The 288,358-nt window shown below is 35.3% G+C and overlaps 1 protein-coding gene and 1 pseudogene across 1 annotated transcript; one reads left to right on the top strand and one right to left on the bottom strand.

Moving 5' to 3' along the window:
* Positions 1–17,027: 17,027 nt before the first annotated feature.
* LOC124982701 (la-related protein 4B-like) lies at positions 17,028–19,412 on the bottom strand (annotated as a pseudogene).
* A 112,532-nt stretch (positions 19,413–131,944) lies between these two features.
* On the top strand, positions 131,945–264,541 carry LOC124982700 (disintegrin and metalloproteinase domain-containing protein 18-like). Its single transcript, XM_047549666.1, has 18 exons — positions 131,945–131,974; positions 132,461–132,516; positions 134,730–134,808; positions 135,299–135,375; positions 136,329–136,506; positions 145,470–145,535; positions 148,252–148,323; positions 148,526–148,692; positions 149,764–149,845; positions 176,944–177,080; positions 185,721–185,904; positions 196,306–196,401; positions 198,907–199,105; positions 203,014–203,119; positions 205,230–205,419; positions 226,382–226,462; positions 246,555–246,669; positions 264,378–264,541. The coding sequence occupies exons 1-18, from the start codon at positions 131,945–131,947 to the stop codon at positions 264,539–264,541; spliced, it is 2,079 nt and encodes a 692-aa protein (XP_047405622.1).
* The last annotated feature ends 23,817 nt before the right edge of the window (positions 264,542–288,358 follow it).

Genomic DNA, 288,358 nt, shown 5'->3' with positions numbered 1-288,358 from the left:
TGAGATTTGATCCACATTCTCTGATGCTGGGAAGATTCTAAACTCTGTGGAACATCTGAATCTCAGAGACCTCATATAAAGTCTCAGGGTATAGACAGTAAATGTCCACAGGTTTCACATTCAAGTCAATGCTTTGAATATGAATTATAGGGTATGAGCCATGAAGTGCAGTAGGCCATTATTGACACCTTGCAGTAACACTTAATGGGGTTCCAGCAACAAAAGAATATCTCTTTCCTTGATATCCTGAGACTAAGCTCTAGGCACAATTTCTCTGCACCCATATTAGTCACTCTGGTTCCTGCACACTCTGAGGATTATAATGGACTTCTGCTGGGTTCACCGGCTACCTCCGTTATGAGTTCCCAATCTCCTGTCTCTTCTCACTGCCATGCAGGATTTAAAAATGTTTCCCATGCTGGGGATTGGTTCCTGCCAAACCATCCCCAACAGGTCAAGGAATTTTGCTGGGTTTTCACTCACCCACTTCCCCCCCAAACTCTGGGTTCATTAAAATCAGCCTGTCTTTTGATTCCACAGGATTCTCTCGGCCATTTGTTTTTTATCTTTATTGATTCATCCACAATGGTTTCTCTCCTCTGCCAGCACTTACCTTCGCAGCTGGCTGCCATCGCTGGTAGACAAGGTGGTACATCTTTAATGTATTATTTCTTATATTCAAAGTGTCTAACTTTCTATTTCTCCATGGTTTCTTTTTATCACCAGTATTAAGTTTCAGCGAGTACCCTTAGCTAACCACATCCCAGAGCAGCTATCTTCCTGCTGCTTAGGTATGGTATTGAGGAATTGCTGAGAAATGCATCCTTTTGTTCATCTGCCATCTTCTCTGACCCCAAAATGTTCATTCTTTGGATAGATGGACGGAATGTTCAGTAAGGGTTCGTTAGGTCTGTCTGTTCTATATTGTTTTAAATATGCTGATTCTTATTGATTGTCTGTCTGTATTATTTTCCATTGGTGAAATTGGTTATCAAGGTATTCTATTATTATCTCCTTGTTTTCCCCATTCAGTTTATTATTATTTTTATTTTTATTATTATTATTATGGTTGTCCTTTAGTTTCCATGAAGAATTTATTCCAAGAACCCTCAAAGAATATGAAATCCATAATGCTCCTATCATATAAAATTGTATGGTATTTGCATATAATGTACACACATATGCTTTTATACTTTGTCATCTCTAGATTCCTTACAATATCTAATGGAGTACACATGCTATGAAAATAATTGTTATACTATTTTTTCAGTGAATAATGACAAGAAAATAATCTGTACATTTTTTAGTACTGACACAATTTTGTTTAAAAACATTCAATCTGGATTTGTTGAATTACCTCACATGGAATCCACAGATATAGGGAGCATATTCTATTTGCTTTATTAATTTATGTGCTCTAATGTTCATATGTATGTAATAAGTCATTAGATGTCTTGATGAACTGAAACCTTTATCATTATACAATAACCCTTTTATTCTCTTATGACAATTTTTGATTATAAAATCTATTTGTAACAAGCATAGACACCTCTACTCTATTTTGGTTACCATTTCCCTATCCCTTTATATTCAGTTTATGTGTGCCCTGAGCAGCAATTGACACTTCAAGTAATCAATAGGTAAGGAATATTGCTTCCATTTTATTAACATTTTTATGACTGATTTTATTTCCACTCTTTCTCACTCTCTTCCTTTCTTGATTTGATAACTTTATTTAGTGATATGTTTTGAATTTTTCTCTTTAACATTTTGTAATTCTTTGTGATTGCAATGAAGCATATACAAAACATACCATAGTTTCAATGTCTATTTTAAGCTGACAATGTTGATAGCACACAAAATGTCTGCATTTTTACTTCAACCCAATTATTTATGTTACTGATGCTACAATTTATCTTTTTATATTGTGCAACTATTAATTATGAAAATTAGTTATTTTAATAATTCTTTAACTCTTACACTGTAGTTCAAAGTTATTTATACACCATCATTACAGCATTCTGAACATGTTTACATTTTTACCATTACCTGTGAGTTTTACATGTTCATATGTTTCCGTGTTGCTAATTAGTATGCTTTTATGTCAAACTGGATGATTCTCTCTAAGCACTTCTCTAAGGCAGTTATAGAGGAAAAGAAATCCATACCTTTATTTTTGGGAAAGTATTTGTTCTTGATTTCTGAAAGAGATACTTGGCTGGTAAATATTCCTGGTTGTCAGACATTTATTCCTTTTCATATTTTAAATATATTATCTCACATACACTTAATCTGCAAGGTTTTGGCTATGAATTTTGATGAAAGTCCTGTAGGAGTTGGTTTCTCTGTGAAGGGTCATTTTAATTTTGATGATTTCAAATTTCCCACTCTCATCTTTTAATGATTTGACTCTGTCTCTGACTCTTTTATATTTAAACTCTTTTGAGTTTCATGAATCAAGATGTTCATTTTCCTCTTCAGATTTGGAAAGTTTTCTGTCGTTATTTTTTTAAGCTTCCTATATCTTCATTTTTGTATACATATATATACATTTATGACAGTTTTTGATGTAAAAATCTATTTGGTATAAAAAGCATAGATGCCTCTACTCTATCATATGTATATTTTATATCTATACCACATAAGCAGATATAGATATATATATATATATTCCTACACATGAGTATATATATATATATATATATATATATATATATATATACACACATATATATATATTTATCTGCTCATTCTGGTATACCAATAATGCTTCTATTAGATTACTTGATGCTGGCTTATAAGTCAGTTTTCTTAATTTTTCTTAATTTTTATCATTTTTTTCTTCCCCTAACTGAATAATTTCAAATGTCCTTTATTAGAATTGACATTTTTCTTCTCCTTCATCATCATCATCTTGTTATTATTATTGTGATTGTTATTATTATTATTATTACATTTTAATGATTCTGAAAGGTCTCTGATAAATTTTCAGTTCAGATATTATATCTTGTTTCAGAATTTCCATTTGTTTCTTCATGATTTCATTTCCTGTTTGAATTTACCCATTTTTTTCCTTACACTTTTCCTGGTGTGATTCAGTTGAATGTGATATGCTTTCAAACTCAGTGAGAACCTTTAAAATTATTATTTCAAATTCTTTGCCGAGAAATTTGCAGATCTTTAATTTTTTGGAGTCAGTCACTAAAGATTTTTTATGTTACTTGTTTGTGAATTTTTCTTGATTCCTCATATTCTTTAGAGACCTTACTGCCTTTGCATTTAATAAGTAGTCAATGCTTCAGGTTTTGTCAAGCAGCTTCTGGAAAGAAACATTGGTAAAGACAAGTAGGCATGACTAGAGAATCTGGAAGACTCAGACATCTTTCCTCTGAATAAACCTGTTTCAGTTCTTGTATTAGTCAGCTTTCCATCACTATAAAGAAATACCTGAGACATTAGCTTATAAAGAGAAAATAATTATTTGGGTTCATGGTTTTGGAGTTTTCAGATCCAGATCAGACAGACTCACTGCTTTGGGCCTCCAGTGGGGATGCCCAATGGCAACAGTGAGGAGTGTATGGAAGAGCAAACTGCTCACAGCATGAGCCGGGGAGCAAAAAGGAAGGAAGGAAAGGGCCTGGGTTCCACAATCCCCCTCAACTTTCCACCCCCAATGATCTGAGAACTTCCTACCAGGACCCACCTCCTAAATAGTGCCAGTCTAAGAACGAAGTCTTCAACACATGGACCTTTGAAGATACTTTTCCAACCAGTGGCAGCCCTCTGTTCCCTTTTAAGATATAGATGATATTAGGATTACATAATTTCTAATGATTCCACAATGCTCAGCCTTCTAAGATCCTCATGTTTCTTTTCTTTTTAATAATTTATTTTACACTCATTTATCAATTAAAAATCAAAAATAGTATATATTTATGATATATAGTATGATCTTTTGAAATATGTATACTTCATAGAACAGCTAAATTGTGCTAAATAACACATATATTACCTCACCAACTTTCACTTTTTCTGTTGAGAACACTTACAATCAGTGCTCAATGATTTCCAAGAATATAACACATTGTTATTAACTATAGTTCTTTGTTGTATAGTAGGTCTTTTGGACTTTCTTGCTGTGTAATATAAGTGTCATTGACAACATCCAACATCTTACCAGTGATCCACTCTAATCCTCTAATAACCACAATTCTTCTCTCTATACTTCTGTCAGTTCAACTTTTTAGATTCCACATATAAATGAGATCATGAAATATCTGTCTTTCTATGTGTGGCTTCTCTCACCTAGTATAAAGTCCTCCAGGTTTATCCATGTTGTCATAAGTAACAGACTTTCCTTCTTTTTAAAAGGTGAATAGTATTCATTGTGAATAAATGCTACATATTCATTCATCTGTTGATGGACACTTAGATTGATTTCATATCATGGCTACTATGACTAATGCTTTAAGAACATGGGGTTACAGTTGTCTCTTTGACATTTTGAGTGTATTTCTTTTGAATATATATCCAGAAAACATCTAGAGAATGCTAGTTTGTATGAAAGGTCTAGTTTTCATTTTTTTTTTTTTTTAGAAACTTCCATGCTGTTTTTCAAATTGTCTGGATCAGTTTACATTCTGACCAACTTGTGTACTGCTTCCCTCTTCTTCATGTTCTCTCCAGCACTTACATTGTCTCTTCCTATACTAGCCATTTTAACAGATGTGAGGTAACATATTGTGGTTTGAAATTGCATTTTCCTGATAATTAGTTATGTGGAGTTCCTTTCCGTATATTTTTGACTCTTTGTATTTCTTCTTTTATGAAGTGCCTGTTCAGGTCATTTGACACTTTTAATTGGCTTATATATGTCCTTATTGCAAGGTGTTTGAGTTCCTTTATATTTTGGACATTAACTTCTTCTCAGATATGTAGTTTGCAAATGTACTTTCCAAGTCCATAGTATTGTTTTTTGTTTTCACTGTAATGAATGTTTTTTGCTGTGCAGAAGTTTTTTTAGTTAATGTAATTCTAATGCTCTCTTTTTGCTTTTGGTAACTATGTTTTTGGAGTCATGTCCAAACATCATTTCCCAAACCAACTTTAGAGAAATTTCCTGTCATGTTTTCTTCTAGTTTTATGTTATCGGGTTTTATGCTGAAGTATTTAATCTGCTTGGAATCAATTTTTTGTTTGATGTGAGACAAAGATCTATCTTCTTTCTTTCACATGAGAATTTCCAGTTTTTCATACCCTATTTGTTGAAGAGGCTTCATTTCTCATTGTGTGTTCTTGGCATTTTGCCACCAAATCAATTGACAATTAATGTATACAGATTAATTTTTTCTCAAGTCTAGAGTACATTTCATTGTTCTATAAATCTGGTTTAATGGCAGTGTAATTTTCTTTTTGTTACTATAGTTTTTACTGTATTTTTAAGTCAAGTTGTATGATGCTTCCAGCTTGGTTTTATTAGCTTAATACTGTTTTGGCTATGTAGTCTTCTGCTATTCCATATAAAATTTAGAATACTTTTTTTCCTATTCCTCTGAAAAATGCTATTTCAGTTTTGTTAGGAATGGTATTAAATCCAAAGATTTCTCTAGGTAATATGGAAATTTAGCAGCATTATTTCTTCAAATCCATGGACACAGTCTATCTTTCCATTTGTATCCAGTTTTTAAAATTATTTTTATGAATGATTTCTATTTTTCATTATGCTTGTCTTTCCTCTCCTTGGTTAAGTTTATTCACTGCAAGCGTGTGGTTATTATAAAGTACAAAATGTTCTCTTCATTTCTTTTTTCTCGCAATCATTGTGGGCAGAAATGATAGTAATTTTTATATGTTGATTTTAACATCCTTGACCCTAATAAGAAAAATTTTTACCAAGAAAGCATGTTGTTTCCTCAAATAAATTTTCTGCATTTATTGAGATAATCATATTGTCTTTGTTTTTAATTCTGTTAACATGATATATTATATAGAGTCACATATGTTGAACCATCCTTGAATTCCTGGGATAAATTCCAATTGGTCAAGGTGAGCAAACCTTTTAATGTGTTGTTGAATACTGCTTACTAGTATATTTTTCAGCAACTTAAATTTTGGTGTGTTTTCTGTTCAGATTTACTTTTCTCAAGAGTTTTTTTTTAAATTCCACCTTAATTTAATTTAACTTTGAGTATTTGCCAGGCATTTCATTGTCTTCATTTCTTTAGGGTTAGTTACTGATGCTTTGTGCTTTCCTTTTGATGGTGTCCTATTTCCATGATTATTCTTGATTCTTATTTAAATGAATTAGATCTGCAAATTTGTAGAAGTAGAGACTTATTCCAATCTTTGTCTGGGAAAGTCCTTGGACAGTATGCCACTGTAGACATTCTGGAACCATCCGGCATGGGTGGTGGTAGGGCTTGTTGTGAAAGTCTTCAGGCAGACTTCCTTGTTGCCTGGGTCACCAGGCTGTTGGACATGGTAGATATTCCCATTTGAGTGGACTTGCTAATTGGATCAATTGGTATGGGCCTAGATCCTACATCCAGGATGGCAAGTTTAGAACCATTATTTGTAGGGGCTGTACTTAATGTTGTATCCATAATGATGGCCTTGTATGGGAGCTAGCCTTAAATCTGAGTCTGCATAACACAATACGGTCCTGGAAAGGACCTGTCTAATATGTCATCCTCCACTGCCTCTTCCAAATTCAAATGATTTGAATGCTTCTAGTCAAGAATAGGAGAAGAGAAGAAGGGATAAGAGGAGGAGAAGGATGAGGAGGAGAAGAAGAAAAATCATCCAAATTAGTCAAAGACAAGGTATTTTGGTAGATACATATTTCTCCTTTTGATTATTTGACTAAACGCCAGAGTTTAATACAAATCATGAATAGTTATTTAATTTGCAGTGTATAATACAATTTAAAAATGAGTCAATGTAAATGTAACACAATCTTGATATATTCTTTTATCAGTTTTCATATTATTTAGCAAAATATAGAAAGCTAGAGGCTTTTAGATGTATAGAAATGTACACAAATATATATGGAATATAACATACATAACATAAAACCATATGGTTAGTGAGTAAATACTGTAAGCACATAAGCAGATAGTCTATAGTCTATATAATCCATTTTGAGGTTAATTTTTCTGAAATTTATGGTTTGAAACTCTAATAAATATTTTTCTGTAGGAAATAAAAATGTTTAGAAGGAACTATGGATGCATATGTTGTTTTTTAAAAAATATTTTCTTATTTTTAAGTTTCTTAACAATATTTGTGTTGTCACTAAATATTACAAAAAACATGTACAAGCTGAATATGCCACAGAAAAACAACTTAAAAATATCTAGCTAAAAAAAGGGGGAAAAAGCAGTCCTTTCAAAACAAATTAAGTAATTTTATTTTTCATCTCTGAGGAAAAATAAAACTCTATATAGTAGTGACTGAACCATTTTACATTCCCATTAAGAGTTTCTCCACATTCTTGCCAAGCTCATATTTTTTATTATTTTCTCTCTTCCTTCATTTCCTCCTTCCTTTGTCACGCTCACTCTCTTCATCTTGCCCTGTCTCTTTTATTTTTAGAGGAGTCATCCTAATGGATATGAGGTAGTATCTCATTGTGGTTTTTCTCTGCATTTCCCTAAAGAGTAGTAATAATGAGCATATTTTCCTATGCTTATGGGCTACATTTTTATCTTTTTTATGGAAATGTTCACCCAAATCCTTTAGTTATTTTTGAGTCACATTATTTGTATTTTCTTGTTAGGTTTTAAGAATTCTCTATATCCTTTGGATCTAAATCTCTTATTTATCATTTGAAAATGTTTTCTCCTGTTCTATGGATTGTTTTTATTCTGTTAATATTTTGAATATATAGCTGAAAGAATTGAAGGTAGAGTCTTGAAGATATATTGCACCTGCTTGTTCATAGTAATATTATTCATCGCAGCTAATACATGGAAAAACCCAATTTATCTACCTATGAGTGGGTGACAAAACATATATACATACAATGAATATCTTTCAGCCTTAAAAAGGAAGAATGTTTGACAAATGGTACAATATGGAGGACACTTGAGGCCATTATACTGAGTAAAATTAACCAGTCACATGATGAAAAATATAGTTCAATTCCTAATTGTTAGATTAGTTATCTTCAGTAATCAAATTCATAGAGACAGAAAGAATATTGGTTGCCAGGTTTGGGGGCAATGGGAAGATAAGGAGTTATTGTTTATGAGTTTCAGTTTTATAAAATGAAAAGAGTTCTGGAGCTGGATGGTGGTAATGGTGGCACAACAACATGAGTGTGTTTAATTCTACCGAAATGTACACTTAAAAATGGTCAAGTGGTCCATTTTGTGCTTTATTAGCACAGAGTGTTACTATAAACAAATTTAAAAATTGTAAAAAATTCAAATTATGTGAGTCAACTGTAATATTAATCCATAAGTGGAAAGTTCTCTCCAAGTTAACTCTACTATCTTTCAGTTTGTAAGCTCTGTATTTATAGAGAAAAAGGTGTCTGTCTGGCTGTTTATTTAATCTCTGTAAACCATAGTTTTTTCTAAGAAACAAAATCATTAAAAAGTGAATAAATGGACTTTAGATGTTTTTACAGGATCATTTTATACTTGTAATTTTTGTTTGCCTGACAAATTATAAATCAATAAAAGTAATAAAACACAGACAGTAGGTCCTCTGCTTCTGCAGGTTCCTTATCTGCAGATTTATCAACCAATGAGCTACAATATGATATATATATATATTTTTTTCTCAACATAGTCACGTTTTTTTCCCTGTATTTATTTCCTAAACAATATAGCATAACAACTATTTACATAGCATTTGCATTTACAATGTATCAGGTATTATGAATAATCCAGAGGTTATTTCAAGTATGTGGAAAGATGTTTGTAGGTTTTATGCAAATACTAGCCTTTCTATATAAGGGACTTGAGCATTCAAAGATGTTGGTACTCACTGAAGATTCTAAAATGAATGTCTTACAAATACTAAGGGTAACTGTGCATACATATGTGTATAGCATTTTATTTGAACTGCTCAATTTTCTAAGAAACCAATCCAATGATTGACTTTTTTATTTCTAAGTTTTTTTTTTAACCTGAGTCTTAAGAATTAGAAATTGAGCAGTCGAAACAATTACAATAATGAATTGTCTACTACTCAACATATTGTGATTTTTTTTTCTATTTTCCTTTACTAAAGGAGTTTATGCATTGTCTCTAAAAGCTCTGATGTGGAATATTAATGCTGCCAAGAATATCTCCATCAAATGTCTAAAGGAGAAAATGTGCTTTATAAAACCCTTGTGTTACACCTGAATACTATTTAAATGTCAGGCTTTTGGGGAAAGGCCCCCGTGCACAGAAGTGCAGGCCCCAGTGGGTTTAACCAAGTGCAGGGGAGATGAGAATGGGCACCTCTGGGGCTACTGATAGCTGGTTTCTGCAGTCCACAGAGCTAAGCCAGGTCTGGACAGAGTAGCCACACCCTCCAATCTTCACTACTGTTTGACTATCCTTGAATTCCCTGCCTGCCCTGTAAGAGCCCAAGGGTAGATGTCACAAGACACAGGCTTCGCATTACAATTCCCACCACTGTGGCCAGGCTGGTTAACCACACAATGCTGTCTCTCCTGCTTATCCTCTCAGAAGTATAAAATGTTGTTGACAGAAATTGATAAATAAATAAGCTGATAAATAAATTTGCACAGATAAATGCAAAGATATCCTTGGTTCATACACTGGAAGAATTGATAATTTTTAAAATGTCCATACTACCCAAAGTGATTACAGATTCAATCTAATCCCTATCAAAGTCAGTGTTCTTCAGAGAAATATAAAAATGAAATCTCAAAATTCATATGAAACCACAAAATATCCCTGAGAACCAAAGAAATCTTAAGCAGGAAAAACAAACTGATTTTTAAGAAATCTGCATGATTTCTTAAAAACTTATGGTACTGGCATAAACAGAATTACGGACCAATGGAATAGGATAGAGAGCCTAGGAATAAACCCATGCATTATATGGTCAACTAGTTTTCAACAAAGACATAAGGAATAGAGAGTGAGGAAAGGATAGTCTCTTCAATGATTGATGTTGGGAAAACTAGATATCCACATGCAAAGAATGGAATTGGTTCCCTATAACATGTACACAAATCAATTCAAAATGAATTAAAAACTTAAATGTAACTCTTGAAAGATCAAAAATCCTAAAAGAAAATATAAGGGAAATCTTATGACATTACTCTGGGGAATTAATTTTTGTACATGACTAAAAGCACTAGCAACAAAAGCAAATAAAAAAAAGAAAGAAAATAAAAGAAAAAAGGAAGGAAAAAGTGGAAGAAAAAAAATTAATTACATCAAATCAAAAAGCTTCGGCATAGCAAAGGAAAAACATCAACAAAACGAAAAGGCACCCTATCAAATACATAAAAATATTTGGATACCACATATCTTGATAAAATCTTCAAATTCAGAATAATGTAAGAAATTCATATAACTTAATGGTAAGTAAACATACAACCCAATTAATAATGATCAAAAGATCTTAATAAACATTTTTCAACAGAGTCATACAAATGGTCCACCATTTTATGAAAAAGAGGCTCACCATCAGGGAAATGCATATCAAAACCACAGTGAGGTGTTGTCTCACACATGTTTGCCTGGCTATTATCAAAATGTCAAATGATAACAAATGAAGGTAATGATGTACAGAATAGGAGACATTTGTACACTGTTGATGAGACTATAGTCTCACATGCACCAAGCTTCAAATGACCCCTCTTTCCAGCGTACCTCACTGATAGAAGGGGAGTCATAGGGCTCTCAGTCTTCAAGAGTTTTGCTCTCCCAATCTCTTGATAAATTCTGCCTTTGTGAAAAATCAGAGGGTCCTGCCCACGAACTTCTTGAAAAAGGCCTTCTACCTCATATACCTCATCATCTTCTCTGTCTTCTAAATCTTCATCTAAGATGTTAAACCTAGGGTGTCTCCTCAAAATACATATTGTCCTTCGATACGGAGAGAGAGCAGTGGCTTCTGTCTCCAGGCTTTTCACATTCTTCTCAATCTTTGGGCTTCTTGTCAAGTGATCACTGGCCTCCTCAGTGCCATCTTTGACCATTTCTTCATCTGTTTTGTACTTCCTATTTTTCATTTCTTTTTTTCCTGAGGACTTTTTACTTCTCAGTGATCCCAAATTTGCAGGAGTGTCAGGCCATGACTCTTTACTCAAGAATGAATGCTGAGCTACTGCTGCATGTGCCTTCTCAGTGGCCCTCCTGTCAGACTGGTGTGATTTCATTCTACTGGACAGAGCAGGCCCAGGAAGAGGGGAAGAGACATTCTCAGAAGAGCTAGTTTCAGCCATGATTATTTTCTCCCTGTTTTCAAGGTAGTCTGAGAGTGAATCTGAGTCACAACGGATTTAATGTATATAAATTCTATGCAACATTTCTTCTTAGGATGGCTCATATCATATTTGATCACTTTGTCCACTTGGATAGGTGCTCTCATTTTGATTGTAGTTATGTAAAAAATGTACTTTAGGGGAGGGCATATCAAGTTTTTCCTCATATGGTAATTCTGATCCATTGTGCATTTCAGTATCATCTTTCTCTTCATAAAATTCTGAGTCTACGTCAGGCTCTGAATCAGAACCTAAAATCAGAGGTCCTATTTGCTGTGGTTTCTCACTGAGCATCACACTAAAATTGACTGGTTTACTGATTTTGGATTTAGCCCTCTCATGATCATAGGAATCATAATTCCACCATGTCGACATTAGGCACATTCCTCCAAGTTTAGATTTACCATACTCTTCATTATTGGCCTCCTTGAGCTTATATGACTTCAGATATGACAGACACTCTTCATACTCACGTATGTTATGCTCCACACACCTTAATAGATGTTGCTTCTCAGTGGCCCTAACATCCAGTTGGACTACTGTATGGACTTCCTTGCACTTGGCCAGCTGGGTGGGTGAGAGACACTGATTCTTTGGGGAGCCTGGCTCTCTTTTCTCCTCACTGAGGTTCTACTGGGCACTCACCTGCAGGCTCAGGTCTTTTGCCTCCATGCAGGACCAGAGTTGTTTCTCCTTCTGGAGTTGGCTTACCGCTGTAGACTCACGTTCTTTTTACTTCACATTATTCTGGTTTTCAGTTAACTGAAGCTCATCTCTGGCTTTATTGGTAGGTGGCAGGATTTGGAGAGCAGTCACACATTCACTCTTTTCTTGATCTACATTAATCTCCACACCAGCACCTGATTTCATATTTTCCTCTTCCTCAACTTCATGGTGCTGCTCCCACAACCTCGCACCTCTTTGTTCATCTGTATTTGTGATGTTCTCCCCCTGACAGAGCACATCCTGACTCTCACAGGCATGCTGGGAAATGACATCAGGCTGGAGTTTCTCTGGCACACTTTCATAGACCAGGTCATACAAACAGATGCTTTCCTTAAAAGCCTTCCCAAATACTATTGCTGGGAATCCATTGCCCCTTTCTACTCTCACTTTCTTTCCCTCAGAGGCAGCAGAGGTGAGAGGTGTGTTGCATTCAGAGTTTTATCAGAAGGTCTCACACCATGGAGCCACCTCTCTGGAGCCATAGATATAAAAGCCTCAGTGTTTGCAGGAATGTTTTTGGTGTCTATGTCATCAGCTGTAGAACAGATATTGGTCATGTTGCTTATGTCATGGCTGACAGCTTGTGCCTGGGTGTCTTGATTTGTACATGTGTTTCTGTCCTTCTCAGGACCAGTTTGAGTGTCTCTTTCCAAAACCATTATAGGGTTGGAACCACATTATATGATATGACATCGAGATTACAGGTTTCTTGTCATACCTTGTAGTCAAGGGACGCTGTGGCACTGGAAAGGCAGGATAGTCACTCAGAGCCAATGAATAGGAAAAACACAGACTTCCATTTCTGAAAGCTTTCCCAGGAATACAGAAAGGATTTTTGATGGCAAGATTCTAGAACCAAGGGTTGGGCTATGGCTGTATCTGCATATAAAATGGCCTGAGGTTGTTACTTGCAGAATATGTATTCAGTTCCAAAGAGTTCATTTTCAATGCTTAAAGATAGGTCTTCAGAAATAGACAACCACCATCAGTTCAAACTGTTTCCATCAAACTCCAGAAAGCTGAAGTACCTGTAGTCTAAATGTCCCTTTTTCCCCATAATTAAATAACACATAGACAATAAGAGTTATATTCATTTCTAAATATTTTTTGTACTTTTAATAGTTCATCTTTAAATGCACTTTGTAGTATATGCCTTGTTGTGTGTTCATGTTTGTGTGTGTGTTTGTATGCATATGTGTGATTGTGGGTGTGTTCCATTATCCAAGCCCTCTCATTTATCAGAATATTGTGTTTCTATACAAAAGAAAATATTTCTTTGATAATTTCTGTCATTTTTAGTCCTCTCTACTTTTTTCATTTTATGTATAAGATATGATTTCATGCAAGACCTTATAGTTTTGCTTTCTATATCATAGTTTTTCCTATAAGCTATTTCCAAATCTTTATTTGGACTGTATGTTTTACCAGTATTTGTTCCCCTCATTGACTAAGTTATTTTTTTAACAGTGCCTAAATCTTTATTTTTCATAACCTACATTTTTTCCAAATTAGACAGTTTTACACTGAATGACACAAAAGGAAACTTAAATTACCAATAATTTACATGTAAGCTTGATTCCAGTCTTAATGAAAAGAAGAACAAAAGAAAACCCTCAAGAAAGCTTCCACATTACACTTCCATTCTGTGACTTGGCAGCTGTTAGTGCTCCTAGAATCTTCGATTGTCTGCTGCTTTCCATGTTAACAGGCTACAAAGCACACAAAACCCACAACTATAGCTCACTGAAGGGGACACAAAGACAGGTATGCGCCATCAGTCACCTGTTGTGATACATCGAACCAGTTTTAGATGTAAACTGCAAAACTCCTGACTAATACAGCAACATAAGACATTTTTTTGCCACCCACTTGTGGCAACCAGTGATGCAATGACAGGAGGGACTGATCAGAGACATCATGACACCAACTCTTAGAGAGCAACTACTCAAAATTCATGTCTGGTGACACGGGCCAGATTCTTACTCCTATATTTCCAAATGGTAAGTACCACACAATTTTACAATTAAAATGTCATTTGTGACTGCAATATCTGATTCTATAACTCAAGATACTGCTGAGAAAGGAATGAGTAAATAAAAAGTATGAAAACCACGTCATTAGCTCTATGTGACATAGCAACTGTCTGCATGCACCCTCGCAGCTTCCTATTGTGATGACTCCCAATTTTTTTATCTGAATGGAAAATCTTGAAGTAGTATCAGAAAGGTTTATTGTTGTCTGTTTGTTTTGACATTATGTAGCTATCTGGAATATCACCTTTGCTTAATTAAAGAGTGCTATAAAAATGACATCCGAGCAAGGTTTCAGCTCTTGATGCCACACTGTCCCTGGCTAAGCAGTGATTAACAGTGCGTTGACCTCCTCTAGACGCAGCAGAACCCATCAGAGCAGCACCCTCATTGTCATGACTATGCCACCACGTGCCCACCTGCTTTCCTGACTGCAGCTGCTGACCTTTTACACTTTCAGCTCATACACAAACTGCACAGCTGCCTAACCACACACGCGGCTGCGCCTCGGGAAAGGACTGCTCATTATTAAAAACCAGGACTTGCCCTGCGGGTGCTGTGACTGGGGGATGAGGATGGCTGTCAATGCCCGGCCCCTCCTCTGGCAAAGATGTGACATAAAGATGTGACATGAAGGACCCTAGGTCTCAGACCTCGCCTTTCCAGCTTTTACAGTTTAGTGGGTTTAAGAAATCAATTATTTCTGACTTTTTTTCTTTTTCTTTTTTTTTTTTTTTTCCTTCTTGGTCAGTGATCTGACAACTACAAAGAAATTAATTCCCAAGTTCCTTTAGTGGGCATTTGAAACTTATTAGCACTGTGTGTATTTCTATATATTTGAATAATGAAAAATGGTCTGAAAGAAATGGTCAAATACATCAGGCATGTTTCCCTCTGGCAGGATAAATCACACTTAGCAGTATATGATTTTAATTAGATTATTTTTTACTTTCACTTGAATATCCTGCTAGTTTCTGCTTTCTATATTATACTTCAAAATCCTTTCACATTAGATATGATTAGTATGTACTTACATACTGTTTAAGAATATGAAAACATCTGAAGGCTTTTAATAAGACTTTCCCCTTGCCTTTTGCAGCAAAGAGGCAGAATCAGTTCAACACACCAATATAAGGGGGGGGGGGCGGAGAAAAAAACCTCAACAAATTAAAATAATGTTCAAACCACAACATTTAGTTTATCTACATCCAGCTCAACAGCAACATTTATAATATATCAATAATTTTTATCAGATTTTTCTCTGTAGGGTACCTTTTTAATATGTTCTGATTATTTACAACTGTACAAGCAAAGCACACTCCCAAGTGCACATATTTAATACAGTATTGACTATTTGCATTTACAGGATTTTTTCAACAATCTGAAAAAAGATCAACTGTTGAAGATCTTTAAGGTATATTACAAAAACTACTGCTAGTTCTTGTACTACAGTATGCTTACTCAGCAAAGCTAACAACAAGAGATCCACACCGGTAACTGAGTAACTCTGATCCACTCCTGCCAACCCAGGGGCCTGTCTCCATGAGCTCTAAGCTGTCTTATACAAAAGTTAAGGCAAAGTCATTTTCAAGTTTAAATAAAATTCAAGTCTTTAAATATTGAATGGAAATAATTTTTTTTTTAAAAAACCCTCAGTCTTGTTAAATAACATTTTGTGGAATAAACTGTATGGTTACATTTAGCAGGAAATATTTTAATGTCTGTGGCTTGGAATACTTAAAGAAAAATTTTAGGCATTTTAAAACAAAATAATTATATTTAACTTTATTATAAACTTGCTAACTTTAGTGCATCCTTGTTCATCAGAAGTGCAGCACTTCTAGAAGTGAATCAATGAGACCCTCATCTTGGAGGTAAAAAGAGCAGGAATTTCTGTCCTCCACCAGCCAAAGAGGTGGAAAAACCACGAACACCATTCTTTCACGGTTATATACTTTAAAATCCATGTGCCGATGCAGAGGTATGGGAAGATGTCCACGGGGAGCTGACTAAGGATGTGGACTCTTCAATGAGAGTGCTTTGGGGGGACATGGACAGAAATGTGCACGGAGCAGGCACGAGGCCAGGAGCCAGGCAGCCAGCTCACAGGGATCAAAACAACATCATGGTACAACTTCAAAGTGGTAATGTGTCAGTGGGCAACAGAGTTTATATTTTCATTTAGGTTCTATTCACAATGTGCTTTGAATTTATTTTACATAATAGTCACTTGAAACTGGAGTGAGAAGCTGGTTACTTGCTTGCAGTACTTCGAATTCTATGGTATCAAATCTTTCTAGGGTGCTCTCTGCAGGTTCATTCTGCCCACTAGATCAAAAAAAGAACTTTTTTTTTTTTTTTTTTTTTTAAATCAAAAAGCTAGAATCACCTGTTAATGGTTTAGATGAAAACACAGCTTCCATGCCAGTGTGTTAGTGCCCTTCCCTGTGAGGCTGGGGCTGCCTCCATCAGCGCTGTGGGCCCTCATTTGTTGGTCGGGACACCTAAAGATATGCACTTGCAGACTGGTTATTTAAAAAAAAAAAAAAAAGTAGCATAGTTCCCTTAATTTAGAAAAACTCACTATATATAGGTTGCATTCAGAGCCACATGGAGGCTTAATAAAAAATATCAATTTGTTAGGATAAATGCATTTTTCTACCCTGAAAAAAATCAGACTTATGCATCACCTCCAGTTAAGCACCAACCTAAAATAAGGTTTATATTAATTAAATCCTGAAAAACAGATTTTTTTCAAGAGTGAGAGAATCCGACTCACAGAAGACAAATAACTTGCAGGCATCCCACGGGCCTTACAGACACTGCAAGCTCCTAGCCAGCGACTCAATCTTGTACTGAGTGGGAAGAGTTTTGTTTGTGGTTAATACAGCTGACTTGGGGGGAGTGCTCTGTTCTCTGCTGAGACGCTTCCCGACAGCTGGCGGGGGGCGGGGGGGGGGGTTTGAGGGTCAGCGCCCCGGCTGCCTCCTCTGGTCTTTTGGGGCTCCAGGAGTGGACTTGGGGGCAGAGGGCTCCCTGTATCTCTCCATGGGCTCAGTGAACTTCTTTTCCTCCTTCGCACAAGTGACAGTGTTTGGCTTTTGTTCTTTTGGAGGTTGCAACGGGGAGGAAGGAGGCTCTTTACTCGTTCTCTGACAAATCTCTGCGTAACTGGGTTTCCGCAATTCAGTGGCAGCTCCATTCACTTGCACTGATTTACATGCGGTCATAGCAAGGGTAGAAGGGAGTCTGTCCATGCTGTGGGTTTCTCGCTGCTTTTCTACTACCTTGGGATCCTCAGGTAAATGGGCTGGGGAAGGGGTTCGTTCATATGTTGCTGATACAGCACAGGAAACTGGCACTGAGGGCTCTCTAGGGACCACTACGGGTATAGTGTTCGTACTTGCATCTGCATTGAGGCTTCTTTCTTTTGATGGTCCTATGATCAAGCTAGGTAGCCTGTTTTCAAACAAGTCCTCTGTCTTCAAATTGCCAGCAGCTCCAGGTAATGGAGGAAAGTTGGACAATCCCAGTTCAAAGCTTGGCGACGGAGGCTTTGGTGGTGTTGGAGACTGAGTCTGGCTGCTTGTAAACTTCTCCTCTCTTTTCTTCCGATAGCCGAAGGAATTTTTCCTTCCTCTCCCTAAACCAGGAGAGGACTCAAGACTACTTGGCTCCACACGCCCAGTTCCAATCTCTCTCTTGGCATAAGCTGAAGGATTTTGTATCCGCGTTCTAGTTTGCCCTGTTGCCTTGTCTGTGGGCTCCGGACACCATTAATTAACCGATCCGCAGTGAAGTTAAATATTGATGGACTTTCCAGTAGTCCAGGTCCTCTCTCTGCACTAGGAATTGCATGGCACAGACTAGGAATTGCATGGCACAGATGAGATTTACTAGGATTCCTGCTTCTCGGAGGATACTGTCTAAGTGAAGTCAGAGGAGATGCTGCAGGTTTGAAGGTTGGAGACGTAAACCCATTTATAAATCCAGTATTTGGAAACGGAGTTACCAAGGGTGGATCAAGATAGCTATGTGTTGTTGACCACGTCTGGGGGGTAATCAGGCTGTACAGAGGAAACTGCTCTGGGGGCTGTATACTGGAGGTAAATAAAATGATGTTGTATAACGCTGCTGTGTATAAAGGTTCATGTCCAAAGGTCTAAATCCATTCTCTGGCAAACATGTATTTATAGCTATTGCCTTTGCTTTTATCCGTGCCTTAATTGGCTTTCCTTGGAAAGTTTTTACTTCTTCTCGCAGGTGTTTGTAAGCCTGCTGTGCATCGGCTTCTGTTTCAAATGTAATAAACCAATTATCATTATAGGCAAATTCACAGTTTATAAGTTTTGGTAAATTATCTCCTTTAAATAGTGCTTCTACTTCTTCCACAGGGGTAGATTCAGAGATTTCACGCAGTATTACTATGCAACGATTTTGATTTGGCCTTACTTTTTCTCCCTTCTCATCCACTTGAACTAAAGGTAAAGATCTTAGCACTTCAACAATTAAGTTCACATCAGTACTGAGTTTTTTGATATGGTCAAGGTTAGCTACTGTTGTAATTGGCACATATTGATCACTATCCATCTGTGATATAAGATACATGTCACTAACAAGATTCTCCCTAGATAAGCAGAATTCCAATGTTTTCTTAAGTACTTCCCCGGGGTCTTCCTGGCTTTCTGGTTGAGACTCATTTCCTCCTGTTTCACTATTTTCAGGCAGTGATTCATATTCTGAATGATCCAGAGCCAAAGTGTTCATGTCTGTCTGACTCCTGTAAGTCCGGTAATGCTGCATTCTCATGACTTTTGTCACCATCACCACTGGTATCCAATCCCTACTGGTTGCAGTCACGATGGCCAGGTGCCTCCTCCCATGTGGCACTCACACCAACAGCAGCACTACTTGCCTCCAAATGTAACATAGAGTCTCCCATACTTTTGCATTAGGGTTTAGCTCTGAAACCTTAGTTGTTGGTACAGGTTCCAGGGTTTCATCATTTTCCCATTCTGACTCAAAGCTGGGATGGAACTTGTTTGAGAAGTGGTTTGAAATATAGGACCATTCATCAGACGAGAGCTGTCCTTGCCCTCCTGGACTCGCTGCGCCTGCGGTTCAGCCACAACTTTAGTGTCCTGATCAGAAGTCGTGGGCTCCTCTGGGATAAGTTTAATGCCAACCTCAGGATGCTGTCAGCTACGCCCGCCCCGCCCGACCGGCCGCCCGCGGGCTCCTCGCCGCAGCCCGGGTGCCCGGCGACTGAGCAACACGCGGGGACGGCCGAGGAGGGAGACGGCAGGAAGAGGCGGCGCGGCCGGGCCGAAGGCAGGAAAGAAGGGCGGGCGCGGGCTGGCTGCGGCGGGGATGGATTCTTCCCCTTTCAGGCCCGAAAATGTCTCAGTCTCGAGACTCCGGATCCCCATCGCTCCTTCCCGTTCGCATGAGAACACATAGCTCCCCTGACTAAGTTATTGATTCTTTTCTTACCAACAAAATTATCTTTGGTACACTTAGTGACTTATTTAAGTGTCCAGTATTTTACTTTCAGAGTGCCCATTTTCTTAAATGATCTCCTTTGAAGTAGCATAACTTTTCTTAAAATTCTGAGTATATTCTTGAATCAATGCTACATCAGTAGGAATTGACTTTAAGTTTTACCCTCTTTTTCGTTATTTCCTTTACATGCCTCTTCCTAGGTTCCAGAATAAAGTCAGCCTGAAGCTGGATGTTTAACTTCTGAAGGACACCACTCATTGCTGTTGTAAGGTGCTAAGAATTTTGAGGTTGTTTTCACTAGCATCATAAAACCACCTCCAGAGCAGACAATGAATGCAGTCACACACAAACACACACACATACACACACACACACAGAGTTAAAAACAACCCCCAAAATCTCAGACCTTAAAACAACAATGTTATGTGTTATCTTTCTCTTTTTCCCTCTAACATCTATCATTTATCTATTCATCTACCAAATTTGTTCTTTATTAGCAAGTATTAGCTAAGGTATTGTTCCATTAGATTTATTGATGGTTGAATCTAAAATTATTATGGGACTCCAGATCCTAGCTTTTCTATTACTATATATAGCTCTGGGTAGGTTGTTTGATAATTCTAAATTCATTTCAGTATGTGTGGTGGTTTCTGGCTATACTGGTTATTGTTTTTAAATATATATATATATATATATATATATATATATATATATATATAAAACATATATGTATAATATATGCTATCAGATATCAAGTTAATGGAGAAATAGGGCCTTATAAAATCATAAATTTTATTTATTCTGAAATTTTTATTTTTATTGATGTTATTATTACAATACAGTGTCCTTAGTTTGGTTGGACTAGGTCACTTTTAGACTGGCATTTCCTGGTGTTTTCATACAACAAATCAGGAACATTATATTCATAGTCTTCACTTATGAAGGTAAGTGTTCATTTATGCTGTTTAGATTTATATTTAATGTGGTTAGGAAAATGAAAAGAATGCTTTTTTTTTATAGCCCATAGACTTTCTGGGCAAACTAATCACAAATCCAAATATAATGTGGAAAATACTATGAAAGCATTTGCATAGAACAACTACTTTTGAAATACTGAGGAATCATTTGTCCAAACAGGACATGTAGTAGGAGTTTGAGAGGAGACAAAATGGGGGATGACCTTTCATAAGGCCTTTCACTGATCCTAAATTTTAATTTTAGATGAAATCTGATTCATCAATATTTCCTTTCATGAATGGTGGTATTGGTATCAAACCTAAGAACTTTGTGTAGCCCTAGTTCCTGGGGATTTTCTGTATTTTTTTTTCTAAATGTTTTATAGTTTTCTGTTTTACATTTAATTCAGTGTTCATTTTGAAATAATTTTGTGTGAGGTATGAAGTTTGGATACAAGTACATTCTCTTAACTATGGATGTTCAGTTGTTCCAGTACCATTTATAGAAATGGTTTTCTTTTTGCCTTAAATTGTTCTTTTACCTTTGTTGAAAAATTAGTGGGGCATATTTGAGTGGATATTTTTCTGAATCATTTACTCTAATTATTTTATGTGTTTATTCTTTTACCACTGTCTTCCTTACTGTATGCATATTGCATGTATTCAGCATTAGTGTACACTATAATGTTCTTCCCACTTTATTCTTTTTATAATTAAATATACATTTTAGATAATGATGCTCTATGTGTACAAAAAGCTTGTTAGGTTTGTGATAGGAATTATACTAAACCTATGAATTAACTTAGGAACTGATCTTACTAGGTTGTCTTCCAATTCTATAGTAAGTTCATTTATTTTGATCCTTTACAAATATTTTCATTAGCATTTTGTAGTTTCAGCATTCATATTCTGTACATATTCTTTCAGTTTTATGACAAAGTAGTTTGTTTCCTTTGAAGCAATTGTAAATGGTATTGCTTTAATTTCAGTTTCCACATATTCATTGTTATTATCTAGAGATGAAATTTGCTTGATGTTGATCTTGTATTAGGAAGATCATTGAATCAAGTATTATTATGATTTCTTTGTACTTTGAGGTTTTTCTACATAAAATGTTTTTTATACACAGGGATAGTTTTATTTCTTCCTTTTTGAATTTTTTATTTCTTTGCCTGTTTCATTGTTCTTGCTACAACATACAATAAATATTGAATTATGTCAGTGAGGGCAGACATCATTACATCGTTCCCATTCTTAGTAATAACATATTCAATCGTTCCTATTAAAGAATGTTGCCTAAAGGTTTTCTCATATGCTCTTTATCAAGTTGAAGAATTTCTCTTCTTTTTCTAGGCTGATAAAGTTTTATTTTATTTTTCACTCATTGGTGTTTAATTGTATCAAATGCTTTTCTTGCTCCAGTTGCTATCATCATATGATTTTTATTTCTTAGTATGTTGATATTGTGGGTTACATTGATCAATTGTCAAATCCTGAAATAGTCATATCATACTTTAGCCTACAACTTGGTGCTGGTATATGATTCTTTTCATACTAGGGATTGATTTTTCTAATAATTTGTTGAACACTTTTTGTCAAATTTCATGAAAGACATTAGTTAGTATTTTCAATCTTATGTGACTTCACATTGATTTTGTCTGATTTTTGTTATTATGGTAATGAAGGGATCACATTCTAATTCTTTTGGAAGATATAATATAACATACATGTTAATTATTGACAAGCTGAGTAATTTTTTTTCAGTGAAGTCATCTGGGTCTAGAGAATATTTGTGGAAGATTTTAAATTACCATTATAATTTATTTAATGGTTATAGGAATGTTTATCAGTTGTTTTGGTGATTTGTGCTTTTATTATATCTCCATCAACAGCCCCAAGGCCCCTGCATTTCAGGCTGTGCGCTGTGTCACCTCCTACACTGTGGAAAGTGTCTTTGTATATTAAGAATACAAAGAAATTCCTACATAATGGGAGCAAATATTTGCTGCAAGAGGATTGATACCCAGAATATATGAAGTATTCAAAAAACATGACACCAAAACAAAAAACAACCTAGTCAACAAATGGGCTAATGAATAGTCATTTTTTTAAGGAAAAGTAATACAAATGGCCAACAAATACATGAAAACTTGTTCAACATTTTTAACAATCAAGGAAATGAAAATCAAAACTACCTTATGAAGTCTTGGGACGTGGTTCAGTGGGAGATTGCTTGCCTGACATGCCTGAGCCCCTGGGGTTGATCCCTAGTTTTGAGATAAAAATATCTCACTTCCATTAGAATGGCAATCATCAGGAATACGAATAATAGTAAACGCTGTTGAGAATGTGGGGAAACAGGTACACTTATACATTGTTGGTGGAACTAAAATTAGTATAATCACTTTGGAAAGCAGAATGGAGATTCCACTAAGGAACTCAATGTAGTGTGTGTGTGTGTGTGTGTGTGTGTGTGCGTGCGCGCACGCGTGTGTGTGAAACAGGGCCTCAGGAATGTCAGGCAAGTACTTTACCCTATCCTTTCTACTTTCCTATTTCTCCCATTTTGATCCTCTGCTTGTCCTGCCACTGCATCTTGGAAGTAGATACCTTGTTTATTGATGTTACAGACTTATAGCTGGAAGAAATTTGCCCAAATTCTCAGATGAGACTATGAACCTAGATTTTGAGTGACACTAGAATGAGTTACGATTTTGAGACTGTTTGCATGAAATGGAACATATTTTGCATTGTAATGCAGGCATGAAATTTGAGGGCCAGATATGGTTTGACTGCATTCTCCAAAAGCTCATGTCCCCAATGTGTTGGGATTGAAAGATTCTGCAAACCTTAAACCTTAAGAAATTAAACCATGATTTCACAGAAAATGAAATTATGTCTTTGGGGCCAGCATCCTCAGAAGGAATTAATGTAGTCCTTGCCCCTGAATCTCTCTGGCTTTGTCTCACTAGGTGAACTCTTTCACACACTCCTGTTGCTTTGGTGCCATTCACCATGAGGCTCTCACCAGAGACCACACAGATGGAGCCACCCAGTCTTGAACTTTCAACCTCCAAAACAGTGAGCTAAACATAGCTCTTCTCTTTACAATGGATCCTGTTAGAGGCCATATATATACATATAATATGGGTTTGTTTGAGCCATTGAGTCAGGAAAGCCACTGTTTCAGGAACTGTGGGTGAAATCCCCCTGTTGGAGAACACCTGGATCATGCTGACCCCTGTCTTAGTTTACAACCTTAGAATCCAACAGTCTCCCAGAGATGGGCATAGCCTGCCAAATGCCAAATAACCTGTTTACTGCAAGTCCCCTGCCACACTGAGAAGTAAGCACTGAAACAAGACTCCTCCCACACTGAAACCTTGTACCTACAGATCTCCTTTAATCTGTACAACTATAAATAAAGTAAGCAAGGACTTTTTCTTTGTTAGAAGCCAGACCCCTCTGGTCAGTTCAACCGCTTGCACCCCTGCTTTGAAAATATGTAATTCTTGCCTTTTTGTCTTTATTTTTTAATATATTACTTTCATAGCTTTTATTTCACAGACAGCCCTTCCCTCCAACAGGTATTCATTCCCTTGCGCATGCAGGACATGATCCAGAGGACCCAGATTGTTTTTTTATAGAAATAGAAAATACCCTAAGACACTGCTTTTCTGTGGATGAACTAGAGAAGGATTTATTTATTTACTTATTTTGGAGGCGGGTACCAGAGATTGAGCTCAGGGGCACTTGAACACTGAGGCACATCCCCAGCCCTAATTTATATTTTATTTAGAGACAGTGTCTCACTGAGTTGCTTGGCACCTCGCTTTTGCTGAGGTTAGCTTTGAACCCATGATCCTCCTGCCTCAGTCTCCCCAGCCACTAGGATTACAGACATGCACACTGCACCCAGCTCCCTTTTACTTTCTTACTTAACACATTGGTTGTTGAGAACATGTTGTTTAATTTCTATACTTTTGAGAATTTCCCCAAATCTTCTTTTTACTGACTTCTCATTCAATCAGAGTTGAAAAGAATACTCCATATGATTTATATCTTTTTAAATTTCCTAACTTCTTGTTTTGTGGTCTAACGTGTGAGCTATCCTAGAAAATTTTCCATATATACTTGAAAAGATGGTGAATTCTGCAATTGTTTGATGGAATGTTTTGAGTATATCTGGTAAGTGTCCTTGGTCTAAAGTATAGTATTACTCCTTGTTTTCCTATTGATTTTTCTGTCTGAATGATCTATCTTTGCTTAAAGTGGAGTTTTTATTATTATTATTACTCTTTCCCTTCAGATATTAATATTTACTTTATGTATTTAGGTGTTTCTATGCTGGTGTCATAGCTCTTGATGAAGTTTTCCTTTTATCATAGCAGTATTTTTTTTTTTTTTTACACTTTTAGACAAGGTCTATTTGATTTGACATATTTATTTCTGCTCTCTTTTGGTTTCCATTTGTATAGTCATGCATCACATAATGATGTTTTGGCCAATAATGGAGTGCACATATGATGGTTGTCCCATAGATTATACTGCTTTGTGATGTCATAGCCATCTTAGTTTACACAAGTATACTCTATGATGGTCACACAATGACACAATCACTTGAGAGTCATTTCCCAGAATGTATCTCCATGACTGTCTGACATGACTATAATATCTTTTTCTATCCATTCTCTTTCAGTCCAGGAGTACCTTTTGAGAAGAAATGGGTCATTTTTAGGCAGGATATAGTTGTTTGCTTTATTATCCATTTAGTGATTCTGTGTCTTTTAATTGCAGAAATGTATTCATTTACATTCAATGCAATTATTGATATTTATTGATAGATTAAAACAGTACTGCAATTTTGTTAATTATTTTCTGGTTGTTTTGTAGATCTTTGATTACTTTCCTCCTCTTGTTGTCTTCCTTAGCAACTAGGCAATTTTTAATCTAATGATATTGTTAGATTCCTTACATTGAACTGTTTATTTTGAAAATAAATAATGCCTATCTGTACTGTCCATATTTATTTTTCTGCTTGATCAATACTGCAATTGAAATTTTTCACTGTATTTTTCATTGGGTTCATTGTGTTTTCAGCTCCAGAATTTGTTTCACTGAAAAAACAGTAATTTTGATTTCACTATTAAGTTTCTCATTTCATTCACTATATTGTTGATATTTAGTTGATTTTTTTTTCCTCCAAATTTCCTTATAGTATACTGAGCTTCCTTGAAACAATTGAATTATTTGTAAGTCAGTTCATACATCTCCATTTCATTAGGGTCAGTGATTGATGCTTTATTTTGTTCCTTTGACAATATGTTGTTTCCTTGATTTTTCTTTCTTTATTACAGTTTTTCAATACACAAGACTTTCACCACCATAATTAAGTTCATTTCAGGGCTTTCCCCCTTAATTTCCTTTTCATGCAGTTTGTTTTGTATATAAGCAATGGAACTACTTTTGTGCGTTGATTTCGTATCCTGCAACTTTACTGCATTCATTTATTAATTCCAGTGATTTGGGGGTGGATTTCTAATAGTTTACTTTTCTCCTTCTGATTTGTATATCTTTTAATATTTTTTTCTACTTAAGTACTCTGACTTGGATTGCAGAACTATGTTGAATAAAAGTGGCGAAAATGGGTGTCCTTGACTTGTAATATTGTAGGAAAAACTTTCATTATTTTTTACTGCTGTTTGATGTTACTGATGAGCCTTTCTGTGTGTTTTTTTATTATATTGAGGTAATTTCATTCTATTCCTAATTTATTAACATTTTTATAATGGAAGCATACTGAATTTTATCAAAGGCCTATTTTTGGCATCCATAAATTTTATGATATGTGCTTCATAAGCTTATGATTTATTTGTATGATTTTATGCTTTAATATGTAATATAACTTCATATAAGTGATGTTCTTATGTTAGACCATCCTTACGTGCCATGGATAAATTCCAATTTGTTGTGGCTTCTGATTCTTTTAATGTGCTATTGATCCTGGTATGCTGAAATTTTGTTGAGGAATTTTGCATCTCTGTTCATTGGGAATATTGACTTCTAGGTTTTCTAAATTGAGTCTTTGTCAGGCATTGGTATCAGGGCAATGCTAGCCTTCTTAAGTGAGCTTTGAAGATTTTCCTTCTCTTCAATTGTTTTGAACTATTTTGAGAAGTATTGGTATTAACTCTTATCTAAAGGCTTAGTTAAATTCACCAGGGAAGTCATTTTATCTTAGGTTATTCTTGGTAGGCTTTTAGATTATTTATTCCATCTTCAACATAGTTGTAGTTCTATTTGATGTTGCACTTTTATGATTTGATCTTAGTTGGTTGTCATTTTCTAGAACTTTATCCATTTCTCTAAGTTGCTTAATTGGTGGGTGTATAATTGTTCATACACTAAATATATTTTCTGACCACAATAGAATGAAAGCACAAATTTGCATATATCTATGCATTTGCCAGTAAAACTGGCAAATGCATAGATATATGTGAATTAAACAACACATTTTCAAATTACTGTTGGGTAACAGAAAATAAAGCAAATGAAAGAAGAAAAAAATAAATAAGAAAAATGAAACCACAGTGTCCCAGAACCTATAGGACATAGCAAAAGCAGTATTAAGGGAAATGTTCATAGCAATAAATACTACATTTAAAAAGATGAAACATTTCAAATGAAGATAAATCAGTTCACTTTAAGAAACTGTAAAAGGATGAAAATAAATTCAAAGATAGCAGAAGATAAGGAAGAAAAGGTAGCAAAAATAAAATAAAATTAAAATAAAAAGTCATTTTTCTTAAAAAGGTTAGCAAAATTATTTTTCACTGCTGAGTTTGATGTTGCATAAGTACACTTAAAAAGCAACTTACCCAAATAAAATTGGCATAAAATATTGATGCCACAGCTATACCCCACACCAGCAGTCCATTGGTTTGATTAGGGAGTTTATTTACATTTAAAGGAATATAATAGATAGGGAAGGGTTTATTATTGACATTTGGATTTTTTTTTGGTTAGTATTATAATTTGGTTGGTTGTTTTTCCTTTCTTGCTGTTTTTACTTATTTTGATTTTTTGTACTGATATGCTTATTTTGAATCAAAGCATATATAGAGAGATAGAGATAGATATAGATGTATATAGACATAGATATAAGATGTATATAGAGATAGATGTGTGTATATATATATATATATATATATATATATATATATATATATAGAGAGAGAGAGAGAGAGAGAGAGAGAGAGAGGTTATACTGGGGTTTACATAAGATATAAATAACAATTATAATAATCTATTTTGAACTAACAAATTAAATTATATACAAATATCTGCACTTTAATTTCTGCCCCTTCAATTTGTCTTAATGTTTTTACAATTTTTATCTTTTTATTTTATGCATCTTATGTTTTAGTTGTAGTTATTTTATCATTTTCATCTTTTAAATTTCACAGTAGAATTAACAGTGATTTAGTCACCGTCAGTGCAGTAGAGTAGTATAGTATTCCATGCTTACCTATACATTTTCTTTTACAATGAGATTCTTATTTTCTCATACAATCATGGTTTCAATTTAGTGTCTTTCCACATCATTTCCTTCAGCATTTCTTGGAACATATATCTCTTTAGGATTAATCCCCTTACTATTAATTTATCTGGGAAAATGTCTATCTCTATTTTTAAAGTCTTTTTTTCTAGTATAACAGTATTGTTGGTGGATTTTATTTTTCTTTCAAAGATTTAAATATATCATCCCAGTCCCTTCTGGTTTGCAAGGATTCTGAGGAAAAATTTTCTTACAGTCTTATGATAATTCATTATATGTTTGTGAGTAATTGTTTATCTTCTGATGTGTTCCAGGTTCAGTCTTTGTTTTTGTCTTCTGATAAATTGATTATGATGTGGATTTCTTGGAGTTCATGGTAAATAGCATTGTTTAGGGGTCTTGAATCTTTCTGTCAATTTCTTACCCAGATTTGATAATTCTTCAGCCATTATTTCTTTGAATAATAATTATAGTCTTTTGTATTTTCTCCTGAGTTTCTGATAATATGTATATTATTTTACTTGATAGTGTTTCATAAGTGCATCAAACTTCCATTGTTTTAATTCTATTTTTTTTCCTCTTGCTCTTCTCAATAAATTATTTCCTTAGTGTAAGGGAATTTCCACAGAACCATGCTGGACACGGGAAATCACATAAGGGAATTTATTAAGCAAACAGTGTCTCCCTGCAGGGTAAGAGAGAAAATGAGAGGAAAAGAGAAAGGAAAATGTGCTAGAGAGAGTGGAAAGCCAGGAGGATAGAGAAAAGTGTGTGGGGCAGACAGAAGAAGAATGGAAAAAGATGGTGGGGAAGCTACAGTAAAACAGTTGAATTCTGCCGGGCTAACAGAGGACCAATATCAGAGAAGGATACTTGCAAATTGACTGATGAACCAATAGCTAGCCAGGATGTTCACAGATTGACAAGTGGTTGGGAGGCGGGGAAAATTACTTCACCTGATGGGTGGAGGAGCAGCTTTATACATTACATTCCCCCGTTTCTTTTTTTATAAGAAAATCTTTTGCTCTCCAGTTCTTTTTGAAGCCTTCTCTCTCCTTCCTGCCTAAGTGACTGGGGTTGGATTTGCAGATGAGATGTAAAAAGTCCATTCTCCTTCTAGACTTTCAAAGGCAGATGATTTTCATCGACTTCATTTCCTCAATTTGACTGATCCCCTATTTCTACACTAACTGCCTGTGCCCAATTCTGACTTCATTTACCCCTCTAATTCTAGGAACTCCTTCACTGCTGTAGGGAAAAGGGGTGATGACCGATCTGGCTTCTTTGAGTTGGAAGGGGCAAGCAGTTTGGAGTTCCCTTTTTAGAAATTGGGTCAATTGAGGGGTTCATGGTAGAAGTCCGGTTAGGAAGAGCAGGTTGTAAAGGCATCTGGGGATGGGTGCTTCTGTGAGAGAAAAACAAAAAGACAAGTACTGAAATGAGATTGATATAATATAAATGTTGCAGAATCTGGAACATGCCAATGCATATCATAAAGATGAGAGAAGTCAATAATTCCTCACCAGGGGTTGGAAGAACTGAGAAGTTGTTCCCATAACAAGTCCTAGCAAAGGCTGGAGAGGACAAGGCCTTTATTTGGGAACTTTAACATTGTCTAGGTTATCAGGAATGTAAACACAACATTTAGTAGAGATACTAGCAAACATAGATTAAGCCTACCTGGGTCTGTAGGCCTTAAACTGACTAAAAACTTCTGGCTCTGGCAGTTTCTCTTGATAGTTACCAGGCACATTTGCCTAAGAATCTCTCTTTTGTAGCTTTTAGTCTTTATTCTAGTGGGCTAACACAAGTGTACATCTTAAGTTACATTTAAGTATTATTTCTTCTAAATGCCCAAGAATGGCTATATTTTGGTTTTAACTGTTTTGCTAGGTGTTTAAGATCAAGCTGGTCAAAGTGACCAATTCCTGTCTGTTAAAGAGTCAGCTGAGTTCCCTCAGGGGTCACTCATAGAGAACTTAAGAATGGCTTCTTAGCTCCACCAGTGCCATTGGTTAGGCAGGGTCTCCTACATGAGGTTTTCCTTGAAAACACCAGGGATGTCTCCCTTTTTCCATGACCCTCCTCTGCAGCAGATGCACTGAGTGATTTTTCATCCTCTAGTGGTCTCATCAATCTCCTTGGTCAGGAGGTTGTGTGACCCAGAGTTGTAAAGCTCCTTGGAGAAGTCCTCTTGTTCCCTGGGTTCAGGCTGACTTTGAGGGCAAGACCCAAATATGGACTTTTCTTGACCTCTGTATTTAATCTCAATCTCTAAGTTTGATCTTAACCATCAAGCAAGTCAGTCTCACCAGTCATAAATTAAGAGTACTGGGCTTTAGCTTCAATGTCTATAACTTTACAGTTATTTACCCCCTTTTATCTAATTGGGGTTTACATTATATGGTGTTCACTCTTGAAGCAGTACTTCTGCAAAATATTGATCAGGCAACAATTAGAATTTATAAGGAAAATACAAAATGGAATCACCAACAGTAAAACATTCAGTTTGTGCAATAGCTATCTTGAATTTTGGCTGAGTTCCCATTTGAGATCACAGTATTCTTTACAACAAACATCAGACTTTTGAACACAACTTTAAATGAGTTAAAATCTGGCTTACTTTGGAGCCATTCTGATGTGCTGCAGAGTTGTGAGGCAGAGCCTTATCTCAGGTAAGGCGGGGCTTTTCCTAAAGCTAATTTTTCCTCTTTTGCTATGACCAGCATGACCAAATTCTCAAGTTCAGTGAGGGGCAAAGAAATATTAGAAAATAAAGGTTTGTAAACATAGATTTTGAAGATTAAGCAGAGATCAGATGGAACTCTGTTCTCTGATGGAAATGCAGATCTAAAAGAGTTATGTCATCAACGTTTATATATGTATGTGAGCATTAAAGAAAAGTTGAGAGAGCTTTCAACTGTCCTCTCAATAACTTTTAGAAATACATTTAACAAATTTTACATATACCCTATTGATGACAGGTCCTATAATAGAACATTAAATGATAGATTTGCCATTACAGACAAGTTTAATTTGGAGAACAGCAGCTTGGTAAATTTTCTGCTTTAAAGGCTTGTATACCTGGAAAATATGAACACATTTAATATACAAAGAATACTGTTTTTAAGTATGTTACTCCATGGAATAACTTTATAAATTAATTAGATGTCTCTAACAAACACATTTGAGTAATCCCATACATGTCGGCTCTAATTCACTCATCTTATTGTAGGAAAAAAACAAGATATCAGATAAGTGTAAAAAAACAAGATGTCAGACAAGTGTAAACACTATTTCTGTCTCTTTCCTGTTGAAGAAAAGTCCTAGAAAAATTGATGTTAGACATTTTATAAACATTAATATTTTATTAGTGTGATCACCTAGAGATTTGTGAGTTAATTTTAAAGACATTTTACTTCTATTAGTTTACCCAATTTAAATTGAACTTTTTTAAATCATGTGAATTAAAAATATTTGGATCCATTTTTAAAAGTTTAATTTTTATGCATGCTTATATTTAACACAAAAGTAAAGGCCTTGTAGTGTTTATCTCCATTGCAATGTAACAGATGTTCAAAAATAACTCTAGAGTTGTATAAAAAGAACTGATCAAAAGTTATTAACCTAGGTATATAGGATCAAAATTGTGAGCTCAAAAATATGGCATTTAAGAAAAACAAAAATCCTAGAAGAAAAATGATAATGGTCATTAATTATAGCATGAGAAAATGAGGAGAGAAAAGTTGAAAGGGAGAAAAGTATTCTGAGTTGTAGCCCAGGAGAAATTTAAAATGGACACTTTTTTTCCTTGGGTTTGAAACTGGTCTCCTACTGCGCCTTTCTTCATTCACATTTCAATGTAACCCTTGACTGAGATAGAAGCAGGGTCTGGAGGTGCTTAGCCTGCAGAAAGAGCCAAGAAACAAGAAAGAAGAGACTTGAAGGTAAGGAATCCCTTTCCATCTGCCCGCTCACTCACAGAAGCTGTGTGCCATTACACAAACGGGTTTTAAGTACCGGGGGTCGGGTGAAGGATTCCCAGGGTGGATTGGAGGACCCAGATTCCATCGTGGGGACTGATGCAGCCGAGTCTGTGGCCAGGGCGTCCTGAGGCCAGAGTACTGGGCTGGAGATGAGGGGCAGCACATTGATTGTGTCGTCACACAAGCATGTGGGACCAGGCAAAAGGCGACAAGAGTTGAGGACCTGATATCAGGATTTTCAAGGGCGAGTGCATGAGCGTAAGATGAGCCTCAACCCTGAGACAATCTCCACCATAAAATCAGGAATCCACCTGGCAGATAAGACCGACTATAGGGACCTGCCGTACTCACCAACCTGAAGTCCGGTGATAAATACAGAGCAGAGCGACCAGGCAGAATGGAAGGTGGATCCATATCCGGGGGCACTGGGTCATCAGATGGGATTCCACTCCCTTAAGAGACAGTGGAAGATCCCATCCCGAGTCAAGGCACCAAGGTAAGGGAATTTCCACGGAACCACGCTGGACACGGGAAATCACATAAGGGAATTTATTAAGCAAACAGAGTGGCTCCCTGCAGGGTAAGAGAGAAAATGAGAGGAAAAGAAAAAGGAAAAGAAAGGGCGTGTGCTAGAGAGAGTGGAAAGCCAGGAGGATAGAGAAAAGTGTGTGGGACAGACAGAAGAAGAATGGAAAAAGATGGTGGGGAAGCTACAGTAAAACAGTTGAATTCTGCCGGGCTAACAGAGGACCAATATCAGAGAAGGATACTTGCAAACTGACTGATGAACCAATAGCTAGCCAGGATGTTCACAGATTGACAAGTGGTTGGGAGGCGGGGAAAATTACTTCACCTGATGGGCGAGGGAGCAGCTTTATACATTACACTTAGGTCTGTGTGCAACTTCACTGACCCTTTATTCTCTTTGATCTAGTTTGCTGGTGAAACTTCTTTTTGAAATTGTCACTTGTTTTTGTACTACATGATTTCTATTTGGTACTTTTTATTTTTTGCATTTATATCCTTTCATTCAATGTTTTAATTTGATCATGGATTGTTCTCTTGGCCTAGTAAATATCTTTATGGAAATTATTTTTAATTTTTGTTTGGTAAATAATAAAAGCTCAACTTCATTAGGGTTGGTGTCTGATTTGTTGTGTTCCTTTGTTTGAGACAATTTTTCCTGAGTATTTTCCTTGACTTGGTGTTGGTGTTCGTGCTTAGACAATGCAGGTAACTCCCATTCTTTACATATTGATTGCAAATAGAATTGTTCCACTATTCCTTCCAGCCAGAGATTTGGGGGTCCTGTGGGTGCAATGTTTGCAGCACAAAAACCTCTGCCCAGTCTGATGTAGATCCATCTATATGACTGGGATGGCTTGCCTTCATCTAAGCTTTTACTGTCTAAGACTATGAATTGTGGGTGCCTGCTCCTCTCTGCTGGAACTTCTGTGGGATGGTGCTATCTAAGCACCTGGGGGCTGTCTGAAACTCCAGGGCCTGTAGGTGGAGCATTCTTGTGGCCATCCATGGTTTTACCCATTACCATGATTAGGGTAGGATTCAATTACCACTTATTTTCTTGAGCTCCTGTGGAGGCTGTGTGGGCTACTGGGTGAGGGGGCAGCTCTTCTATCAGCTCCACCCAACTTCCCTCATCTGTTGTGAGGGAAGCTAACTTTTCCATAGCAAAAATGCCTCTACAGATTCCTTCTAGATGGATTACTGAGATAACACATTACAGAGGTATTCCTTCTGGTTTTATTTGTTGCTATCTGAAGTGAGGAGAAGCTGTGTTAATTTAGTTTCTTCTAGGGAGACTGACTAGCTGTGGACTCAAAAGAACAGCTGCCATGCCTGGCACAGCTTTCAGTCCATAATTTGGGCTAAACTGCTTGATCCTCTTCACTGTCTTTGCTTCTTCTCTCTCATTTTCATTTCGTCTGCTTTTCTTTCAAGCTGTTGTCAGGAAGCAAGCTTATGTGCTTTTCCTTTTCCCCTTTCTCTCTTTGTTATTCCTCCACCCTGACTCCACCCATATCAGGGTTCAAGGTAAGGAATTTTGTTTTTATTTTCTGCTCCAGTAAACAAACTCTGAGTCCCTCTAAGGATCCAGATGTTCAGTAGGAGTTCTGCAGTATTTACTCTGTGACCAGCCTCTCTGCTCAGCTGTTATTTCACTGCTTCCTTTCTGGGCTCTGAAGGGGTCAAGGGTTGCTGACTAAAACCACTTCATCATCTTCTGGGTTCTCATTTTCTGACTTTCAGGGTGCCTGGCATTCTCCCTGAGGGTCTTACAATAACTGGATGGCAGAGCAACATGGGCCTCTGAGAACTGTAGACAGAGGATAGAGATGAATTCCAAGAATTACCACTAGATTTTAAAGCAAAGAAATCCTAACTCTGTTTTAACATACAAAGCTCATACAAAATCCAAAGAAGGTTCAAGTCTTCTGGTTGGTTCCCTTCCTAGCTTTGACTCAGGGATCCTAAGAGCTGCTTACTCTATTCTTTGAATCTGGTCAGGAGTTGAATAAAAAAGAAGACTGTATGTGACCATACCATAATACATTTGAACATAGATAACTGCCTCTCAGTGACATCACTTTTTGAGATAGAACAAGAATCATTCTCAAATAACTAGTCACTTCTTATAAAGTAAACCAAAGTATAATTTAAATCACTAATTCCCATCCTTTGTTCAACTATGATTTGACAATGGTCAAATTCTGAAAGAATTGCATCTAATCTCAAAATAATATTAAAAATCATAAATAAACAGAGAAATCTGTGATATAAGAATGACAGAGAAAACCTAAGAATATGTGATTGGCAATTTTATGCCCTTACTTCACTGAGCCACAATGTCCAGATAGTTAATCAAACATTGTTCTGCATACACCTATGAAGATGTTTTGAATGAGGTTAAAGCTGTTGGACTTTCAGTAAAGCCGATTGTACTGCATAATACAGAGATGCCTCATTTATTTAGTTGAAGCCTAAATAGAATAGTAAGATTGATTTCTACCAAATAAAATACATTTCTACAGAAGAGTGTCTTTAGACTCAAATTGGAGCTGCAGCATAACAATTCTTGTGGGTCTCCATCCTGACAGTTTCTTTACCTCAAATGTACCATCAACTTTCCTTAGATCTCCATCTTGCTGGTCAACTCTGCAGATTTTGTTCTAGCCATTCTCCATAATTACCTGGGACAATCCCTTAAAATAAATCTCCTTCTATTTAAATATACATCCTATCAATTCTATTTCTCTAGAGATCCCTAATATAGTAAAAAAGACTAATAACAACAATTAAAAATAATCAAAACTATCATCATGATAAAATGGCACTGAAAATATGCTGTTATTGAAAAAATAAAAATCTATTCAAATAAAGATTTCTGTATTTGAAAACGTTTCCAGAAATCCCTCAAAAATGAGGCATGTTGTAGCTAATAAGTTGGATTTTGTAAATAATGAATAATCAATCTTACATGAATTAGGCCTGAGAGAGTATCACTTGAAAAGATAAAACTTCAGACTAATTTTGGCCTTCAACCAAATGAAGTCCTTTTAAAGGAGTTAATTTATATAAGTCATTAGATGACATACAGTATCAACAATTTTTAGACCCTCAAGTAGCCCTTACAGTATAAAAATATTGTTTTTCAGTATTTCTAAAACTATACTATGCATGGAAATTTATTGCAATTATAATTAGATCAGTGTAGCCAAACTGAAATTGAAATCCACAATGTACATAAGTAGAAAACCACAGGTTCTTTTCAATAGTTCCAGAAAAATCATTTGGCAGAATTCCATACCCATTAATGTTAAAAACTAGAAATAAAAATTTCCTTGATCTAATTGAAAGGATTTTTTAAAAAATCTGCCACTAACAGAATGAATGTAAATGATTGAAATTCTGGTATCTGCTAAGGACTGCATGATTGTATACCATTCAAATGCACATTTTAAAATCTAAACATAATAGAGGGTATTACAGTAATTAGAAGATATTAGCATTAGATTACTGCATGAGGTATTAATCCTCATGATGGGATTAATGCCCTTATAAAAAGAGGAAGGAGAGAGAGGATTTTTGTCTCTCCTCTCCATTTTGAGAGTATCCAAGGAGAAGACTCATCTTGGCAGACAAGTACGAGTGTTCTTACCAGAAATTGGATCTTCTAGTGTTTTAATCTTGGACTTGCAAGCATCCAGTTCTTTCAGAAATGAATGTTTGTTATTTAAGCCACTCAGCCTATGTATATGTTAGAATTGCCCAAACGGATTATGATATTGCCTAAGACTGGGAACAAGGAAAGAATATCTGCCCTTCCAACTTCCATTAAACATTTTACTACAGTCCTTAAGCACAATAGGAAAATAATAATAATAATAAAGGGCATGCAGTTTCAAAAGAGAAAAAAAAAACCCTCTTTTTAAGATGATCAAAATCATTATCAGTGAAGCACAAATGAAACCTCAATAAGATCTTAATATAGACCAACAAAAGTAGATGAAATGAAAATATGGAACAATAGAAACTCTTATTAATTCTTGTTGAAAATGTAAATGACCAAACTAGTTTGGAAAGCAACTTGGTTCTCCTACAGTACTTTACATAACCACACTTACCCATGTGACCCAAGTTGTATTTGCCAAGAAAAGCAAAAGCATGTAACTGTACAAATACTTGTACACAATATTTAAAGTAGCTTTATTTTTGAGGGTGTGGGGGTGGTACCAGGGATTGAACTCAGGGGCCCTTCACCACTGAGTCACATCCCCAACCCTATTTTGTATTTTATTTAGAGACAGGGTCTCACTGAGTTGCTTAGCACCTGGCTTTTGCTGAAGCTGTCTTTGAACTCTTGATCCTCCTGCCTCAACCTCCCAAGCCGCTGGGATTAGAGGCATCTGGTTATCCTAGCCAATTTCTAATGCTTTTGAATATTGTTTTGTATATTTGTAGTCAGATAATTTATTATTATCTAGGCAAGTTTATTATGTCTGTCTTTCTGATGAATATTTTGTCAAGGTTGAGATAATCATATTCATTTGTGCCTTTATACTTCATTGTTAAACATAACTAGAAATAGAACTATACTCTTAATTAATATAACTTCATATAACATGTTTTTGTCAAGTATTTTCCTGTTATGTCTTTCAGCTTCAGCTCTTAATATTTCTTTGTCTTTATATTTAAGTGATTTTTATTTTAATTTGAACAGAGTAGATTTTTAAATTTTTTTTCTTTTTAATGTTTGACAAATTTGGATTCATTTCTATGGTCACATTCTTGTTTTCTGTTGTCTTGTTATTCTATGTTTAGCCTTAGACAAGAGCACCTTCACACATATAGCACATGCTATGTGGTGTAAATGTGCAATATATTTTATTGGAGAATAGTAATTTAGAGAAGTAGCAAAGTACCAAATGCTTTCTAACAGATCTAGACTCAAAGAGCTGGGAAAATAATGTGTCTTTTGTTTAATCAGAGAGAAATTTTATTCATTGCATTTATTTTCTGTCTGGAGTCTTTGGCAAATTTGCAGGAGATTATGGAAAATCTCAGGCTGCCCCTTTTGATGTATATGGTAAACAGTTGATCAGCAACTCAGGAAGCTGATCCAGGATGATTGCAAGTTTGAGTCCAGCTTCGGCAACTTAGTGAAACTCTAAACCATGTAGCAAAATCCTTTCTCAAAATAAAAAAATAAAAAGGGCTGAAGATGTTGCTCAGTGGTAAAGTGCCTTTGGGTTCAATACCTAGTACTAAAATAATAATAATAATAATTATTATGATGATGATAATATATTAATATTATCATTATTATATAATTATTAATATAATCTATGTTAATAATCATATTAATAATATATAATAAATATAACTGTAATAATAATTTTCAGGAAAAATATTAAGATCTTTGTTCCTTTGAGAACATATTCTTGAAATTGTTCACTGTTACAGTACTCAGGGCTATGTATTTAGAAAGGATATTATTTATCCAAAATTTGTTGTTATCCATGACATATTGTTATGTTGTTGTATTGGAATAAAGACAGAAGCAGTTGACAAGTAGGTTTAGTCATTTAAAAAATTCAGTCCTGGTTCTTACCCTTAATGATTAGGCAGCCTCATGTCTTACATAATTCATCTTTAGTTGTATATAAAAGAGATAACCAAAACAATTTCATTTTAATATTATTAACATGTAAGATACCTGGTCTTATACCTAAAACTTAGTAAGCGCTTGATAAATCCTAATTGTATTTTTGCACCATTGTATTAACACTGAATTATTTTAACCTTTAGTATTTAAATTCATCTGAACATGGTAGTTTGTACATTTACAGCAGTAATTATGAAATGAACTTTGTTTTCCAGTATGATTATATGTGTTCTGACATGACAATGGCAACTCAGAAAATTGCCTTAATTTTTGGTCTTATCAACATTGTATGTTTCATGTTTCACTAAAAACATTCTTATTAATAAAATAGTAATATTTATATGAACATCAATTTTACTTTTAAAAAAAATATAGTCCTACCATCTAATTTCGTTAATGAATGAATTTATGTCTAAAAAATAGTGAAATGAATATATTGGGATTAAGTCATCAAAATGAAATGTTATATTTACTGATGTACTCAAAATGCTATGTAATGTCTTGTGCCTTCAGATGTTTTCTCAGTTTAAAATGTCTATTTTGCTATCTACTCTGGAACTTGGTCAGATCAAAATAAGATTACAGCTAATTGGGATGCCAGTGATGTACTACAAAGATTTTTGCCCTGGAAAAAAGTTTTTATTTCAAAGGTTCTATGATATGGCATAATTCTTTTTATTTTTATTTATTTATTTATTTTCACTATTTATTTATTTGTTAGTTTTCTTATTTTTCTTAATTTGACATTTACTTTATTTTTTTTATTGTAAACAAATGGGATACATGTTGTTTCTCTGTTTGTACATGGAGTAAAGGCATACCATTTGTGTAATCGTAAATTTACATGGGGTAATGTTATTTGATTCATTCTGTTATTATTTCCCTTCCCCCCCACCCCTCCCACCCCTCTTTTCCCTCTATACAGTCCTTCCTTCCTCCATTCTTGCCCCCCTCCCTAACCCTAACACTAACACTAACTCCTCCCACCCCCCATTATGTGTCATCATCCACTTATCAGAGAGATCATTCATCCTTTGGTTTTTTGAGATTGGCTTATCACACTTAGCATAATATTCTCCAATTTCATCCATTTGCCCGCAAATGCCATAATTTTGTCATTCTTTATGACTGAATAATATTCCATTGTATATATATATATATATGCCACAGTTTCTTTATCCATTCATCAATTGAAGGGCATCTAGGTTGGTTCCACAATCTGGCCATTGTGATTTGAGCAGCTATGAACATTCTTGTGGCTGTATCTCTATAGTATGCTGATTTTAAGTCCTTTGGGTATAGGCTAAGGAGTGGGATAGCTGGGTCAAATGGTGGTTCCATTCCAAGCTTTCTGAGGAATCTCCACACTGCTTTCCAGAGTGACTGCCCTAATTTGCAGCCCCACCAGCAATGTATGAGTGTACCTTTTTCCCCACATCCTCTCCAACACCTGTGGTTGCTTGTATTCTTGATAATCACCATTCAAATTGGGGTGAGATGGAATCTTAGGGTGGTTTTGATTTGCATTTCTCTTATTACTAGGGATATTGAACATTTTTTCATATGTTTGTTGATTGCTTGTATATCTTCTTCTGTGAAGTGTCTGTTCATTTCCTTAGACCATTTGTTGATTGGGTTATTTGTATTCTTGGTGTAGAGTTTTTTGAGTTCTTTCTATATTCTGGAAATTAGTGCTCTATCTGAAGTATGATTGGCAAAGATTTTCTCCCACTCTGTAGGCTCTTTTTTCTCATTGCTGATAGTTTCCTTTGCTGAGAGAAAGCTATTTAGTTTGAATCTATCCCAGTTATTAATTCTTGCTTTTATTTCTTGTGCTATGGGAGTCCTGTTAAGGAAATCTGATCCTCAGCCAACATGTTGAAGATTTGGACCTATTTTTTCTTCTATAATCTGCAGGGTCTCTGGTCTGATTCTGAGGCCCTTAATCCATTTTGAGTTTAGTTTCATGCACGGTAAGAGATATGGGATTCGTTTCATAATCTTGCATACGGATTTCCAATTTTCCCAGCACCATTTGTTGAAGAGTCTATCTTTTCTCCATTGCATATTTTTGGCGCCTTTGTCTAGTATGAGAAAGTTATATTTATTTGGGTTTGTGTCCGTGTCCTCTATTCTGTACCATTGATCTACCTGTCTATTTGGGTACCAATACCATGCTGTTTTTGTTACTATTGTTTTGTAATATAGTTGAAGTTCTGGAATTGTGATACCTCCAGCTTCATTTTTCCTGCGAAGGATTGCTTTAACTATTCTGGGTTTCTTATTCTTCCAAATAAATTTCATGATTGCTTGTTCTGTTTCTGTAAGGTACGTCATTGGGATTTTAATTGGAATTGCATTGAATCTGTATAGCACTTTTGGTAGTATGGCCATTTTGACAATATTAATTCTGCCTATCCAAGAACATGGGAGATCTTTCCATCTTCTAAGGTTTTCTTTTAGTTTCTTTCTTTAGTGTTCTGTAGGTCTCATTGTAGAGGTCTTTCACCTCTTTTGTTAGATTGATTCCCAACTATTTTATTTTTTTTGAAGCTATTGTGAATGGGGTAATTTTCCTAACTTCTCTTTCTGAAGATTCATCACTTATGTATAAAAATGCATTAGATTTATGAGCATTGATCTTATATCCTGCTACTTTACTGAATTCACTTATGAGTTCAAAAAGCTTTCTGGTAGAATTTCCTGGTTCCTCTAAGTATATAATCATATCATCAGCAAATAGGGATAGTTTGAGTTCTTCTTTTCCTATTCGTATCCCTTTAATTTCTTTGGTCTGTCTAATTGCTCTGGCTAGAGTTCAAGGACAATGTTGAATAGAAGTGGTGAAAGGGGGCATCCCTGCCTTGTTCCAGTTTTTAGGGGGAATGCTTTTGGTTTTTCACCATTTAGAATGATATTAGCCATGGGTTTAGCATAGAGAGCCTTTACAATATTCAGGAATGTTCCCACTATAAATATTTTTTCTAGTGTTTTGAGCATGGAGGGATGCTGTATTTTACCAAATGCTTTTTATGCATCTATTGAAATAATTATGTGATTCTTGACTTTAAGTCTATTGATATGGTGAATGACATTTATTGATTTCCTGATGTTGAACCAACCTTGCATCCCTGGGATGAAACCCACTTGATTATGGTGCACTATCTTTTTAATATGTTTTTGTATGCGATTTGCTAAAATTTTGTTGAGTATTTTTGTGTCGATGTTCATTAAGGATATTTGTCTGAAATTTTTTTTTCTCGATTTGTCTGTCTGGTTCAGGTATCAGGGTAATATTGGCTTCATAGAATGAGTTTGGGAGGGTTCCCTCCTTTTCTATTTCATGGAATACTTTGAGCAGTATTGGAATGAGCTCTTCCTTAAAAGTTTTGTAGAACTCGGCTGAACCTGAACTTATCTTTGTTGGTAGGCTTTTGATGACCTCTTCTATTTCATTGCTTGAAATTGGTCTATTTATTGTGTATGTCCTCCATAGTCAGTTTAGGCAATTCATATGTCTCTAGAAACCTCTTGATGTCTTCGAAATTTTCTATTTTTTGGAGTATAGATTTTCAAAATAGTTTCTAATTATATTTTCTATTTCAATCGTGTGTGTTGTGATATTTCCTAGTTCATTCTGAATTTTAGTAATTTGGGTTTTCTCTCTTCTTCTCTTTGTTAGTGTGGCTAAGGGTTTATCAATTTTGTTTATTTTTTCAAATAAATAATATTTATTTTGTCATTTTTTATTGTTTCTTTTGTTTCACTTTCGTTGATTTCAGCTGTGATTTTAACTATTTCCTGTCTTCTGCTACTTTTGGTGTTGCTGTGTTCTTCTTTTTCTAGGGCTTTGAGGTGTAGTGTTAAGTCATTTATTTGTTGATTTTTTTCTTCTTTTATTGAATGTGCTCCATGAAATAAATTTTCCTCTAAGTACTGCTTTCATAGTGTCCCAGAGATTTTGATATGATATTTCTTTGTTCTCATTTACCTCTAAGAATTTTTAAATTTCTTTCCTGATATCTTCCATTATCCATTCATCATATAATAACATATTGTTTAATCTCCAGGTGTTGGAGTAGTTTCTGTTTTTTACTCTTTCATTATTTCTAATTAAATTCCATTATGATCTGATAGAATACAAGGTAGTGTCTCTATCTTCTTGTTTTGCTAACATTATCTTTTTGGCATAATATATGATCTATTTTAGTGAAGGATCCATGTGCTGCTGAGAAGAAAGTGTATTCGCTCTTGGTTGGATGGTGTATTCTATAAATATATGTTAAGTCTAAATTATTGATTGTGTTATTGAGATCTATGGTTTCTTTGTTCAATTTATGTTTGGAAGATGTGTCCAGTGGTGAGAGAGTTGTGTTAAAATCACCTAGTATTATTGTGATATGGTCTATTTGGTTTCCGAAATTGAGAAGGATTTGTTTGACATATATGGATGAGCCACTGTTTGGGGCATAGATGTTTGTGATTCTTATATCTTGCTGATTTATGCTTCCCTTAAGGAGTATGAAATGTCCTTCTTTATCCCTCTGACTAACTTTGGCTTGAAGTCCACTTTATCTGAAATGAGGATGGATACTCCAGCTTTTTGCTGAGTCCATGTGCATGGTATGTTTTTCCCATCCTTTCACCTTTAGTCTATGGTTATCTCTTTCTATGAGGTGAGTCTCTTGCAGGCAACATATTTTTGGATCTTTCTTTCTAATCCAATCTGCCAGTCTATGTCTTTTGATTGGTGAGTTCAGGCCATTAACATTCAGGGTTATTATTGAGATATGATTAGTATTCCCAGTCATTTGGTTCATTTTTAAAATTTCATTTATTTATTTATTTTTTTGACACAACTTGGTTCCTCATTTATTTGACAGTTCCTTTAGGATAATTCCTCCCTTTGCTGATTTGCTTCTTTGTTTTTTATCTCTTTCTCATGGAATATTTTGCTGAGAATGTTCTGTAATACTGGCTTTCTTTTTGTAAATTCTTTTAGCTTTTGTTTATCATGGAGGATTTTATTTCATCATCAAAACTGAAGGTAAGTTTTGCTGGGTATAAGATTCTTGGTTGGCATCCATTTTCTTTCAGGGCTTGGTAAATTTTGTTCCAGGCCCTTCTAGTTTTTAGGGTCTGGATTGAAAAATCTGCTGTTATCCGTATTGGTTTCCCCCTGAATGTAATTTGGTTCTTTTCTCTCACAGCCTTTAAAATTCTGTCTTTATTTTGTATGTTAGGTATTTTCATTATAATGTGCCTTGGTGTGGGTCTGTTTTAATTTTGTGTATTTGGAGTCCTATAAACCTCTTGTACTTGATTTTCTATTTCATTCTTCAGATTTGGGAAATTTTCTGATATTATTTCATTGAATAGTTTGTTCATTCCTTTGGTTTGTTTCTCTAAGCCTTCTTCAATCCCAATAATTCTTAAGTTTGGCCTTTTCATGATATCCCATAATTCTTGAAGGTTCTCTTCATGATTTCTTACCATCTTCTCTGTTTGGTCAACTTTGTTTTCAAGGTTAAATATTTTTTCTTCAATATCTGAGGTTCTGTCTTCCAGGTGTTCTATCCTATTGGTTATTTTTTCTATGGAATTCTTAATTTGGTTTATTGTTTCCTTCATTTCAAGGATTTCTGTTTGGTTTTTTCAATATCTCTAACTCTTTATTGAAATGATCTTTTGCTTCCTGTATTTGGTCTTTTAACTGTCAGTTGGTGCGATCATTCAATGCCTGCATTTGCTCTTTCATCTCATCATTCAATGCCTGCATTTTCTCTTTCATCTCATCATTTGCTTCCCTGATCATTTTAATTATGTACATTCTGAACTCCCTTTCTGTCATTTCTTCTGCTATGCTGTCATTAGATTTTATTGATGTAACATCTATATTTATTTGGGGCATTTTCTTCCCTTGTTTTCTCATATTGTTCAGGTATCAGTGGATTGCTGAGATATTGCAGATTTCCTCTATTGACTTCTAGTGTCCCTGAAGATTTCTAGTATATCCTCTCTTAGCCTTCAGTAGCCTGAAGTCTTGGAGGAAGTTGATAACGCAGTGCTCCACAAGGAAGCCGCCTCTCTATGGGTGGTGGTCTTCAGTTGGGGTATATTCGCTGCTAGTGGGCAGAGGTGTCTCCAGTTGTTGACCAATGGTCATCCAAAGGGGAACTAGGCTGCGGGCTGTGGCAAGGCCTGTTTGGGCCTGTGTCTCTGGTTTTGCCATCCTTGTGGGAAAACCTCACCCTGCAGGGAAGACTCACCTGGTGGGGAGGTCTCGTTGGTCAGCTCCTCTCCTAGAGGTTCTCCTCAATCCACAACTACCGCCTGGGCTGGGCAGCCTTCCTCTGCAACGTTCCCAGGGGCCCAAACCTACCTCCTGGGCCTGCGATTCTCTGCCTGTTCAGAAGATTCTCCTTAGGCTCACCTCCTCAGAGAAGCTGCCTGCAGTCCTGGAACCTTTGCTCTGCCCCTCAGCTTGTCTCTGTGCAGCTCTTCCACCAAGAAACCACCTAGGTCCTGGACCATGCTCTGCACCTAATCATCTAGCTGTGCGGTCCCTCCTCTGAGCAGCCCCACAAGCCTCCTCTGGGCAGCTGCCTGAGCTCTGGTGTGCTCACTCCTAGTCCAAGGGACCCACCATGCCCCTCTTCCTCCGGGCAACCACCCGGAGTTCCCATGCGGTTGCTCCAAGTACAAGCAACTCACTGCGTACTTCCTCTTCCTGGCAGCCGCCCGTAGCCCTGGTGCAGTCGCTCAGAGTCCAAGCAACTCGCTGCACTGGTTCTCCTTCGGGCAGCTGCCTGGAGTTCCTGTGTGGTTGCTCCCAGTCCATGCGACTCCCACGGCTCCTCCTCCTCGTCCGGGCAGCCCCCTGGTGTTCTGGTGCGTTCGCTCTGAGTCCATACAGCTCGCCGCGTGCCTCCTCCTCTGGGCAGCCACCTGGAGCCCCAGTGGGTTCCTCTGAGTCCAAGAGCTGTGCTGAGTGTCCTCCTCTCCAGTGCTCCCAGTTGTCCAAGTTCACTGCTCCAGAGGGGGGAGGGGCATCTCATTGGGCAACTCTACTTCATAAAATTCCCGGCATTCCGGGACTACCACCCCATCCGGGACACCTCCCCAATGGGAGAGACTCACCCTGCGGCTTTGAGTTGGTCCCAAGTCTCTCAATATCTCCTCTTCTTGAATCCTAAGTCCTGGAGCAACAAGAAATCTAGTCACCCTCTAGTCCGTCATCTTGAAAATCCTGGCATACTTCTTTATGTAAGCACTTTATTCACATTGATAGAGTATTTCTGAAATTAATATGTTCGCTAGGTCTCCCTTTTTTGTTTTTATCTTTTTTTTTTTTTCTTTTCTTTTTTGGTGTGTGTATGAATGTTGAGGATTGAATCCAGGGCCACATGAATGCTAACCTTACACTCTATCACTGAACCTCCATGGTTTTGAAAATCTCAGAGGTAAATAATTGAAATCATCATTTTAACATTACATAAAATTTAAGTTAGATAAACAAGTACAAAAAATGCATACAGTGCTTGTATTTTATACAATTACAAACTATATAGCATAAAAGAGTAACATAAAAAATATAGACCACTATGTTATTCCTGTGGATACTGGCCTGAGTTATTTAACTATTTGTTCTGTATCTTTCAAGAAACATTAAATAGATTTTTATTTTAATAATTTTTTTAGATGCAAAAACTAAAACACAATTCTAAAGTTCTTAAGCAAGTGGAATAAACTACAAATTTGTTGGTGTCTCCTGCTGAATCTAAGGCCAGATTTGGGGATTTAGAAGCAAGATGTATCAATTAAAATGCATGATAACTTTTTCTGAATGCTATCTTAGTTTTTCTTAGTGTATCTACATGTATTTCCTCTCTTCCCCCTTTTCTCTTCTAAATGAAACACATTTTTAAAACTTTGGGGGTTTGTCACTATGTTAAAATCATATCAATAAATAACCTTGACTTTTAGATTTCAGAATTATATTTATTCAGTGGTGATGACAATTATGATTTTTTTGGGGGGAGAGCTAAACACTGCTAGATTTTTTGGGCTAGGCATTATATAATGCTGAATATCCTTTAGAAGTTAACTTTATAGTAAATATGAAAAATTATCCAGACAGAAAATAAAAATGACTAAAAGCATAAGACCTTATATGTAATATATATGTTTTAAAGAAGCATAGTTTTTCTATATCCAATTCATAATACACCACTAAGTGATAAATAATTTAAAATGTGTTTGTCCACAAGAAAAATTTAATTATTTAGTTATAAGAATGATCCTGATTACATAGGAGCAACATATCATGGAATGGCCTGTGAACCAAAGTTTGCTGTAGGAATTACTCTGGTATGTATTTTATTTACATGTTTTCGGTAATAATACCAATTTTGAATATTAATGTATACATCAAGGAAAATAATACTCATTTTTACTTTGAAATTCAATTATAATCTCAAAGAGAGTTTACCGTGATGTAAAAACACATATTTACCATTGTAGCCATTTCCAACTACACACTTCATTAGTATTAAGTATATTCACATTAGTTTGATACAAATTCTCAGAACTTTTCACCTGAAACACTGAAAACTATACCCATTAAATAACAGCTCCTATCTCCCCCAACCTCTCAGTCTCTAGTAACAGTTTATTTTTTTGTTTCTATGAATTTGACAACTTTATATCCCTCCTATAAGTAGAATCAAATGCTACTTGTCTTTTTGTGACTTACTACACTAAACATAATGCCCCTGTAGTTTATCCATGTAGTGTATTTAATAAGATTTCTTTCCTTTTTAAGGTTAAATAATATTTCATTGTTTATATCATATCTTCTCTACTCAACCCTCTATGAATATTTAAGTATTCTGTAATTTGGCTATTGTGGATAATGCTGAAAACATGGCAATACAGATATCTTGTTAAGATTCTGATTTCAGTTATTTTGGATATATGCCCAGGAGTGGAATTGCTGGATCATATGAGAGTTCTATATTTAATTTAATTTCTCTGGTAGTTGCACCATTTTATATTCGCACCAATGGTCCATAATGGTTTGCATGGTGTTCCCCACATCTTCAGAAATGCAGGTTACACTTTTTCTGTTATTCTTTAATAGTAGCCATCTTAAAGAGTGATGAAAGATATGATGGTATTCATCTTATATTTTTATTCCCTACCATCCAGATTAAAAATGCTGTTACTCAAAAAGAATAACCTACTTTTTCCTCCCACATTCCTAGTCTAAGAAATGAATTAACTTCAGTATTATACCAGTTTCTTAAATTTGGGTTTTTGTTTATGTAATACGGCCAAAATTGCTTGACAAAATCCAAGGGATGAAGGAATAACTTAGACAACAATTCCATTTTTTTTTTTCTTTTCTATTTAGTATCCAAGGACAATAATTTTAGAGGCATTTTCAGTTCTTCAGGCACAGTTGCTTGGGATTAACCTGGGATTAACATATGACAATGTCTACAATTGTTACTGTCCAGGAACTACATGCATAATGAATCCTGATGCAATGTAAGTTATTATATCACACACACACACACACACACACACACACACACTTCTCTTGGGAAATTTTGGTAGCATTCTTTGATAGCTGGAATATAACTTGAGGAAGAATATTTTTGTTAAATACATGTGTACTTCTTTAAAACTTATTAAGAAGACTGAGTATATGTTGTATGAAATATGTTTAATATTTCTATACTAAATGGTATGACATAGAATTTGGGCATTGATGATGACTTTCTGAACTTGATTAGAATATTCTTGGAGTTATTGAAAACTTTCCAGGGTCACAAAGTGAAATAATCTGAAATAGCAAGAAAATCTTTGTGGGTAGGGGTGAAAATGAACAAAAAAGAAGAAACTGGAGCGAATCCGCCTGACCCCTGCACAGAGATTGGTAGCCTCACTGAGCGACCCTACCTGACACCTACCCAGGACCCATGGCACCATCACCAGTCGGTCGCAGTCGCAGAGAGAGCTGGCAGGTGAGTCAGGCCGCCTGCATCCCGGAGGTAGCAGGTGGGCACCCAACTCGCCTGCCTTGCGGAGTTAGGTGGCGGGCAGCCAACCCGCCCATCACCAGGCCAAAGACAGACACCATCACTGAGCAAAACTGCCTGACCACCACGCCGAGGTCTGTTGTCATCGCAGAGCAAGCCTGCAGAAGAGCCAGCCCCACCTGCATCGCAGAGCTAGCCAGAGGCTTCTTTATAGGCTGATGCAGTCATCTTGAATTATTCCTGAGGGTGTGGCCATCATCATTGGAAGGGCAGCTCCTTTCCTGAGACACCTACAAGAGGCTAGAGGACCTTTGACAAGACCCAGGAGTCAAGAAGAGGAGGTACTGAGAGACTCGGGGCCAATTCAGAGCCACTGGGTGACTCTCTCCCACTGGTTGGGCTCCATGGTTGGGGCAAATGCAGGGAACTTTGTGGAGTAGAGTGGCCCAGTGAGACTTCCTGCTGGAGCCCAGAACCCAGTCAACGGGGAGCATTGCAAGGAGGGCCGCACAGCAAGAGGCTTCAACTCAGAATGAGGGTCCGAGACCCAGGCTGTAGCTCCGGTCCCCAGGGAACGTAGCAGAGGAGGGCTGCTCAGTGAGGGAATCCCTCACAAGGCCAGGCTCCCCAGCCCAGGAGGTAGGTCAGGACCCCTCGGAACATCACAGAGGAGAGCTTCCCAGTCCAGGTGGTAGTTCTGGACTGAAGGGAACTTCTCCAAGGAGAGATGCCCAGCGAAACTTCCCCATGGGGTAAGTCTTCCCCGCTGGGTGAGGCTTTCCCACCAGGGCAGTAGAATCAGGAACACAGATCAGATCAGATGTGCCCCAGTCTGCAGTCTAGTCCCCCTTTGACTGACCATCAATCAATAAGTGGAGGTGCCTCTGACCACTGACAGGGAATATACCCCACCTGAAGGCCACCACCCCTAGAGGGGCAGCTTCCTAGTGGAGCACCGCATTATCAAGTTCCTCCATGACATCAGGCTACTGGAGGCTAAGAGGTGAGTTATGGAAATCTACAGAGACAATATTAGTCAATAGAGGAAATCTGCAATATCCCAGAGTTTCACTACTAGAGGGGTAGAAATCTGAGCAATATGAGTAAACAAGGGAAGAAAACGTCACAAACCTAGATGGTATAGCAATAAATTCCAATGACAGCATGGTGGAATAAATGTCACAAAGGGAGTTCAGAATGTACATAATTAAAATGATCAGAGATGCAAGTGAGAAGATGAAAGAGCAAATGCAGGCTTTGAATGATCACACCAATCAACAGTTAAAAGAGCAAATAGGGGAAGAAAAAGATCATTTCAATAAAGAGTTAGTGATATTGAAAAAAAAAACAAACAAAACTCCTTGAAATGAAGGAAACAATAAACCAAATTAAGAACTCCATAGAAAGCACAACCAATAGGCTACAACAACTGGAAGACAGAACCTCAGATATTGAGGAAAAAATATTTAATCTTGAAAACAAAGTTGACCAAAGAGAGAAGATGGTAAGAAATCATGAACAGAATTTATAAGAATTATGGGATATCATGAAAAGGTCAAATTTAAGAATTATTGGGATTCAGGAAGGCACAGAGAAACAAACCAAAGGAATGAATAATCTATTCAGTGAAATAATATTAGAAAATTTCCCAAATCTGAAGAATGAAATGGAAAATCAAGAACAGGAGGCTTGTAGGACTCCAAATACACGAAATTACAACAGACCCACACCAAGTCACATTATAATGAAAATACCTAACATACAAAATAAAGACAGAATTTTAAAGGCTGTGAGAAAAGAATCAAATTACATTCAGGGGGAAACAAATACAGATATCAGCAGATTTTTCAATCCAGACCCTAAAAACTAGAAGGGCCTGGAAGAAAATGGATGCCAACCAAGAATCTTATACCCAGCCAAACTTCAGATTTGACAATGAAATGAAATCCTTCCATGATAAGCAAAAGCTAGAAGAATTTAATAAAAGAAAGCCAGCATTACAGAACATTCTCAGCAAAATATTCCATGAAGAAGAGATGAAAAACAATGATGCAAATCAGCAAAGGGAGGAACTAGGCTAAAGGAATAGACAAATAAAGGAGAAACCAAGTCATGTCAAAAACCAAACATAAGCCAAATGACCAGGAATACAAATCATACTTCAATAATAACCCTGAAGGTTAATGGCCTGAACTCATCAATCAAAAGACATAGACTGGCAGATTGGATTAAAAGGAATGATCCAACAATTTGCTGCCTGCAAGAGACTCACCTCATAGAAAGAGATACCCACAGACTAAAGGTGAAAGGATGGGAAAAAAAACATACCATGCACATGGACACAGAAAAAGCCGGAGTATCCTTTCTCATATCAGATAATGTGGACTTCAAGCCAAAGTTAGTCAGAGGGATAAAGAAGGACATTTCTTACTGCTTAAGGGAAGCATAAAACAGCAAGACATAACAGTCATAAATATCTATGTACCAAACAATGGCTCATCCATATACATCAGACAAATCCTTCTCAATTCCAGAAATCAAATAGACCACAACACAATAATACTAGGCGATTTTAACACACCTCTCTCACCAATGGACAGATCCTCCAATCAAAAATTGAACAAAGAAACCATAGATCTCAATAAAATAATCAATAATTTAGACTTAACATACATTTATAAAATATACCATCCAACAAAGAGCAAATGCATCTTCTTCACAGCAACACATGGATCCTTCTCTAAAATAGACCATATTTTATGCCACAAAGCTGATGTTAGCAAGTACAAGAAGATAGAGACACTACCTGTATTCTATCAGATCATAATGGATTGAAATTAGAAATAAATGATAGTAAAAAACAGAAACTACTCCAACACCTGGAGATTAAATAATATGCTACTATATGATGAATGGATAACAGAAGACATCAGGAAGGATATTAAAAAATTCTTAGAGGTAAATGACAACAAAGAAACATCATATCAAAATCTCTGGGACACTATGAAAGCAGTACTTAGAGGAAAATTTATTTCATGGAGTTCATTCAATAAATAAGAAAAAATCAACAAATAAACGACCCAACAGTATGGTTCAAAGCCCTAGAAAAAGAAGAACAGAGCAACACCAAGTAGTAGAATACAGGAAATAGTTAAACAAAAACCCAAATTACTAAAATTCGGAATGAACAAGGAAATATCACAACACACACGATTGAAATAGAAAACATAATTAAAAGCTATTTTGAAAATCTATACTCCAACAAAATACAAAACCTCAAAGACATCAACAGCTTTCTAGAGACATATGAATTACCTAAACTGAACCAGGAAGACATACACAATTTAAATAGATCAATTTCAAGTAATGAAATAGAAGTCATCAAAAGCCTACCAACAAAGAAAAGTCTGGGACCAGATGGGTTCTCAGCCAAGTCCTACAAAATCTTTAAAGAAGAGCTCATTCCAATACTCCTCAAAGTATTCCATGAAATAAAAGAGGAGGGAACCCTCCCAAACTCATTCTATGAAGCCAATATCACCCTGATACCTAAACCAGACAGAGACACATCGAGGAAAGAAAATTTCAGACCAATATCCTTAATGAACATTGATGCAAAAATTCTCAATGAAATTTTAGTAAATCGCATACAAAAATATATTAAAAAGATAGTGCACCATGATCAAGTGGGTTTTATCCCAGGGATGCAAGGTTGGTTCAACATTCGGAAATCAATAAATGTCATTCACCATATCAACAGACTTAAAGTCAAAAATCATATGATTATTTTGATAGATGCAGAAAAAGCATTTGATAAAATACAGCATCCCTTCATGCTCAAAGCACTAGAAAAAATAGGGATAGTGGAACATTGTAAAGGCCATCTACGCTAAGCCCATGGACAATATCATTCTAAATGCTGAAAAACTGAAAACATTCCCCCTGAAAACTGGAACAAGGCCGGGATGTCCTCTTTCACCACTTGTGTTCAACATTGTCCTTGAAACTCTTGCCAGAGCAATTAGACATACCAAGGAAATTAAAGGGATATGAATAGGTAAAGAAGAACTCAAACTATCCCTATTTGCCGATGACATGATTATATATTTAGAGGAACCAGGAAATTCCACCAGGAAACTTTTAGAACTCATAAGTGAATTCAGTAAAGTAGTAGGATATAAGATCAATGCTCATAAATCCAATGCATTTTTATACATAAGTGATGAATCTTCAGAAAGAGAAGTTAGGAAAACTATGCCTTTCACAATAGCCTCCAAAAAAATAAAATACTTGGGAATCAATCTCACAAAAGAGGTGAAAGACCTCTACAATGAGAACTACAGAACACTAAAGAAAGAAATTAAAAGAAAACCTTAGAAGATGGAAAAATCTCCCATGTTCTTGGATAGGCAGAACTAATATTGTCAAAATGACCGTACTACCAAAAGTGCTATAGAGTTTCAATGCAATTCCAATTAAAATCCCAACGATGTACCTTACAGAAATAGAGCAAGCAATCATGAAATTTATTTGGAAGAATAAGAAACCCAGAATAGCTAAAGCAATCCTTCGCAGGAAGAGTGAAGCAGTGGGTATCACAATACCAGACCTTCAACTGTATTACAAAGCAATAGTAACAAAAACAGTATGGTATTGGCACCAAAATAGGTAGATCAATGGTACAGAATAGAGGACACAGACACAAACCCAAATAAATACAATTTTCTCATACTAGACAAAGGTTCCAAAAATATGCAATGGAGAAAATATAGCCTCTTCAACAAATGGTGCTGGCAAAACTGGAAATCCATATGCAACAGAATGAAAATAAACCCCTATCTCTCACCCTGCACAAAAATCAACTTAAAATGGATCAAGGACCTTGAAATCAGACCAGAAACCCTGCATCTTACAGAAGAAAAAGTAGGTCCAAATCTTCAACATGTTGGCTGAGGATCAGATTTCCTTAACAGGACTCCCATAGCACAAGAAATAAAAGCAAGAATTAATAACTGGGATAAATTCAAACTACATAGCTTTCTCTCAGCAAAGGAACTATCAGCAATGTGAGGAGGGAACCTACAGAGTGGGAGAAAATCTTTGCCACGCATACTTCAGATAGAGCAGTAATTTCCAGAATATATAAAGAACTCAAAAAATTCTACACCAAGAATACAAATAACCCAATCAACAAATGGTCTAAGGAAATGAACAGATACTTCACAGAAGAAGATCTACAAGCAATCAACAGATACATGAAAAAATGTTCAACATCCCTAGTAATAAGAGAAATGCAAATCAAAACTACCCTACGATTCCATCTCACCCCAATTAAATGGCGATTATGAAGAATATTAGCAACTATAGGTGTTGGTGAGGATGTGGGGGAAAAGGTACACTCATACATTGCTGGTGGGACTGCAAATTAGTGCAGCCACTCTGGAAAGCAGTGTGGAGATTCCTTAGAAAACTAAAATAGAACCATCATTTGATCCTGCTATCCCACTCCTTGGCCTATACCCAAAGGACTTAAAATCAGCATACTACAGAGATACAGCCACAATGTTCATATTGTTCAATTCATAATAGCCAGATTGTGGAGCCAAACTATATGCCCTTCGATTGATGAATGGATAAAGAAATTGTGATATATATATATATATATATATATATATATATATATATATACACACACACACCATGGAATATTACTTAGCCATAAAAAATAATAAAATTATGGCATTGCAGGCAAATGGATGAAATTGGAGACTATCATGCTAAGTGAGATAAGCCAATCTCAAAAACTGAAGGACAAATGATCTTGCTGATATGTGGATGATGACACATAATGGTGGGAGGGAGGGGGGCAAGAATGGAGGAAGGAGGGACTGTATAGAGGGATAAGAGGGGTGGAGGTGTGGGGGGAGAAAAAAATAACAGAATGAATCAAAAACTATTACCCTAGGTAAATATATGATTACAAAAATGGTGTGCCTCTACTTCATGTACAGGGAAACAAGATGTATCCCATTTGTTTACAATAAAAATGAATTTAAAAAAAGAAGAAGAAATGGTTGGCATTTTAAGGAATAGTAGTTTAGACGGGGAAAAGGAAGTAAAAAAATAATGAAATTAAAGAACCATTAGTTAATTTATTATTTATTATTTATTATAATCATCATTATAATTTATTATTTATTATAATTTATTATTAATTATAATTATTAATTATTAATTAATTATTATTATTAATTTTGCTGTAAATGTATAAGAGTTTACCAAGACTGAAAGAACCATTCCAAGACTTATGAATAAGCTTTCAGATATATTGTTATTTCTCTCAATCTTAATTCTCAATACTTTAGGAAAGGAGAATAATAAGGGGATATCTTAAGAGGAGTTTGTATACGTTAGACCTCAGGTGTTCTGAGTCTTCCACTGGCGTGATTTAGTGCATATATTTCCAGAACTCAGAAGACAAGGAATATAAAATGTGTGAGCCAACAGCATATCAATGAGAATTAAAACTATAAGGAGATCATTTAGAAAGATGTCATCAACTGAAAAGGGGAGCCTTTGAATACTTCTCAGATTTATAGCCTGAATAGTTGAATGGGAAAATAGTGATACGCAAAGAGGAGAAAGGAAAGGAAGGATGTGTTTTGTAAATAAGGGAGGTGATGGAAGTCCTTAGGAAATGCATTAGCATGGTATTGTAGTCTCATCAAATTCTCTCACATGATACAGATAAAAACTAGGAAAATAAAATTTGATGGGGAGTCCAAAACCCCAGCAGAGTAGATTTTGCTAGGAGGTGTGAACTGCCTGGGAAAATAATAAAAAGTCTGAAATAATCAGTAAGAAATAAAGACAAAGCCAGAGGTTAGATTTAAGAAGGGTGGTGCCTGATGGATCTTCCAGCCCTGATAGGAACTGAAACTGAACAAACAAAAAAGGCCCAAGTTCTTTATTTAAGGGCAAGTACATCAAAGGCAGGGATAAGGTTTTAGCAGGAGGGGGCCTTGTTTCGGTGCTTGGCAGGTTATGCCCATCTCCTGGAGGCTGTGTTCAAACTTGGAGCTGTGAGCTAAGTCAGGTTGCCAGCATGATCTGGGCTTTCTAGAACTGGGGAATTACACCCAGGAATTCCAGAGAAGCAGCTTCCCTGCCTTAATGGATCAAACAAATGTCCATAAGTCACAAATGACTCCCAACAAAAATTTAATGGGCATATATCATAAACCCACCAAACTGGAAAACACACACACACACACACACACACACACACACAAACACACACACACACACACAAGCTGTATGCAAGCAGGTCAGCAATGCATTGCCAAAATCAGACCTATGTAAAGTAATTGGGAGAAAATAGAAGGAAAACAATTCATACATAAAGAGGACCTTGGAAAAATGATTGATTTCAAGGACAAGGCAGAGAAAATACAAATAAAGTTGTTTCAAAATTAGTGAGAATTACAAAGAGTCACGAAGTTGTGTCAAAAATCCACAGAATCCAGTTTGTACGGGTCCCAGCCAAATCTGGGACAATTTGAATATCAACAATAATAACAACTGAATTACAGCCCATTAAATAAAATGGGAAAACATGATTCTGTATTGATAGAAATATATGAATTAATAAATTAAAAATGTAATTAGAAAGTGATAATAACATAAACTGAAGTATTTCTCTCCAAATAATTAGAACTGACAGGGAAAAAGTAATTTTACACTGAAGACTGGCAGACACATCTTAGTCAACTTTTTGAAGTGAGTTTCATCAGTAATACAACAAATTGAAATCAAGTAACACTTAAGGTTGTAATGAAACAAACACAGAATCACTCTTGTGATAATATTGCTGAGATGCAAAACTTCACTCTGGTCATGAGGAAATGTTATAAATCTAAATGAGGGACATTCTACCAAACAATTGTCCTGTAATCATAAAACTTCTCAAGGTCATGAATGTCAACTACAACAACAAAAACCCTGAGACAATGTAGGATATATTACAATTAAATGTAGTCATCAATTCTGAATTGAACCATTCTGCTGCAAATATTTTGGGAAATTTGAGTGGTGACTGAGAATTATATATTAGCTCTCCAAAGGTTGCTTTTTGTATTTGTGTAGGCTTATGCAATGTAAAATAGAAGAATATATTTTGAATAATGTTTAACTACCATTATTTTCTTATTTTAAAGGGTCTAGTGTGCTTATGTAAGGGAGTCAATTTTAATGGAAGATCTATATGAATATCATGTTGGCATCTTATTCTTAACTGTTTTCATAAACAAAATTTACTTTGTAACATTTCTCTAATTTTGAGATTGTTAGAGAATTAAACAAAAATTCATTAAAATATACTAATGTATAGAAATATAAAAAGATAAAAAATTTAAAATCTAAGAATTAGAGATTTTATATATCTTAGTTTTGAAACATTTCATTTGATTCATTTTGTTACCAAAGACTATGTAAACATGATTTGCTATTAACACAGCTAATAATTTTTCTCCTTGAAGTTTCCCACATAAGTTACATTTCCATAATAATCATTGCAGCTTCTTATAATGATTTTTGTAATAATGATTTTGACAACAATAATAAAGCAATAAATAATAGCACTTACCCAAGTAGAGCTTATTTTGCACCAAGCACTGTAATATGTTTCAATATATTCTAACTCCTGATACTTAAACTTCTTGTTTTCTAGATTCTAATTACATTGAAATGCAATAGAAATGAACTTATTTCTTTTATTTAGTGAAACAGACATTATTACTTCATTTACATATATGACTGTATGACCAATGGGATCCTACAATATGTAAAATCAGAAAAATAAGAAATTACACTCCATTTATGTATGATCTATCAAAATGTATAAATGCATTCTACTGTCATGTACAACTAATTAGAACAAATAAAAAATTTTAAAAATTGAATGAATAAATGAATGGAAATTTTAAAAAACCTGTAATAAGCTAGAAGTATTCTCTCCTATTTCTTGGCTATTCTCTGAATGAAGTATTCTAGAATTCATAGCATGTATAACAGACCATTAATTTGATACTGACTCTATTCCATTTATCTGAGAAACACAATTTAATTTTAGATGTTCCTGTGGTATAAAGCTTTTCAGTATTTCCAGCATGGGTCAAATTAAGCACATAGTTTCATAGCCTGAATCTGAATATTTTAAGCATCAAACTTTTTTTGAAAGTAATTTTTGAACCACAAACAAGATGTTGTGGCAATGGAATTTTAGAAGCACCATAGCAGTGTGATTGTGAAAATCCAGAAATTAGTTACAAACTTTAGTAGCTTATCCAAAGATTTGTTTTGTATTTCTCATGTAGGCATATGCAACATGAAATAGAAGAACATTTTTTTAAATGATTCAATATTTTAGCAAATATCTAAGGTTGGGATTTATGGAATATGTGATTCCTGGTTGATCCTGAATTTGAAGAGTTTAAGTATGGGGCAAATGTAGCATTAATTAAAGAAGTAGAATTATTTTGTCATGTAAACATTTGTAGCACTATTATTATTCTGTGCCTTATACATCAGAAGCATCAGTAATGAGACCATCAACTATATAATTTCCAAATTTTCTCTCAAGTGACTGCATTAATTCACTAAGTTGTTACCTGTGTTGACATTTGTCTCTCATCTCGTAATTTCTGTCCTTGCATTTATTTATTTATTTTGTGGTACTGGAGACTGAACGCTGAGCTGCCTACATACGAGGCAAGCATACTGCCACTGAGTTACACCCTGGAACTTCATTCATTTCAACTTGATATTACAGAACTGAATTACTCATAATCCTTGAGTTTTGTTATAAATGATTATGTGACCCAACAATATTATAGTAAAAAAAATGTAGCATAATCACTAGGTTGTGATTGTGTTCCCTTAGTTACATTTTATTACATCTGGAGGACTCCATTATGACCTAAAGAAAAGCAGATGTAAAGTTTGCAGCACATTAAAAATAAAAATAATAAGATTGAAATAAAAGTTAGCATTTAGTTATTATTGCCTATGTACTTTACTAATTATTTAAAGTTCACTGGGATCTTTGTGAAACATCAACATTATACCACATAGACAACTATGTAAAGGCAATAAAATCCAATTTTTATTCTTATTTAATATCTTCTAGAGTTAAATCTGAAACATAAAATCTTGGAGCCAAAAATAATAACAAAATAATTCCTTGAATATTCATTTACAATAATTTATTGTTCCAACTTAGTAACGTCTATTTTAATGTGGATACACTCTGAGAAATGTGTCATTAAGTGATTTTGTTATTGTTAAATAGCACATAATAGAGGTTACTTACAAGAATCTAGATGGTACAGGTCAATTAGTGGACATGGCCTGTTGATGCAATCAAGAGATGCAGTAAACACAAGATATTTGAGGTCACTGCCGAAGTAACATGGCATAGTGTTTTGCAATAATTTTTTTCCTTATAAGTAAGAGTGTGTTCTAAAATAATGATTAAAAAGTAGAGTTAAGTAAATTCACAAACAAGTGGCATATATAATCCTCAACTGTTAGAACTTTGCATGATTGCATATGCTTATACTTTTATACCACTGGTAGTGCAGGAGGTTTGGGCACATCTGCATTACCACAAATGCTTGAGTAATGCTTTACATACATACAATATACTGATGGCTACAAGGTCATTAAGCAACAGAGACTTTTCAGCTCCATTCTAATTTTATGTAACAACTGATACATAAGTGTTCCACTGTAAATCAAAACATTGTTATGCACTATAAGCCTGTATTCCAAAAATAATATCTTGAGAAGTCTTGATAATATGGAAAAGTATTATCCATATACTAAATGTGATATAATAAATGAAGAAAATATAGAAATTAGCTAGCATATATTGATAAACAAGGAGATTCAAAGAAATCGCATAAATTTTTAATAGTTCAACTTATTTTTTTATTGTTTGTTCTATTTTTAGTTATTTATGACATAACTATTTCTTCATAAATTCTGGAGATCAGTGCTCTATTTGAAGTGCATGTGGTAAAGATTTTCCCATTCTGTAGACTCTCTTCACATTATTGATTGTTTCCTTTACTGAGAAAAAGCTTTTTAGTTTGAATCCATCCCATTTATTGATTCTTTATTTCTTGTGCTTTGGAAGTCTTGTTAAGGAAGTCAGATCTTAAGCCAACATGATGAAGATTTGGGCTTACATTTTCTTCTGTTTGGTAAAGGATCTCTGGTTTAATTCCTAGGTCCTTGATCCATTTTGAGTTGAGTGTTGTGCAAGGTGAGAGGAGTTTAATTTCATTTTGCTACATATGAATTTCCAGTTTTCCCACCACCATTGATTGAAGAGGCTATTTTTTCTCCATTGTATGTTTTTGGCATCTTTGTCTAGTGTGAGATAACTGTTTTTATGTGGGTTTGTCTCTGTGTCTTCTATTCTGTACCATTGGTCTACCTGGCTATTTTGGTACCAACACCATGCTGTTTTTGTTACTACTGCTCTGCAGTGTATTTTAATGTCTGGTATTGTGATACCTCCTGCTTCACTCTTCCTGCTAAGGATTGCATTGGCTATTGTGGGTCTCCTATTTTGCCAAATGAATTTCATGATTGCTTTCTCTATTTCTATGAAGTACATCATTGGGATTTTAATTGAAATTGCATTGAATCTGTATAGTGCTTTTGATAGTATGGTCATTTTGATAATATTAATTCTACTTATCCAAGAACATGGGAGAGCTTTCCATCTTCTGAGACTTTCTTTAATTTCTTTCTGTAGTGTTCTGTAATTCTCATTGTAGAGGTCTTTCACCTCTTTGGTTAGATTGATTCCCAGGTTTGTTTTTTTTTTTTTTTTTTTTTCTTTTTTTTTTTTTTTGAGGCTATTGTGAATGGGATAGTTTTCCTAATTTCTCTTTCAGAGGATTCATCACTCATGAATAGAAATACATTAGATTTATGCCCCTTGATTGTTGCCACCCGCAGCAACAATCCTGCGGGAATTTATCGGAGGTGGACTGGGAATGAACTACTTTTATTATCTTTATCTGGACTACTTCCTTGCTTGCTTGCTTATTTGCTACTTTATAGAGGAAGAGAGGCTTTGCTTAGAGGAAGAGAGGCTTTGAGAGGAAGAGAGGCTTTGCTTAGAGGAAGAGAGGCTTTGAGAAGAAGAGAGGCTTTGCTTAGAGGAAGAGAGGCTTTGCTCAATCTCAGAGGTGCTACGCTTTCAGAGAAGCTATTAGAGGTCTGCTGCTTCTTCTTAGAGGTGTGTTCTATGTCCTATCAGACATGCTGCTTATCAGAGGTGCTTCTTATAGGTGCGTTCTTAGTCCTGTGTCCTGCAATCTGCGATCTGCCATCTCCTCCCAGGTGAAGAGAATGTCTTATATACACTAAGGCAGCCAATCAGCTTAGGATTAGCACAATTGAAGAATGTGCCACGGTACCAATCAAGAAAGAATGAGGAACATCTGTTGACCACTCCTCTGAGACATTAACTAATCAGGTAAAAGTAGATCACGCCATGTTAACACTAATTATGCGCCACCTCTTGGTCCAATGCCAGCCGCCATCTTAGAGCTACTTAAACATGTCTCTACATATCCCCCTTTTTAGATTTAAAAGAAAACTTTAATGGATGCGTGATAGCTATCACTACATCTAGATCGACTGTGCCTGTCTTAGACGTCCACATGTCTTACTGACATTCTTACCCATCATCGGATAACCAAGAAGCTTGATATTATCGTCTTGGCTCCTGTCTTAGGTTGATATGTCAGTCACATGAGATTTTCCCGTCTTTGACTACCAGCCGTTCATTTGAGACAATCAAGCAGTTCTGGCTTCTAAGGCGGCAAGTGTGCATCATCTTGGTGTTTATCAATGGCTGAGTGATCATTAACTTGTCTGATGAATCTTGTTGGCACCCACACCAGAGAGGTTGCATCCTGTGGAAAGATAAAAAGAGATCCTCGCCCCCATATTAACACCGGGTTTGGACCCTTCCACATCCCTGTAAGAACATCTTTCCAGCAGGCTAGCAGTTTGTTTTGCTGATGAGGATTCCAATGTCTGTCTCCAGCAGAATAACCCTCTGAATCCATAGTTAAAAATGTAAAGTAAAAAAAGTTATAGCCAATCTATCTCTGGGGGTAACCCAATCTCCCCCTTTTTGTTTTGAAAGCATGAGCTTGAGCATTTGATTAGCACATTCCACTATGCCTTGGCCTTGAGGATTATAAGGAATTCCAGTTTTATGAGTAATTTGAAACTTGAGACAAAACTGAGTAAAAGATGATGAAGTTTAAGCAGGGCCATTATCTATGTCTTAAGCATTTTAGGAATGCCCATAGCTGCAAAAGCTTGTAAGCAATGAGAGATAACATCTTTAACTTTTTCCCCAGAATGGAGAGAAGCAAAAATCAATCCTGATCATGTGTCAATAGACACGTGAATAAATTTTAGTTTACCAAAGCTGGGATCATGAGTAACATCCATCTGCCACAAATGATTAGGTAAAAGCCCTCTGGGATTGATGCCTACATGTGGAACTGGAGAATGAATAACACAAGATTGGCATCCCTTAACAATAGTTCTAGCTTGTTCTTTAGTTATTTTAAATCTACATTGTAATGTCGTACTGTTAACATGAAATTGAGCGGCCTGTTCTACTGAAGAAAATATGAAAATAGTTTGAGTTGTAAGATCAGCTTTATGATTACCCCCATGTAGAGGACCAGGCAAATTAGTATGAGCTCTTATATGTCCAACAAACATGGGTTCTTTATGTTCCCATAAGAGCTTTTGTGTTTGAAGAAATAACCTAAAAGCTGGAGTATGAGAAACTATAGGTCCAGCCAATTCTAATTTAGGAATTACTTGTGCAATATAATTACTGTCTGTAAAAAGATTTATGGGTTGTTCCTTGAATTCTATCAGGGCTATGACCATAGCTTCCATTTCTACCAATTGAGCAGACTTATGAGAAGTAATATGAGTGATAGTATTTTGGCAAGTGACCACTATAGCAGTACCATTAGAGGATCCATCAGTAAAAAACATTTAATGCTCTAGGAATAGGTTGTTTTTTAACTACCTGAGGAAATATAACAGGATGGTTTAAACAAAAGGATAATAAGGGAGATTTAGGAATATGATTATCAAAATTTGCAAAAGTAGAACATTTAGCTACAGCCCAATCATTATCATTAGTGCATAAATATTCAACATGTTGGGCTGAGTAAGGAGTGATAATAGTAGTAGGATGAATTCCAAATACTCTAATTGCAGATTTAAGTCCTTGAAGAATGAGTTGTGCTACCATAGAAGTATAGGGTTCAATTACATTTTTTGAAGAGACAGACAAATGTATCCACATCAAAGGTCCCTCTTGCTAGAAAACACCTGTGGGTGTATATTGAGAAGGAATTACTACAAACAGAAGTGGTTTTAAGAAATTAATTCTATCTCAGTGGGCACACTCAATAGCCCTTTCTACTCTACTTAAAGCTTCTCTGACTTCATTAGTTAAAAATCTTGGAGAAGATGGATCAGGATCCCCATGGAGTATGTCAAATAAAGGCTTTAACTCTCCTGTGGAGAGGCCCAAAGTTGGCCAAAGCCAATTAATATCCCCCGGTAGTTTTTAGAAATCATTTAATGTGGTTAACCGATATTTACTGAGCTGGATTTTTTGAGGTTTGATGAATGTGTCCATAATTTGAAATCCTAGATACAAGATAGGGGATCTAGTTTGTACTTTTTCTTCTGCTATGATTAACCCATGACAACATGGGTTGTCTTAGGTTGATAGCCATATCCCCAAATATCTCAAGGAGATTCTGATGATCAGGATGAGCTAATAGAATGTCATCCATATAATGGAGACAGATGAGTTTTGGATACTTTTTTCTTATAGGTTGTAAAATTTGGTCTACAAAAATCTGACATATAGTTGTGTTGTTTGCCATGCCTTGAGGCAAAACTTTCCAATGATATCTTTGATCTGGTCCTTCATGATTAATAGAAGGAACTGTAAAAGCAAATCTGGGAGCATCTTCAGGATGTAGAGGAATAGAGAAGAAGCAATCCTTTATGTCAATAGCTATCAGGTGAAAATTCTTGGGAATGGCTATAGGGTTAGGAAGTCCAGGCTGAGTAGGACCCATAATTTGCATAGTTTTATTAATCTCTCTAAGGTCATGTAAAAGTCTCCATTCCCCTGATTTCTTTTTAATGATAAATATTGGTGAATTCCAGGGGGAAGTGGAAAGCTCTATATGTCCTGCTTCCAATTGTTCTTGTACTAATTGTCGGACTGCCTATAATTTTTCTTTAGATAGGGGCCACTGAGGGACCCAAACTGGTTTATTAGAAAGCCATGGTATTTTCAAGATATTACTCTCAGTGGCCCCTAAGGAAAATATCCTAACCCTGCCCAAGCCTGATTTTTTCTGGCCTTAATGTGTTCAAGGTTTCCTTGTAAATTTTTGCCTAATCCTTTGCCTGGAATATAACCTTTTCTTTTCATTAACGTCCAACCTTCATCACTAGAACCTGTAGGCTCAGTGGTAAGACGTACTCCCAATTGCTGTAATACATCCCTTCCCCATAAGGTAACTGGCAAACAGGACAAAACATAAGACTGAAACATTCCCTGATGTCCTTCATCATCTTCCCATTTTAAAATCTTTGCAATCTGTTCTGGGCTATTAGAATATCCAAACCTTTTAGAGTACACGATGCCCTTTGTAAAGGCCACTGTTTTGGCCAATGTTGAGAATTGATAATGGAAGTATCAGCCCCTGTATCAAGTAGTCCTTCTAATTCAATTCCCTGTATTTTGAGTTTATACATAGGTCTCTTTGAACAATCTTGAGCCCAGCAAACCATAGGTCCTGTACCGGTGGAGCCAAAGCCTCTTTTGTTTCGGTCTTGTGGCAAACATCTAAATGATTCATGAAGACTAGGAAGGAGGAGTAATTGAGTGATTCTGTCACCAGGATTAACAGCAATAATACCATAAGGGGAACTAAGCATTATTTTAATTTTCCCCTGAAAATCAGAATCTATAACTCCTGGGATTACTTGAAGCTCTGCTCTAGTAGTTGAACTCTGCCCTAAGAGAAGCCCCACCATGCTAGGTGGGAGGGGTCCTTGGATTCCAGTAGGAATCAATTGAACCCCCATCTCAGGTGTTAATACTATTCAGGTGATGGAGCAGAGGTCCAATCCTGCACTTCCTTTTGTTCCTCTGATAAGGGAGTCAATGGGTAGGAAGGATTGTGTTGAGGAATCATCTGAATTCGTGATCTGATATTGTTCCCCTCTAAAGCCCCGTACATTTGTGGGCCCTGAGGTCAAGGGCCCCATGCCCCATTTTTTGAATTACTAGGAAATGCATTCCCCTTAATATCTGTGCGTGATCTATACTTATTAGCCCAATGGCTTCCTTTTTTGCACTTTGGGCAAAAACCTGGGACATGAGGTATAACAGATTTTACTATAGTCATCTCTTGTCTTTTATTAGGGCATTGCCTTTTGATATGGTCTGACTGTCCACATAGGAAGCAGCCTTTAGGGCGAGCCCCTCCAGAGATGTTTAAAGGAGAAGCACCTCTCATAGCTGCAGCAATTATATTTCCTGTAATCACTGCCTCATTGATATCTTTACAAAGTTTATATAGATAGAAAGGTCCCTTTTATTTTTCTGGATAACCAAAGGCATAGCTGTCTCTACCTCTCCAAAAACTCTACTTACCATCTGTAAGAGATGATCCACAAATTCTGCATATGGTTCATTGTGTCCCTGTATAACCTTGGACAGACTGCCTTGTAGATCACTGGTTTCTACCAGGAAACCTCGCTGCTGCATTTCTGTGAGCAGTTTCAACAGATATTTCTTGCCACTGAGCTCTCCAAATCATATATTGTCCTCCAGATAACACTGCTCTGCACAACTGTTTCCAATCATTAGGAGTTAAATTTAAATTACTCAAAGACTCAAGCATACTTAAGGTAAATGGCGCCTGAGGTCATACGTCATAACTGCCTCTTTAAAGTTTTTAATGGTTTTAAAGTCTAATGGTTGATGGTAACTCTGTCTATTTTGATCCTCAAATATGGGCAAGTTCCATGAATTTTGAGGTTCTTTGTATTCAAGGGCATCTAAGCTCTTAGAAAGGTCCTGAATAGCCTTAGTCAGAGGATCCCCCCATGATGGTGCAGAAGGTTGAATAAGATTTGGCTCTCCCTTATCTTTTTCCTTTGTTTTTCCTAAATTATTTAAGTAATTGCTTTCTAAGTCACTACCACTTAATTCTTCCTCACTTTGTTCTCTTTGTTGAACAGTTTCCTTCACTGTCATGTCATTAGCTTTTAATACATCTTTTTAACCTTAATCATTTGGGTCTTTGAAATTTCCAACCCCATTTTTTCTTACTATCCCTCGCCCTTAAACTGCTCTGGCCAGAGACTTCCACAAGGTCCTACTTTCCCTCACCCTATTCCTGTGAGGTTCCTCAGTTTACCCGCTGTGCCAACTCCCAGAGACGGACTGGGAATTTTCCCTTGCCCTATTCCTGAGAGGTTCCTCAGTTTCCCCACCGTGCTGATTTCCCTTTCCCCATACGGCCCACCATTTGTTGCCACCCGCAGCAACAATCCCACGGGAATTTATTGGAGGTGGACTGGGAATGAACTACTTTTGTTATCTTTATCTGGACTACTTCCTTGCTTGTTTGCTAGTTTATAGAGGAAGAGAGGCTCTGCTTAGAGGAAGAGAGGCTTTGAGAGGAAGAGAGGCTTTGCTTAGAGGAAGAGAGGCTTTGCTTAATTTTAGAGGTACTATGCTTTCAGAGAGGCTACACTTATCAAAGATCTACTGCTTCTTAAAGGTGGGTCGCTTATTGGCTTCCTTGCTTGTTTGCTAGTTTATAGAGGAAGAGAGGCTTTGAGAAGAAGAGAGGCTTTGCTTAATTTTAGAGGTGCTATGCTTTCAGAGAGGCTACGCTTATCAAAGGTCTACTGCTTCTTAAAAGTGGGTCACTTCTTGGAGTTGCAGGGTGCGGTGTACGGTATACAGAGTGCAGCCTGCAACCTGCAGCCTGCATCCTGCAACCTGCAACTCGTGACCTCCACGTTCTGCGATCTGCAATCTGCCATCTCCTCCCAGGTGAAGAGAATGTCTTATATACACTAAGGCAGCCAATCAGCTTAGGATTAGCACAATTGAAGAATGTGCCATGGTACCAATCAAGAAAGAATGAGGAACATCTGTTGACCATTAGTGCAGAGGAGACATTAACTAATCAGGCAAAAGTAGATCACGCCATGTTAACACTAATTATGCGCCACCTCTTGGCCCAATGCCAGCTGCCATCTTAGAGCTACTTAAACATGTCTCTACAGTTGATTTTATATCCTGCTACTCTGCTGAATTCATTTATTAGTTCTAGAAGTTTTCTGGTGGAAATTTTTTTGAAAAATAAATATAGAATCTAAATATAGATTCTAAATATAGAATCATGTCATTGGCAAATAGTGATATTTTGTGTTCTTCTTTTCCTATTTATATCCCTTTAGTTTCTTTGGTCTGTCTGATTGCTCTGGCTAGAGTTTCAAGGACAATATTGAATAGAAGTGGTGAAAGAGGGCATCCTTGTCTTCTTCCAATTTTTATAGGAAATACTTTCATTTTTTCTCCATTTAGAATAATTTTGGCCTTAGGCTTAGCATAGATAGCTTTTACAATGTTGAGGTATGCTCCTTCTATCCCTATTTTTTCTAATGTTTTGAGTATGAAGGGGTGCTGCATTTTAACAAATGCCTTTTCTGCATTTATTGAAATGATCATATGATTCTTAACTTTAAGTCTATTGATGTGATGAATTACATTTATTGATTTCCAAATGTTGAAGCAACCTTGCATCCCTTGGATGAACCCCACTCGATAGTGGTGCACATCTTATGTTTTTGTATGTGTATTGCCAGAATTTTGTTAAGAATTTCAGCATCTATGTTCATGAGGGATACTGGTCTGAAATTTTCTTTCCTTGAGCCAAAGTGTTTTTGCCTGGTTTTGGCATCAGGGCGATACTAGCTTCATAGAATGAGTTTAGAAAAGTTCCCTCCTTTTCTATTTCATAGAATACTTTGAGGAATATTGGTATTAGTTCTTCCTTGAAGGTCTTGTAGAACTTGGCTGAGAATCCATCTGGTCCCAGCTTTTTGTTGGTTGGTAGGCTTTTGATGTCTTCTTCTATTTCATTGCTTAAAACTGATCTGTTTAAATTGTGTATGTCCTCCTGATTCAGTTTGGGTGGATCACATGTCTTTAAAATTTGTTGATGTCTTTGAGATTTTCTATTTTGTTGGTGTATAGATTTTCAGCAGTATTCTGTCTTCAAGAGACTCATCTCATAGTAAAAGACATCCAAAGACTGAAGGAGAAAGGATGGGAAAAAACATATCATGCACACACACTCAGTAAAAAAGAGGAATTTCCATCCTCATATCAGATAAAGTGGACCTCAAACCAAAGTTAGTCAAAAGGAATAAGGAAGTACATTTCATACTGTTTAAGGGAAACATAAATCAACAACACATAACAATTGTATATATTTATGCCCCAAACAGTGGAGCATCTATGTATGTCAAACAAACTCTTCTCAATTTCAGGAATCAAATAGACCACAACACAATAATACTGGGTGACTTTAACACACCTCTCTCACCACTGGATAGATCTTCCAGACAAAAACTGAACAAAAAACCGTAGAACTCAGTAATACAACCAATAATTTAGACTAACAGACATATATAGAATATTCCATTCATCAATAAGTGAATACACTTTTTCTCAGCAGTACATGGATCCTTCTCTAAAATAGAGAAGGGGTTAGATATTAAATATATTTTATATTATTTATATTATTTAAGTTGTTTTCAAATTGTTTCAGAGTTAATTTCTTGTGATGTTAAGTGACAGAATCCTGCACCCTTGATTTCAGGATACAAAGGATGTCCTTAGAGTATCTTTCAACTTCCTTCTTGTTTCTGCAATTCACCGTATAACTTTAATCTGTACAGAAGATTTCTGCAGTTATTCCATGAAATAATAATTTCAAGTTATTTGGGTGCTATGAATTCCTGTTTGTCATGACTAAATGTAGATTTTTATAATCAAACAACTTAAAACAAAATTATGTGTAAACCGCCCTACCTACACACAGTTGACATTCAATGTTCTGATAATAATAACAATAGCAACTCTCATTTTGAAAATTGCAGAAAAGGAATCATTGTAGAAGAGTAAGCAGTATGTAGCATATGAATACCAAAGTATATTTTTGGCACCTTGTTCTTTTTCACTCTGTGGACTTGTGATTAAAGTCAATGGTTGTTTGTTTTCTGTATGTATGAATGTAAAGGCCAGTCTAGAGTTCTACTTCCTACCAAATCTTGTTTCTTTTTCTTCCACTAGAGCTTTTGTCTACAGATCAGTGGGATTGGGTCCTAAGTTTTTCCCATAAATCGGTGGGAACTTCTGCCCACACCTGAAAGGATAGTTGATTACAAATGAGATAATTGCTACATTTGGTAGAATGAAACAGTGCCACTTGCTAAGGAAGGCCTCAGTGACAAAAACTAAGAGTACTACATTACTTCACATGAATTTTAGAATGTGTCATGACATAGACTTTGACTTTTTCTGTCATTCAGGTACCATATAATTTATTCTCATTTTTATTTGCCATAAGTTTAAAAAGCTGCCTGTTTTCAAATAGGTGAGTTTCTACAAAGCTTGTCTAAAATTTAGAGATTTAATGTAATTTTTTTTTTTTTTTTACAAATTTTCAGGTTGAAGTCACAACTTCAAATGTAAATATACAAGATAATAGCTGACTCAGTTCCTTTGATAATACCTAACAGTGATGAACAGGTTTCTTACCAGTACATAGATACTCCTACATGTAGTTTATAAAAATAAAAATTGGTGCAGCATACTATCAGTTATGTATTGGTCAGTTGTATCTGGATGATGAATAGTCTAAGAACAAGAAACACTTAAGAAGCATAAGTAGTAGAAGATGAGTGTAGCTTCATGCTTAAGTCAAACAGTAACAAGATACCTATTGTATGTATCTTTTGGGTGTATTTGTATTTCTGCTGACAAATTTCAGACAAGTTCCAATGTGACATTGATGGATCACTGCAGCTCCTTGCTTTCCTAGTCCACAGGATACAATGTTTCAGAAGAATAGGGGGATGTTCTCTTTCCAAAATCCAATTTAATCCTTGGTAGCATAGGAAAACCTATGACTTTGAGAAGTTTAATTTCCCACCCATGTACTAAGCATTGTGCCCTTGGAGAAGAGTTCTGGTGATCATCTTGAGTAAAAAGCAGGTTTATAAGATTTATAACCTTGTGGAGTATGTGGATTAGGTCCTGAAAGGAAAATCACTTGAAATGCAAAATGAAATGCATGCTCATTAAGCTTTTTATTTTCATTAGGCCCAAATATCTTTATCTCAAAGATAGCATTCAGGATGGCCAGTGCATTTCAACTGTGAGAGCTACTACTACAACTTTTTCTATAAACTGGGATGAAATTCACATATCATAAAATTAACCATTTCAAAGCGAGCATTCCAGTGTGACATTTAGTACATTTGCAATGTTGTAAAACAACCATCTCTATCTAGTTCCAAAACAAGTCCATCATCTCAAAAGGAAACCTCCTACCACCAATCCTATTGAGCAATTACATTCCTTTCTTCCTTCCTCTCTGTCCTTGGCAGTCACAAATCTGTATTCTGTCTCTATGAAGCTACCTATTCTGGATATTTCATATAAGTAGAATCATATCACACTTGACCTTTTTCTGATTGACTTCAACTTAGTATTGTGTTTTTGAGATACATGCATCTTGTAGCATATAGCAATACATTCCTCTTTTTCATAATGGAAAACCTTCCATTTTATGTGCATTTACAGTGTATTTATCCATTCATTCATGGATGGATATTTGGACTCTTTCACAAGATATTTCACAAGAAATTTAGTGAATTCATAGTCTAACTTTAGTTAATGTGTAGTAACAATAGAAATAATAGATACAAATACAATATGTTTTCTTTTTATATTTATTTTTTGGTTGATATATATATATATATGTATATATATATAGTTTTTTTCTTTTTCCTTTGTCTCAGATATACCAGAGAACCAGAATATTAAAATGGAATATCTGAAAGTTGTACACCTGATGTGAAAGCTGTAGATTTTGAATTATGTAGTAATAAGTTGGCCTTTTGCTATAAAGGAGTTATGCCAAGATAGGGTGCAATTATTTGGAAAATGTAATAATTGTATCTCTTTTTCTGGGGTCCATTTTAATCTGTAGTTATTCTAAATTCAGTAATCTACCTACTGTTGACATTTTAATCCAAATTTGGGAGTTAAGTTATAAACCAAAGGACACTAAATGATGTCAAGAAATAAAGTAGACCTAAAAAACTGTAGGGGCAAAAAAGAATAGGACTTTTGTCAAACATCAGGTGATTGGTGGAAAGGGAAAGAAATATTAGTACAGTAGATAAGGAAGGGAATGTCTGATTTCTCAATAATTTCTACAGCATGATGTCAATTTTCCTGTTCTTAAGTGGATAGGTTTTAGTGTTTCTAGCTCATATATAGCCAATAAATGGTAGAAAAATATATAATAGGACACTGAATGAGCATTATTGTTCTTTAGATGTTCTATAGTTTTTTACCATACTTTAAGTTTGTAATGACTTTGTACAGACGAGTAACACTAACCTCTTTGTTTTCAGTTGCTTAGAGTGATTCTTATCTGTGTGCAGAAGAAGTGAATATGCACGCAGAGAGTTTTGGAAACTGGTACAGGGAAGGCTTGTAATTTTGAGTATATATTTTGAAAAGTCTGTTTTCTAAATTTGTGTGCATATGTGTATGTATTGCAAAGAGTCACTTAACACAAATTAGAAAATAGTTGGAAGATAGCTGAGTATAGGAAGGCTGCTTTCTAAGCTGTGCAGTAGTAGGTGGTATGAGACCAAAGCAGCAGGCAAATAGCATCTCAGTGAGGTAGGTGAAAGAGGAATTTCACTAGCATTTAATATTGGATACTTAAAGCAGCTTAGGTATGCAGAAATCTAGTACATAAAACAAAGAAGAAAGTCCATTGCCTGCAGCCTGGAGCATACTCACCACAGACAAAGGTAGGAGAAGTATAGGAAGACACATTCCAAGCAGTGATATGGTATATGTCTTGGTGTGGAGAAACCTGAGATCCAAAACCCTGACTGAATTTCTCAGACTCAGGATGTTGCACTCCATGTGGGGTTGACAAGCACACTTTGGTGCTAAATGAGCACTCTATATCTCATTTGAGGTGGGAGCCATCTTGATGTGAGTGTGCCCCCAGTCCATCAGTCAGACTGAGGAGATAAGGAAAATAATAATAACAACAAACACAAACACGTACACACACAGCCACAATATTTCAGTAGGTGCCTGTGGAGGGACCTAGGCAGTGTGCCTGGCTGAATGTGAGAGAAACAGGTGTGGAGTAAACTGTACCCAGGGGAATTCAAGTAGGAAGGGCAAAGGGGAACTTTTGTGTCTGGAGACTCACATTAGCAGCTGAAGAAGGACCAGAGTCTAAGCAAGTGGGGCTTTGCTTCTGGGCAGCAGTAAACACAGGATCCCCTTTCCCAGTTGGATTTCTTGGGAGACACCTGAGGACCAGACCCACAGAAGTGATTGGCTAAAATATAGCCCTAGGGTTGGTCAATCTACGCTCTCCAAAGAAGATGCCACTCAATAAAGCCCAATTGGACCTGAGACCCAACCAGACCTCAGTGCCACTTGCTGATCTCCCCTCAAAGAATGCTGCAGATGTGATACCCTGGGTGCACTGAACTGATCCAAAGGGTCAAGCTGGTTATATGTCTTAACCCAGCCCATCTCACACTGGTGAGAAGGAAAATTGAGTCTTATATCAAACAGCCTCAATCAATCACAGTCCACTCCAACTTATAACTCAGAGAGCAACACAATATCAGAAAAGTGTTAACATCCCCACCACTTGTTCTATCAGTATATAACTCAAGAAAAATTAGAAAGAAAGACTGTTGGACCTAGACTATTATCATCCATTCTGTTCAAATATTTTGATGATCTCAGTGGAGAAGGTCCCGTCAGTCTTCACCAAGATCTTGAATTTTTATATATATTATATTTTTTTGAATTTTTTTTTTTTGTTCTTTGTGTGTGTGTGTGGGTGGGTGCACATAAGCTTGTGAACTCTAGCTATCCTGAATAATTCAGGAACAAATATACATACTCTTACTAGTCTCTTTTCTCTCATAGTCAACATTATAAAAATGCAATTATTTTTTCCTAGCATTGTCTTTAGAGATCAAGGACATTGCCCCACTAAACTGAAAGGTGTGTTGCACAATATCCTTGTTTAGGAAGGAAGCCACCAACTTTCCAGGTACTGTGTGGAGGACAAGGGAAGGAACCATTTTCAACCACATCATAGGAGACTGACAGATGCAGGGCTTTATCCCTGGCAAACCCAAGTTTGGCCTGAAATACAGGCCCAAAAACTACACACTAGAAAACATAGAATGTGATTAAGTGACCAGGATAAAATCAAACATGGGACAGAGATTTACACAGGGGACAACTAATTGTGAAAACCCACCAGGCTCAAACCCTCCCTTCCAATCTGGCTGCTTGCAGGACCAGCCGGGAAAGGCATCTGGCCAGGAATTTGGAAGAGATTGAGTTTGGAGACTGAACCCAAGGCCAGAAAATGTAGAGTCCATGGGTGACATAGGGGACTAAGAATTGGTCTCTCCAACAGGCAAGTGTAACTCAGAGGAGATCCCTGGGGTAGTGTTCCAGGGTGGACTGGCAATAACTGGGCCCTGGAGGTATACTGATTTCAAATCTTCAGACCAATTGGCATTCAGTAAAAACCTGAAGCCCACCTAAGCCTAATCACTGCCACAAGGAATTCCACTTGTGGGATTACCTCTCTCACTTCAGCAAATTTGATATATGGAGCATGATGCTCCAGATGACCCACCAAACACTGCTAGAAAAGAAGTTGAGAATCTTTTGAACTCCAATGGAAAGAATTCTTTAAATTTTCAATGAGATATTTTTTACCCTCTTTTTTCTTTTTCCCCCTTTTTTTTCTGTTTAATTGTGACCTTCATGGTACATGAAAATTTATACACACTCATTTTTTTTTTCATTTTTAGAATTTTCAAAACCAGTTATTTTTCATGGGTCAGTATTTTTTAGGACTAGGATATTTTCATAGTATACTTTAGTTTTGGTTTGTATTCTTTTATTTTTATTTTTAAAAAAATTACTTTACATATATTTTTCTCTTACCTGTTTCCCTTGATTCTCTTTCTCTATTTTCTTCTGCTAACAGCTAATCTCTATTGTTCTCTCTCTCATTATTCCTTTAATTTTTACTTATATCTTCTCTCCTCCTCCCTCAAAATAATCACATCCTATATCACTTCTGTTCTCTCCCTGTCCAGCATCTTTTGCAAACTTGCTGTTTTTGTTGTAAGCAATAACTGACTATATCACTTATGATTATTGTGATAATTAGCATATTAGACATCATAGTAGGAACTATTTGGTTGTTGTTATTAGTTTTCTCTCCCTAAACAGTGAGGTACTGGAAACCTTCAGAGACACTATAAGTCCACAGGGTAGAAATTCTACTGCCTCAGATATATACTTTTAAAGGGGTAGACACATAACATTAAAAAGCAAGGGAACAAACCATCCCAAACAAACCAAGATACTCCACTAACAGATTCCATCTACACCACAGTGGAAGAAATGTCAGAATGTACATAGGTTAAACTGATCTGCTAAGTAAAGAACTGTATAGGGAGTGAAATCATAAGTAAAATACAGGAAGTGAAAGATCACTTTCATAAAGAGAAATTCTGAAATAAAACCAAGCAGATATCCTTGAAATGGAGGAATCCATAAACCAAATTAAAAATTCAATTGAAAGCACCAACAACAGATGAGACCACTTGGAAGACAGAGTTTCAGGCAATGAAGACAAAATATATAATCTTCAAAACAATGTTGACCATAGAAAGAAGATGTTAAGACACAATGAACAGAAATTCTAAGAGATATGGGGTAACCTGAAAAGACCAAATTTAAGATTTGTTTGGATAGATGAAGGCTCAGAGATACAAACCAGAGGAATCCACAATCTTTTCAACAAAATATTATCAGAAAACTTCCCAAACTTTAAGAATGAAATGGAAAAAACTTCAGGAGGCTTAAGGAACCCCAAATATACACAATTACAACAGACCCACACCAAGGCACATAATTATGAAAATGCCTAACATACAGAATAAGGATAGAATTAAAGGCTGCCAGAGAAAAATGACAGGTAACACTTAGAGGGAAATCAATCTGGACTTTAATTGATCTATCAACTCAGGCCCTCAAAGCTAGGAGGTCTTGGAATATTATATACCAAGCTCTGAAAGAAAATGGATGCCAGCCAAAAATACTATACATGGCAAAATAAAGCTTCAGATTTAATGATAATATAAAAAACCTTCCATGATAAACAAAAGATAAAAGAATTCACAAGAAAGCCTACACTATAGAACATACTCAATAAGATATTTCATGAAGAAGGAATAAAAAGTAAATGTGAAAACCAACAAAGAGAGGAACTACACTAAAGGAACAGTGGATCAATGGAGAAAGAAATTCAAATTAGAAAGTAGAAATAAATCAAAATGACAGTGATTAAATATCTTTTCTCATTAATAACATTGAATGTAAAAGGCCAATATCATACTTAATGGAGAAAATTTGAAAGCATTTCCTCTAAAAATTTGAACAAGATGGGGATGCCCTCTTTCACCACTTCTAGTCACCATAATCCTTGAAACTCAAGCCAGAGAAATTAGAAATAAGAGAGAAATTAAACAGATACTAATAGGCAAAGAAGGACTCAAACTATTCCTATTTTATGAAGTCATGATTCTATATTTAGAAGTCCCAAAAAACTCTACCAGAGAGTTTCTAGAACTCATAAATGAATTCAGAAAATTAGTAAGACATAAAATCAACACCCATAAATCAATTGCATTCCTAGATATCAGTGATCAATCTTCTGAAAGAGAAATTAGGAAAACTACCTCATTCACAATAGCCTCAAAGAAAATAAAATATTTGGAAATCAATCTAACAAAAAAGGTGAAAGACCTCTATAATGAAAACCCACAGAACATTAAAAAAGAAATTAGAGAAGACCTTAGAAGATGGAAAGATCTCCCATGTTCTTGGACAGGCATAATTAATATTGTTAAATGACCGTACTACCAAAAGCACTATATAGAGTTAATGCAATTCCTATTAGAGTTCTGATGATATTCTTCTTAGAAATAGAAAAACAATCATAAAATTCATTTGAGAAAATAAAAGAACCAGATTAGACAAAGCAATCCTTAGCAAGAAAAGTGAAGCAGGAGGCATCAGAATATCAGAACTGAAAATATACTACATGGTATTGGCTCCAAAATAGATATGAAGACCAATGGTATGGAACAGAAAACACAGAGACAATCTAAATAAATATAATTATCTCATACTAGACAAAGATACCATAAACACACTGGAGAAAAGTAAGCCTCTTCAACAAATGGTACTTTGAAAACAAGAAGTCCCTAGTAAAATGGAATTATACCTCTATCTATCACCCTGCACAAAAATTAACTCAAAATGAATCAAGGGCCTACGCATTAGACCAGAGACACTGAACCTAGTACAAGAAAATGTAGGATCAAATCTCTATCATGTCAGTTCAGAAATGGACTTCCTTAACACAATTCTAAAAGTGCAAGAGGTAAAATCAAGAATCAATAAATGGAATGGTGCCAAACTAAAAAGTTGCTTCACAGCAAAGAAAACAATGAAGAACATAAAGAGAGAGGCTACATCATGGGGGAAAATTGCCACCTGCACCCTCAGATAGACCATTAATCTCCAGGATATATAAAGAACTGAAAACAAGTAACACCAAAAATACAAATAACCCAATTAACAAATGGTCAATGGAACTGAACAAGCACTTCACAGAGGAAAAAATATGAATGGTCAATAAATATATGAAAAATGTTCACCATCTCCAGTAATTAGGGAAATGCAAATTAAAACTACACTGAGATTTCATCTTACTCCAGTCATAATGGCAATTAGCAAGAATATACATAACAAAAAAATGTTGGCAAGGATGTGGGGAAAAAGGTACACTCATACATTGATGGTGGGACTACAAATTAGTGCAACCACTCTGGAAAGCAGTATGGAGATTCCTCAGAAAACTTAGAATGGAGCCACCATTTTGTCATTCTCTCTGATATGTGGATGCTGACTTACAATAGGTGGGGAGAGCAGAGTGTAGGTTGACTAGATTGGACTGGGGAGATTGGAGGAAGTGAGGAGAGATGGTAATAAGAAAGACAGTAAAATGAACTGAACATAACTTTCCTATGTTCATATAAAAATACATGACTGGTGTAACTCCACATCATGTACAACCACAAAAATGGGAAGTTATACTCCATGTATGTATGATATGTCAAAATATATTCCACTGTCATGTATAACTAAAAAAAAAAAAAGTTTAAACAAAAAAAAATAAAGCAAAGGTATTTCAAGGTTAGTTTTCACTGCTGACAATTGCTGACTCCACCATTCCTCTTTATTGCTCTCTTAGGTGGAATATTCCAGAAGGAGACAGGGAACCACTTCCACACAGTGACACATGCTTCCTGGCAGCTCCTAGAAGCCATGTCTCTGCGTCCCATGGCTTAACCTCATCTGATTCTGCTAAATAAAGATGACTTCCCACTGTACAATAGCACATTGATGATGGGACCACTCTGGAAAGCAGTATGGAGATTCCTCAAAAAACTAGGGATGAACTCACCATACAATCCAGTTATCCTACTCCTGGATATTTTTTCCAGAATTCTAAAATAAGCATATTACAGTAACACAATCACATCAATGTTCATAGCAGCACAATTCACTATAGTGAAATTATCAAATCAACACAGATGGCCATCAATAGATGAATGGATTAAGAAATTGTAATATATGTATATACAATGGAGCTCTACTTAGCCATTAGAAAGAAACTATGGCATTTGCTGGTAAATGGGCATAAATGGAGAATATCATCCTAAGTGAAATTAGTCAAACTCAGAAACTCAAATGTGAATGTTTTATTTGATATGCAGAAGCTTGAATAAAATACAGGAAAGTGGGGGAAGGATTTGATTACATAAAGAACCAACCAAGTAAAAATTAATAGATGAATCGAAGGAAGTCCAGTAGAATAGTGGTACAAGAATTATATGCACAAGTTATTTATATACACAATACTTGGTTCTGGGTTTCATAACTTCTGCTCATTTTAATTAAAAAAACGTCAATATGCAAATGGTGTATTATTTATAAAGTATAAAATATCAGATTTTTCTAGTCTTGTGTTTAAGAATGAGTAGGAAAAAGATAATTAACTTTAATAATTTATTAGCTTATCTATTTTGATAAGTTACCTAATGGTTAGCTTAATTATATGTTCCAAATATGTTCTTTTTCAATTTTGAAATGCATTGAGTTATGCTTACCCATAACCACCAGTACTGATTAGGAGCTATTTGGTAAACACTTCCTTTGCTCCAGGTCACATAAATAAAAAATTTAAAGCTTTTATGACAATCAGCAAGCAAACATTGGAATGATGCCTATCTACATAGAGTAGTATACTGTTCGCTTTCTGTAATACTATGTTGTCTATCAGTGTTTTATTTAGCAATTTTATTACAATCAGAAAGGGAGATATACATAATGTTCTTCATTATGATAAAGAAGAACTTAATTACTTAATTGTATCTAATTTGTCACATATTCACTTAAGTATTGAAAGATGTTATATGCTAAATTTAATTTTTAGAGGACCCACATTTAAAGGGGGTGAGAGAAGTTCCTACTTTTCCACTTCTCTGAAATCAGCTGAACAATGTATATTCTTGATCAATTTTTCACATTGCCACAGACTAATCCCAGTTCAAGTTGACAAGAGTTGACACACATGGAAAAAGCCTCTTTTTCCTAATTGATGATGGTAAAAGTAAATCAAAAGGAATCAATTTGAAATGAAGGATTGAAGAACTTCCTGAGATGTTTGAATGAAATGGGAGGATGTTGATGGATAAATTGAAGTGAGAAAGTCACTACATGGAATCTGATGGAAAGGGAAAACCTCGTTGACCAGATGGTAGGTGAGCTCCAATCAGTCACAAGGAAGAAGAGCCAAAAGTGCAGGAATAGAAAGTGTGCCCAAAATGTGGAATTATCATGTCTGTTCACAAAGCCACAGAACTAGTTAACTCTCAATATTCACTATTCACCTCTCCCTGCCCCTCAATTACAGGATGCTGTGAAAACAACACTACTATACCAACTGAGAAATTTTAGAAGGGTATTTTGTTTGGAGGGGTCTGACTTCTGGAAGAAGCATTATTCAAAGACTGAAAGTATCATGGCTTAAAAGCCAACTTCCAAAATTGTTGGGGTCTTAAGCCCCCTTTCTCTTCTCAACCAGCAACAAGGGAAGGGGTCACTCCCCAACAAGGCCAAACCGGGATAGGTAGGGCCAACTGACCGCCCGCTCCCAGCCCTCCAGGCGGAGGACAATCAGACGCATCAGGGAGACCAGTCACAGCAGGAACTCGTTTATTGAGGAAATCACACAGTTTTTATATAGGGTGGGGGCTAGGCGGGAACCAATTAGCTTAAAGGTCAGCAAGGCATGGGGGGGGTTCACACAGGTGAGAGTCCCATAGGACTATATAGCAAGCGCGAGCTGATCACGTTCGCGGAACTGTTGTTAACCAATTCCTGATGGTGGTTGGATTTATTGTCATTAACTATTGAAACCGCCTTTGAGGACTTGATCTTGCTCACTTGCCAGGGAGTAAAGAGTCAGCCTGACTTAGTTAACATGTCATTAGTCCCAACATATCCCCTTTTTTGTTTTATATTAAGAGTGTGTCTGTCTTAGGTTGCCCCTGGGAGGATCTTACCCGTCATGGAACATCACCCTAGCAATTTGGGGGTCTGCCTTACTCGAAGGTGTGCCTGTCTTAGGTTGTCCTCCTCTGAGAATCTTACCTGTCATTGACTACCACCTTAGCACTTCAGGGGGACCCCTCAGGAGGAGCAGGGCCTAAGGGAGAGACACTTAGACCCCAGGGTCCTGATACGAGTGATCCATGATCCTATAGGGCTCCCAATCATCATTATGAAGGGTGGTATAATGCTGTCAAACCACCATGAGCTGCACAGATTTAGCCTAGCTTTTCAGGAAATGGATAAGCTTATTGATTATGCAAAGCCCAAAGGTGAACACAAGGATAATGGTGATTAGTGGTCCCCTAAGTGGGAGGAGGTAGGGGAACCACCCATATAACCCAGTCCAGAGGAAATTTGAGTGGAGCTGGCTCATATGACGTTCCAGATCTTCTTGTAGGTTTTTGATTTTATCTTGTACAATGCCAGAGCGGTTGGCATAGAAACAGCACCAAGGAACAGGCAAAGCCCTCCTTCCTTCGCCATTGCAGGATGAGAGCGGCCAAGGAATTAAGTTGAACCTGTAGATCTAAGATGGTAGAGCTGCAAAGTGCAATGTTAGGAGTTCTGTGTAGCTCTCAAGGAAGTCCACTGTCCAAAGTCATGAGGTCAGAGACCCTAATCTTAATCACTGTTGTCCCATTTTTCTACTGCGCATTATACTTTTTCTTAAATGTCATTTTAAGCAGTTTACATATATTGACTCCTGAGTCTACATGAACATTAGCTAACACAATTTAACATTATATCTAAAACATGAATTAAAGAAAGGCTGAGAGAGCTTTTAAGTTTCCTTTTGTGTGGCAAAGTGGTAAAATGCTTTCATGCTTAACCTTTAAACAAATCAGGTTCTCAATAACTTTTAGAAATACATTTAACAAATTTTACATATACCCTATTGATGACAGGTCCTATATAGAATATTAAATGATAGGTTTACCATTACAGACAAGTTTAATTTGGAGAACAGCAGTTTGATAAATTTTCTGCTTTAAAGGCTTGTATACCTGGAAAATATGAACACATTTAATATACAAAGAATAATGTTTTTAAGTATGTTACTCCATGGAATAACTTTGTACATTAATCAGATGTCTCTAACAAACACGTTTGAGTAATCCCATAATGTCAACTCTAATTCACTCCTCTTATTTAAAAAAAAAATCAAGATATCAGACAAGTGTAAAAAAACCAAGATGTCAGACAAGTGTAAAGAGTATTTGCTGTCTCTTTCCTGTTGAAGAAAAGTCCTAGAAAAATTGATGTTAGACATTTTATAAACATTAATATTTTATTAGTTTGACCACCTAGAGACTTGTGAGTTAATTTTAAAGACATTTTACTTCTATTAGTTTACCCAATTTAAATTGAACCTTTTTAAATCGTGTGAATTAAAAATATTTGGATCCATTTTTAAATTTTAATTTTTAGGAGCACTCAATTTTGATACAGACAAAACATGACATCAGACAGCATGACATACAAATAACACAAAATCAAAGGCCTTGTAATTTTATAGGTGAATCTCCATTGCACTGTAACAGATGTTCAAAAACTCTAGTTGAATAAAAAAATAGAACTGATCAAAAAAATTATGAACTCAAAAAAAATAGAATTAAAAAAAAAAACAAGCGTCCTGGAAAAATGATATGGCCGTTAATTACTTTAGTAAAGCACCATAAAATTTACTTTTGCTGGAATTTAGATAAGATTCTTTTTACCTTTTCTTTTTTTTTTTTTTTTTTTTTCTTCCTTGAGTTTGAGACCGGTTTCCTACTGAGCCTTCAGGCTTTCTCTATTTACATTTCAATGTAGGCCTTGACTGAGATCTGGATCTGAAAGGGCTAAAATGTTCTAGCAGAAAAAGGGCATTTTAACCCTTTTTCTTGGTTAGTAATCAATTCAGGTTTGGATGCAAAAAATTGTGAAACAATTATCTCCCACTACTTGTGGGGAATGGGGCTACTATATTATACTCCTTACTGGGATATGCCCCTGATGGTTGGGCTGGTTACTCCCTCCACACCAGCATATGTGGTACCTCATGGCAGGAGGACTAGGTGGGCTGGGCCAGGGAATGAAAGCAGAAACAGCTGAGTCAAAGTTGGAGGAGGAGGAGGGATTTTAGAATACTTGCAGTAAACATACCTCAAGAGGGTGTGCTCTTGGGTGAATTATATTGTTCTGGTTGATGGAATTTGAGGTTCCTGGTGGGCACCCAGGTAGGGTTCGGTTCTCCAATTGGGAACATACATCCAAAACCTCTGCCAGCACTTACTTATTAGTGGATCAGGACCACAGCATCATCCAGTTAATCTTTCCATTGAACTTCAACTTTCAGTTAAGGCACCTGATTGGCCCAGTGTCATTGGAAGGCAGTTAAAGGCTGATTTTTTGAGAAATTTAAAATATTTAATGTAAGCATTGCTATTCTTAATTGATCTTGGGGGTTATTTTCCCCTTTTTATTTTATTAGTTGATTTTTTAAAGTTTTATTATGTCTTTCAATTATGGCTTGTCCTTTTGGATTATATGGGATTCCTGTAGTGTGTTTAATATGCCAATTGTTGAAAAATTCTTGTAATGATTTACTTGTAAAACAGGGTCCATTATCTGTTTTGATTTGTTGAGGCAAGCCTAAAATGGCAAAACATTGTAAGAAATAGCTTTCGGCATGTTTGGCCTTTTCACCAGAGTGAGTAGTGGCCCAGCAGGCATGGGAGTAAGTATCAATAGACATGAATATATATATTAATTTTCCAAATGGTGCATAATGAGTTACATCAGTTTGCCAGATAATGTTAGGTTTTAAACCTCTGGGGTTTACCCCGGGGGATTGGAGAGGTGGAACCTGTAAGAAAGGTAGGCAAGATTTGCAGGTTCTTACAATCTTTTTAAAATCCTTTACGGGGACTGAAGGAAACTTATGATGTAACCCTCTCCAATTTAAATAGGTCAGGTCATGAAGGCCTTGGGCTAGTTGTAAGTCCTGTTGAGGTTAGGCTGTAGCTATTGAGGTCCCTGATGTGGCTAACTGGTCGGCCACAGCATTGCCTTGTGCAAGGAAGCTGGGTAGATTTTGATGTCCTCTTAGATGCTGTAAGAATATGGGTTCAGCACACTCCTTTAACAGGGACCGTACCTGGATCATCAAGGGGGTAATAGGATTTTTATCTAACTTGATATATGAAGAGACCAATGTGGGTAGTGGGTTTACCACATATAGGCTATCTGAGAAAAGATTCATGGGTTCTTGTACTTGAGTTAGGGCCATAGCAATTGCATAAAACTCCTTAAATTGTGCTGACCCAATCACTGGTTCAAAATGGGTAATTACTTCCTGTTTCACTAATCTGGGAGGGGGAGTAAATTAAACAGCAGATCCCTCTTTTCCTCCATCTGTGAATACATTTACAGCTTTAGGGAGGAGTTTAGTGGAAAAAAGTATAGGGGGTGCCCATTTCAGTTTTGAAAATGAGGACACCCATTTGGTTGACCCATAATGGCAATCAATCTTCCCTAAGAAGCCCTCCAATGCACAGGATATTCTATTGTTATTCCTTTGAACACATTCAATATCTGACAGGTGATAGGGCACTGTCAAAACATTAGGCTCTTTTCCATAGTGCCTAAGGGCAGTATAAGGTCAGCCAATTGGTCAAAGTGAGCGTAGACCCTAGGAGCCACCCCTATGACTGCGTGTATCCATTGAAAGGGCTCTCCCCGCTGAGTTAGGGCTGCAGTGGACAGCTGAGAACCAGGGAGAATCCAGAGGCTAAGGGGGTCTTCAGGCCGGTATTGAGTCAACCGGGTAGAGTTAAGGTCTACTTGTATTTTTTGGAGTATATGCTGATGGTCTTGAGTTAGGGTAACAATATTTTTAGGATCTTTGTCCTGTAGCAGGTCAAAGAGAGGGAGAATATCCTCCATAGAGATAGGAAGCCATGGTATCAACCAATTGAGCTCCCCTAATAATTTTTGTAAATCAACCAAGGAATAGGAGGATTGGAGGAGTAATTGAGGTTTAAGGGGACAAACAGAATCCAATTTAAGCTCAGTTCCCAGAATCTTGAAGGGAGGGACAGTTTGGACCTTATCATTAGATATATGTAGTCCTCCTTTCTCCAGAAGGCCTTGGAGTTCTTTTTATGCTGAGCTTAGTTGTAGGACATTAGTGACTCCTATAATAATGTCATCCATGTAAATATACAGAGTAATTTGTGACCTTTTTCATAGGGGTTGAAGGAGCTCAGAAACAAAATGTTGACAAAATGCAGGGCTATTTGCCATGCCTTGGGGTAGAACCACCCATTCATAACGTTCATCTGGTCCTTGGTAATTGGTAGAGGGCACTGAGAAAGCAAACTTCTCACAATCGCCTGGGTGGAGTGGTATTGAGAAGAATCTTTGATATCAATAACAAGAAGCAAGAGATCCCTTGGGATAGAGGGTCTCCAGAGAAGACCCCTTAAAGGGATTCCCACTGGAACCATATGACTATTAATTTTCCTGAGATCCTGAAGCATCCTCCATTTTCCTGATGTTTTTTTGGATGACAAAAACTGGATTATTCCAGGGGCTTAGAGATGGTCTTATATGACCTAAGTTTAGTTGTTCTTGTATATTATTTCTTAAATGTTGAAGCTTATTTTGGGGTAATAGCCACTGTTCCACCCATATTGGGGGACCTGGGAGTCATTGGATGGTTGGCGTTATTGGAACAGTGACCCTTAGGATTGGGGGTGAGGCTTTACCCGGGGAGCTAGGGCCTTCTGCCTAGATGCCTCAAAAAGAGGGTCTCCTCTCTAATTGCTGAAAGGGCCAGATAGATTAAATTGTTGTTCATATTCCTCTTGCTCAAGGAGGTCATCATACACTGCCTTGTGATCAGTTGCTACATAGACCTCTGCTTCCCCTAAGATATCCTGTCGTAGTAAATTTGCAGTAAGACCTGAGGCCACGAGGGTCTGCACGTCTCCCTGGGCACTGTCCACATCCTGCCATTTGAGCCAATCTTTGGTCTCTTCTGATTTAGTATTACCTCCTACCCCAAGCAACTGGGGCCAGGAATCAACCTTCATTGAGGTGGAACTTCCTCCTTTATTAACACAGTCCTATCTGCTCCAGTGTCAATGAGATAGCGGAATTTCTTTCCTGCTATAAAAATGTCCATTTTTGACCTAACCCTGGGGACAATGGTAATAGTCCAATGTGCCTCAGGGGGGCTATTTGGGGAGAAAACTCCTTTGTATGACAGGGCTGGAGAGTGCCCCTGATTAGTTTAAAGGTTTCCCCTCAATGTCGAGTTTAGATTTGCAATCCTTCTGCCAATGGAATCCCTTTCTGCATCTTGGGCAAGGCGTTTTGTGGGTGGCCGGCCTTTCAGCTGAACTGGCCTGCCTTTGAGCTGAACCCATAGAGCGTCCAGGTGGAGCCTCAGAACGCACCCGACCAGTGGGGCAATCCCTCTTGAAGTGACCTGGTTGCCCACAGCCATAACATACTCCTTTGCCCTTACCCACAACTGGTGACAAGGCTGCCATGAGAGCCTCAGTAAGTGAGGCAGTTTGGGCCTGTAGGGCTGTGATCAAGGATTGAGACTGATGCACTTGCGTGCCAATCTTTGGTAGCCACAATCCACCTTCCCATGGAGCGATCTTTCATCCCTGCACACGCCAATTTGTGATCGGTAGTCATTCCTTCCCAAACTAACATTTTAACAAATTGATCTCTTAGGGGCCCCGGAGGAGTTTCTCTGAAGGCTTCTTTCTACCCTTTCAATGAAGGTTGCTAGGTCCTCAGTTGCCTTCTGGGTGATCCCTGCGATGGGGAGTTCTGAGGGGCCCTCCTCTAGCTTTTTCCATGCTGCTAACCCTAGGGCTCTTACTTGTTCTTGATATGGGGCCAGGATGGCAGCTGTAAGAGGCCAGTAGAGAATTGGTCACTGGATCCTGAGAGCATCCCATAAGTAACCGGGACGGGAGGGTTAGCGGCCTGGTTCTGTTCAGCCTGAGCATGACATTCTTCATTAAAAAAGGCACACCACTTTAGATATAAAGGACCAGGGAGGATAGCTTTAGTTAGGTTCTTCCAATTCTGAGTGGTGCACTGCTGGTGGGTGAGGCCCTGGAGGATGGTTTCAGCCCAAGGGGAATTGGGCCCATCCTCTGAAACAGCTTTCTTTAGTTCCTTTAAATCTTGTGCCTCCCATGGGTACCTATAGCAGGCCAGTTACCACCTGGGTTAGCATTTACCAGGAAGGACATACAGGGAGGAGGGAGAATAGAGTTAATGCGTTCTCCCCAAGTATCATAAAATGGCCGCCGGGAAGATTTCCCACCATCCAGACAAGATGATGGCAATGAGCCTCCCTGGGGTGGAAGTGGGCCCTCGCTATGTGTAGAGGCTGGCTGCCCTCGTGGTTCCTCAACCTCGGGAGGAGTGGACGGAGATGGATTGGGCTCCTCATTAAAGGTCTCCCAACGTTGCTTACTATGTGGCAAGTTTCTGGAAGGAGATGCAACGGGAGGAGCCAGTGGTTCTTTAGGTGGTGGCTCTTTGGGGGGAAACTTGGAGCCCCCTTTGGGAGGTCCTGGAGAGAAGCAGGCCTTAAGGACAGATAATGTAGGGTAGGCTCCCAATGGGGAACCCTCCCCTAAACTGATTTCCCTCTTCCTAACAAGTTGTTCTACACGATCCCATGTGGACCAGTCAAAAAGATTAGTGGCAGGAAGCCAAGGGGCCACCCAAGTAAAGGTGTCCCCGGCTTTTTCTGCCTGTGTATCAGACCACTCAAGGCCCCTACTCTTGAGCATGAGTCTAAGAGCTGAGAGTACAGGGTCGCCATGTGTAGTGTGTGTTTGCCCCATCTTTTCAGGGATGTCCTTACTTCGGAACTCGCTAGGCCCGATCTGCCGATACTTTTGGTTTTGAAGCTGCCTCTTCACTTTGGCTGCGGATCAGCCTTAAGGGGCCTGATGTTGGGTGCCAGATGTCGGGGTCGTAATCACACTTGCTCTTCTCGACCAGCGACAAGGGAAGGGGCACTCCCCAACAAGGCCAAACCGGGATAGGTAGGGCCGACTGACCGCCCACTCCCAGCCCTCCAGGCGGAGGACAATCAGACGTGTCAGGGAGACCGGTCACAGCAGGAACTTGTTTATTGAGGAAATCACACAGGTTTTATATAGGGTGGGGGCTAGGTGGGAACCAATCAGCTTAAAGGTCAGCAAGGCATGGGGGGGGGGGGGGGGGGTTCACTCAGGTGAGAGTCCCATAGGACTATATGGCAAGCGCAAACTGATCATGTTTGCGGAACTGTTGTTAACCAATTTCTGACAGTGGTCGGGTTTATCGTCATTAACTATTGAAACCGCCTTTGAGGCCTTGATCTTGCTCACTCGCCAGGGAGTAAGGAGTCAGCCTGAGTTAGTTAACATGTCATTAGTCCCAACACAAAATGAAGATGTTTTATTATTTGACAAATCCTAGTCACAGAGAGAAAGCTCCTGATGAAGTTTTTGTATTAAAAATGGTATGGAAGAAACCATGCAAACCTAAGTTTCTTATGTTACCAATCAGAAAAGGCCAAATAACCATAAATCACATTTTACAGGCATCATGAACTCTTAAATTGTATTAGTAATTAAACAAATCATAATTCCTGAGACAAGCTTTCAAAAGTGAAATGATGAAAATCTCTTTTCCTAATCTTTTCTTTCTTTCTCCCCACCTGCTTCCCTCTTCCCTATCCCCCACATCTTCCATTCTCTCTTTCTTTGTCTGTCTCTTTCTCCCTTCCCTCTTCCTCCAGAAGAACATTAGTCATTGGGGCATAGGCTGACAATCAGACCTGCCCATGCAGAGAATTACTACTCAGAAGAGAGCCATCTATAAAGCTTTCAGTGTTCATGCAGTGCTGGTGTAACAAACCAGAAGACTTTCAAATGCCTGGCTGCTTTTTCCCAGGGAACATCTGAGATGTCAGTGTTATGTGTGATGGTCAGGTGGTCTTCAATGGCTTATATATATCTAGTGTCCATCTGGTTTATTTCAATCACTATGACAGTCTATTAACATTTAAGATATGTTGTCTTCAGTTTTAAGAAATTATACTATGCTGAATCCAGCTATAGATTTTCACTTGATTTATTTGATGTAAGTTTCATTCATTTTCTTAAATCTGTAGATTTATTCTTTTTTGCCAAACCTGGACAATCTCCAGACATTATTCACTCAACTACCTTTTCATCCTTAAGCTCTTCCTCCTAAAAAGCACCTTCTAGTTGTAACAGGCTATAATAAACAAGTAGCAACTGACAATGAATGCAAACAAAAGAAAAAATAAATATTCTGCACAGTAACTCTATTCCCCCAACATTCTGAATTTTTAATGTCTCAACATACATCATTTTGGGTTACTGTCCATTTACAATTTATCATAGTTATCATTATTTGTTTGGTCTTTTAATCTTCTTTTTAGGGTAAAGGTGATTTATTCCCCCATGATTGTGATATTAGATTTTTAAAAATTTTTGATTGGGGGAAATCAAGATGGCATAAAATAAGTCCACATTCCTACTTGCTCCATGGCTCAGGATTCAAGCAGAGGGGGTCCTGCTTCTCAGTGTGGTGGTTGAAAGAGGGATTCCATTAAAATTCAATATTGGACAGTCAGAGTGTCTCAGAGACTCAGAAAGTTGGGTACATTAAACAAAGAAGAAAGAGTAAATTGGAGTCATAATGGTTGTGGCAGTTGCAGCAGCAGTGACCCTGGTTCACCACAGAAGAGAGAAACACAGAAAGAAACACATATTTGTAATGGAAAACATGAGATCAGAAAAGCAGACTGAGGTTAGATGATTCAGAGACTGCACTGTGCACTGGTGCTTGTGAAAAATGCTGTTTCTCAACCGGTCATGTAGAGATGAGGCAGGAACCATCTTGAAGCAGTCACACTACAGATGTTGCAGCAGGAGCCAGGAGTTCATAGCAAATCCTGCCACACTGTGCCCACCAAGCACCTGCCATGTGGCCTATGGTGTACTTAACAGAACTTGAGTGAAACAGCCACAGAGAATATTTTGCCTAGAGGGATTAAAATCAGAAAAGTGAAGATGAACTCAACCAGCTTCTCCTTTGAGTTGGGTGATTCAGACAATCAGCCAAAGTAGATTGGGAACCTGAAGAGGCAGGTGAATATGTTCAGAAACTAAAACTGGGAAGGCTATGTTTGTGAGTAGCAGAGTGTGTGGAGAATTGGCTCTCAGGCCCCATGAGTAGAAATCTTGGGGGACTCCTGAGATCAAGATTCTAAACAGAGATCAGCAACTGCCATGTTCTAGGGGTGTGTTGATCTAATCTCTCCAGAGAAGATATTACCCCCACAAACACCCTGAATCCTGAAGAGACCTAAGTCCCAGCCAATGAAACTCCTCTCATAGAACTCTGCAGCAAGCCCAGCCTGGGAGTACATTGATTTGGTCTGTGCATAGAAAAACTCCCAACGGACAGTACTTCCCATTATGTCTTACCTTGTACTGCTGAGAAGGGAAGACGAGAGCTATTTCAACCAACTTCAATCTTAGGACACTCCAACTGGCAGCTCATGAAACAACACAAAATGAGGAAGGAGCTAACAACACCCAGTCCTTGGGTGTGTGCATTTTTTCTCTCTCTCTCTCTCCCACTTCCTCTCTCCCTCTCCCTTACTCTGTATAATCCAAGAAGAACAGTTGGGCATAGGCAGTGACCATCCACATTCATTGCGTATTTTAACCATCTCAGTGCAGATAATTTCTTCATTTTCATTAGGTATTCTCTCTCTCTCTCTCTCTCCTCTCTCTCTCTCTCTCTCTCTCTCTCTCTCTCTCTCTCTATCTCTGTGTGTGTGCATGTGTGTGTGTGTGTGTGTGTGTGTGTTCTTGTGTTCTTGCCGTGCCAGTTGGTTCAAGGTCATATATATCAAATACACATTTATTTCTTTCCCCCTCATTTTTAGCATTTTTTAAATGTAGTCTTTGGAAGATTAGGATTTGGGGTTTGTTTACTTTGGTTTTGTTTGTTTGATTGTTTCTCTTTCTCTAGTCTCCCACTGACAGTCAAATTCTCTTCTTCTTTCTATATACCTTTATTTTTTTCTTATTTTTTCTTCTTCTTCATAACCATCACTTACTATATCTCTTCTACGTTCTCTCTGTTTACTTTTGAAATTGTAATCTCTTGCCTTCCTATTATATTTTCTTTTCTCTTAATAAACTGTATTTTTACCATCTCATGAAACTAATTGGTTTATACAGCTTCTCTCCAAACTATTTATATTGTTACAACTATTACTGCTGTGGATGAGAGCTGAACTTGCTGTTTGCTTTATACCAAGTCTAATTTATGGGTACTTATTGTTTTCACTGTTGACAATTATTGACCTCATTATTCCTGTTTTGTATGGCAATTAATGTTGTAGATGACATAGTAGAAACTGGATATTTATTTTAATACTATGTATTATTTTCATTCATTGTTATTTTTTGTTCCCCCTATTTTGTGAGCGGCTGGAAACCTAGAGAGACAGTACACTTTCACAGGATAGAGACTTTTTGCTGAACAAAACTTGCCCAAAAGACAGTGCACCATACTCCACAAACAAATTAACCGTAATGAAATTTTGGTTATACTGTAATACAAAGGATAAAATACCAAACTGATTTCTCAAGCAGAAATGTCTAGGATTGGACCCTCAGGTCTCACAAACATCTGTTTCAGCAAAAAAACAAAACAAAAACAAAAACAAAAAACAAAACAGAATCAACACAAAAGCTGTGGATACCACACCTGAGAGGGGTTCTCAATTTAGATTACTCCAGGACACTTTACCTAGTGAAGGCCATACCCTAAACAGGCTCATGCATAAAAGAGGAAGCGAAATTAATCCCAAGAGATGCATAAAGCTCACCACAAGAATACAAGCAATATGAAAAAATAAGGTAATATGACACTTCCTAAAGCTCATAATTGACCAGCAACTGATTCAAAGATATTTAAGTGAATAAAATAACAGATAAAGAATTTAAAAATGATTATAAAATGATCAATAAATTCCAAGAGAACACAGAAAAATGGTTCAACTACTTAAGGAAGTCAGTACAGAATATGAATGAGAAATTCAATGAAGAAATAGAGATATTGAAAAAGAACCAAACAAAAATCTTATAAATGAAATACACACTGAATTAAGTAAAAACATTCAAATGAAAATCTCTAATAGAGTAGCTGATGCTGAAGGCAGAATCTTAGACCTGAAAGTCAAAGTGACCAGCTTTGAACAATCAGACAGAATTAAAGAAAATAAATGAAAAAAAAAATAACCAGAATATACAAGAACTCTGGGACCACCTTAAGAGACCAAATTTAAAAATCTTTGGAATTGATGAGGATGTCACTCCATAACTGCAAAGGGGACAATCAAAAAAGAAACTATAACAATAATAAATATGCCCCAAATGTGGGTGCAAATAATTACATGAAAAGACACTACTCCAATTGAAACCTTGCATAACCCCCAATAAAATAATACTGAGCAATTTCAACACACCTCTGTCATCATTAGATAGGTCATCCAAACATAAACTCAGTAAAGTCTCTTTGGACCTGAAAAATAATATAAATCAAATGATTTAAGTATCTATAGAATATTTCACATAACAACAGCTGAATACACTTTTTTCTCAGTGGCTCATTGAATTTTCTTTAAAATAAGCCATATTTTATGCCTCAAAGCTACTCTTAGCAAATTTTAAAAAAAATATATAATTTCTTGCATCTTATTAGATTATAATGGAGTATATTAGAAATCAACACCCTAAAATCTACAGAAACTGTAAACATACAGACTGAAAAATACAATTTTGAATGATGAATGAGTGATCAAAGAAATTAGGGAAGAAATTTAAAATTTCTTAAACTCAAATGAGAATAGTAATAAAACATACCAGAACTTTTGGGACACAACTTCTGGATAGTTCTAAGAGGAAAAATTATAAGCACATATATGATAAAAAGAAAGATCCCAAATAAAGAACTTAATGAAGTTTCTGAAGATCCCTGAAAAAGAGGAACAAACCAATTCCAAAATCAGTAGAAGAAAGGAAATAATTAAGATCAGAACCAAAATCAATGCAATTGAGAATTAAAAAAACACAAAATATCAATAAAACAAAGAGTTGGTTCTGTAAAAAGACAAACAAGATTGGTAATTCCTCAGCCAAACTAACCGAAATATAAAATGAGACGACAGAAATTAGACAGAGATGAAAAAGGAGATAGCACCACAGACATTACAGAAGTATGGTAGATCATTAGACACTATTTTGAAAACTTATACTCTTATAAATTAGAAAACTTAGAAGAAATGGATGCATTTCTAGGCACACAAAACTTGCCAAAATTTAATCAACAGTAACATTAAAAAAAAAAAAAAAGACTAATGACTTGTAATGAGATGGAAGTACTAACAAAAAACCTTTTAACAAGGAAAAGTCCAGGACTGGATGAATTCTCATCTGAATTCTCTCAGATTTTTAAAGAAGAACTAATGTCAGTGTTCCTCAGATTGTTCCATGAAATAAAAAGGGATTGAACACTCCCAAATTAATTCTATTAAGCCAGTATAACATTCATACCAAAACCAATAAGAACACATCAGGGAAAGAAAACTACAGACCAATATCCCTAATGAATTTTGATGAAAAATGTTTTAGTAAAATATTAGCAATTTGAGTTCAGTGACAGAAGATTTTACATAATGACAAAATTAGTTTTACCTTAGAAATGCATGAATTGGTGTAACATAAGCAAATCAATAAATGTAATTCATCACTTAAATACTATTAAGGAAAAAATCACTTATTCATCTCAATAGAGGCAGAGAAAACCTTTGACAAAATTCAGCTCCTATTCATGATTAAAAAAAATATGAAGAAACTAGGGATAGAAGGAACATATCTCAATATAAAAAATATCATACACATAAAGACCATAGCCTACTTCATAGTAAATGAGAAAAAACTAAAATAATTTCCTTTAAAACCTGAGACAAAAAAGGATGTCCATACTCATAACTCCTATTTACTATAGTGTTAGAAATTCATTTAGTCAAGACAAGGAAATAAAAGTGATAAAAATAGGAAACAAAGGAGTAAATTTATCACTGTATACGGTATGAGCCTACACTTGGAAGATCAAAAAAAACAAAAACAAAAACAAAGACTCTGCCAAGATATGACTAGAGTTAAAAAACAAATTTAGCAAGTTAGCATGTTACAAAATCAACATAAATCAATACATTTCCTATATACCAAAAAATGAATCTGCTGAGAAAGAAATAAGGAAAACAATCTCTTTCATTATAACCTCAAAAAATAAATGAAAATACCTAGGAACAAATTGAATCAGAGGTTTCTACAACAAAAAATATAGAACATTGAATAAAGAAATTGAAGAAACTCAAGAAAATGGAAATACCTCCCATGTTCATGAATAGGCAGAATTAATTTTGTTAAAATAGCCATACTTTCAAAAGCAATCTACAGATTCAATATAATTCCCATCCAATTACCAATGACATTCCACATAGATCTAGAAAAATAGTGTCCTAAAATTCAGTTGGAAGAATAAAACATCTAGAATAGCCAGAGCAGTTCAAAGTCAAAAAAGCAATGTTAGAAGAATCATAAAACCCGACTTCATATCATACTACAGAGGTATAGGAACAAAATCTCCATGATACTGACATTAGCACAGACACATAGACCATTGGTATAGAATAGGAGAGTCTGATCCTTGACAAAAGTAACAGAAACGTACGTTAGAGAAAAGGCAGTCTTTTTAACAATAGTGCTGTAAAAACTGATTGTTCAAATATAAAAGAATGAAACTAGACCCTTATTTCCCACCCTGAACAAAAATTAACTTGAAATGGATCAAAGATCTAATAATTACACCATACAACATGTAAATCCTAGAAGAAAACATAGGGTCAAAACCCTACCATATAGGTGTTAGTAATGACTTTCTCAACAGGACCTCTAAAACTCAGGACATAATGCCAAGACTTAATAAATGGTATGGCCTCATATTAAAGAGCTTCGGCACAGCAAAGGAAACAATGTGAAGAGAGAACCTACAGAATGGGAAAATAATATTTGCTAGCTACTCCTCTTACAAAGCATTAATTCCTAGAATATATAAGGAACTAAAAAACAACAACAACAACAACAACAACAACAACAAAACCTTAATATCCCCAGGCCCCAAATAACCCAAATAATTATTGGGCAAATTAAATAAACTTCTCAAACAAAGGAAGTACTAATAGCCAACAAATACGTAGAAAAGTATCAACATCATTAGCAACTGGGGAAATGTAAATCAAAACCTCACAGAGATTTTATCTCATACCAGTCAGAATCACAGTCATAAAAAATGCAAACAATAATAAATGCTGGAGAGGATGTGGAAAAAAAGGAACACTTCCATTGTTGGTGGGAATGTAAATTAGTACAACCTCTAGAGAATCAGCATGGAAGTTTCATAAAAGATTAAATATGGAATCACCATATCACCCAACTATACCACTCTTAGTATTTATGCTTAAGAATTAATGTCATCGTACTATAGTAATATATGCATACCCATGTTTAAAACAGCACAATTCACAATAGTCAAACTATGAAACTAGTCTAGGTGTCCATCAGCTATTGAATGAATAAAGAAAATGTGGTACTTATACACAAAGGTGTTTTATTCAGCCATAAAAATGTTACATCATTTGCATATGGATGGAACTAGAGACCATTATGTTAAGTGAAATAAGTCAAATTCAGATGGTCAATAGTCATATGTTTTCTTTCATATGTGGAAGCTAAAGAGAGAAAGAAAAGAAAAGTGGCAGGGTGATCTCATGAAAATCAAAGGGAGGTCAGCAGAGAAACAGGAGGGAGAAGAAGAGCAGAGAGAAGAAGTGCTGGGAAGTGATATTGGTTAAAATGATAGTGTTATATTGTGTACAAGTATACATGTATGCATGTACGAATATGTAACAATAAATCCCACAGTTATGTATAACTGTAATGCACCAATAAAAATGCGGAAAATTTTATTGATTGGATGCCTTCTTTTATCTTTGCACTGTATATCTTCAGAGGTTTTCATGTTATGCATTAGTGATTTTTTAGAGCATTAAAATTATACATTTTGACCAAAAAGATATATGCAAGGAATTTTATTTCAATCCCCATTCCCTTCCCACCTTCCTCCCCTCTTGCCTTACCCTATACTCTCTCTTGTACTTTACTAAACTTTGGTATCTTTATATATGAATATAACATGATTTTGTTGAATTTATTCCATTTGTCTTCCCCTTTCTCTACATTGCTCCCTTACTCTCATTCTCCTTCTCTTACTCCAATGACTTTCCTTGTATCTTTATGACAGACAATGCCTTCCTAACTGCCTTCTTTCCCTTATTTTGCTATAGTTTCCACACATGAGAGAAAAAAATGGATGATTTTCTGAGTCTGGATTATTTCACTTAGCATCATTTTCTCCATTTCCATCCCTTTACAGCAAATGTCGTTATTTCATTCTTCTTTATGTTTGAGAAAAACTTTGTTGTGTATACATGCCACATTTTCTTAATTCATTAATCTATTGACAGCATCTTAGTTGATTCCATAATCTGGCTATTGTGAACTTTGATGCTATAAATATTGAAGTGGTTCTATCACTATAACATGCTGATTTCAAATATTTTGGGTAAATACTGAGAAGTGGGAATATATGGTGTCTCCATTTCCTAATTTTGTTTTGTTTTTAATTTTTATTTTTTTAGAATCTCAACATGATTTTCCAGAGTGATGTACAAGTTTGCAATCCCATCAACAATGTAAGAATGTTCATTTTTCCATGCATTATCACCAGCATTTATTACTATTTGCATTCTTGAAAATTGCCATTCTGACTGGAATGAGATGAATCTAAGTGTAGTACTGAGTTGCATTTCCCTAATTGACAGTGATGCTGAACATTTTTTCATGTATTTCTTGATCATTTATGTTTCTTCTCTTTGTAAGTTTCTGTTTAGTTCTTTGCCCATATATTGATTGGTGTATTTGGTTTTTTTTTTTTTTTTTGGCATTGAGTTTTGTGAGTTCTTCATATATTCTGGATATTAATCCCCTGTTAGAGGAATAGGTGGTAAACATTTGCTCCCCTTCAGTAGACTCTGTCTTCCCTCTCTTAATTATTTCCTTCACTGTGAGGAAACTTTTTAATTTTAGAACATCCCTCTTATTGGTTCTTGGTTTTATTTCTTGAGCTTTAGGGTCCTTGTGAGGAAGTTGGTGCATGCACCTATATGATGGAGTATTCACACTATCTTTTCTTCTAGCAATTGCAAGTTTTCTGGTCTAATTTCTAAGTCTTTGATTCATTGCAATTTGACTTTTTTAAAATTTATTTTTATTGTAAACAAATGGGATACATGTTGTTTCTCTGTTTGTACATGGAGTAACAGCATACCATTTGCATAATCATACATTTACATAGGGTAATGGTGTTTGATTCATTCTGTTATTTTTTTCCTCCTCCCCACCCTTCCCACCCCTCTTTTCCCTCTATACAGTCCCTCCTTCCTCCATTCTTGCCCCCCTCACCCCCCATTATGTGTCATCATCTGCTTATCAGTGAGATCATTCGTCTTTTGTATTTTTGAGATTGGCTTATCTCACTTAGCATGATATTCTACAGTTTCATCCATTTGCCTGCAGATGTCATAATTTTATTATTCTTTATAGCTGAGTAATATTCCATTGTATATATATACCACATTTTCTTTATCCATTCATCAACTGAAGGACATCTAAGTTGGTTCCACAGTCTGGCTATTGTGAATTGAGCAGTTATGAACATTGATGTGGCTGTATCTCTGTAGTATGCTGATTTTAAGTCCTTTGGGTATAGGCCGAGGAGTGGGATAGCTGGGTCAAATGGTGGTTCCATTCCAAGTTTTCTAAGGAATCTCCACACTGCTTTCCAGAGTGGCTGCACTAATTTGCAGCCCCACCAGCAATGTATGAGTGTACCTTTTTCCCCACATCCTCACCAACACCTATTGTTGCTTGTATTCTTGATAATCACCATTCTAATTGGAGTGAGATGGAATCTTAGTGTAGTTTTGATTTGCATTTCTCTTATTACTAAAGATGGTGAACATTTTTTCATGTTTGTTGATTTCTTGTAGATCTTCTGTGAAGTGTCTGTTCATATCCTTAGCCCATTTGTTGATTGGGTTATTTGTATTCTTGGTGTAGAGTTTTTTGAGTTCTTTATATATTCTGAAAATTAGTGCTCTATCTGAAGTATGAGTGGCAAAGATATTCTCCCACTCTGTAGGCTCTTTCTTCGCATTGCTGATAGTTTCCTTTGCTGAGAGAAAGCTATTTAGTTTGAATCTATCCCAGTTATGCAATTTGACTTTTGTACAGGATGAAAGGTAGGTATATAAATTCATTCTTCTGCATACAGATGTTCAGTTTTCTCAGCACCATTTATTAAAAACACTTTCTTTTTTCCAGTATTTATTTTTGACACCTTTATCAAGTTTCAGGTGACCATAAATATTTGAGTTTGTCTCTGTGTCTTCTATTCTATTCCATTGGTCTCCATGTCTGTTTTTGATGCCAAAACCATACTATTTTTCCTACTGTAGCTCTGTAGTATAATTAGAGATCAGCCTCTGTTTGGCTTTTCTTGTTCACAATTGCTTTTGCTGTTCTTGTCCTCTTATTCTTTCAAATGAATTTTAGGAATGTTTATTCTAGTTCTGTGATGTATGCCATTAGTGTGTGATGGTGATTGGATCAAAAGTACATGTTGGTTTGATGGTATGACCAATTTGAAAATATTAATACTGCCTATGGGAGATCATTCCATCTTCATCATATGGTATTCTTCAATTTCTTTCTTGAGTGCTCTGTAGTTTCTATAGTAGAGATCTTTCACCTTCTTGGTTAGATTAATTTCTAGTTTCCTTTTCTAATGTTATTGTGAAAGGAATGTTTGTCCTGGTTTCCTTCTCAGTTGAATCACTGTTGGTGTAGAGCTATTGATTTATGAGTGTGGATATTTTATCCTGCTTTGTGAAATTTATTTCTCAGATCTAAAAGTCTTTTGGTCAATTTTTTTTGAGTTTTCTAGGCATGGGATCATGTCATCAGTAAATAGTGATAGTCCATTTTCTTTTTTCCAATTTGTATTCCTTTAATTTCCTTATATTGCCTGATTGCCCTGGCTAGAACTAAATTGAATAAAAGTGGTCAGAGTGGACATCATTGTCTTGTTCCTGATTATAGAGGTAAAGCTTTCAGTTTTCATCCATTCAGTAAGTTGTTGGTCATGGGTTTGGGTTTGTCATACGTAGGCTTATAATGTTGAGATAAGTTCCTTTTAACCCTCTCTAATGTTTTTAACCTGAATGTTCACTGTATATTATCAAAGACATTTTATGCATCTATTGAGATAATTATGTGATTCTTGACCTTAATTATATTTATAAGTTGAACCATACTTTTATCCCTGGAATGAAGTCCATTTAATCATAGTGTATTATCTGTTCAATGTGGATTGCTAATATTTTATTAAGAATTTTTGCATCTGTATTCATTAAGGATATTGGCCTATAGTTTTCTTTTCTTGAATTGTCCTTGTCTGACTTTGGTACCAGGCTTATACTGAATTCACAGAATATATTTGGGAGTGGTTCTTGCTGGGTTTAGCTCTTCTTTAAAGACATGGTAGAACTCTGCTGAGAAACTATCAGGTCCTGGGCTATTCTTTGTTGGAAGACTTTTAACTGATGTTTTAATTTTGTTACTTGATATTGATCTGTTTAGGTTTTTTATATCTTCCTGTTTCTGTTTGAGCAAGTTGCATGTATCTAGAAATCTAATGTCTTCTAGATTTTGCAGTTTGTTGAAGTGCAAATTTCAAAATAGTTTTTAATTAATTCTTGATTCAGAAGTGTTTGTGGTGATATCTTCCTTTTCACCTCTGATTGGATTCTTCTCACTCTTGTGTTAGGTTGGCTAAGGGTTTATGAATCACATTTATGAAGAAACTATTCTTAGTTGTATTGATTCTGTACATTGTTATTCTGATTTTCATTAATTTTGGCTCCCATTCTTATTATTATTTGTCTCATGCTGACTTTGGAATAATTCTGTTTTTTTTTTTTTTTCTAAGGCTATGACATGGAGCATAAGCTTATTTACTTGGGATTTCTCTATGTTTTTTAATATAAACACTTGATGCAATAAATTTTCCTTTTAGTGCTGCTTTCATACTGTCCCAAAGATTTTGACATGTATTATCTTTGCTTTCATTTGTTTATAAAAATTTCTTCATTTTTTTCTCTTATGTTTTCTTTGATTCATTCTTCATCCAAAAGATTTTTGTTTAATTTCCATGTGTTTATGTGGTTTCTATTATTTTCATGCTGTTGGTTTCTAGTTTTAGTCCATCGTGGTTTGATATATTGGATGAGATTGTATTGATCTTTTTGTACTCATTAAGACTTTTATTGTAACTTAGAATACGGTCTCTTTTCAAAAATATTCCTTAAGCTGAAGTGAAGGTGAATTCAGGTGTTTGGGGGTGAAATATTCTGTACATGTATATCAGATCCATTTGATGTACAGTATTATTTAGGTAGGATATTTCATTTTTGATTGTATGCTTTGATGACCTACCTATTGATGAGGGTGTGTTGAAATTATTAGGTATTATAGTATTAGGATTTGTCTCAGATTTAATGTCAAGAAATATATATTTTTAAAAATGCAACTGGGTATGTTGAAATTTGGGCATATATACTTACTATCATTATATCTTCTTATTATATTGTTCCCTCTACAAGTGTTTAGTGACCTTCTTGGTCTCCTCACATTAATTTTTCCTTGAAATAAGCTTTGTCAGATATGAGGATAGATATCCCAATTTGTTTTTGCACTCTATTTTGCACAATCATGAAATTCATCTGGAAGAATAAGAAACCCAGAATACCTAAAACAATCCTTAGCAGGAAGAGTGAAGCAGGGGGTATCACAATACCAGACCTTCAACTCTACTACAAAGCAATAGTAACAAAAATATCATGGTATTGTTACCAAAATAGACAAGTACAGAATAGAGGACATGGACACAAACACAAATCAATAAAATGTTCTCATACTAGACAAAGGTGCCAAAAACATGCAATGGAGAAATGATAGCCTCTTCAACAAATGGTGCTGGGAAAACTGGAAATCCATATGAAACAGAATGAAATAAACCCCTATATCTCACCCTGCACAAAAATCAACTCTCAAAGGATCAAGGACCTTGGAAAAAGACCAGGGACCCTTCATCTTATAGAAGAAAAAGTAGGTCCAAATTTTCAAATTTTCAGCTTAGGATCAGAGTTCCTCAACAGGACTCCCATAGCACAAGAAATAAAAGCAAGAATCAACAACTGGGATAGATTCAAACTAAAAACCTTTATGTCAGCAAAGAAATTATCAGCAATGTGAAGAGAGAGCCTACAGAGTGGGAGAAGATCTTTGCCACTCATACTTCAGATAGATCACTAATTTCCAGAATATATAAAGAACTCAAAAAACTCTACAACAAGAATACAAATAACCCAATCAACAAATGGGCTAAGGAAATGAACAGACACTTCACAGAAGAAGATCTACAAGCAATGAGCAGATATATGAAAAAATGTTGAACATCTGTAGTAATAAGAGAAATGCAAAACAAAAGTACCCTAAGATTCCATCTCACCCCAATTAGAATGGCAATTATCAAGAACACAAGCAACAACAGGTGTTGGTGAGGATGTGGGGAAAAAGGTACACTCATACATTGCTGGTAGGGTTGCAAATTAGTGCAGCCACTCTAGAAAGCAGTGTGGAGATTCCTTAGAAAACTTGGAATGGAACCACCATTTGACCCAGCTATCCCACTCCTCGGCCTATACCCAAAGGACTTAAAATCAGCATACTACAGAGATACAGACACATCAATGTTCATAGCTGCTCAATTCACAATAGCCAGATTGTAGAACCAACCTAGATGTCCTTCAATTGATGAATGGATAAAGAAACTGTGATATATATATATATATATATATATATATATATATATATAATGGAATATTACTCAGCCATAAAGAATAATAAAATTATGGCAGTTGTAGGCAAATGGATGAAATTGGAGAATATCATGCTAAGTGAGATAAGCCAATCTCAAAAAACCAAGGACGAATGATCTCGGTGATAAGCGGATGATGACACATAGTTGGGGGTGGGAGGGACCTACGAATGGAGGAAGAAAGGACTGTATAGAGGAAAAAGAGGGGTGGGAGGGGTGGTGGAAGGAAAAACTAACAGAATGAATCAAACACTATTATCCTCTGTAAATGTATGATTACACAAATGGTATGCCTTTACTGCATGTACAAACAGAGAAACAATATGTATCCCATTTGTTTATAATTAAAATAAATTAAAAAAACAGTTTTTTTTGTCTCACCAATGTTGAATGGTACCTTTTAACATTTTATGTATCATATAAGGTATATGTTAATATATGATTTTAATTTTAAGTTCAATTCCCCAACAGATAATGATGTAGAATATCCCTAATATGTTTATTTGACATCTGTACATCCTTTTTAATGAAAAGTTTGTTAATATTTTTTGCCCATATCCTAATTGGATCACTTGTTCAATTCAATATTAATTCAATTGAATTAATTCAATATTAAAAAATATTGAATTTTTAGAGAATTTATGTTTTCTAGATAGATGTATTTCCTTTGATACATGATTTGCACAGTTTTTGCAAGTTTTGTGATTTTTGTTTTCTCAGACCAAGAGTTTTCCATTTTCATTTTGAGGAGGTATATATATTTTCTTTTTCTTCTTGGGTCATGTTTTTGTTGTCAATTATATGAATTCTATGTTAGTTATAGTTTCTGTAAATTTTCTGTTATGGTGTTTTTAAAAAGGTGTACATTTTGATTTTGATGATGTTTTAATTAATTTTTATAGAATGGGGAAATTTTAAGTTAACATTAAATATTTTATCTTTGAATTTCCAATTACTTAAATAAAATATTTTTTAAAAAGTTATTCTCCATCCAATCAGTTGTTTTTGCATCTTTGTCAAAAATTAAGTGGATATACTCCTATTAGTTCCACTGTTTTGATTATTGTAGCACTGTAGTAACTTTTAATACTGGAAAAAAATTATTCCTATTTTTCTATATTTTGTCTATTTAGACTCTCACCTTTTCATACATACTTTAGAATGATCTTATTCTTGTTTATAAGATATCATCCTGTGATTTTTATACAAATGATATTAAATATGTACTTATATGTACATATATTTTGGAATTGCTTTCATTTTTACAATATTATTGAATCTTCCAATCTGTGAAGAAAACATATGTAGCCATTTATTTGGATCTTTTTTGGTTTCCTACTTCAGAATGTTTTAATTTTCATGAGTCACTATATATATTTTGACATTTGACTTTTTATTTCATTTTCTTCAGAGAAATTGTAAATAATTCTGTGCTTTCTGTTTTGGTTTCCATTTGTTCATTGTTAATACACATATATACAATTGACTTTTGTGTTGTATTCAACAACAGAATTGAATTCATTTTCAGTACTGATTGTTTTTGTAAATTCCTTGAGATTTCCATGTAGACAATCATGTCATCTTCAAATTCAGATAGTTTCATTTATTCATTCCAACATGTGTCACTTTTATTTCTTTGTCTTATTGTCCTTTTTATAATATCTGGTTTTATGTTACATATGAGTTGTGACAATAAAAATCATATCCTTATCACTAATTTTCTAGAGGGAAATAAAACCTTCACCATTGAGTATGACTTGAGTTAATTGTTGTAAATAATTTTATGAGTTTAAAGAAATTCTGTCCAATACCTAGCAACTAAGATTTTTCTTTTTGTCATTAATAGTATTGATTATTGTAAATACTTTTAGTTTTGACTGATAAAATTATATGACTTTGCTTTTTTGATTGAATATTAAATGAATCCTCTCTTCTCATTATCCATTATTTTATTTTTATTATTATTTTATTATTATTATTACATTTATGTTTATGTTCTTGAGAAATATTTATTTGTGTCTTCCTTATACTGTCTTTATTTCATTTTACATGAGGTAATACTGGTCTACAACATGTGTTGGAAGTGTTGATTCCGCTAAAATATTCTACAAAAGATAACTCAGAATTGGCATTATTTCTCCTTTAAGTGCTTGAGCAACAGTTTCCAGTGTATTGCTATGATCCTGGAAGTTTTGTCTTTAGTTTTTGAAATACATATATATTTTCTTAGTGGACAAGTAGCCATTCATATAATCTATATCATATTAGGTGAGTTGAAGTAGATTGTACTGTCCATGGAATCGATGCACCTTATATTTTCTTCTATTGCTGAGAAAACTACAATTATAATTATGGACTTATTTATTTTTACAAATTATTCTATCAGTTTGTATTTTATTTAAATGTATGTGCACACACACAAATATATGTACATATACATATATATACATACATATAGACACATATATATTTATAACATTTAGAAGATGTATTTTTCTAATTCATATTGTCAAAATTAGAATAATTTCACTATATAAATGATATGGAAATTTTTCCTATTTTAATATCATAAATTAGTTTTCAAAATTAGTCCATAAGTGTGTCATTAAATTTTCATAAAATTAGTTTTGAAACAGGTGATAGTGTTCTTTTTTAGTTTTTGGTAAATGGTTGTTTTTTCATAAATATATACAGTTGTTTAAATTTGGGGGGTAAAAAGCAATGTTAAATTATACAATGTGAAATAATCTAATCAATCTAATTAATTTATTCATCACATCAAATGCTTATGATGAATATTCCTATCTAACAGAAACTTTGCATCATGGACTGATATTTTCCATTTTCTCCCCATTCCTCTGCCTTTAGTAATGGCCATTCTACTTTTTACTTCTATTCAGGCATTCAATTGTTTTAATTCCCCATACAAGTGGGAAAGTGTAGTATTCATCTTTCCATACCTGAGTTATTTCACTTAACGTGTCCTCTGGGTTTATTCATGCTATCACCAATGACAGAAATTTCTTCTTTTTTTAAGACTGAATAGTATTTTTCTGTGTATGTACATACCATCTTTTCTTTAGTCATTCATCCTTTGATAGAACTTGTTCTAGTCAGCTTTTTTATTGCTATGGCCAGAAGACCTGAAAAAAAATTTTTTTAGAGGAGGAAAAGTTTATTTGACCCTGTTTCAGAGGTCTCAGTCCATAGATGACCAACTCCATTGCTCTCTGTAGGAGATGAGGGAGATCAGGGAAGAAGGGTACATTGAAGGAAAGCAATTAGGGACATACCAATCAAGAAGCAAAGAGAGACTACTTCACTTACCAGAGAGAAAATATATAGCTCTAAGGTACACCCTCAATGACCCATCTTTAACCACACACTTCCTGACTATGATTATTACCCAGTTAATACCTCTCAGCAGATTAAAGTGCTGATTAGGTTAAAGCTCTCATAACTCAATCATTTCACTGCTAAATATTCTTGCATTATCTCACACATAAGCTTTTGGGGAACACCTCACATCCAAACCACAACAGACCCTTAGATTGATTCCACAGTTGGACTATTATAAAAATGCTGCAATGAACATGGGAGTTCTGATATCTTTTCAACATATAAATTTCCATCCCTATGCTTATAATAGGATGATTGGATTATATGGTGATTTTATTTTTTAATTTGTTTCAAGGTGCTTCCATACTGTTTTTCAAAATGACTGTGCAAATTTATATTCCCACCAATAATGTAGAGAGTTCTTTTTTCTTCACATCCAGAACCTAGTACATGGTAGGCAGATTCTATACCACTGATCTATACCTCCAGCCCTCACTGTGGTTCTGAATTTCATTTTCCTCATGATAGGTAATATTGAGCATTTTTCAAGTATCCATTGGCCACTTAAATTTCTTCTTTTGAGAAATATTTATATAGATCTTTTGCCCGTTTTTTAATTGATTTGGTTTTTGCTCTTTTTTTTTTTTTTTCTATTGAGTTTTTCATGTTTCTTACCTATTCTGGGTATTAATACCTTTCCAAATGTATAGTTTGCAAGTATTTTCTCCCATTTTGTGGTCGTCCCTTCATCCACTGATGGTACAGATCCTTTGGTCATTTTTTAATTTGGTTGTTTTCTTTCTATTTAGATAAATTTCTTATATATTTTGGATATTAATACCTTATCAGGTTAAAGAGTTTCAAATATTTTTTCCAAATCTATAGACTGCCTCTTCACTCTGGTAATTGTTTCCTTTGCTGTGTAGAAGCCTTTTAGTATGATATAATCCTTTTTGTCTATTTTTCCTTTTGTTGCGTGAGTTTTTATGGACAAATACAGGATATCATTGCCCAGTCCAATGTTATGTAATTCTTCTATGCTTTCCTCTACTATTTTTACAGTTTTAGTTCTTAAGTTTTAAGTCTTTAATGTATTTTCAGTTGATTTTTGAATATGATTTTAAGATAAAGGCATGATTTTGTTCTTTTGCCTGTGAATATCAGTTTTAAAGCCAGAACACTAGTTTTAAATAACGTTTATCTGATCTAAGTAACAGTGCATAGAGAAAACAATAAAATTACAATACATTATATCACATAAACAAAGGTTAAATATACATAAAAGGCTAAAATAAAGATTTCAATAATCTTAGATATTGTTGAACTTTTATATTGTCATTGATATACATATGAAGTGGAAAAGAACCGAAGTAATGCCATTTTGTTCTGACCTGACTCCATTGTATGCTTGCTTAGAATGTATTCTTTTCAGCCTCCTGACAGCTGTATCTATGTTGACAGTACAGGAGGACCTTCCTGCATCCCGGACTATGGCCCTGATGTATAACAAAATGATTCTGAAATGTGTAATCAAAACAGTTCTGTCATTAATCAAAGTATCTGTCTGAACAGGGTCTTTCTGACCTACATGTGCCTCAATTATTCTTGTGAGTTTTGTGGGTTTTGCCTTTATAAACTCTGTACTTCCAAATTTCAGGTGCTGGGAGTTCTCTGAGGTATTAGCCTGCTCCCAGTGGCCACTTACCTGGCACGCTCATTAAAGAACCCTTTTGCCCTTTCAGTTTGGCTCAGTATGAATGGTGGTTTGTAATCCTTGTGCACTTTGTATCATATACAGAAGTGTATTTAGTTGACATAAACATAAAATGATGGTTGGGGCATAGTACAGAAGATTGGAAAGCATTCTTAAATTTAAATTGACTTACTTAAAACTGTATTATTTGAATTCCATATTTACAAATTTAAATTGATAGTATACTTTGATTAAGATTTTTTGAAAGAGTTAAAAGTTATCTCTTTTTCAACTGAAAGGACAGCCTTGCTTATTAAACAATGACACACTATTCCTAAAAAAATTCAAAATGACCTTTTTATCAGTTTCTACATTTTACTACCACTCATTTTAGTTACCATTATTATTCTCAAAAAAAAAAGGAATATTGACACAGAACAGGAAATTTAAGTGAAAAGTAATTAAATTTATTAATTTTTATATTTACAAATATGAATTCCAATGTAATTAAGAATATTAGAAGTAAGGATTCCTGGATAGATTCAGTTTATGTTTAGAAATAGTGAGTGACAGTTCCCAATATATTTCAGCATTTTCCAGATTTCATACAGTTGGATATCTTTCATGTCCCTATAGGCTACAAACATTTGAAGCTATACAGTAAATCTTCAGTAGCCTTTTAGGAAAAAAAGCCATGTTGGCTACAATTGTTTTAGGAGATTCTGTCTGTCTTCCTAAGCAACTTCATTTTCCTCACATTGACAGTTCAGTTGTGCCAAGAGGATCAACAGAGACAGTCAGGAAAGCAAATTTTGTGAATAGAATATGTAGAGGTAAGAAAATAGGAGACAGCACAGAATGAAGAGAAAAGACAGATAGGATACTTTGTATTTTGCACATGGTTAATAATGGTCATGTGTTTGTAAAATTATCATTAAGATGCATGCATATATTTTTTTCTTAATTATAACAATTACAAGTATTATTAGCTCCGTGGATAATTAGGTAAATGAGAATGCAGAAGGATAATAAGTAGGTCTTCTTGTTCCATGGTAAAGGAAAATAAATAAATAATTACAAGGTCAAAGGATCTTGGCTGTATAAATATTATAAATATCACAAAATGTTACTAAATGTAGCTTGGAAGACTGAGGTCTCATTAAGTGTCTCAGTTAAAGTGAATTTATAGTCAAAATATTCAGTTATTTGCATATTTACTTGACAGAAATAATAAGTTGATAATTTAAAGATGTGTATGTATTTTTTCTTTTTATATTGGAGAAGGCTTATCATAGATATTTTAATGTTTCATCCCATCTTGATGTAGACAATATAGAGGAAACTAATGAATGGATTTTTAGTTTTAAATTTTAAAAGTAAGCTTAACTAAATTTTTTGAAAATTAGACTAAAATTAGGGGAAAAAAAGCCCACAAGAAGTAGAATATATGCTTTCTCTATGGGATATGATAAGCAAGGTAAGCAAGGTATAGATATTTGTACATATTAATTGATTAATTAACAGAAATGTAGTTTTTATACTATGCTTAATGTTGTTATTGTTGTCGTTGCTATTTAAGATTATAGTGATTCCTTCCTCTGAAAGTAATGCTATCTCTATTATCCAGATATCAGAAGACAGCAATACTAGTAGCAACCATCACAGAATTAAAGAAATCAACTTATTCACATGATATAATTCATAATTTATCTGTTTATTTTTAACAATGCTTGACTATGAGGAAGTTATTATTTTTTATTTCACTATCCTGACACCAGTTTGTGAATATCATATGACAGAACAAACCTAAGATAAATCATTTGATATTAATTTTGTTTTATGTTGATTGAGAAATAGATAATATTAACTAATACTAACCAGAGATTCATTAAGCAATATTTTTAATAGTAAGACTGACTTTAAAGAGATAACAAATATTTTCTTAAAGTGTTTATCCACAGTCAAACCTCCTGCTTTTTCATTTGAGGTCCTCATTTAATGTCCCCTACATTCATATTTCTTCCTAGACTCCATGAGTATTAGCCTTATTTCAGAATTGAAGAAACAAAACTAAAGATGTTAGATAATGGCTATGTGTACAGATTTTCAATAAGTTTGGGAGTTGGAGTTTAATTTAATGCATCAGACTCTTGAGTTTAAACTTCCCATATTGCCATAATCCTGGCACATGTAGCATGGTGTATGATGGTGTGAGGAAAGGCATTTTCCTTGATTTAGCTCTATTTGATGTCAGGCAAAATGCTTAACACTTTCCCTCCAAGGCAGAAAGATGGTTGGGGTTACATACATGGTTATTGATTTTGTTCAAGAATCTAATTGAGATCTGAAAAAAATAGAGATATTAGATATGTTAGTCCTGTCACTGAGACTAAATAGAATGTTCAAAAATACACTGAAGTATGAGATCAAGAGCTTATCTAATTCTCATCTGACATTCCCTTGTATTTTAATTTAGCTAATAGATTTATGGGCCTGTTTCCTTAAAATAAAATATTTATATATAAATAAAACTTTTCTAATTCCTAATGTCAATGTAAAATCATTTTTCCTTCTCTATCCAACTGGGTGTGTTTCCTGAGCTCCCACTACAACCTCCCAAATTCACTCATTTTCTCCCAGAACAATATTAATCTTGTTATTTCCCTGATTTCTACTAACTCATAAGTTTTTAAATCATAATATGTTCAAACTCTTTTTCCTTTTTTCTTTCTGTTCTATTTTTTCTTTTCTTTTCTTTCTCTTTTTCGTAGGTTCCTCCTGCCAATAGTACTTTATGCTTGCTTTGAAGTCATGCTTCAAGAATTTGAGATAAAAAAAAAATTAAAAAAAAAAAGAATTTGAGATAATGGATTAGACTATTAGCCCATAAATAGGAAACAAAAATATTGGAGCAGTAAGAGTAACTGGGAGAGTTGGTGTTGAGAGAAGAACTGGATAGCAATTTTAAATATGATTGTCTGAGTAGGTCCAACTGAGCAAATAGCCAGTAATTTGAAAGAAGTGTAAATATTTGCCTCATCTAGTATTTGAAGAGTCATTTGACTTCACAAGGATAATTCACATATGACTTTTCTTTAAACTCAGATGATACAGTATAGAAAGAAAGAGTGTAGTCAAGCAGTGTAGGTCAGAGAGATATAAGGTCCCACATTCCTTATTTTAAGTTTTAAACAGTTCATTAAAAATCCTGGGGCTGGGGTTGTGACTCACTGATAGAGTGCTTGCCTAGGATGTATGAGGCACTGGGCTCAATACTAAGCACCCCCCATATAAATAAATGAATAAAATAAAGGTCCATCAACAACCCAAAATATATATTTAAAAAAATCCCAAATCTCACAGCCCTGATTTTGGCTAGTCTTACCCTTATCTAGTCAAAAGCATGCTTATAGACTATCCAAGAGATTAAAGATGGAGGTTCCCAATTCTACCTGAAAATCAATGCTACCTTATTCATGTACATATTCAGGCAATAGCTTTCAAAATACATGAATAATCTTATGCAAAAATAAGTCAGTAATGTTAATGAATGGCAAGATATTAGTTTATCTGGAACAGACTTAGCAACAGGGCTGCAGTTATGATTAGGTCATAGAAGTAGAACTTATGTAGGTTGCTGGAGATGTTGTAGGATATCTCTCTTTTATTCTGAGTGAGAGAAAATCTATAGATAGGTCAATTCCAATTATTTGCATGCATATTAGAAGGCTGGTTTGTTGTAAATAAATGGGATCATGGGGCTGGGATGTAGCTTGGTGGCAGAGCGCTTACCTAGCAAGTAGGAGGCCCTGGGTTCAACCACCAGCACTGAAACAAACAAATAAAAATAAGTACTGTGGAAAGTGTAGACAGAAACCAGTAGTAGAGAAGTGATTGCATAACGCAGGAGAGAACAGATGGTACTTCAGATCAGGGCTGATTAGGATGGTCTTAAAGACAAATTTTGTTATGGCATAAATCTTTCAAATTCACAAGCCAAAATAAATCTATGACTGAAAACATGCAAACTTGTATCTGTGGATTTTTCTACCTACCATGATTCTTTAGTAGGAATTACACAGATTTGCCTGTATTTTTACCCAGAAGTATGCTGCATCCTAAACTGAAAATATTCCAATAACCACTGCTCCTGTCCACCCTAAGAAGAGCATGACCATGCTAACTGCTCCCATCTCAAGAAAGGACATCACAGCCTGCACCTATCCAGTTGCTCATGATTCTCCTCTCCACCCATTATATATAGTCTTTGGGATATTGAGAGTGTGTCCTGATGGGTAAGACTAGCCCCAGTAGTCTAAAATGTCACTAACATACTTTCTCTTTTAAAGCAATTTCTCAGACTGAGCGTCTTGTCATAGACACCTGTTCTGTGTCCAGGTGATGTTTCCGTGGCCCCATGTAAACTGTGATGGAAGATTTTATTTTATTTATTTTTTTATCCTTTTAGAAACCCAAACTTGCTGCTCTGTCTTCACTGAAGTGGAACTTCTCTAGGTAAGATTCTCCTGCTTCAGTTCTCCCTCTCTCCCTACCCTCTTGCAGAGATGGACGCACTTCCTCTGTATCCCCCAAAGCATTAAGGGAACCATCTCCCCATCTGGAGTCTGACTGGGACCTACAGAATCTCCATCAAAAAGCAAAGATGCTCCTAGATGAGGGCTGGAAAAAGCTCATCACAGAGGCCCACAGTTTCCTTTTCCAAATGCTCATCAGCTGACCAAATGAAAACCAAAATGTGGTATATCTATAAAATGAAAATTTATTCTGCCATATAAAGGAATGAACCACCTATAATGTTATAGCAAGTGAATAAAGTCAATCACAAAGACCATGAATCATTATATATAAGGTGGAGAACAGTTTACTTCATGTTTAGGGTTTACAGTACGGGTTGAGAATGAAGAAATGGTAGAGGGGTGATGGCTTCAGAGTATTGAACTTTCTTTTGAGGTGATGAAATTAGCCTAACATTAATTATATTAATGGTTACAAACATCTGTGAATATAAAATCATTCAATCATATGCTCTTATGTATGAATTGTGTCATGCATGCATCATATCTCAATAAAACTGTTTAAAATCACGCATAGGGTTGATTCCAAGGCATTTCCTTATTTCTCATTGCCATTAATTTTTCTGGGCCATTCTGATAACTGGTCTGCATTATCTTCCTAATTATTATATTAATTATAAAGATAATTATGAAGACAATTTCTGAGCTATCAATTTTATAAATATATCAGTGCTTAGCAGATTCAAGTTTTAGTTTCAAAGATTACTTTGGTAACTGTGGATACAATTCATTTTACAATATGGAGCACTGGGTGAAAGAAGGTTGGCATCAGAAATGGGCAAAGGTGACCTGAGTTTTGGACACCTGCAGTTTGGACTTTGTGGGGAAGTTCAAGGAGGCATTTGCACACTTTTCTTCCACAGTGGCGTCACTTCTCCAGGCTCCCTCTGCCTGGCTGCCCTTCTCGACGGGTTCCCAGTGTGGAAGAGTGACCATTATGAAACACTTCGGTTGTATTTTAAAGATTTCCTTTCCCTTTCCTCTACCATAATCGAGTATTATAAGAAAGGTACACAGCTGCAGAAAAGTGCTTTTTGCCTTATGAAGATCAAATTCCATTTCTTTCATTTTTCTTACTTGTCAAGATAATAAGTCACTAAGTCAACAGCACGTTGGAGTTCGCTAGTAATAATAATAGACCTTTGCTCATCCTCCTCCATAGTAAATAAAATCTATCAGAAAACTGATGTGGTGAAAGGAAATGACCAAGAAAAGAGAAGCATGCTTTTGTCCCCCTTTATCCCTACTGAGGAATTTAAACAATTTAAATCTGCCTACAGCAAAAGAGTTGCTCACAAATATGTATTCTTTTGTTTCCTCCCCTTGCCCTATGGAAGCCACGGAACCTCCCAGAAACCACAGTCCTCACCCACAAAGGCCCTGACAGCAAACTGTCCTCCCAAGATGCCCCGAGCCAGGGCCCAGGGCTTGCCCGCGAGCGTCGCGTCTGCCCAACGGTCTTCCTCTGCGGCTGTGCCTTCCTACTCTGATCAGCTATGTTCCTTCTCTTTGCACTCCTTGCTGAGTTTGGAATGTTGCTGGCCAGCCATGGTAAGTCATACCATGCTTGCTGCCCTGTTCTTCTCCTTTTGTTCAGAGAAATGCCTGATTCCTCCTGGGGAACAATTTCCCACAGCTCTATACCAGCCACCCCCACCGCTGTGTGGATTTCTTGCTGGCGCTTTCTCCATATTACCCCAACTCCACCCCCAACCAGGCCAGGTGAACCCAGGACCTTAGCCCTAACTCAGCAGCAGACACTAGCTAGTCTTCCAGGATCATCACACCTTGTGATGGAAAATAAAGGCTGGATATACATTGCCCTCAACTGAGTCCTCAAAGTCCTGAGTGTAACAGTCCTCAACGTGATTCTGAAAAGGAATACGATGATCCTGTAGAACTGCTTTATCTAATTGTATCTCAGCCATTTCCAATAGAACTGCAATATCTCAGCCATTTCAAAAGTGCCCTTGAAAATCCTTTGCAAGCTTATCATGAAGGAGGGTGGGGACATAGAATTAGTCGTTTTAGGCCTCACCATATGCTCGGGTTAAGAACACTTACTTGACTGAGATCATTTCTGATGAAAGGAAAACAATAAAATACAACAAAAAAGCATGTTCTCACTGCAGATTCTGAAGGATTATTCCTGCACCTCACAGTGCCACAAAAGATAAGGTCAAATGAGAGTGAAGTTTCAGAGGGGAGGGTAAGTGATCAAAAAATATTTGTTTTATGTTTAACATTTTAAGGTTATTTTTGTTTACATTTGTAGCGAGTCAGATCGTATGAACTTGTAGTCACCTGCAAAGGACGCTATTTTTGTCTGTGCTATATTGTTTTAATCCTCCTGTTCCCACTCCACTGTTAACTCCCTCACCACTTTCCTTCACCTTTCCATCTCTTCTTACTAAGTTGCTCATAATTTTCAAGAAGTATTGAACACTTTTCAGCAATCCTCCTGGTAGAAAAAAAAATCTGTATGAAACAAATCAATGAGAAATATGATTATAAATTATCAGATTAATAAAATTTTTTAATGGTTACTAAATGCTAGAGAAATTGGTCTTGAGTAAAATTTAGACATGCAAAATCAAATGCCCAAGAATAAGAATTAGCAAAAGTAATGCACCAAGAAAGGAGGAAAAAGGAAAATTAATGCCAAGTTTGTCTCATTATGATAAAGACTACAGTATATAATTATAGTTATATATAATTATATAAAATACAGGTAAAAGAAATTGGAAAAGTGGTTTCCTTCTAGAAAAACAAACAACAAGAACCAGAAGAACAACAAAAAATGATTAAATTGGATTAGTATGTTTTATATTACAAACTGGAAGTTACCACAAACACTATAGGAGGTTAGATTTCCATGTGGTTAGAATTGTGGGGGTGATATACATTAACACTCTGAAAATGTTTTCAAATTAAAAGAGTCTAATCCAAAATAAGAGTAAGAAAAAAATTAAAATTCCATCAACTATTTTAGCATACAATATTTGAACTTACTATGATTATCACCTACTATTGAATCATTATAATAAAAATAAATAAAATATATATTTAGTTACATTTGAGAATCACAATAAATAATGCCCTTAGAGAAATTATAAAATATTTTCAAATATCAATCTTATTAACCCTTATAATTACTTCCAGAGTCTATGTATAAATATATAAGTGTAGGTATATATGTGTAGGTATATGTATGATATATATATATATGTTATGTGTATAAATATATATATACTACACATATACATATAGATAAATATATATACATAACATATAGTATATATATATAGTTGTTTTTTAAAAAAGAAAACTAGAAAAAATTGAAGATATCAGAACTGCAAGTCTATTAGATTACAATCTAATCTTTAATTTCTGCTGAAAATTTTTTACCCATTATTTTCTCTATTTTTTTCTTAATTCTGTTATACAGAGTCATAGTATATAAAGCAGTTATGCAGAACATAAAATGATTTTACTAGCAGAAGACCTGAAGTTTTCAGTACTTGTCTACATTTTTGGTATATTTTATACCACATTATTGAAACCATTTTTACTGTGATGGGGCATGGTTTTATGTTTTTAACTTTATTGAGGTATAATTGATATAAAAAGTATATATGTCAAAGGTATACATTTTGATGAGTTTGAACAAATTCATACACCTATGTTACCATTACAATTAATGTACTAAGCATTTATCACCCCCAAAACTTTCCTTGTGTGTAGTAAGAAGCTATACCCTATTAACAACTATTTGCATGCAGAATACAGTGTAGCTTACTACAGACAACTCTTATGTTGTACAGCATCTCTCTAGAACCATTTCATCTTGTTTAACTGCAACTTTATAATCCTTGAGCAATCATTCTCCATTTCCCTCTTAAAGTACACCTTGTCAATCATTGTGTTCTCTATTTCTCTGAGTCTGATTATCATAGATAACTCATAAGTGGAATCTTGGATAGTATTTATCATTCTGTGTCAGTTTACTTCACTTAACATAATGTTATCCAGGTTCATTCATGTCATATAAATGTTAGGATTTCCTTCTTCATTAAGGACAAATGTTATTCCACTATATGAACATACCACTTTTTCTTTATCCGTTCATCTGTCAATAGACATTTGGGTTGATTTTATATCTTGACTGCTGTGGATAATGTTGAAATGAACAAAGATAAGTTAAGTTCTTCAAGGTCCTTATTTCAATTTTTCCATATATGTAGCCATAAATTGCATTTATGGTTAGTATATTAGTTGTTATGATTCAGATATGAAGTCCCTGAAAGCCTTATGTATTAGGCAGTGAGTTAGGAATGTTCACAGGTGAAATGATTACATTATGAGAGCTATGTCTTCATTGATAAATTAATTCATTTGATGGACTAATAATTTGGGAGCAGGTAGGGTGTGACTGGAAGAAGTAGGTCAATGGAAACATGGCCTGTCCATGGCCTCCTCTTCCTTCCCCTTCTTCCTGGCTGTCATGATATGAGCAGTTTCCTCCACTACACTCTTCCATCATGATGTTCTGCCTCACTTGAATCTAGAGTGATGGAGTTGGCCTAGGATGAACAGACACATCAGAAACTGTGAGCCCAAAATAAACTTTTCTTTCTCTAAGTTGTCCTTGTCAGTTATTTTGGTCACAGCAACAGAAGACTAATACAGGAGTTCTATCTTTAATATTTTGAGGTACCTCAATATTGTTTTTCATAGTAGTTGCCCCATTGTCTATTCCCACCAGTATGAGGATTCCGGTTTCTTTACATCCTCACAACATTTGTTACTTATTTATTTTTATTTTTTAATTTTTGTAGTAGCCCCTCTAACTGGTTTGAGTTACGCTTCATTATACTTTTAAGCCTGCATTTCTATGATGATTAGTGACATTTAACATTCTTTCTTACATTGATGATCATTTGTATGTCTTTTTCACACAGAACTCTACTTAAAGCCTTTGTCCACTTTTTAATTGGTTAGTTTTATTTTAAATTATGTATTTATTCACTTATGGCTATGGATTTCTAGGAGATCATCATACATCTTGCTGTTAATTATTTGTTTAGCATTTGTTTTTTATTTTTTTAATACAGAGGAAATATACCTTTTATCAAACTTACTGCTGTGTGCCCATTTTTTATATTTAGTAAATGGAAACTTTTTCCATTTCCATTTTCTTTTTTTTTAATTTTTTTTTTTTAGATATACGTGAGTGTAGGTATATTTTGACATACTTATAAAAAACACAGAATATATCTTATTCTGACTGAGATTCCAGTCTTTTGGTTGTATGATGTGCAGATTAGTTGTGGTGTACATAGATATGTACATAGGAAATTTGTCTAGGATTCATTCCACGGTCTTTCCTATTATCATTATCCCTCCCTTCCCTTCAATACCCATTGTCTAATCCAATGAACTTCTTTTCTTCCTCTTCTTACCCTCCCTTGTTGTGAGTTAGCACACACATATCAGAGAGAACATTTGGCCTTTGTGGTTTTTGTTGTTGCTGTTATTATTTATTTATTTTATTTGGTATTGGCTTACTTCAGTTAGCATGGTAGTCTCCAGATCCATCCATTTATCAGCAAGTGTCAGACAATCATTCTTTTTAAGACTGAGTAATATTCCACTGCATGTATATACCATATTATCTTTATCCATTCATCTGTTGATGGGCACCTAGGCTAGTTCCATAGCTTAGATACTGTGAATTGAGCTGCTATAATCATTGATGTGGCTGTGTCACTGTGCTGTGCTTATTTTAAGTCCTTTGGGTATATATAGGGATAACTGGGTTAAATGGTTGTTCCATTATGGTGCTTTGAAGAATCTTCATACTGCTTTCCAGAGTGGTTGCAGCAATTTGCAGTCCCACCAGCAATGTATGAGTGTACCTTTCTCCATGTATCCTCGCCAACATATATTGTTACTTGCACTCTTGATAATTGCCATTCTGCCTGGAGTGAGTTGGAACTCATTGTAGCTTTAATTTTCATTTATCTAATAGATCGAGATGTTGAAAATTTTTAATATATTTGTTGACTATTCATATTTCTTCTTCTGTGAGGTGCCTGCTCAGTTCCTTTGCCCATTTGTTGATTGGGTTATTTGTTTTTTGGTGTTAAGTTTTTTGTGTTCTTTATATATTCTGGAGATTAACACTCTATCTGAGGTGCATATGGCAAAGATTTTCCCTTATTCTATAGGCCATCTTTTCATGTCCTTGATTGTTTCTTTTGCTATAAAGAAACTTTTTAGTTTGATCCTGTCCCATTTATTGATTATTGGTTTTACTTCTTGTACTTTAGGAGTCTTGTTGAGGAAGTCAGTTCCTAAACTGACATGATAGTGTTAAGCCTACATTTTCTTCTAGTACCTACAGGGCCTGTGGTCTAATGCCTGAGTCCTTGATCCATGTTGAGTTAAGTTTTGTGTAAGGTCAGAGAGAGGGGTTACATTTAATTCTACTACATATGAATTTTCAGTTTTCCCAGCAGCATTTTTTGAAGAGGCTATCTTTTCTCCAATGTATGTTTATGGTGCCTTTGTGTGGTATAAGATAACTGTATATATATGGTTCGGTCTCTGTGTCTTCTGTTCCATCAGTCTTAATGTCTGTTTTGGTACAAATAGCATACCTTTTTTGTTATTATAGCTCTGTAGTATAATTTAAGGTCTGTGATTGTGTTGCCTCCTGCTTTACTTTTCTTGCTAAGGATTTCTTTGGTTATTCTGGAGCTCTTATTTTTCCAAATGAATTTCATGACTGCTTTTCTATTTCTATGAAAAATGTTGTTTGAATTTTGATGGGATTTGCATTAAATATGTATAGCACTTTTGGTAGAATGGCCATTTTGACAATATTAATTCTGCCTATCTAAGAACATGGGAGATCTTTCCATTTTCTGTGATCTTCTTCAATTTCTTTCTTTAGCATTCTGTATTTTTCACTGTGGAGGTCTTTCCCCTCTTTTGTAGATTAACTCCAAAGCTTTTTTTTTTTTTTTTGAGACTTTATGGGATAGTTTTTCTAATTTCTCTTTCAGCTGATTCATGTTTGGTATATAGGAACACAATTTGTGGGTGTTAATTTTGTATTCTGCTACTTTGATTAATTCATTTATGAGTTCAAGAAGTTTTCTGGTAGACCTTTTTGGATCTTCTAAATATAGAATCATGTCACCTGCAAACAGATATAGTTGAGCTATTCTTTTATTATTTGAATCCTTTAATTTCTGTCTTTTGCATAATTGTCCTAGCTAGAGTTTCAAAGACTATGGTGAATAGAAGTGGTGAAAGATGGCATCCATGTCTTGTTCAAGGTTTTAGAGGAAATGCTTTCAGTTTTTCTCCATTTGGAATGATTTTGGCCTTCAGTTTAGCATGTATAGTGTTTTCAATGTTGAGTTATGTTCCTACTATCCCTAGTTTTTCTAGTGTTTTGAAAATGAATGGATGCTGTATTTTGTCAGACACTTTCCCTGCATCCATTGAGATAATCACTGGATTCTTCTCTTTAAGACTCTTGATGTCATGAGTTACGTTTATTGATTTCTGTACATTGAACCAATCTTGCCTCCCTGGGATGAACCTCACTTGACCATGGTGCATTATCTTTTCAGTATGTTTTTGTGTGTGACTTATGAGTATTAAGAATTTTTGCATCTATTTTCATCACGGATATTGGTCTGAAGTTTTCTTTCATTCACGTACCTTTGTCTGGTTTTGGTATCAGGTTGATACTGGCTTTATAGAAAGAGTTTGGAAGGGTTCCCTTCTTTTCCATTTCATGGAATAGTTTGAGCAAGATTGGTGTTATTTCTTCTTTGAAGGTCAGAAAGAACTTAGCTGAGAATCCACTGAGTAATGGGCTTTTCTTTGTTAGAGGTTTTTGATGGCATCTTTCATTTTATTGCTTGAAATTGGTCTGTTTAAATTTTCTGTGTCCTCGTTTATTTTGGGTAGGTCATGTGTCTCTAGGAATTTGTCTAAGTCTTCAAGATTTTATGTTTTATTGGAGTACAAATTATCAGAATAGTTTCTGATTTTCCTCTATTTTAGTAGTGTCTGTGGTTATCTTTCCTTTTTCATCATGAATTTTTGTACTTTGAGTTTTTTCACCCTTTATCTTGGTTAACTTGGTTAAGGGTTTATCAATTTTATTTATTTTTTCAAAGAACCGTTTTTGTTTTATTTTTTGAAAAAAATATTTTTTTGTTTGTTTGCTTCAATTTCATTGACTTTTGTCCTGAGTTCAATTATTTCCTGTCTTCTGCTGCTTTTGGTGTTGATTTGTTCTTTCTCTACAACCTTAAGATAAAATGTTAAAAATACTGTGGATTTTCCCTTTTTTGCTTAGTTATCCCTCAATGTCCTCATCTTGGTCAAAGCCAGTTTTTCACAAAGTAAGCAGCATTTGGTGAGGAACCTCTTTATTCTAGCTTCCATTTCAAGACGCAGGGAGTTAAAATGTTCAACCCACTCCTTCAATCCCTGTTAAGATGTTATTTCTCAGAAGCAGCCACTTCATCTCTCAACCTTTGTGTTCCCTCTTCAAGTGTAAGAGTTTATAAATCAGAGGGTTATTTTGTTGCTGAGATTGGTTTTGTTTCTACTCCTGCAAGTTTTACAACTCAAAATGAATTTTAAAACACAGCAGACTTCTAAAACCGAACAAGACAAAAATTGTGCAAAAATAACAAAGATATGTACATACTTTTTGGTCTGAGGAAACATACAATAAAAACATAATTCAAAGAACATTTTTAAAATGTAAATATTGCTTAAACTTTCCTAAGTTTCATATTGTTTCTGAAACTATTCTGGTCAGTTAGCTTGCATAGTATTTCTTCTTTTGCAATCAACTACGGGTTTACTTTGTAATGATGTATTAAACACTTACAATGATACATAATGGGGAGTAGGAGAGAGGCAAGAATGGAGGAAGGAGGGACTGTATAGAGGGAAAAGAGGAGTGGGGGGAGAGAAAAATAACAGAATGAATCAAACACCATTACCCTATGTAAATGTATGATTACACAAATGGTATGCTTCTACTTCATGTACAGAGAAACAAGTTGTACCCATTTGTTTACAATTAAAAATATTGCAGCTTGAAAAGTGGAATGAAAATAAATGTTTTCTTTGGGTTTGTTTTCATGGAATTCAACTGGACCAGCCTTTAAGGCATCTTTAGGGTGGTATCCTTTGGGTCCTTCTGTGTACCCCAAAACAGCCTTCTTTCCTGGCTCCTTGACTGCAAACACCCCTATTCGCCTGAAGATCTCCTGACTTGTCGCCAGCCATAGAGGCTCGAAAGCTCTGGTTGTTAAGCGTAACACAATGCATAGACCTGTCAGCCTTTAAAAAAAAAAAAAAGAAAGAAAGAAAAAAAAAACAAGAAAAAAAGGTGATTTGGATTCCTTTATGCCTTCTTTTGTATCAATGTACCAATTGTAAATAATGCGATTAACCTTTGTAGAGAATAGTTTATACAGCATATTCTCTATTATTTCTGATTCTCAGTGAACTCTTGTTTTAAAAAAGGAAAAAAAAAAAAAGAAATTTTCTATTTGCACCTTATATTTTGTTATGCTGTCAGCCCATGGCAGTTTAACAGAACTTCTTGGGTTTTAGGTAGCCGGTCAGTCATGGGGTATATTAAATAACTGTTGTTGCACAGACAAAAAAAAAAAAAAAAAAAAAAAGAAAAGAAAACAGAAAAAAGATACAATGTTAGATTATTTGATGACTTTGTATTAGTTTAATGAATGAACTCAATACTATGAACTTTCCTCATAGAACTGCCTTAATAGTGTTTCAGAGATGTTGATATGTTGTGACACTATTGTCACTTACCTCTAAGTGTTTTTTTTTTTTTTTTTATTTCACCACTGTGATCTGATAGAATGCAAGGTATTATCTCTATTTTTTATATTTGCTAGAGTTGCTTTGTGGCCTAATATACAGTCTATTTTAGAAAAGGATCAGTGTATTGCTGAGAAGAAAGTGTATTCAGGCTTTGGATGGACGAAATAGTTTATATATCTGTTAAGTCTAAATTATTAATTGTATTTTTCAGTCCTATAATTTCTTTATTTAGTTTTTGTTTGGAAGAGCTATCCAGAGATGAGAGAGGCGTGTTAAAGTCGCCCAGTATCATTGTGTTGTGGTCTATTTGATTCTTGAAATTGAGAAGAATTTGTTTGATGTACATAGATGCTGCATTGTTTGGAGCATAAATATTTACACTGTCATTTCTTGTTGTTGTATAATTCTCTAAGCAGTATGAAATGTCTTTTTTGTCCCTTCTGTTTATCTTTGGCTTGAAGTTCTCTTTTTATCATATGAGGATAAAAACCCCTGCTTGTTTTTGAGATCTATGTGAATGATATGTTTTCCCCATTATTTTACCTCCAGTCTGTGGATATCTTTACCTCTGTGTCTGTCTTGGAGATAGCACATTGTTGGGTCTTGATTTTTAATTCAATCTATTTAGTAGATTGATGAGTGTAAGCTATTTATATTCGATGTTATTATTTAGTGTGATTTTTATTTCCTGTCATTTTGATTTTGTTTCTGATTTTTAATTTGAATTTGTTTCTCCATTGGTTCACTGTTCTTTCAGTATAGTTCCTCTCTTTCCTGGTTTCCTCATTTATTTTTCATTTTTCTTCTTGAAATATCTTATTGAGTATGTTCTATAGTGCAGGCTTTCTTGTGTGAATTTTTTTAACTTTTATTATGAAAGATTTTTAATTTCATTATCAAATTTGGAGCTTAATTTTGCTGGTTTTAGTATTCTTGTTTGGCATCCATTTTCTTTCAGAGCTTGGTATATATTATTTCAAGGCTTCCTAGTTTTTAGGATCTGGTTGAGAAATCAGTTAAAATACAGATTGGTTTACCTCTAAGTGTGACCTGTCATTTTTATCTAGCAACCTTTAAAATTCTATCAGTTTTATTTGGTAGGTATTTTCCTAATAATGTGCCTTGATGTTGGTCTGTTATAGTTATGCATATTTGGAATCCTGTAAACCCCCTGTATTTGATTTTCCATTTTATTCTTAAGGTTTGGTAGATTTTCTGATATTATTTCATTGAAAAGTTTATGCAATCCTTTGATTTATATTTCTGAGCATTCATCTATCCTGATCCATCTTCAATTTGGTCTTTTCAGGTTATCCTATGTTTGTTGTAAGTTGTGTTCATGGTCTCTTAACATCTTTTCTCCATGCTTAACTTTATTGTCAAGACTATATTTTTTCTTCATTGCCTGAAACTCTGTCTTCCAAATGGTTCAGTCTTTGGTTATGCTTTCCATTGAATTTTTAATTTGGTTTATTGATTCCTCCATTTTGAGGATTTCTGTTTGTTTTTCTTGTTTTTTTTTTTTTTTTAATCTTTCACTTCCTACAAAAATATCTGATTTCACTCCTTACATCACCTTTTACTTTACAGATCAGCTTAGCAATGAACCGTACAAATTCCTTCTCTGACACTTCTTCTACTCTGGTCTTTGTATTGTTATTAAGGTATTTTGGTTTGTTTGGGATGGTTTGTCCTCTTGCTTTGTCATATTCTTTATGTGTCTACCAGTCTAACAGTATGGATCTGAAGCAGTAGATTTTCTACCTTGTGAACTTACAGTGTCCCTGAAGGTTTCCAGTACCTCACAGTTTAGAGGGAGATAAAAGATAACAGTAACCAATGTAACTGATATATAACATTAAACCAAATATTTCCTGCTATGACTTTTATTATGATATTTGTCATAATAAACAGAAATGATGTTGTCCACAGTAAAAACGTTAAGTTTGCAAAAGGGTTTTCAATTTCTGAAGGTGAATAGGGAGAGAACAGAAGAGATGTAGGATGTGATGATTATGAGGAAGAGAGAAAATAGAAGTTAAAAAAAAAAACTAAAGAAAGAGTGACAGAACAATAGAATTTGGCTGTTAGCAGAAGAAAAGAGATAAAGATAATCAAGAGAAACAACTTAGAGAAAAAAATATATATATAAAAGAAAACTGAAATATACTAATTAAACCAAGCACTTAACCCTTAAAAGACTGAGCCTTGAAAAACAACTGCCTTCAAAAAGTTCTAGAAATGAGAAAAAATAGACAAATATGCATATGTATAAGTGTCCATTAACTATTCAACTCACAATAAACAGAAGAAGAAGTTCTTGATGAAAAGTTAAGGAATTTTTTCCATTGCAGTGACCAAAATTTATCACTAGTAATATGTGTTTGTTGTCTATTCCCAAATGTCTTTCTTTCTTTTTTTTCCTTCCTGAGGTATGGAGTCTGTATGAGAGAATTTGTCACAGGCTGTCAAATCCTTCCTCTTTTTGAGTTGCTTTTCAAGTTACCAGTTGGGAGTTCAACTTTTTGGCCAAGTTAGGTAGAGGGGGCTGGAGTGTGATGTCTGCCCTCCCTGAGGGTAGAGTCACAGTAGTGTTCTTTGAGAAGAATTCCCATAGGCAGAGCCCTGGGAGGTGGAGTTTAGGTCTATATAGGTTCCTGGTTCTTCCTTGAATGGTGATTGCTCTTGAGGTTTTAAATCAGTGACCCTCCAGGGCCCAGCAGCTGCAGGCCCACACTGGGAGATGCACCCCAGGAGTCACTGCTGGGCTCCACTCATGCAGTCGAGAGCCAATCCTTTGCCCCCTTTATCACCATGCAGTCCCTGTCTTTCCTGGACTCTTCAGTTCAGTTCCCAAACTCAGTCACTTCTGCCCTGACCCTTTCCAATTCCTTACCAGACTCGGGCCTCCCAGCCTTAGGACTGAAGGGGAAGGGGAAAGCTAGGTGGGTGTCCACAACTGTATTCCCCAGGGTAAAACCCCCTCTACATCTGATTATCTCCTGGCCTCTTAGGGACATTCTGTGACTTGGGTTTGTCAGGCCTGTTGTTTGAACTCAGCTCAGGTTTTCCAGGATTGGGCACCCACAGCAGCTGCCCCATGGTGTGGCTGCAAGATGGATTCTTCCTCTGTTCTCCACAGGCTGCTGGGAGAGACTTGGCTTCTTTCCTGCACAAGAATATTGTGCAGCACACCTTCTGGGTCAGTCTGGCAGTGTCTTAGTTTTCTGATCTTTCCATACCAAGACACACCCATGGCCTTCTAAAAATGCTGGTTCCCTTTAGTACACTAATCCCTCCACTTTGCTCATGAAAGGACCACTCTGGCAGGCACCAGCAATGCTGGGAGCAGGGCAGGGATTTCTTCCTTATCTATTTATATCCAGTCTCCTGAGTTCTCAATCTGCTTTAACTATCCAGTATTAGTTCCCAGTGAAGTTCCTTTTTTTCCCCCTCACCCACCTTACTGAGAAGCTGCATACCTGCTTTCTTGGTTTTACACCATGGAATTAGCCTCTTCTATTCCACCATCTTGAGCATCCCTCCAATAATCATACATTTGGGATAATAACTCTTCATCATTCATGTGATTCGCAAATATAAACTATTCCACAAAGCATTATCTTGAATTTTAGGATATTATAGGAACCATATAAGTGCTTTTAAGCCTTCTAATGCTTATCTAAGTATATATGTGTATATATATATATATATATATATATATATATATATATATACACACCATATACCATTATTTATAATTCTAGGAACCAACTTCCTACTAGGGAATAGATAACCTTAGGATAAATTTACTTCCTTCTTCCAGTTCCTTCTTGCCAAATACCATTGTGAACCCAACAGTAATTGAACCACCTGGGTGTATTACTCATTGCATCAAGAGACTACACCTACCACAGGGAACCATGGTTCATTTCAGTAAAAAAATATTAGAAGGGACTTAAAAGATTTTGACTTGTATTAGGGAATTTTGAGGAGCAATTAAGAAGCAGAACTTTGTTCTGATTTAGATGTGGTCAGAAGGTATACATAATCCATTTTTATGATGTATTTAAAATAATATAACTTATGGAAACAGAATGCAGAATGATGTTTTTCAGGGATTGGGAGTCGTGGTAAAGGAGCGTTCTTGCTTAATGGAAAACGTTTGTTTTCAAGATGAGAAAATTCTGGAAAGCTTGTTACAGTATTTTTTATCAAGAAAAGATGTTGAGTTGAGTTTGGTGCCTATAATCCCAGCTGCTCAGCAGCTTGAAGCATGAGAATTGCAAGTTCCAGGACAACCTCAGCAGCTTAGTGAGACCATATCTCAAAATTAAAACAGCAACAACAACAAAAAAACCACACACACAAAAACAGGGCTAGGGATATAACTCAGAGGTAGACTGTCTGTGAGTTAAATCCCTCCCAAAAGAGAGAAAGAGAGAAAGAGAGAGAGAGAGAGAAAATTGAAAGTTGAAATCTGTCAGCTACATCTTCTGCATCAGTTGAAATTAATCATGTGGCTTTAATCTTTCTCTCTTTAATGTATTGTGTCACATGAGCTGATTCATATATGTTAAACCAGCCATATATGCCAGAGTTAGATCCCACTAGATCATGATGTATAACATTTTAGTGTTATTGAATTTGGCTTGCTAGGTTTTAATTGAGCAGTTTTACATCACTGTTCATGAGAGAGTTGGCCTGTAAGTTTCTGTTGTTTTGTTTTGCTTTGTTTTTATTCTTGATTCATATTTTCCCCTAAAGGTGTTTTTGTTTGGCCTAGTTTTCAAGGTGATGTTGGATTTGTGAAATGTATTTGGAATTATTAACTCTTGCTCTATTATTTTGAAGAGTTTAAGAAGAATTGGTAATAATTACTCTTTGAATGTATGGTAGCATTCAGGATATTTCTTTTCTGGAAGGTAACTGACTTTTCCTCTCTCTTTTTCTTTCTGTCATTTCTTTTTCTTTTCAAACTTTATTTCTTTTGATTTAATCTTGAAAAGGTAATTTTTTGTCTAGGAATTCATCCTTTTCCTCTAGGTTATACTGTTATGTTGACCTATTGTTGTTCATAATAATCTCTTATGATCCTTTTTATTTCTAGAGTATCTTTGTATGTCTCCACCTTCATTTTTTAATTTTATCTTAGAGTCTTCTCTTAGTCTAGCTAGTGGTTTATAGGTTTCATTTATTTTTTGAAAGAACCAATTCTTGATTTTATTGATTCATTCTATGGATTTTGTCTTTTGTTATGATAGTTTTGACAGAAAGTCTGTTTATCTAAATCTAACCACCTTTCCTCTTTTTTGTTTACTCTCTGTGGAACATCTTTTATCATTCACTCATGTAGATATGCTATGCATGTAATGTAGGCAGGATATAGTATTATCTTGTTTTTCACCTATTCAGCTACTCTTTCTTTGGGTTAGAGAATTTAATCTATTTACATTTAAGGTTATTACTGATAGGGACTTAGTTTTGCAATTTTGTTAATTGTTTTCTGGTTATTTTGTATTGTCCTTTTTATGTTATTTTTAACTAACTAAAACTAAATAAAAACATAAGAATCATACATATTAATAGGGTACCATGTAATGTTTTGATACATGTTTACATTATGTAATGTTTAAGTCAGATTAGACATTTCTAGCTCTGCATTTGTTATTTATTTACAAAAAAACTTTACATTGAAGCCCTTTCTTATACCTTTTAAAAATGTATAGCACATTAATGTTAGCAGAAAAATCCCCACAAATATCCTGATTTTAAAACAGGCAGTTTAAATTGATTTTTCTCAAAAGAAAGCAGAATGGTTGCCAATAGGTATATGAAAAATGTTCAAAATCACTAATTAGAGAAATGCAAATTGAAGTAATCGTGAGATATCACCTCATCCTTAAGTCTGGCTTTTATCAAAAGGACAGGGGGACCCAGGGCACTCAGGGGATTCTGGAGTTCACTTGTTGGCTGTGTCTCATGTCTTTATTCCCCACATTCTCATGAACACTCTGACTGGGAGACTTATGATTCAAGCTGCCACTCTGGAAGGCACAAATTGTAAGTATTGGTGACATCATGTGGGACTAACTCTGTAGGTATGTATAGTTGTGGAGGCACGGGATCCTCCACCTAGGTTTCAAAGCATGTCTTTGAGAGCCTCAGGGCCCAAAGATTTGACTTTTAGGAATGGTGCTCCTGCAGAATCCCCACTAGAGCAAGGTTAGTGGAGTCTTGGTGACAGGGCCTCCTGTGAATTTCAGAACTATAGAGCCGTCAGTGTGAAACTCCACCTTGGGAAACCACTGGCCTCTGATTCTCCTCACTGAAAACTGCTGTGTGAGCTGTGTCCAGCAAAACCACAGGGCAGAGCCACCTAGGGCATTGGGTACCCAATCTCTACCTTAGTATGTATAGAAGGCTGCACTTGGAGTCAGAGATTATCTTCAAGCCTTAAGACTTAATGTTTGCCCTTGAGACCTGTCACCCTCTTTTCCTTGACTCTTTGTCTATTTTGGAATTAGACTGTCTATCCTGTAACTGGCCTGCCATTTTATTTTGGAAGCACATCATTCGTCTGATTTCACAAGTTCTTGATTAGAGGGCAGTTTGTCTCAGAATGAAACACACCTTTGAGTCTCACCCATAGCTCATTTAAATGATAATGAGTTTCTGAACTTTAGACTTGGATTTATTGCTAAAACAAGTATTGCTAATGGGATGGAACAATGTGTTCTGTATATGAGGAGAACATGAATTCTGAGGCATGCTACGTTTTTCCCTTCTGAAATTCATGTTGAAAATGAATTCCCAAAGCAACAGTATTAAGAATTACAAGGTTTCTTTATCCATTCATCTGCTGAAGGGCATCTAGGTTGGTTCCACAATCTAGCTATTGTGAACTTAGCTGCTAGAAAAACATTGATATGGCTGCATTACTATCATATGCTAATTTTAAGTTCCTTGGGTATAAACCAAGGAGTGGGATAACTGGGTCAAAAGGTGGGTTCATTCCAAGTTTTCTGAGGATCTTCCACATTGCTTTGTAGAGTGGCTGCACCAATTTGCAACTCCACCAGCAGTTTATGAGTGTGCCTTTTCCCTCACATCCACGCCATCTATTATTGTTTGTGTTCTTGATAATAGCCATTCTAATTGGAGTAAGATGAAATCTTAGAATTGTTTTAATTTGCATTTTTCTAATTACTAGAGTTGTTGAACCCTTTTTCACATATTTATTAATCACCTTCTATTTTCTGTAAATTGTCCAGTTACTTGACCCATTTATAGCAACTCAATTCACAATAGCTAGATTGTGGAACCAACCTAGATGCCTTTCGACAGATGAATGGGTAAAGAAACTGTGGTGTATATACACAACGGAATATTATTCAGCCATAAGGAATAATATTATGGCATTTGCAGATAAATGGATGGAATTGGAGAATATCATACTAAGTCAAATAAGCCAATCCCAAAAACCAAAGGCCAAATGTTTTCCCTGAGAAGCAGATGATGATATATAATGGGGGTGGAGGCATGGAGGTGAAAGAAGAATGGAGGAACTTTAGATTACATAGAGGGTAATGAGAGGGAGAGGGTGTATGAAAAATGGAAGAATGAGACAAACATCATTACCCTATGTACATGTATGATTACACGAATTGTATGAATCGACTTCATGCACAACCATAGAAACAAATTGATACACCTCATTTGTATACAATGAATCAAAATGCAGTCTGTAAAATTTTTTAAACATTTTTAAAAATTAAAAAAATTTTTAAAAATTAAAAAAAAATTAGAAAGTATGGCCCATAGAAGGTGACTGATTTATTTAGATTCTGCCCTCATGAATGGGATTAAGTGCTCTCATAAAAGGATTTGTTAGACGGAGTCAGCCCTTCTCTGTCCTTTGATTGCTTCCTCCCTGTGAGGACACAGTACTTCTCCTTGGAGAAGGCAGCAACATGGTGTCATCCCAAAAGCAGAGATGTCTTGTTATAGCAGCATGAGTGAACTGTGATAGCTGATCATGTAGTTTTTGTCCTTCATTCTGTTAGTGTGATGTATAGTATTGATTGATTTTCATATGTTGAACTATTCTTACATTACAGGAATAAATTCATCTTATTCATTCTGTAATAAAGTGCTCTTGAATTTGGTTTGTTAGTATTTTCTCAAGGATTTTTATGTCAATTCTCATTAGAGATATTAGCTTGTCCTTTTCTCAATGAGTCTTTCTTTAGTTGGCATTAGTGCCTCATAAAATTCATTGGGAGTTTCCTTTTCTTGGTTAGTTTGGAAGAATTTGAAAATGTTTGGTTTAATCCTTTTTACATATTTGGTGGAAATTTCTTATTTAACCATCTGGTCTTGGGAGGTTTTTTTTTTTTTTTTTGGTTGGGAGATTTCTTTTTTAATTATGGCTTCAAACAGCTAATATTTTTTTTAATTATGAAATATTCATGATAGATTGAATATTTCTACAACCTTGACCTTGGTTATTCTATTTTTGAGCAGATGATCACTCATAATATTTTCTTATAATTCTTTTGATTTCTGTGGTATCAGTTGTAGTGTTCCCTTTCTTATTCTGATTTCATTTGAATGGTCTGGGTTTTTTGGAGTTTTTTTTTTTTATAGCAATGAATTTACCCATTTTATTGATATTTAAAAGCTTCTTGGTTTTTAAAATTTTTTGTTTTGTTTTTCTTTTCAGATTTTCTTGAGTTGTAAAGTTAGGGTGTTGATTTGAGCACTCTTCTTTTGCAATGTCAACATTTTCTGCTATAAACTTCCCTTTTAATACTGCTCTCATTTCATCCCATACAAGTTGGTATGTTTTGTTTTACTTTTCATTTATCTGTAGATATTTTCTAAATTCTTACTGGTTTTATCTGATCCATTATTTGTTTAAGAATAAATTGTTTAAGAGAATGTCACTTTTATGTATATATACAAGAAAGGAAGTTTAATAGAGTAGAAGGTGGAGAATGGGCTTGAAATCAAAATTCTTTCATGTATGATTTTGTCAAAATGAATCCAATTATTATGTATAATGATGGTACTGTAATAAAAAATAAAATTAAAAAAGAATAATTTGTTTAATTTCCCTAGTTATAGATTTTCTCACTTGTTGCTGAATTGATATTAATTTCAGTCCATGGGGAAGGAAAAACTGCTTTATGTGAGTTCAATATTCTTAGAATTTTTTAGAGATGGTTTTGTGGCCTGTTTTTTTAACTCTATCTCAGAGAATGTTCCATGTTTTCTTTGAGCATGTATGCCTGCTCCAGGGTTTGAACTCAGGGGTGCTTAAGCACTGAGCCACATCCTCAGCTCTTTTTATTTTTTATTTTGAGACAGGGTCTTGCTAAGTTGCTTAGAGCTTTGCTAAGTTGCTGAGACTGGCTTTGAACTTCCCATCCTCCTGCCTCAGCCTTGCCAGACTCTGGGATTACAGGAGTGCACCCCTGCACGTGGCTCCATGTGTCCTTGAAAAGACTGTATTCTACGTTTATAGGTGGAGTGCTCTGAATGGAATATGTCTGTAAGTTAAATTGGTTTGTATTGCTGTTCAATCTCTCTGTTCCCTTATGAATCTTTCTGGTTGTTTTTCCATACCTGAAAGCTGAGTATTAACGTCTCCTACTATTGTAGTGTCTCCACCCTTTAGTTGTCAATTTTCTTCAGGTATTGGGGAGCTGTACTGTTTGTCAAACAGAGAATTATTAAATCTCTCTGATAAATTGTTCTTTTTGTTGTTATATAATGCCCTTCTCTGTCTCTTGTGACAGTTTTTGACCTGAAGTCTAAGTGTGGTCACTCCTGATTTTTTAGAAGTCTTGAAGAACTCCTGTTATCTTTAAGTTCCCATACTTATGTACTTTTTTCATACTTTCATTTTCAGTCTTTGAGTGTCACTAGAGCTAAAATGAATCTCTTGTTGACAGTATATAGTTTTGTTTTTAAATTTATCTAATCCATTAATGTCTTTTAATTGGGGAGTAATTAATTTATATCTTACATCATTTCATATTTAATTTCCAGAACCTTTCTTAGCTTTGCTAGTATTATCAGTTTATCCCTAAGTTATGTCCAGTCTATTATTTAGGATAATAGTTTACTTAAAAATCAAGAAATATACTTTTCTCCATTTGATCTGCAGATGGTTCATTTCCATAATTGTGCTTCCCTCAGTAAGAACTGTCTGATGTTCTTCATATGCTAGCAGTGTAATGCAGTGGTCAAGCACATGGTCTGTCAAGTTCTAATAATGAGATATTTCAGCTTAGGAGAGTTACTTACCTAAATCTCTGAGTGTGAAAATTATGGGGGTTTTGAGGATAAAAATGTTTTAAAAATACATACAGTGCTTGGGATTGTACAATAAATATTATAAACACTCATTAAGCATTAGAAAATTTTAGAAATAATATTGTATTACATCTCATGACTACTCTTTAAATGTAATACTCACTCTTACTTTTCTACGAATATTAGCTACAATTACACCAAGATCATATTTCGCTGTTTTCTCTGGAGTCATTTCCTTAATTTGTTAGATTTGCTGTCTTTTTATCTTGGTGTATACATTCCTAAGATGTTAAACAGGTTTCTTTTCTTTTTCCTTTTGTGTGTGTGTGTGTGTACTTGCCATTGTACTCAATATAGCGTCACATTCTCTGTTTTGCATTCTGTTTGGAATTATGCATTAGATCTGCTGTAATAGCTTACTGGGATGGTTAGATTTGTAATGCCCCATAAACGCCGCTGGTGTGTTAAACTGTTGGTTCTCAGCCCTTGGCTCTGTTAGGAAGTGTTGGAACCTTTAAGCCTTTAACTAGGTGGGCCCTAGTCAGAGCAAGTAAGGTCACTGGGTATGTGTCCTTGGAAGGGATATTGGGGGTGGGGGTGGATATTTCCTGTTTCTCTCTTTACTTCCTGGCTGTCATGAGGTGAGCAACATCCTCTACCTCCCACTCCTATCATGATGTTCTGCCTTGACACAGCCCTAAAAGCAGAAGGTTAACCTACCATAGACTGAAATCTCTAAAACTGTGGGTCAAAGTAAACCTTTCCTTTTCACAAACTGATTATCTCAGGTGTCTGTTATAGTAATGAAAACCCAAGACACTAACTTTTAGGGAAGTAATAGGGTAAGTTTTGCCTCAGGTCTGGGTTATTTGTAGCTGATCTTAGCCCAAGTGCTCTTACTGCCCAGGTGTTTCCTGTTATAAGCAGCACTGTCCAGTTTTTTTTCTGCCAAGTTTACAGACTGTTCCAGCTTCAAATTGAAGATCTCCTTTAAAAATTGTTTTGTCTTATAAATTGCTCGGAAGAATGTCTGTCTGAATTTGTGGAGATGGTCCAGTTTATCAAATTCCACAGTCACTCCTGTTCCTGAATACTAATGCATCATATTAGGATGACGAAGACTGTTATCACTCAATCTCTGGTATTTTAGGACTCTTATCCCTGGAGCTGTGCCAATATTCACTGGCTTCTTGTCTGTACAGTCTCTCAGGTCTGCTTTCCTCATAGATTTTTGTTTTAAGAGTTGTTAAATGTTTCTGAGTATACATGTCTTATTGGTTCATTGTATCTGATGTGTAATGTGAGCCTCAGTCCTGTCTCATTTATATTGACTTAAAATGTGTATATTTTGAGATAGAAGCAATTACTGTATTATTAATCACATTAAGATTTTGTATTTTTTCAAACTGTGTTCCACTTTGTTTTCTAAAAGTCATCCTTACACTTTAATCACAATGTTCCTTAATTTATTGCTATTAAGTTCTTACTGGTTAATATTATAAATTCCAAGAAATATGTTAATTTTAAATCTATTGAATCAGTCATTTTGATTGGTGAAAAAAATACTGTTTTATTTTGTGTACTTCTGATTTACTAAATTTCCTTTATTCATTTTGATTTATTTTAGGTGATTTATATCATTTCAATTGATGGAAAACCATATACCCTGCACCTTAGAAAAAAGTAAGATACAATTTTTTCTTTACAGGAAAGGGAAACTTTGTGCTTAGATTTTACCTTCCTAAAGTCGTTGCACATTATTTAAATTCAGAAATGCAATACAGTATAGAGTTGTTTGCTCTTCAAATTAGGATTCATTATTAGCTTTTGAATATTGTCTTTGTGAGGGCCATTCATTTTATTTTTCCAGTTTTATATGTTTAAATTAAGAAATAAGCTGCATGCTTATAAATCTTTAATTAAGTATAAGCTGTTGAATCCAAGAATGTTATGTAATGGAAATTAAGTATTTCATATATGAAAACAGACTTTGTTAACTTGTCCATTGGTTGTTGGAAGTTCAAATAGTAGCATGCTTTTTATAATGTGTTAATCAGATACATATTTCTTTTTTAGCAACCTTTTTGAATACATTTTTATAAAATTCTCCAAGGAATACAATAATTCAATAATTTAAAAAATGTTATATAGTGTTGCAGTCATGAGCTCTATATCAGTCTTAGGATATCTCTTTCCCCTTGTAAAAGCCCTGACGTCAATTCCCTTAATCTTTGGTCCCACCCATAACTCCAAGAAGCACTCAATCTTTTCTGTATCCTGATTTGTATTTTCTCAATAGTTCATATAAATAGAGTCAAATAGCCACTACTCTGTACTTTTAAAATGCCTATTTTTTGTTACATATTTACTATTATTCTTATATAAATATTTGATAAGATTATCAGTAATATTCATGTTTTTAATAGTTCTTAGTCTTCATTTTTCTCAACCAGTTGACAGATTTGGTCAGTGTTTCTTTCACAGAATACTTTCCTCACTCATCTTCCAAAATACCACAAACTTTTGGCCCTTGTTTGACTCCTCCTGTGGTTATTATTCCTTCTATCTGTCTGTGGCTCCGTCTCTTCTGTAGATTCCTTCTCATCTGTCCAATCTTAGAATACTTCAGGGTAATATATTTGAATTTCTAAAAAAATCTACATTCAATCACCTAGTTATTTAATTCAGTCTTGCGACTTTAAATACCACCTGTGTGTTGAGTGCGCCCAGATTTATATGCCTGACTTACCCTTCTCCTGTGGACACCATATCATTTATTTCACTATTTGATAATGAGTGTTTACTAGGATTCACATCAGTAACATTTTGGAAATGAATTTCTTTTCCTTTTCCCAAATTTATATTTCTCATGATCATCTCAATAAATGGCCACTCATCTATTCCAGTTTCTCATAAAAAAAGAAAGAAATATAAAGGAAGAATTAAAAAAAAAAAAAAAAAAAAAAACCACCTTGGAGTCAACCCCTGGACATCTTTTTTCTTTTATTTTCCCTTGGGTTCAGTGAGCTATTTGACCCTATGTGATCTCAAAGTATACCCAGCACAGAACCTTCACACTACTCTCCTTGTTGAAGCCACCATCATGTCCGGCCTAGGTAACAGTAGTAGCTTTCTAGCTGGTCTCCCTGCTTCTGTGTATCTTGCCATGCAGATTATTTTCAACATAGCATTTAGTTTGATTCCATTACAATGTTGCTCTGCCTGCTGTCTTCCCCTGCTCAAACCCTCTAAAGCCTTCTCATCACTGTGACACTACATCATCCTACTATCTGTCTTCTTTCCACACTGTATCAGTTTCAGTACCCATATTTGTTCTTTGTATATGTAAGCATATCTCTGCCTCTAGGTCCTTGCATTACATCTTAACTCTGTCTGGAATAACATTTTTATAAAAGCCCACATAGCTTGTTCTTCACATGTGTAATCATCTTTTCAGCAAGCCTTTCCATGCCAATCTTATGTACATTTTTAACCATCCCACAGCACCCAAGCCTTCCTTATTGTCATCTAACATGCTAGAAGTATGTGTCTCTGACTGTCATGGCCAGAGATTTGATCTTTTGTTTACAACTGCATCCAGCATGCTTAAGAGGGCCTGTCATAAATAGATACAGTAATAAATATTGTTGAATGAAAACATATTCAGGCACAAATGAAAATATTCTTAAATAGAGGAGTCACAGTCTATTCCAGGGTTCAGAAAGCCTGACACTCTGGTTTCCAGTTTTATGAGTTTCAACTATGATGCTACACTAAAATTAATCAAATTTTGTTATTATATGAAAATTTTACACTCAATTTTTATGCTTATTATTTTAATGTGTATATTTGCACTGAATTTGTAACTTAAACTTTATTTGCTGATTTGTTTTTAGCTCATTCCTATCCCAGAATTTTTTGGTTTATACATATAGTGAAACTGGATCTTTGCAATCTGAGTCTTCATATTTTATGGTAAGAGTCAGATGTCTTAGACATGTAGTATCATCATATGTTTCTGTTGAACATACATCCTGTTTAGGATATCCTGTTCTGTGTTGACAGTTTTTTTTTCCTGGTGCTAGGAACTGAACCCAGGGCCATCCATGTACCTGTTAGAAGCACTCTACCACTGAGCTGCATACCCAGTCCTATATTGACAGTTTAATACAAATGTTTTATTCTGTATAACTCTGACCTGTTAAACAGTTTTACAGTTGTACATGGAAATGGCATATGATAAAGATGTAACCCAGATACAAAGAAACACTCATGGGTATCCAGGTGGTATTAAGTGAAGATAGTTGTCAAATACCTTTTTACCTAAGCATTTACATTAATAATTCTATATAATTCATGCTCTTATTATCAAATCTTTTAATTCTTTAGTCTTCTGAAATGTTTGATAGTACATTATTTTATTCAGAAAGAATTCATGTATTCACCTGTTCATCCTCTTTTTCAGATGCATTGCCATTACCAAGGATATGTTGCAGAATCTCCAAATTCTGTTGTGACACTCAGTGTCTGCTCTGGCCTCAGGTTATAGCATCTTAGAGAATATTTGTACATCAAAGAAATAGGATTTCACTTTAAAATGAAACTTAGTGGCTAGCAGACACAAATCAGGAAAAATCTGAGTTTCTTTTATCATGATCTTTCATTTGTCTTAATGTTAATACCTGTACCTAAGTGTTCAATCAAATGCAGTCAGTCCAGGTAGTCCTGAATGGAGACATTTCCAGGATACTGGGCAGAAATGTATAAACTTTAGAATGTCCCTTTAAATGTTATTGTTGCAATCTCTATCATTATGTCAGCTATGAAAAATATCCTTAGTTATTTAAATATAATAGCCGTGTACAATATGATTTCAGTTTATTATCATATATAAGTTAACAAGAAGCTTCTTGATAGAAAAAAGGCACAAATAGGTGATTTTCATCACTGATGGTGGGAAACTTACTTATATATTTACCAGAGGAAGAAGGTTCTAGAGTAGAGAAAAAGAATAGGGTCTCCCTAACTTCTTTTTCATGTTAACCACCTGATTTCCAGTATTTGCTCATGTCAGTTCAAAAAAGCGGGCATCCTCTGAACATGATTTTCATAGATATACAACTCTTCAGATATCCGGTCTGCGTGTTTGATATCCATTACTTTGATATGTGTAAGAATAAGAATTTTTTTCTTGAAATTATCAATGAACATCTTGATTACTGGCAGGATTTAACTCTAGTTAATATATCTTGAATGAATACAGTTATCCAGAAATTATAAAATATTCTTCACAAATTTACTTCCTTAAAATGTGAGCAAAATCAAAGCAGATATGGTATCTGTTAACTAGTAGTAGATTGCAAAAAGCAAAGAGGAAAAGAAATCTATTTAAAACATGTGCTTTACTATGATTATTTTTTATTTCTCATAACATTTCAGATTATAGCTTTGATGGGCTCATTTGCAAGATTTTTATAATTATTACTTTTATTCAGAGGATTTCTGCAGTTTGAAAATATCAGCTATGGAATTGAGCCACTAGAATCTTCAGCAAGATTTGAGCACATAATTTATCAAGTGAAAAATGGCAGTCCAGATGTACTAACCTTAGCAGATAATTACAGCCATATTTGGCAGAAAGACCAGTTCTACAAAGTTCATTTAAGTTCACAGGTAACTGTTGGGATTCTGATGTTATAAAATACTAGGAAATTACTTCTATAGATTATTTTTAATCCTGAAAGGAAACTATTTTGCTACTGAGTAGAGCTTTTACTTTTTATTTCTACTTTCTATATCTTGAAATAAAATATGCAGATTTCATATACAATGTCTGAAAAAATTATATTGTATCATTTCTTGATATATTATGCAAAATTTCTTGATTTTCTGTTTTTTCAAAGACAGTATTTATCTATTTATTTATTTATAACACAGGGGTGCTTAACCACTAAGCAACATCCCCAGTCCATTTTTATGTTTTAGTTAAACACAAGGTCTTGCTGAGTTGTTAAATGCCTCTAATCTGCTGAGGCTGTCTTTGAACTCGGTATCCTCCTGCTTCAGCCTCCTGAGTTGCTGAGATTACAGGCATGTGCCACCACCTCAGGCTCAAAGAAAATATTTATTATTAAAATAAATTGAGCATTACAGGAAGAACAAATTCACTATTACTTCCAATAACCTGGTAAAATTGCTTTTAGTATTCTGACATGCAACTGTACATGCTACCTGAACAAATATTTCTGAAACAGGCAATCATTTGTATATTATTCAACTCTCTTATTTTTTATGGAATTTTTGGTTTACATTCTCTTTCAGCACAATGTATTTGGTTCACCACTTTTTGGCCTTGATGATGTCTGATGAAAAATCAGTTGTTAATTTTATACCCTTGTATAGGATGGTGCACCTCCCTGTTGTTTCTTTCAAGACTATTAGAGTTACTTTGTGACTGTTTGCTTACAATGTGTCAGAGTGGGTTTCTTTATGTTTACACTACTTGGAGTTCATAGAGCTTCCTGAATGTGTGAATTTATATTTGTTTATTTATCATATTTGGAAATATTCTACAAATATTTTCCTGCCCTTTTAACTCCCGTCTCCTGGTATTCTCATTACGTATGTATATGTTGTGTGTATGTAAAATGCTTGGTAGTGTCTCACAGGTTTCTGAGTCTCTGTTCATTTTTCTCCCTTCTTTTTTTCTTTCTGTTCCTCAGACTATGTAATCTCAACTGGTTTGTTTCCAAGTTCACTGATCTTTCTTCTGTCTGCCATCTTTTCTTGTGCCTCTCCAATAAATATTTAGTTCCTCATACATTAAAGAGTTAATTTCAGTTACTGTAGTTTTCAAATCCATAATTTTTTGTCATTTCTATGTTTATTGATATCTTCTAAGAAGATATCATTATACTACTTTCCGTTAGTTATTTATACATGATTTCCTTTTGCTGTTTAAATTTATTTAAAAGAGCTGAAGTATTTTTCTAGTATCTTCATCATCAACATCTAGTCTTCAGCAATGACAGGTCCATTGATTTTTTTTTTTTTTTCCTGTGTATAGGCCACAATGGTTTGGTTCTTTTATGTCTTTCTCTCCCTCTTTTTTAAATCAGAAACTGGACACTCCAAATAATGGTAGTTCTAGAAATAAAGTTCTACCTCCTGTCCTGTCCCATTTTTTTTTTTTTTTGTTATGTGTTGTTGTTTACCTTGTGAATTTTCTGAACTTGTTCTCTTAAGTCTAGGTTCTTTGTTGTGTGTAGACACCGAAGTCCCTATTCTGCACAGTAATGGGCCTCCATGTGCCCTCAGGACAGGCCCTCATCACTGAGCCAGACGCTTAATAGCTCTGCCTTTTATTTTACTTCCTGTTTGCATAAAATCTCAAGATTTGCATAAAATCCAAGAGTTTAGGATTTTTTCAAGTCTTTCCTAAGCATAATTGCATGCCTGTAATTGATTTCACTAGATATCTTTGGGAAAAAAGACTTTTAACATTGAGTGAGGTATCATTTCAGTCAAATATGGGCATGTTTTATATTGGTCTTAACAACTCTCTGGGAATGAGATTTGCAAAATGTCCCAGCCGCATTCTGTTTTTTAAAATTTATTGCCAGTCTGCTGGTGTTCATGGCAAATATGGGCTAATTATTTTCAACTTATGGGGACAAATTCAAATTCCACAAAGATACTGCTTTTACCTAGATTGGTCCATTTCTTGAAAAAAAAAAAAAAAAAAAAAAAAAAGAAGGGAAGGAAAAAGAAAGCCCACTTTCTAGAATTCTGTAATGTGGTGGTCAATTTAGAGTTCTGAAAATGTTGAGTTTTAATAATTACTGTCAGTTATCTTGATTTTATATTTGAATCTTTGGAGTTCCTTATAGATAGTTCATTATTTCATGAATTCTATGTGATGTGTACCTATAATGTTGTATTATATTGTGTTTTCTAATTCCTCCATTAACCCATGGGACATTTAGAAGTATGCCTATGTTGAAATTTTTCTAGATATACTTTTGATATTGATTTTTAATTGAACCTCACCATGTCTAACAGTGGCTTTAGTCACTTCTCTCTGTATTACTCACTTGTGTCAAATAGGATTCCACAAATGTCTAGTAGTTCTATTTGTGTTCTTCAAAACTTGTATTCTACATCTTTTGCCCTTACATGGAATTTGTAGTTTGTTCCTGTTAACACACCATTCTATTTTCCTTGTAATAATTTTTAAACTTTGTTATAAGTGATATATTAATTTTAATTACTGGTAAACTTCCACTATTTGCTTTCAGATTCTCATCAGTTTTGTCTAGCAGTTTCTGAGAAAATTGTGATAACAGATAAGATTCAAGAGCAAGAACAGAGAATCCCTTTTATTTCCTAGATTCTTTCTAATTGTAAGGTAACCAACACCTCTTTATAAAAACAGAATGTAAGGTTCTTCAATGAGAAAGTACCATTTATAGACACATAAGGAATAGGCATACTCCTTTCTTTGTTGGGTGGTTGTGGTGAAGTATTATTATCAGAGATTTGCATCATTTTCCTGGCTCTTGTGTTCTTGTAAGAGATGATTTCAGGCAAGACATAAAATGTAGTAAAAGTATTGAAAGATTTATTAAGGAAGAAGGCACAGAAGTCACCCCCCAAGAGACAGGGTGGGTCATCTTAAAGAGGAGAGCAAGGATTTTCTCCTTTGTTCTTCAGTTTTATTGGAGTTTTAGGGGAGGTTTTCAGAAGGTGCTGCTCAAGTATTACCTCCCAGCTCTGGACTGACAGACTGTGTTTGATTTCTATGCCTTTACTATGTGTACTTTTACCCATAGGTATTTAAGTGAAACCCATAAGGAGGGTGAGAAAAGTTATAACTTAACTGTGATATCATAAAGCTAATATATCATATGCAAACAACCTAAGGGCAACTCTTGGTCATCCTGATCCAGATTGCAGGTCCCAACTAGAGTTTGTTTTATAGAATTTATGCTTAGTAAGCTCTGGTCAGAATCATTCTTCTTTCCCAAGTCTGGGAATCTCTGGTCTGTGATGTTTGAGCAGGGTCTTGTTTAGACATTTAAGCAATTAAGTCCTTTTGAGCAAGCATACCCTCGCCCTTTGGTTCTTACCTCCTGAGTTTATCTTCCTCCTGTTGTAAGAGGAATGGTTTATAGAACTGAGATCAGGCAAGGGTCTTGAAATAGCTATTTTGTCAAACCTTGTGGTACTACTGAGGCAGGGCTCTTGATTAACTGATTTGTTCAGTTTTAAGCATTGTCTTAAACCCCTGACCCACTGCTCATGTCCAACTGCTTCCTAACAGTATTTGGTACTGAATTTGAATATCTGATCTTGCATGTTGTGTAGTCTTTTCTACTAGACCATTTAAAATATTAATTTCAATTGTTTTAAATCCCATTTCCAATAGGTTCAACAACTGTGTCATCTGTCAGTTTGTTTTTTATGATTATTATATCTTTCGGATTATGCTTTTTCTTGCTTATCTGTAATCATCCTTGTTTTGTTTTTTTTTTCTTCTAAAAACTAGGCAATTGAATAAAGAAGCAGATCCTGAATTACTGACAATACTTTTTTGGACTGGAGATGAGTACACTTTTCTTCTTGTCTAGGACTTTAGTTCGAAAGTATTGTTAATCTAGTAAGACAATGGGGATATTTGATCTTTGTTGATGCAGTTACTCCATGATACCAGAGGCTTCTTCACATTTCTTTAGTGTTATCTCGCTTACAGTGAGCAACAATTTGCTACCAAGTTGCCTGCTTCTTGCTTGTCTTGGGTTTCTCTACTTGGCTTTGTTATGTGCGTTTGCAGACAAAATTAATCTTCTAGGAATTTCAGCTATCTTTACTGTAATATAATATAAAGCTGCTCCCCCGCCCTTTACGCTGCAGTCGTTTCCCTGCCTCCCAACTTCTTGTCAGTCTGAACATCCTAGCTAGCTCTTGGTTCATCAGTCAGCTTGCAAGTATCCTTCTCTGTTATTGGTCCCGTTAACCCACAGAATTTGACTGCTTAAGGATAGCTCTCCTGCCATTTTCTCTTCTCCTCACTTTCATGCTCTCTCTTCTTCTCACTTTCATGCTTTCTGTCTCCTACTCACTATGCTTTCTCTTTCCTCCTTCCTTTTCACACTCTCTCTTGTGTGCACTCTCTCTCTTTTCCTCTCATTTTCTCTCTTACCCTGTAGGGAGACACTCTGTTTGCTTAATAAACCCTCTTATGTAAGTTCCCATGTCCAGAGTAGTTTCTGGGTTCTTACATTTACTGTGTTTTTTCTTTATATATCTGAGCATAGAAAGGGGGCTTGGAATGAGGCAGAGAACACAGGTAGTTTCTTATGTTATGATTGAAGCTCAGTGCTAGTCAGGCATCGTGAATTTTGGTCTGGGGGATATAATCTACAAATATCCCTGTCCTCCTCAGCTGTAATGCTGGATCTAGAAAGTACTCCTTTTCCTCCCTTTTAAGGTAAAACATTTTTCTTGCCCCCCTGTAATGGGTTTCACCAATATCTTCAGGTTACAAACCTCTTAGCCCTTTCCTTTGGTGATTAATTCTTTTGTATTTTAAGGAAATTTTGTATGTGAAGGACATAGATTTGGGCAGTTTTTGATGTTCTCCCTTTGCAGCCAGCACCATGATGAAATCTTTTCCAGTTTTTCCAGTCTTTACTGTTAGTAGCCTGTGCAATTCCTGCAGGGAAAAAAAAATCCGTAAGAAACTAAGAAACCAATTATCTTCATGATTCACAGACATTTAGGTTTGCACAAGACTGGGCTTTAGAAATTCAGCCCCAATTTCTACCTGGTAAATTTATCAACTTACATGGCACTTGGTGTCCTGAGCAGCAAGTATGTAAATGTTTGGTTCCTGTAACAACCTGCAGGGGCATTTCTCTCTACACATTTAGGTTAATGGCTTTATCTTCAATTTCAGCTCTTTAGTAGATTCGATAAAAATCACTAACATGGCTGGGCCTGTAATTGCAGCTACTAGAGAACCTGAGGCAGGAGGATCACAAGTTCAAGGCCAGCCTCAGCAACTGAGTAAGACCCTGTCTCGAAATTAAAAAAAAAAAAAAATTAAGAGGGCTAGGGATAAAGCTTAGTAGTAGAGAACCCTGGGTTCAATTCCCAGTATTGAAAGAAATCACTAACACGTGGTTTCTTAAGGCTTTGCTCTGTTGTATATGTGGAAGCAATGCTCTTTTCAGTCTTTTATGTCCCTGATCTGAAATTAGAAACCCGAAAGGATTATTATTATTATTATTTGGCAGCAGTGAGCTAAAAATTAAAATGAAAGCAAAATGCCTGGTATAATTCAGTTTCTCAAGAAATTTGATGATAGCTGTGCAACTTGTATGTGTCTGTCAGCACTCACTATTCGTCATGGAAGCCAGTGTGATCTACTTGACAACATGAAGATCACAAATCAAAACTATGCTAAAGAAGCATGTATATATACTTTACTTTAGAATTTTTTTTAATACTTTTCCTAAAGATGATAGTTGAATTTATAGAGTTTTAGAGCGGTCTTTTTCATATCACTAATTTAATCAAGACTTTTTATGCATATCAATTATTTTTCAGTTTGCTCATTGTTCAAATTCAGTCTTGAGTGGAAAAAGACTGTGGGTACAGTTCTTAATGCATTATGACTATTAGCTGAAAAAGAAATGAACATGAAAGTTAATGAATATCAGTTTTATGTCAGTTATTATCAGGTACTTTAAATTCAAAATTAATTTCAATAATCATTTAGAATCTTCATCAAATAATCTAAAATTTCAAGGACTATGATATGGACAAGATAGATACACCATCTCTTATTTTCCCCATAACTTAAAAAATCCTAGACATTCTTATGCTAGACAAACCTGAGAACTCCAAAGCTGAATACCAGGAAGCAGACAAGCTAGACACCTCCATATGCAAGAAACAATATGACAGTGGTAAGCTGTCTGCTTTTGTTTTCACTTTTTTTTTCCCTCTCTTACTCTGGATGCAGGGGAAGCCCACAACTTTCAAACGTCAGTTAGTGAAAACAAAAATTGCAAAGAAAAATTTGCTCTCTTTGGCAAAAGTACTGGAAAAGTGGCAACACAGCAAAATCCAAGCTTCCAAACAATAACTACCCTACTCCATAGAATGCTGAAGAAAAATTGTGCCTCCCTCCAATTCACTTCTTTCAGCAATGGCCAAGTGGGGAAACTTGAATTCTCACCTGCATGCAAAGAGGTTCACTTATCTATGCACAAATAGTATCACAGAAGGTTAGGTACAGGGCTGGGTTGATTCTGCTTGATGGCAGTAGTGCCCCTTCTCTGTAGTGTCACTGGAAGCCACATAGGGAGCATGTACTTCCTCGCGCTACTCTGGGGTAGACAGAAAGCTGAGTAGAAACCACTGATTTTTGCCACTTCTTAGTTGGTGACAAGCCCCACTCCCCAGAAGTATTAGTGAAGTATGGGTAGTAGAGACACTCCTTCTAGCTAGGTGGTATCATCAGGCATCCATGAAGGCTGAGTTAGCTGGCAGTAATGAGGCAGCAACCACGGCATCTTCACCGGTGCAGCATCAGAGAAGTTATGACAAACCATTTCAGTAAGATCCAGAGACTCATTATGTACTCACTGCACCCAGGAAACAATAGAAAGATGCTTTCAACACCATGAACCATTGATGCTTTTACTTCAATGAGAAGATCATCAGCAAATGCCAAGAATGAAATGACATAAAAGTTGGAATATCTGACAGCTGTTTAAGGAAGTTACAAAAGGTTCAAACAAGAAATTATGAACATAATTTAAAATGGCTAAAACATGGGGCTGGGAGTGTACCTCAGTTGTAGAGCATTTGCCTAACATGCACAAGTCCCTGGGTTCCAACCCCAGCAACACACACACACACACACACACACACACACACAAGCCTTGACAGAGAAACAGAAGATAGAAAACCTCAGCAAATAATTAGAAGGTATAAAGTTGTTTGAAGTAAAAATGCTAGCACTGTTTGATGTGTTTCTCAGAGTATACAGCAGAAATATTTAAGACAACTACATTATAAAGAGAAGTAAAATATCTTAAAGAGGAGGGGGAGTAAATTTATTAAACCTTACTCAAACTAATAAATTGTCAATTCCAGTAGAATATGATGTTACATGACCCAATAACTAGAGCCATCTCCCTGAAAAAAGTCCATTCACAGACATATTCTTAAAAATAACTATCGATAAATAAAACTTGATTCTCAACATTTTTTAAGCAACCCATAGTAGGAAAAACATGAAAAGAGAATAACAAAACAGTGAAAAAAAGAGAGAGAAAACAGTAACATGGTAAGCTAATTAAATCCCCCACATATGGCTAATAACATTAAATACGAATGATCTAAATACATCAATTTAAAAGTTAAAACTGGCAAAGTGCATGTAAAAATAATGACTCAGGTACTATTTGTAACAAATTTTCTCAAATGTAAGAAATATGTAGGGTAAGAGGAGAGGACATGAAAAGGTATTTCATAAGTAATAGGTTGGTCAAAGAGGAAGTTTTCAAAGAAAGTAAAAACATACTGAAATAAGCAAAAATAAAATAGATCAAAAATTGTGTGACACAGAACAATAGAAGAAATTTTATAGCATTTTAAATGCTTACATTAGAAAAGGAGAAAAATGTGAAACGCTAAAATGTGGTGTAATAAATAGATGACATAGAGCTGACTGTCCTGACACAATCAAAATTATTGCATCATGGTCAGGCATGGTGGGGTACACCTGCAACCCCACTGACCTGGGAGGCTGAGGCAGGAGGTTCACAAGTTTGAGGCCAGGTTCGACAACTTAGCAAGACATAGTATCAAAACAAAAACAGTAAAAAGGACTGGAGTAGGGGAGGATGCATCTCAGTGCTAGAGTGCCCTGGGTACAATCTCCAGTATTGGAAAAAAAAATACACACACACACACAAACACACACACACACACACACACACACACACACACACAAATCTATCTATCTATCTATCTATCTATCTATCTATCTATCTATATGGAGAGAGAGAGAGAGAGAGAGTGCATCCTGTCAAGTGAGACACACATGACCTATTCTCTGCAATGATTGAATAATTTCTGATATCTTGCACTATGTTCTTTCCTGTGTACCCATAGGGCTAATAGGCGAACCACATTATTTACCTGAATTTCTGTGTAGACAATAAGTTCTCAAGTGTTGGAAAATTGTAGAAGAAATAATTTCTTATAACTTCTTACTGAATAAATGAAAGATTCTCAGTGATTCATAGCTGATGTTACTGTAGTCTTTTGGAGGACAATCAGTGAAGAATTCTCAATTATACCTGGAAGCATAGACTTGTCTTCAGATGAAGACAAAGAATTGATGTCTTTTTCATGCAGTACTAAGAAGAATACCAAGAACCCTATAGTACTCTAGCAGGATCACTGAAAATCTTTTGTGCCTGGAATATTTTGAAGTGAAATTTTATACTTCACTATTATTTTTATATTTAAAATTTTTGTCTTCTTTGTATCTAAGCTTTTGCTGTTAACAAGTTTGATACATATGACTCTTGATAATGCCTTTGTTGTTTTTCCAGGACAAATTTATTTCAAAACTGTTACCCCAATATCTAGAAATGCACATCATAGTAGAAAAAGCTTTGGTAAGTCACATTTTTCTCTTTTCCTTTCCTTTCTTTTTCCTGCCTTCTGTCCCTTCCCTCTCTCTTTCTTTGCTCTGAATGAAAATTTGATATTAATTTCAAAGATATAATGAATTTTTTCACTATTTCCAAATTAAGGCATTTTACTTGATGTGTATCAGATAAACAATGTGTTGCCTTTACATCCCATTATGAGTAAAAGCCCATACTGTCCTAGAGTGTCCTACACGCCTGCCCCTCCTAACCCCAGCTCAGCCCGCATCTTTTTGACCTCGCCTGTGACAGTCTTTCCCTTCTCTTGCCTACTCTAGTCTTTCTGGTCATACTGTTTTCTTTGAGCACACATAGTTTTTGTCTACCAATTTGTTAGGTGCATGGTCATTAGAAATTTCGCTTTAAAGAACTCACTTTTTTTTCTTTCTTTGTGTGTGTGTGTGTGTGTGTGTGCCTAGTACCAGTGCAGGCATGGTACTAGGGATTGGAACCAAAGGCAAACTCTCCTAAACTACAGCCACCAGCCGTTTTTATTTTTTATTTTGGGACACAGTCTTGCTGAATCGCCCAGACTGGCTTTGAACTTGTAATCCTCCTTCTTCAACCTCCCAAATAGTTGGGATTATGGGTGTGCATCACCACACCTGGTTTCCTTCTTTTAGTTTTTTTTTTTTTTTTTTTTTTTGTGTGTGTGTGTGTGTGTGTGTGTTTGTGTGTGTGGTACTGGGATGAACGCAGAATGTTGTGCATGTGAGGCAAGTGCTATACCACTAAGCTACATCCTCGCTGAAGAATGCACCTTTATTTTTTTAATTTGTTCTAATTAGTTATACATGACAGTAGAATGCATTTTGACACATCATACATAAATAGAGTATAACTTCTTATTTGTCTGGTTGTATATGATGTAGAGTTACACAGGCCATGTAATCATATATGTATATAGAGTAATAATGTCTGATTCACTGTACTACCTTTCCTACCCCCAGGCTTCCTCCCCTCCCTTCACTCCCCTCTGCCTAGTCCAGAATACCACTATTGATTCCCATACCTCTTATTTTGAATTAGCATCCACCTTTGGTTTTTGGGATTGGCTTATTTCGCTTAGCATAATATTCTTCAGTTCCATCCATTTACCAGCAAATACCATAATTTCATTCTTCTTTAGGGATGAGTAGTATTCCATTGCGTATATATACCACAGTTGAATGCACCTTTGAATGGAAGGTACAGATATGGAACAAGAGAATTATACTGTGATACATTATGTACATCCATGGAAATATACATTAAATCAAACCATAGAATAGGGAGAGATTAAAATTGTTGAGGAAAATTTTCATGGAAAAGAGTTTTATAGAGAAACATATAGCATTTATCAGCTTGATAAAATTGTGGGAATTAGGCATAGGTGTCCTGAAGGACAACTGCTATATTTACAAAATGATGAGAGTTTGATATTACTGAATTTCTTCTTTTATTGTCTCAATTTTGCTCAACCTATTTTGATGATAGGTAACATTTTCTACTGATTGAGCACTGTTGTGTTTCTCTTACGAATTGACAAATGGCCTATGGACTTTTGGACCTAGCAATACAACATGAGTTTTCATGACATTTAAATGTAGAAAACCATATATCTACTATTTGATAAGGTTGAATATTCACAGATCATCACAAATTATTATTTTTCTTATTTGTATGTTTCATCTATCTATCATCTACCAGATGCAATACTTTTGTATTACAGAGAAAGCATTTTACCTAGAATTTATTTAATTTTAAATTCAAACAATGGACATACATGGTTAACACACATTGCTGTTTTTATGAACATCTATAAGCAGTATATCTATTTCATTCACTATTCTAATTGTGAATCAATAGCCAGGAATTTTCCTGTACTTTGTAGAAATCCTTATTTTCAACTTGGAAAATTGGTGATTTTGACAGAGGTAGTAAATGTTTTCCATAATAAAAAAAATGAAATAATGAAGGGTATTCATTAAGTCCCAGATCTGAAACTATATATTCTCCAGAATTTGCAAAAATTAAAGGACATTTTCTTCCTCCTGTCCTTTTGCATTGCCTCCTCTTTATTCTGTGTAAACCTTATTGACTCACTCATTACACAGCTTGGTGATTTTTATTTTTCCTCCCATAGATAGGTTCTTGAATTTCAATTAATAGTTCTATTTCTTTGTTTTCTTACTCTTCTTCATTTCCAAGCATGTAGTGAGAGATATTTTGATTCCCTCTGCTTCACAGAGAATTCCTGACTCAAGAAGTTACCCTATAGTAGGTAGAAGTCTACAGAATTGTTTTAGTACCTCTTTTTCTTTTTTTCTTTCCACTTGAGAAGGTCTTTTATAATTAGTTTTTTACATGACAGCATATTTTTAAATATCATACATACATAGAATAAGTAGAACTTGTTCCAATTAGGATCCCATTATTGTGGTTGTAGAGGATGTGGATTTACATTGGTTATGTACTATCTTTAACATATACAAGAATCTATTTTGAATGCCTATGTATGCTTTATTTCTTTTTGTTGTTTTATGTAATTGTAAAAGTTATTACCTTTCTGTTAGCATGTTTTAAATTATGTGACAAAAACTATCCTTTTCCTGCCTGGAATCATAAAGATAGATTCACCATCTAAAAAATTGCTATCATGTGTATATTTAAAAAATCCTAAAAAGTAAAACTTGTTTTTCAGTATGATTATATGGGATCAGAAATGATGGCTGTAACACAGAAAATTGTCCAGATTATTGGGCTTGTCAACACTGTAAGTTTTAACCTTTGCATATTTCCAATTTTTGAAAAAATAATTGAAAATAGTTTGCATTTTATTCCAGTCAGTTGATGATTTAAAGACTTATTTTTAGTTCAATACTAAAAATACTCAAATGAACTTTTTATATTTTATGTACTCTTTTAATGTAATGATTGGTGGTTCTTAAAAAATATATCCCGAATCTTATTTTTAGATGTTTACCCAGTTCAAATTGACTGTTATACTGTCCTCCTTGGAACTGTGGTCACATAAAAACCAAATTTCTACCAAAGGGGATGCTGATGATGTATTACAAAGATTTTTGGCATGGAAACGGGACAATCTTATCCTACAGCCCCATGACATAGCACACTTACTTATGTAAGCACGATGTTCTACATTAATAAAGAGATATGCATAATAATTCCATCAAATTAGTAAATTAGTGAATTGTGTTCTTCATTTTTCTGTAGGAACTTTTAAAAAATGTTTATATATATTATATATACACATATGTATATAAATGTGTGTATGCATGTGTATATGTATAGATATATGTGCCCATTTACATATATATATGCATACAAATACCTGTGCCATTAAGGTGATAACACAATTGGAAATATAATTGAAATAAAAGTAATATCTGTCAATTTTATATCAGTGTATTTTAAAGTACAATTAATATGAAAAAAATCTGTATTTCATGAACTTTTATGATACGAACATTACTTGTAGTTTATTGACGTCAAAAGGATACTGTTCAGTTAAATTACCCATGCTACATTAATGTCTTTCATGTCTAGTTTTTGACTAAAATGGATCTGTGGGATCCAGTGTGTGGTATGTACATGTAATCCCAAAAACTCAAGAGGCTGATGCAGGAGGACTGCTAGTTCAAGGCCAGCTTGTACAACTTAGAGATACCCTGTCTCCAGATTTAAAAGTAAATAAATAAATAAAGGACTAGTGGTCAAGTATCCCTGTGTTCAATCCCCAGTGCCAAAATGAAAAACAAACAACAAACAAACAAGAAAAACAAATGCATTTGGATTTGGATTTTGTGTGTATACTGTTTGTATGTATAATAGTTTAATTTTAAGTAAGTGCTTATCTTTAGGATAGGTGAGATTGCTTCTTTCTCAAATTAAAAATTATTTTCTTTTCAGCATTTAGCAAAACAGTGAATGCACAATAAGGGAAAGTAAGTTGAATTTGAGATAATGAAATTACAACAAATCTAGGAGTTAGGTGAAGAAAATTGGTATTAAAATGAGATAATTTTCAATAATTTGAGCATTTTGTATAATGTATTAGGTATTATCCAGATTGGAATGTGGTATGTTTACAAAGTCATTTTCCAAATTTTATCAGGATATTTAATTTAATATATAAGGTTATAATTATTCTGAATAACAAACTTAATAAAACAGCAATACTATAATGATGTAGTTACAGGAAGCATCCTAAATATATGGGAGCAACATTTCCTGGAACAATATGCAGTAAAAAGTATGATGCAGGTGTTGCTATGGTATGTAAGTTTATCCTTCTTTATATTAGTACTTTTAAACTTTATACTATGAATATTAATGAAAGTAGTTGGTTTATAACTCCCTTTTTCTGTTTATATATATTGGTTATTATTTTATCAGAACAAAATATTAGAACGTTAAAAATGTTCATAAGTTTCAAGTAGAAGAAGTATAAGACAAACAGTACACTCATTCACCAACTGGTCATAATATTCATGAAAACTGCTTCGGATTTTTAAGTAAATACTTACGCCAAATGTAAAGACTCCCATATGTTTCCTTCAAGTTCAAGAAATCAAAAAAAAAATCATGACTTGGTGCTTATGTTTTCATGTATACTTCATGCTAGTTTTACAAATAGATATTTTTCTGTTTCTTTTCTTCTTTTATATGTCATCTTAGAACTATTTGCAACAATTTCTTAAACTGTATATACATGTTGAAACACACAAACCCAGTATGATACTTTATCTCTTGAACTTTTTATCATTTATCAAGTAATGCTTATGTTCTTATAAATATAATACTTACATATATTAGTAATACACACTGTATTACAAGATTCATACTGAGAAAACTTGATAGACCTGGCACATCTACATCCCCTAAATCCTCTTCCTTAATTCTTAAAAAGTTTCTTGCTGTCAGATTGTTTCATTTTGTTCATTTTGTTTTAAAGGATTTATTTATTTATTTGTTTGTTTATTTATTTATTTATTTATTGTATTGGGGATTGAACCCAGGGACACTTAACCACTAAGCCATGTGCCCAGCCCTTTTTAAATACTTTTATTTAGAGACAGGGTCACACTAAGTTGCTGAGGCTGGCTTTGAATTTGTGCTTCTGTCTCCATCTCCTAAGCTGCTGGGATTATAGGTGTGAGCCACTGAGCCCAGTTTAAAAGTTCTATTATAAGTGCATAATATGGGAAGAAAATTCGGCAAGTCATAATTAATTTTTATGATCAACCACAAAGATCACAAAATAAGGCATTATTAGTACTTCAAAAGACCACTGTGTTCATGCCTCATCCCACTTACTACCCATAATGATGGAAATTCCATTTCTAACACCCAGAGCTCTTGATTAGTTTTACATCTTTTTAAACTTTTATGTTAACACCACAGTGTGCATTTTGTGTCTGTAAAGATCCTCCATGTTTACATGTGTAGGAATATTTGTTTATACCTTTTTTTTTTTTTTTTTTTTTTTTGTGGTGCTGGGGATTAAACCCAGGGCCTTGTGCATGCGAGGCAAGCACATTACCAACTGAGCTGTATCCCCAGCCCTTATACCATGTTTTTAGAGAATATGCCCATAAGGTTTCTTGAGTCTACAAATGCAGGCGTGATCATCTGTCGACTTCCTCTCACTGGAGTTCATGCTAATAGCTATTCACATGGGCATTCTGCCTCTTTCATTCTTCCTCTATAATTTAATAACGTATTGGAATTATTCTATTCTCTCATAAGCCAAATAAACTAAGATTAGCTTACCTATAATATTTGGTTCTTTCAGAGTTTAATAATTGCATTATATTGGTTTTGTCAAGATTCTTTAATAAAATTATAAATTGCCTCTACTTTTCCACCCTTTCAGAAATTCTGTTACAGTAGGAAATGGCTTTACTGCTCATCACCTCACTAAAATTTCTGAAGCAGGTTGGCAGAAAAATAAATGTATTCAAAACGTGCTTTGAGGAAGATAGAGGAGAAATTTCTGTCTCAGATCTCCTCTTGGGGAAAGGAAAGGCTGGCTCAAGGGAGCGGGAAAGCTTTTATAGAAGACAGGAGGCAAAGTAGAACAAAAGTCAAGACATACACAATGCAAATTTAGTTAGCCAGAGAACTTATCAGTCTGAATTTCCACGGTGTCTGTCCTCAGCCTGAGGAAGTTTTATTCTCTGCGTGAGGAAGTTCAGCTGTCTCAATTCCTTCTTTCTACTCTAGGACATTCTGTAGAAATTTCCTTTTTCACCAGTCTTATTAGATAGTCTACATAGCTGCGGTTTGAGAATATTTATTCTTACCTCCTTCAGAATGTGTGTCTTCCTCTTTAGTGATTTGTTCACTCATCTTGGAAGAACACTTATGTCTGTAATCAGTATATGCTTACTGAGAAACAGTTACCAAAAGCAAACTGTATGAGATCTGGATGAGAGAAAATGTAGTAAAGATTTTTGAAAGCTTAGTGAATTTCAGTTTTTTAAAAAATATGGCTCTATCTCATGGATTCTTCTCTTTTGCCTTTTATCTTCTCTTCAGAAATTAAAGGGCATTCTTACTCTCATTCATAGTTTGTGGTTTGCTTGTTTTCTTTATAGAGACATCCTAGAGTTTTTTTTATCCTTACATGGTATCTTTTGTCATTCAATGTTCTGGTTATATTGAAGTCCTTTTCTGTGTGGAAATGAATTAACTTCTGATCTGAGAAATTTTACTATATTTTTTGTTAATTTTTTCTCTTTTCTCACTGACATTTTTAATTATTTATTGATAATTTTGATTCATCATCTACTTTATTTTCTCTATTTCTTTTTGCTTGTTTTATTTTGTGTTCCTTAGTATTTACATTCTGAGTCAATCACTCACCTAAGTGTTCTTTTTTTTTTTTTTTTCTGTAAGTATTTTATTTATCACTGAAGAAAAAACACAGCAGCAAGTTCTGTGTTGGCTTCAATAAGACCAAATAGTTAATCTTTAACATAGCTACTACACTCCAAAAATTGAAGTCAACACAGTCATTACTACAAATTACTTGTTGAAAGAATCTATCCTGAAGAGAAAGAAAATTAGGAAAAAGAATTTAAACAATTCCTCTAAATCGCACATTTATAAATAATGTCATATTTAAAATGCTTGAAAGGCATGAAATCTCCATTAATGGAAAAGCAGTGTGCTATTGGCAACAGAAAAAAACAGCGAGTTTACCAAATGCTTTAAAATTTAAAAGCTGTACTGTTTTGGGTTTGCACTTGAACAGTATTGTCATTACAATAATGACTGCAAATTGCTTTATACTCACCTCCTCTTAAGTAAAATCTACAGAAAATCCCACTGTATCCAATGTCTGTAATATTTACTGCACTTAGAGTGAACCTAAAACCTTTCTAAATTTAGTTAATAGTAAATACCTCAAAATACCTAAAAAGGTATGTTTCAACCACTAATGGTGTGAAAATTGTTTCAGATCCACTGGTTTAAAGGGTCTTCAAATACATTTTAACAGAAGCTTACACCTCATTCCAAATTAATATCAGATATTTCAAAATCAAACAAAAAAAGATCAATTCTATACCGAGATACAGGTGTTAACTCCATATCCGACAGGTTCACATTTTTAATTTATTTTTTAGTTTTTCTTTTTTGTAAGCAAATGATTGATGAAATAATGCAACACCTTAAATTCCAGAAAATGGCATAGTTTTCCAACCTTCTGTGGATGCGGTGCATGATCAATCTATTATATAGGATTAATACAAGTTCATGCTTTTTGTGTTGTGGTGAAACAACATTAAATAATCCAATTTAGATTGGTTGAAGCACAAATATAATAATACTTGAATGTGATCAAACCTATGTAAGACACAAGTCTGAATCCATCATCTTGGGACTTAACGTCGTACTGTGGTCCATCCATCTTCATCAGTCTCATTTTTAGTACGACGAAGGGACTCCCTATCCTTCTCGGCTCTCCATGAGGTTTTTTCTTTTTCACCTTCTCGGTCCCGGTGCTGATCCCGGTCCCAGTCCCGATCCCGGTCTCTTTCTCTATCTCTTGAAAGAGCTGGAGGAGGAACTCGACGAGGGGGATCCCGCTCCTCGGCCCGGTCATCTTTTCTATCATCAGCACGTCTCCAAGAGCTTACTTCTTCACGTTCTGATCTGAGGGGAGGTCCTCTCCGGTCTCTGTCATCTCTGAGATCTCTTCTTTCTCTTAGATCACGTCGATCATCTCTCTCACTACAACGATCATCCCTATCCTGTCATCACGGCGACTTGAATCTCTCCAGCTCGAAGATTCTTCAGCTGGTCCTCTTCTCCAGTCACCTTCATCCCTAGGTCTTCTAAAGCGATCCTCACGATCCCCTTCTCTCTCTCTGTCCCTCTCTCGTTCAGGGTCTTTCTCATTCTCCTCACGATCTTGACTGTCTCTATCCCTTTCTTTGTCTCTATCCCATTCACGTTCTTCTGATGGTCTTGATTCTCGAGGTGGACCCCAACTCTCTTCTCTAGCTTTTTCTTTCTCTCTCCATCCACCTGACTTGACAAATGGTCTCCAGGGACCAGGTCTGGAGTCTTCACTTCGTCTGGGAATCCGATCATCTTTGTTACGCCTGGAGATCCAATCGTGATCCATGTTTCTCCAAGGCCCCCTGTCATCATCTGCACCACGCCTGGAAATTCTATCATCAGCAGCATTCCTCCAAGGTCCTCGGTCATCATCCAAGCCTCGCCTGGGGCCCCGGTCATCATCCATGCCCCGCCTGGGACCCCGGTCATCGTCAGCATTGTGCCAGGATGATCGCTCATCATCAGCACCTCCTCGCCTGGGCCCCCGGTCCTCATCCATCACACATCTTGGTCCTCTGTCCTCATCAGCTGTGCGCCAGCTTCCTCTATCATCATCCAGTCCTCGTCTGGGAGGCCTGTCATCCTCTGCATTACGTCATCATCTGCTCCACGGCGAGAGAAACGCTCTTCTTCAGGACCACGTCTAGGGCCTCTGTCATCATCCATACTGCGCCTAGGGACCCGATCATCATCTGATCTGAGAGAGGACTCTCTCTCTTCATCATCTCCCAAACGCCTCGGTCGATCTTCATCTCTCCTATGAGGCCTCTCTTCATCATGCCCTTCTCCACGTCTCCACTCCTTCTCTGGTGGACCTCTCCTCCACTCAGAGTCAGTTTCAGGTCCTTTTCTCCACGTGCCTTCAGAATCTCTATCTCCCCAACGAGAATCCCTCCAAGAAAGTGGGTCATCACCAAGTCCTCTCCTCTTCTCTGCGGCGTTCTCTCTCTTCAATTTCCACTCCCTTTGGCGTTTTTTCCTTTCTACTTCCTGTAATTTTTTGACGCGCTCCTGATATTCTCAAAGCTCTTCCTCACGCTTTGCTCGCTCAGCCTTCTCTCTCTCTTCTCTCTCTTTCAGCATTTGCTCCTCTGCCCTCCTCTGCTCCTCCTCCTCTTTCTCTCTATAGTATGTTATTCTGCACTCTTCTTTCTGTTGCCTCTTCTGCTCCTCCAAGCGATTATGTCTGTCTTCTGCTAATCGCTCTTCAAACTGTTTAATTTTTTCCTCATAAACTGACTGTCGTGCCCCTTTTAGGGATGGACAGAGTAGCCAAAAGGACTTGAGTAGACATTCTTTGCATCTCATCTTGTGTAAGATTCTTTCTCATTTCTCTAGACAGGTGGTAAAGACGATGAAGTGTAGATGCATGAAAAAGAGCATTTCCAGACTTCCAAAACACAGTTGAGACTTTATTATAGTAATTTGCCATCAACTGAGGCTTAGGTGGTTTTTTAGACAAGGAATATATATATATATATATATATATATATCTTCCACAGCTTTGAATGCTTCCTGCCACAGTTCCATGCTGATAGCACTATCTAACTGAACAAGCCTGGTTTCTAAATGCATGGACTGGCTCTCTGGATTATTAAGATTGATAGCTGTACTTTGGTTATGGTGGCGCTGAATCTGCGACAAGTGCATTCTCAAATTCTCACACAGCTTACGGAATTCAGCCTTACCGGTGCACTGGAGGCAGAATTTGAAAGCTTGCTGGGCAATATCATGGTAGAGGCGCTCTACTCTAGAATTATTTCGAAGAAGGTCCAAACATTGTCTGTATGATTCCCACAGGAACTTTACCCAGGGAGTTAAAAGTAATCTGTCAGTCTGATCCTGAGTGTCCTCCCCACTTACAGCACTTAGGAGAACACTCTCAGGAGTTTGAATATTATCCAGATCTTCTATATCTAACACCATCTGTTGGGATTCTTCTTTAGCAACTTCAGTTTTTTCCTCTGCCAGTTTCAAATATGCCCTAACAACATCCTCTAAAGACTTAATGTTCACCTGCTGACAAATGTTCTTATACTGATACAATCCTTCCTTAGCCAAGTGGTTCTTACGAAGATCCACGCAAAGTTCCAAGTATTTCAACATAATCGGCTGGTGTATCTTTTGCCATGTTCTATGTTTCTTACTTTTCATAACATCATAAAGAACATCCAGAGCAGGCTACTTTTTGCCAACCTCAAGAGATTCGTTGGCACGTTTGAGGGCATTTTCCGGCCTCTGGAAATAGGCCGGCATCTTGGCGGCAGGTGCGGCTCACCGGGCGTCAGCGAACTCCCTAGCGCCTGGGCCGGGAGAGGAAACGAAGGGGAACCAGTGCGAGAATCCCCGCGCCTCGCCAGCAGTCGCTGGTGCCCAGCCGGCCCCTAAGTGTTCTTGATACCGCCGTTTACCAGTGATGAGTTCTGCTTCTTCAGATGTTGAAGTATAATGACAGAGAAGAACGCCAAGGCAAGCATGTTTATGCAGGTTTTGTTTAAAGGTAATAATACAGTCTTCTTCCTGGAGGGAGAAGGGGGCCATGGCTGATGTTCTAGAGTCCTGAGAAGTGAGCATACCCTACATGTTTTATAGATCAGAGTCTTCTTTGGTCTTCTCTCTCCCCCTTTCCTTCCTGTCTATGTGACTAGGCCTGGGAGATGCATAGCAAAAAAGGTGAGCAGCAGATGGCAGGGGAAAGGGCCAAAAGGAGATTCAGGTAGGGGCTCAGGGGACATTAATTAGCAATTCCCTGCCTGCAGCATTTTGGGAGGGGTAGTTAGGCAGGTAACCTTGGTGTTCAAAAGGGCACTGGAGATGCCAACATTCCAATCTCCCAGGGGTGGTCTCCAACTTCCCAGACTTTTATGACCTCCATTCCTCCATTTGACCCCTATTTCTACACTAACTGCCTGTCCTCAATTCTGTCTTTATTTTCAGATATATTTTCTGCAGAGAATCTGCTCTGACTGTGTCACAGGGAACTGGATTTCCTATGCTTCTTTGCCCTCTAGCTTTTGTGTATGTTCATCAAATATGGATAATTGGAGAGTAAAGGGGAAAACCTGTGGTATCATTTTATCCTGGTCCTGTTTGGAGTAATGTTTCACAACTACTGCCTCATTCCCTGTGAAGGAGCTCCTTCATCTGTGGTTTTAGCTCCTCCTGACCAGCTCTTGTTTGTGGTTCTGATACCGCCATTTACTGGTGACGAGTTCTGCTCCCTCTAATGTTGAAGTTTGAACACTAGAGAAGCACGCCAAGGCAAGCATATTAAGCAGGTTTTATTTAAAGGTAATAATACAGACTTCTCCTGGGAGGGAGAAGGGGGCCATGGCTGATGTTCTAAAGTCCCAAGAAGTGAGTGCACCCTACATCTTTTATAGGGTAAGATCTCTTTTGTTCTCCAGTTCTCTCCCCCCTTCTCTCTCCTTCCTGCCTTCATGACTAGGCCCCGTTTTGCATAAAGTGAGAAGCATGTGCAGGGGGAGGGCCAAGGTGATTCAGGCAGGTAAGGGCCCAGGGGGCATTAATTAGCATCTCCTTGCCTGTAGTCCCTGACAAGGGCAAGTAACTTTGGTAATCAATGGGCTCTGCAGGTCCTTGAAATTCCATTCTCCCAGGGGCAGTCTCCAACTTCCAGAGGCAGATGGTTTTCATGGCCTCTATTTCCTTGATTTGACCGGATCCCCTGTTTCTACACTAACTGCCTGTCCCCAATTCTGGCTTCAGTTCTACATCCTCACTCATACATTCATCTCCCTTCTGATGTTAGAAGCAACATTCTGGTGAGAGAGGGCATCCCTGCCTTGTTCCAGATTTTAGGGGGAATGCTTTCAGTTTTTCACCATTAAGAATGATATTAGCCATGGCATTAGCATAGATGGCCTTTACAATGTTAAGGAACGTTCCCACTATCCCTATTTTTTCTAGTGTTTTGAGCATGAAGGGGTGCTGTATTTTATCAAATGCTTTCTCTGCATCTATTGAAATAATCATGTGATTCTTGACTTTAAGTCTATTGATATGGTGAATTACAATTATTGATTTCCTGATGTTGAACCAACCTTGCATCCCTGGGATGAAACCCATTTGATCATGGTGCACTATCTTTTTAATATGTTTTTGTATGCGATTTGCTAAAATTTTGTTGAGAATTTTTGCGTCGATGTTCATTAAGGATATTGGTCTGAAATTTTCTTTCCTCGATGTGTCTCTGTCTGGTTTAGGTGTCAGGGTGATATTGGCTTCGTAGAATGAGTTTGGGAGGGTTCCCTCCTCTTCTATTTCATGGAATACTTTGAAAAGTATTGGAATGAGCTCTTCTTTAAAGGTTTTGTAGAACTCGGCTGAGAAACCATCAGGTCCTGGACTTTTCTTTGTTGGTAGGCTTTTGATGACTTCTTCTATTTCATTACTTGAAATTGGTCTATTTAAATTGTGTATGTCCTCCTCGTTTAGTTTAGGCAATTCATAGGTCTCTAGAAACTTGTTGATATCTTCAAAATTTTCTATTTTGTTGGAGTATAGATTCAATATCATCCTTGAAACTCTAGCCAGAGCAATTAGACAGACCAAAGAAATTAAAGGGATACGAATTGGAAAAGAAGAACTCAAACTATCCCTATTTGCTGATGATATGATTATATACTTAGAAGAACCAGGAAATTCCACCAGAAAACTCTTAGAACTCATAAATGAATTTAGTAAAGTAGCAGGATATAAGATCAATGCTCATAAATCTAATGCATTTTTATACATAAGTGATGAATCTTCAGAAAGAGAAGTTAGGAAAACTACCCCATTCACAATAGCCTTGAAAAAAATAAAATACTTGGGAATCAATCTCACAAAAGAGGTGAAAGACCTCTACAATGAGAACTACAGAACACTAAAGAAAGAAATTAAAGAACACCTTAGAAGATGGAAAGATCTCCCATGTTCCTAGATAGGCAGAATTAATATTGTCAAAATGGCCATACTACCAAAAGTGCTATACAGATTCAATGCAATTCCAATTAAAATCCCAATGATGTACCTTACAGAAGTAGAACAAGCAATCATGAAATTCATCTGGAAGAATAAGAAACCCAGAATTGCTAAAGCAATCCTTTGCAGGAAAAATGAAGCAGGGGATATTGCAATACCAGAACTTCAACTGTACTACAAAGCAATAGTAACAAAAACGGCATGGTATTGGTACCAAAATAGACAGGTAGATCAATGGTACAGAATAGAGGACACGGACACAAACCCAAATAAATATAATTTTCTCATACTAGACAAAGGGGCCAAAAATATGCAATGGAGAAAAGATAGACTCTTCAACAAATGGTGCTGGGAAAATTGAAAATCCATATGCAACAAAATGAAGCTAAATCCATATCTCTCACCGTGCACAAAACTAAACTCAAAATGGATTAAGGACCTCAGAATCAGATCAGAGACCCTGCATCTTATAGAAGAAAAAGTAGGTCCAGATCTTCAACATGTCGGCTTAGGACCAGACTTTCTCAACAGGACTCCCATAGCACAAGAAATAAAAGCAAGAATCAACAACTGGGATAGATTCAAACTAAAAAGCTTTCTCTCAGCAAAGGAAACTATCAGCAATGCGAAGAAAGAGCCTACAGAGTTGGAGAAAATCTTTGCCAATCATACTTCAGATAGAGCACTAATCTCCAGAATCTATAAAGAACTCAAAAAACTCAACACCAAGACTACAAATAACCCAATCGACAAATGGTCTAAGGAAATGAACAGACACTTCACAGAAGAAGACCTACAATCAACAAACATATGGAAAAATGTTCAACATCTCTAGTAATAAGAGAAATGCAAATCAAAACCACCCTAAGATTCCATCTCACCCCAATCAGAATGGCGATTATCAAGAATACAAGCAACAACAGGTGTTGGCGAGGATGTGGGGAAAAAGGTACACTCATACATTGCTGGTGGGGTTGCAAATTAGTGCAGCCACTCTGGAAGGCAGTATGGAGATTCCTTAGAAAACTTGGAATGGAACGACCGTTTGACCCAGCTATCCCACTCCTTGGCCTATACCCAAAGGACTTAAAATCAGCATACTACAGAGATACAGCCACATCAATGTTCATTGCTGCTCAATTCACCATAGCCAGATTGTGGAACCAACCTAGATGCCCTTCAGTTGATGAATGGATAAAGAAACTGTGGCATATATATACAATGGAATATTACTTAGCCATAAAGAATGATAAAATTATGGCATTTGCAGGCAAATGGACGAAATTGGAGAATATCATGCTAAGTGAGATAAGCCAATCTCAAAAAATCAAAGGAAGAATGATCTTGCTGATAAGTGGATGATGATACATAATGGGGCGTGGGAGGGGTTAGTTTTAGGGTTAGAGTGAGGGTTAGGGAGGGGGGCAAGAACAGTTGAAGGAAGGACTGTATAGAGGGAAAAGAGGGATGGGAGGGGTGGGGGGAAGGGGAAAAATAACAGAATGAATCAACCAACATCACCCTATGTAAATTTATGATTACACAAATGGTATGCCTTTACTCTATGTACAGAGAAACAACATGTATCCCATTTGTTTACAAGAAAAAAAAGAAAAAAAATGAAAAAAAAAAAAAAGAAGCAACATTCTGCTTTTCTGACCTCAGAGTTGCCTCCTCATCCTCTCTTGCTTTATCAGTGATCTGTTAATTGTTAACCATATCTTATTTCTCTTTGGATCCTTTGATGTCCTTAAAATAATGACTTTTTTTTCTTGTAACAACTAGACACATATAACTGAGAATCATGCCTCAAATGTGTTGGTTCATTAATTCTTGCAAAATTATAAATGGAAGCTGGTATACAGCTGCACTAAATCTATCATTTTATGCTAGGAGATTAATTGGGAAGGACCGAATCCTAAGATTTGAAAAGGTGACATTGCATGAACAAAGATGAATCTGATCATTCAGAAACCTAAAGTTTTTCTACAATTTTTTAAGCATCTGAAATAAATTATCCTCATATGTCTGGTGAGGTAAGCTTTCTTAAATTTCTCTTGCATGCAGTTCCTGTCATTATCTTATTTCCATTGAATGCCTTGTCCTCTGATGCCTGTTCTCTTCAAGCTCTGTCCTAATGATGAGCAAATTCCTTTTGTAAATGGTCAGAGAGCAAATATTTTAGGGTCTATGTTCGAATCATATGATCTCTGTTAAAACTACTAGATTTTGCCATTATAATGCAAGTCAACTATGTTGCAACAAAACTTTATGTATGAATATTGATACTTGAATTTTCATGTACAAAATATCCTCTTGAGTTTTGCAAGTATTTAAAAATATAAAAAATCACTCTTTGTTGTAAACAATAGAAAAAGAAGTGGCAGGCCTATGAACCTTAGATTACCAACTCTGCTATATTCCCATCAGTTCTTCTGCCCAGACAGTAAAAGTTGTAAGGGTTTCTCAGGAGCATGATAGTTTATAAACAAAAGGAGTCTCTAAGATCTTGCTAAGACATATTGATGTGTATGTACACAGGGAAAAAGTGGAGAGATGGATACTAATACTTCTAGAACAAAATAATTGTTGGTTCATACTAAATTAATATAGTTTACTTGAACTTCATTGAGGACTTTTGCATCTGTGCTCATCAGAGATAATAGCATGTGGTTTTCTTTTCTTGTTGTCAACTTTATATAACTTTGGTGTCAGGGTGATTCTGAGCTCAAAAAATTAATTTGGAAGCATTCCCTCCATATTTATCTTTTGGAAAAGTTTAAGAAGGAGTGATATTAATTCTTTGAGTATTTGGTGGAATTCAGTAGTGAAATCTTCCAGTCCTAGGCTGCTCTTTGTTGTAAGTTTTTTTGACATTGATGAAATCATTTTATTTGTAGTAGATTTGTTTGGATTTCCTGTTTCTTTGTGATGTAGTTTTTGTAGGTTTTATGTTTCTTGAAACTTGACCATTTCCTTTAAATCATGTCAATGTTTTGGCATATAATTGTATGTAATAGTCCCTTATGATCGTTATTGTTTATGTGACATCTCTTTTAAACTCTTCCTTTTATTACTGATTTTGAGGATTATCTCATTCTTTGTTAATGTAGCTAAGGTTTTCTAAATTTTATTTTTTTAAAAAAGAACCAACACTTAAGTTGCTTTTTTCTATTATTTTTCTATTCTATAGTTTTTTTCTTTCTAATTCTTATTGCCTTCTGCTAGTGTTAGATTTACCTCCTTCCTCTTTTTCTACCTTGAGGTGTAAACTTATGTCACTTATTTGAGATCATTCTTCTTCTTTAATATTGACTTTTAATTTTATAAATTCCCCTCTTAGTACTACTTGTGCTGCATCCTGTTGGTGTGGTCATGTTGGGTTTTTCTTTTCATTTTTATTTGTGTTGAGATATCTTATTTATTTTTTATTTACTTTTTTAGTTATGGATGACAAGAGGATTCATTTAGACATAATTATAAAAACATGTAATATAATTTGTTCTAATGCAGTCCTCAGTACTTCCTCTTTCCCTCCCCTTCTCCTGTTTCCTGTACTCTACTGATCTTTTCTGCTATTTAGATATAGTTTATTTATTGATTTATTCATTTATTTATTTAGTGTCATGTGGTTGGACATGATGGTGAGATTCACTGTGGTGTATTCATAAATGTTCACAGGAACATTACATCATATTCATTCCATTGTCCTTCTCTATCCCATTCCTCCTTCCTTGCTTTCATTCCTCTTTGTCTACTCCACTATCTTTCTTCTATTTTTTAAAAAATCACACTTTCCTGCTCCCCATATTTTGGATTAGTTTTCACATATCAGAGAGAACATTTGTCTTTGACTTTGGGGAACTGGCTTTTTTCACTTAGTATGATAGTCCCCAGATCCATCCATGTACCAGCAAATGTCATAAAGTCATTCTTCTTTGTAGCTGAGTAATACTCCATCATGTGTTATATAACACATTTTTCTTTACTCATTCATCTGTTGAAGGACACCTAGGTTGGCTCTATTAGCAAAGCTATTGTGATTTGAGCTACTATTAACATTGATGTGACTGTGTCACTGTAGTATGCTGATTATAAATACTATGGATACATACTGAGAGTAGCTGGGTCATATGGTGGTTCCATTCCTAAATTTTGAGGAATCTCCATACTGCTTTCTAGAGTGGTTATGCCAATTTGCAGTTCCACCAATAAATATTTGATAGTACCCTTTTCCCCACATCCTTGCTAACATTTACTATGACTTGTATTCTTTATTTGTTGCCATTCTGACTGGAGTGAGACGGAATCTCAGTGTAGTTCTGATTTGCTTTCCCCTGTTTGCTAAAGATGTTGAACACTTTTTTATGTATTTGTTGACTTTTTGTATTTCTTCTTTGAAGAAGTGTCTGTTTAGTTCCTTTGCCCATTTATTGATTGGGTTATTTGGTTTTTTGATGTTAAGCTTTCTGAGTCCTTTGTATATCCTGGATATTAATATCCTCTCTGAAGAGCAGGTGGCAAAGATTTTCTCCCATTCTATGGGCTCTCTTCATGCTCTTGATTTTTGCCTTTGATGTGAAGAAGCTTTTTAATTTGATCCATTCCATTTATTGATTTTTTATTTTACTTCTTGTACTTTAGGAGTCTTTGTTAAAGATGTCAGTACCTCAACTGATATGATGGAGTGTGGGGGCTATATTTTCTTCCAGGATTTGCAGGGTTTCTGGTCTAACTTCCAGGTCTTTGGAACCCTTTGAGTTGATTTTTGTGCAGGGTCAGACATGGGGGTTTACTTTCATTCTACAACCAATGAATTTCCAGTTTTCAAGCACCATGTATTAAAAAGGCTGTCTTTTCTCCAATGTACGTTTTTGGCACCTTTGTCTAGTATGAGATAACTGTATTCATGTGTATTCGTGTGTCTTCCATTGTATTCCATGGGTCATCATGCCTGTTTTGGTGCCAGTACTATGCTGTTTTTGTTTTTATAGCTCTGTAGCATAATCTGAGGTTGTGTTATTGTTATGCTTTCTGCTTTGGTTTCTTCACTAAGAACTACTTTGACTGTTCTGTGTCTCTTGTTTTTATCAAGCGAATTTCATAATTGCCCTCTCTGTGTCTATGAGGAAGGCCATTGCAATTTTGGTGGGAATTGCATTGAATCTGTATAGATTTTGGTACTACGGCCATTTTGACAATATTAATTCTGCCTATCCAAGAACACAGGGGATAGCTCCATTGTCTAATGTCTTCTTCAGTTTCTTTCTTTAGTGTTCTATGGTTTTTAATGTAGAGGTCCTTTGTTAGATTGACTTGAAATTATTTAACTTTTTTGAGACTACCATAAATGCAATAGTTTTTCTAATTTTCAGCAGATTCATTATTGAAACATGGGACACAAGCAATTTATTGGTGTTGATTTTTGTATCATGCTACTTGGTTAAATTCATTTATTAACTCTAGAAGTTTGGTGGAGAATTTTGAGTCTTCTATATATATTGGATCATGTCATTGGCAAATAGAGATAATTTGAGTTCGTCTTTCCCTATTCATATCCCTTTAATTCCCTTCTCTTGCCTAAATGCTATAACTAGAATTTCAAGTACTATGATGAATAGAAGTGATGAAAAAGGGCACCCTTGTCTTGTTCCTTTTTTGGGAGGAAATGCTTTCAATTTTCCTTTATTCTGAACAACTGTGGCTTTGTGTTTGTCAAATGTAGCCTTTACAATGTTGAGGTAATTTCCTTTTATCTGTAGTTTTTCTATTGTTTTAAATATGAATAGATGCTATACTTTGGCAAAAGCTTTTTCTGCATCTGTTGAGATAAATAAAACCTTTTTTTTTTAAAAGTCTATTTATGATGTGAATTACATTTATGGATTTTTGTATGTTGAAGGAAACTTGCATCCCTGGGATAAAGCCTACTTGATCATGGTACCCTATCTTTTTAATGTGTTTTTATATGTGATTATGTGATTTTGCCAATATTTTATTAAGAAAGTTTGCATCTGTGTTCATCCAGGATATTGGTCTAAAGTTTTATTCCTTGATGTATTTGTCTGATTTGGTATCAGGGTAATACTTGCTTTGTAGAATCAGTTTGGCAGAGTTCCCCCTTTCCTGCTTCTGGAATAATTTTCAGATTGATATTAATTCCTCTGTAGAGGTTTGGTAGAATTTGACTGAAATTCTATCAAGTACTAGGTTTGTTTTTTTTTTTAATTGGAAAGATTTTGATTTTTGCTTCAATTGCATTACTTGAAATTGATCTGGTTAAATTTTCCATATCCCCCTGGTTCAATTTGGGTTGACCAGGGATTTCTAGGAATTTGCTCATATCTTCAGAATTTTCTAGTTTATTGGATTATACATTTTCAAAATGGTTTCTAATGCTCCTCTGGATTTCAGTAGTATCTGTGGTGGTATTTACTTTTTTATCTCATATTTTGATAAAAGTTGAAAACTTTCCCTCTTTCTTTTGGTTAGTTTGGCTCAGAGTTTATCATTTTGTTTCAAAAAACCAACTCTCTGTTTTGTTGATCTTTTGTATTGCTCCTTAATCTCAATTTCATTGATTTGGCTCTGACTTTAATTATTTCCTTTCTGAATATGCTGTTGGTTTGTTCTTTCTCCAGGGCCTTGAGGTATAACATAAGATTATTTATTTGGTATCTTTTTATTCTTTTAATATAAGATTTCAATGCTGTGGACTGTCCCAGAAATTTCGATACATTGTATCACTATTCTTAATTTCAAAGTAATTTTTTAGTTCTCCCTTGGTTTCTTCTGCTATCAATTCATCTTTCAAATGTGTATTATTTACTCTCCAGGACTTAGAGTGGTTTCTGTTTTTTATCTTATGATTGATTTCTAATTTCATTCCATTATGATCTGATAGAATGCAAGGTAGTCTTTCTTTTTTTTGTACTTGTCACAATTTGCTTTGTGACTTAAAATATTGCTTATTTTTGAAAATGTTTCATGTGCTGCTGAGAAAAAAAAGTATATTTAGTCATTTATGAATGAAATATTCTATAGATATCTGTTAGGTTCATATTATAAATTATATTTTTTAGTCCTATAGAATCTTTGTTTTCATTTTAATGATCTATCCACAGTTAAAAGAAGCATATTAAACTCACTCCATATTATTGTATTGTGGTCTATTAGATTCTTAATATCAAGAAGAGTTAGTTTGCTGTATGTAGATGTTCCATTATTTGGGGCATAAATATTTATGATTGTTTTGTCTTGTTGATTCCCTTAAGCAGTATGAAATCACCTTCTTTGTCTCTTCTGACTAATTTGACTGGAATCCACTTTATGAGAATAGCTATTCCTGCTTGTTTAAGAGATCACGTGAACGGTCTATATTTTCCCACCTTTCTCCTTCAGTCTGCAGATGGCTTTGCCTGTGCATTTAGTTTCACAGACAGCATGTTGTTGGATCTTGATTTGTAATCCTGTCTGCCAACTGATTTCTTTTGATTGAAGAGTTTAGACTGTTTATATTTAGTGTTACTATTGAGAGATGATTTTTGTTTCCTGCCATTTTGATTTCTTTCTAATGTTTAAATTGAACTTGATTCTCCTTTAATTGACTATTCTTCTAGTGTAGTTCCTCCCTATGTTGGCTTTCATTTTCATTTCTTCTTCTTGAAATATTTTATTGAGTATATTTTGTAGTCCAGGCTGTCTAGTTACAAATTCTTTTTACTCTTACTAATCATGGAAGACTTTTATTTCCTCTTCAAATATGAAACAATTTTGCTGGGAATAGTATTCTTCATTGGCATCCATTTTCATTCAGAGCTTGGTATATATTATTTCAAGCCCTCTGACTTTCAGGTTCTGGGTTGACAAATCAGTTGAAATCTGGATTCATTTACCTCTAAATGTGACCAGCCATTTTTCTCTTGCAGCCTTTTGGATTATATCCTTATTCTGTATGTTGGGCATTTTTACAATGTGCCTTGGATCTATTGTGATTTTATGTATCTGGAGTCCTATATTTCTGCCATATTTGAATTTTCATCTCATTTTTAAGATTTGGAAAATTTTCTGACAATATTTCATTGAAAATATTGTACATCCCAGTAGTTTGTATTTCAGAGCCTTCATCTCTCCTAATGAATCTTAAATTTGGCCTTTTAATGTTATCCCAGACTTCTTGAATATTCTGTTCATGGTCTCTTAATATCCTTTTTCTATCCTCAACTTTAATTTCAAGATTATATACTTTGTCTTCAAGGTCTGAAAATCTATCTTCAGAGTTGTCTAATCTATTGTTGATGCTTCTTTTTTATATTGTTGAATTTTTATTTTATTTATTTTCTGTTTGGTTCTTTTTCAGAATATCTTTTTATTCAAGTGATGTTTCACTTCCTATATTTTCTCTCTGATTTTACTCCTTATATCTTTCTTTAGCTCTAGAACAGTTTTACTATGAACTCTCTAAAGTCTTTCTTGGCATTTACTCCCCTGTGGTGTCAATGGAGTCTGTTGCTGAACCATTATGGGCTCTTTGGGATGGTTTGCTCCCTTGATTTTTTATATTGATTGTATGTCTACCCATCTATTGGTATAGTTCTGGCTTCTTTTAAGTGAGGGACAACTATGTGAGACTCTTTTTCTTAAAAGCCCTGGGTTAGGAGAATATCCCAGATAATAATACTTTAATTCAATATATAACCTCTGCTCATCCTAATATCAGCACCACTTTAATAGGGGTATTTGTTACAATTGCTTCTAAGCCAAGCCTCATTCTATTCAATCTTGTAAGTAACAAAAACTTGTTGCAATTGTTTTCTGTGGTTTCTCAAACTCAGGTATAAAACTATAATAAAGTTCTGAAACAAGTTAAAAAACTAGTTGTTAAATTGAGTAAACTTACTATGACCTTATTAAGTAGGGTAAAAGAGGGGAGGAAGAAAGATTGGGCAAATTAGAAAGGGGAAAATACAGGGCAGGGGGAAGCTGTAAAAGGATAATTTATACTCAGGTGGAAAGAAGAAATAGATGAATAGTGGTAGAGGTAATAGAGGATATAGAAAGAGGATGAGTAGGGGGTAAAAGAAACAGGTATAAACTAGAGCTAGGAAAACAAAGATAGGAAAATTGATTCCAATTAATGATTTAAAGCATTTGATGAAGTACATTTAGATGGGTTGAAGGTACAATGTTGGCTATTGTGTTAAAAATTATTATTCTAGTTAAGGAATTATTTATATGACCAAAGTTGACATCAGACTTGTTAATAGTATACCATATCAAGGTAATGAAAATTCTTGTTGATTCTTGAATTGAATTTCACTGAAGTTTGGACATTGAGTAGCTATCTGTCAGTCTTTGGCTGTAGATCTCTCCTGTAATCTCTCCAAAGTTGCAAGGGCACAGGAGCTAATTCCCTAGTTGCTTTGAACCCCCATACCAGAAGCTTCTGGTTTGTCAGCTCAGGGACCTGCAGCTGACTGCTGGGAGGATGCAGTGTTGTGAGTTGGCTGTTTCTATTGTGCAGAAGTTCAGGATGCAGGCTCTGAAGTTCTCCTGTGTTTGCTGTGGGTCACTGTGTACCTGTTCCCCTCTACTGGATCCTATTCACAGTAGTGAAGATCTTGATGGCTGTCTGTCAGCACAGGAACTCTGGTTGTGGGTGATCTGTGGTGTGTAGGTATCCCAGCTGACATCGTTCTCTGAGGTACTGTAGTGAAGGGTCTTCAGCGGTTCACCTGGGCTCTCATTTCCATTGCCCCAGGTTGATGATTCCCTCTGCTTGTTGTCTCATGCAAGGTTCTGCAAGTATACAAATAATGCCCTCTTTCTCTTGCCAGTTGTGATCATGGTTCAGATTGTACACCTGTTAAGACTGGGATCAGCCTCTTCCTGCTGAGTAGACTATGGAAATTTTCTGTTGGGTTTCTATGTCTGTAGATACTCCGGAAGCTTCCCACTGATAAGACCCTGTGAACCCAGGGCCTGTCTATAGGCTTCCTGCTTCCTTGGGGCTTCCCTAGGCCAACCCCCAGTGTCAGTGGTTGGGGATTTGTGAATGTGCTTTCCTCTGTTCAGGGCTGAAGCGGCTTCATTTTTGTCTCCACCTGACTTGAGTGAGTGGATGCTGCACAGAGCTCAGAGGGTCTAGGTGCACCTCCCAGCACAGATCCCCACCAGCTCATTAGTTCCCTTTGTTTGTAGTAAGGGGGAAGGAGAGAGGGTTTCAGTGATTTTTGGGTAGTAGTGGTCCTTCTTGAAGTTATTTCCGGGCAGATTCTTGAGAGATCCCACTGCAGGGTTCTTCCCTCTGGTGTAATTTGCAGTTGTCTGGGACAGGGAAGATGCCATGCTGATTTAAGGGGAGACCCCCGACTCAGTTTCCTTTCCACAATTCAGTTTTAAGCTGTTTGTCTATCATAAGGACCCTTCTATTACTGTCATGCTTTAAATTTTGTCTATCTTTCCAACAGGTTTTAAGTGGGTCAACCAAAGAGAATGTGCACTCCCCACCCACTTTCTCTCTCTGTTGTCCCTCCCCTTCTCATCCACAGGTTTGGGTTCTACATTAGGGCCCTCAGAGTTTGTTTTCTCTGAGTTTGTAAACTATCTTCCAGTCTCTCCGGGTCTCAGGCTACGTACTACTGAGTCTTAGAGTATTTTTTTTTTTCTTTTTGTCATCTTCTCTCAATTCTACTTTTCCTTTGCTGCCTCCTTTCTGTGTTGCAAGGAGATCAGGACTCACTGCCTAGATCACTTCCACCATCTTCTACATCCTGTTGAAATATTTTTTTTTAAATTCCTTTTTGGACTCAAGATAAAATTCTATAGATATGCTTCTATACATAGAAAAATCCTCATACTCCATAAAAAAATTATAAGACTCAACTTATATACAAATTCAATAAAATAGCAGGATAGAAAATCAACATACAAAAATGGTAGTTTTCTATATAGAAATAATGAACTTGCTGGAAAAAAATCAAGAAATAAATCCAGTTCACAATAGCTACTCTACAAAAAATAGGATATTTAGGAAAAAGCTAAAATAAAATATATCTGACAAACAATAAGCTACTAATAGAATAAAATTATAAAGGACCCAAAATTGGAAAGAAATCCTGTGGTCATGTAAAGAATCAATATTATTAAAATGACCATACTGGATCTAAGATGGCAGACTAGAGGGTGACTGCATCTCCCTTCACTCCAGAACTCAGGATTCAAGAAGGGGAGGTATTGAGAGACTCGGACCAACATAGAACTGTGGGGTGAGTCTCTCCCAGGGAGAAGCTCGCCAGGGCTGAAGGTCCGGACAGTGGGCAGCTTCTTGGAGCAGGGCAGGGCAGCGAGAGTCTTCCCCAAGCAGCCCTGCTCCCTCCGGCAGCAGGCGCAATCCATAGCCAGCTTCTAGGAGCAGGCCCGCCCAGTGAGAGCTTTTCCGGACAGAGCCAACCTGAAGCCCTGGACCCAGTGACAGGCCCCGGCCCGCAGGCAGCTTCTGGGACCAAGGCAGGACGGGAAGAGGCTTTCCCCGAGCATCCCGGCTCCCTCAGGCGGGGGCAGGCCCTGTCTATAGCCAGCTTCTAGGAGCAGGCCCACACAGTGAGAGGATTTCCACACAGAACCAGTCCCCAGCCCTGGACCCAGTAGCGGACTAGGGGCAGCTTTTTCGGAAGCACTGCATTATCAAGTTCCTCCAAGACTTCAGGCTACTGAAGGCTGGAGGTGATATACTGAAAATCTACAGGGACACTATAAGTCAATAGAGGAAATCTGTATATCTCAGAGTCCCACTGATATCTGACCAATATGAGAAAACAAGGGAAGAAAATGTCCCAAACAAACCTAGATACTATATCAATAAAACTCAATGACAGCACAGAAGAAGAAATGTCAGAAAGGGAGTTCAGAATGTACATAATTAAAACAATCAGGGAAGCAAAGGAGGAGATGAAAGAGCAAATGCAGGCATTGAAGGAGGAGATGAAAGAGCAAATGCAGGCATTAAATGATCGCACCAATCAACAGTTAAAAGACCAAATACGGGAAGCAAAAGATCATTTCAATAAAGAGTTAGAGATACTGAAAAAAACAAACAGAAATCCTTGAAATGAAGGAAACAATAAACCAAGTTAAAAACTCCATAGAAAGCATAACCAATAGGATAGAACACCTGGAAGATAGAACCTCAGACATTGAAGATAAATTATTTAGTCTTGAAAACAAAATTGACCAAACAGAGAAGATGGTAAGGAATCATGAACAGAATCTACAAGAATTATGGGATATCATGAAAAGGCCAAATTTAAGAATTATTGGGTTTGAGGAAGGCTTAGAGAAACAAACCAAAGGAATGAACAATCTATTCAATGAAATAATATCAGAAAAATTCCCTATTCTGAAGAATGAAATGGAAAACCAGGTACAAGAGGCTTGTAAGACTCTAAATATACAAAATTATAACAGACCCACACCAAGGCACATTATTATGAAAATACCTAACATACAAAATAAAGACAGAATTTTAAAATGACAATACTATCCTAAGCGAGCTATAGATCAATACAATTCCCATCGAAATTTGAATAATGTTCTTCATAGAAGCAAATACTTCTCAATATAAGACATACAAATGACCAACAAATACTTGAAAAAAATGCTCAGTTTCACTGATCATCAGAGAAATGCACATGAGAATCATGATGAGATATCATCTTACACCAGCAAAAGTTTCTATTATCAAAAAGACAAGAAATAACAAATGCTGATGAGAATGTGTAAAAAGTAACTCTCATACTGTGTTGGTGGAAATTAAACTTGTACAGACATAATGAAACACGGTATGGAGATTACTCAAAAAACTAAAAATAGAACTATTTCATGATCTAGCAATTCCACTACTAAGTATACACTCAAAGAAGATTAAATCTTTATGCCAAAAAAGTACTTGCACCTCCAATATTTTCAGCACTATTCACAATAGCCAAAATATGGAATCAACCCAAATGTCTTCATTGGATGAATGGATAAAGAAAATGTGCATATTTATGCACATGAATACTACTTAGCCATAGAATGGATGAAAGCTTGTCATTTGCAGCAATGTGGATCCAACTGGAGAATCTTACATTGAGTGAAATAAGCCAGACAGAGAAAAACAAACATCACATGTTCTCACTCATTTATGGAAATTAGTTAAGTCAACCTTGTAGAAGTATGGAACAGAACAGCAGTCACTAGAGACAGAGAAAGGTAGGGGGACGAGGGACAGAAAGAAATTGAGAGAGACTTTTAAGGATTGGGAAGGGCACCATGGAGGGGAGGAAAATGCAAACTGAGAGTAGAAGAATGGATAGACATGATCAATGCGCAGTGTATACATGTTTGGAAATATCACAGTGAATCCCATTAAGAAGAGAGTATTGTACTACTTACAACGAGCCTGGAAAGAAACTAAAATTCAAAATTTGAAGTAAAGTTTCTACTGAAGACATATCACTTTTTCACCATCATAAAGTCAAAAAACATAGTTTAAACGTGGGAGACATAATTGGGGATTGTTTGTACCTGTTTTCTGACCAACGTGTGATTCACCTTGGATAGTGTTCTGTGTGCACTTGAGAGAAATGTGCTATTGGGTGAAAAGTTTTACACACACACACACACACACACACACATACACAGCTCATTTGTAATAGTGTTGTTTAATGATATTCTTTCTTTCTTGGTTTTTAGAAAATGTGATATTGAAGTTTCCTACTATTATTGTATTGCTATTTCTTCCCTCAGTTCTGTCATTGTTTTGTACATTTAGATACTCTGATATTGGGTGGATGTTTGTTTATAATTATTATATTTTTTTGTGTTTATTCAACTGTTTTGTCATTACCTGAAGACTTTAATTATGTTTTGTGAAGTTTTGAAAATTCACTTCACCTGACAAACATGTAGTCACTTCTGCTCACTTTTGTTTAACATTTATTTGGAATGTCTCTTTCCCTTCACTTTAGGCTACATATGTCCCAAAATCTGACATGTCTTTTTTAGACAGCACATTCTGTTAATTATTGCCTTTCTTCTGTTTATTATTTCTTTTTTTTTTTTTCTTTCTCTCAACTGATGATTTTTGTTGTTGTGTAGGTGTGTTTTGATTCTTTTCTTTGCCTTTTGTATAAGTATTGTAAAATTTTTGTGGTTCTCATAGAATTTGTATGGAACAAATTCTATTTATAACAGTTTGTCTTAAGCTGATAACTTACTTCAGTTTGTTGTATAGAGAGTCATTTACACTTTTGTATGCTTTCATATTGCTGTTTAGGGTCTTCGTTTAAGCATGAAGAATTCCATTTAGTACTTCTTGAAAGGCGGGTCTAGTGGTGATGAATTCCCTGATTTTATGTTTGTCTGGGAAAGTCTTTATCACTCCTTCACTTTAAAAGACAGCTTTTACAGGTAAAGTATTCTTTGCTCTTTTTTTTATTTTAACACTTTGAATATATTATCCTCCTCTCTCCCAACTTGCAAGATTTCAACTATGAAATTCACTGAAAGTATTGTGAAAACCCTCTTGCTGTTTTCAAAATTCTCTTTCTCATTGACTTTTGGAAATTTATTATGTACCTTACTGTAGGGTTATTTTTGGTTCACTAGACTTGAATAGTAGGAGCTTCATGACTCAAACTTTACATTTATTTTACAAGATTTGAGAATATTTCTGTCATTATTTATTTAAATATGCTGTCCACTCTGTTTTTCTCTCTTTTCTGTCTGGTACTCCATGAAGTATTACAGGTACACTTGATGATGTCTGATAAATCCTATAGGTTTTTTCTCACTCTTTTATTTTTAAATTTGGTTTTTCCAACTGGATGATTTTAAATGATGTGTCTTCAGGTTCTTTCTTCCATTTCATTGAATATGATATTAAAGCTCTACTAAATTTTTCAGTTCAGTCATTGTATTTCTTGACTCCAGGATTTCTGATTCTTTTTAGTTTCTACTTCTTTATAAATGTTTAATTTTGTTTATGTATTGTTTTCCTGAGTTTGTTTAGTTTTCTGTGTTTTCATAGCTCACTAAGTTTCTGGAAGACCCTTATTTTGAATTCTTTGTCAAGGAGTTTATAAATTTATATCCCTTTGACATTATTGCTGCATCTCTATTAATTTCTTTGATGGAGTCATATTTTTCTGATTCTTCTTGACCTGAGTAGACTGACACTGATTGCCATGTATTTGAAGGATTAGTCACTTTATTTATGGTTCATGTGATGGCTTCAGCAGAGAACAACTTTCTCCAGTCAGCCTGGATAAAAATTTTAAAGATCTCACTAATGTAATTCATGAATGCACCCATTTCTCTCTTCTTCTGCTTTGCCAATCTAGAGCCATACTATGTGTTGATCACCCATCTCTTTTCCCCAGGATGGTGCACTGAGGTGCCAGGATGATGGGTGCACCTCTCCTGAAGGAGCACTCCGAGGGATATGCACCATCTCCACATTTTGAAAGGTCAAACCAGTTGTTGAGATCTACTGAGATATACATGCCTTCTGTCAAGTAGTAGGTTTAAAGGGCATATGTTGGCAATGGACCACATGGGACACCTGTTTCAGTCTCCTCTAGGCCACGGACTGGCTGTAGCTCTGGGTTAGCTAACTCATTAATAGGATCTTTGTAAATGTTGGCTTACTGGGTCCATGTGCCAGTTATTGAGATTTGCAGGCTGGCTGTGTGAGTTCCTGACCATTTTCTTTGTGCTTAGCAATCCTTGGGTGATCTAGTTCTGCCTGTACCCTCAGAAATCTGGGTGAGGCTAGAGAGAAAATCCTGTGGAAGTTGAATGCTTGTTTTGTTCTCTCTTTCTCTTGAAGGGGGTCTGAGACGACCTCTCCTAGGCTTAAAACTGTGTCACCTTGGGGGAGGGGAGGTTCAGGTGACAAGAAACTCTTCTTCTTATTACCCTTTTCACAGTGGCAATTCTGGGAACTCTTTCCCAACAGATTATAGGGCCTCTAAAGTGAACTCTGCAGCTATTAAAATTATAGCCAATGGATGGTTGTTTAATTGATATTTCTGTGGGAGAGTGAAAGTTAGGTCCACTTACGTCATCTTACTAATTCCTTTGATTTTTAAAAATTTGTCTTATCTGAAAATTCTCTTGTTTATATTTAGAACAGCAATTTTGTATTATGTTTACACCTGTAGTTTTTTTACTAATCTGTGTTGATGCTATTGCATGCCATCAGAAATATGGAGACAGAATTTAGAAGATCCTCACTCTGGATCTTTCCCTTTTCATATTTCCATATATCCAGAAGCTATCATTTACTCATATTCATATTTTACACTTTCCAGGCCAATAGGAAATTTTTTTTATGAATATACATGCCATGCCAATTCCCACTGTCTCCATGGTAAATATCACAAAAATTATACTCTCTACAATTATTTTCCTTTTGAGGCTGATTCCCAACTAAATAACTTTTCCAGCTTTGTTTAACTCTTAAGCATCATTGAGTAGCTGCATTTGTATCATGTACAAAGGAGCAAGAATTGTAGAGTTCAATTTCTTTATTACTTGAAGCAAATATTCAAGTGTATGCAAAAGATTCCAATATTCTACAAATTATTTGTATATTCACTTATTTTAATTACTTTTCTCTCTTCAAACACATCATATCTCTTTTTATGTACTGCATCTATATTGATTTCTTCTTTTTTATTACTTGTACTAATTATTTTTGTCATCTCATTTTCTTGTACAGTTTAACTAGGGTTATTTTATTTTGAGGGGATGTCTTATGCTACATGATTGTATCCTAGAGACTTATTTTTCAACTGGATAACTATAGAAGTAGAAGACTATGTCTCCCTCTCTCACCCAGCATTTAAAGTCCTGCTTCTGGTTTTTACATCTTACCCTAAAATCTGATGCCACGTAATGAGATCATCACTCATGTCCTGCTCTGCTTTAACCTCCTTTTTAATTCTAACACTGGCATATTTATTCTTAGGTATTGCAGGAAAGTACACCTATAAATGAATTTTTCTATATTGCTAAATTTGTTCTGTGTTTTCAGTCATACACCTCCTTATACATACACATAATATTTTTTTCTTTTTTCTAGGCATTACTTAAAATTTTCTACTATAAATTTCCATTCATATAGGAAAATTTGAGATGTTCTAATAATTTTTATAGTGATTAAAGAACATGTAAAATACCATTGTAATTAAATAACATGGAATAATATGTGATTTAAATATTATGAAATATAATATCATTCTGCTTTGCCACCAACGAATTTTAATCACTTTCCACCTCAAATTTCTTTACCATGGTTGTACCTGTATTCCTAGGTTCTGTACTGTCATTTCTTCCCTTCACTCAGACCACAACTTTTTAGCTGGTAGCCATTCAAGTACCTGCCCACGTTCATATTGCTGTGTCATTTCCCAAGCCTAATGTATTGGCACACATATCAATTGCACAAAGAGATTTTTGTAACTCTCTTATTTAAATACTTCACCTTAGACTCCTTAATAAATTTCTCCATTTAAGTACTTCATTTTATTCATAGTACTTTTAATGATATATTTATCGACAAGAAGTTTATTGTAGTTTTTGCTTTTGTTTTTCTCCCTTTATGTAAAATAAACTCTAGGTGTGGATACAGTCCATTATCCATACAGTGCCTGTCACATGAATACACTGAAATATTTTAATTTTATGAATTGATTAAAGTGAAGTGTTTTACTTTGCATCAGAAATAATGTGCTCAAAACTATAAAATCTGTGTGAACTATACTTTAAATTAGGTATGGTCACAGTTTACATTTTATACTGTTTCATTTTACTTAATCAGTAAAACAGCACCAATATACACATCAGTGAAAAATCAAAATAAATAATTATAAATTACACTTAACATAAAAAGTATTTAATTGTAAAGTTTTATAGAAGTAAAATGTTTCAAATTATTACTTGTTTTTGTGTTCTATTAAAATATTTTTCTCTTTAATTGCCTTTATTTTAGTATCCAGATGCTATAAGTTTGGAGGGATTTTCAGTTATTATAGCTCAACTGCTTGGCTTTAATATAGGATTAACCTATGATGACACCAATAATTGTTCTTGTCCAAGAGCTACATGCATAATGAATCATGAAGCAGTGTAAGCCCTTTTTTTTCTTAATTAATTTCACATACACGTTCATGAGCTTGTTTTTAAGATGTGATGAATTTTTAAATCTTCTCTATTTATCTTCATAAGTTGGAAAGGCATGCTATTTTCTTTCTACGTGACCTGAGAGTGTGGGAAGTGATATGTACTATTAAGATATTTTCACTCAAGGGAATTAGAGGGATAAACTTTTAAGTTGATGACAATATGAAATATTATGTAAACACATGAACTATTGCTTTTTTTGTTGTAGTCTTTGTTACCCAAGACAAAGATAACCTAACATTGCCCTTAATAATAAAATAGTACTGGAAACTTTGGCTGTTGTCCTGAGGGAAAGAAAAAGGAAGACAGATTTGATGAAGAAAAAACTGTCCTCAGTTTGTGATGTTATATTGCCACCTAGAAAAATCAACAGAATCAATATACAATTAGGATAATAGCAAAATAAAAATTCATTAGGTAAATGGATCTAGAAAAATAGTATGTATATACCAGCACTAAACACATTAGATGACTTACTATACTGTTATAAGTATATACTGTTAAGTATATACTGTTAAGTATATACTTACTATATTGTTATTCTTTCCAGTAAAGGTTTATAAATTCAGTACAGTTTATATCAATATTTTATATCACATTTAAATTACTTGATAAATTCTATGAGAGGTGATAAAGTGGAGATGGTAAATAGGGGCAATATTTTTCAGAGTATGAGCTGGAATTTGTGATCAAAGGAAGGAATTTTTTATATGGAAGACAGTATCTATACCATCTCTAGACAGGGAAAAATAAAGAGAATATAGAAGCAATAATGTCAGACATCAGAATTAAGAGTAAAATTACAATAAATAGTAGAGGATAGAAGCTGTAGTGTATAATAGAGAGGCTTGGTCTTATTAGGACTGGGTACATTTAAGAATTGTGATGGAGGTTAGGAGAATAAATATGTACAGAGATATGTAGTTGGATTAATGAAGGTGTAAAGGTGAAGGCAGTTTCCTCTGATAGAAAACTAAGAGCTAGGTATGTAAGATCTCTGATGGAAAGTATGAAACAGTTGTTTTGGAGACTGGAAATTGAACTGCTTTAGGAAACATGATAGGAATGCTGACCATTTCAAAAACTTCAAATTTGTGATATAAACAATGTGAATTCAAACAGCATGGTTGGTGCTTTTGTTGGTCTACTTTCAGTTTTTGAGTTGCATATGCAGTGAAAAGGGAGAGTTAAGTTTTGTCAAATTAAAGTCTATGGGATTCAGAAAGAGATCTGTAGTATAATCTGCTTTCTCCTGAAATAATTGTATTTCATAATTTTTTCCCCCACACATGGAACTTTGTTTGAGAAATCAATGTATTTTGAGACAAGTGCCCTAGCTGACCTTATTCAAATGGTCTTTTAGACCAGGATGGTGATCTAATCCACAAAAAAATGAATTGTGTTATATTTTTTTTCATTTGTCTATCAAAATAGTGTACCAAGTATATACATATAGTCATGCCTCACATAATGACTGTCCATCAACAATAAACTACTTATACTACAGTAGTCCCATAAGACCATGTCACCTCGTAATGTTGTAGCCATCTTAGTTTGGAAAAGTAAACTTTGTGTTTGAATAATGACAAAAATCACATAATGATGCATTTCTCAGAATGTGACATATGACTAATAATTTTTTCCATCCTTAAATTAGTGTCTTAGTTCATTTTCTGTTGCTAATAACACAGATGGTAAATTTTACAGAAAATAAGTTTATTTTAGCTCACAGTTCTGGGTCACTGTTGAGGGGAAACATTGGTGGATGGCTTTCCTGAAGGCAAAGTCCTGAGGCATGTAGGTCATCACATGGCAAGAAACAGGAAATCTCAGCCCATGTTGCAGATGCCCGAAGGTCTTTGCTCTGGGCACTGCTGCTGTTGATGCTGTGGCAGATGCTCAGAGGTCTGTTGCCTTCCGTGCTGCCTCAGACACTGCCTCGGATGCCTGGAGGTCTTTTCTCCAGGTGTGGCTGCCATCTACTCTGCTGCTACCGCCGCTGCTCCTGCCACCAAAGCCATTGTCACCAAAGCTGTTGCCACTCCCCAGAGGTCAACTGGAGTTCTTCTCCCTGGGTGCTACTGCAGCTACAGCCACAGCTGTCACCACCACCATGCTGCTGCAGACCCCCCCACCTGCTGCTGCCCCTGTCTGGGGACATTGGCCAGGATCTGGATGTTCAGTGTTGGGGTGCCTGCTGGTTTGCCTGCGTCTGGGGTCTTCCTCCTGGGAGTATTGGTGGCCTCCATCTAGTTAATGTTTCTCAGGACTGCTCATCCTTGGTGGTCTCTCTCCAAATTCCAGTGGCACTGAGATCTTGGGACTACAATGAGGCTGAACCCAGAACATCTGACTCCCACATTGGTGGTAGCGACTGGGTCTGCCAGGGCTGGTCTGGGTCAGGTGGTTTTGTGGGAAGTCAAAGACAGGATTGAGAAGCTTGTAAACTCCAACAGAGACAGTTGTTCAATTTTCCATCAAGATTTATGTTATTTTCGTTTTTTTCTTCTCTAACATCTCCATATATGGAGCAAAGTATTTTTCATGCATCAGTTTATTGAGGATGGTGGTTTTGCAGTTCTGCTGTATATTCTTATATTTTTAATTTTTTTCTCTTTATATGTATTCTTTCTGTTTTCCTGGATTCCCTTTCTAACTTTTCTCCACCTAACAACAAACTTCTGTTAGTTCCTCTTCCACTCTTCCTGTGGATTTTTTCTTCTGGCTTCTCTTTCTCCCTCATGAACTTCATGTCCTGCACTATTTCTGTTCTCTCTTTGTCTACTGTATGAGATTGTAAATCTTCCTGGCAAATTTTCTGTTTATATTGTGGACAGTGATTGAACTCATCCTTGCTGTTTATAGCAAAAGGGCAGTGGGCACCTTAGTGGGAGCTATTAGATTTAATACTGTATGTTGTTTGCACTGGATGCTGTTGATATTGGTCTCCCTCTTAAAGGTCGGGTACCAGAAATCTTCAGGGACAATACAGGTCTATAGGGTAGAATCTGTACTGCACCAGACCCATACAACTACATGGGAAAACACACAAGCAACATGAAAAAACAAGGGAACAAAGGGCCCCAAACAAACCAAGATATCCCAATAAAAGACTCCACTGACAACACAGAAGAAATGTTCAGGAGGAGTTCAGAATGTACATAGTTAAACTGATCTGCAAAGTAAAGGACGGTATAAAGAATAAAGTCAAAGAGAAAACACAGGAAGTGAAAGAACACTTCGATAAAGTGTTAGAGATTGTGAAAAAAAAAAAAAGCAGAAATCCCCAAAATAAAGGAATCAATAAACCAAATTATAAATTCAATGGAAAGTATCACCAACAGACTAGACCATTTGGAAGACAGAACCTCAGACAATGAAGACAAAATATTTAATATTGAAAAAAAGTTGACTATGCAGAGAAGATAGTAAGAATTCATGAAAAGAACTTCCAAGAACTATGGAATAACATGAAAAAACCAAGTTATTGGGATAGAGGAAGGAGTATAGATACAAACCAAAGTAATTCACAATCTTTTCAATGCAATAATAACAGGAGATTTTCCAAACATAAAGAATGAAATGGAAAATCAAATACAGAAGGCTTACCGGACCCCAAATATACAAAATTACAGCAGACCCACACCAAGACACATTATAATGAGAATGACTAAAATACAGATTAAGGATAAAATCTTAGAGACCGTGAGAGAAAAAAAGCAAATTATGTAGAGGGGAAAACCAATTCGCATCTCAACTGATTTCTCAAAACAGATCCCTGAAGTTAGGAGGTCATGGAACAACGTATTTGAAGCTGTGAAAGAGTGGATGCCAACCAAGAATTTTATATCCAACAAAATTAAGTTTCAGAGTTGAAGATGAAATAAAAATGTTCCATGATAAACAAAAGTTCAAAAAATTCACAATTAGAAAGTCTGCACTACAGAATATTCTCGACAAAATATTCCATGAAGATGAAGTGGGAAAAAAAAGTGAAAATCAGCAAAGGGAGGAACTACACTAAAGGAATAGTCAAAGGAGAAACTAAATAAAATTAAATCCAGAAAGAAACCAAAATGACCAGGAATACAAATCATATCTTGAATGTTAATAACCTTGAATGTTAATAGCCTAAACCTATCGATCAAAGCATAGACTTGACTATTGGATTAAAAAATAAGACCAAACAATATGCTGTCTCCAAGAGACATGCCTTATAGGTAAAGACAGCCACAGACTGAAAGAGAAAGGATGGGAAAAAACATATCACTCATATGAAATTGCATAAACAAGCAGGAGTTTCCATCCTCATATCAGATAAAGTGAACTTCAAGTCAAAGTTAATCAGAATGGTCAAAAATGATCATTTCATTCTACTGAAAGGAATTATACATCAGCAAGACATAAGGATTGTAAATATTTATGCCCCAAACAATGCAGTATCTATGTACATCAAACAAACCCTTCTCTCTCAATACTGGACAGATCTTCTAAACAAAAACTAAATAAAGAAACTATAACTAAATAATGCAATCAATAATTTAGAATTAACAGACATATATAGAATATTTCATCCATCAATGAGTGAATGCACATTTTTCTCAGCAGCACATGCTTCCTTCTCTAAAATAGACCATATCTTATGTCTCAAAGCAACTCTTAGGAAATACAAAAAATGGAGAGAATACCCTGCATTCTATCAGATGATATGGACTGAAATTAGAAATCAACAATAAAAAAAATAGAAGCTACTCTAACACATGGAGACTAAATAATACAGTATTGAATGACAAATGAATAGTAGAAGAAATAAAGGATGAAATGAGAAAATACATAGAGGTAAATGAGAATACTAGTACAACATACCAAAATCTCTGGGACACTATAAAGGGCAGTACTAAGAAGAAAGTTCATTGCACTGAGCTCATTTTTTAAAAGAATAAAAAGTTAACAAATAAATGACCTAACATTACATCTCAAAGCTCTAGGAAAAGAAGAACAAATCAACACCAAAAACAGTAGAAGACAGGAAATAATTAAAATCAGAGCTGAAATCAATGATATTGAAACAAAAGAAACAATTGAAAAAATTGACAAAACAAAAACATTGGTTCTTTGAAAACATCAATAAAATTGATAAACTCCTAATGAAGAAAAAAAGAGAGAAAACCCAAATTACTAAAATATGTGATGGAAAAGGAAATATCACAACAGACACAGTTGAAATACAGAAAATAATTAGAAACTTTTGAAATTTATATTCTAATAAAATAGAAAATATTGAAGACATTGACAAATTTCTAGAGGCATATGATCTACCTAAACTGAATCAGGAGGTCACACGAGATTTGAACAGACCAATTTCAAGTAATGAAATAGAAAACACCATCAAAACCCTACCAATTAAGAAAAGCCTGGGACCAGACAGAGTCTCAGCCAAGTTATACAAGACACTCAAAGAAGAGTTAACACCAATACTTTTCAGATTTTTCCATGAAATAGAAAAGGAGGGAACCCTTTCAAATTCATTCTATGAGGCTAATATCACCCTGATACCAAAACCAAAGAAACATCAAGGAAAGAAAACTTCAGACCTATATTCCTGATGAATATAGATGCAAAAATTCTCAGTAAAATTCTGGTGAATCACACACAAAAACATATTAAAAAGATAGTGCACCATGATCAAGTGGGGTTCATTTCAGGGATGCAAGTTGGTTCAACATATGGAAATCAATAAACATAATTATCACATCAATAGACTTAAAAACAAGAATCATATAATCATTTCAATACAAGCAGAAAAAACATTTGACAAAATACGGCACCCCTTCATGTTTGAAACACTAGAAAAACTAGGGATAGGAGGAATATATCTCAACATTGTAAAAGCCATATATTCTAAACCCAAGGCCAATATAATTCTAAATGGAAAAAATTTGAAAGCATTCCTTCTAAAGACTGAAACAAGACAAGGATGCCCTCTTTCACCACTTTTATTCAACATTGTCCTTGAAACTCTAGACAGAGCAATTAGAAGAAATTAAAATATATAAATAGGTAAAAAAAGGACTCAAACTATCACTATTTGCCAATGATCCAAAAAAATTCCACCAAAAACTTCTAGAACTAATAAATGAATTCAGCAAAATAGCAGGATATGAAATCAATACCCATAAATGTTATATGTATTTATAACAGTAATGAATACACTGAAAGAGAAATAAAGAAAACTACTCCATTAACAGTAGCCTCAAAAAAAAAATTAAAATACTTAGGAATCAATCTAACAAAAGAGGTGAAAGATCTCTACAATGAAAACTACAGAACACTGAAGAAAGAAATTAAAGATTTTAGAAGATAAAAAGACTTCCTGTACTCCTGGATAGGCAGAATTAATATTGTCAAAATGGCCATATTACCAAAAGTGTTATACAAATTTAATGCAATTCCTATTAAAATCCCAATGACATTCTTCATAAAACTAGAAAAATCAATCATGAAATTCATCTGGAAAAAAAAGAGGCCCAGAATACCCAAAGCAATCCTCAGCAAGAAAAGTGAAGCAGGAGACATCAGAACACCAGACCTCAAACTGTACTACAGAGTTATAGTAATAAAAGCAGCATGGTATTGGTACCAAAACAGACACATAGACCAGAGGTACAGAATAGAAGACACAGAGAAAAAATACAGGTATCTCATACTAGACAAAGATGCCAAAAACATTCACTGGAGAAAAGATAGCCTATTCAACAAATGGTGCTGGGGAAAATGGAAAGCCACATATCACAAAATGAAATTAAACCTGTATCTCTCAGGCTGCACAAAACTTAACTCAAAGTTGATGAAAGACTTAGGCACTAGAACAGAAGAAATATTGGTCCAAATAGAAGAAAAATTGGTCCAAATCTTTACCATGTTGGCCTAGGATCTGACTTCCTTAACAAGACCCCTAAAGCTCAAGAAGTTAAATCAAGAATAAATAAATAGGATGGATTCAAACTAAAAAGCTTCTTCTCAGCAAAAGAAATAATGTGAAGAGAGAGCCTAGAGAATGGGAGAAAATCTTTACCACATGCACCTCAGAGCACTAATCTCTAGGATATATAAAGAACTCAAAATCTTAACACCAAAAAACAAATACCCAATCCATAAATTAGCTAAGGAACGGAACAGACACTTCACAGATGAAATAAAATCAATCAAAGAATATATAAAAAGATGTTCAACATGTCTAGCAATTAGAGAAATGCAAATCAAAATTACTCTAAGATTTCATCTCCCTCTAGTCAGAATGGCTATTATCAAGAAAATAAGCACCAATAAATGTTGGTGAGGATATGGGGGAAAAGATACACTCATACATTGATGGTGAAAATGCAAAATGGTGCAACCATAATGCAAAGTGGTATGGAGATTTCTCAGAAAACTTGGAATGGACCCACCATTTTACCCAGTTATCCCACTCCTCAGTTTATACTCAAAAGACTTAAAATGAGCATACTACAGTGATGCAGCCATGTCAATGTTTATAGCAACTCAACTCACAATAGCTAAACTATGGAACCAACCAAGGTATCCTTCAACAGATGAACGGATAAAGAAAGTGATATATATATATATATATATATATATATATATATATATATACACATATATACACACAATGGAGTATTACTCAACTTTAAAGAAGAATGAAATTCCAGCATTTGCTGGTAAATGAATGGAGCTAGAAAATATCATACCAAGCAAAATAAGCCAAACCCAAAAAACCAAAGACTGAATGTTTTCTCTGATATGTGGATTCTAATTCACAATAAGAGGGGGGATAGGGAATAAATAGAGTTACTTTATATGAGGTACAGAGCAGTGAAGGGATGATAAGTGGTATGGGGGTAGGAAGGATAGTAGACTGAAACAGACATTATTACTTCATGTACATATTTGACTGCATGACTGATATGATCCTACAATATGTACAATCTAAAATAAGAAATTACACTCCACTTACGTATGATCTATCAAAATGTATAAATGACTTCTACTGTCAGCCATAACTAATTAGATCAAATAAAAAATAAAAAAAACAGGAAGTCTCTCTCTCTCTCTCTCTCTCTCTCTCTCTTTCTCTTCTTCTCCCTCCCTCCCTCTTATGGTCTCTTGCTTTTCTCAGAAAGCCACCAGTGTTCAATCATGGTGGCTCCACTCTGGTGACTAATTTAATTTTAACGCCCTTTCAAAGGCCCCAATTCTAAATACCATAGTCAAATTAAGCTTGCACCTGCTTAATAACTTACAATGGGTATTAAAAGGCAAGATGATTTCATAAGGAGCAAAACATATTCAAACCAAAGTTTTGGGGGAAAATAATAAAGTTAAGCAATATTGAAATTAAAATTTATTTATTTAATTAAAATTAAAATTATGGTGATTTAATCTCTGCTAAGATATAAATTTTTTTATTTGAGTCATCCTATGAGTTATATTTTGTATATTTGTATACAAATTTGCATGGAATGTTGTATATATGAAAATATTTTATTAGCAAGGTTTGTTTACCTGAGGAATATTATTTCATTTTAGGAGATCCAGTGGTATGAAGATTTTTAGCAATTGTAGCATGAATGAATATAGGCATTTTATTTCAAAATTTGGGACTCCATGTCTTCAGGCCCTTTCATATTTGCAACCATTATATCAAAATCAACCAGTGTGTGGTAATGGAATTTTGGAACCTAATGAAGAATGTGACTGTGGTAATGAAGAGGTAAGCAATAAATTTGAAGTTTCACCACAATTTTTACATTTCTAACAAATATAAAACATGCTTCTCATGGTATATACAGAATGATATATGCACTATGTCTTCAATTAATAACAGATCTGAAAATGAAGATAAATTTAAATCAATCCCTTTCCAACACTTCTTCAATTGAGAAGATGTGTGTCATGAAGGCTTAGTTAGCAAAGCTGTTGCAAATCATGTCTTTAGATAGGTTTTGAAAAAAAAAAAAAGGATAAATTAAGTCCTTGTTAGCTACTATTCAAATCCTAAGTCATGTGGCTTCATTCTTTGTTTTCTATACAAACATTGGTGAAATTTGATCTAAATTTTCCCTATCTTCTTGTGGTTGCATGAATTTCTGAACATTGTAATGGGTTTATTTAATCATTCTCAAACATTCCTGAAATTATGAGGTTTTGAATGATCAAATTTTTTTCTATTTTTTCATCACTTGATTACAGTTCCGTCAATCAGATTTGGGTGTACACTACTCTCAACAAGTGGGACCACATATTTAGTCTATTATAAACATCATTGTTCCAAAATATTTAACAATTCCCCTCATTTATCCAAAATAAAGTCTCTTCATGATTTTTCCCCTACCAGTTTCATGAATTCTTTCCCCTTACAAAAAAAGTCGACGACCGAGGATGGGCGCCATCACTGATTGGTCGCAGTCGAGGAGCCAGTTGGTGGGTGAGTCAGGCTGCCTGCATCTCTGAGGTAGCAGGTGGGCACCCAACTCACCTGCCTTGGGGAGCTAGGAGGCGGGCAGCCAACTCGCCCAACCACCAGGCCAAGGTCTGTCGCCATTGCGGAGCAAGCCGACAGAGGAGCCAGCCGCCTGCATCGTGGAGCTAGCCAGAGGCTTCTTTATAGGCTGTTACAGGCATTTTGAATTAATCCTGAGGGCGTGGCCATTATCATCGGAAGGGCAGCTCCATTCCTGAGACACCTACAGGATGTTAGAGGACCTTTGACAAGACCCAAGAGTCAAGAAGAGGAGGTATTGAGAGACTCGGGGCCAACTCAGAGCCACCAGGTGTGTCTCCCACTGGTCGGGTTCCCCGGATGGGGCAGTAGTCCTGAAATGCAGGGAACTTTGTGGAGTAGAGTGGCCCAGTGAGACTACCTGCTGGAGTCAAGAACCCAGTCAACCAGGAGCATTGCAGAGGAGGGCCGCTCAGCGAAAGACTTCAACACAGAGTGAGGGTCTGAGGCCCAGGCGGTAGCTCCGGTCCCCAGGGAGCATAGCAGAGGAGGGCTGCTCAGTGAGAGAGTCCCTCAGGGCCAGGCTCCCCAGCCCAGGTGGTAGGTCAGGACACCTGGGAACATCACAGAGGACTTCCCAGTCCAGGTGGTAGTTCTGGACCCAAGGGAAATTCTCAGAGGAGAGCTGTCAGCAAAGCTTGCCCACCGAGTGAGTCTTCCCCGCTGGTTGAGGAGTTCCCACCAGGGCAGTAGAACCAGAGACATAGGCCCAGATCAGATGTGCCCCAGTCTGCAGTCTAGTCCCCTTTCGACTGACCTTCAGTCAACAAGTGGAGATGCCTATGCCCACTGAGAGGGAATATACCCCACCTGAAGGCCACCACCCCTAGAGGGGCAGCTTCCTAGTGGAGCACCGCATTATCAAATTCCTCCAAGACTTCAGGATACTGAAGGCTAAGTGGTCAGTTACTGGAAATCTACAGAGACAGTATTAGTAAGTAGAGGAAATCTGCAATATCCCAGAGTTTCACTACTAGAGGAGTAGATACCTGAGCAATATAAGAAAACAAGGGAAGAAAATGTCCCAAACAAACCTAGACAGTATAGCAATAAAATCCAATGAGAGCATGGCAGAAGAAATGTCAGAAAGGAAGTTCAGAATGTACATAATTAAAACGATCAGAGACCCAAATGAGGAGATGAAAGAGCAAATGCAGGCATTGAATGAGGAGATAAAAGAGCAAATGCAGGCATTGAATGATCGCACCAATCCAGTTAAAAGAGCAAATACAGGAAGCAAAAGATCATTTCAATAAAGAGTCAGAGATATTGAAAAAAAAAAAATTCTTGAAATGAAGGAAACAATAAACCAAATTAAAAACTCCATGGAAAGCATAACCAATAGGATAGAACACCTGGAAGACAGAACCTCAGACATTGAAGACAAAAAATATTTAATCTTGAAACAAAAGTTGACCAAACAGAGAAGATGGTAAGAAATCATGAAAAGAATCTATAAGAATTATGGGATATCATGAAAAGGCCAAATATGAGAATTATTGGGATTCAGGAAGACACAGAGAAACAAACCAAAGGAATGAACAATCTATTCAATGAAATAATATCAGAAAATTTCCCACATCTGAAGAATGAAATGGAAAACCAGGTACAAGAGGCTTATAGGACTCCAAATACACAAAATTAAAACAGACATACACCAAGGCACATTATAATGAAAATACCTAACATACAAAATAAAGACAGAATTTTAAAGGCTGCGAGAGAAAAGAATCAAATTACATTCAGGGGGAAACCAATACGGATATCAGCAGATTTTTCAATCCAGACCCTGAAAGCTAGAAGGGCCTGGAACATTTTTCAAGCCCTGAAAGAAAACGAATGCCAACCAAGAATCTTATACCCAGCAAAACTTACCTTCAGATTTGACAAGGAAATAAAACTCTTCCATGATAAACAAAAGCTAACAGAATTTACAAAAGGAAAACTGGCATTGCAGAATATTCTCAGCAAAATATTCCATGAGGAAGAGATAAAAAAACAACAATGTAAATCAGCAAAGGGAGGAACTACCCTAAAGGGACAGCCAAATAAAGGAGAAACCAAGTTGTGTAAAAAAAACAAAACAAAACAAAAAAAGAGCCAAATGACCAGGAATACAAATCATATCTCAATAAAACCCTGAATGTTAATGGCCTGAACTCATCAATCAAAAGACATAGACTAGCAGATTGGATTAAAAAGAAAGACCCAACAATTTGCTGCCTGTAAGAGACTCATCTCATAGAAAGAGACACCCACAGACTAAAGGTGAAAGGATGGGAAAAAATATACCATGCACATGGACACAGCAAAAAAGCTGGAGTATCCATCCTCATATCACATAAAGTGGACTTCAAGCCAAAGTTAGTAAGAAGGGATAAACAAGGACATTTTATACTGCTTAAGGGAAGCATAAATCAGAAAGGCATAACAATCATAAATATATATGCCTCAAAGAGTGGCTCATCCACATACATCAAACAAATCCTTCTCAATTCCAGAAAAAAAATAGACCACAACACAATAATACTAGGTGATTTTAACATGCCTCTCTCACCACAGGACAGATCTTCCAAACAAAAATTGAACAAAGAAACCATAGATCTCAATAACACAATCAATAATTTAGAGTTAACATACATTTATAGAATATGCCATCTAACAAAGAGCGAATACACTTTCTTCTCAGCAGCACATGGATCCTTCTCTAAAATAGACCATATTTTATGCCACAAAGCTAATGTTAGCAAATACAAGAAGATAGAGATACTATCTTGTATTCTATCATATCATAATGGATTGAAATTAGAAATAAATGACAGAATAAAAAAAAGAAACTTCTCCAATACCTGGAGATTAAAAAATACACTATTATATGATGAATGGATAACAAAAGACATCAGGAGGGAAATAAAAAAATTCTTAGAAGTAAACGAGAACAAAGACACATCATATCAAAATCTCTGGGAAACTATGAAAGCAGTACTTGGAGGAAAATTTATTTCATGGAGTTCAATCAATAAAAGAAGAAAAATCAACAAATAAATGACCTAACACTACAGCACGAAGTCCTAGAAAAAGAAGAACAGAGCAACATCAAAAGTAGTAGAGGACAGGAAATAGTTAAAATCAGAGCTGAAATCAACAAAATTGAAACAAAAGAAACAATCAAAAAAATTGAAAATATAAATAGTTGGTTCTTTGAAAAAATAAACAAAATTGATAAACCTTTAGCCACACTAACAAAGAGAAGAAGAGAGAAAACCCAAATTACTAAAATTTGGAATGAAGAAGAAAATATAACAGACAGGAGTGAAATACAAAACATAATTAGAAGCTACTTTGAAAATCTATACTCCAACAAAATAGAAAATCTCGAAGACATCAGCAGGTTTCTAGGGACATATGAATTACCTAACCTGAACCAGGAGGACATACACAATTTATTTATTTATTTATTTATTTATTTATTTATTTATTTATTATTATAAGTATTTAATTTTATGTACATATTTTACTATATGTATTACTAATGCAATACTATGATTATTTTCATATCATATGATATAATAAAATGTTTTATGATATAATAATTTATAATAATGTAACACTAAAATAAAAATTCCAGTTAGTGAACATTTGATATAGGCTAGATAATTTTGCATAACCTATATCACAATAAGTCTTTTAAATGGATCTATTATTTCTGTTTTTAGATGAGGAAACTGAGGCACAATGTAGTTAAATAATTTGCCCAGTCACAACCATAAGTAATAGCAGAAAGGTTATTTGTTACTCACTGGTGACTATATGTTGGTAACTACTATCACATCTGTTAATTCTTCAGCTACAGAGTCACATTCTCCTGCAATCAGGTCTCACTCTTGCCTACATGGGTCTGCCTCCTGCTCCTGAACAATACTTCTGTAGACATTGAACAGATACCTCAGCCCTTCATTATTCACAGGCATGTCATCTGCATTCCAGGCTTGTTTTCCTGACATACACAATTTAAATAGATCAATTTCAAGTAATGAAATAGAAGAAGTCATCAAAAGCCTACCAACAAAGAAAAGCCCGGGACCAGATGGGTTCTCAGCCAAGTTCTACAAAACCTTTAAAGAAGAGCTCATTCCAATACTTCTCAAAGTATTTCATGAAATAGAAGCAGAGGGAACCCTCCCAAACTCAATTCTGTGAGGCCAATATTACCCTGATACCTAAACCAGACAGAGACACATGGAGGAAAGAAAATTTCAGACCAATATCCTTAATGAACATTGATGCAAAAATTCTCAAAAAAAACTTAGCAAATCGCATACAAAAATATATTAAAAAGATAGTGCACCATGATCAAGTGGGTTTTATCCCAGGGATGCAAGGTTGGTTCAACATCCAGAAATCAATAATTGTAATTCACCATATCGACAGACTTAAAGTCAAGAATATCACATGATTATTTCAATAGATGCAGAAAAAGCATTCGATAAAATACAGCACCCCTTCATGCTCAAAACACTGGAAAAAATAGGGATAGTGGGAACATTCCTTAACATTGTAAAGGCCATCTATGCTAAGCTCATGGCCAATATCATTCTAAATGGTGAAAAACTGAAAGAATTCCCCCTAAAAACTGGAACAAGGCAGGGATGCCCTCTTTCACCACTTCTATTCAACATTGTCCTAGAAACTCTAACCAGAACAATTAGATAGACCAAGGAAATTAAAGGGATACAAATAGGAAAAGAAGAACTCAAACTATCCCTATTTACTGATGACATGATTATATATTTAGAGGAACCAGGAAATTCCACCAGAAAACTTTTAGAACTCATAAGTGAATTCAGTAAAGTAGCAGGATATAAGATCAGTGCTCATAAATCCAATGCATTTTAATACATAAATGATGAATCTTCAGAAAGAGAAGTTAGGAAAACTATCCCATTCACAATAGGTTCGAGAAAAATAAAATATTGGGAATCAATCTCACAAAAGAGGTGAAAGACCTCTACAATGAGAACTACAGAACACTAAAGAAAGAAATTTAATAAAACCTTAGAAGATGGAAAGATCTCCCATGTTCTTGGATAGGCAGAATTAATATTGTCAAAATCACCATACTACCAAAAATGCTATACAGATTCAGTGCAATTCCAATTAAAATCCCAATGACTTACCTCACATAAATAGAGCAAGCAATTATGAAATTCATCTGGAAGAATAAGACATCCAGAATAGCTAAAGCAATCCTTAGCAGGAAGAGTGAAGCAGGGGGCATCGCAATACCAGACCTTCAACTATACTACAAAGCAATAGTAACAAAAATGACGTGGTATTGGCACCAAAATAGACAGGTAGATCAATGGTACAGAATAAAGGAAACGGACACAAACCCAAACAAATACAATTTTCTCATACTAGACAAAGGTGCCAAAAATATGCAATGGAGAAAAGATAGCCTCTTCAACAAGTGGTACTGGGAAAACTGGAAATCTATATGCAACAGAGTGAAACTAAACCCATATCTCTCACCCTGCACAAAACTCAACTCAAAATGGATTAAGGACCTTGGAATCAGACCAGAGACCCTGCATCTTATAGAAGAGAAAGTAGGTCCAAATCTTTAACATGTTGGCTTAGGATCAGCCTTCCTTAACAGGACTCCCATAGCACAAGAAATAAAAGCAAGAATTAATAACTGGGATAGATTCAAACTAAAAAGCTTTCTCAGAAAAGGAAACTATCAGCAAAGTGAAGAGAGAGCCTACAGAGTGGGAGAAAATCTTTGCCACTCATACTTCAGATAGAGCACTAATTTCCAGAATATATAAAGAACTCAAAAAACTCTACACCAAGAATACAAAAAACCCAATCAACAAATGGGCTAAGGAAATGAATAGACACTTCACAGAAGAAGATCTACAAGCAATCAACAGATATATGAGAAAAAGTGTTCAACATCTTTCGTAATGAGAGAAATGGAAGTCAAAACTACCCTACGATTCCATCTCACCCCAAATAGAATGGCATTTATCAAGAATACAAGCAACAATAGGTGTTGGCAAGGATGTGGGGAAAAAGGTATGCTCATACATTGCTGGTGGGACTGCAAATTAGTGTAGCCACTCTGGAAAGCAGTGTGGAGATTCCTTAGAAAACTTGGAATGGAATAACCATTTGACCCAACTATTCCGAAGGACTTAAAATCAGCATACTACAGAGATACAGCCACATCAATGTTCATAGCTGCTCAATTCACAATAGCCAGATTTTGGAACCAACCTAGATGTCCTTCAATTGATGAATGGATAAAGAAACTGTGGTATATATATATACAATGGAATACTACTCAGCCATAAAAAAAATAATAAAATTATGACATTTGCAGGCAAATGGATGAAGTTGGAGAATATCATGCTAAGTGAGATAAGCCAATCTCAAAAAACCAAAGTACAAATGATCTAGCTGATAAGCAGATAATGACACATAATGGGGGGTGAGAGGGGGCGAGAATAGAGGAAGGAGGGACTGTATAGAGGGAAAAGAGGGGTGGGAGGGGTGGGGGGGGAAAAGCAGCTGACTACCACATTTACATACTATTAAATTCCTATTAATCATCTTCTCCAAAAGACTGAAACTTATATGTGTGAGTCTGTTTATCTGTGTGTGCATGCATGTGTGGGTGTAAAAGTTTTCCAGTTATTATGCTTTCCTTGACTCCTCCCTTACTCTGCTGATAAGCAGTACCAAATTCCTCTTGCATTCTCTTATACCTAAATATGATACCCATCTCCTTGCCAATAAATAGTGGCTATTTTTAATGAAAGAAAGAATGATGCAACCCATTCTGTGGCTAGATCTGCACACTGTGGTTTTCTACAACTACAGACTCTGGGAAGATTGACATTTATAACAGACACTGTCAGTGCCCAACAGCATGTACCTTTGGTGCAGAGTGTTTCATTACATGTACCAAAGTCTTGGTCCTGGACTGCTTTTTGTGACCTTAACAGTGAGTACAGTCATTAGCAGAGTGGGCTTAATGCACTTGGGAACTAACAATTGACTCTCAGATAATCATGATGATCAACTGGTTAACAAATGTCCCAAATTACTGCATCTTGTGAAGAAATTCTCTGAAGAATGTTCCGCATCAGCTTTTGGTACCCTGTGCCCAATTGGCTAAGTCCAGCTGCCACTTGTTTTAATTAATTTTTTTGCAGTGAGGCTTTACTGAAATACCCATTTTCATATTCTCTATTGCTGCTTTTGTGCTGCAACATAAGTGTGAATAAGTTGCTGTGGAGATCATACTGTGAGCAGCTTGGAAATAAGCACTGTTTGGTCCTTTACAGTCAAGGTGGCTGACTCCTGCTCCATACCCTCTGTCAGAGGTTCTTGTGGGATTTAGTTTAGTTTGCTGGAGTAGTAAAGAGTGCACTAACCCACATGTAGTAGTTGCTTCTCTTCCCTGACATTCACATTCCCATCCCAGGGGCTTGGTGGTAGGCATAATGGAGTTTTAATGGTATGCTCACTGTAATCCCTGACATTTGTGGATATGTTACAATACATGGCAAAGTACTTTTCAGAAGTAAGTAAGATTGTGAACTTTAAGAGGTAGGGATTATCCTGGATTCTCTGAATAAACTTCATTTAATCACAAACCAGACTTCACCTGGGATCAGTTGCCTCACAAGATGATGTTTGCTCTTCCCAAGCTCTGCATCCAACTTCCTCCCTTGGTTCTAGATCACCAATTAGAGTCAAGTGTAAATATAGTTCAAGTGAGAAGACACTCTCTGATTATGGAATAAATTATCGTTATTTTTTTTAATTTATAGGATTTTGCTGATATGCATAGACAAGAATATGCTATGGACAGATGTTAAGGACGTTACCCCAAGTTTTAAAATATGTTCCTGAATAGGGTATACTTTATTGATAGGGAAGGCTTTGTGGAGAATGACCTCAATACTTGGAAAGCAAACCTAAGGCCATTCTTAATGTACTGCTAAATTGATCCCTAAAGATTGGAAACAATCTATCCTACAATAAATGAAGTTGAGATACCAGAACTTGGCAGTTAGGGATCAAAATTTCAAAGCAGCAGTAACTTGAAAAGTTCACAACATTGTTGAAAATCTTAACAATGTATTTCTTCTGTAGAATGGGGTTGGTCATTGAAGGCATCATTATGGAGCTGGTTTCCCTTATATCACTAGGATCACTAGATTCCATAATAACAGAGGCTAAGGGGCAGCATTTGACCATGTAATGTAATTAGCATGGATGTAATTAGCATAATGGGAAGTGAGGCATAGATGACAGCTAAGGGTCTTGACCTGCAAGGATTTATACTTATGGCTAAGAGATCTGGCCACTCCATGACATTTTTTCGATGTATACAACCAAAAATTAAGGAAAGATGCACACAGGATCTGTGCAGTTGCTTTAAGTGGAAAAATCACAATCCATTGCCCAATTTCCAGATCTAAGTCAGTTCTTAGAGCTACAGCTATTTATTTGGATAGAGTATGAGATCCTATAATGCTCCAGCAAGGATAATTAGCTATTTATTCAAGCATTTGCCCCAAAGTGACCCACAGCCATTTACTAGAGTAATTTTACACTGTGGAATGGTGAATACCCTGGTCATTGCCGTATACAAAATCTGTGGTCACAGTGTGTACATCAGAAGGTCCAGAATACCATTCATTGTGTTTGTAGTAGCAGTGCAGAGAATCCAGGCAATTCTTGGAGTTCCTGAAAAAATCCCTCTGATAGGGGTTCAAGAGGCTCTATCATCTTAGCTTATTATCCTTCCAGAAGTCCTTTAGCGACCCACTAGGGTGGATCTACTTGGAAGTCGACAAGTGCTCACATTCTCTAACCTGTGCAGTATGAACTACAAAGATAGGAAATGCCAAGTGGAAGCAACTGAAATTACCAGAACAGAAAATAAGGACTAATATATACTTGCTGAAGAAATTAGAAAGTAATCTAAACTATATGAAAGTTAAATGATTTGATAACCAAGACATTTGAAATATATTGTGTGCAGAATCTATACTAACAGCGGTGACATCACAGGCCCCCAAATATCATCATGGTTGGCACAGAGTCTGTTTCCATGGTCGTGTCAATGCAGGTGCTTCGTAAAATAAATAAAGGAAGAAGGTACCACTAACACTAAAAAAATACACGAATACACATTAAATGTATTTTATTATACTTGTTATACTTAGTCACAGTAGGAATCTTCAAAAATAATTAACAACACAATTGAGGAAAGTTTATGTTTTCTCCTGAAAATTTACCTTTTTTAAAACATTCCCTGAAAATATATTTCCATGTTAGTAATTTATGAATACATTTCCAATATTTCAGTGAGCAAATGTTACTAATCAACTGTTAATTTAGATGCTATTTTCTTAGTGCTTTCTAAGCTACAGGGTAGCTTAGAAAGAGTAAAGAAAGAAAGTAAATCTTCATTGCATGTAATTATATTGTATAGTGGGTTAAACATGGAGTTTTGAATTGATGTTAAGATGAGGAAACAAGTTCTTAAATGGTTCAACTGGAATAATAATTCCTCTTTGGGGATTTTAGGAATGTCAATTTAAAAAGTGCTGCGATTATAAGACTTGTAAACTGAAAGGCCCAGTAAAATGTGGTTCAGGATCATGTTGTACATCTGAATGTGAGGTAAGTTGCTGACATTCCTGAAACAGAACTTCAATTTTAATTCTAGAAGACTGTATTAACTGAATCAATATAGAATTTGTAAAAAAAAAAATAGAATTAAGTGAAATAAAATAGAAATTACATAAAGAAATAAGTATATAAGGAAAATTGTTATGAAATAAAGAAGACATCTCAGACTGGTACTGATTTTTCTGTAGTGTTGAACCACAAAGTCTACCATCTTCTAAATTATCAAATAAAGAGGAGAAAGAATATACATATTTCTATGTCAAAAATACTGATACTTAAATACATCTTAAAGTCAAATGAATGATAAGTTACTAAGTATGAAGAAATTATAACAGGAAAACAGGAAAAGTGTATAGTATGCAAAATATGAAAACACATACAATAACAATGGTTATTGTACTGGAATAGTTATATAAATTATTCCATAATGTTCTAAAGTTAGTAAATGTGGGTTATTAATACAATGTTATCTCTAATACAATAAGTTTGGATAAGAAAGCAGGTTCCATAGTGCAAGATATTTTATGATTTCAGTTCTGGTCAATCACTTATACTTAAACACTACATATATTCTTTCCTCCCAATTTTTCTATTAAGATCTAACTTAGTTCAACAAAATTCTGTTAGTGAGGATTTCTTGAGTGTTATAACTGGTAATGTCACAGTCAAGGGTAGGTGATTTCCACATGCCCTCTTATTTACAAGTTCCCCCTTATTTCTTTGTTGTCAATCCATACTTCCACCCACAGCTCCTAGTAATCACCAGTCTGTTTTCTGCCTTTATAATTTTGCTTTAACAAGAATATTGCATATATTAAATCATACAATATGCACAAATATATGATTTAGATATTGTAGCACAATGAATTTGAGATTCATTCATGTCCTGGTTTTATCAGTTCGTTCATTTTGTTGCTGAACAGAATTAAACATATTAGAGTGACATACCACAGTTTATTATTCCAGTCCCCAGTTGAGGAACATCTGGGTCATTTTCAGTTTGGGGAAATAAAAATGTACCTGCTACAAATAGTAGATTGTATATGAATATAGTGCTTCATTTCTTTTGGCTGGATACTTTGAAATAGGATTGCTGAACCATATAGTAAATGTACATGAATTTGTGCTACTTTGAATTCCAAACAACTACTTATAAAATGTACAGTTGTTTTGCAAATTAAATGTAAGCTCTAAAACTATACAACTACTGACTTTATTTTATCTTCACTCTTGGTTTGCTATTTTTACATTTTAAAAATAATTTCACTGGTTGCTCCAAGGTTTACAAATCTTTGATTAGTCAGAGACTAATTTCATATACCATACCACTTCCTGTGTAGTAAATGGATCTGATAAAAGAACATTCCTATTTACTACAAACACAAAATATGTTGCTGTTATTTTTGCTTTAGTCTTTTATATTTAGATCAAGTGAAAGAAGAAAAATATAAATTTATAATTAATACAATTTATTCCATTTCCAGCTCTAATTTCCTTTATCTGTTCAGTATTATATGTCTTGTATCTAAAAACCTTCCCTTAGTATTTTTTTGTAATGTGGGTCTGCTGAAAATGAATTCTCTCAGTTAACTTGTTTGTGTAGAAGATTCTTTATTTCTCATTCACTTTTTTTTCATCACTTTTAAGATGTCAATTCATTTATTTATCACCTTTGCTTTATTAAGTAAGCAATTGTATCAACATGGATTTTACTGTGTGTATATGTGTGGAAAAGAGAGAGAAACTTCATCTTATATAGCAGGTCAGCATTTGGATATGGTGGACTTTACTATGAAATGCAAAAGACAACCAATTTTTTTTTCAGCAAGTCACAAACATTTAGTAGTAACTATACTCTTCTTCTGAGCTATGCAGGGAGATCTTTATGCTCTTGGGTAGTAATAAATACAATGCTGGTTGTTTGATCAGTATTATATACATTGTTATGAAGTATTATTCTAAGCATTTTTCCATTAAATTGATTCCATTAATCAATTTAATACCGATAAGAACTCTATGAAAATATTATTATTATCCTAAATTTACACAGTGTGCAAAATGAGACACCATATGTCTCATTCATACAAACAAGATAATACAAGTCAAACCAGGGACTGAAACTTGATAGACTGGCTTCTGTGTCTCTCCAAGAACAAAAAAGGTAATGGTAATGATCCTTCAATTTTAAGAAACATGTCTGTTTGACCAATCTGTTTAGTTTCCCTTTAAATATTGGTTGCATCAAACTGCCTCATACTGAAGAACATCACAGAGGTGGGAAGCTGTAAACCTGATGTTAGAGGGATTGTTTTATATCTTTGAGATAGTGACTCTTCCCTGGCCCTCTCAATGCATGCTGTACCTGATTCCTCCTTGGGAGAATGCTTCAGGAATTCTGTCATTCCCTTGGTCATCAATAAGCAAGCATGTTTTGTTTGATAAATCACTTCAGTAAGTAAGAACATAATTCTGTTTCTGTTTTTCCTTTTCCTCCAGTTTTCAGTAGCAGGCATTCCATGTAGAAAGAGTGTTGACCAGGAGTGTGATTTTACAGAGTACTGCAATGGAACTTCTAGCCATTGTGTTCCTGACACTTACGCATTGAACGGACATTTGTGCAGGTTTGGAACTGCATATTGTTACAACGGACGATGCCAAACTACTGATAACCAGTGTGCCAAGATATTTGGAAAAGGTACTGCTCTTTCATATTTCTTTTACCTTAAACTTGGATCCTTCTCTGGGTTTCATAATGTACCACACAACTCTAGAAGTGGAAGAACCTGGATCACAAACTTAGGTTAAGACATTAAGAAAGTAAAGCTTTATAGAACTCCTTGAGATTTTTCCCCAAGATAATGTTGTATCTTCCTTTTCTCATGACTTGAGTTTGGGTTTTGTTCATGAGCTACCTGGGCAAAATTTCATTATGTTTATACCTCATAATTTACATAAAGATTCGAATGGCAGATCAACTAATTCTGAAATTTTACTTATCTTCCTTTTATTCTTCACATTCATGATCTCATTTTAATGGTGTGAAACTTATAAAATCAGAGTGAATTTCATTCCTCACTGAAGAGCAGCTGCTAGAATAATAATAGTCATAGGCCACCTGGTCAAAAATCCATGTTCATAGTTTGCTTTTTCAGAAAGCTTTTAAGTGTAATTCAAATAAGATTCAGGCATATATGCTTACTTTTGGTGAGCAATTATTCACAGTACCCTAATATGATTTTATGTTTTAGAGAGATTGAGATAAATTGAATACATCAAAATCACCTAATGAAATATATTCAAATATAATTATTTGATAATATGCTAAAGGTAACATGACACCTAGTTTTAATTATTTGCCCATCGATAAGCTAAGGAGTATAGTTTTTACCAAATGACATGTATGTGGTCCATGTTGTCTTTCTAATTATTTGAAACTTGTCTTTAGTAACAAGTTTCAGATTATATGATTTAATCAAAATTCAACCAGATCTGAATTAATTTTTAAGTCACATGTCCGTGCTATTTTCTCTATGCTGTTTTCAGAATGCTACTTCTTTGTGGGTTTGCATGTTTTTAATGTTTATTTGTTTTAATACTATTTGTTATTATCAGAATAATTTTACATCAGGATTTAACACATCTCTTAAAAATCAAATCAAATAATATTTTCTGTAAGGAATATCTAGGACATACCCTCTCTCTCTCTCTCTCTTTTTTTCTTTAACCCAAAAAAGGTAACTTGACATTTGATGTCTTTTGGAGTTCTAATTGAAACAGATGTTTAGGAGAGTTTATGAATCATGTGTTTCTTCCTCTAGTATAAGCCCTAATGTCCTCACAAAACTGACATAAAGGTTCAAAATTCTCACTTTCTGGTATAGTTTGTTCATTTATTCATTCATTTGGGCTCCTAACTGATGCAGGCATTTTTTTCTCTTCTTATGTTACCAAAAACCATAGAGCCAAAGACAGTTCTGAGACTGCTAAGTGAGACATTCAGATTAACAAGTGGTTAACATTAGTTTGACATTCTTTGGTGAAAGAGAATATGCTAGCTGGTGCAATGGAAGTGCATGACTGAAACAACATCTACAAGGACAGTGGAATTTGATGGCTATTAGTAAACACTATTAAATTTAGGAAAAGATAAGAAAAATGTGCATTTCAAGGCAAAGTGTGAGCTCGAAGAGTCTACCTGCAAACATATGATGATTCATCCCTTAAAAAATGAGGTTCTAAAGGACTTGATTGTCAAGTTGAAGCAACTCTGAAGAAGATTAAGTTTTCCATCAGATCTATTTTTCCATTGTTAAAGTTCTGACTGGAAAAAAATGTAGGACCTGTACTTAGAGATGAGGATAGTTGGAAAGTGGCCCCCAAAATATGAATTTCCAGGATTCTCTGAAACTTCTGACCCTATGGAAGGTCCAATTCTGTTCCCTCCCTCATTCTCTCTCAGCTTAGCATGGCGTAAGTATGATCCCCTTGGATAAATGAAAATTTATCGTTTAGGGGAGCAGTCTTGCAAAGCATAGGATTTACCATCCTGGCAAAGATACTAGATAATAGTAAAAACATTTCACTAGCATGGTTTCCAGAGCAAACATCCTTACTCTTAAGTCAAGTTTAAATTAAAGAGTTTTCATAACAGATTATGGAAAGAAAGAAAGAAAATGCTTAGTAAAATGGTCATAGTGTACTGCCTATAATGTGTGTGTAAGGCCAAATATTTGGGTTCAACAAAAGCCCAAGACCGTAGAAAGTGCTGTGACAGGGATACCAAAATCAGCATAAGTTCCAAAGATGGCTTCCTCTGCAAGCCAGACAGCAGTGCTTAACTTCTGGGAACCAAAAAGATGAAGTTAGAATAATTAGCAATGGGGTTGGAGTAGCAGACATGAGTACTTTATCTACTGAGTGTAAGGGAGATAACAGAAGTGACTTTTCTCGGCCTGTGAGCAGTCAGAAAGGGTATAACTCAATTTGTACCACCAAAGTTTGATAAACTTTGTAACCTCAATAATGTCATAATGCCACATCCAAATTCTGAATCTAAGCCAATATTTAGAACCAGAATGATTGACTTAAGTGGAAGCTAAGACCCCAGAAGATAAACCCCACCATACTTTGGCAAACATATATGTTCACAGTTCTCCTATCATGTCCCTACAACTATTTAACTAGGTATCTATACACTAGATATATATACAGCTTTTCTTTTTTCTCACTTCGCATCTATGAATACCTGAGGTTTCATCATGACCAGCTGACACAGAAGGAACAAACTCAGACTTGTTTCTTAGGTGGGCTGGCTAGATAACTGGATGGAAGGCAGGACAAACAAGTGGCTTCACTGCAACCTCACCTGGGAGTGGTCTTGAGATATCCTGACTACCTGGCCTTCCGCCTTCCATAGGAAGAGGTATGACCAGTCACTAGACAGCAGATGTTTTTATAGGTGGTGACAAAGGGCTCTGCTTCTTGGTAGGAAACAGAATGTGGAAAGATTGGAAGATTCGAAATAAAAATTCTGGGGTAGAAATACATGGATAGACAATTTGAACTGGGCGAGAAATGTGCAGATCAGCATTTGAACTCATTAGGTAAACACTCATCAGAGAAAAATCTATCATGGAAAGACACAAAGCACCTGGAGAGGTACTGACTCATCCAGTCAACAAACATAATCAGCCATATCATCGCCTACAAGACAGATATGTTCCTGGATTTTCTCTATTTCTTTTCCTTCCTGCTCTTGAAGGGGCTGATATTTTTCTGCATTTGACTTGTCTCTTTCTTGAGTGCTTACCTTACTGGTCAAAAGCAGGCAAGAGTAACCAAGACACGTTCTGTTTTCTTGCCTCTGTGGCTAAGGCAACTCCTCTATCAGTGCCGCTGTCCCTAAATGATTAAGAAGAGTTTCTCCAAATGTGTCAATGCCCCAGAGCATGGATTATTCACTTTTGAGCTGCTGCTGTTAGCTTTCTCACCACTTATTCCTAGGCTCCACTGCCAGGGCCACACTTCTTAGGCCTATTTGAGAGCAAAGCTCTCCACTTCCAGGTGTAGGTTTCCATTCCTGTGTTTAACAAAATGGAATCACCCCCAAATCTCCAAGATTTAAACATTTAATGTAGCTATTTGATATTCCATATTATTTTCACTATGATACCCAACTTGAAAGATGAATTTTAAAATACCACTGAACTCCGTGAGAGAGAGAAAAAAATAATAATATGGCAAATCATATAACTGGTTCCAAAGGTTCCTGCCCCCAAATGACATGCTTTAAAATTCTCATGTGATTAACAGAAGAGCAAGTTACAATGTCACAGCTACTACCCTTTGGACGAGGAAGTGGTTGCCCGCATAGGAAAGGGCAGCAGTTTCCTTCATAAAATGATATTACTTACTGAAGTAGATATAATCCTTTACAGTTTTGTTAGATATGAGTATTTCTTTCCACATATTGACAGGGTGCTCGTGGAAACCAAAGATTGATCAAATCCATGATTATGTTGAAATAAGAATTTCATTAGTTCATTACTAACAAATAATTTATTTGGATTAAGGATGCTAACACAGCTGATGTGTTCACTACAGGCGCTCAAGGAGGTCCCTACACCTGCTTTAAAGAACTTAATTCTCCTAATGAGAGACTTGGAGATTGTGGTTTTAAAAATTCTGAACCATTACCTTGTGAACAGAAGTACGTATACAGAAGGGGATTGTTTATTTAAATCATAAAAATTACATATTTCTTGTCAAGAGACACCAAATAATAATGAACATTAAATGGAAAACAGGACAGTATTTTCAAATTGCAGTATATATATTTTTTCTTCTATGCAATTCAGTTTCATTTTCCTTTCATTGACGTGATCCTAAACATGAGACTGAATGAATAAAAGGCTGAAAATTATTACCAGAGGAAGAAAGTAGGCACAAATTTCCAAAATTCAGGACTCCTGTAGTGAGAATTAAAATTAAGTTTTGAATTAGGTCTATCAATGGCAATAATCCTAAAGCAGTTTTTTTTTTATCTTTAAAACAGGATTGTTGAAAGGAAGAAAACTTTGTTTTGTTTTTGTTGTTTGTTTCCAAAAAAACTGATATATAAAGCATAGAATTATATTTGACTACCTCAGTGTGGCTATTGGAGCATAGTTTTGCTAAAAGCCACATATTAAAGTGATTAATGAAATCCAATAAAGGAAGTTCTTACCCTGTAACAAGTGCTTCCTTAATTTCATTGAGGTATTAATAATAAAAGACACATATACATGCATACAAACACAGACACAATAAAAACCAAACCAGAGTCAAGAAATAAGAAAGAAGAAAGATAATAGAAAAACACTCAGATAAGATCAAGTAATTCAGGGAAGAGCAGAGCTTTCTTTTATCTTCCAAAGAATCACCAGGGGAAAAAAAAAAAAAAGTAAAATCCTTAAGTAATTATCACACACAGTACAGTTCAAACAATGTGGGCTCCTTATGAAGATGAAAAATAAATGCTGAAGGTGTCTATATGGGTGGGGTAGGAAGATAACCTCCTCTAGTCTCCTTCATCCATTAATTTGCCATAGATAATGCATGGCATGAAGAGGATATAGAATTTCCCTCATTCCCCATAGGAGGACTAGTGCATAGAAAGAGGGGATGTGGAATCACAAAGATAAGTGGGAACAACATGAGGAAAACCTGTATAATAACTACAAGACAAGGTGTAATCAGCTACACCTTGTTGGATACTGATATTAAGCACTAGAGACCAAGCACAGTAAGATATACCACAGTAGATCCCAACAAAGAGAGAAGGTGTGATATAGCAGTGCACTTAATCTCTCTCTCAGATGGCCAGAGGTTTGTTGCCTTTGATCTAACACTACTTGTGTCAGTTAGTTTTACATCATCATGCCCAAAATACCTGACAAGAACAACTTAGAGGAGGAAAGATTTATTTGGGCTCACCATTTAAGTGGTTCAATCTATGGGTGGCCAACTCCATTGCTCTGAGCCATAGATGAGACAAAATCATGGCAGAAGGCTGTGACAGAAAAACTGCTCAACTCATGGCAGCCAGAAGCATAAAGATAGTGAGGGAGGAACCAGGGATAAGACATAGCCCATGGTCATGCCCCCACTGACCAACTTCCTCTAGTTGTGCCCCACCTGCCTACAGTTACCACTCCATAGTCCTTTTAGGTTATTAATCCATCAAATGGATTAATTCACACCTGAGGATATAGTTCTCACAATCTAATCTTTTAACCTGTATACATATATATTCTGGCACATATGTATCAGGGGACTTCGGATATATAGAAACATATTTTCTAGAGATCATGACAGGGACCACAGGAATATCAGAAGATGCAGGAAGAGTAAATACAATTAGCCCCTTTTAGCAATTTTAAGCAAAAAAGTCACCAGATTGACCAGCCTATATCAAAAGGGATACAAGTAATGAATTCCAAAGAATGTAGAAAATTTTGATGAATTCTCCTAAAATAACTGGAGGCAGGAGAATACTAATACTTTTTGAGCTGCATAATCAAAAAGAAAGTCATGTATGCATATTAAATTTCAACGTGTATAATTCAATTCTGCTGTAATGCTAATTGATCTGTTTGCATTTACTTGTTTCTAAAATGTGTTTTATCTTATAAAAATATAAAACATGTTTCTATTTTGGTGTTTTTATGGTTTCATGTCATTGACTAAACAATATTTATGTTTCTATCCATGCAGTACTTAATTGGAAGTTGTATCATTAAAAATCAAAATGATAAGGAATTTCTGCTTTCCATTTCCAGGGATATTCTCTGTGGAAAATTAGCTTGTGTTTGGCCACATAAAAGTACTTACAAAAGTGCTGTTCAATTTGCAGTTTATTCGTATATTCATGATCACATATGTCTATCCATAATTCCTGGGTCTTCTGTGAGTTCAGATGGAAGAGATAATGCCTATGTGGCTGATGGCACTGTGTGTGGACCACAAATGGTAACAAAATGTGATAATTTATACTTAGTTGTATGAAATCATGTTAATTATTGCATATCACATTTCATAATGCTAGCATAATTATACCGAATGGGTTTGAACCTGGTACTTGTGTTCATTTCCCATATAATATAAAAAAAGATAAAGCCTCAGTTATCTAATTATGTTGCTTTTTGGATTAACCTGTTATCAACTCTTATGTGAAAAAAAGAGCATATGTGTTTTAAACAAAAGATTACAGTAACTGCCAGATGATTTTTTTGATCCTTCAAATGTCAAAGTTTTAAAATTCTAGTTTCTGAATTTTCAGATTTTCTTGCTTTACACAGAACCATAATTGAGCTTTCATATTTCTTACATCATCTGCTATGTATCTGATCAAAGCATTGAATGTCAATATTTCTTGCCATTTTCCTTGTCCTTCTGTGGGACTTGCAGAACAATAAGAACAATAAATGCATTGAAACCAAAAAAAAAAAAAAAAAGTGTCAGAAGCTCGTAAGAACCAAACAAGAAATGTTTCTCTATTTCTATAGCAGGAAGAATGGTAATAGTAGATATACATGCTCATGTACTCATGTGTATGTGTATTTATGTGAGAATTACGTTCATGTAGTCATAACATAAAGGACAAAAGTTGTTCAAAGACTTAGTCAACCTGGAGAAATGAGGGACATATTTCTGAAAAAAAATAATATGACATTTGAAATACAAAGCAACAATTATAAATCAGCATGTAACCTGTAAATGGCATTTAGCATTTACTTGCTGAATAAAAATAGAGCAACACCTGGAAGTGGTGGATCAAGCAGAAGCCAACTCTTAAATGTGAGATCAGCAATCCTAGTCCCTTGAGAAATTGTCCTGGTGTCCTGTAAAATAGCTCCCAGTGATCCCTCATCCTGGTGCCCACTGCTCTGTACAATCCATTCCCTTTGTCTGTGGGCTACATGTAATGTCTTGCTTCTAACAAATAGAATAAATAAGGCAAAAGTTGTGGGATGTCATAGGATTAGGTTAGAAAAGACAGTGGTTTTGCATGGACTCTCATTCTCACCTTCTCAAATTGCTTTCTTTGTGAAGGAAGCTGACCTCATGCAAAGGCCCACAAGGAAAGCAACTGGGGACCAGAGAGAAACTGAGGTCCTCAGTCAAGGAGTCCACAGGGAGCTTAATTCCGCCAGTAACCACATAAGCAAGCTATGAAGAGGATCATTCAGATCAAGCCTTCATAGGAAACAGCAGCCCTGATGCCACCCTGAGCATTGATTGCTTCATGAGGGACTGTGAGACAGGAAGCCCAGAGAAGATGGGCTCAGATTTCTGCCCTACAGAAACTCTGATGTGATATGTGTATGTTGTTTAGGGCCATTTACTTTAGGGAAAATCTGTTATGCAGCAATAGATAACAGAGATTTTGGTACCTGAAATATGGTGCTGCTATAACAAATACCTAAAAATGGGGGAGTGAGTATAGAACCAGGAAGTGGGTAGGGTCTGGGAGCATTTAGAAAACCTCAATAGAGGAAGCATCCCTGCAACAAATCATGAGTAACTCTCTTGCCTTTGAGAGCCATGTTAGTGAAAGGTCAAGAAATAGTGAGAAAAAGATCATTGCAAACTGGAGAAAGAATAGTTCTATAATTTAATGGTAGAGAGCTAAGTACATTGTACCTAATGGGAGAAAAGAAATTGAGAGACTAATTATTAAACAAAAGTATCATGACTTTATAATTTTGAAAATATTCATCCTCTGCAGACATAAAACTGCTTAATTAAAAAGTGATTCCAAACACTATTAGGAAAATGTGGTCCAGAGACAAAGCAAAGCAAGAAAGAGACTATACAAACATTAGTCATGAGTTCAAAAAGAGCAAAGAATTAGAGCACATTCAATTATTAAAAATTCCATTTAAAGAAAGCACATGCCTCATAGATCCACTAAATAAGAAAAAATGTCTAAAAGATATGTTCTCTAAAATCATCAGGGCTTTGATCTGCAGCCATCTCAGCAAACTCAAGGTAGCAAGGGGCTTATTTTCAAGATACTTGTGAATGTGATTATTGTTGAATGTAATTAACCATGGTAATCTTCATAGGAAGTCCACAATTTTAGAAAAATATTTGTAGGCACACTGCCAGCAAAGATGAATAGCACAAAGAGAATAAGAAATGGAAAGTGACTGTTGGACCCCTGCATTACTCATCAATTCTTAGTAGGAAGTAAGCTGAAAAAGTTGCAGCTGCAAACATGCAATCTTTCGTGAAAAAGAATGAAATAGTTTGAAGGTCAAGCAAGAACTGAGAGAGTGTCAGGCTGGGTCTTAGACCCTGGGGAACAGATTCAGGATCCTGACAGGTGAAGGAAGATGTGAAGTGCAGTTGGGATAGTAGATATGCTTTATTTGGAGGCAGTAACAACCCCCCAGGTCTCAGTCTCATCCTCTAGCCAAGACAGGCCTAAAACGTTTTCATAGGTCTTTTTTTTTTTTGGTACTGGGGATTGAACTCAGAGGCACTCGACCACTGAGCCACATCCCCAGCCCTATTTTGTATTTTATTTAGAGACAGGGTCTCACTGAGTTGCTTAGTGCCTCACTTTTGCTGAGGCAGGGTTTGAACTCACGATCCTCATGTCTTTGCCTCCCAAGCCGCTGGGATTATAGGCATGCACCATGTGCCCGGCTCCCATAGGTCTTCTTTATATGCAGATAAGACAATGAAGGTGCATTGCCAACAGGTTACATAAGTGAGTACATGTTCACAAAAAAATGTTTATGACCTTGAGTACATACACTGAATCGGGGTGTTCATGACCTTACTCAAAAAAATATAGCATGCCCTACCAAGGACATATTCAAAAGCCAAGAAAGATTATTACTCACAGGCCCTGAATCCTAATCAAGGAACTCCCAACAAGATCCGTGTGATTTCAGAACTGCTCTTCATCGGTGACTCCTTTTTATCTCTGTCCCCTACCCTTTCTGAGTAGAAAATTCAATAGGAGTTATTCTGTGCTTGTGTTATGTTTGTATATTAGGAACAGATTTAAAACTATTAATTTCACATATCCACAGATGGAGGAGCCATACTTAAAGAGTTCAGCACAGCATCTAATCCATAGCTGGAACTTCTTTAGATAAAAATATGGCATTCGAACTGATGCTCTAATAGAATGATAACTTTGGAGCCCTTGGGAATGAATGTGGTGTGCCTGTGTAAAGGACATGTTACATTAGAGAATGGACTGTAGTACTCTGCTTTTAAAATGCCCCCCAATGATCTCACCTCTTACCCATTTCTTTAAATAATGCACATCATATGGCAGGATGTACCTAGAGACTTGCTTATAAGAACATTGCAAAAATGATGGAATGTCACTTCATTGTGGATTATAAAAGATAGTATCTTCCTTTTTGCTTCCCCACTACCACCTTTCTCTCTCCTTCTTTGGTTGCCTTATTAGAGAGGAATTCATAGGAAGGAACTGAGTATGTCCTCAAGCTAACAACCCTTGAGAAATTGAGGTTGTTAATTCAAAAGCCTGCTAACAACCACATGGGAGGTTTGTGAGTTGATTCATCTGAGTGAAGCCTTCAACTGAAACTAGCTGGCACTTTAATTGCATTCTCAAATGAAATCTTCAAGCAAATGTTCTGAAGCTATACCACTCACAGAATCCCTGGCTCATAGAAACCAAGATAATAAATTTATATTATTCAATTTTTTAAATACCCTTAAGTGCCATTTCTGGCTCACATGATAAGTACCTGTTTGGTCTGTAAGAAATATCTATAAACTTTGACCCAGGAGCTGTACTCTTTTATATTTCTCTCCAGAATGGGTGTGATGAACTTTTACACATCCTCACCAGCATTTGGTGTTGCCACTAATTTTATTTTAACCATCTCGATGTGAGTATATTGAATGATATTTGTGGTTTTAATTTGCATTATCTAATGATTAATTACATTCAACATTCTATTACATAATATTTACCATCAATACATGCTCAGAGAAATGTCCTTTGCCAATTTTCTGATAGGATCCCCTTTTACTATTGTTCAGTTTGTTTGTTCTTTAAATATCCCACATGCAAGACTGCAAATATTTTCTCGTTTTCTGTAGTTATTTTTACTTATTTTTTGGTAGACTGTTTTTCTTGAGTCACTTTCACATACAAAAAACTATACATAATATGTATCTAACTTGATGAGTTTAGAGATAATTATGCATCAGTGAAACTTTCACCACGATTTGTGCTGTAAATTTGTCTATAATTTCCAAAAGTTTATAACCTCCAATAAATAAGTTACTTATTATTTCTCATATAAAGCATTTAACATATTATTTTCTCTCTTACATAGTATTTAAACATACACTCCATAACTCAATTATATTGTTAACTACGATTTATATACAGTAGATCTCTAGAAATTATTTAACTTATATAAGCAAAATAAGGCACCATTTGACAGATGTCTCCTTATTTTCCCCATCCCTCAAACACCTGGCTACTTACCTGTGTGCTTCTGTGTGTTCGACTATTTAAGATTTATTATGTAAGTGATTTATCATGTAGCAATTGCCATTTGTTTCTGGATTACCATTTAACATATATCCTCCAAATTCATTTGTGTTGCATACTATCTTTACTGCCTTTTTTAAACTTCTATTTTTTATTCTATCATTGGTTTCTAATTTTATTCCATTATGATCTGATAGGATGCAGTGTATTATCTCTGGTTTTTTTGGTATTTGCTAAGAGTATTTGCTGAGAGTTACTTTATGGGATAAGATGTGGTCTATTTTAGAGAAAGATCCATGTGCTGTTGAGAAGAAAGTGTATTCACTCATTGATGGATAAAATATTCTATACAGGCTTGTTAAGTCTAAAGTATTGATTGTATTATTTAGGTCTAGAGTTTCTTTGTTTAGCTTTTGTTCAGAAGACCTATCAAGTGGTGAGAGAGGTGTGTTAAAGTCACCCAGTATTATTGTGTTGTGGTCTGTATGATTCTTAAAGTTGAGAAGGGTTTGTCTGATGTACGTAGATGCTCCATTGTTTGGGGCATAAATATTTATGATTGTTATGTCTTGTTGATGTATGATTCCCTTAAGCAGTATGAAATGTCCTTCTTTGTCCCTTCTGAGTAGCTTTGGCTTGAAGTTCACTTTATCTTTACAACTATTTTAACAGGTGCCAGGTGATGTGTCATTATGGTTTTAATTTGCATTTTTCTGATAATTACTGATTTTGAAGATTCTTTTACCTATCTGTGTAACACAAAGCCGATACTCCACCTCCCAACCACTTGTCAATCTGCGCTCTGCCTGCCTCCTACCATACAGGAATTTCCGGCTTACGCTGCTGCCATTTTCCTGCTTCCCACGTTACATCCTAACATGCTAGATAGCTATTGGTTCATCAATCAGCTTGCAAGTATTCTACCCCGCTACTGGTTCCTTCAAGACTGGGAGATTCCAATATCTGGGAGAAGCACACACGCCATCTTCCCTTTTTTCTTTCTTTTCACCCTGAAGCGTACCTGTTAGTCGTCCTTCCACATAATAAAGTCTCTTGCGTGAGACCTCGTGTCTGCGGTGAATTTTTCTGGGAGCTATTGGCGAACCCCAACTGAGATGAGCGAGCAGGCGGCAGTTCAGTGGGAGTGCACAGCGGCAGCTAGAATCGCCACGGATCCCAAGCTGCCTTGCAATCTGTTGGTCATAGGATGTCTTTTTTTGAGAAATGCCTATTCAGATACTTTGCCTAATTTTAATTGGATTATTTGTTCTCTCATTGGTGTTTGAATTGCCTATGTATTTTAGATATTAATCTCTTGAGAGATTTATAATTTGCAAATACTTTCTCACATTTCATAGGGTGTTTCTTCACTCTTGATTATATCCTTGATTTTGCAGACACTTTATAGTTTGATGTAGTTCCATTTGTCTATTTTGTTTTTTTGCTTTTGATGCCTGTGCTTTTGTGTTTATATCAAAAAATAATTGCCAAGCCAATGTCATGGAGTCTTTTTGCATATTTTCTTTCATTAGTTTACACTATCAGGTCTTAAACCTAAGTGCTTGATTTTTATAAAAAAATGATTATTGTGACGCAAGTGTCCACTTTTATTTATCTATATATGAATATCTAGTTTCCATAAGTATTTATTGAAGCAACTGCCCTTTCTTCATTGGGTGTTCTTGGAAACTTTGTCAAAAGTCAATTTACCATAAATGTGTGAATTTATTTCTGTGCTCCCTATTCTCTTCCATTGTTCCATATGTCTGTTTTTATTTTTCATTTATGGAAAGAACACTATTTTTTGTAATATAGCTTGAAATCAGATAGTAGGATGTCTCCAGCTTTGTACATTTTGCTTAAAGATCACTCTGATTGTTGAAATCCTTTTTGGTTCCATGTGAATTCAGGGTTTTTCTCCTTCTGTTTCTTCTTATTCCTCCTCCTCCTCCTCTTCTTTTTCTGCATCTTTCTTTCTCTCCTCCTCCCCCTCCTCCTCTTCCTCTTCCTCTTCCTCCTCTTCCTCTTCCTTTTATGTTTTAGACTTCATCTGGACATTAGAGGATTAAGTATTTATTCCAGTCATTCTAATCTGACTTTGTGCCTGTCTTAGGAATTCTAAGCACGCTGCTTAATGGGATGGTGTCAAACTAAAAAGCTTCTTCTCAGCAAAATAAACAATAATGTGAAGAGAGAGCCTACAGAATGGGAGATCTTTGCCACCTGCACCTCAGATGGAGCATTAATCTCCAGGATATATAAAGAACTCAAAAAACATGAAACCCAAAAAGCAAATAACTCAATCAATAAATGGGTAAAGGAACTGAACAGATGCTTTGCAGAAGAACAAATATGACTGGTCACCAAATACAGGAAAAAAATTTCAACATCTCTAGCAATTAGAGAATGCAAATTAAAACTATACTGAGATTCCATCTCACTCTAGTCAGAATGGCAATTATCAAGAATAGCAATTATCAAGAATACAAGTAACAATAAATGTTGGTGAGGATGTGGGGAAAATGGTTCACTCATACATTGCTAGTGGAACTGCAAATTGATGCAACCACTCTGGAAAACAGTATGGAGATTCCTCAGAAAATTTGGAATGGAACCACCGTTTGACTCAGTTATCGCACTTCACACTTGTCCAAAGGACTTAAAGTCAGCATACTACAATGATGTAGCCACATCAATGTTATTAACAGATCAACTCACAACAGCAAAGCTATGGAACCAACATAGGTGCCCTTCAGCAGATGAATGGATAAAGAAAATGTGGTCTATATACACAATGGAATGTTACTCCAGCCATAAAGAATGAAATTATGGCATTTGTAAGTGAATGGATGGAGCTGGAGAGTATCTGCTAAATGAAATAAGCCAATTCCCCAAAACCAAAGGCCAAATATTCTCTCTGATATGCTGGTGCTAATGCACGATAAGGGGTGGAGGGAGGGAAGAACAGAAGATTTTTGGATCGGACAAAGGGAAATGAGGGGAAGGGATAAGGATGGGAATAGGAAAGACAGTAGACTAAATCAGACATAACTTTCCTATGTTCATATATGAATAAACTACCATTGCAACTCCACATCATATACAACCTCAAGAATGGGAATTTATACTCCATGTATGTATAAAATGTCAGAATATACTCTACTTTCATGTATAACTAAAAAGAACAAATAAATTTTTTTGAAAAAGTAAGCATCCTGCTTAATCTCTCTGAACCTGTAGTCATTTCCATTATTTTACTACTGTATGGTGCCCAAGTCCAAGTTTGCCACAAGTTTGCTGTTGTATTGTCATTGTTTCAGCACTAGAGGGCAGCTTTGTCACAAATCTGTATTTGGTGTGTTGCTCAGAATGAACTAGAGATGTACCTAGAAAAGGTAGTACCAACCTGTGGTCAGGCATGGCAGGATTCCTCTTGAATTACCATGAATAAACCAATTTACGACTGCCATACGACACCCACACCTGAGACCACCAACTTCATCAAGCTTTATCACACCTTTAAGCTACCACAAGCCTGCAAGAGTAGTAGTACTGCTAGGAGGTGCTCACTGTTGAACTGGATTCATGGGCTCCCAGCATAAAACTACTGCAGTCAGCCACAGGCAATGCTAACTAGAATGAAAGTCTGATAGACTGGACCTGCATGTGTCCCCTGGAACCAAGGCTGTTCCCGGTGCTCTGTCCATAGGCAAGCATGCGGTGGGAACGTAAGGATCTGCCAACTGTTAGGTTTTACCAGTCTGACACTAAGTTCCAGAGCAAAGTCCTATCATACCCCTGGAAAGTGGTCTTTTTCCACATTGTTGCTCAAGGGGGGTTGTACTCCAGATCCATTTTAAGGCCAGCAGTGATGTCAGCTAAAATTCAAGTCTGTTCTGCCAAAAAAAAAAAAAAAAAAAAAAAAAAAAAAATTGCAGGTCTTAACTCTGATTCTGCTGTAGCTTTCATGTCCTGCCCTCTAGAGAGTGGACCTTTGCTTTTTCCTCCATTTCATCACAGGGTTTTAACTATAAAGTCTAGAACTAATTCCCTCATCCTCCCCTAAGTGAGAGGCATCTCTTCCTATACTGTAATGCTTGGAGCAGGGGGCGGCCCCTCTTTTCTTCCTGCCATGAATCTCTTTAGCTATTGTTGTTGTTATACAATAAGCGGGCACTATGTTCACTTACCTGGTTTCCTGGGCTTTTAGGCAAGTGAATAGCTGTTCAATTTGATGTGTCTATGGGGAGATGATCTCTGGAGGATTTTAGCCACCATCTTGCTCTTAAGAACAGAGCTTTGTTCTGTTTTATTTCTCTGAATAACATCATTGGAACTTTGATAGGGATTGCATTCCATCTGTAGATTGCTGTGGATAGAATGGACATTTTAGCAATATCAATTTTTCAAATCCTTAAGTACAGTTCCCATTTATTTGTTTTCTTCAACCCCTTTCATCCATGTTTTATACTTTTCAGTGTACAGTTCTTTGACGTGGTTGACTTTTATTTGCAAATATTTTTTTCTACACCTATTGTAAATGGAATATTTTCCTTTCTTTCCTATGCAGATAATTTGTTGTTTGTATACAGAAATGTTATTGATTTTTGTTGTTGATTTTGTTGTTACATACTTCAACTCATGCTGAATTTATCTATTAGTTCTAACAGTCCCTCCTCCCCACCCTTGGGGTGTCTTTAGTGTTTTCTACACTTTGTTTTTTGTTTAGTGTTTTCTACTTTGTCACATATAAACAGGAACAATTTAATTTCTTTTGTCCTTCTCAGTTTGGATGCCCTTCATTTCTTTTTTCTTGCCTAAGAACTTTCAGTACTATGTTGAATCATGCTGTGGTAAGAATAGGCATCCTTGCTTAATTCATGATCTTAGAGGAAAAGTTTTTAGCCTTTCACCGATGAGTATAGTTAGCTGTGGACTTGTAATAGATGGCGGTTATTTTATTGAGGAATATTCCTCTTATACCTAATTTGCTTTGAGTTTTTATCATGAAGGATATTGTACTTTTACAAATGTTTATTTTTTACCATCTATTATGATGATTGTATGATTTTTGACCTTTAGTCTTGTTCATAGAATTAGAATTTGCATGTAGTAAAGCATCCTTGTATTCTTGCCTCCCAGGGATGGATCTCACTTGATCATTGTGAATGATTCTTTTAATATGTTGGGTTTTTGTTTTTGAGATGGGGTCTTGCTGTGCTACCTAGACTGGTCTCAAATTCTTAGAACTCAAACATCCTCTCTCCTCAGCCTCTCAAGTAGCTGAGACTGTAGACATGTGCTACTGTACCTGGTTCTAATATGTTGTTGAATACAATTGACTAGTATTTTTCAAATATTTACATCTACCTTTATCAGAGATTTTGGCCTGTAATTTTATTTTCTTTTAGTTTCTTCCTCTGGATTTGACCTCAGATTAATATTGGTCTTGTGAAATGAGTTTGGGGAAATATTCTTTCTTCTTTGATTTTTTAGAAGAGTTTGAGGAGGATTGCTGCTTAAGTGATTGATGAAATTCAATAGTGAAGTAGTGAAGTCATCAAATCCTGGGTTTTTTTTTGTTGTTGTTGTTTGTTTTTGGATGGATGCCTCTCTTCCTTATTCAACATCTCATTATTGGTCTGGACAGGTTTTCTTTTTCTTCATTTTTCTGTTTTGGTATGTTGTGTACATTTAGGAATTTATCCACTTCTTCCAGTTTATCCAGTTTGTTGACATATAATTGCTCACACATCTTCTTTAATCTTTTGTATTTCTATGGATACCATTTTCAAATTTATGATTTTATTTATTTGCACCTCCACTAATTTTTTCAAATTAGTCTAGCTAAAGGTTTGTCAGTCTCTTCTGTCTTGTGGAAAATCTAACATAAATTCTTTGAATACTTTATTGATCTTTTATTGGATTGTTTTTCTCATCTTTAGTTCAATTACTTATTACCTGGTCTTTATTATTTCCTTTGTTCTTCTAACATTGGGATTAGCTTGTTTTTGTCTTCCTAGTTTCTTAAATTATACACTAGATTATTCATTTGAGATCGTGCAACTTTTTATGTATGCTTTTATTGCTAAACTTCCCTCTTAGAAATATGTACTGCATCCTGTGTCAGAATGTTGTATGTCTGGTTTTGTTCCTTTTAAGAAATTTTTAAAGTTTCCTTTGAATATCTTCATTCACCCATTGGTTGTTCAGGAGCCTCCTGTTTAATTTGCAAGTATCCATGAATTTTCCAGAACTCCTCCTATTATTGATTTATATTTTTATACTATTGTGTTCATAAAATACACTTGACATGATGTCAGTATTCCTAGATTTGATAACACTTGTTTTGTGGTCTACCATATGATCTAACTAGAGAATATTCTGTGTGCACTTGAGAAAAATGTGTATTCTCTAGCTAGACAGATGTTTCTGATATATATTTTTGTTCTATCCTTTTGATCTAAAGTGTAATTTAATTCTGATTTTTTAAAAATTTGTTTTGTCTGGATGATCTTTCTAGTGCTGAAAGTGAGCGGGAAATTCCCTAATATTACTGTGTCTTGTATCACAGTCTTACTCCTTCTTCAGTTCTATTAATATTTGCTTTATATATTTAGGTAGTCTCATGTTGAGCATACATTTATTTATAATTGTTCTATCCTCCTGATTAGTTGACCCTTTATCACTTTGTGATGATCGTTTTTTCCTTTTCTTTCTTTTTTTTTTTTTTTTGCTGCTTTTTACTATTCGTACTTTTAAAAAATAAGTATAGCTACCCCTGCTTTTTTAGTTTCTATTTACATAGGATGTCTCTTTCCATCATTTCACTTTCAGGCCATGAGTCCTTAAATGTGATATTAATGTTTTATAGGCAGCATATAGTTGGGTCTGTTTGTTTGTTTCTTTTTGGTCCATTAATTCACTGTCTTTTGATTAAAAAATGACTTTCATTTATACTCAAGATAATTATTGATAGGTAAAAATGACTGATATTTTATCCATTGTTTTCTGTTTTTTTTTTTAATATTCTTTGTTCTTTTCTTCACTTTTTGCTATGTTCCTATGTAATTTGATGATTTTACATAGTGGTATGCTTTGGCTTTATTGTTTTTGTTAATTTTTGGTACTTAAATAGCTGTTTATTATGTTGAGGCCTAAATAAAACACATCTGGTAGTTATAACAAGTTATTTTAAACTGATAATAACTGATAGTTTTTACTCCATCTTCCCTCCACATAATATGACTTTTATTTGAAAACATCTGAATTTGCCTGTGTTTTTAATTTTATTCATGAGTTTTGTACTTTCATATATTTTCTTGTTACTCATCAGTGATGTATAACTAATCATCTTTTGTTGGGGTCGAAGGTCTACCATGTTCTTTGGTGGTGTTAGGTCTTGTGTTTGTATATTTTTGGTTGCCTTACATTGGTATCTGTGCACCTAAATAAGCAGGAACTTATTCTAATATTTGCACACGGAGTGTTCCTGGGAAAGTCCTTAATCAGTTAGGTTGACCAGAGATTCTAAGGAGGCCATCTGGCTTGATTCAATGATCAGATTACTGAGGGTCCTCAGACAGGCTAGACTGATGCCTGGTTCTACCAGTTGAGCCTGAAGCCTAGATATACCGGGTGGACATGTTGGTGGAATTATAGGAATGGGCTTCCCTGCCCCAGCCAACCTATGCTGGGGAAGCCTATGCTTGGGACTTCTGGGGCTTACATGGTGCTGGGAGCATCTTGGGGTCTGGAGCTACAGTGGTGTGCCTGGTAATAGGGGAGGCCTTGTAGCTCAGTCTGCAGGTACAGGACTGAAGTCTGGGGCCATGGGAGGTATGCCCAGCACTGGGTTTTTCTGAGGTAGACTCAGTTTTGGGATGTGAGTTAAAGTTTGGTGCTTATTTTCCTCCTCTTCCCCCAACACAGAGACTCTCTCTCTCTATGCCATGCTGCCTGAGGTTGGGGGATGGATGGGACTGGTAATGTTCAACTGTCCTTCCCATATTCTTTCAATGTACCTTTTATTATTTTGTGTTGATGGCATTACGGTCTCTCACCTTAGCTCTTGTGAAATAATTTTCATGCACGGAGAGTTTGAAGTGATGTCTCTATGGGGGGATAACTCTCAAAGAGCCCTGTTCTACCATCTTGCTGATATATATCCTTCTGTTTCCAAGCAGTGTTTCTTTAAATGAGTTTTCTCTCTTTGTCTTCTTTAAGGTCAGTTACTGGACTGTATCTTATTTCTTTTCTGGTGACAAGTTTGCTTAGTTCTTTATGATCTTTGAAGTCTTGTATGGATACCTACACATATGAAGAAATATTTGCTCCTAGTCTTTACAGACTACCTTTATGAGGGAAAGATTTCACCAGTCAGCCTAGCAAGAAGATTTTTGGTGGGTTGATTGGTAGGTTTGACTGTCAAGTCTTTTGCCAGGTCCCACAGTTGGGTTAGCTTTCTGTATAGGTATGAAGGTTGGTGGACATGGTGCCTGGGTCCATGGGGGCAAGCCTGACATTAAGATCCATGCAAGGGGACTGACACCCTGGTCTGCAGGTGTGATCCTGAGTGCATAACCTGGCTGGGCACCAGCGTTCATTGGGTGGATCTGAGGTCTGTGAGTGTGACCCTGGTTCCTGGGCACATGGGGACAGTGTAGAAACTGGGTCCCTGGAGAGTGCCTGGTACCTGTGTCTGCAGGGGTTTGCTGGACTCTGGGGATGTTCTGGAACCACAAATCTGAAGGAATCTGTCTGTACTAGATCCACTGGAGCAGGCCTAATGCCTAAATCTGCAGGTGAAGGCTTTGATTTGAGATCCTGGGGACTGGCATGGTTCTGGAGGTCCCTGGGGTGAGCCTGTGGCTGAGATCTGCAGAGAAGTCAGACAAACACTGCACATTCTTTTCCCTGTGGTGGATTACCAGGTGGAGTGCATCCCCCTCCCTGCTTCCTCTTGGGCTTTGAAGAGGATTGACAGGAATAAGGGAGACTGTCTTTCCTACCTTCTTTAATTTGTCTTGTATTTGTGCCCCTCATGGGTGCTTTAGCCTCTTATCAGATTTTAAAGTTCTTCTGGAGGTTTTGTTAATGCATGAACAATGATAGTTTTTCTATTATTGGAAAAGAGATTGAAACAAATGTTTCTCCTTCTTGCTGTAATTCCTGTAGATTTCTTCTTCTCCTTTTTAAAATTTCAGTCTTTTTAAAAGGCTCCTTCTCACAACAAAAACTTTTAATTTTCATGAGGTCTAGTTTATCATTATCTTTCTTTTTATATAGCATGCTTTGGTTGTCAAGTCTAATAATTCTACTCCTAGCCCTAGGTCATAAAAATATTCCCTTTTTAAAAAATAAAACTATTTTATGTTTATATTTTTATATTTACACTTATATTTTATATTTATGAAACACTCTATGTTTTACATTGTAGTCTGTATTCCACTTCAATTTGATATTTTTATAAAATTTAAAGGCTGTGTGTATGTGTTTTTGTTTGTTTCGTTATGACCTATACCTGACCACTTGTTTCATGACCATTTATTTTAAAATCTTTCCTTTTTTTTCATTGAATTACTTTTGCAACTTTGTCAAAAATTAACGGGTTCTGATTTTGTGGACATTTTCCAGGGCTATATTTTGTTCAGTTTCTCTACATTTCTATCCATCTGCCAAGCATGTACTCTAAATTTCTTTAGCTCAGTAGTAAGTCTTAATGTTAGTCAGAGTGATTTTTTTCATTTTATTTTGTTTTCCAAATGTGTTTTGGCTGGGACTGGGGTGTAGCAAGACTCTCCTATTCACACAAAAATTTTTTTCTTCTATGCTAGGTCTGTAACTGTTCATATAAAATTTAGAATGAATTTATGTATGACAATAAAATTTTTCTGGAATTTTGATAAAAATTGTGTTAAAGCTATAGCTAATTTGGGGAGGATTAACCACTTTGCAATATTAAGTCTTAAAATCCATGAATTTGTAAGTCTCCTCAACTAGTTAGATAACCCTTGATTTATTTTATTAGTGTTTTATAATTCTCAAGATACGTGACATGCAAGTGTTTTGCCAGATTTATAATTAAGCATTTCATTTACTTTGGAGCAATTATAAATGGTATTAGTTTTTGTTTTCAGTTTTAACGTATAGAAATGTAATTTTCATGTGTTGAACTTGTTTCCTGAGACTTTGCTGTACTCACCTACTATTTCTAAAAGGTTTGATTTTATTTTATTTGTGAAAAATAAACAAAATTAGGATTTTATATATAGACAGTTATGTCTTCTGAAAAATAAGGACAATTTATTTGTTTTTCCTTTATGACATGTGTTTTTAAAATTTCTTTCCCTTGCCTTATTCACTAACTAGATCTAGGTACTATGCTGAGTAATTGTGAAGACAGGATTTAGTTCAAGGGGAGAGAACTTGTCTAGCATGTGCAATGTCCTGGATTCAATTCCCAGGACCATTTAAAAAACAAAACAAAACTAGAGTGTGGACAGTCTTATCTTCTTCCCAGTCTATGGGAAAGTGTTCAGCTTTTCATAATTAGGTGGTATAATACCTATAGGATTTTGAAGATGTTCCTTCATTGAGGAAGCTTATGTGTAGTCTTTATGGAGAGATTTTTCCCCCCAGAGCTTTATTGAGTTAAATTGAAGTACAATAAAATGCACATATTTGAAGTATGCAATTTGATCAGTTTTGATATGTAAATAACAAATACAATCAATATGAAAACTATTTCCATTACTTTTTTTAAAATTTGAAATCATGCAGATTGTGTTTCCTTCATGATTTATTACACATTAGAAATCAATCACCTTAAGATATGTTAAATCCTACCCCCACATGTCAACTATGTCAAAATTAAATGGCACACTTAAAAATATCTCAGAGATCAAGGAAGAAAACACAATAAAAGCAAATAAAAAGTTCTTTGAACTAAGTAATACTAAAAGCTTAAAATATCAGGATCTCTGAGATGAACATTTATAACTTAAAGTACTTATGTCAGAAAGAAGCTAGAATAACAAATTATTGTCAAATTATTTAGTAGGAAGGAAAAAAAGTAGTAAAATAGAGAAGAAATCATACAGCTAAAATTTGATAAAAAAGAAGTATAATCAAGAAAAAAGCAAGAACACAAAAATTAATATCCAATGGAAAGGAAGGTATCAAAATAACCCTACAGATGCTGAGAATATATTAAGATAATATTACAATAGTATACCAACATATGTGATAGCTTATATAACATGGTCTATATTAGAGATGGATCTACGTGCTGCTGAGAAGAAAGTGTATTCAGTCATTGGTGGATGAAATATTCTATATATGTCTGTTAAGTCTAAATTATCAATTGCATTTTTTACCTCTATACCTTCTTTATTTAGTTTTTGTTTGGAGGGTCTATCCAGTGCTGACAGAGGCATGTTAAAGTTACCCAGTATTATTGCAGTCTGTTTGATTCTTGAAATTGAGCAGGGATTGTTTGGTGTACATAGATGCTCCACTTTTGGGGACATAAATGTTTACAATTGTTATGTCTTGGTGTGTAATTCCCTTAAGTAGTATGAAATAGCCATCTTTGACCCTTCTGGGTAAATTTGGTGTAAAGTCCACTTTATCTGATATGAGGATAGAAACTTCTGCTTCTTTATGGGATCCATGCAAGTGATATGTTTTTTTCCCATCCTTTCACCTTCAGTCTGTGGATTCTTTGCTTATGAAGTGAGTCTCTTGGAAACAGCATTAAACCAAATAATTCCTACTATAACATCTACAATGTTTGTTATCACAAAAATCAGAAATGAGCAAGTTCATAAAAGCATTTATAATTTCAAATGGTGGACAGGGAGAAAACAAAAATGATATAGGATGTGATGACTGTGAGGGAGGAGGAAAGGAAAAGAAGTAAAAAATTAAAGGACAAGTGAAAGAGAGAACATCAGAGATTGGCTGTTAGCAGAAGTAAGCAAGAAGGAAACAAGAGAAAAAAATATATATATAGTAAAAACTTTAAAAAAATAAAAAATATAAAGAAATACAAAACAAAACTAAAATATACTAATCAAACATCCCAGTTCACAAAAAAACTAATCCATGAAAAATAACTGCATTCAAAAATGCTAGAAATGAGGGAGAAAAAAGCAAATATGAATATGTATATGTCCATGTACCACTAAGGTCACAATTAAACAGAGAAAAATAATTTTTTGAAAAAGATACTGATGAAAAGTTAAAGAATTCTTTCCATGGAGTTCAAAAGATTCTCAGTTTCTGTTCTCAGCAGTTTTTGGTGGGGTGGTTTGGAGCGTGATGCTCCACCCTCTGGATTCCTGGAGTGAGGGAGGTATTCCCATAGTCAGAATTCCCAGAGGCAGAGTTTAGGCATAGGTGGGCTCTAGGCTTTTTGTTGAATGCCCATTGGTCTGGAGATTTTAAATCAGTGTACCTCCAGCACCTAGTAGTTGCTGGTCCACACTGGAAGACTGTATTCCAGGGGTCTCCACTGGGTTCCATTCATGTGGTGGGGGACCCAGTTCTTAGTCCACTACATCACCTTTGGATTCAGTGTTTTCTGATCTTGGGTTTAGTCTTCAAACAATCTCTCCCACCCCTGCCTTCTGAGTTCCTGGCCAGATGCGTCTCTCCCATCAGGTCCTGCAAGGATTGGAGGGGGAAATGAACTGAGCTGCTATAAACATTGATGTGGCTGCATTACTATAGTATGCTAATTTTAAGTCCTTTGAGTATAAGCCAAGGAGTGGGATAACTGAGTCAAAAGGTGAGTCCATCCCAAGTTTTCTGAGGGTTCTTCATACTGCTTTCCAGAGTGGTGGCATCAATTTGAAACTCCACCAGCAATGTATGAGTGTACCTTTTCCCTCACATCCATGCCATCTATTATTGTTTGTGTTCTTGATAATAGCCATTCTAACTGGAGATGTTGAACACTTTTTTCATATATTTATTAATTACCTGTATGTCTTCTGTAAAGTGTCTGTCCAGTTCCTTGGCCCATTTATTGTTTGGGTTCTTTGTATTTTTGGTGTAAAGTTTTGTAAGTTCTTTATAAATTTTGGAGATAAGTGCTCTGTCTGAAGTGCGTGTGGAAAAGATTTTCTCCCACCCTGTAGGCCCTCTTTTCACATTATTGATTGTATAATTTGCTGAGAAAAAGCTTTATAGTTTGAGTCCATCCCATTTATTGATTCTTCCTTTGATTTCTTGTGCTTTGTGAGTCTTGTTAAGGAAGTCTGATCCCAAGCCAACATGATGAAGATTCAGGCCAAAACACTCCACCAGAAAACTTCTAGAACTAATAAATGAATTCTGCAAAGTAGCAGGATATAAAATCAATACGCATAAATCTAATGCATTTCTATTCATAAGTGATGAATCCTCTGAAAGAGAAATTAGGAAAACCACTCGATTCACAATAGCATCACAAAAAATAAAATACTTGGGAATCAGTCTAACAAAAGAGGTGAAAGACCTCTACAATGAAAACTACAAAATGCTAAAGAAAGAAATTGAAGAAAACCTTAGAAGACAGAAAGATCTCCCACGTTCTGGGATAGGCAGAATTAATATTGTCAAAATGGTCATTCTACCAAAGGTGCTATACAGATTCAATGCAATTCCAATTAAAATTCCAATGACATTGCTCATAGAAATAGAAAAAGCAATCATGAACTTTGTCCTGAAGAATAAGAGACCTGGAATAGCCAAAACAATCCTGAGCAGGAAAAGTGAAGCAGCAGGCATCACAAACCAGAACTTAAACTATACTACAGAGCAATAGTAACAAAAATGGCATGGTATTGGCACCAAAATAGACAGGCAGTACAGAATAGAAAATACAGAGATGAACCTACGTAAATACAATTACCTCATACTAGACAAAGGAGCCAAAAACATACAATAGAGAAAAGATAGCCTGTTCAACAAATGGTGTTGGCAAAACTGGAAATCCATATGCAGTAAAATGAATTTAAACCTCTGTCTCTCACCCTGCACCAAACTCAACTCAAAATGGATCGAGGACATAGGAATTAGGCCAGAGACCCTGCACCAAATAGAAAACTGTATCATTTAAAATTCCCATCAGCAATGTGCAAGGGTTCTAGTTTTTTCTGTCCTCAAAAAATCATTATTTTCTGTATTTTGACTTTCCTAATAGCACCATCTTACTGGGTGAAAAATGGTATCTAATTGTTATGGTTTGTATCTGGAATGTTCTCCAAAGCCTCGTGTATGGAAGCTTTTGTCCCTAATGTATTGGTGTTCAGAAGTGGGACTCTTGGGAAGTAATTGGAACATGATGGCTATGACCTGAATAAATTAACCTTTTGATGGATTAATAATTTAGTGGCATTATTGGGAGGATGTAGAAACTAGGAAGTGGGACTAATTTGAAGAAGTAGATCATTAGAGATATGAGCTGGAAGGCTATATCTTGTCCCTTACCCCTTCCTACTTCTGCTTCCCTACTCTCTCTCTTTCCCCCCATCTTTCTGGCTGCCATGAGTGAGCCTCTTTGCCCTGGCATGCCCTCCACCACAGACCCAGAATGAATGGAATGGGCTGACCTTGTTTGAAAACATTGGAAACTATGGGGTCAAAATAAATACTTCCTCCTTGAGTTGTTTTCCTCAGGTATTATTTCACAGCAGCAGAAAGCAGACTAATGTACTCCTTATATTTTAATTTGCACTTCATGAGTGATTAGTGATGGTGAACAGCTTTTCACCTGCTTATTTTCTGTCATTTATCTCCTCTGAAGATGTATATATTCAAGATCTTGGACCATTTTTAATCGACCTCTTGTTGAGTTTTAGAAGTTCCCTCTATACACTAAATATTAATCCTTTATCAGATATATGATTTGCTAATAATTTTTTTTAGTATTCTGTGGGTTGTCTTTTTGGTTAGTGTTCATAGATTCACAGTTTTTTTCTGTTGTTTAATTTTCATGAAATTCAATTTATTTATTTTCTCTTTCAGTTGCTTGTGATTTGGGTAGTATATCTAAGGAGTCATTGCCAAATCCATGTCTTAGAAATTTTCTCTTTTGTTTTTTTTCTAAGATTTTTATAGTTTGAACTTCTATGTTTAAATTTTTGATTTGCTTCAGGTTAATTTCACATATCACATCAATATACAAATTAAATTTCATTTGTTTTCATATTAATATCCAGTTATCACAGCATTATTTATTGAAAAGTCATTCCTTTTCCCCATTGGATAACTTTAGTAACCTTTTGAAAATTATTTGATAATGTATGTTACCAATTATTTCTGGGCTCATCTATCTCATTGACTTTTTAAAATTTTACTACTGTCACTTTGCAGTAAGTTGCAGAAAATGTGATTCCCTCAACTTTTTTCTTCTATCTCAAGACAAATTTGGTTACTTGACATCTCTTGAACTTCCATTTGAAATTTAGAATGGTTTTTCTATTTCTAAAACTTTGCTGAATTCATTAATTCTTGTGTCAGGTGTATGTGTGTGTGTGTGTATGTGTGTGTGTGTTTACATGTGTGTGTTTATAGATGATACTGAAGTTATTCTACTTTTAAGATATCTGCACATAGGATCATGTTATCTATGAACAGAAATAATTTTACTTCTTCCTTTAAAATTTGGATGTCTTTTCTTTCTTGTTCTTACCTGATTGGTATAGCTGCTATATCCAATATCATGTTGAGTATAAGAGGCAAAACTGGGCTAGCATATACAACTTAAAATTCATTCATTCATTTTGAGGAAATAATTACAAAAAGCCTAATATTCATTGTTGTTTGATAACCTCTTATTGGGAATTACGTAATCATATTTACACTGATATTTTCCAAAAATAACTGTACAAAGTCAGTTAAATTAGAAAAAGGCACGAGGCAAAAATAATCACATACCTAGGTGACTATTAATGGATTACTCACATGACATGACAAATCATTAACATTATCTAACATTATTCATAACAAAATGTTAACATATCATATATGAATATACAACCAGTATAACTCTGTATCATATACAAACACAAAAGTTATACTCCATGTATATATATGTCAAAATACATTTTACTGTCAAGTATAACTAAAAAGAAAAATAAAAAATTGTAAAAAGGTTAACGTAATAGAAATGACACTGATGCAGACTTCAAATTAACCCTAGATATAGATATCAAAATAAATGACTATGTATAATATTTACAGAAGCCATATCAAGGCAAACCTCTCAATTTTTTTTCTTTAAATTGCTACTTCTGAGATTATTATATTGTAATGTGAGAATATTTGTATCAGAATCAGAATAATACATGAATAGAAATTTTTCAATGTGTGACAAGTTAAGTTTTTTTTCTTATTTTATACGAAATTGAGAAGGATTATAAAGTATTTTATGTTTTATTTTAGTATTGTGTAAACAAAACCTGCAGAGAAACCCACTTGGTGAGATATAACTGTAATGCCACTAAAAAATGCAAAGGGAGTGGGGTAAGTAACTTTTCCTTTAGAGTTCTAAATTTCACTTATTATTATGAGTAGTTCAAAGTAAATGATTATCCTTTTTGAGGAGATTGAGGTTCTATGTTACTTTAAAACTGACCAAGCTTATTAATATGAAGAAAATCAAAAGAGCTAACCTAACATTGTTAATTGAATTGTACTAGATGTTTATTTAATTTATTGTAAACACCCACAACTCATGGAAAACATTTATTCTTTTTTATATACTACAAATTTATATTTTACTTATGTTGTGAGCATATTTTGTTGTACCTCGTATGCTTAATAATGAAAATGTATGGCTCTAAAATATTTTACAAAAAGTATAAAAACATGTTAACATATTAGGTAATTTTAATATTATATCTATGGACAGGTTTCCAATAGAAAATTTAATCTCATTTAAAAATATTTTTTCCTCCTCAATTGTTCGCCTATTTTAATCTCTCAAGATAAATTTGTTGTACTTTTACATTGCATATTTGTTTCTTAAAATTTATAATTTAGGGATTTTTGTTAGTTTCCTAAAAGAAAATCAGTGAATGATACAGTAAACAATATATGAATGAACTAAAATTAATAAAAATATACTAGTATTCAACTTTATAATTTTTAAATTGGTTAGGTTTAGAAGAAATAAAATACTGCCACATTGTCATTAATCTGCTTTGAGTTATCAACTGGAAAATAACCATGTTCTGGTTTTCTCTTTAAGTAACAATGGTTTCCATGATTGGTTGCATTGTTTTGTCCATTTTTCTGTTTTAATCATTTGATCTGAATATTTTTTATAAAATCTCAAAACAGTGTTTTCACTGTGAAATTTGGTACTTTGCTTTATCAGATACAAATTGTTTTCTTAAAAGATTACTACATACTCAATTGTTATTTCACTTAGGCATTCTGGAGTTTTTCATTTTGATGAAATATATAATGTGAAATATGACATTCATTAAGAAAGCATGTAAGTTAGAATTTTTATATTCATATTTGTTTATACTGCTCTATGAATGTTATATTTCACAGTAAAATATTTAAAAACTCTTCAAATATAATTAATCAACTAAAAGTAACTGAATCAAGGAAAAGCTGTATTTATACTCCAATGCCAGATTTCAATTGATTACTCTATTGTTTCCAATTTCAGACCAGTTTTATTAGAACATACTTGTTCAGAAATAGTGCATAATATGGGCATTGAAATATGCATAATGACCTGTATCCATGGAATATCATATAGCACAGTTTCACTGCCCTAAAAATGGCCTGGGTGCTACATGTTATTCTTTCCTGCTATCCCTCCAAACTTCAATGATCTTTTTACTACCTCTCAACAACATTTACCTAAGATTCTTCTACACCTTCTCATGGCTTTGTAGCTGACTTCCTTTATAGTTGAATACCTTCTATATTTTAATTATGAAATATTGGCAATTGTAGTCTTATTCTTACTTCATTCATAGTATACTTTTTTCTTGACTAGTCTCCCTAGAAATTTATCAGTTCATTACTTTAAAAATTAGTAATCTTAAGTGTCAGTATTAGGAAGTTAGGAAAATAACAGAGTTCTAAATTCAAAATTTTAGTATGTAAATTAATATGAGATAAATATGCTTCTATTGTCCTCATGGTAAAAGATATGATTTCACTACTTCATGTTTTATTTTAATATTTACAGAAGGTTGGCTAAGTATTTTTCAGATTAAAGGAAATAATCATTATATTGCCATTCACTCTTTTTATGTGAATCAGTGCCGAATTTTGAGTTTTTAAAATATCTGTTGATTTTAACATACAAATTCTCCTTTTTAATCCATTAATGCATGTTTTAGTCAACTTTTACAGTGATGTGACTTAAAGACCTGACAAGAACAATTTCAGAACAGGAAAAGTTTATCTGGGGGCTCTCAGTTTCAGAGGTTTCAGTATATAGACAGGCAGCTACATCCCTGGGAGCAGAAAAACATGGTGGAACAGTGTGCCAGAGGGAAGCAGCACACAATGACGATCAGAAAGCAGAGAGAGAGAGAGGCTCCACTCACCAGATACAAAATATATACCCCAAAGACATGGCCCCAAGGAGGCATCTCCTCCAGCCACACCCTATCCTCCTCATTCAGTTACCACTCAGTTAATTCCATTGTGTCACATGTGATGGTAACATTTTGCCCCGGCCCCCAAAAGCTGATGATCTCACAATGCAAAATATATTTAGTTCATTTCCAGTAGTCCCCATACTCTCAATAGTTCCAAAATTAACTGAAAGACTCTTGTTAGACTCAAAGTTCACATTTTGAGCTCCTGTAAAAATCAAAAGCAATTTAAAATATCTAAAATATAAAAGTACAGAGTAAATATTTCCATTTAGAGAAATAGGGGTATAGGAAGAAGGGTTGGAACCAAAGCAAAACAGAAATCCAGTCGGGCAAAGAAGTCCTTTAGATCTGTGTCCAGCACCTGGAGCACATGGTTTTGTGATGTTTTCGCCAAAGGGCTATTTTAACTCTGCTCCTATTGGTTGCAGACTACGTGGCCTCTCTGTTGACTTATCTCAGCTAATTCCTGCAGCTCTCTTTGGCAGATGTTCCACTGTACTAGATTTTCTTAACCTCAAGGGTCCCCACTTTTGCTTCAGCTTCCTCCTCATATCTCCATGACTCTCCGTCTCGGGGGCTGCCCACAGGGACTCCAACCCCAGTGCACTTTGCCTGGCCTCCCAGGCCTTCCTTTGAAATCTTGTTGGAAGCCTCCATGACCCCCTAACTCCAGCATCCTGTAATCCAGCACAATGTGGTTAATGCCAAGGCCTGCCACAATTCTGAACAGTAGTAGCCAAGCCTCCAGGGACCATAGCGGCAGCATCCTGAGTGCCTGGGCAGATGAGCTTGAGTGGGGGAAAAAAAACCCTTTCTAGGCCACCCAGTGCAAGCAGGGTTCCTCATTGATCTCTTCTCAAAGCATTTTTTACTTTTATTCCCTTAAACCTGAGATAGGTATGGTTTTGCCAATTCTTGAGACGCCCTCAAGTCATCTTTTCTGTCTCTGGGAAAAATCTTTCGCATTTCATTAGTGGTGGTTAATGTCTTTAACCACTGCAGATTTCTTAGTCGCAGTTTTACTTCCACTTTTCAAATCCAGTTTTTTAAAACTCTTTCTGCTGTGCTGTCTGCTCCTGATTATTACAATAAATTTGACTGAAAGCCGCTGGCAATAATCATTCCATCACCTGAATACTATACTGCCTAGAAATTTCTTCCACCAGATTAAGAAGTGCCAAGAACAATTTTAAAGGAGGAAAAGTTGATTTTGGACTTCAGTTTCAGAAGTTTCAGTCCAGAGACAGCTGAATTACCTGCCTTCAGTTATCAATCAATTAGTCCCAGGAAGGGATTAATTCACTGATTGGGATATAGCTCTCACAACTCAATCATTTCACCTCTAAACCATCTTGCATTGTCTCACACATGAGCTTTTGGGAGACATCTCACATCCAAACCATAACAATGCATGGATAAATTAATCGGGTTTTTAGTCAGAAAATCATCTTCAAATTCCCAGAATAAAACCGACCATGATCTTTTCAATTTTTGAATATTTTGTTCGGTACAATTGTTAATATTTTATGAATGCTGTCGTTCATAATTTTAATATGTTGTACTTAGTGTCTTTGGTTTGGTGTAAAGGTTATGCTATGTTTCTGGTGATTCTTCCTTATATATTTTCTATAGTGGCTTTCAATAATTTTAGACATTTTTCAGTGAAGTTTCTAGTTTGGAAAAAAGTTCCAAATAAAGAGAGCACCCATATATATTATCTTCCCTTCCCAACCCCAGTTTTCCCTATTATTTATATCTTTCATATCTTGCCTTAGTGTGATACATTTGATATAACTCATATGCCACTTTTATAGTATTATTACCTATGGTTCATAGTTTATATTAAGATTAATGCTTTTTTAGTACACATTATGAGTTTTCAAATATACATGTCATGTAGTCATCATGATAGTATACACAATAGTTTCACAGCCCTAAAAATGTCCTATATGTCACATTCTACTTTCCCTTTATCCCTTCAAATGCCAGTGATCTTTTTACTGTCTCTTAGTAATATTTATCTAAGATTATTCCACATTTTTTCATGGCTTTCTTGCTGATTTCCTTTTGTCACTGAAGAGTATTTCATTACACAGAGGTTGCAGAGTTTGTTCATATGTCTATGAAAAGACATTTTTATTTCTTCTAATTTTAAACAACTATTAATAAAACTACTATAATCATTTAGGGATAGGTTTTTGTGTGGATGTAAATTTTGAGATCAGTTGGGTAAACAAAAAGGAATACAATTACTGGTTCCTATGGCAACATGTTTAGTTTTGTAAGGAATTGCCAAACTATCTTTTAAAGTGACTGCATCTATTTTGCATTTCTACCAAATATGCTATTTAGGGGTGCCATGCTAGCTTAGGTGCAGGTAAGGGCCACAGAGTCAAGACCCCCAGACTCTGGGATTTGGGTTGTGATAAGCAGCCTGCAAACTCCTTGATTGCAGGAATAGTTATACATTTTATAGATTTCTTGCCCAATAACAATGTGCCACGGGGGATCAGACCACCAGGCTCCTATACAATTTCCCTTGGTAACACTATGTCAATTTGGGGCAGTTGTTTACTTTCCTAGGTGGCCAGAGTGGAATGCTCCTCTCTGCAGGTTTTCCTGATGGGCATAAATGTGGGAAGGTTTCCCTTACACATTGAGACATTCACTGCTGCCAGTCAAGAACTAAGATTTCTCCCAACATGCTATTGCTAGATTTCTTTGCCAACAATTGATGTTCTGAATTTTAACTATTCTAATTGTTGCTTAGAACTAACTTGCTGTTAATTTAATGTTGACCATCATTTCATAAACTTTTTTGCCATCTATCTTCTTGATGAAGTATCCATTCTGTTCTTTTGCCCTTTTTAAAAAAGGAATTTTCATTTTGAGTCTTAGGAGTTCTTTGTGTATTTTGGGTCAGTCCTTTATTAGATATGTGTCCTTATAAATATTTTCTCTCAGTCTGTGACTTTTGTTTCTTTTCCTTAAATATCATTCACAGAACAGTCATATTTAATTTTAATGAAGCCCACTTATTTTTATTTCATAGAATATAAGTTTGGCATTTATCTTAAAGTCCCCATCACCAAAGTTAGTCACCTAGTGTTTCTCCTACATTATCTTCTAGGATTTTGATGACTTTTCATTTTACATTTAAGTCTATGATCCATTTTAGAGTTATTTTATGACAGTCATAATGTTTCATTTCTTGCATGCGGGTATCAAGCACCCTGTCAGAAAACCATACTTTCCCCATTGAACTGCACTTACTTGTTTATCAAGAATATATTTGATTTATATTTGAATATATTTATTTGGATCTAATATTAGATTCTCTTGTCTGCTCTATGTATTATTTTAATTCTACTGTCAACTCCACACTTTTGTGATTAATGTAGCTTTATAATAAATCTTAGTGTTGGGTCAACAAAGTAATCCGTCTTTATTCTTCAACATTGTGTTGACTACTTTATGTCTTTTTGTCTTTACCTGGAAACTTTAGTTTGGCAAATTTGTTTGTCAATATTCAAATTAAATTAATTGGATATTAATTGGATATTAATTGGATTTTAACTGGGATTTTGTTGAATCTATTGATCAAATAAAAAAGAATCAATATCTTTATAATATTGAGTCTTCTTTCCATTGGAATATTCCTCCATTCATGTAGACCTTTCACTTTGTTTAATCAAATAGTTACAGCTTTCTCACATAGATTATGAACATGTTATTCAATTTATAAATAAGTGTCCTATTTTGTGCCACGTTAAATGATATTATATTTTTAATTTAAAATTCTAATTATTTGTTACTCTATGTAGATAAGCATTTGACTCATGTGTAGTAACCTCATATTATGTAACCTTGTCATAATCATTTGATAGTTCTGGGTCACTTTTGTTGATTTTTTTAGGTTTTTACACAATCATGATATTAAAGAACTAATACATTTTATTTCTTCCTTCCCAACTTTTACATTTTTCATTTTCCTTTCTTGTTGCATTTCCTAGATCTTCTAGTACAGTGCTATAAAGGAGTGCCAAAAGGGGATATCTTTGCCTGGCTTCCACTATTACCAGGAAGACTTCTGATTTCTCACCAGTGTGATATTAACTGGAGGACATTTTTGTAGATGTTCTTTCTCAATTTGAGGGGTTTTCTCTCTATTCCTCATTTATTTGTGGAGAGAAGGCAGAAAGTATATTCAATTATGCCATAAATAAAACATTCAAATTGTGGAAACCCAAAACCCTCACCTATACTATTTGAAATCAGAAGAGAAATTAATTCCCCTTCAGGAATTTTGTCTTTGAATGGGGCATACATGGGCTTCTAGGATGTTGGTGGCATAATATTACTTCACATATATCCCAACTAGGTAGTTATGCTTTTCTATTTGAAAATTAGCTGAACTTCATACTTATTATTTGTTCAAATTATTGTCTTATTTAATAGTATATTCTCATATAAAATGTCATTTGTAACAACTAAAAAGGAAAAGGAGTCAACTATTATTGCAGCTGACATTAGAAAAACTATAAAACAAATAATATTAAAATATTGAAAATTTAGATAAAATGGACAGAATTGTTGGAAAACTTAAATGAGAATACTAACTTAAGAAAAAAAATTATGAATAATTTATGATGATTGGAGAAACTACAATCATTTGCCCTATCACAAATAAAATGGATCCAAATGGCTACCACAACAAATTATATCAAACATATAAAAAGAAATGCTACCAACATATGAAAAATGTCTATTACAGAGTTCCAGTTTCTAGTCTGACATGTAAGGAGCTTGGAAGTCAAACCTTGTCATCCTCATAATAAGAAAAAAGGCAAATAAACTGAAAATCTTTTTAGGTCCATCTGAGAATGGGCACAAGACCAATAGCTGCGTTCAAAATTGTAGATTCATAGATATGAATACACAAGTTCAGAACAAATCCACAGACAGAAACCTCCAGAGGAATCCATGCTGGATAGCAAAACTCAAAGTTAATGAATTGCTGGGGACTAGTGTAGACAAGTTTAAGAGTGAAAAATTTCAAGGGGGCCCAGTCTCAGGAGGAATTCCTACACTTTCATTCATTTTACCACCTGGGACCAACCATATTCTCATAGTGAAGATTGAACAACCACACCCCTTGGCCCCCACCATGATTCCAGCATGGGGAAGAAAAAGTAGCCATTTTGAAATATACCCCCCAAATCTGTTTTACTTAATGAACTGACACTGAAAGTAAAATATTTCATTAGGGCCTAAATGACTGGAATTCAACAGATCCTAACTTGAATGAAAGAAAATACATTTTCAAAATTTTCCAGCTTAAGAAGGAAGTATCCACTCAACTAAAGTCCACTTCAGCAGAAGAGAAATGCTAACATTCAACTTTTTTAAGACTTCTGCATAGAGTAAGTGGAATTTCTAATTCCTGCCCCCATAACTTTTCTGTGGAATACATTGTAGGTTGGCTGCAAAATACCTGCACATGTCAGATCACAGGGGCATAAGCTAATTAACAACCTGATACCTGAAGATAAGACTACAGAATACTTCTCCTCCCACCATATTTTCCCACCACAACTAAAGGACTTCCGTAAAATAGAATGCAACTCAAAAACCTGCATGCCTTAGACATTTTTAAAGTAATTTCTAGGGAAACTCAAAGATAGCAAAAGAAATGAAAAGAAAAAAAAGAATAAGAGAGGAAATTAAAACTGCTGACACCTAGGTCAACAGGAGACAGTAAACAATCCCTAAATTCTAACAAAAAACCTATTTGATCCAGTTTTTTTTACCTATTTTTTAATATATATGATGTATCATATATATCATATATATATGAATATATATATATATATATATATATATATATAATCTGACTTTCAACAATAAATTACAAGACATGTTAAAAAATGAAAAACACAACTTTAAGACAAATAACAAGGGCCAGAACTGAACTGATATGGAAGAAATGTCTGAATTATCAGACTGGGAATTTAAAACAACTATAACCCAATATGTAGGGGAAAAGTGGAAAGCATGCAAGAACAGATGGATAATGTTAGCAAAAGAGATGGGAAATCTAAGAAGTAATTAAAAGAAAATACTAGAAATAAAAAAAAATACTGTAACTTAAATGAAGAACACCCTGGATGGGTTTATTAATAGCTTGAACATAGTTGAAGAAGTGATTGGTGAGCTTGAGGAAATGTCAATAGAAATTTCCAAATCTAAATGCAAAGAGGGAAAAAACAATTAAAACATCAGGATGCAATTTCTAAGGACAGTGGTACAATTTAAAAAGATGTTATTATAGTTTAGACATGATTGTGTCTCCCAAAATCTCATGTGTGAGACAACGAAAGTAAGTTGGAGGTGAAATGATTGAGTTGTGAGAGTCTTAACTTAATCAGTACATTAATCCCCTGATAGGATATAAACTGTAGGCAGGTATGATGCAACTGGAGGAGGTGAGTCATTGGAGGCATGCCTTTGGGGTATATATTTTGTCCCTGGTAAGGGGAGCCTCTCTCTCTGCTTCCTAATTGCCAGGTACTAAGCTGCTTTCCTCTTCCACACTCTTTCACCATGATGTTCTGCCTTACCTCTAGCCCACAGCAATAATTGGCCATCTATTGAATGAAGACTACTGAAACTGTGAGCCCGCAAATGAATTTTTCCTCCTCTAAAATTGTTCTTGTCAGATTTTCTGGTCACAGCAATAGAAAGTACTCAGAAGTGGGGTCATTGGTGTGACTAACATGACCATGTGGTTCAAAAGTCTTTGGAGCTGGTTTGTGGGGGGAATTAATTTTGAGAAGTCTAGAGGTAAAAACTAGAAAACCTTTAGATTGTTACAAGCAGAGCTTAATGAGCAATTCTGGTGGGAGCTCAACAGACCAGAATGCTGATAGTATTATGGACAGTAAAGACTGGGCTCAAGAGGTATCAGAGGAAAGAAAGGACTCCATTGGAAATTGGACGAGAGGCCATTCATATGGTGTTCTGGCTAAGACGTTGTCTACATTTTGCCCATGTCCTGTGACTTTTTGTGAAGCTGAATTTAAAGGTGATGGCCCTCTTAGTTTAGCAGACAAAATTTCTAGGCAGCACTGTATTCAAGCAGTGGCATGGATATTGCTGGCAGCCTTTAGCCAAGTATACTATGACAATCATGAGCAGAAAGCACAGCAGGAAGATTTGAAAAACATTGGAGTTTGTCCAGAAAACCAGCAGGTAAAACTGGGGCTAAGGAATTTGTGGTTGTTAAATGGATCATAGTCACTAAAGAAACCCTTAATACTTTACCTAGGAACTATTGGAAAAATAATTTGAGGGCAACTCAGGAATTGGCAAGACCACACCCATCTTAGGCTCAAGGGTATAAAAGTAAAAATTCTTTTTGAGAAAAGACCAGTGGAGACTGAGACCTTGAAAACATAAGCCTCAAAATCAACTTTTCTTCCTCTAAAAGAGAGAAGAGAGAAAGACCAGTGGGACACCCTGCTTTCATAAGAAGGCCTAGGAAGTTGTTGCACTATCGTCAGTCACCTAGGCACTCAGAGGCTGCTGCAGTCATGGTCCCTAGAGGCTTGGTTACTGTTCAAGATGGTGGCAGACTTTGGTGTCAACCATGTGGTTCTGGTTCTTCAGAATTTCAGGATGCTGGAGTTAGGGGGGTCATAGAGCCTTACACAGATTTCAGTGGAAGTCTCAGGAGTCAGGCAAAGTGAAGCGAGTTTGGAGTCCCTGTGAGAAGCCCCTGAGAGGGTAATGCATGAAGAAGTGAGAAGGAAGCTGAAGTTGCTGTAGAGATTCTCAAGATTAAGAGATACCTGTGGAAGATCTGCTGAGGAAAGTTGCAGGAATCAAGCAGAAAGAAGACAAGAGAGGCCATTTTGACTGGAACCAGCAAAGCCATAGGGTGTAGCTACACAAGCCTTTTGGTGAGAAAATCATGATGTCTTATGCTCCAGATGCTGGATTTGGAGCTACAGGACTTATTTGCTTAGCTGGATTTCTGTCTTGTTTTGGTCCCATCTCTTCTTTCTATGGTCTTATTTCTCCCTTGAAGAATGTAAATATTTACTCTTTGCCTATGTATGTTGGATATATTTAACTTGCTTTTGATTTTTACAGAGACTCACACTGAGAGTCTGCTCCGAATCTCAGAGGAAACTCTGGAGTTGACTTTTGGCAGTGATGGAACTATTAAGACTATGGGACTCTTAGAAGTGGAGTAAATGTATTTTGCATTATGAAACTGGCATGAGCAGTTGGGGACAAGGAGCACAATATTATGGTTTACATATGAAGTGTCCTTCACAAGCTCATGTGAGACAATATAAGAAAGTTTGGAGGTGAAATGATTTAGTTATGAGAGTCTCAACCTAATGAATGCACTAATCCCTTGATAGGGATTAACTGAATGGTAGCTGTAGGCAAGTAGGGTTTGATTGGAAGAGGTGGGTCAGTGGGGGCATGCCTTTGGGGTATATATTTTGTCCCTGGTCTTCAGAGTCTCTCTCTCTCTCTCCCCTCTCTGATGTGATGTCTTGAGCTGCTTTCCTCCTCCACATTCTTGTGACATGATGTTCTGCTTCACCTCTGACCCAGAGCAATGGAATTGGTCATCTGTGAATTGAGACCTCTGAAAATATGAGCCCCAAAATGAACTTTTCCTTCTCTAAAATTGTTCTTGACAGGTCTTTTGCCTATAGCAGCAGCAAAAGCTGACCAAAGCAGATATAATGTAGCATACATTATATGTATGCTTCAGACCAAACAAACAAACAAACAAACAAAAAACAGAACAAGTAGGAATTGGCTATGTGATTATAAAGGACAAAAAGTCCACAGTCTGCCATTTTCAAACCGAGAACAAGAAAAACCTATAGTGCAAAGTAACCTGGTAAAGCAACCTGAATCTAAAAACCCCAAAACAAGGAGCTTCAATTCTCTAATATCCAAGTGAAAGGGCTCTAGAAAAAGAATTCACATTTTTTCTACCATTCTCATCTTTTGCTCTGTTTAGATGCTCAACCAATTTGATAATGCATACCTACAATGGTGAGGATGGATCTTGTTTACTCAGTCTCGTGTGTAAAGGTGTCACATATGTCAGGAGGTCACTAGTTTACAATTAGTCTGTTATCTCTTATTAATATCAGAATTGAATTGAATTTTTAGGTCACCCTATTGATTTCTTCTAAAAAGTAGAGAACTGCTTGATTAAGGGGAAAAAACTCCACACATTTGGAGTACAGAAGTATTCTGTAAGCATAAAAGTAAACAAAATATTTCCATGGTGCAGCTGATTATGCAGAGATAGAGGCAAATTGTTATTCCCACTTGGCATACTGTTGTCACTGTTATTCTCGCTCAGCTTTAAAATCATATTTTCCAAATTGCTACCAAGCTTGAAAACAACTCTCAAATTGCATTTTCTTTAGACATTATTTCCCTCATATATCTTAAATATGTAACATAGCATGTGAGTTTAATTCATTCTTTTCTATTGTTATACCATTTCAATGTACCAACCATGAATGTTTTAGTAATAAAAATGTCACTGCATCCCAAAAGCTGTCTATGCTCTATCACCAATGACAAGGTCTTCAAAGAAACTGGACTCAACTCAAAAAGACCAGCTCAATATCATTTTCTCAGATTACTCATGCTCACAATTATTACAAGGTGTGTTTCCTGGATAGTAGTTGAAGAGATGGAGATAATCCTGCAGGATGAAAGAGAGTGCACTTGAAGACAAATATCTGTGAAAAGAAAGGCAAATCGGTAGATTTGGGCATGGTGTGAGATAATTGGAGCTGCAAAGCAGTTTCTAGTGAAAACTTCATCCAGCCATTTAGGAAGTCCTAAAGATGAAATGACCCAAGTTGGGGTGAGAGATTCAAGTTTTTTAAAACCTCACATTAGTTGTCCATCAGATGTGGACTTCCCTGAAGGGAAATATAAACTTGAAGTTGGTAGTTTTTGAAGAAATTCCCAAAGGAGACTGAGATATATAGGCTAGCAAGAGGCTTAGAGCTCTGATAACAAACATCATACCAGGCTGATGGTTTATTTTGATCTTTGTTTTACAGTATGAGGACTAAACTTAGATCAATGACTTAGATTTTCCTTTTATAAAATAAGCATTTAAAACTATAAATTTCCCTTGCTTTAGTTGCATTTCCAAATTTTAACTTTTTTATCATCACCTTTCAATTTTATATTTTTATTTTATTTTGTTTCTTTGAAGAGTAGATTATTTAGAAGGATATTTTTTGTCAAGATGTTCCGATCTTTCTAAATAACTGCTATTGACTCCATTGTGGTCAGGGAATATCTTGTCTTTATTTCTATTAAATGTTTTATCACTTGCTTTGAGGCACACCATATGGTCTATGAATATATTGTGTACATTTGAAAAGATGAATATGCCATTTACCTATGAAAATAGTTTGTGCTCTGTAGACATTGGATTAGTGATCTATAAATAGCAACTATGTCTGTAATTGGTAATTATTTTTGAGATTATCTAGGTCTCTACTGTCTCAAAAATTGTCTAGTTGTCAAACATTGAGAGACAGGTTTCAAAATATACTTCTATGATTTGGAACTGAATATTTCTCTTCTATCCCACATATGGTTTTCATTATGCCAAGAACAAAAATTATTCAGGGATCATCTAGAAACTTGGGCTGAATTTACAGAGAGAATTTGGGTTCCTCTGTTCTCAATTTTGGTGACTTTCATCAGATTTTAGCTGTCCCACCCTGCCTCTTGAGTGTTGCTGCCCTCAGAGTAAAGCAGCTGCCAAGCCAGGGACAATGTTATGCCAGGAGGATCGCATGACCCCAGGTGTTTGAGGTCAGCCTGAGCAACATAGAGAGATCTAGTCTGAAAAAAAAAAAAAATTCAAAAGAGAAAACTGCTGCAGCACACAGTCCTTTCTATACAGATAACTTCCACCTCCAACTTTCCACTGCTTTGCATGTGTTTGTTCTCTTTATAGGCACCTCCATTTTCTTGTCATTATTGTTACGATTCTGTTAATGTTATTTTTACAAAATTTACACTTTATAATTTTTGTTACTTCACTTTTATTGACCCACCTTTAGTTTGAATCTAAATTAATTCAGTGTTTTATAATTTTCTTCTTATTTCATTTGTTTCTGAGGTGACAATATCATAAATAGTAGTTCCCACAACTATTTTGGAGGTGACTATTTTTTTTTCTATAAATCTATCAGTTTTTCCAGTTTTAGTCTGTATATTTTTGAGGTCACATAGTCAAGTAAATAGGAATTTAGAAATTTTACATTTTATAAGTGAATAAACCTCTTAACATTTACAAATTATTGTTTCCTCAATTATTTTGCTTTACTTCTCATTTTCCATTTATATATTTGACAAATATTTGCACAATATATTTTTTCAGTCTTTTTCCTCCTTTGTGTTTTAGATTTGTCCAAGAATCATAACATTTTCTGAGCCAGGCGTGGTAGCACATGCCTGTAATCCTGGAGGCTCAGGAGGCTGGGGCAGGAGGATCTCTGAGTTCAAGGACAGCTTCAGAAATTTAGTGAGGCCTTAAGCAACTTAGTGAGATTCTGTGACTAAATAAAGTATAGAAAAGGGCTGGGGATGTGGTTCAGTGGTTAAGCACCCTTGGGTTCAATCCCCAATACCAAAAAAAAAAAAACATGCATTTTCTAATTTGTCAGTCTTTGTGTTTTATACATATATTAACTATAATTATTAACATTCTGAAATCTAACATGTATATGCTTTCCTTTTATATCAACCTTATTTTATATTGTCAAATCATAATTATATATTTATTGGGTATAATGTTATAGTCAATATATGTACATAATGTGGAATAATTAAATCAACCTAATTAAAATATCTATTACCTCATTTATTTTGTGGTGAGATCATTAAGACTTTTTAAAAATTTATTGTTGCCTTCTTGTATGGTGAGTATTTTTTATTGTCGGAATTTTTCTCTGTTAGTTTAAGGGTAAGAAAATACATTCATTGATTGCCATGGATTTTTGCAGTTTTGTCTTAAAAATGTTTTATTATTTTGTACTTTACCATTCTCCATGACAATGCAAATTTCTTAGAACATAGCAAATTCATTTTAAATCTTTTAAAAAATATTAAGTATATATAAATTATTTTGGGGGGGTACATAATTGTTTCATATTATTAGCATCCATCAAGGACCCTTCAATCTTTCTTCCAGTCAAGAGTTTCCTGGAAATGTAGCAACTATCTTGATTTGAATTTTATAGAAAATTAATTTAAAAAATGGTTGTCTTTTCTCTGACATGAAAATTTTGTATTATTTTAAGATTTTATCCATATTATTACATGTAATTTTTGACTCAGTCTTATTTCTTAGTATCTTTGTATCCTGTGAGTATATCACCATCCACCATACTAATGTTGGTGGGCATTTGGGCAGCTACCAGTTGTATATTATGTTATTTTTATTATTATTACCAGTCACAATACACCAAGATTGTTATTCTTATCTTTTGGTGAACATATACTATTTCTATTTGGCACAAATGTTAGTTTGCTCAGGCTGTCAAAACAAGATACTGCATATGGGTAAATTAAAAAACAGGTATTTATTTTTTCTTATAGTTCTGGAATCTGGAAGTCCAGAATCAATGTGTCAACAAGGTTGGTTTAGTTCTGTGATCTCTTTCCTTGGCTTGAAAATGACTGCTTCTTTCATGCCTTCACATGATCTTTCTTCTGTGTGAACACCTTTTAGTGACTCTGTGTATGTTCAGATGTCCCGTTTTTATAAGGACACAAGAAACACTACCTTAAGGCCCACCCTGAAAGCCTCAGGTTAACTTAACCACCATTTTTAAAGAACTTATCTCCAGCAGTAGTCACATTCTGAGATAGCGAAGGTTAGGATTTCAGTATATGAATTTGGCAAAGGTGAGTGGATTATATACTTACCCATTAAAGAACAAAGAATGAGATTATTGTGTCAGCACAGACAAGTGTGCTACTCTGAAATATATATTTGGTCTTTTTCTCTGATTCCTAACACATGGATTTAACTTTCTCTGTTTCCTTGCATCTGACTCCTAAAATCTTGGGATCTCTGGAGTGATGAGTCTTTTATATGCTAATGAGATATCTGGTAGCTCAGGGCCCCTAGCTTCAGGTTAGAGACTGCTCACTGGAAAGACAAAGACATGATTAGAGGATGGGGACTTTCAACCCCACTCCTCAGCCTCTGGGAAGGCCAGACATTGGACACCAAAGGCCAGGGATGTAATCAGTCATGCCTGTATGATAAAACCAATAAAACAAAACAAACAAACAAACAAAAAAACCCCACAAAAAACCAAAAACCCAAAGGACTGGGTTTAGAGAGAGCATGCACCTACAGAGAAAATGGCATATCCCAACTCCATGTGGACAGAAGCTCCTGTGTTCAGTGTGAATCCAGGGATTGCCCTATACATCTGCTCATGTGGCTGTTCATTTACATCCTTTAAAATACCCTTTGGAATAAATGGGTTAACTATAAGTGAAATGTTTACATGACTTCTGTGAGTCATTCTAGTAAATTAATTGATCCTGGGAAGAGACTGTGGGAAATCCAATTTATAGCCAGTTGGCCAGAAGTTCCAGAAACCCAGAATTGTGCCTGGCATATGAAATGAGGGACTGTCTTATGGGCATGAGCCTTCAACCTGTGGCATGTGACATTGTCTCCAAATAATGAGACACAGTGTGAGAATTAAAATGAATTAAAAGACACAGGGTTGTCCACTGGAGAATATGCTCTAGAATTTGTTGGTGTTGGGGGAAATATGCCCACATATCAGCAGTCATGGAAGATTTCTATGTTGACTGTCTTGCAAGAGTATAGCAGGTGAAACCAAATTTATCTTTCCCTATATCTTCAGTGGATATATCAGATTTAGTAAATGATATCAGAACATTTAAAAATTATTTTAATATGTTTATACTCCTTTAATTATCAGTATCTTTTTCATTTTGTCTATTCTGATGGTATTACAAATTCGAGGTTGAATTTTCACTTCTTGGATAAATAATTATTTGCACACTTTACATAGTTCTTGAATGTAGGGACTCACAAATGTTCATTTGATTGCTCCAGGTTGATTTGGATTTCTTTTGAAATTCTCCAAGGTTTTATTTGTTTTGTAGATTTTTCATATTTTCTTGAGCATATTAACACAGTTACTTTAAAGTCATTTTTTACTATTTCTTTTTTTTGATCATATTAAATTGCTTATTTTTATTTTTTAAAAATTTTGTCCCCTTACATGCCTAGTAATTTTTTGCACCTTTTATTTATTTACTTTTTTTATTTTTACAGACTGCATTTTGATTCATTGTACACAAATGGGATACATCATTTCATTTCTATGGTTGTACCGATGTAGATTTATACCATTTGTGTAATCAAACATGTACATAGGGTAATGATGTCTGTTTCATTCCACCATTTTCATACCCCCCTCCCTGATGATATATAAGGCCTAGTAATTTTAATTAAAATTTTAAATTATTGATTAAATGATGGTGATGGTATTTTTCACAACAGAAGCTTCACACTTCCCTTTTGCAGAAATGTTGTGGGCCTGATTACTAAAATCCACAGTGGATTTAGCTTTATCACTGAAAGCTCATTGTTTTTGTTTGTTTGTTTGTTTTGTTTTTTTATAATCTAAGATTAGATTTATAAAATTTGAAAAAAATTGCACATAAAGTTTTCTATTAATGCAGTATTTAATATATTCCCAAATATTTTATAATTTATCTTTCTTCATATAATTCTATGCAGAAAATTTAATAAATTAATGTTTTTTAATCCTTTTCCATTTAACTAATTTGGGTATTACAAACATCAAGCTGTAGCAGGATGTGAAAATTTGGAAATAGCTACTATGAAGTGATTTTGGAAGCATTCTATCATATCTTTGTAATCTTGTCAATCTTTAAAGGATATAGACATTTCATTTTAAAACTTTTGATCAGAATTAATGAATTATGACCTTTCTTTCTATAGGACTTAGATAATTGACTGTAGTTTTCATTTTCCCCTATCAGTTAACAGATCCACTTAGGTTAAAATTCTTCTAACATGAGTTGCTTTTTTGTATTTTATTTAAAAATCAATTTATTTTCTGTATATTTCAATATGTGCCAGATATACATTTATTTTTTTCATTTTTTTTTTTTTTTTTTTTTTGCGGTGCTGGGGATTGAACCCAGGGCCTTGTGCTTGCGAGACAAGCACTCTACCAACTGAGCTATCTCCCCAGCCCCCACATATACCTTTATCTTATTTTTATTATCTTGGTTTTTGAGTTGCCCATTCTTGATATTTATTTTTTATTTGCCAATATATGTATTGGTCTATTTCTTCAGTTTCATCTTTTAATCCATTTTTAATATCTTTGTCTTTTATTTATTAATAGGCTTGTTCCATTCATCATAGACTATTTACTTCTTAAATTTCCTCTTATATATTTCCTTTCATTTTTGCTAAATTGTTTTTATTTTTTAATATTATAATTTTTATTATCTTATTATTTTGGTAGTGGGGATTGAACTCAAGAGAACTTTACCTCTAAACTACCTCATCCATCTTTTAAATTTTTATTTTGAGTCAAGATCACACTCTGTTGCTGAGTGTTTCCCTAAATTGCTGAAGCTGGCTTTGAAATTGCAATCCTCTTACCTCAGCCTCCAAGTCTCTAGGATTACAGCTTGTGCCACCACACCCAGCTGATAAAATAACTTTTAAATTCTCTTACCATGTCTCATCCTGTACAAAAGAAATTATGTAATATAATTGTTGAACCCAAGTTACCTTGCAATTTTAACATTTGTTTATTTATTCCCCTATACCAAACTTCAGTAAAACTATTTCTCCCTGTATACACAATTAAGTCAACTGTTTTTTATACTTTAGACAGACCCTCTGCCTTTTACCTCTAAATTCTGTGTTTTGTATGACTATCTTGAAATTTGAGGTCTCTCATATTATAAGTATTTCTATGCATTCTATTAATTTTGTCTCTTAAAAATTGTTAACATTTGAATTTATATTTAAATTTGCTATTTTATGTCAGATGTTCTTTCATTTATATTATTGTGTCATGGGAGGGGAAGATGCTGCAATACCATTTTGATAATAATGTAGAGGGAAAATATATGTAGAGGATACACATTTTAGAGTTCTTATGTGTTAAAAATACAAAAATATGCCCTTCCAAATATATGATTCCTTTTGCTGCCTAAAGGATTTAAATTTCAGTTTTCTCCCCAAACTATGAAACCCAATTACATTGTCCTGCGGCTTTCTGTCCTGTCAGAAAGGAACTAAATGCTATTTTTATTCTCTTTAACTGTTCAGAATGTTATAAGATGACTTTTCTTTCTTTCATTTTTCTTTCTTTTTATTATTATTAATATTTTTGAGATTAGAAATATAGCCAACAAATGTTTTAGATGTTCTGGATTTGTTTGTTTTTCCTGTTGGAAGTTAGTCAGCTCACATGGTCTGTTTTGGTCATGTTATTCTTCACTGCAGAAAAAAATGTACAATACTATTTACCTTTCTTTTATTCTGGCTGATCATCTTTTACATTAGTGAAAATAAAATGATGTCCTTTGCTGTTTTATGTTGATTAAATAAATAAAATTAATTCACAAAGGGACAATTGTAGAATAAACTTAAAATAATGCACAAGTGCTATTCTAATCCTAATTTCTAAACTGTATGTTAAAATACTTATTGCTAGTACAGTAAACAGTTAACAGTAGGGCTATGGCTATATAAAATGGGAGACCACTTCATGGAATTTACTACTCTAATTCAATTTTTTAACTGAAAATATTTTGATGTGTAGGAAAAGGAGATTAAAAATTTAATGAACTTTAAAGGTTTAGTAGAATAAGGGTAAACACACAGAGTAATTCGATAGGAATACTCAAACTACAGAACATTTTGAATCTAATTTTTTAAATGGGCAAATTCTATACATTTGTAGAGGTATGAAAATATGTTTATGACATTATTTTGGCAAAAACACAAATGTGTGTTTGTGGATGTAAGTATGTGTGTTTATAAGTGCATGTTTTATATATATATATATATATATATATATATACAAAATATAAACTTTTTTTTAGTGTGCAGTGGGGTTCAGTGGATAAAGACACTTTTAAATTCATACACTTTCATTTAGATCTTACAATATTTGTGCTTAATTTTAAATTGAAAATTATGCTAATAAAGTATTAAAGCACCAATAATATAGAAAAACTGCCAAATGTAAACTTCTAGCAATGCAAATTTATCATAATGTATATATATATATATATATATATTGCTCATTTTAAATATTTTCTCTTGTATCTGTTTTGTTTAAGAAGATATTCACTTAAAATTAAAATGGAAATTATTGCTCAATAGTATAGAATGTTGAAGGGTCTAGGATAACACATTACAGTATCCAAGTCAATTGATAGTTATTTTACCAAAATGAATACAGCAATTATAAAGTACATAAGTAGAAAATATCTAAATGGTGACAGCAAATGTTTCCAAAACAAATAAACAACACTTGAGAAAAACTTTAAATTCACCTGTGTGAATTTGAAGGTTGTAAGTTTATTGAGTTTCATTTTTTAAAAGATGATGGAGGAATACAAAGTGCTTATTAAAATAGTTGATGTATAGAGACTAAAAATATACATTCATGTAAGTTATGATTTTGCTAATCATCACTAATGTCAAAAATTTCACTACTTTTTCCAACCATTTCTTATATAGTCACAAAAATCTTATGAAAATTCATTATTCTTTGTAATTCAGACATTAACACCAGATATAAAGACTAATATAATTCAAAGTGATTACACATTTTTTTTTCCTGTTTCAGATATGTAATAATTTTGGTAATTGTCACTGCTTTCCTGGTCATAGACCTCCAGATTGTGCATTTCAGATTGGTTCACCAGGGGGCAGTATTGATGATGGAAATGTTCTAAAATCTGGTGAGTTAAAAATTCAACTTATAAAGTAAAATAGAAAGTTTTTTTTTTTTCAATATGGTACTAAAGAAATATACTCCTACATCAAGTATTTCATGATGTCCTGAGAAATTCAGAGTTAACACATATGGTGATTTTACTTAAATTAATGTTACACAAATTTTTAATAAGATTTTCTGAGATATTCAAGATTTATTAATTTATTTCAATAAGCTAAAATAAGATAGTATTCAAATTTCAGTTGCTATTTTTAATCATGTAGAATAATGAAAACTACATGTGTTATTTGCATTTAATATTATTAAAAACTGTAAATTAAAAGCAACTGTAGGATAAAGTGTGTATTTTGAATGAAATTTGGAAAAACATATGGCAAAATATAAATGTATATTTTTATTATGAAATAATAGTAAATCAATCACATTTGGAGTAGGAGTGTATATTTATATTTCCCCTATTCCTGCATATGAATACAATATCCTAAGTTATTTGTTGCTTCAACCATTCAGTCATGCATTCCCTCCACAAACATGTTTTGGATATTTGGAGAGGCAAATTAAGATTCATATTTCATAAAGAAGTGATATAGGTGTTTGATAATGTCAGACTAGGTGAAAATATATTACTTGAAAAGCAAGGACTTTAATTATAAAGGCCTGATGCAGACAAGGAGAGGGAAGACAAGTAAGTTGCTACATAATATCAGGTATTTGTAAGTAACAATGAGTAAAGAAAAATTATCAGTTACATGTTGATACATGGAGAAAACTGTTTGAGGATTAAATCCAAATTTTCATTAAAAATCAGAAGAATGCTGGGGAAAATTGATGCATACCTGTAATCTCAGCCTCTTCAGAGACTAAGGCAGGAGGATTGCAAGTTCCAGGCTAGCCTTAGCAATTTAATGAGGCCCCAAGCAAATTATTGAGACTTTTCTTCAAAATACAAAAAAAAAAAAAAAAAAAAAATAGAAAGGGCCTGGGGATGGAACTCAATGGTAAAGTACCTCTGGGTTCAATCCCAAATATTCCAAAATAAATAATTGTCCCGACCCGCGGGACATCAACGCAGGACGGCAAACCTAAGAGAGAAGGAATGAAGGGACAAGAGACACAGGGAGTGACAGCAAGACAGGAATTCTGATCAAGCTGCAAATTTTTATTGTTCTCAAGGGTATTTATGCTGAGGGAATGAGGGGTATGATGAGACACAGGCTGGTTGGCTGTGTTTTTCTTTTGGGCTCCTGATAAGGTGCAAGTTCACGCCGGCGGGAAGGTGAAATCCCGGAAGAGAAGCGGGGGCGGGCCATAGGCAAAACTATCAGCCGGGAGTGGGGAGGGGGCGCGCTCCGGGAATCCATCAGCCTTCAGCTGCAGGGTGCCTGAGTCAGCTGCAGGGTGTTTGTGCAGGGGAGGCAACCGCAAAATGCTCCCTGGGCTGCTGCTTATCATAAAGGTCAGAACGTCCTCAGAATGAGAACTTCTTCTTGGTCCCTGACAAATAATAAAAATAATAACAATAATAATAATAAATAAAATAAGATAAATCAAATGATGTACAGAGAATGAATATAATCCAATTTACTCTGAGGTTAGTAATCTATAGTTGATAGTTAAGTAATCAAAGTAATTCATGGAATGGTAAAAGTATGCACAATAAGATGAGGTGTAACTTCAGGAAGCAACAAGAGTTTAGAAACAAAATCTCTAAGAAGATTGATACTCCTTGAAACAGAAAGAATGAAAAGGAGTAACAAAACAGATGTCACTTATGGCCATGGCAAAGTAGTAACAGAAAAGTACCAGAAATGTTTGCCAATAAGTGATAGCATGGGACTACAATCCTTGAGAAAAGGGAAATGTGAAAGCAGCAGCGCATCGGTGAGACATTGTCAACCATTCTTGTGCATACACATTGAAGGAATCAGATGAAGAGAAGAAAGAAAATGCACAGAAAAAAAAATTTTTTTAAACAATGGGCCCAAACTTCCTCCAACCATTACTCTTTTCCAGAAATCAGCCAGCAGCTAATTGTAAGTGTATAATGAACCATGACATCACAGAGGAGGGTTTGGATTTTCCCTAACTTTCTCTTGCTCCTGCAGCACCCTGGCAGTGTGTGCTTCAAACCTGGTGTTGGCTTGGCCTCCTTATGGATGAAAGTCCTTTCAGGTTTTTATTCATGAAAGGTACTTCTGAGAACAAAGAGTGTAAGGTCTGTGACTTACTTCCTTAGGCTCTTCCTAACTCCCTTGACTCAATTCTCTCAATGTAGTAGTTCAACCAGGAAGAAACCATTAACTTTGTTTTCTTCAACGATCAAAAAAAAAAAAAAAAAAAAAAAATTGAACCCTAAATAAAGAAGGCAGAATGAGATCTCCAGTTTCCTTGTTTTTCAAGATGAGTTTTCAACAACAAATTCACAGGACTTGACTCATTTATAGGAACAAAATTAACAAAAACCATCCTTAAGGAATCCCCAAGAAGCAGAGGACATCTGTTTCTTGGTGAGGCAGTTTTTGCTACTTATAGATCCCCTGCTGTTACCCCATTTGTCTACTGTGATCACCTGCAGTCTGCCAGCATATCGATGCCTTTTTCGAGTGCAGATTGCTCACTGTCAGGCACCTGTCATCCGCCATTTGCCCGCCTCTTGCCTGTCCATCGCCTGTCTTTCACCTCTCCATCACCCACTGCCAAGGTTCACCTCCTGATCGTCCGACAACAGACAGCAAACTGACCGCAGACAACCAGTGGAGCACCAGCTGCCTGTGGCTGCCTGGAAGTTCACTGTCACAGTACCTGCAGGTTTGGTTACACGTGGCTGCCACCATTTTGAGACAACAGCCAGGCCCCATAGGACCCCTGGCCAGATTGACTGAGCCTTGTCTCAAAGATCCCTCAGCCCGACCATTTACTCCCTGCCTCCGGGGCCCTCACATCCACTGATTGCTCCCCGCCACCAGGAACCCCAGACTGACTGGCTGCACCCAACACCAGGACCCCCAGACCGACTGATTGCACCCCGTTTCCAGGATCCTGAAACCAGACTGACCACAACCCACCTCCAGGACCTCCAACCAACCACGCCCACACCCTGAGCTGCAGCTTCCCATTTGCCAACACATTTGGAAGTCAGAGCGGCCATCTTGGATAATGCTGGAAGCTGTATCTTCCATCTTTAGGTGGGGTAAATCCCATCCTGAGATGCCTGCTGAAGACTGGAAGCTCATTGTCAGGTACCTCTCATACATCATGCTACTGAAGACTGGGAGGTTTGAATACTATATGACTGTTATAGTGTAGATTTTCTTTTTTCTCCTTATTGAAAAGTTTTAAGTTTTTATTTCTTTACTTTTCTTGCTCTCTTTTCCTTTTGTTTATCTGTTCCCTCAGAGTCTCTTTCTCCCTTTTCACATGCTAACAATCAACTTCTTTTGATTACACTCTCACTCTATTATCTAGAACTTCTATATATTCTCTTCTTATCCCATTAACAACTACATCCTACACACCCCCAGCATCCTCTTTGTCCTCCATTAGAAACTGCAGACCTTATTGCAAATATATTTGCTTTACTGAAGATAATAATTGAAATCATTCTGTTTATTATGACAATATTGTTACTGTCCTCATAGGGGCTATTTGGTCTAAGGTTGCATACTGTCTGAACTGGGCATCGTTAATATTGATCTCCCCCTTAAAGAAAAGGTTTTGGAAACCTATAAGTCACTATAAGCCTATGGGGGGAAACTGCAATACCCCAGATCTACACTGCTAGAAGGGAAGATACATGAACAACGTGAAAAAACAAGGGAAGAAAATGATCCAAACAAATCTAGATTCTATATTAATAGAATCCAGTGACAGTATGGTAGAAGAAATGTCAGAAAAGGACTTCAGATTATACATGATTCAGATGATTCGTGAAGCTAAGAATGAGATAAGAGAGCAAATGCAGGCAATGAATGACCCCTCCAATAAGCAGTTGAAAGAGCAACTGCAAGAAGCAAGAGATCATTTCAACAAAGAGATAGAGATTCTTGAAAAAAAAAAACCAGAAATCCTTGAAATGAAGGAAACAATAAACCAAATAAAAAACTCAATGGAAAGCATCGCCAACAGATTAGACCACTTGGAAGACAGAACCTCAGACGATGAAGACAAAATATTTAATCTTGAAAATAAAGTTGACCAAACAAGGAGACGGGACATCATGAAAAGACCAAATTTAAGAATTATCAGGATTGAGGAAGGCACAGAGATACAAACCAAAGGAATGAACAACCTATTCAATGAAATAATATCAGAAAATTTCCCAAATCTGAAGAATGAAATGGAAAATCAAGTTCAAGAGGCTTATAGGACTCCAAATACACAACTACAACAGACCCACACCAAGGCACATTATAATGAAAATGCCTAACATACAAAATAAAGACAGGATTTTGAAGGCTGAGAGAGAAATGCATCAGATTACATATAGGGGGAAACCAATATGGATATCAGCAGATTTCTCAGCCCAGATCCTAAAAACTAGAAGGGCCTGGAACAACATATTTCAAGCTCTGAAAGAACATGGTTGCCAAGCAACAATCCTATACCCATCAAAACTAATCTTCAGATTTGAAGATGAAATAAAATCCTTCCATGATAAACAAAAGTTAAAAGAAATTACAAATAGAAAGCCTGTGCTACAGAAGAATATTGTCAACAAGATATTCTATGAGGAGAAAATGAAAAACAATAATGTAGGTCAGCAAAGGGAGGAATTACTTTAAAGAAAAATCCATTCAAAGGAGAAACTAAGCCAAGTTAAAAACCAAAAATAAGCCCAAATGAGTGGGAATACAAATCATGTATCAATAATAACCCTGAATGTTAATGTCCTAAACTCATCAGTCAGAAGACATAGACTGGCAGAATGGATTAAAAAGAAAGACCCAATGATATTCTGCTTTCAAGAGACTCATTTCATAGAAAAGGACATTCATAGACTAAAGGTGAAAGGATGGAAAAAACCTACCATGCACATGGACTCAGTAAAAAAGTGGGGATTTCCATCCTTATTTCAGATAAAGTGGACTTCAAGTCATAGCCATAGTTAGTCAGAAGGGATAAAGAAGGACATTTCATACTGCTTAAGGGAATCATAAATCAGGAAGACATAATGATCACAAATATTTATGCCCCAAACAATGGTGCATCCATGTACATCACACAAATCCTTCTCAATTCCAGGAATCAAATAGACCACAACACAATAATACTAGGTGACTTTAACACACCGCTGGCACCACTGGATAGATCTTCCAAACAAAAATTGAACAAAGAAACCATAGATCTCAATAACACAATCAAAAATTTAGACTTAACGGACATATATAGAATATACCATCCAACAAAGAGCGAAAACACTTTCTTCCCAGCAGCACATGGATCCTTCTCTAAAATAGACCATATGTTATGCCACAAAGCTACTCGTAGCAAATATAAAAAGATAGAGATACTACCTTATATTCTATCAGATCATAATGGAATGAAATTAGAAATCAATGACAAAAAAAAAAAAAAACAGAAATTACTCCAACACCTGGAGACTAAATAATATGCTATTGAATGAAGCATGGATAACAGAAAACATCAGGGAGGAAATAAAAAAATTCTTAGAGGTCAATGAGAATGATGATACAACATATCAAAATCTCTGGGACACTATAAAAGCAGTACTAAGAGGAAAATTCATTACATGGAGCACATTCAAGAAAAGAATAAAGAGTGAACAACTAAGTGACCTACATTACAGCTCAAAGTCCTAGAAAATGAAGAGCAGAACAATATCAAAAGTAGTAGAAGACAGGAAATAATTAAAATCAGACCTGAAATCATTGAAATCAAAGCAAAAGAAACAATTCATAAAATTGACAAAACAAAAAGTTGGTTCTTTGAAAAAATAAACAAAATAGACAAACCCTTAGCCACACTGACAGAAGGAGAGAGAAAACTCAAATTTCAAAAATTCTTGATGAGATGGAAATATCACGACAGACACCACTGAAATACATAAAATAATGAGAAGCTACTTTGAAAATCTATATTCCAACAAAATAGAAACTACTGAAGACATCAAAAAATTTCTAGAAACCTATCCTCCCAAACTGAACCAGGAGGACATACACAATTTAAACCGATCAATATCAAGCAAAGAGATAGAAGAAACCATTAAAGTCGTACCATCCAAGGAAAGCCCACGACCAGATGAATTCTCAGTCAAGTTCTACAAGACCTTCAAAGAAGAACTCATTTCAATACTTCTTAAAGTATTTCAGGAAATAGAAAAGGAGGGAACCCTACCAAACTCATTCTATGAAGCTAATATCACCCTCATACCCAAACCAGGCAAAGACACATCAAGAAAAGAAAATTTTAGACCAATATCTCTAATGAATATAGATGCAAAGATCTTTAACAAAATACTGGCAAGTTGTATCCAAAAACACATTAAGAAAATTGTGCACCACGATCAAATGGGGTTCATCCCTTAAACGCAAGGATGATTTAGCATCCATAAATCGATAAACGTAATCCATCATGTCAACAGACTTAAGGATAAGGATCATATGGTTATTTCAATTGACACAGAAAAGCGTTTGACAAAATACAACACCCCTTCATGCTCAAAACACTATAAAAAATAGGGATAGTAGGAACATACCTGAACATTGTAAAGGCTATTTATGCTAAGTCCATGGTCAACATCATTCTTAATGGAGAAAAACTGAAAGCATTCCCTTTAAAAATGGGAACAAGACAGGGATGCCCTCTTTCACCACTTCTAGTCAACATCATACTCGAAATACTAGCCAGAGCAATTGGACAGACTAAAGAAATTAAAGGGATATGAATAGGAAAAGAGGACCTAAAGCTGTCACTATTTTCTGATGACATCATTCTCTATGTAGAGGAGTCAAAAAACTCCTCCAGAAAACTTCTAGATCTCATCAATGAATTCAACAAAATTGTGGGTTATAAAATCAGCACACATAAATCTAAAGCATTTTATATATAAGCGATGAAACAGCTGAAAGGGAAGTGAGGAAAACAACTCCATTCGCAATAGCTTCAAAAAATAAAATACTTGGGAATCAATCTAACCAAAGAGGTAAAAGATCTCTATATTGAAAACTACAAAACATTGAAGAAAGAAATTGAGGAAGACCTTAGAAAATGGAAAGATCTCCCATGTTCTTGGATAGGCAGAATTAATATTGTCAAAATGACCATATTTCCAAAGGTGCTATACAGATTTAACACAATTCCAATTAAAATCCCTATGACATTTCTTATAGAAAGAGAAAAAGCAATCATGAAATTTGTCTGGAAGAACAGAAGACCCAGAATAGCCAAAACAATCCTGGACAGGAAGAGTGAAGCAGGAGGTATTACTATACCAGAACCTAAACTCTACTATAGGGCAATAGAAAAAAAAAAAAAAAACAGCTTGGTACTGGCACCAAAATAGACATGTAGATCAATAGTACAGGATAGAAGACATGGAGACATACCCACATAAATACAGTAACCTCATACTAGACAAGGGTGCCAAAAACTTAAAATGGAGAAAAGATAGACTCTTCAACAAATTTTGCTGGGAAAACTGGAAATTCATATGCAGTAAAATGAAACTAAACTCCTATCTCTTACCCTGTACAAAACTCAACTCAAAATGGATCAAGAATCTAGGAATTAGACCTGAGACCCTTCACCAAATAGAAGAAAAAGTAGGCCCGAATCTCCATCATGTTGGTTTAGGACCAGACTTCCTTAACAAGACCCCCATAGCACAAGAAATAAAAGCAAGAATCAATACATGGGATAGACTCAAACTAAAAAATCTTTTCTCAGCACAGGAAACAATCAATAATGAGAAAAGAGAGCCTACAGAGTGGGAGAAAATCTTTTCCACACACACTTCAGACAGAGCACTCATCTCCAAAGTTTATAAAGAACTTAAAAAACTTTACACCAAAAAATACAAAGAACCCAATAAATAAATGAGCTAAGGAAATGGGCAGACACTTCACAGAAGAAGACATACAGGTGATCAACAAATATATGAAACAGTGCTCATCATCCCTAGTAATTAGAGAAATGCAAATTAAAACCACCCTAAGATTTTATCTAACTCTAATTAGAATGACTATTATCAAGAATACAAACAATAATAAGTGTTGCCATGGATGTGGGGGAAAAGGCACACTTGTACATTGCTGATGGAGTTGCAAATTGGTACAGGCATTCTGGAAAGCAAAATGGAGATTCCTCAGAAAGCTTGAGATGGACCCACCATTTGACCCCGCTATCCCACTCCTCAGTCTATACCCAAAGGACTTAAAATCAGCATACTACAGAGATACAGCCACATCAATGTTCAGAGCTGCTCAATTCACAATAGCCAGATTGTGGAACCAACCTAGATGTCCTTCAATTGATGAATGGATAAAGAAACTGTGGTACATATGCACAATGGAATATTATTCAGCCATAAAGAATAAAATTATGGCATTTGCTGGTAAATGGATGAAGTTGGAAAATACCATGCTAAGTGAAATAGGCCAAGCCCAGAAAACTAAAGGCTGAATGTTTTCTCTGATAAGTGCATGACAATATATAACCATGGGCAGTTATATAACAATGATGGGCGGGGGAAGAGAAGAATGAAGGAACTTTGGATGGTGTACAGGAAAAAGGAGTGGGAGGGGGTGGGAATGGAAAAACAGTAGAATGAAATAGACAGTATTACTCTCTATATATGTATGATTACTTGAATGGCATGAATATACATTGTGTACAATAGAAATGAAAAGTTGTACCCCATTGGTGTACAATGAATCAAAATGTGTCTGTAAAAATAAAAAAAAATATTTTAATAAAAAAGGAATCCCCAAATATGATGTGTTAGACAAAGGCTTTAAACTTTACTGTCTTAAACCTACTCAATCCCTATAGGGAACCTTGAACAAAGAATTAAACCCAATCATGGAAAAATGTGTGCACAAAAAGAATATCATTAGAGGTAGGAACTATAAAGCAGAACCAAACAAATTTTGGAATTAAAAACCACACCAACTAAAAATGAAAAATTCTAAAGCAGATTTGAACACATAGGGAAAGGAACAGCAAATTTACTGATAGCTCTGGCTGGTTTGAATGATTTAAGAATTGTTGGTTGTTGCATCATGTGAGTGTGAGTGGTAAGTCTGCAGGTGCTGATATGAAGGCAGCTGAAGGAACTTTGCAAACTCTAGATAAACATTGTGGAGGAAAATTACTTGTCAGAGAAAATATCTCTGGATGGATGAAACTTCTGTTCTGGAAATGGACACCTGGAGGCAAAGTCAACACGAGGTTTCAAGTGCACACTGCCGGTGTGCTGGAGGATCAAGAGAAAGTCATGGATGAACCAAACCCTCTTTGGTGACGTCATGGTTCATTATCTACTTATAAGCAAATCTATGAGGAAAAAAAAAATCAATCAAACCACCATACACACACTTTTGGAAAAGAGTGAGACCTCCTCAAGAAGACCCTCAGGCAGGTTGTTCAGGAGATATTCCAATTCCGGAAGAATTAAAAACATCTGTGATAGAAACAAGAACTTTGTTGGGGCTTGAGTTGATATCACCAACGAGTTTATGAAATGGCACCTGGAAGGAAACACCAGAGAGGTTCATCCATGACTTTAAAGGATTTTTCAAGGATGAGGAGTTTGCAAACTTCAAGAAGGCTGTGGTTGGGATGGCAAACCATGTTAACCTACGTGTGGATGAGGATGACACCTAGGGGTGGTTCTTGAGGAACTGACTAAGGAGGAGATACTGAAACTGAAACAGGAGGACACAGCTGAAAAAGATGCCAAAGGAAAGGAAAACCAAGGAAGAAAAAATAATAATCACCCCCATGGAAGTTCACAGAGGAGGGTTTAGTAGATGCTTTTGTAGTGAATCTCAACACACTTTGCAAAAAAGTTTGAAAATTGGGACTCAAACATCAAAAGCTTTTTTATCAATAGAGAAGAATGTTCAGGATGCATTTCACTGTGGACATACTTCTGAAGAGAATGACACCTTCTCCAGAAGAGTCTCAGGCAAGTCCTGCAGGAGGCATTTGGAAGAAGACAAGGCATTTGGAGATGACAGCTCATGTATGTATTTGCCCCTGGAGACCTTCTAGTGGGACAAGATGTGGAAGTGGAACAGTGATATTTACTCTCTGGCTGGGGTTAGACCTAGACTAATGTTTGTGTTTATGTCTTTTTAAACTTTACATTTTTTTATTAATTTTTTATTTGCAGACTGCACTTTGATTCATTGTACACAAATGGGGTACAACTTTTCATTTCTATGGTTGTACATGATCTCGATTCACACTATTCATGTAATCACATATATACACAGGGTAATACTTCTGTTTCTTTCTGCAATCTTTCCTTCTCCCACCCCACCTGCCCTATTTTCCTCTATGCCATTCAAAGTTCCTTCATTCTTCTCTTCCACGCCCCCCCACTGCCCCCTTTTGTTATGTATCTTCAACCACTTGTCAGAGAAAACATTCAACCCATGATTTTTTGGGCTTGACCTATTTCACTTAGCAAGATATTTTCCAACTTCATCCATCTACTAGCAAATGCCATAATTTTATTCTTTATGACTGAGTAATATTCCATGGTGTATATGTACCACAGTTCCTGTATCCATTCATCGATTGAAGGGCATCTTGATTGGTTTCATCAGCTAGCTATTGTGAATTGAGCTGCTATGAACATTGATCTGGCTGCATCACTGTAGTGACACAGAATCATGTCATTGGCAAAAAGTGACAGCTTGAGTTCTTCTTTCCCTATTTGTATCCCTTTAATTTCTTTGGTCTGTTTAATTGCTCTGGCTAGTATTTCAAGGACAATGTTGAATAGAAGTGGTGAGAGAGGGCATCCCTGTCTTGTTCCAGTTTTTGAAGGAAATGCTTTCAGTTTTTCTCCATTAAGAATGATGTTGGACATGGGCTTAGCATAAATAGCCTTTACAATGCTGAGGTATGTTCCTACTATCTCTATGTTTTATAGTGTTTTGAGCATGAAGGGGTGTTGTATTTTGTCAAACACTTTCTCTACCTCTATTAAAATAATCGTATGATTCTTAACCTTAAGTCTATTGATGTGATGAGTTACATTTATTGATTTCTGAATGTCAAACCAACATTGCATCCCGGGGATGAACCTCACTTGATCATGGTGCATTATCTTCTTAATATGTTTTTGTATGCGATTTACCAGAATTTTGTGAAGAATTTTTGTGTCTATATTTGTCAGAGATAGTGGTCTAATTTCTTTCCTCGATGTGTCTTTGTCTGGTTTTGGTATTACAGTGACACTAGCTTCATAGAATGAGTTTGGAAGGGTTCCCTCCTTTTCTATTTCCTAGAATACTTTGAGGAGTATTGGAATGAGTTCTTTTTTGAAGGTCTTATATTATTCAGTTGAGAATCTGTCTTGTCCTGGACTTTTCTTGGTTGGTAGGCTTTTGATGGTTTCTTCTATTTCTTTGTTTGAAATTGATCTGTTTAAATTGTGTATGTCCTCCTGGTTCAGTTTGGGAGGATCATATGTCTCTAGGAATTTCTTAATGTCTTTGATATTTTCTATTTTGTTGTAGTATAGATTTTCAAAGTAGCTTCTCATTATGCTATGTATTTTAGTGGTGTCTGTCATGATATTTCCTTTTTCATCACAAATTTTAGTAACTTGAGTTTTCTCTCTCTTCTTTGTGTGGCTAAGGGATTATCAATTTTGATTATTTTTTTCAAAGAACCAACTTTTTGTTTGTCAATTTTTTGAATTGTTTCTTTTGTTTCAATTTCATTGATTTCAGCTCTGATTTTAATTATTTCCTGTCTTCTTCTACTTTTGGTATCGTTGTGTTCTTCTTTTTCTAGGGCTTTGAGCTGTAATGTTAGGTCATTTAGTTGTTGACTTTTTATTCTTTTCTTAAATACACTCCATGCAATGGATTTTCCTGTTAGTACCCCTTTCATAGTGTCCCAGAGATTTTGATACGTTGTATTGTCATTCTCATTTACCTCTAAGAATTTTTTTTATTTCCTCCCTGATGTTTTCTGTTATCCATGCTTCATTCAATAGCACATTATTTATTCTCCAGGTGTTGGAGTAATTTCTGTTTTTTATTTTGTCATTGATTTCTAATTTTATTCCATTATATTCTGATAGAACACAAGACAGTATCTCTATTTTTTTGCATTTCCTAAGGGCTGCTTTGTGGTATAACACATGGTCTACTTTAGTGAAGGATCCATGTGCTGCTGGGAAGAAAGTGTATTTGCTTGTTGATGAATGGAATATTCTATATATGTCTGTTAAGTCTAAGTTATTGATTGTGTTATTGAGATCAATGGTTTCTTTGTTTAGTTTCTGTTTGGAAGATCTATCCAGTGGTGACAGCAGTGGGTTAAAGTCATCCAGAATTATTGTATTGTGGTCTATTTGATTCCTGGAATTGAGAAGGATTTGTTTGATGTACAGGGATGCACCATTGTTTGGGGCATAAATATTTACTATCATTATGTCTTCCTAATTTATGGTTCCTTTAAGCAGTATGAAATGTCCTTCTTTATCCCTTCTGACTAACTTTGGCTTGAAGTCCACTTTGAAATAAGGATGGAAATCCCCACTTTTTTACTGAGTCCATGTGCATGGTGTTTTTTTCCCATCCTTTCATCTTTAGTCTGTGGATGTCTTGAAGGTAGCATATCATTGGGTCTTTCTTTTTAATCCATTCTGCCAGTCTATGTCTTTTGATTGATGTGTTATGTCATTAGTGTTCAGGGTTATTATTGATTTATGATTTGTATTCCCACTCATTTGGGCTTATTTTTGGTTTTTAACTTGACTTGGTTTCTCCTTTGATTGGCTTTTCCTTTAAGATAGTTCCTCCCTTTGCTGATCTACATTGTTGTTTTTCGTTTCCTCCTCATGGAATATTTTGCAGAGAATGTTCTGTAGTGCAGGCTTTTTATTTGTAAATTATTTTAACTTTTGTTTATCATGGAAGGATTTTATTTCATCTTTGAATCTAAAGATTAGTTTTGTTGCATATAGGATTCTTGCTTGGCAACCATGTTCTTTCAGGACTTGAAATATGTTGTTCCAGGCCCTTGTATCTTTTAGGATCTGGGCTGAGAAATCTGCTGATATCCATATTGGTTTCCCCCTATATGTAATCTGATGCATTTCTCTCTCAGCCTTCAAAATCCTATCTTTATTTTGTATGTTAGGCATTTTCATTATAATGTGCCTTGGTGTGGATCTGTTGTAATTTTGTGCATTTGGTGTTTTGTAAGCCTCTTGTATTTGATTTTCCATTTCATTCTTCAGGTTTGGGAAAATTTCTGATATTATTTCATTGAATAGGTTGTTCATTCCTTTGGTTTGTATCTCTGTGCCTTCCTCAATCCTGATAATTCTTAAATTTGGTCTTTTCATGATGTCCCGTCTCCTTGTTTGGTCAACTTTATTTTCAAGATTAATATTTTGTCTTCATTGTCTGAGGTTCTGTCTTCCAAGTGATCTAGTCTGTTGGTGATGCTTTCCATTGGTTTATTTTTTTCCTTCATTTCAAGTATTTCTGGTTTTTTTTTTTTTTTTTTTTTTAGAATCTCTATCGCTGTTGAAATGATCTTTTGCTTCCTGCAGTTGCTCTTTCAACTGCTTATTGGAGTGGTCATTCATTTCCTGCATTTGCTCCCTTATCTCATCCTTTGTTTCAGGAATCATTTTAATTATATATATTCTGAACTCCTCTTCTGACATTTCTTGTACCATGTTGTCACTGGATTCTATTAATATAGAATCTAGGTTTGTTTGGAACATTTTCTTCCCTTGTTTTTTTCATGTTGTTCATGTATCTTCCTCTCTGCAGTACAGATCTGGGGTCTTACAGTTTCCTCCCTATAGGCTTATATTGACAGTCTAAGTTTCAGAAACCTTTTCTTTAAGGGGGAGATCAATATTAGCAGTGCCCAGTACAGACAGTATGCAGCCTTAAACCAAATAGCCCCTATGAAGACATTAACAATATTGTCATAATAAATGAAGAGGATAAGTTCAATTATTAACCACAGTCTAGCAAATAGATTTGCAATAAGGTCTGCATTTTCTAATGGAGTACAAAGAGGATGGGTAGGGGTGTGGGATGTAACTGTTAATGGGATAAGGAAAGAGTATAAAGAAATTCTAGATCATAGAAAGAGTGAAAATGTAATCAAAAGAAGTTGGTTGTTACATGAGAAAAGAGAGAAAGAGACCCTGAGGAAACAGGTAAACAAAAGGAAAATAGAGACAGTGAGAAAAATAAAGAAATAAAAACTTAAAATTTTTCAAATAGGGGAAAAAAAAAGAAATCTATACTATAACAGTCATATAATATTCAATCCTCACAGTCTTCAGTAGCCTGATGCATGACAGGTACCTGACAGTAAGCTTCCGGTCTCCAGCAGGCATCTCACGATGAAATTTGCCCCATCTAAAGATGGCTGCTTCCACTTCCAGGAAAATCCAAGATGGCCACACTGGCTTCCAAATGTGTTGGCAAATGGGGAGCTGCAGCTCAGGACAGTGCGCATGATCAACTGGGGTTCCTGGAGGTGGGGTGTGTCAGTACAGCAGGGGATCCTGCAAGTCCTGGCTATTATCTCAAAATGGTGGCAGCCATGTGTAACCAATCCTGTGGATAGTGTACTTCCAGGCAACAGCAGGCAGCTGGTGATCTGCCAGCAGTCTGTGGTAGGTCTGCAGGCTACCAGTGGGTAATCAGCAGGTGGACCTTGGGCGGTGGGTGATCAGTAGGTGAAAGGCAGGTGATGGTCAGGCAAGAGGCAGGCAAATGGGCAAATGGCAGATGATAAGCGCCAGTGAGCAATCTGTACTCAAAAAGTAGTCCATATGCCGGTGGACTGCAGTTGATCACAGTGGACAAATGGGGCAAGCAAGGGGATTGATCAGCAGCAAAGACTGCTTCACAGAGAAACAGATATCCTTTACCTGAAACCCAAGTTACAGAGCAACAAGGAATACAACCTCCCTCTAGTCCACCATCTTGGATCTTTTTTTTTCTTTTCTTTAATACAAGAAACAGTAAAAAGTCTAAAAAAATTTCAAAGTAAAATACATAAAAACTTACACAATGACGGTACAAAGAAAGAAAATATTTTGTATAGTTGTGCAAAGTATTTGTGTTTTAAGCAAAATGTTAAGAGACAAAAAGATTAAAAACATAGAAATTTTATAAAATAATGTTACAGTAATCTAAGGTTAATTTATTGTGGAATCATGTTTAAATAAATTTACTGAAGCTCTACTGTACAGGGTTTATTAATTCATCAGTAGTCCTAATCCTTCACATTCACTCTCTGACTCACCCAGGGCAACTTTCTGTCCTGCAATTCCATTCATGGTAAGTGCCCTATACAGTTTTGTCTTTTCTTTCATCTTTTAATATTGTATACACTGAACCTTTTCTATGTGGAGATATGTTTAGATAACCAGATGCTTATTGTGTTACAGTTTTCTCCAGTATTCAGTGCACTAATATTCAGTACACATTTGTAGGTGAGGAGCAATAGAATATAATACATAGCCTAGGTATGTATTTCAGGATGTACCACTTAGGTTTGTGTAAGTACAATTTTGATGATTGAACAATGAGAAAATCACTATTGATGCATTTTTAAGAACATATCCCAGTTTAAGTGGCTTATGACTGTATACTTAATAATTATTTTATCTTCCTAATAAATACACCCTTTTATCATTTTATAATCCTCTCCTTTGTGTCTTGTAACAGTTTGTCTCATGGTGTATACATTTGTCAAATCTCATATAATTGTGGAAATACGTGCATTTCATTGTATTTAAAAACTATGAAAAAGGAAAATACCAAAGAAATGCCATAGCCAAGACTCTCATTTTCTATTAATGGGAATATAATTGTTACAAATACTTAAGACTATCACTGAAATTATTTATTAAAATTGAATAAAATATATGTTATGAACAAGCTTTGCCACTCTCCAGGTATGCATGTGTAAAAGAAAGGCTAACATGTTAATGAAAAGATATGTAATAGGATATTCATAGCAGCACTATTCATAATACCAAAATGGCAAAGTACACATATACTCTGTGGAACAGAAGGCTTTAATAGCTGCTATTTCTCTGCAATGATATAGTATCCACAAATAAGAATGAACTTTTTACCAAAATAAGCAATGATGCAGATGCATCACAAAAGTCAGCAATATCAAACAAAAAATGTTAGATGGATTAAAAGTACATACAGTATAACCCCATTAATATAACATTTAAAATATGTCAAAAATGATTCATGCTTTTAGAGGCCAAAGTAGTGATTTTCCTTGAGAAGAAAAATGTAGCCTTAGGAAGTTCTAGGTGCTGCTGGTAATGTCATATTTCTGGATTTGACGCTGATTACACAGTCATGTTCAGTTTACAAAATTCTTTGAGTTGTGATAGTATATACATATTTTTGTTAATATGTTATATGTTACACTAAAAAATAAATAAATGATAATCAGAAAAATCAATATATGTAGATCATATATACATTATATCAATAGATATATATATCTTTATGTATATAGATTATACATATATAACATATATATATAATTTATGGGTTCTGTTTGAGTCCAGGACAGTAGGTATATGCATATTAATTTTGTCAATGCATTGTTAATTTTACATATATATTGATATATTGTGTGTTTTTCTGAATTATGTAATACCTCAGCTTTTAAAAAAATGCAAAAAATAGTGAAAGGGCAACACTGTTATAGAATGTCAACAAAAGGGGAAATATATACACAAACTGTGTAGATACACAGATATAGATATTGAAATGAGATGGAAAGATGGAAATTTTTTCTTGCAAGGAGAGAAACTAATTTAGCAGGGAGTGGCTAAAGTTTTTTACAATACTTTTTTAAGTTTAGTTTATGTGTTTTTAATACAGTCTTTGAATTTTTCATTTAAATTAATATTATTTTTAATTTTTACATAAAACATAAAAATCATACATACTAATGGGGTAACATGTAATGCTTCTATATATATATATGGAAATGTGCAATACTTGAATCAAGTGAACCTATCTCCTCAAAATTTATCATTTTTTAATGAAAGCATTGAAAACTTTCTTCTAATGCTTTGAAATACACAGTACACTATCACCATCTGTGGTCATTCTACTGTGCAATGAGCACAGTGAAATTTCACACTCTTACCTAACTGTAACTTAGTGTCCTAAGAAAGGGAGAGGCTAATCAATGAGAACTTTTAAATTATTGGTGTTACAAATAAACCCAATGCAGTCAGTAGCACTCAAAATATAGATAGCACCATAATATTTAAACAAATATGCATAAAAGACAAGTAAGAAATGAATGAATGTGTACCATTATGGTTTTGGGGTTATGAGCTTAAATGTTCTTTTCTTCCTCTTAAAAGTTGCAATGTTTTAAAATTGTGTGTGTGTTTGTGTACACTTATATGATTGAAATAAGAAAAATATAAGTTTATTAAAGTTTCCGACCAACCTATACTTTCTGATGTTTCATTTCTAGATGATCTTTTTCTTAAAAAAGTCTATAATGCACATCGGTACAACTGGCTTATCCTGAGTTTCTATATTATTCTGCCATTTTTTATTACTTTCACCCTTGTTATCATGAAGAGAAATGAAATGAGAAAATCAGGCAACAGAGAGAACACAGAATATGAAGGGTAATTACTACTGTTGTAATTAACTTATTAGGTTAAATTGTACTTAATATGAACCACTGTCATAAATTCATACTTACATTTTATAGTACCTGTTATTTTCACTCGTAAACATGTGCTATTTTAATCTAATACAAATGGAATTCTTGCAATTTTGTTTTCCAATAGTTTGTTAGTATATTGAGTCAAGTAAAAAATTTGACTATCCTAAAATTTTTCCTGATGAGTGTTCCACACTGTACTGGGGAGTTTATAAATCAGTGCATTTGGTGCATTATTTTAAGCCTCCTCCTAGTTGAATCTAACTTATGTATTAGATTTGATTTTCTTCAAGGAAAGCCTTTTTTTGATTTAGGAGTTGCAGTAAAATTTTTTTAGTAAATTATTTCAATTTCATAATGTTTCATCTCAAATACTGTAAAAATAATCTCACTTAAGATTTCATCTGAAATTATATACTATTTCTTGTAGGTTTGTATATACTTAGATTTGTACTTTTTTTCTTCTGGTGACCAAACATTCAATTAATTGAAGGCAAGAAACTCATATATAAGACCCTAATTGCAGCATCTCAGTCTGTTTTCTGTTTTATAATTATAATACACAGACTGTTGCTATTATTATAATATACAGACTGTATAATTTATAAAGAATAAAGATTTATTCAGCTCACTGTTCTGGAAGTTGGAAGTCTAACATTGATAGATTGCTTCTGTGTTGAGGTCCTTCTTGCTAGTGAGGGGACTCTCTGCACAGGGCATATGGCAGGAAGGGGCATCCAAGAACCAGAGCCAGAGTGGCTTTTTATGACATAACCATTCTCAAGAGAGCCCATGAATCCATGAATCTATGAATCTATGAGTGGATTATTCAGTTCTTAAGGGGAGAGTTCTCATGACCTAATAAACTCTTGAAAGTCCCACCTGGTTTCACCTCTTAATATCTCACAATGGGGATTAATTTCAACATGAGTTTTGATGAGGATATTCAAACCATAGCATTCACAAATTGTTTCCTCTTCAAAGAATTGTTTTCTTTTAAAGTTGTGGTTCTGGGTCTGTTTCAGGAAGATACTTTCAGTCTTACACACACAATGTGAATTCTTCCAGTAGTGATGGATCATATTTGATGAAAGAGGAAGTAACTTAATTAGGCTAGCAGCATTTTTTCTGGACAAGAAAAAAAAAAAAAAAAGAACTTGCATGTGATACCATTGAGAGGGGATCTGGGTGATGTATGTGCTCAATACGTCTCCATAATCCAAATAGCTTTAATTTTTGTTATTGTACAAGTAAAAATTGAAGTGTGTTAGCAGAGAAAGAAGTGGGGAAAGACACTCTCAAGGGAGAGACGGGTCAGATTCGAGAGGAGATAGAGAACGTACTTCTTGTGTCCCCACTTTTTTTGGGATTTTCGGGGAAGGTTTCTAGAGGGTCCCACATGAGCACCTTTTGATTGACAGTTGGCTTATATCAGATTTCTAAATCCCTACTGCATTTGCTTACTAGTAAGTGTCTAAGTGAAATCCATGTGGGTGAAAATTTATAATTACAATAAGATTAAATCATACACCAAGGACCTAAAGACAATTGGAATTAGGTTGTTTGTTTTTAGTAGATTTTATGGTAGTCTTAAGCCAGGGCACTCTACCTCCTCTTATCAAAGGAGTCATCTTAAATAGACACCTTTTAGCCTAGGGATAATGCTGCAGTATATTTTCTTAAGTCGGAGCAGTCAGTGTGATTTTGTGTAAGTGGTTTCTTTAAAAACATGTTGAGGGCTGGCTCATAAGCTGGGTCTGTACAATTAATGCCTTAATCTCTGTTCTCAGTGCTCATGTCTACTTATTTCACATCATCTTGACTATTTATCCTCTGGTTACTTATTCAATGATTTCACCATTAAGAGAAACTAAGTAGAGAGTACACTGGACCTCCAAGTAAAAAATTTAGTGCACTGTTCTATATATCTATAACCATCAAAAAATTAGAAACATCAGTATTCCCCCTTCCATACCTCCTGCAAAATATTAAAATTATTCCCAAGAATCTATGAAATAGGATCAAGGAAGAATAATAATAGTACATATTAAGATGTTAAATTGAAGCCTGATTGTTTCAAGAGTCAAAATAAATTTAAGCAGTCTAAATTCCTAATTTACAAAGCAGGTAATATCAGATTGGATAAAGATTAAGAGAACTACATGGTGAGAAGAAACTCCCTTTAAACTTTGAGTTCTAGTGTACTATTGAAGAGTCATGTGACTATATATATAGTAATAATACACTGTGTAGTTAACAAAAATTGGAAAGATTTAGAATATTTTCACCATGAAGAAATGATACATATTTGAGAAGATATGTATTAACCCCATTTAAATAGGTGCACAGGGTATACATGCAACAAAACATCACATGATACTCCATTAATATGTGCAATTTTTATATTTTAATGTCTGTTCAAAAGCAAATTAAATTTAACAAAATGTCTACAGTGTATATATATACACACCATACTAATACCAACCAAAAGGAAATACTTATAATTAGCATGGAAAGCTATGTTAATATCAGACAAAATAGTTTTCTGAATAATTGTTTTACATAAAGAGGATAATTCAGTATACTGATCAGCATAATATAGAAATCAAGTCATTATGCAGACACATAATTTTTTTGTTCTAATAGCTTGGTTTTGCATACTTGAAACTGTTTTTTGGTGCATGAAAGAATGAGCTACAAATATTAGAGTTTTCAACAAACTTTTCTCAATAATTGATAGGATAAATAGACTGAAAATGTAATAGGAACATAAAAAATTGTGAAAACAGTAATCACCAGCAGAATCCCTTAGAACATTCTGAGATACATCAGGAATCACATTTTTTAAAGTGTACCTGAAACTTCGAACAAACAAGACTAATTCAGTGCCATAAAAATGTATCAATAATGATTGCACCAATTTTGCAGTCCCGCTAACAATGTATGAGTGTAACTTTCTCCCCACATCCTCACCAACACTTCTTATTGCTTGTATTCTTGATATTTGCCATTCTGGCTGGAGTGAGATGAAATCTTAGAGTAATTTTGATTTGCATTTCTCTAATTGCTAGAGATGATGAACATTTTTTCATGTTTGTTGATGGATTCCATTTCTTCTTCTGTGAAGTATCTGTTCAGTTTCTTAGCCCATTTGTTGATTAGGTTGTTTGTATTTTTGGTTTTAAGTTTTTTTGAGTTCTTTCTATATCCTGGATATTATTAGTGCTTTATCTGAGGTGTATGTGGTAAAGATTTAATCCCATTCTGTAGGTTCTTTCTTCATGTTATTGATTGTTTCCTTTGCTGAGAAGTTTTTTAGTTTGAATCCATCCCATTTATTGGTTCTTGATTTTACTTCTTGTGCATTTGACCCAGCTATCCCACTCCTTGGTTTCTACTCAAATCAGCATGCTACAGTGATTCAGCCACATCAGTGTTTATAGCAGCTCAACTCACAATAGCTAAACTGTGGAACCAACCTAGGTGTCCTTCAACAGATGAATGGATAAAGAAACTGTAGTATATATACACAATGGAATATTATTCAGTCTTAAAGAAAAATGAAATGATGGCATTTGTTGGTAAATGGATAGAGTTGGAGAATATCATAACTGAAATAAGTCTATCCCCAAAATCAAAGCCCTAATGTTTTCTCTGATGTAGTTGCTAATTCATAATAAAGGAGGGGGAACTAGGGAAGAACAGAGTTACTTTGGATGAGACAGAAGGGAGTGAAGGGACAGGAGGGGGTTTGGGGTTAGGAAGGATAATAGAATGAATCAGACATTATTACCCTATCTGCATACATGACTAAGAAGACTGGTGTGATTCTATATCATGTACAACCAGAATGAGAAACTATACTCCATTTATGTATGATGTGTCAAAGTGCATTCTACTGTCATGTGTAACTAATTAGAACAAATTAAAAATGTATCAATAAATTTAAATAGACTTATACAAAATATGTTCTGTGAAAAAAACATAATTATATTTACAGTCAACAACTGTTACCTGAAAATAAACCCACATATTTGAAAAATATACAACATGATTTTAAATAATGCATTTGAACAAAATTTGTGGGATATACTTAAAGCAGTACCTTTGGGGAAATTCATATCATTAGTAATTTATATCTGGACTATAAAAATGTTTAAATCAATTACCTGAGCTTCTACCTAAATAAACTTTACAAAGGGTAAATTCAACTCAATGTAAGAACAAAAGAAATTTAGGAAAAAACAACAAAATGGAAAACAGAAATACAATCATATCAGTGAAAAAAAAAGAAAACAAAAAAAGAGGTCTATTTCTTTGGAATGATCAATAAAATTGCTAACTCTGTAGTCAGTTTGATCAGGTTAAAGAGGGAGAAAAATAAATTATCAATAGCTGGAATGAGAGATAATCCATCATTAATTATCCTATGAACACAAAAGGGATACTGAGGAAATATCATAACAGTGTTAATAGCAATAAACTTGATAACTAAAATAAAGTAGAAAATCTCCTGAAAGAAAAAAAAGTACCAGAAAATCTTTCTAAAAAGAAATGAGTGATTTGAATAGACTTCCACCTATTAAATCAACTTCTTGTTCCAAATCTATCTTTAAGCATATCTCCAGCTCCAGAACAATTTCTTGGTGAGTTTTACCAAATATTAAAGGAATAAATCACATAAGTGCTGCACACAATCTCCAACATCCTTGAAGAGAAGCACTTCCAAACTACTACAAAGCCCAAATTAACCTGATACAAAACCAGACAAATAAAAGGGATAAGCAATTCCTCATAAAAATGAATAGATACATTAACAAAATTAGAGCAAATTGAATCCAGCACTATAGGAACAGAATACTATATTTAAAAAAAGAATAATATACATCATGTCCAAAAATGATTTATCCAGGGAATACATGATTGGTTTACCTTAAAAATCAATCATATTTTCACAAATTAGACTAAGAATAAATACTATCAATAGATGCAAGAAAAACATTTGATAAAATCAACATAATGTTGACATCTTCTAATTCTTGGACTTCCTTAATTTTAATTTTAGCTGTGTTCATTTTCTCTCTTGATTGCTTTGCCCTCAATCCTCAAATATCTGTATCACCTCTCGAGTCCCCTTTGGACATCTTTTCTTTCCACTTGCTTCTCTTAGATGATCTTATAGTTCCCATTCCTTTTTGTTGTCTTTTCACATGTTAAATTCAAGTTCTAGGGATCTATAAACCAAGAAAATATAAACAAGTTTAAAAGAAAGCCTGAACAGTTTTATTCAGTTGTGGTGTAGATTTCGACATCGGGTGATAGTCTCAGCTCAACTGAACCATCATTTTACCAAATAAGGTGGGCTTGGACTTTTCTCAAGTTCAGAAGTGGGAAAGTGATGCAAATAGGGGTGGTTGTAAATTTCATATGTCCACTGCTATGTCCAAGGTCAAGAGACAAGCCTTGAAAAGTCTTGTTAGGTTCTTGGAAAGTGTTTTCTCTGGCAGGTTCTGTTCCCCACATGATGTGTGTGTGGCCATCTTTCTCCTGTCAGTAAATCTCTAAGACCCAGAAAGGATTTCTCTTCTCTCTCTCTCTCTCTCTCTCTCTCTGCTCTAAAATCTTACCAGTCCAAAGTAATTTTTATATATATGTAATATATATATATATACATATATATGCATTTTATATATATATTTAAAATATATATACTTTTTAACCTTTTATTTTATCATTTTCCCCTTTTCATCAAATGTCTTCAATGAAGATCATGCAGATGAAGTTTTCAGTAGTCCATGTTTCCTGTTTTTCAGGGGAAATCCCACAGCACAGGGAAAGCTCATTCCCTGGCAGGAGTCACGGTTCAGGAAGGAGAGGAAAGTTTGGTGATTTTAGGAGGTGTACATAAAAAAGGGTGTTTATGAGAGATAAGGCTGGAGGGGACTAACAAAGATATTTATCTGACTGGGAGAATGGTTCTAAATGTTACAACAGAAACACAAAGTAGTGTGACGTTAATAGCTATTTGGTTTAAGTTTTTCTTTCATTCTGCAAAAAAGTATAGGTAGTTAATACAGGTGGCTGGACAAAGATAGTATTGGCAAAGGTTTTGTTCATGGATTTACAGAGGTTAGAAAGAAAGTAGAACACTAGAAGACAAAAAAAAATTCAGAAAGATAAGAAGTAACATTATCAGGCATCCTTGTATCATTCCTCAAAGTGAAGAAACCCATCCCCATAGGTAACCAGCTGAAGAAATCAGGCAGAGTTATCATCCTTTCTTATATGCTGTAACCAGTTAGGCTGATTCTTTCTTCCCCAATCCCTGCTTCCCCAGAAGTGCTGACACAGTGAAACAGGTTGTGTTTGCTATCACACACACACTCCTCCATGTTTTGCTAATAAATTATCAAGAGCAATTCTGTTATGCAGGATTACCAGGAAAAAAATACAATGATTTTTGTTTAGTAGCAATATTTTTGTAGTATATTGGGCTATTTGACCTGTGGTGGAGGAAAAATTTCTAATTGTGTCTTGGTTTATGTATATCCCAATAAGAAGTATGTCGACAAGTATGTGTCGATCTGCCTTATCTTCATGACCTGAAAACATGCTTCTTTTCCTTCTGGATATGGAGTTATAAGGATTTTTCTTCTTGAAACCATGATTTTGTGTAGCGAGAGGGGAGAGGGAATGCCCTAAAAGGGAGGTATTCCTTCTGTCAGCTACCTAAACAAGGTTGGACCCATTCTCGAGTAGATGGATCAATACCTATGTCACAGACAAAAATGTAGATTTTGGATTGCAGACACCACCACCAAAGGTAGTTTCATTTATTTCTTTGTTGACCAGGAGGCTAGAAACAAAGTTATCAAAGCAAGGATGGGTGTGGCCACAAAACTCATCTGAATGATATTTATTTTGAAGTAGTCTGTGGTGTTGTTAATCTGGGTAAAACACTTATCTCTAAAGTTGGGAATGGATCATGGAGGTCCTGGTGGATAGTTTTAAACTGAAATAACAATATTTATCTGGTGAATGACTTTACTTAAAAGGTTAAATCTGAAAGAAAGATCCTTGTGAATTGTGACATTAGGGATGGAGCTGAAATTGATTATAGGAATAATTAAGAGCATGCATTGGTCATGGACCTATTGTGAAATCATGATAGATCCAACAGTGGGTTAAAACCATTGCTTACTTTGTAAAACTTTGGGACAAGTTAATTAAAGCATTATATTTCCAAGTTTGGTTACAGTTGTATATAGAGTTTTCTGGGTTCTAACAGGTAATAATGTTCAGTAAGCAGTCTAAAACACAAGGAAGGTGGCCTTCTGGGTGCAATATGCTTGAAATCATTAATACTTATAAGAACAAAGATCATGTTTGGTGGATGAAAATTAGCATAAGGACACATAATAGGAATACTAACTGAAGAGGTCACAGGAGTTGAGCTTATGATTGATTATGCTTATAGAGAATCTGAAATAAGGATTATCAGAAGTCTTCAAGTAGCTAGTAGTGTATAGACAGGGATTATATTAGTCTCTAAATCAGTTATAGTATCCTGGCCTGGTCTAGAACCTTGGGTGTGTAAGCTGACCAAGGGCAGGTATCTACAACTTCTTGACTTGGTTGGCCTGAATGGATTTTGAGTGTTAAGTCATCAACAGGAGCAATTTCCTAGGAGAATTTTGGCGTTCTTTTTAAATGAGAAACATGAATCCAAGAATCAATACCTGTCAAGTTTGCATAGTAAGAATTGGTCATCAAAACCTGATATGGTCTCTTCCACTTAGGGTGGAGTGAGTCCTTGATGAAGTGATGTTTGCAATAAACAAATTAACAAAAACCTGGACACCTGGACAGCATATTGTGAGGAAAGTGATATCTCCTGTGAGCTTGCTGTGAAAAGATCGTTCTACCACCTGATGATTAGTTTTGAGAGCAACCATTAATTATTTACAGTAATGCAGCAAGTCTCCATTAATCATGGCTGGCCTGTTCAGTCTTTAATCAAGCCTTTCTTATTGACCAGTGATGGTCTTAAATAGGAAGGACAGCTTTTTTAAACTGGGGATAGATCTTAATTTTAATAAAACTGAGGGAAGAGGTCTAGTCGAAGGCAATGTAAGTACCTTAGGAAACTTTGCCAATTAAATTTTATACTATTGGTTCATTTCCCCAACCCAGTAGTTCAGGATGAACAGCAAATTGGTCAGATTTTACAATGATTAAATTCTCCAGTGAAAGGAGAGTCTCTACACTATGTTTTTCTGAAGGAAATCCCCAATTTGAAATTCTGTTTTCTTGTAGCCATTTGCTAACTGCCATAGCCATAGCTCATCTACAGGAAAATCTGACCCAATGAGAATATAGATAAAGTAGGACTTATATTCGTAGCTCCAAAAGGGGGGCAGTTGGATAAAGTCCATTTACCATCTTTCAAAGTGCCCAGAAAGTAAAAGAAAATGACTAGTGAAAATGTGAACAGGATTCCCTGAATTATGCATGGGGAATGTAATGCAATTATGATAAATTTGTTGAGATACCTTGAAAGAAGATTTTCAAAAATTCTGTTTGACTCATTTGTATCATTTTATCACCATTTCAGCAGTTTGTTTAGTGAACATATTTATATATGTATTATTATTATTTTTTGTACTGGGGATTGAATCCAGGGTGCACAACTACTAAGCCACATCTCCAGCCCTTTTTGTATTTTATTTTGAGTCAGGGTCTAGCTGTATTGCTTAGGGCCCCTCAAGTTGCTCAGGCTGGGTTTATACTTGTGATCTTCCTGATTCAGCCTCCCCAACCACTGAGATTAAAGGCATGCGGTATCACATCCTGCTTCAGAAATGCACTTTTGGAAATAAGGGGGGAACAACTGGCCTAACCAAAGGCTTAACCAAAATCATGAGCAATACCCAAAGCATACCTGCTGCAGAGAAGGTGTAAACTGCTCGTTTTCCTAGTGATAAAATTCAAGCTTAGACAAAGGCATGATATTCTGCCTGCTATCCTGATTTTGTCTGTGGGAGAGACTGTTTCTATAATTTCAGATAAATACGCAATAATATATCAATCCTGTAATGCCTGCTATAGTATCTAAGGTGAGGCTTATTAGTAAACTCTGTGTTCTCTAAAGGGATTTCTTGCAATAATATCCCAGGATTAAGAGTCAATCTGTCATGAGAGGCAGTCAGTCTTGAAAGCAGTAGGGGGACTTCTTTTGAAGGGAGAAGTAGTATAGTTGTAAAATTGAGGTTATTATAGTAATTGAGCATGAAACTGGGTAAAGAAAACAAGAGTGTCTCCTAAGATGTTAATATACTGGCAGGAAGATGTTGTGTGTGGTGGAAGGATAGTAGCTCCTCTGCTGAATGAGGCACATAAACTTCAAGAGGAGAAAGTCTGTATTTATTTCTTCAGTAGTTTGTATGAGTTCTCTAGTTGTAGCAATTGCTCTCATGCGAGGGCAATCTGCAGATTGTCCAGGAACGACACTATTATTAATTTTCCTGAGGTCTGGAACAAATCTGTCCTCAACCATAAGGCTTTTGTACTGGGCGGATGGATGTATTTCATGGCTAGAATGATATATAGTCCTTGTTGAAGAAATTCTTCAAAAGGTGCTCAGTTCCCTACATGGCTTTGGGTCTTAAAGGATAGGGTAAATTGAGAGAGGAAACTAACTTTGGTCATTTTGGATTTTGATCAAAATTAATATAACTGATATCAGTTTTTGTGGTCATGGGAAAGCAGGAAAGGTATTTCAAACAGGGTGAAAGTTTCCTGGAGTTTGGGGCATTCGAGGAAAAACCAATAGTCAGTCTTTGATTTGAATTCATTAGACTTCATGAAATCCTCAAAGCACATAATTATTTTCCCCTTTTGTGAGTAATATGCATGCAAATAGATTAACTTAGTTATGTCAGAAGATCCCCAAGTTTGGACAACAAAATTTTAAATAATTCTGGGTATACATGTCCATTTTGAGAGGTACCTTTAAGATAAGGATCTATACATTTTGGACATATAATAAATAAGCAAGACTTCCAAAGGGTAGTTTCCTATCAGTGTTATTTTTATAAAGACGGATGCCCATTATGAATTTTAAAATGTGATTTTCACGACCAAAATTGAGGAAAAAGTGTTTTAGATTCTGAAGTGTGCTAATTTTGAGGGCTACTTCCCCAAAGTATCACCAGCTGGGTTAATGGACACTGTTTTATGGGTCTTACAAGGGTATTGGAAGTGCCAGGGTGAATGTCCTATTTGGGAACCACCTCATGAGTGAGCCAGAATTGCGTCCTCTGACCAACAATGGGGTATATTTATTAGAAGAATCCTATGAAGAGGCACCACCTCATGGACTCTGAACCCTAAAACTTCCACGAAGAGGCAGGGAGGAGCAGATGCCCTCTTCTCTTTGAGGTGAAAACATCCTCCAATATCTTTTGTTGGTCAACTTAAGCAACTTCAATTTTCCAATTGCAATTTTTGAAATGACCGAAAGATGTCACTATGAAGTCAGTGCAACAAGTAGAGCCAAGCCATCATGGAACAGCTTCTGGGACAGATCCATATCAAAAATTTTGCCAAATAATTTTCAGAGACATTTGCTGAAGTTCCACTTACCCATTTTTTTGTTTCCTTTTACAAAATTGAAAGACAAACCAATATTTGATTGTTGTCTATAAATATTGCATGATTGCATGTAAGATATAGCAGCTCAAGTATTTCATGGAAACAAGAATATATAAGGAGAAGGAAGGAAGAAAGGAAGAGGAGAGAGAGAGAGAGAGGAGAGAGAGAGAGAGACAGAGAGAGAGAAAGAAAGAAAGAAAGAAGAAAAGAAAGAAAGCAAGAAAGAAGAAGAAAAAGAAAGAAAGAAAGAAAAGAAAGAAGAAAGAAAGAAAGAAAAGAAAAAGAAAGAAAGAAAAGAGAGAGAAAGGAGGTGGGGAGGGAGGGAGGGAGGGAAGGAAAAGAGAAGAGAAAGAAAAGCTAATTGCAAAGTAAAAAATCAGAAAAAAATACTCCTGGGTTACAATGTTCTTTCCTGCTGTTTAGTTTTAGTTTTAGTTTTTAAATAATAGTCACCCTAATGAATGTGAAATGGTATGTCAATGGCTTTAATTTTCATTTTCATCATGATTAATGCTATTGAGCATCTTTCCTTGTGCTTCTGGGCCACAGGGGATAGGAAATTATTGTTTCATGGGTATGAAATTTCAGTTTTGCAAGATGAAATAAATGGGACAGTAGTGGTGGTTGCATGACAATATGAATATACTTAATACTGTGTAACTTAAAAATGGTTAAGATGGCAAATTTATGCTATGTGTATTTACTATGTATTATTTGAAAATAAGTAAATTGTGAAACAATTGAAATTAGTATGTTACAAACTTATTAGCCATAAAATAAAAGCTCTTCCCTGTTAACTCCATTTTCTTTCCATGTGTGAACTACATGTTGGTGGGGGGGAAATATATGTCTGATCTTTCAAATCCTAAAGCCATGGGGTTTTCCAAGAAAAAAATTGTTCCAAGTTGAATAAATAAATGGTATTTTTGTTTTATGGTTACTTCATACTTGTAATTTTTGTCTGGTACTTAGAATTATAAATCAATACTAAAGTCATGAAACCATACACTTTATATTTAACTCTTTGCTTGGAGTAGGAGAGTAAGTAGTAAGTATTCTTTTTTTTTTTTTTTTGACTTTGTTTCTTTTTTTTTTCTTTGTTCTTTGTTAGAGTAAGTATTCTTAGAATCAAACTTGACAATATAGAATTGATTTTTTATTTTTTGAAGTTTGTGTGTTTTGAACTAAGACTTAAATTAGAACGCTATAAGTAGATATGGTTTAAAATAGGTAACTCCTAATAAACATACTGAGAAATTTTTTTCTTTTCCTTTATTACAGTAACTCAGCTATTGTACCGGAAAGCTAGGATGTCAAGTATTATTAACATTGCCAAGAAGTTCACCACCAAATGGCCTAACAGAGAAAATGTGCTTTATAACCTGATGTTACTCCCAAATGCATTTTAAATGTCAGCCTTTTGGAAAATAAAGCCCACATAGATAGCAGGCTCCTACGCGTCAAAGGCGGCTCTCTGTGGGTGGGTGTTTCTGGGGCTGCAAGTGGACACTGGCCTCTGTGTTCACAAAACTGGGGCCTGGACCACTGAGTCCTTCATATCTCCACTGCCCTTTGACTCAGCTCCACCTCTACTGTCCCAGCAAGAACCTAGGAAACAGCGGCTGCAGCCTGCCACAATTCAGCCCCAAAAGTCCATCATGTGTCAGTCCAGCAGAGTGTCCTGGCTGGTTGGTACTATCTCTCCTTCTGGACTTTTCAAGTCTGGGCAAACTGGCATTCCCCAGTGTTGTAAGAGAAGAGTCCTGCTGGATGGGGGCTCCTTTCACGGTGCCACATGGTGAGGAGAAATTTTCTCTTCTTGGTCCAAAAGTTCAGACCAGGCTGAAGGGTTCATTACTGCCCAGCTTCAGTGCCCAAGAACCTTGGGGGTCCTGATGGACCTGATGGTTGGAGGGTTCAGTGCATAACTGGGACACTTGTCTCTCACTTACTTGAACTGCAAAAGAAAGTGCACTTCTCCTGGGGACATGGAGGAGAGAGCCTGATGGGGTCTGAGACCTAGAGTCCACACTTTTTCCACTCAGGGCTGAGGTCAGTAGGCCACAAAGTTTCTCTGGACTATAGTGGGGCAATTCTCTAGCTCCTACAGCAACTTTTCCCTAAAATCAAAGTACGGTTTTATGGTGCTTATGGTGTATATGTGTATGTGTTGAGGTTTGGAAGTTGAGAGATAAGAAGAAAAGTAAAGGAAGAATGAGGATGCTGCTGTACACTGAGAAATGCTGCTTTAGTCAGCTTTTATTGCTACTGAGACTAAAAGGATCTGATCAGCACAATTGTGGAGGAGGAAGAGTTTATTTGAGGACTCATGGTTTCAGAGGTCTCAATTCACAGAGAACTAACTCCATTCCTCAGGATTCAGGGTGAGGCTGAACATCATGGCAGAAGAGCATGGCAGAGGGAAGCAGCTCTCATCATCAGGAAGCAGAGAGAGAGAGAAACTCCACTCTCCAGACACAAAAATACATAGCCCATACCCACGCCCCCAATGAACCACTCCCTCCAGCCACACCCCACGTGCCTCCAGTTACCACTCAGTTAATCCCATTAGGGATTAATTCACTGATTGGGTTAAGATTCTTACAACCCAATCATTTCTCCTCTGAACCTTCCTGCATTGTGCTACACGTGAGCTTTGGGGGATACCTCCCATCTGAGCCATAACAAATGTCCAGTTTTGCCCACCACAGATTCTGAAACACCAGTTCTGCAAATTACAGTGCCATAAAAGATAGGGGAAAACACCAAGGAAGAAGATGTTTTAATACAGATAGATGAGTTTGTAGGGGTCATAATCTCAAATCTTAAAAACAACTCATCCTGGTGGATTCTATTTCTTCTAGCTTTCAAAGGAGCAAGGAACATTCAGAAGTGAAAAGTGCCAGAGCACTGATTTAAACTGACTCCAGTTGGTCCCAGAACCCATAAGTGAGGCTTAAAAGAGAAACTATAAACCAGCAAATTTCTCAGATTATTTAACTGTTTGATTGATAGATAGCCTGAGACATTTTATATTCAGATCCTTGTAATTAGAAAGTTTAGCAAAGAATACGTGGACCTCCCAAAATGGATTAAAATGTATGACAATGGTAAAAATACTGAACTTTGTTAAAGGAAATGATGTTTCCAAATCTCCATTACTTTTAAGTTATATTTCATAATTAACCTAATTTCTTTGTATCTTTAATTTCCTTAAGAATAAAATGGGTAAGATAGATTCCTCCTTAGCTCAGAAGATTTTATGAAGTACTTAGCCATCATGCATAAAACTTATTGTTTTTGTTATTGTCAGTAAGGTACAGATACATAATGTTGTTCAAATGCAACTGTTTGGCCTTAAGGAACTGTATATGCAGTAAGGTCATTACCTGATATCTAGAATGTGGAAAGCAAATTATATATATTTATTCTCAAACAACAGATAAAGGAAATATTTTATTGGTTTGTTTCCTATATAGTTTGTAACAAGGTAATAAAGCCCATTATTGAGTTTGATAAATAATAAGGAATCAATATAATATACCAAATTACCAGAATTAAGAAAAAGATCACATGACAATCTCATTTGATACAGATCAAACGTATAACAAAATTCAATATCTTTTAATGCTAAAAATGTCTAAGCTAGTAATGGATGTACCTTTTCTCAAAATATTTAAATATGTATGTGTGTGTGTGTATATACATACATACACATAAAACCCACAGTAAACATCATAATCAACGGTGAAAGTCTGGAAACATTTCCTGCAAGAACATAGAAAAGATGCCTACCTTACTATTTTATTTACCATAGTACTAGAAGTTCTAGTCAGACCAATTAGGCAAAATAAATAAAAAAATAAAAAAAAATTTTAAACTTAAGAAAATAAGTTTAACAAAGAAGAAATAAAAGAAAAATGCAAATTGGAAAGAAAAAAGTCAAAATGATCTTTGTTCTCAATATTATGATCTGACAGAAAAACTCTGAAGTTTTCACACATACACACATTACCAGATATAAACAAATTTATCAAGGGAGTAGGATCAAAATTAATAGTTAAAAAAATCAATTGCATTTATAAACACTAACAATGAACAATCCAAAAATTAAGACAATTCCATTTATAATACCATAAAATAGAATAAAATGATAAAGAATAAACTTATGCAAGGAAGTGAAAGACTTCTACAATGAAAACTACAAAACATTGCTTAAAGAAATGAAGACATGCTGGGTACAATGATGCATTTTTCTAATCCCAGTGACTTGGGAGGCTGAAGCAGGAGGACTGCAAGTTTGAGGCCAGGCTCAGCAATTTAGCAAGACCCTAAGCAACTTAGCATGACCCTGTCTCAAAATGAAAAATAAAAAGGGTTGGGGATGTAGCTCAGTGGTAATGTGTGCCTGGGTTCAATCCCCAGTACCAAAAAAAGAAAGAAGAAAGTAAAAAGAAATTCAGACATAAATAAAAGGTAGCCCATATTCAGGGATTGGGGAATAATATTATTATGATGTCCCTAATACTTAATCTACAGACTCAGAGCAATCCCTACCAACATCTGAATGCTTCTTTGGCAGAAACAGAAAACCCATCCTAAAATTCATATTGAATCTCAAGGGATCCTAAGTACCCAAATCATCTTGAAAAAGAGCAAAGTTAGAGGATTCAGACTTCCTGATTTTAAAACTAGCAATATATCTAGAGAAATCACTACAGTTGGTACTGACATAAAGACAGACATAAAATAAAGGGACAGGATAGAGATCACAGAAACAAATTCTTTTGAAGATGGTCAAATGACATTCATGGAGGGTGCCAAGAACAATCAGTAAGGAAAAACACTCTTTTCAGCAAATTGTGCTGGGAAAACTGGATATCCATGTGCAAAAGACTGAAGTTAGACCCTTAAAACCATGTATAAAACTTTACTCAAAAAGGATCAAAGATTTAAATCTAAGGTCTAAAACTAAAAGTATTAGAAGAAGCCTGACATAGCAGTGTATGCTGGTAATTCCAGCTACTCAGGAGGTTGAAGCAGAAGGATCACAAGTTTAAGGCGAGCCTGGGAAGATTATTAAGACCTTGTCTCCAAAAAGGAAAAAAAAAAAAAAAAAAGGAAAGAAAAAAGGAATGGGGAAGTAGCTCAGTGGTAGAGCACCATTGGCTTTTATCCCCAGTACCACATGTGTGCACACAAATTATTATTCAAAAACAGGACAAAAGCTTCATGACGTTAGGTTTGACAGTAAATTCTTGGATGCAATACTGAAGGCAGAAGTAACAAAATAAAAAATGGGCACATTTGACTTCACAAAAATGAAAAAGTGGGCTGGGGAAGTGCTCAAGGCTCTGGGTTCTGTCCCCGGTACTACAAAAACAAACAAAAATGAAAAAGTTCTGTAAATCAAAAGACACAGAATAAAAAGACAAGTAATGGAATGAGAAAAATATGAGTCAAATCCTATGAGATCAATATCCAGAATACATACAGATCTCCTAAAATGCAATGCAAACAAATAAAAAATTAAAAAGTTCAAAAAATGGACAAAGGACTTGTAGACATTCACTTAAAGGAGAAATAAAAATGACTAATATTCACATAAAAAGATGTTCAATATCATGAATCATTAATGAAATACGAATCAAAACCACAATCAATACATTTTATGCTCAAGACAAGACTAGTTTCAAAAAAGAGGAAAAAGAAAAGTCCAATAAACAATGTGGAGAAATCAGATTCTTGCACACTGTTGATGGCAGTGTAAAATGGTACAGCCACCACAAGAAGCAGTATGATGATTCTCCCTAAAAATTAAAAATATAATTACCAATGAGGAGAGTTCTTCCACTTCTGAGTACATACTAATAGATAATTTGTAGACCCATGTTCCTAGCATCATTATTCTAATCTGTTTAGTGATTGGTCTATGGATTATAATTAATATCAATTTATAATCATGTAATTTGGATCAATACCAACTTAATTTCAGTTGTATGCAGAGTCAGTTTCTATGTAGCTTCATTCTCTCCATTGTTTGGCCTTATTTTCACAAATGATATTATATGCTCAGCAACATAGGTTCATAATTATTGCTTTATGTAGTTATATTTTAAATAATACAGGAGATAAAGGTTACAGCAAAAAATATGCTTGTGCTGTCTTTTATATGTACCTTTACTGTTCCTTTATAGTTTCCTTTACTGGCTCAACAGTTCCTCATATGCATTCAAGCATCTGTCTAATGACTGTTGAGCCAGCCTGAAGGATTTCCTCTTAGTATTTCTTGTAGGACAAATTTGTTAGTGATTAAATCTCTGTTTTTCTCTACCTGGGAATGTCTCAATTTTGTCTTCATTTTTGAAAGATAGTTTTGCTGCTTGCAGAATTCTTGGGTAATGATTTCTTTCAGCACTTTGAACATTTCATGCCACCACCTTCTGGACTCCATGGTTCCTGATGGCAAATCAGTTGTTCTTAACCAGTGTCACAAGTCATTTTCTTGTATTACTTTCAAGATTTGTCTTTTTCTTTCAGTTGTTTGATTATGTGTCTAATTGCATTTATTTGGAGTTCATTTCACTTCTTACTTGTGTATACTTATACATTTTCATCATATGGGAAGTTTGGACCATTATTTCTTTGAACACTCTTTTATGCCCCTGTCTCTCTTTTCTCCTTCAGAGATTCCGCCTATTGTGTGTAATGGCATAATGAAATCCAGCAGATTTTCAAGGCTCTGACTTCATTTTTTTTTTACTTTCAACTCCTCAAACAATGTTAATGGCTGGATTGCATCCCTCCAAAATTTATATGTTGAAGCCCTAAATCCCAGTGACCCAGAACATGACTATATTTAGAGGTAGGACCATTAGAAAGGTAATTAAATTAAAGCAAAGTCATTAAGGTGAAGAGAATAGAATAGACTGAGAGTCACCATACATTACAAGAACAGAGAAAAGATATGGGGACATAGCATAATCCATCTTCCAACCAGAGAGAGAGAAAGAGAGAAACACTACAAGACTACATATAATAACTGTACAAAAAATAGTGATATTAGCTATACTTTCTAACATTTGCAATTATATACATACTGAAAAATTTAAAACTCTATGAAAGACATCTAAGAATATCTAAATGAATGCACATTGATTAGAAGAGTCAGCATAATTAATCTGTCCAATAATAAATATGTTCAATCTATTGATTTAATAACAAAAATAAATAAAATTTAAAAATCAAGCACCCTAAAGCAGCAAAATTTGAAGATTCCCACAACGTGATTTCAAAACTTAATGCAAAGCCATATTAGTAAAGAACAGACACAGATTTATAGAAAGGAAAAGAAAGCCAGGAATAGACTCTCAGATGTATATTCAGCTAGCATATAATGACAGTGACAATTAAATGGAGAAAAGGTCGTTTCTTAACAAATGGTGCTGAAAGAATTAGACACCCATATATTAAAAAATATGCGCCTCAACTGCACATCACATGTACATGAAAATTCGCTGAAAATTGGAAGGAAATGTCAGTGTAAAGTATACACTAGAGGAAATATATAAAGGAAATTCTAGAGGAAAATATAAAGGAAAGATCATTTTTAGGGAAATGCAAAGTAAAACCTTAGCAAGATGCAGTTAGTTATACATCTGTTAGCATGGCTGAAATTTAAAACACCTGACAATGCCAAACTGGTGAGAATGAGTTGCAACAAGAACTCTCATTCACTGCTGGTGTGATTATATTACCACCACTTTGAAAAGCTATTTGCCAGTATCTTATAAAATCATACATATTTAACACATGACCCAACAATCTCACTCCTAGTGATTTGAAAACAAATTGTTAGGTAACCAAACCCAGCAATATATAAAGCACATTATAATGTCATCAGTCTGTATTCAAAGATTTCAATTAAAATTTAAAAAGCAATCAATATAATATTTAAATTAGTAGAATATAATTATATGCATAGAAACAGAAAAGCATTTGATTAAATGCAACATCTATTCATGATATAAATACTAGCAAACTTGGAATAGAAGTAAAGGCTCTTACTCTAATAAAGGTTACCTACTAAAAACCTACAAAAATGTCATTTAATCATTAAATATTGTAAGTATCCCCTCTAATATTAGGGATAAGACAAGAATATCTGTTCTCATTCCTTATAATTGCCATTGCACTTCAGGAACTAGGGTAACTAGCCAAATAAAATGATAAACATGTTGACAAGTGAAAATAATTTAGCCTGCCTTTATTTTTACAGAAAATAATTGTGTTTATATAAAATCCAAAACAATCTTCAAATTATAAGAATTGGATTAGTAATATGTTCAACTTAAATACGCAAATGCAAATTTCATTACTATTTTACTTCTATTCACCATTAAAGAGATAAATGAATTGTAAAATGCTAGACTATATACAACAACATCAAAACTACCTAGGATTATATTTTAACAAGAGTTATCTTAAAAACCTAGAAGGATTTAGCTTGTTTGTGTGTTGAAGATGCCACCTTACATTTGCGAACAATACTATAACAATCAATATTTCTCATTTAAATCTGTATTCTCAATACTTTCTGGCCCAAATTCAAGCAGATTATTTTAGTAAACTGACAAATATTCAATGCATTAAATACACTCAAAGGAATGTTGTGCTTGCTTTGGCAGAACATATACTAAAATTAGAATATTAATGAAGTTTTACAAAACTGGATTAAGTATACTTCTACATATCAAAACGTCTTCTAAAATCAAAGCTAGATAAGTCATCAGAAGAAAAATAAATCACGTACCAATATCTCCTCTGAGTATAATGACTCAACAGAATACTAGAAAATAAATTTAGAAATTTATCAAAATCATTAGACACTAAATCTGTTATGATTTATTTCAAGAATGCAAGAACAAAATCCAAATCCATTCATAATAAGAACTCACAACATCTCCCCTTTCCCACTGAAATGATTAAGTTTTAGTGATCTATTGCACTGCATGGGGAACAGTGTTAATAATACCATATTTCTCATGTGTTTATGTATTTTTTGCTTTGGTACTGGGAATTAAACCCAGATGTGCTTTACCACTAAGCTACATCCCCAGTCCCCTTTTTAAAAATATTTGTTTTAAATTATTTTTGAGACAGGGTCCCAATAAATTCTTTATGGCCTAAATTGATGCGGTTGGTCTCAAACTTGCAATTCTTCCTCAGTCTTCCAAATAACTGGGATTACAGATTATAGACATGCACCACCATATTTGGCAATGTATTGTATATTTTAAAGTTGCTAAAAGAATATATTGTTAACATTCTTATCACAAAAGTAAGTTGGTGACATAATGGATATAATAATTAGATTGATTGAATATTTCTACAATCAAAATATTTGTATCTAATAAATATAAAATATGTCAATTAAAAATAAATGGATAAATAAATAAATAAAATAAGAACAGACATAAATAGAAGGAAATATCCTCAAACTAAATTAGAAAAGAAAAAGAAATAAAAGATGTCCAGATAGGAAAGAATGAATTAAAGTTTTCTATATACCAAGCCACGAGGTCATGTATGAAAAATTTAACGAACACACATACCAAACACCAGAACAAATATGAGTTCAGTCATGTCACAGAAAAAAAAAATCTGGGTACAAAACTCAAATGTATTTCCATATCATAGCATGATCATACGAAAGTGAAAGTAGGAAATGATAGCATCAAAAATAATAAAATACTTAGAAATAAATTTACCAAAAGAAGCACCAGACTTAAAAATATAAAAGATCACTGAGAAAAATTAAAGAAAATCTAAAGAGAAAAACCATGGTCAGAGCTTTGAAGAGTAAAAATTGTTAAAGTATCAATTCTAAAAATGACCTGTAATTCTAACACAATTCTTATCATGGTTCTCATAGTTTTAGCACACATTGAAATGTTAAGCCTAAGATTACTATGGAAATCCAAATGAACCAGAAGGTGGAAAACAATTTGAAAAATCAGGACTACTTTCAATTCACTTTCAATTTTCAGAATGTAACATAGGCCAAAGTAATAGATCATGGTACTGATGAAAGGATGGACATATGACACCAATAAAACAAAATCAAGAGTACAGAAGCAAAACCTTACATTTGAAAAATTGACTTTCTATAATGGTGCCAAGTAAAGCCAATGCAGAGAAGAAAGCATATTCAAAGAAGTGTGCTGAAGCAAAGATGTTTCTACATAGCAAAGGTTGAATTGTTATATTTACCTTCCATCAAAAATAACTCAAAAGTAGTTAAAGACCTAAAATTTAAAACTACAGAGTATTTAGAAGGAAACTTAAGAGAAAATCTTGATGTCTTCATTTTAGACAAAGAGATCTTAAATATGGCACCAAAAGCAAAATTCATGTAGGTAAAGCTCATAAATTGGACTTGTCAAATAAAAAGCAATTCAGTAAGGAGAGATTGTATCTGAAAGAATTACAGCAAGACAGGGTGGAGAACTGGCGTAACAGAGACAATTCTCTGATATAAGAGCTGCAAGTATCAGAAGGGTTAGGCAAAAATGATTTTTCTTTTATGGGGAGGAGCAAGCAATGCTATAAAGAATTTTAAAGAACTGGGTGTGGGGAAATGATATGAATAGGTATCATGATGATATCATGATCAGACATCATCAGAGATTACACATAGATCAGATACTGTTCTACCCTGGGGTCAGACATTTCTCAGAAGGGACTATTAGGGAAGGTTTGTATATTGGCTCAAACTGAGGGTGGGGCAAACATCAAGGACCTAGCAGAAGAAAAGAAATTTAGTTAAAGTTTGGTTAACAAGAATTTTGTTAAAAAGCATTGATCAGTGTATACCTGAAGTTCAATTTATCATTTATGAGGCAAATGGGACATGAGATTGGTACCTGTGACCCTTCTCTAGGTAATATATGTGAAGTTGTGTCATTGCGTTAAGCCCTTTTCCAGGACACAAATGGTGGAGGGGTTTCTTAACCTTTGATATCAAAGGGATTTGGTAAATTACAAAATGTTTGGATCTCATCACAATTAACTACTTTCACACTTCAAAACACAAGACACAAACTGGAAGAAAATATTTGCAAATGACTTATGACAGAGGACTTGAATCTAGCACATAGAAAGAACTGTTATCATGCATTTGCTCAGTTTCCAACACAATGTTTTGTTTGAATTAGTCAATTAATAAATATTCGTTGACTATAAAATTTAATTGACTTATCATTTTCACCGTCTTGATAGTTTTATGATCTGATAAAATCGCTTTCAGTCTTCATCCATGGAGACTGGAGAGGACTACTTTTTAAGACCCCACACATTAGAAGGTGAAAATAAGTTTCCTTTTTGAAAACAGAATGATTAAATAAATTTATGCATACTGAAGCGTCAAGTCCTGGAATAACAGCTCTTTAGTAATCCAGACTAGAATAAGAAGATAAATACTACAAGAGGCATGTCCCCAGGAAGAAAAAATGGAAATGGTAGAAATTATCAGTCAAATTTAGCCATATTGAGAGCCATTTTGAAATGGAAAGGAGAATTCAGGAATGACTTATTGATAAGTAAACTGAAAACTACAAGTAAGGGAAGCAATTATCTCCTGTAAAATTTAAAAGCTAAACAAGAAAAGAAATGTACTTATAGTATGCCACATGGCTTAGCTGAGAATAATATTTACATGAGCATAATAATGTAAACACTATACTTTGAAGTAACCAAATACTGTGAAAGTATTGTGTGCAATATAATTTAGGACTGGTAGTTATAGAAGAGTTAAATCCTCAACTAATAGAAAATCAGGTCTCAATCAGAAATTTAGCTATGTTTCTTCAAAAAAAATGGGAATTAAGTCATAAGAAAAAGTTGGGTGCAGTGGTGCACCACCTGTAATTCCAGCTTCTCTGGAGGAGGCTGAGGCAGGGGGATCACAAGTTTGAGGTTAGCTGGGGCAACTTGAGAGACCCTGTGTTTAAATAAAAAGTAAAAATAAAGGCCTGGGCATATAGCTTACTGGGATCAATCCTCAGTAATGCCCCCCCCCACCAAAAAAAAAAAGTCCTAAAATGTTAAATGTAGTTTCTCTGCATAGTCGAATTTAGGAAGGATTAGAGAAGGTCGACTATCAGATTTTTAAGGAAAATTTGGAAATAGCACTTTTCAAGGGCCAGAATATAATTTTAAAAACTTTTCAGTGTCTCTACAAACTAAACATATGCCCCATCATTATACTTACACAGAGATATAAATAATTTCATCAAAATATTTAATAGACTATAACTTTTTTAGAGATTGTTCCCAATCAGATTCTGGGATATAGAACCTACTAAATGACATGTATTAGGAGGAGGAAATAGAATCTCATTCTCACATAGCAAACTACCACCTAGGAACAACCATCATTGCTGCTTCCACCCCCAGTGAACAATCTCCTGAAGAGGACATCCGTATGCTTATGAGCCTGATTTCAATTTTACTATACTGATTTTCTAGTGAAGTTGATTTACTCTAGCTTGATCCTGTTGGTCTTTTCTTTTAACAGAGGAAGAAAACAAAATGAAATGTCAATGAATACAGGGCAAGCCTCAGGAATTGTCACATTATTCTTTCTCCATTAAGAAAATAAATTGATTAAATGATCACATGATACACCTCAAATTGAAGTCATGCAATTTCCCTCTTGAACAAGGCTTGTTTGGCGGCAGAGGGCAAGACACTTTGTGGTCAGCAGCAGTGTTCCCATGACCCATTTAATCAGGTCAGGGTTTGTGTACGTAAACCACTGCAAGTACTGTGCTCTCTCAAATTCATGCAGAGGATTTGGGAGGATTATTGGGCCCTCTGATTTTAATTAATTCATTTTCCAAAGAAGAAAGATTGGAGAGTCCAATTTTATTTTGTCTCTGGTTTCTACCAGGACACAGATAGTTCAAGTTTATGCAAAATCTTTTGAGATGGTGAAATGCAGTAGACCAAGACTGAACTAATATCCTAACAAGTTCTGGGTAAAATAATTTCACCCCATTCTGATCTGATGACTGGTAAGAGACTATGAAATGCTGGTGAATTACTGAGTGTTCCAAAACACTTAGTGG

This window comes from Sciurus carolinensis, chromosome 4 (assembly GCF_902686445.1).
Source record: "Sciurus carolinensis chromosome 4, mSciCar1.2, whole genome shotgun sequence".
Lineage (NCBI taxonomy): Eukaryota > Metazoa > Chordata > Mammalia > Rodentia > Sciuridae > Sciurus > Sciurus carolinensis.
This window is presented reverse-complemented; position numbering and strand designations above follow the sequence as displayed.

Coding starts and splice junctions, on each gene's coding strand:
- LOC124982700 (XM_047549666.1), top strand. CDS start 131,945: ATGACGAAGACTGTTATCACTCAATCTCTG. Junction 185,905..196,305: donor GTGACTGTGGTAATGAAGAG/GTAAGCAATAAA, acceptor TGGGGATTTTAG/GAATGTCAATTTAAAAAGTG. Junction 196,402..198,906: donor GTTGTACATCTGAATGTGAG/GTAAGTTGCTGA, acceptor CTTTTCCTCCAG/TTTTCAGTAGCAGGCATTCC.